The 282,398-nt window shown below is 42.1% G+C and overlaps 21 protein-coding genes and 2 long non-coding RNA genes across 41 annotated transcripts in view; 11 read left to right on the top strand and 12 right to left on the bottom strand.

Moving 5' to 3' along the window:
• The first annotated feature begins 1,506 nt into the window (after positions 1-1,506).
• Positions 1,507-66,438, top strand: LOC144067302 (teashirt homolog 1-like). Of its 3 annotated transcripts, XM_077590916.1 has the most exons (7): positions 1,507-1,570; positions 2,456-2,575; positions 32,951-33,008; positions 33,121-33,209; positions 33,644-33,737; positions 44,078-44,154; positions 62,301-66,438. In XM_077590916.1, exons 6-7 carry the CDS (start codon positions 44,115-44,117, stop codon positions 65,537-65,539), a joined length of 3,279 nt encoding a protein of 1,092 aa, XP_077447042.1. In that variant the 5' UTR covers positions 1,507-1,570; positions 2,456-2,575; positions 32,951-33,008; positions 33,121-33,209; positions 33,644-33,737; positions 44,078-44,114; the 3' UTR covers positions 65,540-66,438. The 3 variants fall into 3 exon arrangements, with proteins under 3 accessions (XP_077447042.1, XP_077447043.1, XP_077447044.1); XM_077590917.1 differs by lacking the exon at positions 33,121-33,209; XM_077590918.1 differs by lacking the exons at positions 1,507-1,570; positions 2,456-2,575; positions 32,951-33,008; positions 33,121-33,209; positions 33,644-33,737 and adding an exon at positions 43,163-43,978.
• Positions 66,439-69,619: 3,181 nt separating this feature from the next.
• Positions 69,620-79,275, top strand: LOC144067057 (uncharacterized). Of its 3 annotated transcripts, XR_013297825.1 has the most exons (8): positions 69,620-69,764; positions 69,905-70,008; positions 70,868-70,926; positions 75,767-75,958; positions 76,584-76,732; positions 78,060-78,147; positions 78,231-78,376; positions 79,139-79,275. It is a non-coding gene; the product is annotated as an uncharacterized LOC144067057 (long non-coding RNA). The 3 variants fall into 3 exon arrangements; XR_013297824.1 differs by lacking the exon at positions 70,868-70,926 and having other exon boundaries at positions 69,620-69,778; XR_013297823.1 differs by lacking the exon at positions 70,868-70,926.
• LOC144067055 (zinc finger protein 516-like) lies at positions 79,272-114,191 on the bottom strand. Of its 3 annotated transcripts, XM_077590532.1 has the most exons (16): positions 114,176-114,191; positions 111,040-111,162; positions 110,279-110,501; positions 108,904-109,124; positions 100,663-101,957; positions 85,130-86,200; positions 84,999-85,063; positions 82,559-83,838; positions 82,227-82,294; positions 82,026-82,138; positions 81,476-81,631; positions 81,207-81,292; positions 79,851-79,967; positions 79,666-79,788; positions 79,477-79,599; positions 79,272-79,410 (listed from the first exon to the last, which is right to left on the bottom strand). In XM_077590532.1, exons 5-8 carry the CDS (start codon positions 101,795-101,797, stop codon positions 83,788-83,790), a joined length of 2,322 nt encoding a protein of 773 aa, XP_077446658.1. In that variant the 5' UTR covers positions 101,798-101,957; positions 108,904-109,124; positions 110,279-110,501; positions 111,040-111,162; positions 114,176-114,191; the 3' UTR covers positions 79,272-79,410; positions 79,477-79,599; positions 79,666-79,788; positions 79,851-79,967; positions 81,207-81,292; positions 81,476-81,631; positions 82,026-82,138; positions 82,227-82,294; positions 82,559-83,787. The 3 variants fall into 3 exon arrangements, with proteins under 3 accessions (XP_077446658.1, XP_077446659.1, XP_077446660.1); XM_077590533.1 differs by lacking the exons at positions 110,279-110,501; positions 111,040-111,162; positions 114,176-114,191 and having other exon boundaries at positions 82,559-82,626; positions 82,725-83,838; positions 108,904-109,310; XM_077590534.1 differs by lacking the exons at positions 82,026-82,138; positions 110,279-110,501; positions 111,040-111,162; positions 114,176-114,191 and having other exon boundaries at positions 82,182-82,294; positions 108,904-109,310.
• LOC144067056 (relaxin-3 receptor 1-like) lies at positions 108,626-113,975 on the top strand. The gene is made up of 4 exons (XM_077590535.1): positions 108,626-109,365; positions 110,354-110,462; positions 111,122-111,199; positions 112,109-113,975. The coding sequence occupies exon 4, from the start codon at positions 112,157-112,159 to the stop codon at positions 113,369-113,371; it is 1,215 nt and encodes a 404-aa protein (XP_077446661.1). The 5' UTR covers positions 108,626-109,365; positions 110,354-110,462; positions 111,122-111,199; positions 112,109-112,156; the 3' UTR covers positions 113,372-113,975.
• Positions 114,192-115,301: 1,110 nt separating the features above from the next.
• Positions 115,302-135,625, bottom strand: syngap1a (synaptic Ras GTPase activating protein 1a). 4 transcript variants are annotated; one of them, XM_077590421.1, is made up of 21 exons: positions 135,230-135,625; positions 134,996-135,157; positions 133,446-133,549; positions 129,428-129,516; positions 129,233-129,354; positions 126,945-127,098; positions 126,403-126,501; positions 125,602-125,841; positions 124,793-125,128; positions 124,579-124,723; positions 124,149-124,293; positions 123,841-124,077; positions 123,554-123,755; positions 123,252-123,442; positions 122,403-122,604; positions 121,132-121,578; positions 119,724-120,203; positions 118,815-118,961; positions 118,532-118,743; positions 118,157-118,229; positions 115,302-117,852 (listed from the first exon to the last, which is right to left on the bottom strand). In XM_077590421.1, the coding sequence occupies exons 3-21, from the start codon at positions 133,543-133,545 to the stop codon at positions 117,814-117,816; spliced, it is 3,660 nt and encodes a 1,219-aa protein (XP_077446547.1). In that variant the 5' UTR covers positions 133,546-133,549; positions 134,996-135,157; positions 135,230-135,625; the 3' UTR covers positions 115,302-117,813. The 4 variants fall into 4 exon arrangements, with proteins under 4 accessions (XP_077446547.1, XP_077446544.1, XP_077446548.1 ...); XM_077590418.1 differs by having other exon boundaries at positions 121,132-121,683; XM_077590422.1 differs by lacking the exon at positions 133,446-133,549 and having other exon boundaries at positions 121,132-121,683.
• Positions 135,626-138,340: 2,715 nt separating this feature from the next.
• Positions 138,341-140,564, bottom strand: vps72a (vacuolar protein sorting 72 homolog a). The gene is made up of 6 exons (XM_077590423.1): positions 140,154-140,564; positions 139,842-139,994; positions 139,623-139,749; positions 139,377-139,553; positions 139,146-139,290; positions 138,341-138,977 (listed from the first exon to the last, which is right to left on the bottom strand). Exons 1-6 carry the CDS (start codon positions 140,277-140,279, stop codon positions 138,590-138,592), a joined length of 1,116 nt encoding a protein of 371 aa, XP_077446549.1. The 5' UTR covers positions 140,280-140,564; the 3' UTR covers positions 138,341-138,589.
• A 211-nt stretch (positions 140,565-140,775) lies between these two features.
• On the bottom strand, positions 140,776-148,419 carry LOC144067260 (leucine-rich repeat and immunoglobulin-like domain-containing nogo receptor-interacting protein 1). Of its 4 annotated transcripts, none has more exons than XM_077590859.1 (4): positions 148,350-148,419; positions 143,830-143,967; positions 143,685-143,742; positions 140,776-143,141 (listed from the first exon to the last, which is right to left on the bottom strand). In XM_077590859.1, exon 4 carries the CDS (start codon positions 143,130-143,132, stop codon positions 141,345-141,347), a length of 1,788 nt encoding a protein of 595 aa, XP_077446985.1. In that variant the 5' UTR covers positions 143,133-143,141; positions 143,685-143,742; positions 143,830-143,967; positions 148,350-148,419; the 3' UTR covers positions 140,776-141,344. The 4 variants fall into 4 exon arrangements, with proteins under 4 accessions (XP_077446985.1, XP_077446986.1, XP_077446987.1 ...); XM_077590860.1 differs by lacking the exon at positions 148,350-148,419 and adding an exon at positions 144,200-146,023; XM_077590861.1 differs by lacking the exon at positions 148,350-148,419 and having other exon boundaries at positions 140,776-143,126; positions 143,830-146,023.
• Positions 148,420-159,757: 11,338 nt separating this feature from the next.
• On the top strand, positions 159,758-163,951 carry LOC144067543 (transcriptional repressor scratch 1-like). Its single transcript, XM_077591373.1, has 2 exons — positions 159,758-160,343; positions 163,119-163,951. Exons 1-2 carry the CDS (start codon positions 160,223-160,225, stop codon positions 163,910-163,912), a joined length of 915 nt encoding a protein of 304 aa, XP_077447499.1. The 5' UTR covers positions 159,758-160,222; the 3' UTR covers positions 163,913-163,951.
• A 19,046-nt stretch (positions 163,952-182,997) lies between these two features.
• On the bottom strand, positions 182,998-186,871 carry LOC144067261 (TBC1 domain family member 20). Its single transcript, XM_077590862.1, has 10 exons — positions 186,670-186,871; positions 186,362-186,416; positions 186,065-186,195; positions 185,915-185,995; positions 185,664-185,850; positions 185,407-185,508; positions 184,963-185,104; positions 184,663-184,847; positions 184,478-184,575; positions 182,998-183,962 (listed from the first exon to the last, which is right to left on the bottom strand). The coding sequence occupies exons 1-10, from the start codon at positions 186,722-186,724 to the stop codon at positions 183,784-183,786; spliced, it is 1,215 nt and encodes a 404-aa protein (XP_077446988.1). The 5' UTR covers positions 186,725-186,871; the 3' UTR covers positions 182,998-183,783.
• Positions 186,872-187,547: 676 nt separating this feature from the next.
• dgat1a (diacylglycerol O-acyltransferase 1a) lies at positions 187,548-192,225 on the top strand. The gene is made up of 17 exons (XM_077591166.1): positions 187,548-187,992; positions 188,568-188,655; positions 189,316-189,356; positions 189,421-189,506; positions 189,688-189,740; positions 189,807-189,912; positions 189,978-190,106; positions 190,176-190,250; positions 190,320-190,423; positions 190,510-190,548; positions 190,623-190,664; positions 190,741-190,785; positions 191,168-191,280; positions 191,362-191,427; positions 191,487-191,574; positions 191,666-191,728; positions 191,801-192,225. The coding sequence occupies exons 1-17, from the start codon at positions 187,718-187,720 to the stop codon at positions 191,939-191,941; spliced, it is 1,554 nt and encodes a 517-aa protein (XP_077447292.1). The 5' UTR covers positions 187,548-187,717; the 3' UTR covers positions 191,942-192,225.
• A 1,109-nt stretch (positions 192,226-193,334) lies between these two features.
• Positions 193,335-201,423, top strand: LOC144067146 (E3 ubiquitin-protein ligase RNF19A-like). Its single transcript, XM_077590662.1, has 10 exons — positions 193,335-193,481; positions 196,682-197,369; positions 198,032-198,240; positions 198,376-198,520; positions 198,847-199,009; positions 199,084-199,198; positions 199,355-199,513; positions 199,584-199,803; positions 200,052-200,195; positions 200,289-201,423. The coding sequence occupies exons 2-10, from the start codon at positions 196,756-196,758 to the stop codon at positions 200,770-200,772; spliced, it is 2,253 nt and encodes a 750-aa protein (XP_077446788.1). The 5' UTR covers positions 193,335-193,481; positions 196,682-196,755; the 3' UTR covers positions 200,773-201,423.
• Positions 201,113-203,711, bottom strand: LOC144067147 (sperm-associated antigen 1A-like). Of its 2 annotated transcripts, none has more exons than XM_077590664.1 (8): positions 203,374-203,711; positions 203,193-203,292; positions 202,967-203,119; positions 202,682-202,830; positions 202,364-202,505; positions 202,178-202,270; positions 201,981-202,110; positions 201,113-201,909 (listed from the first exon to the last, which is right to left on the bottom strand). In XM_077590664.1, the coding sequence occupies exons 1-7, from the start codon at positions 203,642-203,644 to the stop codon at positions 202,023-202,025; spliced, it is 996 nt and encodes a 331-aa protein (XP_077446790.1). In that variant the 5' UTR covers positions 203,645-203,711; the 3' UTR covers positions 201,113-201,909; positions 201,981-202,022. The 2 variants fall into 2 exon arrangements, with proteins under 2 accessions (XP_077446790.1, XP_077446789.1); XM_077590663.1 differs by having other exon boundaries at positions 202,178-202,304.
• Positions 203,712-204,058: 347 nt separating this feature from the next.
• On the bottom strand, positions 204,059-204,823 carry polr2k (RNA polymerase II, I and III subunit K). Its single transcript, XM_077590845.1, has 4 exons — positions 204,733-204,823; positions 204,483-204,551; positions 204,247-204,339; positions 204,059-204,166 (listed from the first exon to the last, which is right to left on the bottom strand). Exons 2-4 carry the CDS (start codon positions 204,541-204,543, stop codon positions 204,144-204,146), a joined length of 177 nt encoding a protein of 58 aa, XP_077446971.1. The 5' UTR covers positions 204,544-204,551; positions 204,733-204,823; the 3' UTR covers positions 204,059-204,143.
• Positions 204,824-204,852: 29 nt separating this feature from the next.
• LOC144067237 (gasdermin-E-like) lies at positions 204,853-208,418 on the bottom strand. The gene is made up of 10 exons (XM_077590808.1): positions 208,236-208,418; positions 207,285-207,506; positions 207,014-207,206; positions 206,747-206,924; positions 206,552-206,672; positions 206,311-206,445; positions 205,994-206,115; positions 205,852-205,930; positions 205,716-205,786; positions 204,853-205,641 (listed from the first exon to the last, which is right to left on the bottom strand). The coding sequence occupies exons 2-10, from the start codon at positions 207,493-207,495 to the stop codon at positions 205,384-205,386; spliced, it is 1,368 nt and encodes a 455-aa protein (XP_077446934.1). The 5' UTR covers positions 207,496-207,506; positions 208,236-208,418; the 3' UTR covers positions 204,853-205,383.
• Positions 208,419-209,027: 609 nt separating this feature from the next.
• On the bottom strand, positions 209,028-217,279 carry LOC144067311 (oxysterol-binding protein-related protein 3-like). The gene is made up of 21 exons (XM_077590931.1): positions 217,137-217,279; positions 214,312-214,445; positions 214,119-214,235; positions 213,919-213,972; positions 213,585-213,845; positions 213,353-213,443; positions 213,143-213,246; positions 212,969-213,055; positions 212,762-212,897; positions 212,573-212,697; positions 212,366-212,497; positions 211,803-211,896; positions 211,485-211,723; positions 211,277-211,414; positions 211,129-211,192; positions 210,964-211,042; positions 210,731-210,875; positions 210,251-210,395; positions 210,058-210,184; positions 209,864-209,986; positions 209,028-209,566 (listed from the first exon to the last, which is right to left on the bottom strand). The coding sequence occupies exons 2-21, from the start codon at positions 214,372-214,374 to the stop codon at positions 209,470-209,472; spliced, it is 2,421 nt and encodes an 806-aa protein (XP_077447057.1). The 5' UTR covers positions 214,375-214,445; positions 217,137-217,279; the 3' UTR covers positions 209,028-209,469.
• Positions 217,280-217,355: 76 nt separating this feature from the next.
• LOC144067096 (uncharacterized) lies at positions 217,356-237,294 on the top strand. Of its 2 annotated transcripts, none has more exons than XR_013297834.1 (5): positions 217,356-217,474; positions 217,773-217,869; positions 227,631-227,704; positions 227,867-228,102; positions 237,151-237,294. It is a non-coding gene; the product is annotated as an uncharacterized LOC144067096 (long non-coding RNA). The 2 variants fall into 2 exon arrangements; XR_013297835.1 differs by lacking the exon at positions 237,151-237,294 and adding an exon at positions 232,480-233,531.
• On the top strand, positions 223,204-225,616 carry tril (TLR4 interactor with leucine-rich repeats). Its single transcript, XM_077590879.1, has one exon. The coding sequence runs from the start codon at positions 223,204-223,206 to the stop codon at positions 225,508-225,510; it is 2,307 nt and encodes a 768-aa protein (XP_077447005.1). The 3' UTR covers positions 225,511-225,616.
• Positions 226,449-235,315, bottom strand: LOC144067094 (cyclic AMP-responsive element-binding protein 5-like). 4 transcript variants are annotated; one of them, XM_077590591.1, is made up of 11 exons: positions 235,235-235,315; positions 233,085-233,151; positions 232,919-233,006; positions 232,281-232,396; positions 231,901-232,094; positions 230,469-230,595; positions 230,190-230,261; positions 228,095-228,430; positions 227,785-228,018; positions 227,592-227,700; positions 226,449-227,085 (listed from the first exon to the last, which is right to left on the bottom strand). In XM_077590591.1, exons 2-11 carry the CDS (start codon positions 233,136-233,138, stop codon positions 226,961-226,963), a joined length of 1,455 nt encoding a protein of 484 aa, XP_077446717.1. In that variant the 5' UTR covers positions 233,139-233,151; positions 235,235-235,315; the 3' UTR covers positions 226,449-226,960. The 4 variants fall into 4 exon arrangements, with proteins under 4 accessions (XP_077446717.1, XP_077446716.1, XP_077446718.1 ...); XM_077590590.1 differs by lacking the exon at positions 235,235-235,315 and adding an exon at positions 234,863-235,224; XM_077590592.1 differs by lacking the exon at positions 235,235-235,315 and adding an exon at positions 234,863-235,224 and having other exon boundaries at positions 226,449-227,160.
• A 471-nt stretch (positions 237,295-237,765) lies between the features above and the next one.
• Positions 237,766-248,030, top strand: LOC144066795 (juxtaposed with another zinc finger protein 1). 2 transcript variants are annotated; one of them, XM_077590129.1, is made up of 5 exons: positions 237,766-238,175; positions 242,597-242,669; positions 243,113-243,318; positions 244,228-244,397; positions 245,376-248,030. In XM_077590129.1, exons 1-5 carry the CDS (start codon positions 238,061-238,063, stop codon positions 245,550-245,552), a joined length of 741 nt encoding a protein of 246 aa, XP_077446255.1. In that variant the 5' UTR covers positions 237,766-238,060; the 3' UTR covers positions 245,553-248,030. The 2 variants fall into 2 exon arrangements, with proteins under 2 accessions (XP_077446255.1, XP_077446254.1); XM_077590128.1 differs by having other exon boundaries at positions 243,113-243,309.
• tax1bp1a (Tax1 (human T-cell leukemia virus type I) binding protein 1a) lies at positions 248,022-259,430 on the bottom strand. Its single transcript, XM_077590126.1, has 17 exons — positions 259,254-259,430; positions 258,326-258,543; positions 256,306-256,408; positions 255,353-255,546; positions 255,096-255,251; positions 254,048-254,196; positions 253,872-253,962; positions 253,615-253,800; positions 252,976-253,221; positions 252,726-252,902; positions 252,570-252,642; positions 251,418-251,821; positions 250,795-250,881; positions 250,100-250,280; positions 249,599-249,813; positions 249,447-249,529; positions 248,022-248,827 (listed from the first exon to the last, which is right to left on the bottom strand). The coding sequence occupies exons 2-17, from the start codon at positions 258,515-258,517 to the stop codon at positions 248,617-248,619; spliced, it is 2,748 nt and encodes a 915-aa protein (XP_077446252.1). The 5' UTR covers positions 258,518-258,543; positions 259,254-259,430; the 3' UTR covers positions 248,022-248,616.
• Positions 259,431-259,594: 164 nt separating this feature from the next.
• hibadha (3-hydroxyisobutyrate dehydrogenase a) lies at positions 259,595-271,754 on the top strand. The gene is made up of 8 exons (XM_077590127.1): positions 259,595-259,749; positions 260,578-260,738; positions 261,270-261,379; positions 261,461-261,582; positions 267,153-267,286; positions 267,355-267,431; positions 270,631-270,787; positions 271,003-271,754. Exons 1-8 carry the CDS (start codon positions 259,680-259,682, stop codon positions 271,159-271,161), a joined length of 990 nt encoding a protein of 329 aa, XP_077446253.1. The 5' UTR covers positions 259,595-259,679; the 3' UTR covers positions 271,162-271,754.
• A 6,568-nt stretch (positions 271,755-278,322) lies between these two features.
• The window catches only part of hoxa13a (homeobox A13a), a 12,186-nt gene continuing 8,110 nt past the window's right edge, over positions 278,323-282,398 (top strand). The window contains exon 1 of the transcript XR_013297916.1: positions 278,323-278,499. The gene's annotated coding sequence lies outside the window, so the exon portion shown is untranslated. The remainder of the gene's footprint in view (positions 278,500-282,398) is intronic.
• Positions 280,053-282,190, bottom strand: evx1 (even-skipped homeobox 1). Its single transcript, XM_077590710.1, has 3 exons — positions 281,666-282,190; positions 281,185-281,420; positions 280,053-281,039 (listed from the first exon to the last, which is right to left on the bottom strand). The coding sequence occupies exons 1-3, from the start codon at positions 281,946-281,948 to the stop codon at positions 280,533-280,535; spliced, it is 1,026 nt and encodes a 341-aa protein (XP_077446836.1). The 5' UTR covers positions 281,949-282,190; the 3' UTR covers positions 280,053-280,532.

Consider the following 282,398-nt stretch of genomic DNA (forward strand, 5'->3'; position numbering starts at 1 on the left):
TGTCTTAAGCAGCGTGAACAACTTGAAGTTTACCGTTTGTTTGTTTGTTTTTTATGTTGGACCACCTGACAAGTAGGTACAGTATCCATAAACTTAATAATATAATTAACTATTGCGTGCCCAACATTTTTAGGATATCTACCGTAGATTTTGTGACGATAAACCCATTTTCTTTCCCCACCTTAAACCACGTGGCCCATAGTCCAGTATCAACTATCATTTTTGGTGGGTACAGTTCATAGTCCAAAAATTACAGTAATTCACCTCAAAAAGTGGAACTTCCTTACGAACTAGCCTTTCCTTTGTAACTTGATTTTATTAAAATACACTTTTACCTTCACTTACAAACATCCTAGCTTATAACTCACTTTACATCTCCAATCAATTTTACATGTACAGGAATTTTAGTGCCTACAATAAATTGCTCACTGTTTTTCTACTCCACTTAACCTATTGTTCACGGTCAGTCTATTTTTTTATGTTAATATAGTAAATGACTGTTTATCAAAGAATAGAGAAACAAACCTGCTTCACAAAGTTTCTGACACAACTCCTCTGAGATGGAGCTTCACTTTATCTTTCTTCTGCACCTTTAATCCCATTCAAATATGTAATAACTATGTATTAATAATGAAGTTACAGTTGAATACTCATTCCTCTTTGGAACAGTTTAAACATGGGTGCGCTGTGTAACACTCGAGTGCTTTGCTACTAGTGGAAACTGGTGTTTTTATGTGTGGTGGCACCCTGAGGAGCCATTGAAAACAAATGGTGTGTTTTGAAGAAAACTCCTTTTTATGACTCCAAAAACCCAGGGAGACGACTTTTCTCAAGAGTGGAATCGCCATTAGCGCCTTCATTAGGAATGCGGCTCGCCATCGACGCCATTTTTTTTCTTCCAGCCGCATTAACGTCTTATCTCTTAATTCTCGGCCGCATCCTTCGTGTCCGGCGTAATGAGATCCCTTCATTAAAGAAGCGTGCCGATTCTCTAAGGGGTGCTCCTGCAGGGTGAGGGATCCTGGGGAATGTTGGGACTATTTGAGGAAATAAGCTAAAGTCTGTTTGTGCTTAAAAAAAAAGAAGGGTTTTAATATGTTCATTTGTTTCGAGGAGTGTGCAAAGTGTTCCTGGGGTCTCTGTGCTCCAATAAGTGAAGTACACAAAGGGAAGTCAGCACAATGTAGCAAAAATGGCAGCCGGTTTTGCCGTGCTGAACCCGTAAAGGATTTAGTCGTTTCCACCAAAATTCCCTAGTAACTAAAATGTGTGTAAATATGGCATAATCAAGCAATAAACCAATAACCACCAACTAAACCAAACATGCAACTTGAATAACTACAATACAAGTTACATTAGAAATAACTCCAATGAAATCAATGTATCCGATGACTAGATTAAATCAATACAATTTTATAATGTACAAACTGAATACATTGTTTAGTTGTTTTCAAATTATTGTTGCTCCCAAAAAATAACAATCTGGATTGTTTTGTGTTTTTTTTTAGCAAGCTTGCTTCTGGAGTTGGGACATTGGAACGCGAAGATTAAACAGCAGCTGCCATTAAGAGTAGGTATCTGTTTTAAATATGAATCACCCCCTCTTCTAGTTCAAGTTGTCCGCTAAATAATTCAGCGCCGGGGGATGCATTATCGTCTTGATATAAATGTGATATGAGTGGAAATCGGGACGTGTGACTGATGATAATTGAGACGATAATGGGGGTAAAAAAAAGATGGCACAATTGCAACAAATAGTATTGAAATGCTCAACAAATGATGGCACTAAAACTGGCCAGACATCTTATTACGACCACTTGTGTTGGCCTAACACTAAACAGCTAACATTAATCACAAGAAAAATTCATTGTGATTATGTAGTAATCATGTTTACCATAGCAGTTATGATTAAATGTCCATGACCTTTGATCCCACTGGGGCCGCTGCATTAAAACGTTATCGTGTAAGGGCTCCGACTACCACATTTCGAATTGTTTTGGGAAATCGTGGACGTCTGGGCCAAGGAGGAAAAAGACTGACCATCCTGACTCGCTCTCATTGTGCATTGGGTTTGAAGTAAGTCAATTGAGTTCATGTGTTGCGGGGTGAAAGAGTGCAAATTGTTTGCCGTCTCCAAGATTATCCGTAAAGATGGCGTTGCCCTTTTGGAAAAAAAAATTGGAAGTGGGCATTAACAATCAGTCTTGTATCATTAATGAGATGAAACATTTTGTCATAAGAGAACACAAATTGTTGAAGTGCAGTGTGCCGCTTTCATCTGCAAAACGTCGGCAGCGAAATGAAGTTGTACAAAAAGCACTCTTTGTGCTAATATGGTTAATTTTTATGACTTGACAAGTATGTAATTATGCGCAGCACTGCCTTTCAGATTGTATCATAGTCAATAAGCGACTGTGCTAATTTCATTCCCCTTTCGACATATTTGCGCAAAAAGATTCCGTTTTGGTGGAGGAATTAAGATGCCTTGACGGACATCTCTTAACCATCCGAGACCCGCCGCCCATCGCCTTTCCCTCTCGACGGACTTGGATACGCCATTACATGTTGGTTCAAGGTAAAAACATGCATCTTTTTTCTTTCCCGCATAAAGACAGGCAGTTCAAATTAGATGTCTATCGCCAACAATGGCAATTAATGTGTTCAAACAGCAACTAATATATGATGGCTATTCTGTGTTCTGGAAAATAATGGAGACCATTTTTTTTTAAATAAAAAGTTAATTTCCCTGAAATCAAATTCAATATTTGCCCAGTTCCCCAGCATAGTCCTTCCTAGCTACCATAAACGCACAATGACCGAATCCAGCGTACATCAAAATGTACACACGGCGCTCGGAGCGTTTGACTGGAAGACGAGGCAATAGTACATTATCATGCGGCTTGTCAATAGTCATGAAAGAGCGGGACGTTCAAGAACAGCCATGCGCGAGGACGCCGCAGCGCCACGCCACGCCACGCCACGCCGCGCCCGATCGCTAACGCCAATCTCCATAATCAGGATGAAACCGCGGCGCGGCTCTCGCCGATGAGTGATTGATTGAATATGAAATAATGAGGGTTTTCCGCTTCTCTGCCGGTCATCTAAAATTCTGCATAGCAATGAAATGGAAATTTTATGCAATGAGATGGATTAATGTGACTCTGGCAGCATTTTAAGGTCCTAATGCACGGCAATAAGCAACATAGGTTGTCTCTGCCATCACTGAGGCTTGTTTGCTGTTGATAGGCCATTTTAGTGCATTACTGTCAAAATAATGCATGTCTGTCTGCCTGCGACCATTCCACCGTCTTAACATGAAACAATTACAACACGGCACTTCTCAAACTATTTTAGTGCTAAAGTGCCACTGGAGACATTTGCAAAAGTTGTTGAATTAAATATTAATTCGGGAGGGGGGCATAGGCCTATATATAAAAATCAATTTTTATTGTTTAATCTAATGTATTATTTACTTGGTTTTTGTCGGTCTAGCAATGAATTCATCTTAAAAATAGTGGAAACATGATAAGGTATATTTTTAAAAAATCATTAGAAATGTTGTCATCACCCCCATAAATGTAGTTCCTTAAAAAATTGAAATTTTTAAACAATTTCTCCCTCCACTTTTTGGTGTGAATCCAAAAAACGTAAACAAATATGATTGCCATATAGCAAAAGTTCATTTAATTTAACATGAATATTTAAAAGTTATGTTTTACTTTTTTTTTAAGTAAATATTTTTTTGTAATGCTAAGAATTTTAGAATTTGTGAACGTATTTATACCCCACTTTATGGTGTATAGCCATATAATGGAATGGAAATGTATGTATGCTTTATGAGCAACATTTTAAATATGGTTGATCTGTTACTTGTATTTTGAATGTTACACTTATATTCTGCCATTATTGAAGCATCAAATATTCCTACCACTGATTAGCATTGAGACATTTTGAGTGGTTGCACACGTTCGCCTGCTTGGTTAATCACATTGATGTCAAGCGGTATTTACAGTTTTTGGCCAGCAAAACGGCATATTAGAAGCCCAATTAACATTTTTGTTGCCTGGGGCAACCTTGGAGTAGATCGCATCTGTTTTTTTTTTCAGGCAAGCCAGCATGCTGGTGTGTCCCATGAAGCAAATTTAACTTTAGGACAAAGGAGACACATCCCATGATTAGCATTCTCATTAATTTGTCGGCTTTCATTTAAATCTCATTTTAAACGCCTCAAACCGTGAGCGCTTAAGCGGAATAATATTGTTGTGATTTCAAAATGGAGCGTCACGCCTCTTTACCAGAGGGTGTGGCCACCCCGTCACCGACTCATTAGCATGAAAATATAGATCAAATGTGTTGCAATTTTATAGACAATCAGTCCATCTTGTCACTTCTTTGCTTGAATTTAATGTACTTTTAAAAGTTGGGAACAAGTTAAAGGATGTTGTCAGCCGTGATTGAGTTATAATAGCAAAGATGAGGAGAAGAGATAGCGACAAACTTTTACTGCAGACGCTTTAAAGCAAATGACGTGACGGCCATCAAAGTCCGGATCAAATCAAGGCGAGGAGATTCACGACTAAGATGAGGATTGATCGACTGTTCAATATTGACCAGCTTTTTCTTAATTTCCTCTCCCTCTGCTTCGGATGAGACCTTCACCTGCCATGAAAGCGTTGCTCGTCCCGCCTTGGCAGCCCCCCTAAATTATAGAAAACGCGATTAGCTTTACACTCTGCCGGATTTCCGAATACTGCTGATGGCTGACGTTTTCGCCCTTGGCTGTCTGATAAAATAGTGATGACAATTGTCTTCTTTTTGGATTTTGTCAGCATTAGTCCGAATGATGGAAGACATTCGGCGTGTCATGAATTGTGTTTGTATCTTAATGAAATGGCTTGGATTTAATTTTCGACAGGATTTTTTGTGGTTGGGACACTGGTCACGCATGTGTTTGGATTGTATCAATGCTATTGTTTGAAGTACGAGCTGAACGTTGATCAGTTTTGCTTGGGTGTGTCTCATGGGCAAAATGTACTTTGATATAAGCACTTAGAAATGCCAACGTTTGTGCATCTGTCTAGAATATACATACCTGTCAACCTCTGCCGATAACTGCCCTTATAAATGATTATGATTCCCCTTACAAACCCCCCAAAAACCTTACAAACACCGTACGACTCGTACGAGTCGTACGGTGTTTGTAAGGTTTTTGGGGGGTTTGTAAGGGGAATCATAATCATTTATAAGGGCAGTTATCGGCAGAGGTTGACAGGTATGTATATACTAGATTCAAATGTAGTTGCAACTGTCTCGGTCAATTGCCTAAAGTTGATTTGAAAGGCCAACTTTTAGTGTTTTACTTTGTAAGTTATATAGTTCGATTTTTTTTTGCCATAAGTGTCAACAAGTTAAGCAAACATTTTTCTCGGTCATCCCATCTGCCAAAATTGGAACGATTTTTCACACAAAGCCAGACATTGGCATTAATTATTCTGGCTTTGTTTGGCAAACTCCAGCTAATAGTTCACTCTCGTCAACTTTTATTTTTTTTATTGTTGTCATTTACAGGATCACATACATTAAACTCACTGTCGCGGCTGTAAATAGTTTGTTGTAAAGTCGTGTTCACAATGGAGCTTGTAAACATGAGCCCAACTGCGCTTGGGTCAAACTCATTTCCATTAAGTCCTAAAGTAAGACATTTAAATTGCAATTAGTGCATTTTGGATGCTTGAATTCAAAGCAGTTCAATGGATGAGTGTGACAGAACTGCAAAATGGGAAACTTTATATTTTGAATAAGATTGTACATCAGCTGGATTGGATATCAATTACTGTCAATGGCATTGAATGAGTTTAAGAATCAAAAATGAGAGTTTTCAAGTTCCCAATGATTTAAATGTAATAGTCTTAGTATTTACAGGAAATGACAGCAATGGCGCACATTTGAGATTTCCATGAATTTCCAAAACATTCTAAAACGCTCAACAAATTATCAAGCGTATGTCCCCACATGCCAGTCTTCTCCCCACAGAGTGCCTGGTGATGCTAATTGACGCTTATTGATTAATGTTTTAAATCCAGGCATCCACTTAGCCTTGCCGTCAAGAAATCCCGACGTTTGATTTGCTCTTTCATGGCGTTAAGCGGCGCGCAAATGACAGCCGTGCGTCTCCCATTCCTTTTACTCATCGCGTTTCATTATGTTTGGCTAAAGCGCCCGCGCCATTAGTGCCGCTGGTAACATAAGTTATGAATGAGGCGCTTGGCACAACACATCAACACTCGGGGCATCAGCGATGACATGACGAGATGCGCGCTAGTCTCCCTTCAGCGGGGCTCGCTACGCCAAAAAGCCGACCTTCTTTACATGCTCGCACGTCTAATCGGAGCCGAAGTCGATCGGGCTCATCTCGCCATCAGATGGTTTGTTGCTTTCAAGTCCCCATGTGAGGATTAAACACATAAAAGCGAGCTGAGTTCATGCTCTGTCACCATGGCTCTAATGGGATTTACAGATCATTATGTGGGGCTTTAGGGAAGAAAATCCAACAGTCAAGTTTTGACGTTTTTTTTCTCTTTTTTTTTTTTTTTACATTTATCTCGCTATTAGCAGCACATCTTGGGATTCATTTGAGTCCTTCAACCTCCTCCTAACATGACTTCATCACTCAGATGAGGGATGGGCATGAAACGATTGCGAATGATTGTTAAATTTTGCATTTATGTGATTCATGGCTGCAAAACTATGGCGTAATGAGCAGACTAATTAGTTTTCTAATTGCAAGATGTCGCATTTCAAGAGTTCTCTTCTGTCCTTTTCACTATTTCTGTTACTATTTTAGCCGAAAGAGAGCAGGATTGAAACAGCACACAGCCTTAAAAAAAATCCCCAGCATTTCTGTCACACATCCATCATTTTCAATCGATGTAAGAAATCTCCAGGAGAAATCAAGCCCCAACGCTAATTGCATTTTCTGCATGAAGTACGATCTAAAGCAGACATTTCCCACTGCTCGCCTGGATAGGAGTCACCTGCGAAAGCCCCGTCAATCACCGTGACTGGCACTTCTCAAGTCGGCGAGCCTAATTTCTGTCTCTTTTTGATTGGTTTGTCAGCTTTTATCTGGGGACCCCATTTGCTTGGCTTTTTCTTTACCCTGAAAAGGACCTGTCAGTCAAGATGACTGACAGGACTCAGGCCCTGTGTGGGTAAAGGCAATGAAATGATTCCCAGCAGCTTCCTTCTCTGTAATGCAATGTTGTCATGGTGGCAATAGGATGCACATTTGATTGTCTCTGGAAAAGTTTAGTCAGTCACTTGATAAGTTGCTCATATTATTAACATGTTTTGATGGCAAAACAACACTTGTGAAAGGATAATTTTCACCTTGAAATAGGATGACTTTTCCAAAAGTGACCTAAAATACACCAAAATGGGAGTATTTCATTTCATTTGACTGGATTGAATTACACTTCTATCACTGTCAATGGCTTTGAGTTAAGATGGGATACCTTGAGACAGTTTTCAGAACACTAGCTCCGGCATGAAAGTATCAGGCTCTTAAATTCCGAGTGACTCATAATGGAACGTTTCTGACGACGACGTGACTCAACTGCGCATCACAGTCAGGCTCGCCAGTTTTTTTTCCCCTAGTCGCTGCTGGAAAATCACCAAGTTGCCCAGCTGTTCTGCCAAAACAGGAAACTCTCGTACCAATTGTTCGAACTGACAGGTCTGCAATGACCTTTGAATTCCTAAACTAGTTCAAAGACGAGAAGAAGAAGCCTTAACCGCGACTAGCTGTTTCCTACATGTGACAATAATCTTCCATATCCTTCATATGTCTGGACTACAGTTGTAATATTGTTAAAATTTAAAAAAAGAACATGTGGGAACATGTTTTATGATGTGTTGGCTGTAATTCCAAAATGTATGTTGGACACATAGACAACATTGAACAGAATACCTACACTGAAGTCATCCAGCTGTTCTAATAAGAAAACCATTTCTTACAATGTGTTCTTAAATATTAAGCAAATGATTAACTCCGCCAGTTAGTGAAACCTACACAAGGCAGAATTCACGTATTTTGTTTTGAGTATATATTTGTAAATATGTTTGTGTTAATGATAACACAAGATGAGATAAAGTGGTTGTCATACTTCTAAGATATGTTTGCAGTATGAAACGGAAACCTGATTAAATCATTGATAGAAGTGCTGGTAAGCATGATTTGATTTTAAAGAAACCCTTTAACATAGTTTTCTTTTTCATTCCAAAACATTACGCTCAACAGTTGTTCAATACATTTAACAAGTTAAAAAAAATTATAGGCATTTTCTCCCATTACACCAACAACAGGTGATCATACTGCATACTAGTGCCATAAATGGTACAAATCTGCAATGAGACTGTAATTATTCATGAATACGGATCATGAGGCCCTTTTGACAAAATTTGAAAAAAACTTTCTGTTGCCAAAGCATCACAATGCAAACAATGATTTCATCCTTCTGTTCTGACAAGCATAATAAGAGACTTCAAAAAGCCATTTAAAAAGAGTTTGTTAACAACATTAAAAGAGTATTTCTGGCAAGCTAAGTACCGTCTTCGTCCTCCATGTGACATCAATCGCTTATATGTATTCATATTTCTGCGATTTGGGGTAGGGAGCCAGGAAAAACATCCAAGCTACGGCTAAATTTAAAGAAGTCTGGCCGGCATCTGACATCAGCCTGTAGGCAAGCACCAGTCTCTGGTGCCAGTAACGACTTTAAATGGGAAGTGCTAACACACACGTACTATATGTGCACTGGAAAGGTCAGACTACAGTGGTCCAGATGGGATCTGACAAGAGCTTTGGACCAGGCCCTGTAAGCAAGACTGGATTTTTAACAGATGTTCTTGAGGAAGAACCGGTTGGGTGTCAAGAGTCACCTAAGGCCTCTTTAGACTGAGAAGGGAACCCTGTGGTATTATTAATGTAAATATAGAGGTCAGTGAGAGGGTAATACTTCCCTCAGAGCATGAATAGGGATTCCACCATAGGACTGGTGTCTTGGTTTTGACTCTTGTGTATCATGAGCGGTTTAGAAATAACACTGTATTGTTAAATTTTATAAGGGATTTCAATCAGTTCGGCTGTTTAACCTGGTTTACAACACAAATAGTAGCTCTGGCTCGCTCTAGTTTGGGCTAGTGAACCTTTACCCGAAGATGTGGCTTGAATAGTGATTCCACCATAGGACTGGTGTCTTGGTTTTGAGTCTTGTGTATCAGGAGCGGCTTAGAAATAACATGATGTGGACTGTATTGTTACATTTTATAAGGACTTTAAATCAGTTCGACTACTTTACCTGGTTTACAACACAAATAGTACCTCTGGCTCGCTCTAGTTTGGCGAGTGAACCTTTACTCGAAGATGCAGTGGAAGGTCGGCAATGAACGATCATGTTTTCCGTGTGGTCATTCACCACCAGGCCTTTCTGTTGCAATTAGATTGCACCAGTTCACCAGTTGCGTTCTTAATACGTCTAGTAAAGCTCCGGTAGTTCAGTCAACCTCTAAAATAAAACAAAATAAGCAACAATCTCTGTCGCTTTGAGTTCCATGCCCCTTTTTCTACAGTAGTATCAGCGTGCTAGTTTGTTTGTGTGCGCCGCTATCAGTGTAGTAGTCGTGCGGGCTTATCGGTGAGCTGGCGCTAGGACGTTCTTCGGAGAGACCCGCCCGCTCGCCGCCCCACAAGGGACGTTTTATCTCTGCCGGTGTTCCACATTATTGATGGCGGCGTCCGTATTGACAGGCGCCGACACGTCAGGGAAGGCAAAATAGGAGTTTGATATGACATACTGTGGCTCTCAGCAGGACCCATAAATAACGTTGACACATTTTTGTATGCATGGAAAGGCTTCTGATTCAGCCTCCCATAAAAAATAAACTTCTATTATGGAATGTATTTGTCAAGTGGCGGCGTGATGGATGGACTCGTGTTTAGCGCTTGGCAGGTGGATGCGACCCGCCTCGCTGGGGTGGATTCGCTAAGCAAGCGGGGGGGCTGGCGGAGGGAGGAGGTTGTCGATGCAATTATTCAACATGAAGGGGGGGAATCATCTCAGCACCTGCTTTCTCTTTCCCATCATGCATTATAGTGACAGCATCCTTTCTTGCTGATCGGAAACATACTGGCGTACAGTAGATGAGACACAGAGGACAAACACGACAGCAGATTGTCTTTGGTTTAAACTCGGCAGGCTGCGAAATTGCCTTTTTTTAACACACATGCAAGCTATAGTAGTAATAGTCGGATTAGGAATCGGAGAAATATACCTGGATTGTGCTGATAAAAGTTAATATTGATCTTTCGTATAGAAATACTGTTAATTGACCATATACAATGAGTAAATCTTTTTAATGCACAATTTTACCTCAAAATCTATTTTTGCGTTTCACAGCTAACCTGCACAAGTGTTCCCAGTCCAAATAAAATCTCTAATCCATTCGTCCCAAACATCCCGTTTTGTTCATTTGCGGTATGTTCCCTTACTGGAAACCAACTCACTCTCTTTTAATAAACGATGATTTGCATGAGCAAATAAATGAGCTTTCCATCATCTCAAACGAACAAACGATGGGCGGAATTGAGCCCAAAGATGGAAAACTCCTCCTTATTCACTCATTAAGGCGGCAAATACATCAAAAGATCTTTACAATGATCCTCATTCTCACGCTCTGACGCTTGGCCGGCCCAATTAGAGGGACAAAGGAGGCAGTAATTACAGATTTTAAAGAAGTAGAATACTGTATGTAATCGCATGGATCAAAACACAATTAAAACTTCAGCTCAACCTGTTATCGCTGGCTGATGAGCTCCAAACCGCCCAACCCCCACGTCTCAGATCTTAATACTTGAAATCATAAGGCGGATGTTTTGTTTGCCGACGGATGTGTAAAAAAAAAAAACTACCTCTCGCGCACAACAGTAAATTAATCGCACCGCTTATTTCGCCGCCCCGCGGACGTTTAATGCCGTATGTCATGTAATTGGCTGTCGACTTCAATAATTGATTTGAACAAATGTGAAATGGATGAGAGGGTCTAAGTGTTCTCCATCACACGCTCTCTCGGTTCAGCAAGTTCACAAGCGACTGCTCCGAGACGCCGACGAGTCGAACGGATTTGTTGATTTCTTGGGATCCGATTGCCGGGGAAAAAGTCGGCGCCATTGGTCATGGGCAGACTTCTGTTCCGATCCGATGAATCCACTTAGACAGTGTTCTTGGCTAACTTTGTTAACACACAATATGTGGTCTTTAATGATTGGAAGTTAGCCCATGTTATCAATGGCGAATAGCCATTTTAGCATTTATTTCTGTCAGAAATATAGGAAGTCTTCTTTCCATTTTCTCCAATTGATTTTACATCAGAACTTCTCTTTCTTTGAGAAATAATACAAAATAAACATGATTTTTTAGTTCTTTGTGGTTTTTCTAAGCTTTTCCAAGGGTCTAACTAGCGATTATTAGTGTGGATTACTTTTAGTGGACACATGACTAAATAGTTTTGTGATTCGAGAGTGAAATTCAAAATTGCTCAAAAATATATGGATGTTGAATAGCGAAAAAGCAGACTTAATGTATTCAAGAGCTCACCAGTGTCACACTTAACAGAAATATACTAAGTGGGAGGCAGCCGCAAACTCGATCAGTCTTGCTAATGAATTCCCTAAAAATCAAATAAGCCATGTTAAAGACAACGTACTACAACCAACTATTTTTATACTCCTCGCCATGTTATGCTTCCTCCCTTGTATCTCATCCCCACTCGCGCTCCGTATTTCGGCGTATCGCAGCCTCCTTGTCATCACAATGAATTGGATTTGTCCCCTTCAGTGCAAACAACAATAGACGAGCGCCGGGGACCTTCACGGAAAACAAATCGCCGCCTCCCGTCGCCGGCGGGGGAATAGTTGTATACGTGTCTGCGCACATGTGCGCCCGTGTCGCTGATGTGGCTGAGGGCAGCGATGAGGAAGAGGCCCGTGCCACCGAGGCACCCTGGGTCGTTTATTAACATGTCACCCTCGCCTATCTGCGCGGCGAGCCAGACATCCAGACGAATGATGTTCATAATAATAAGGAGCCCCATGGTGACACTATGAGGTCTGCGCCGCTGTCCGTACCGGGTGCTTCTGTTTTATTAGCACTCTATGCAACAGTGGAAGGGTTTTTCGATGCGTAGTAGTCGTAGTTAGGAATTTGTGCTGGGCTATGGGTAGTCACGCTATAACATTCTTGCTTTACCATTAAAGGCAATAGACGTTTCTCGCCATCAATGGTAGTCGGTGTAGATGGCGAGTCAATAAACTTTGCTCGTAGTTTATCACTCTTCTGTTTTGGAGTTTTCAAATTTGTTTGTAAGAATCACTGAAAAAGTTGATTTGTTCTGAAAATGAACAAAACGGCTGGAAAATTGGTGTTTTTTAGGGTGAATTTTCAACGAGATTAGCTTATTTTTCACAATGCCCTTTTTTTGTCTTTCCTCTCAACCCTGAACATTTTTCCCCGCTTGGTAATAATTCATAGCTGGAGTTGCGCATGGGTCACGATGATTTAAGCTAATTCATTCATATAGGTTGTAACATTTTAAATGAGATGCGCTCATGTGAGAGAGAGGTCCAGGATGGTTGCTTTCACTTGCGTCTATGAATTAATGATCTGGCCAACCATGAATTATGGTGGGGGGTGGCATTGGCAGCTGGCAATCACGCAACCCAGTAGAGGTTTGGTTTGCACTTTTTTTGGGACACAAATGAAGGCAACACTAACTTAATCTGAGGTTTTATCTAATCAGAGGAAAAATGTGACTAAAAGCATTGGTAATGACCAAATTTCCATTTTCAGATGGTATTAACACTGGTATGATGGCGTTTTGTCAAAGTTCACTGCTAATTCGCACATAATAGCCCCAATGACATGGTAATATTTCAGTTTGAGGAGCCAGCTGTAGACAACTGCGACTAAAGACTTTTTTATCACATGAATCGATGACATAAGAAGTAGAAAGGCCCAAAGAACCACACTTTATAGAAAGAGTTTCTTTTTTGGATGGAATATGACCATTTTAGCCAGAAGTTGCAATTGCCCTTCATAGTTATTAATACTTGTCTTGGGTAACGACATTTTAGCATGATACATAGTTTTCAGTTGGAAAAAAAAACAATTAAAGCAAGGATGTAATATGTTATCTAGGGTCATAGTGTCACTATCAGAAAACGTATAGACTGCTTGGCCTTGGCCAACCAATATAGGCTGAAGAAGTTTGATTATTTTCAAATTTGCAGTTAAAAAGTGGGTTACGGGAGCCTTTTTGTATTCATTGTTTTTAATGCTATTCTAAATGATTTGATACGCATGCAAGAAAGAACAGATCAAAGACTTTTGCAACCATTCTCCCCCCCCCCCGTTTCTTCATCCAAAGCAGCGTTTTGTCCTGGCGCTCACGTTTCGCCGACTGGCGTTAAATCTATTAGGTAAATAAAGGAGGCCCGCGTTTCCTCGAGGCAACCCGAGTGAATTTAGCGTTCGATTAGCTACCGCCGTTTGCGTACGACCTGTGCTTATTAGAAAAGATGCCGTTGTAAGCTTTCACCCAAAGCAATAAACTGCACGCGCGTGCAAATGGTGATTATGATAAGTATGCTAATCTCCTCGGCTCATCGCCGTTCGCTTTAGCTGCGGAAATGTGTTCCCTCCCGCATGCTGATAGCGTGGAAATACATTGCCAAGTTGGCATGGCACATTTTTTTTAGGTGCTGGCCAAAGTGCTCAAACTTCAGCAGGGGTTGGAACAGTAGCCAATAATAGCCTTGTACACGTAAAGAAATAATTCTTTTTAGGATATTGTGTCCCTAATAAAAGTGGTTAATGACAAATGTGCTGAATTTTTACCCCCAAAAAAACCCATCCCCAATCATTTGGTGCTTTTCATGCATGCACTGGGTCAACGGGAGATAACAGAAACAAGTTTGCCCGGCAACAGCCTCATTCCATGCGAGCCATCAAAGTTTTATGGCGTCTTTCACTCACTAACTTGATTTTTAATAAGCTGTCCGTCAATGCTAATGAGGCGATGAAGTAACCGGAGATGCATTTAGTTATTTTTTCTGACCTTTTAAGCAGTAATTCACTCATCTCGCCGTCAATCTGCCGTGTCAAGCGTCCAAGGACGCCGGCGCAGCAGTAAATATTGTTTAAGGACTCAACGCTGTCACCTGTAAACACCCATTACATTACTTCATAGCGCTGCTATAAACAAGTCCTCTTTAGGTTTGTAAACGCTTGATTCACACTGCAAGGTCCGTGGGACAGTTCTTCTTGGAAATGTGTAAAAAGAAAGAAAATGTCTGCCAATGCAACAAAGCAGTAAGATCAAAATACATAGACTGCTAAATAGAAACGTGATTTTCATTAAGGTCAACCATGCTGAAGCTCAGGTCAAATATACGCAATGTAATGTTTAGTATTAAATGTTTTGTTAAGATCTATTTGAGAGCAAACTAACAACCAAATCCTATTTGTCGAAAATATCGGATTTAGGCGTTTAATCTGAATTGACTACCTACAAACCTAATCCCGATTGAAGAACCAGTTTGTTTTGGAATCCTGACCTTGCATCACTCCAACAAAGGCTTCGAAACGTTCCCGTTATTGCCCGTGACGCCTTTTGACCAAGGTCAAATCGCGATCGTCGTTCTGTCACAAACAATGGAGGGCCGTGTGAAAGGAAAGACAACAGCGTGCCCAAAATAGATGTGCTTAATTATACCACATAATTCAATTTAGATTAATAATTAATGCCTCCTTTCTCCGACTAAATATCTATAATTAATCAACAAGTCCTAGCAAGAGCGGGCTAATTGGTTTGAAAACAGCAACCTGAATGCTTAATTTGTGACATCGCTAATTGCGGGCGTAATCAAAGGACCGCCCTGTGGGATTTGACGAAGAGGTTGTTAAATGGAGGTTAGCGTGATCCTTTCAAAGCGGCGTCGTGACGGCTCCATTTAGGGAGCGGACGACTACGGCCCGTGACACGGAGCGTAAATGGCAACAGCCGTGCCGCATTAAGCGCGTCTTGATGATAAACACCCATGATTGATTCAACCGAAGAGTTTTCCCCACTTAAGGGCAAATCGGAACACGGTGACTCGGGTCTCCTGAGCCTTCGCTGTCACTCCGTTGTTCCGAACACGCACACAGGCTTGAAACGCCAACTCGTGACGTCTTTGTAAAACTCCGCCCATATGAATATGCCGACTATGATAAAAAGGCCGATTCTAAGGTCAGCAATGAAGATTCGCTGTGGCAGGGGTGGGCAAACTATTCCACAAAGGGCCGCAGTAGGTGCGGGTTTTCTCAATCCAACTCACAAAGAAGACACCTTTTCACCTATCTGGTGTCCTACAAGTGTAATCAGTGGATTGCAGTCAAGTGCTTCTTGTTTTCTGCAGAAATCTCATTGGTCAAAGTGTCTGTGCTGGATGGGTTGGAACAAAAACCCGCACCCTCGAGGACCGGTTTGCCCACCCTTATTAATGGAGTGTTCAATTGAAACTCTTGGCATTTTACAGTACATTTCTACTGATCGGAACATGGTTACAAACTAGTAAAGTTATCTTAAGTGCCTGTTTTCATTATCTTATTGCTAACCATCTAAAATAACTTGGAGTAATTTCTATTATGGTTAGTGGGTGGTAACATTATCAATTTCCTTCATTTACTAGGTACCCCAACACATAGACTGTGACTTAGCTTAGCAGTTAAAATGTTAAATCTGTTTACTGTCGGCTTTACTGAATCCTAATTTAAAGGTGAGTCTCTTCCCTTTCCAAGGACTCATCGTACATATATTTTGGACACCATCCACATATCCCCATCCCACGTCCATGTGCCAATTACACCTTCTGAAAGTTACATTCCAAAGCTAAAAATAATGACTCCGAGTTCGCTGACTAAGCATTAAGGACTATAGCTAATGGCGTCGACGGGAGAGACGCATACGTCCCTTTTGTCATTAGCACCCGGCGTGAACCCTCTACTTTCGCGACGCCCTTTACATGCACCCGCCCGGGCCATCAATCACGCCAATCAATCCCCGATGGTTGCCGTGTCTACACCGGCGACGACTGAGCTGTCGTATGACACTTGAAATCAATTAGAGAAATTAACTCCTTAACCCTCACGCAGAGATGATGGACGACGGTTAAAAGTACTCAAAGACTTGAAGTGGAGACGGTGAGAGGAAGGACAACAGGGTTACAGTGTTCTCCTACTATGTAAATCGTGATTCAACCTTTTTGCCTCGTCTATATATTGGAGATTGGTATTTCCAATTATGGACATCCTTTGTTTCCTTTTCAGCCGCTTAGACTTGGAGAAACAAGAATTTAAGTGTCTTTATCGTAGCAATTTTAACGTGCCACATGGGAGTTTTCGAATTCAGTGACCCAAAATTGGCCTAATCTGTTGAAAAGCTGAATGTAGACAAAACATAAACATCCTTTTTGCACTTTTTTGTGCTTTTCAAATTGCTTTTGCAGTGTTTTTGTGTCATTTCAACTTCTTAACTGCACAGCTGTGACCAAATAACAAGGATTGGCTGCTTTCATAAAATAACGTAACCCGATCAATTGCCACCGCCATCTATTTGAACGTTTTTCCCCATCACTGCCACCTTGGTCGGGGATCAGATTAGACTCTCCCCAAGTTGGCAGACGCGGACGACGGGGCATCGGCGACGCGTGTCCGCTCTGATATTTCCCCTCTATCTGGCGCCGGCCGATAATACGAAAGCCCCCTAATGAAGCTATTGTGCGGCTGTCCGAAGCCATTGTCTTCCCATGGCAACTTCTCCTTTTCTTTCTCGCTCGACACATGCTCCCCTCGGTGATGAGCGCACCTGTAATGGCCACGTCGCTCCTCGTCTGTCCTCCTTGTTTTATCCGCCCGCTTCGCCTGCGCCGCCGCCTTATCGTTCTTCTCAATTCCGGACAGTTTTCCGCTATCTACATAGGCAATTTATTTTTGTTGTTTTCTTCCTTGCTCGGCCGTTGCTGCTTGGCTTTATCTTCATAGCAGAGATTGTTACAGTTTAGCCAACTGACGGGAGACGAGCTAAATCAAACCAGTGCACTCGGAGGGAACACTTAATCGGGCTATTTTCTTTTTGGGGGGGAAACTTCAAAACAGTTGTCATTGAGACAAACGTCCTCTATTTTTTTTTTTAACAAAGCTCTGTATAATCGCCACAAACTTTTGAATCGGGGCCAATTTCCAGTCTTGCCATTGCCATCAGTCCCTCATCAACAAAAACAATACTTTGAACAAGCAGGATTATTACTTGGACTTTAAAGGACATTCTTTCCTCAAACTTAGCATGTTTGCGAATTGTTTCTAAGTAAAATTAGAACAATCATACCCGAGTATTTTTTTTTTTAGATGTCGGTAGCCAGCATTATCCTGCTTTTATTGAAAATGGCAAAGAAAGCGAGAACGCGAATCCGTGTCTGACGCGCTCGTCACGGCTCGAACCCACGCCGACGTTTAAATGTCACATTCCGCAGGAGATGTTACACTTTATTTGCACTTGGAAATACACTAAATGGAAGTCTGTGCGTGTGTGTGTGTGTGTGTGTGTGTGCGTTTGTGTGACTGCCTTCTTTCATTTCCAATTTCACTGTGCAAACACGACGCTTCTGGAGGAATATCACTTTCCTTGGATTTCTGCGTAAATTTTCCCTTTCATGCCATGACTTCTCCGGCTAGCGAGAGTGACAAGTTAGTAGACGGCACGCGACAAACGACGAGTGCACCTTATTTCTCCCCCCGCCAAACCCCCCCACCCACCAGCGCCCCCTTTTTTTGATGCTCAAGTGCCTTTGATGTACTGAGAGAGGCTGACTCGCCTTGCGGCATCTACCGCCAAATTAGCAGTGGCACCCGTGTTATTCACCGTCCAAATTCTTAAACGATCCATGCTTGTTTGTTTCGACAGGGATTGCCAAATAATGGTGCGTGCGGCTAATCAATTATCAAATTAATTAATTTGAGTTGAGTAATTAAGAGACAGTTTTGACAAAAAGCAATGATGAAATACACTTTTTTTTCAATTCAAAGACGACTGTCATCCCCGAAAAGTTATTGTTTTGATTCTTCATTGACAACAAATGCCCCGCCTTCTGCTATGAGCCAATTACGTGAAAGATCATTTTAAATGTGACCTTTTTTTTATTTAAATGGTTATTACACATATTGGTGCCCGCGGCTAATCAATTATCAAATTAATTATTTTGAGTTGAGTAATTAAGAGACAGTTTTGACAAAAGCAATGTTGAAATAGACGACTGAAGTTATTGTTTTGATTCTTTATTGACAACAAAGGCCCCGCCCTCTACTATCAGCCAATTACGTGAAAGATCATTTAAAATGTGACCTTTTTTTATTTAAATGGTTATTTCACTTCTCTAGGCCATAAATAAATAATGATTATCCTCAAGAATTAAAAAAAAATGGTTTTCACGCCAGAAAATAGTATTATAACGATAAATAACCTGATTTATATCGCCGATTAGTCGCCTAGTTGCAAAAACAATTGGTGATTCGTCGCCAAAGTTTTTTGTTTAGCATTGGACATTTAGGATTTGCGTTTTCCAAAACGCCACGCCACTGTAATAGCAAAACAAGCATTTGTGCTCTACTCTATTTGTCAGGTGTGCCTCCTGGTGATGAAACCAGGAGAGAAAGCCTTGCACCATCGGAACAACTGTCCAGCTCTAATCTTTTTATGAGCGATATGCTGTTTTTAATGAAAGCCCCTCGCAGCAGTCGGCAATCAGCTCGCCATATCGCGGCTTATTTTTCATCCCGCTATTGTGATGTCATCACCGGCCACGGACATCATATATAATTCGCCCCGCGTTATGACAAACTGCGCCCCCCGGGGTCGGCGCTATATATGAAACGCCTTTTGGGCCCGCCATCAAGTCTGACGCTATTTGCGGCCGGAATAATCGCCCGCCGGCTTGTTGCAGGATTCGTCAAACAATTCAGAGCGCGTAGAATAAACAGTGAGGCATTTTATACCGCTGCATTAACGTTGAGTGAATGGAATATCAAGGCTATTTTGTACGTTTTATTATTTTCCTTCCACATTTCTCAACCGACATTCCTCAATATTCCTTAAAATTCAATAGATTTTTCATATTCAAGGGGAAAAAAACTTTAGAGGAATGAGACATGATAAGAGCATATTTTTCACCATGACGTCTTTTTACACCGCTGGGCAAATGAGTCCCTTGTGCACTGTTCATAAATTCCAGATTACCGTATTTTAACTATTCGGCGCATCGTATTTTTAGCCGCAGTGTCAATAACGAGTGCTATTTCTGTATTTTACATACACAAAGGACGCACCGTTCTTTTAGACGCAGCTAGTGTTGATGCCGATCGCCAGGCCACAATCAATTGGGTGTATTGACAAAAAAAACCTATATATCCCAGCAGTCACTGCGCAGTACTTTATCTACGGGAAAATAGTAGAGTCGGGGGCTGCTTGCCGTAGTTGTCCTATCGACTGATTTATTGTATTTTATCATGATAACAATTTTAGTATTGGTCCATATATAAAGCGCACTGGATTATAAGGCGCCCTGTCTATTTTTGGAGAAAATTTAAGACTTGTGTGCCTTATAGTCGTGAAAATACGGTACCTACACTTGGTTGTGTAGATTATCAATAATCAACGTAGATTATTTTGGCAATTTCTACATTTATGTTGAGTGATGAGTACAAAATCAACTGCTGATATAAAGGTTTCATGCCAGAAAAAAAAACATTGTACATTTTGGCTGTCTACCGTTACGCCTCCACCATATCTTTCTTCCAAAGACATTCATACGCCAGTATTTCTATCTTTTTTTTTGTGCACTTGACTATAATTTGGATATTTCTGATGTCTCGTTTAAGCGGTTATGTTATTTGCATAGGAATTTGACCGCGCTGATTAATTCCGTCGGGCAGTTCCAAGATGATAGCGTCTAGATGTGGATGGGCTGTCGTTCTTGAAGATACGCGTGTGCTCATCTTGCCAAGAAATTGTCTGTTGTTCCCCTCAGGAGACTCTTAAATTGTCAGTGCCAGGCAACAACTTTATGTTCCCGAGGGAGAGATCCAAAATACCCTGGGAATCAGGCATCATTTAGCCCGTTAGAGCCTTTCTCTATGCCTGGCAATCAGTTTTTACCTTTTATATTCCTCATACGCGCTTCCTACCTCCGCTGTACAATCGTTCAATCTTTTTGTCCTCTTTATTTTGATGTTGAAGCGTTGTCTGAGCAGAAAAGAACGTATGTTTACTTCTCAATTTCGCTTTCTAAGACCAGCTTTTGTTCAGATCCGATTCTGCTGCAATTGCGCGATTCCACTTTGGTGTGACGCCAATCGCTGTCATTGAAATTGTGATGTATTCAACTTTTTCTTGGAGAAATGAGCCAGTGCAGTACTTTGCACCCAAAAGTGTCGCATTACAAGAGTGAACGAGAACGACCGCGATCAGGATGTGATGACTCAATCTTTTGACAAGGCTGGCAAAGTACGCTCAAAAGAGGGACGGCTGACGAGAAGCTGCCACCGCTCGTTAATTCATCGACGGAACGCGCCACGTTTCGCCCGTGAGGAATGAGGCATGTCTTATAGGTTGGGCCTACATTAGTTGATGCTACCCAAGGAAAAAAAAATGGTGGACAAATTGATGAAGCAAATCTTTCGTCAAGATGCGAAAGTTTCATTTAGCATTCGGGGTGAAAAAGGACTTGGTTTGTTGGTAAAATATTGCTCCTTAAATGCCAGCATTCATCCTGCGGGACACGATACCAAAAGGGTGGGTAGTGGCATTGCAATTTTTATGGTAACTATGGCAACGCTAGCGCCACTTTCACATAATAAAAGCCTTTTTGAACTAGGGTGGCTGACAGCAAATTACCACCTTTTAGTGCCATCGAAAAATACAAAATGGATTGGACGTCTTGCGTCGTCAATGGTAGTCAGTAGTTAATAACAGTTTAAAAGTTTCTATTCAACACTTACTAAGAGTAATAGTATAAGGAAATGAAAACCAATACGATAATGTGTTCATTTTTCGCTCCATTCAAGGTCACAGGATGGGCTCGTCCTCCGTCGCTTATCTCACCCGAATTCTTGCATCGGAGACGACAGAGAGAAAATGGTTGCGCGTTATGTATGTACAGTGAGACGCACACAGATACACACTCGGATCGTGGCGAGGAGATAGAGATAACCCCAGAAAAGCACTCACACACACACACACACACACACCATAAGTAGTTCACTTTATCAGCAGCAAAGGAGAGCTGGCAAACCATCGCTTCGCCATTGTTAATCGCTCTCTCTCGTCGTCATCCATCTTTTTTCCTCCTCCCTTTCCTCGCTCACTCTTTTCTTTGAAGCCCACAATTTAATAACCTCAAGTGCTGTCAGAGGAGGCGTTGAAAAATGGCTTCTATAAAACATAACGGCCTTAATCAGAGTGTGCCTAGGATTCTCCCCGCCGCCGCTGATTTACCCCCCCACCGCCCCCAACACACACACCTTCCCCCCCACACGATGATCCCCGCCTCTAATGAATTAATGTTGAAATATGCAGGGCCTCAGTAGTCATTAGATGCGCGCCGGCAGACATGATTTAAGATGGCGGCCTTTTATATGCAGCGAGACGGGGCAGGTTGGGCCAAGCCGGACAGCCGTCGTCTTGACCGACCTGGATCGAGGGTGATTTGCTCGTCTGCAGGCCCGTTGTCTTATGTTTGATTTTTTTCCTTTTTCACGCACCTTGGTGATTTATAGACTTTTAGCCACCACGTTGCTAGGTTTCAATGTCCCTTGAACGTTTTTAACTCTGCCAGTAAGTGAAAGTCAGAGGTTATAGTTTCAGTGCTGTGTCTATTTGTCTGTCTGAATTCAAGAAAACTCAAGAATAACAATAAAGGGATTATGATAGAACTTCCAAGAGATAGTTTTTATATGAGCCAGAACACGTGGCTTTATTTAAGGGTGTATTTATACCTAAAAAAATTGTTTGTGGACCATGGTGAAATCGACGGCATTGTAGCGTCGCACCAAACTGAAATCACATCATTTTGTGTGGCCCGGGAAAGTAAATCATGAGTGCCAACTTTCTGTTTTAGGATCAAATTAAAATGAAGAGTATAGATGTATATTAAATTTCCTGATTTTCCCCATTTTAAATCAATAATTGTAATTTTTTTGTCATTTTTTTCTGTTTTTAGTTCAAAAATCATTTAGTAAAATCTAAAAATTATATTAAAAAGCTAAAATAAACACTGTTTTAGATCTATAAAAAACTGAATATTCAGGGTTTTTAATCCAGTTCTTTTAATCCATTTATTTAAAAAAAATCTAAATATATCTAAAATGGTCCGGCCCACGTGAAATCAAGTTGACATTAAAGCGGCCCGCAAACCAACCCGAGTCTGACACCCTTGTGTTAGACTGTTGTTTGGTTAGCAGTACTTTGACTAACATGGAACATTGAGAAGATGAAATGTCTTTGAAATATTTTCACATATCAAGGTTCCATTACTATTCAAGATTTGCCGAATCTGTCCCGCAAACGCTAGTAGTTGGATTATCCATATCAATATGATGCGCATGAGTGTCTCAAGCCGGAACTCCCTGATTGTTTACTTCCGTATTTTACTGTGTTACCTCTTCAGACAGTTTTATCCAATTTTTGAATGATGTTTGAGTTTGTTGTCAATGCGAAAAATAGCAATATGAACAGGAACCACACTAAAAAGACTGGACCAAACGTCATTTTAATGGAGACCGTGAACTATTTCCTATATGCCCTTGAATGGAGTGCTTTGGATTTTACAGGAAGTCATTCTGTGGAATAACTTGCAGATACATACTACATGCTTTGATATACTGTTTTCTTTCTGACATGGCTGCCCTTTCATAAGTGGCAAGATGGAGCTGGTCGAGTCCAGCCAAAATAATGGTCTTGACTTACCTGATGGGACACGAAGCTGAACCAAGGGTGATTGCTCACTACATGCTTCTGTGTTGGTGTCTTTTTGATTGTTTTTTTGCTTCGCTCATGCATCACGAGGTGATAAGTTGAAATTTGCGCTTTATCTACTGCCTCAGTGCAGTGCCCGCTTCCCGATGGACGTTCATCATCGCGCACCCTCGCCACGCCCTTTGACCTGTAGTAACATAGCCCCCCCAGCGGTTGAAGCTTGACTTTTATGCAGTTCTGGGTTTAAGCGATGAGTTCAGCAGAAGGCATCGTTCTTTCAGGTATCAGCAGATGTGAAGATATTTTGAAGGAAATAGGGAGTTGACCTAGCATGGACGACAATATATGGCTTGGATTGGGGGTAAATGGCTACGATTTTCAGACTAGTTCATTTTGTATTCAATTGTGGTGGTCAATGATGCACTTGAAATACAAAAATATTTTAAGTTACAGCTAATACATTACTTTTACTATTGCTGTCAATGGCACTAAAACAGGGATTTTCTCTGTCGGATCTTCTAGTCAAAACACACTGGACGTCAGGCAATCTATGAATCTTAAACAGGCATCGCCGTCAAACATTTTTTCCTGACACTTGATTAGAAAATCAAAGTGTTCCCATAACTTTCGCCCAACATTTTTTTCTGACATTGTTTCATGATTGTCGGGCCGTTCTGTAATCGATTTCCTTTGAGACGCCGCTGTGAAGTTGTGATCACACAATTTACAGGCTTTGGCTACAATGGTGTCCGAAATTAATTAATAAATTCAGGGCTACACCGCATTGCTGCTGTTCATCAGCGGGTGGTAAAAATAGCTCTCATTATCACAGGTAAATTAACACTTTCATTTTTGTGTCAAAAAATTAATTGTATCCCTTAACAGCTACTCCCATGAGGATGTGAAAGAAGAGAATAGGGAATGTAAAAAAGACAAGAAAAAACTACAGTGTGGACCACCAGGAGTGCTAATTGATGCTTTCAAAGAGTTGCGTCAGTGTTGGTGTCGTTCCGCGCCGCCATTCGAGTGTCCCGCAGCGACGGGATGCAGGTAGAGCTCCCGCATTACAAATGTGCGAATGTCAAGTGTGGATCTAGACACCCCGATGGAGAACTTCTCTTCATCTTCGCTTAACCAGGCGGGTTGACCGCCGAAGGCGCCGCGCACTCGTTTTTAGTCCGACAGCGTGATGAGTGGCATTTCCCCTCGCTTAGTCGCTTGTTGGGTATGAATGTCGACTTCAAAAAAGACACGACAAGCACGAGTCAACAAGCGAGGCGGGAGACAACAGTGGGAACAAAGACGAGATGCGTTACGGCGGAAGATTTGATTAAACGCGTTATTCTGTCCGTTTTTGGAGGAGGCTAATAAGAATGGAAGAATCCAAGCAGTTAAACCAAGGGTGTCAGACTCGGGTTGGTTCGCGGGCTGCTTTAACATCAACTTGATTTCACGTCATTTCATTTTAGATATATATATATTTTTTTAAATGGATTCAAAGAACTGGGTTAAAAGCCCTGAATATTCGTTTTTTTATAGATCTAAAACAATGTTTATTTTAGCTTTTTTTTAAATATATTTTTAGATGTTACAAAATGAACTTTAAAAAAATGACTAAAAATTACAATTATTGATTTAAAAGGGGGATAATCAGGAAATTTAATATACATCTATACTCTTCATTTTAAGTCGGCACTCATGATTTACTTTCCCGGGCTGCACAAAATGATGCGGTGGGCCAGATTTGGCCCCCGGGCCGCCACTTTGACACATGTGAAGTTGATTAAGCAAAATAATGTATTGGCTGACTTTTAATGGCAAAAAACGTGCAATCATTTTGATTTTCAAAATGGTTTGGGTGTCTATCGCTAAGTTAAATTGAGGCAAGCATCATTTTGACTGTTTGATAAGTGTTACCAATTTAGACTTTTCGTATGTGATTGTCAATCACTTGACTAACATTATGAACCATTCAAAATGAAAGTCGTCCTCAATTCGTCTGTGTACTACTATCAAATGTTTTTTTCCCCAAGTTCCAAATTTGACGAAATTCTCATGACACGTCTTGACGTCGGGGAGAATATATGCCCACTTTGTGGTGACATGAATGACATGGCGAGTTAATGCATCACTCCGTGCCCGTAGCCAACCCACTGATGAATACCACTGCATTAGCTGGGCCATTAGCACGTTTAAGTTGCCTGTAATGCCCGAGTGCTAGTGACACCTTTGGGTCCCCGCTCCACTTAAGCGGCGCGTCAAAGTGACGGCTCTGACACGCCAGGTGACGCAATCCCACTATGGCCGTCAGCGGAGACCTGAGTGGGCTTCCATCACCTGGAAGAAGATCAGGTTGTAATAGTCAAATCTGTGGTTTTCGTCATATGGATTGATCCAATCCAGATCAAAGTTGTAATCAACTTGAATTAAGTCTCATTTTTTCTGCTTTTTCAAATAACAAAATTAACAATATTGGTTTCATGCATGAAGAGCCACAGTTTTTTGCAATTTCAGTAACCCAAGCTGGTCAGATGAGTTTTCATGATGTTCCAAATTTTAAAGGATCCTGCAAATTTGATATCGAGGGAAAACCCTGACAAGCTAATGATTGACATCTAAGCTTCTTTTGCGCACTCGCCACGGAAACCAATGTGGAAAAAAATGGTGTTGTCCGACACCCTTCTTAGAGTGAATTGAACTCCTTGAGAAAAGTGACTTTTCACAGTCAGAAAATCACAAATGGCATGAAGTGCTTCATCCCCTTGGCTCAATGTACTCGGCACTCCCAGTTGACAGTAAATGTGGTCATTTGATGAGCTAAGTTTGGCCACACGAGCCCTTACGGCCGCATTAAATGAGGGGAGCGGGCAGAATGATGGCCGCACATCCGTCACTTTAATCGCTTTCTTCATTATTCAGTGGATGGCCGCCACCTGCTCATACATGAAGGCTGTCAATGGCGATGACGCCGATGAGACGTCTCCAGGTCCAGTTTGAGAGAACGTCTTTATTCCTCACTTTAACAGGAGCATCGCTTTTATTTTTTTCCCCCCTAAGAAATTAATTGCATTCCCATTGGTCCGATTTATCTTTGGAGATGAGATCATTATTTTGTCTTGTGCGAGTTGCGTCATTATGATGAAAATCCCAGGGAAGAGTTTTCATGTGGGGTTGAAGGTTGAAGCCTTTTTATGATCTGTTATGTTTTGGGAACATTTTGTTGGGTCTCAATTGGCATTTAAGATATTAATGACGTCCACAGCTGTGATTACTAATATATAATAATATATTTTTTAAATACTTATGGTCAAGTACAAGTGTCATCAGTCAGTCTGTAGATGAATATTAATCTTAGGAATAATACTAATAGTAGAGGGTTTAGATCAATATGAGTAAGTTTTTATTGTTTTTTTTATCTATATCTCACTTGCAATAGTTTTTGTTCAATTTCTCTTCTAAGAATAAGTTCACAAGGAAACAATATAGTTTTCTCTTAAAGGGCAGCTTCATAAATTGTAACCAACTGAAAACACAGATACAGATAAACACCAAGTTCAAGTTATTCCAATCAAAATCGTGTTAGATATTCCTAACACTCAAACCTTATTTTAGCCTTTTCGTGCTAGTGTCGATGTTCAATATCCGGTAGTAGCGTAAAAAAGGTACACAACCAATAGTAAGTGCTGATATACACACGCACACACACACGATAAGAGAGAATAAGCTGTCAGCAGCCCGTGTTTGCGCGTCCTCTACATTCTTCACATTAGCACAGAGGGAACAATGCGTCTCATGTGGCAGGTGGCCATAGTTCATAATGTGCTGATGCTGACCAAGTGTCACTTTGATCCATGGCGTCTGCGGAGCGAGCGGGGGGGGATACCGCCGCATCCGCCGCCACCGCGAGTCCTGCATGCTAACACGAGCGCTCCTGTAGGGGGAAGCCGGTAGACGCGATACAGATGAGGACCGCCGCGTTGGGCCTGATTGCTGGAGGAAAGAGGCTTGTGGGCTTGTGGGGATGGAAGCTTTGAGATGAGGCGAGCAGGTGTCTCGCTTGTTTATCTACAAGGACCATAGACCCTCTAGAAGTTGGGTTCCAAAAGGAAACCAAAATGGGAGTATTTAACGAATAGGCCGGCAATCACAGTCAGAGACATTCTATCCAGGGCTGTCAAAATGGATAGGCCATGTATTGCTGTCAGTGGCGATGAATGAGGTCAGTTGTACAGTGGAACGACACATTTTGAAGTAGTTGTTGTTGATGAATAGAATGGTTTTCATCTTTTATCTGTTAAGACTGTCAACAGTTCTTGAACTCCCCAGCAAATGATGGAATCACTTAATATTTCACTTAACCTCCTAAGACCCAGACTCTTGCAAGGCATGCATTATTATTTTCTCATTGATATTTAGGCTAATTGGTGAGTGTAAAAAACAAAGAATTATCTTTTTACATGATGTAGTTAGTTTCTGAGAAAAATGATGTCCACATCTTAAGTAGACGCCAGGCCCTTGTAGTCCAAAATGTAACATTGTAGTCTTTGACAACCAAAAATGTGATGTCCACACATGTAATGAAATGAAGTATTGTTTGTTAGTGATTCTGCTTAGCCTATAACTGCTCTTCCCAAATCCAATCAAGTCAAGATAGAGTTTTAACGAAGACAAGTTCATGAAATCCAGCTTTGTAAACTACTACAGATTTACAGAACCTGATAGACATCCACGCACTTACAAAAGCTAGAATTGCCTTAATTTTATATTCTACCTTGACACCTGGTTAGCAGATTCTTCGGTTTGTGGTCAGTAGTCTACCAGCCTTAAAGAAATTGTAATTTTGTATAAATTTCAGTATACACGAGATATTTTCAGCGGCGTAAGGCTAGTTTTGTGACGCCGACGCATATAAAATCAAGTTGGCAGTTGTGTATATAGTTGTTTGTTTACACACACACACACACACACCTCAAGGCAGGTTGTGCAGTCGACGGTGAACATGATCAAAGCTCAGCAAAACACACAAACGCAATCGCCCGCACACACACACACACACGCATCCGTCCAATTTCCATATTCAACAAACTGTCACGTCCACAAACACGCTCCTTTGCGTTTGTTTGTTTGAAAGGCACACGCTTTGTGACACGGTGACAACGTATTCATGTCACCTAAACAATGCATGTGATAGAACAGCATGTCGACGGCGGCGCCAGGATGTTCGCTCAGTGAAGTTAACAGCGTTTAAAGGCGGCAAAACGCCGTCGTTTGTCAGCCAGACGTCGCTCGGCATCATTGTTTGTATTGGAGGAAGACGCCGCAAACGTGATGGCGGCCCAGCGCCGAGATATCGGCGGAATGTTCTGGGAGGGTCTGCAATACCACACTTTAGCTCTTCCTGCTGGATTTATTGCATGGGGAAGAAGAGAAAGCACCCCCAGCGCCAAGCGATCTGTCATCTCAACATTATCGGCCAAACACAGCGCCTTCCATACGGCGCTACAAGGGCCAGGCCAAATTGCTATTTTTATGGGACATGATAAAGGAAATGCTTCCTTATGTTCGCTCCCTTTTTTTTCTCTTTACCTCCGCTGATGTTGGCACCGTGATTCACTATGCTGGAAGCAATTTGGCACCATGTGACGCACGTTCTAGGAGGGAGGGGACAAAGCCCACCAATATATGTATTTCATCTTAACTCACTGGAAGGACTGACAGTGGACAAAATACATGTATTTTGTGTTAACTCACTGGCAGGGAATGTTCGCGTGGACGATAATGGATGTCCAATCCGTTTGAACTAGGAGAGGTTGGCAGGGAATGATCGTGGCCTTATTGTATGGAAGACCAGGAATGAACAGAATACATTGTTACTGTATTTTCCGGGCTATAAGTTGCACTTTTTTCACAGTTTGGCGTTGCCTCAGACTAATACTCAACTGTGACTTGTGTTTTTTTTTATGTCTGACCATTGACGGCTTGTTATGTTGTTGTTTTGTCGGCTATAGTTATCTGTAAGATGCCTATTTAAGGCTGTTGTTCTCCATTTTACTATGGTTACTTTTTTTGCATGTTTGTTTGTTCTCTGATAAGATAAAAAAAAATGCCCTCCCCGCTCATCGTGTATTGTGACCTATAGTCCGAAAATTACAGTACTCAATGAAATGGAGAAAAACAGGCTTGAAAGGCATTTGTTAGTATACCAGATTGTTATTTGAATAGTTCACCAAATGCTTAATCCTATTTCAAATCACTACCAAATCCATTAAACAATTCATCTTAACTACCAATTTTGAACAGCTCTGAAACCACAAAACGTGCCTAAAGTTTTGGGACAAAACAAAACCAAAAAAAGGTATAAACCCAGAACCACTCAAACTATGACATGAAAAAGTTATCTATAATCCACGAAAATATAATCCTTCCTCCTAGTTCTATTGATAAAGTTGTAGCAAGTGCAAGAAATAAAATTGAAAAAAAAGCCAAAGCTAGTTCCAAGTTGCGACTGCATAAAACAAGCTGGTGTTGACCTCATCTGTCTATTTTTTTTTTATTCTCCCTCCTCCTCCTCTTCCTCTTCCTCCTCCTCCTTCTCTTCCTCTTCTTCTTGTTTCCTCTCCTTCAATCCTTCCCTCGGCGTGCCTGACAGGCAAACTGACAGGCCCTCAAACCGAAGGCGAGAAAGCGAGCATTAATTAAGTCATTGCCGGACTGTAATTTCCTTGAGAAGTTAAAAAAAAAAGGAGTGGGGGGGGGGGAACTCGCGCACGCGAAAAGGTTACCAAGACCTTTTCTGTGTCAGAATTACCATGTGTCATGAATATTAATGCGCTTAATGAAGACAACCTTTTGCTTCATCAAGAATGTTCCAGTAGCAGGTGCCAAGCTGATAAACTCACTCACTGATGCCTGTTTTATTTCATTTTATTCTCGCTCTTTATTTTCATGTCAGATCCTCAGAGTGAGTTATTTAAATCAAGCTAGTAAATGTCTTGAATTGTCATTTCTGACTTGCTTTTTGCAACTGCTGTGGTCTTCAGGAATTGAAAGCATTGTAATAACGGAATGAAAGCTGTTTGGGAGGTCCTATTGTCTTTATTTGAATGACGTCTTTTTATATAATACTTGAAGTAATAAGCCAACATAGCGGAATTTTAGTTTTAAATAAAATCCTTAACACATTGGACATGTTCTTGTTGGGGTTTGGGTTATATTTTCCTTAAAAATCGGCGAAGCTTTTACCATCCGCCGTCTCCTTCCTCCTGCCTATTATTGCCGTTGCGTAATAGAGATGCTGAAACATTGACAGAACTCATTTACCGCGAGATTATTACATCCAGACGCACGCTCGCACCGGAGAAGCGCTGGAAGAATTTAATTCGAGAAGCCTCTCCAATTGTTCTTTTCCATGTAAAACTGTCTTTTTCACAATGCTGGATTCTTGTGAGCATCTGCTTCTTGAAATGGGATGGCTCTTCTTATTATGCTGCCAAATCACACTCAATACGGGATTCCCAAATTGTGCTGCGTGCACCCCAGGGGGGTGTGCCACTGCCTTGTGTAAAAGCTGTCTTGTAATAATAATTATTATTATTCAGGGTGTTTTTTTTATTTATTTTTCACCTCATTGTCTGAATGCTGTTTTTGCAGATGTGTAAGGAAAGCAGAGGGGCGCTAGCTTGCAAGATAGCAAATTAGGTACCTCGTCAGCTACTTTTCAAAGAATGAGAATATTTAATATTTTTCCTCACTGCCTTGCACTGAATGGAAATTCCATCGGATTTAAGCTTTTGCATTGAGTGTTCTTTTAACATGACTTGATATGTGATTGACATGTTGTGATTAGTGTAAAAACAAGATCTAACTTTATTACTGTGGTGAATGTCAATCTAACGGGCTCGAAGCACGTGCAAAAAAATCATGATATAAGTCATCGTGACCGGACTTTTGGTGGCCGGACGTTTGGTCGCCTGGACCCAAACAACCGGCGACCAAACGTCCGGCGACCAAAAGTCCGGCGACAAAACAAGGTAAAACAACACGGTCTACGCATCAATAAAAGCCAACAACGGACATGTGAGTGTATAAGAGTTTGTATGTACATGAGTTGTCCCCTTAGGAAGGGATGTCAGTCAGGGTCTTAACAAGTTCTCCAACAAAAGACAATAAAAGTCTGGGAAATTTGGAGCTTTTCTTTAGCCTGATAATTAATAGGGCATTAAGTATGACTAAATAATGATTTGCAGTTTGTATTTAGGGAATTTGAGCAACGATTTAAATGGTAATTATCACTTACCTTCCGGGCGACCAAAAGATCGGCGACCAAAAGATCCGCGACCAAAAGACCGGCGACCAATCGACCGTGTACCTAAGGCATATAGGGTGTATGAATGTATGTGTTGGCACTTGTTTCTCTGCTAAAGCTTGACTGGTTTTCCTGAAGTCAATCAAATAAAGTATCCAATCACATTGCTTTAGACATTTTGGTGAAGACCTGATAGGTGATACTAGGTGTGTAACTTGGATTATTTGTGTTCTTTTTCATAGACTTCATGCATGTGTCGACAGGTTGTTGAAATAGGTTGGTTTTTCAAATGTTTTGGCGATATCAAACCAAGTCCAACTAAATGACCACCTAGATGCCTTGTCTTGTCTTATCTATCATTCCGACTGCATTGTGAGGAAGTTGGTCCATCCTCTTGAGACAAAAGACCACACACACACACAGATACACACACACGTATAGCCATAGACAAGAGCTGTGAGGTACGCTGTCATGCACCTCTCATTAATTCCGAGCTGTCAGCTCGCTCCCCCCTACCGTATCGGCCCCCGGAAAGGTGACAGCTTTCCGATGACTGACAAAGGCTCTTTAGGTGATACCGAGGATCTCCCCGCAGCAAACGCCGGCTTGTGTAAAGTGCCCCTCAAATGTCACTTTTGCCGCCCAGAGACGAGCACGCCCACGGGAAGAAAAGGAACACACACACGAAAAGGAGACCGCTCTCAAGTCGTCAAGCATGTGTGACATCCCGAGGCTGCGAGTGTCACCCAGGCATCAGCTCTTAAAGCTTTTAACATCCGAGAGAGGTGGCGATGTTTGACAGTGCTATTGGTGGATGCTATTGTTGCGTGTCATTTTTTTTCTCTCTCCGTACTCCCCAAGTGCTTTGGATTCACTTGTTTTTTTTCTTTCTTGTCTTTTTTTTTTAACTAAGAGTTGTATAAAACAAAGACAAACTTTCCCTCCGTGTCCGTTCAACTGTCGCAGCGGCAACGAGCCCCTTTTTTTCAGTGTCAGAAGGAACCGGGTCAGGTAGAAAGAAAATACACTGCCATTTTCTTACCTGATCCAGTCATATAAGCCGTATTTGTAAGGCCAAATGATGACTTAATCAAGGGTACGGCTTATATGTGCACAAATCAGACTTGACATGCACGAATGCAAGACAATGTGGCCGATACGGTCAAGTAGCCTTGATACATGTGTTCGTAGTGTTTACCATGTCGGCTAAGGCTAATCGAAGGTCTTGCGGTCGATCATTAAAATATCAGCCTTGATACCTGCGCAATGTGTATCTCATGCTATTATTGCATCCACAGACTGGACACTTCCTGGTTGAAATTGCAAAATTCAATGATTTTAAAGTGCGGCTTATACGCGGAGGCGGTCAATATGCGAGAAAATGTGGTACCTGAAATAGCAAACAACTCTAGTTTTTACTGTGTAAAAATGCTATGATCCAGCAGGTTGTCGTACAATTTTAATATTTCAAATCATTTTTCTCGATGAGAAAAATAACAACTGTTTTTTTTGTGTGTGTTTAAGGTAATGGATCACCATTGAGCCCAATGCAACTGGAATGTTCTTCTACTTGACAAATATGGTAAGAACCTCAACAACTGTCAGGATATTTAATTCATTAACAGTAATAGATGTCCAATCCATTTTGACTGGGAGCTTGATTCATTCGCCTATCGTTTTTTTTGCCTTGATAGAAATCCTCCTTCAGTTTGAAACACTTATGCAGTTTGAAAATGGAGCACAGTGGCGGAATTAATTTGGCAACTTACTCCAGAAGTTCACGGTGCGTGAAAACCTTAATATGCATGGCCTTCACCTTTACGCGCTCATAAAACGCACCCAGTTGTCCTTAATTCTTTTATAATATGTAATTTATTAAGAGCAGCCTATGTTAATCAGGGCCTACGTGGGCGAGCTTTCAAGAAAAAAAGGATGGCACGGAAAGGTCAATAATATTGTTTAATGCGGGTTTAATGATTTGCATTTTTTAAATGGTTATTTGCAGCTAATAAAGCCGGACTGCTTTTTGTTCATCTCTTGTGAAATATAGTTTAGTATATTTAATTATATATAGTTGATATCATTTCATATTCAATGCAGGAATGCATTGAATTAATGCGGATTCCAATATGAAACAGGATTTTTTTTTAGTTTTACACTATAAAGTGTCTTCGTGGAGCTGGAGTTTGAAAATATATATTTTTATTTTCATCGTAGAATACATATGCGATATGAAAGAAGGGAAGGAAGTGATGTCATCAGCCCGGGGCAAATCTCATCTTGCCCTCGTCCCCTGACAAGATGCATTCTGGTAAGTGAAACCATGATATTTCCTCTTGATTTTGTTGTCATTAGACTTTTAAAAAAAAAAAAAGATCAATCCTTGAAATGTTACGTTTACAAACCTGTCTTTCGCCCCTTTGCATTGTGGGAGATGTTCCCCCCTCCTCTGCTCGCCGCAGCATCACATAAAGTTTTCTCGACACCGTAGCCTATTTTACGATGGCCTTAACTGTCACCTGTATAAGCATTTTTTTTCTCCGCCTAACACCTCCTTCATCTCCTAACGAGCTGCAGACCAGCGTGAAATGTTAAAGGCGCCGCGAGAATAGAGCGTAGAAAAAAATGTTTGTGGCTCGCAGCAAATGCACAGACTGCTGCTGATTGCCGTCACCTTTAAAATAACTGCATAAAACAGCAAATTTAAAAAGAAATTAAAGCTTGTTTCGTGTTAGCTACCGTATTTTGCCGTTTAATATACCCGGGTATATCAAATGATTTTTGCTTTTTTTGAGCCTCCCGTTTGCAACTCAGCTTTTTTGGCAAGTTTTGTATAGTTAGTGTTCATGGGGGCATAATTATAGATACTTAAGTTCATTAAAATTCCAAGTCAGACTTTATTCAGCAGTAAGTAGTTTTAACCTAAGCAGTAAGTAGTTTTAGTCTGCAAAATGTTGATGCACCCTGTCACGGCATAAAGAGTGCATAGTGGATCGTACCTTCCCATTTGTGCGCCATTTAATATACCCTTGCCGTTTAATATACCCGTGTATATTAAATGGGGAGGGGGGGTATATTAAACAGCAAAATACGGTACCTTGCCACGAGTGCAAAACCGAGAGGCAAAAAAACGGCATCCACCAAAGTTGCTTGTTAACTACCAGAGATTGAACGTCTAACATTGTCAATTGCAGAGGACGTATTCAAGAAGAAGCGCTTGTTTATTTAATTGCACTCTCGTCTTCTCATCTAAAAGCCATTTGCCACTAAATAAACTAGCATTTTCCCAATAATGTTCCAACCAAACAACTTGTTTTGCTCTTCAAACATCCCCAATCACCGCATGAAATATTCCGTTAATACCCATCAGCGATCAAAGGCGTAATTGATTAAGACTGGACGAGAGTGAGCCTTAAAAAAAAGATGTTATCACTTAGTCTCGTTCAGATTGAAAGCGTCGTCAGCGAGCGTCTCCTTGAGTGCACATGACACCTCGCTCATTTCGCTGGTGGCTACATGACTGATGTGTGATGTGATGACTCCGTTTCTCTCTTTTTTTTTTTTTTTTTTTTCTTTTTTGACGTGTTTGAAGGCTCGCCGTTTGTGAAGTTTAGTGACGGGCATGCCAGCGAGCGCTTTAGCGAGATAAGTCGTTTGACACGCGCACATCACAGCCACATCTTGTGTGTCCACACTGCGCTTCTTTTTTTTTCGTTTTCACTTTTCAGCTGTCACAACTGACGCTGACACGCTGTGAAAAGCTGTCAAAACTAAAAATACTGTTAAATTGATCTCAGGCCGCTCTTTTGTAAGGGAAAATATTAATTTGATACTTAAGAAGCTAAAAGAATTCCCCCTTTTTTAGCATGGCGGATTTGATTAGAGCAATTAGATATATCCTCCAGAGTGATGGCGGTCATTGAACGCAACGCAAAAAAACGTTATGGATGACAGTTTGTCGCTTTGACACTCGCGCTCACACAAATTAAAAAGTGCTCGTACGGAAGTATTACTATACACCATTGAAAATATTGATTGACGGTGATAGATGTCCAAACCTTTTGAAATGGGAAGGACGCAAGGTAAGTCCAACGATACACACAGTAGAATAGAGTGATTGGTCGCAAAATTGCGATAATTGGCCCAAGTATGTAAACAGAAAAATACTCTAAAACGTCATCCAATTAAAAGAGCGCCCGTTTTTTAATTGACTCAAATAGTGACAAAACACTCAAATTGGGGAAATCTCACTTTCCATACAGTACACTCGACTGTATATAGATTTTTTTTTTTTTTTAACATTGAGAACTTTTCTCTAATTGGTGTCCATGAAAGTGAAGGCATGATTGGACGCAATTATTTTTCAGGCACTGAACAAGACATGAGAACTTTTAGTAGAAAGGAATTCTCATTAACTGACCTTTTCAGTTGGCCTTTCTTTGCATTTGGTGTGTGTGTGTGTGACACACATATGGGGGCGATCCCCTTGGCCAAAGCCCCCCAGACTCCTTCTTCTGTGGGACCACATGTCACTGGATGTTTATGTCCATTGTTTGTGGTGCTGACGATCAGTGTCACTGGCTCCTTCCAGTACCAACAAGTGCCCTGATGGATGAGCAACCCCTTACCTCAACCCCATTCCAAAGCCCCTCCACTCACACAAGTGTCCTTGACCACCAGGGCTGTGAACCATAAGTTTATGTCCTTTTTAAGTAGTAATTCCCTTTATATGCAACCAACATTATGCATCACTTTTAGGAAAAACTGTGAAAAAAACGAATGAAACTCAACTGAACCAAAAAAAAAACAACCAAAATCAAAACATTGAGTATTAAAAGTAATTGGACGTCTAGCGGCGTCAGTGGCACGTAAACTATGGCGTTATGTTTGAAAATTATTTCTTAATCGTTTTTAGATTCTTGTTTTTGTATTTTAAAACAGATATTGTATTTTCTATTCTTATATAGGCAGTTCTTCATTTTTAACATGAATTATTTTGCAATTTGAATTCATATGAAAACGGGGAAAGTTCGGTAAACATGATCCTTTTTCTATTTTTTATTTTTTTTTTCCAGTTTGTTGTGGTACGAATGTGACGTGACCCTGACAAATATTAAGGGTGTCAAAATTGGGCAAAGTTGAGACACACGGTTAACTTTCGCAAACCACACAAAATGGAGCGGGGGCCGGATTTAGCCCCCGGGCTACCAGTTTGACACCACCGCTCTATTCCATCTGTTTCCAAACTTTTAAAGTTGCACCCTCGCCCCCCTTCAGGTTCCTGCCAAACATGGCACACCCCCAACTCCCACATCAAATGGAAAATATGTCACTTGAAGCATGGTGTGTAAATGTAGTTTTAGAAGGAGAACTGAAGTGCTTGTTAAAGGAGATGTCTTATCAGCGGAGACTCACGGTAGACCCCCCAAACGCCGCCGCCGCCCCCTTCGGCAAGCCAGGGTGCGCCCGGTGAATCCTTAAGCAGCCGCGGCCTATCATAATTGTATTTCATAACTGTCACCCAATGGGAGGTGACGAGAAAGCCATTTGTGTCAGTCGGCCGTCTCCCCCTCGCTTCTCAATAAAACTCCAATCAGCGGCGAGATTGTTAGCCCTGCGCCACCAAGATTATTAAAAAATCCAAATGCTGGAATTTACGGGCGACAATTAACGGGCGGAGGCTTGATTAATAAAGTTGCTTCTGCCGCGCCTCGAGAGGCGGGAGGGGGATCTGACTCCCGACCGGTTGTCACGGGAGACAACCGTGTCATTCTTTTTGATTAATGGCGCATCATGACCCGGCCCCAAACCTGCGTTCCTCTACTACTTCCCATCTTACTTCCACTCAGCTAAAAATAGATATTTAGCTACTGTTTGTTTTATTTATTTTTTATTTTACATTTATTTTTGCCATTGAAAGATTGAGGAACTGGATTTTTTTTGAGTGACAACACAAGAGTTGGCTAACCTTGTCACCATGCTGAGTCGACTGTGATTAATTAGTGTAGTCAGACGGAGCAATTAGGTCAGGGATGTTCGTGGGAATGTGTGTCACATTTTGGGCAAAATGTTAATTACGCCCGCGACTGACGATTATTTGGGTGATCAGTTAATTTGCCATTTAATCAGCGTGGAGGTAGGCGTCTGAAAAATGTCACAAAAGTACTGACGGGCGCTTGGATGCAATCAGCTGGATTTAAATGAGGTTTTTTTGTCATCAAACTCACTTGAGTTAGTTGTTACTTGAATGATACAGTTTGCACATTTTTTCTTCGTTTTTATACGTTAAAATGTTGAGTTTTTCAAGGCTAAGCAGTAGATTGCAAACATTTATAAACACCTCTGCTGCTGCTGTCCCCGACTCTGAAACATGATCATTTGCTGCAAGCCCCCCAAAATCAAATGGATTTCTTTCCATCACCATCAATGGCAGTGAATGAGTTAAGAACAAAAGCTTTGGGGGGGAACAAGAATTAAAGTTCTTGTCTGTGTTGACACACCGAGTTTAAGGATGAGAAGCCCCTCACACAAATCCTTGATCCCGTAACGAGCATATTTAACAGTGATGGCTATATATTTCCCTCTTTTTTATTTTACTCTCCTTGCAATTAAAGAGTCGCCGTGTGTAATTTAATTCTTCTTTTCAAGTGCGAGCTCCCCCGGGACGTGGCCTGTAGCTGCGCCATCATCGCTCTTGGTGATTATCATTAATGAATGTCGCCCAGGACCATCCCTCAATGTGACTCGCCGAGGAAACACGGGTCCTAATTAAGGGTTCCTATTCATAAATATACGCCTGAAACCACGCGCATGCTCCTTTTAATGCCAGGAAAGAGTGGTTTTAACTGCACTTTTTTTTTATGGTGACAGCCGGCAGCGAGGGATCCGTGCAATTTGAGATTTGCAGATTTTGGAGCTGCAAAGGATTAAGATGCGCTAATTTGACACTTAATAGAGACGGTAAATCAGAGTGTCATGCATGGAAGAAGTAGTTTGTTTGAGAAACGCTTGTGCAATGAAGTGGGCTTTCAAAAAAGGCTTTTTTTGTCCTTTGAAGGCCACCGTCGTCTTTTGGGAATTGTATTATTAACGGCGAAAGTCAGTGTCTCACATTTTGTATCAGCCACTGTTGGGAAAAAATGACTGGAGGAGCTTAAAGGTCAGCATTTAAACGAACCAACTCGTACAATGATTTACACATCGGAATACGTTGTAAAATGCTTTTTGGCACTTGAAATGAAAACCCTAGAGAAGAGCCATTCGTAGAGGATGCTTTTAACTAGTGGTTGTGAAAATTGGCTTTTGTTTGGTTAAAAAAAAAATTAAATACTCACTGACTCCTTTGAGGGAAATGTCTGTCCTGGTGAAATGATGACCAATCACTCAACAAGCGATGACAGGGAAATTAAGAAATTGGCTTTTATTCTTCTTATTTATAAAAGCTTCTTCATATTCCAAACTACATCTCTCCCTAGTTGGATGACTGAAATCCTTACCCAGATATAGTAAGACATAACAGATGTACTTTTATATTGAGTCACAAGCCACCCAAATGTTAAAGCCAACTTTTGGCTGCATCGTGAGGGGGAAAAGTATAACTACGTATTTGCCTAGGCGAAACCTTTAAACAGGAATTTGGTAGAGTGTATACCTGAAAAGTGCTGTTTCATAACCGTAACTTTTTGGGAGGCGCCGTCGTACACCAAAAGTGATCATCGGGGGTGCAGAGTCGTCGTTTATTCATTTTATTTTTCAAGAATGTGTCCCTTTTTGCTCCCACTTAGCGGCTGAGAAATGCTAATTGGAGCGCACGTGTCAAAGCAAACAAAAAGACGAAGGAGGCGGCGACGCCAGTTGGGTGTGTGTCAAGTGAGGCGACGATTATTTTCAAACGGGGAATATGTCGCTTGATGCAGTCAAGAAAATTCAAACCCTTTCGAGGTTGTTTTTTTTCTCTCTGAACATTCGGGAAAGTGCTTCGAAAAATATAGGTCTGCTTGCAGAGTCAAGTTATTGAAGAAAAAGTTTAAGGCTAACAGTGCTAACGAGAGGCCCTTTTGACTCATATTAGAGGTCATTTACACTTAAACAAATTCTTGTTGTAGAATGATGAAAACAAATAATTAGCCTTCGATGCATGTCAATGGTATTGAGAGTTAATTTCATTTAGTCCCCCTCTAAAATAACATAACATATGAGCAAGCCATGTGGCATCCATTTTCTCTCAAATTTGACCTCGACCTTATCTATTGATTACCATAGTTTTAAAATTACTGCACTCACACATAAATGTGATCACGGCTTGCAAGTATTCACCACTTGTTTAAAAAAAAAAAAGAGGCTACAACTGACAAAAAAAGGTGTGTGGAATCCGGATTACGAAGGTTTAATTGCATTGTCAAAAGTACCAAAACCTGTCATTTTTTCCCCCAAGCCGGCAGTCGCACTATTTTAATTACGTCCACTTATCTGATAGATGTGCGCAGATAGACCAGAGCTCTTGTCAAACTTAGTCTTTATTAATATTTTTGGAAGAAACATATATATCCTTATCGTCAGCCTATCAATCTAATAGCAGCCATCATTGATTGGAGATTAGCGGCGTGTTTTTTTTGTTTTTTTTTAGTCGGTTCACAAAAGTTTGAAGGGAAAGAAAAGAAATACACAGTTCTTAAATGTGTGCCATGCCAACTCATTTATTCATGAACGTTAAGAGGTAGGCGTTACATTTTTTTTGTCATAATCATTTGGCCCATTAGCTTTGCCGTGACTATTAATGATGAATACTTAATATTAAAAACATCCTCTGAGAAGCCACCTACTTCTGCTATAAGACAAACTCTGATTGTAAATAGTTCAAATATGGTACATACAATTGAATAAATCATGAATAGCAGTTTACATAAAAATTAAGTGGCAAAATAAAAATACAAAATTAAATTGTCAAAAGTGTAGATATGTTGCCTCTATGAGAAAACCGACAATAAACAAATTGATTAAGTAGAAGTACACAATGACATAGTAAAATTATACCTTAAAATACAACAAACACTGTACATCTGTAAAAACTTGATTGGAAATAATCCATCATAAAATAATAAATGAATCCAAAATGGAGCAGCTAAATAGAAAAGGGACTTTTATTCTTATGACTTAGTAAATAGAAATGGCCAAAACAGAATATACAACTAACATGTCCGTACTGTCTTTTCAAAATGTTTAGTGCTTGTGTACCTGCTTCCTGGAGAAAAGTACGAGTAGGACTGATGACACCTACAAAACAAAATTATTAATTACATAATTTGAGAGGCCACACATACACACACTTCAACCCAGGCACATTATGAGCCTTCTCTCGGGACCCCATGACCCCCCCTGCTGGCCTTGGTAAGGCGGCTCCAACACAACCTGCAAAATCTATAAAATAATATGCTTGTATGCATTTTTGTCACTTAAACTCAACCTGTGCTGAAATACAACCCTGAAAGGCATAACCTGGAAAATAGATGATCTCATTTAAGTATCAGTGTTTTTAACATACTGACTTTTCTTACGCAGGTTAATGTTCTTGTTGTCTTATTGCATTTTAGATACAAAAGGTATAACTTGGTTTTGTAAATTTGTCATTAGACATAGACTTCCGAAATAGATATGTTTAAGATTAAAATCTGGGTTATGGTACCTTGTTCAAAAGAAACTGCTCATGAGTGTGTGTGCGTGTCTGTGATATACGCTATAATAAATAGTGTGTGAAGTTAAGGATACACACACACGCACACACACATCATTATTCTATTTCAGGTCAAACTCAAGATAATAAATGTATTGAAGATCTTATATGAACTTTTTAAAGGAATGCTTTCTGAACAAAGTGCTAGGTAAACCAAGGTTTTTTAATGTTTTGTTTCCTTTAAAACTGCCAAACAAGGGTGCCTATTTGTTCCAATCAAACAATTGTTCCCTTTAACAGATAAAAATCATGATTAGAATTGTATTAGTATGGGTTAGGGTTAGGTTTAGTAAATAGTATATATTCTAAAAATCTACCCACAACAATTTTCCCTTCCAAACTCTTAAAATAAAATTTAGGCACCACAATGAAAATGTAAAAATGCTTCTAATCTGTAATTTTAATCCCAATGTTCCAAACACCCAATTCTTCCACAACGTTTTTTTAAACCGACAAACTCATTAATAACCTTGAAAAATATTGTAATTTCAAAGGTTCAAAACAAAGCTTCTCTTTGTATCCAATTCCTAATTGAAACTTTACAAAACGCCCTTTTAAAAATAATAACCGTCTATTTCTTCAACAATAACTCCTTGCCCCGTGCAAGCTAATAGACCCCCGCCCCTCTCAAAATGCAAAATGACGTCACAGTTCTCCGTCAATCAGCGTTGCAGGATGCGGTGACAGACGCCGACGGACACGTGTTGTGTTCCGAGGGCGGTCCTTTCGCCCATGCTCATTAGTAAGGCTCGTGTAGCCACGGCGAGCACTCACCGCCAAGTTCCCTCCGTCCTCGATAATAATTCCGCTCGCCATCCCGCCAAATGTTCGTCCCTCCGTCGAGGCATTAGCGATGTAACGCTGCCGCTGTTTGCTGGCATTTATAAACACTTTGCTAACGCTTGAGAACGGCTGGCTAACGTACCCCCCTCCCTACTCTTTGTGGTGGTTGATTGGGGTAGCCCCTCCCCTCCGCGTGAGGCCGCCAAAAGAAAGGTGGAAACAATCCACTCGCCTCCTCTTTCGGAATTCTAGACTTGGTGAAAGTAATCTAAGGCGTGGAATTTCAAATCCTCTTAGAAATAGAAATACATTTTCGTCATATGGAATAAGTTATAGAATGTAACACTTCCCGGGCCCGGTCGAATGTTATGGTGGGCCATTTGAGGTTCACATACCGCAGTTTGAACACCATCACTTTACTAGGGAAGAGACTACTTTAACCAGCAATGTTTATCTATTTTTGGTTTAATTGTGGCATCTGTTTTACCTAACATTGTATTTATTTTAAAGGTAGATTGTTTAGAGATTTTATCATGTTTTAATGTCTATAGTTTTGTTGGTAGCTAAAATCTGGGCGTAAGTGAGCTCCATCTATGTGCAATTTTAGTCATCCACTGCTATTGAAAGTAATGGACATTCCATTTTATGTTCATGTTCAATCAGTACTTCAAATGGATTTGATGCCTACCGCCATCATTTGCAGCGGATGATTTTAAAATGTCTTTTTCTCATCTGATTGAGGCTAAGTTGGATTTTGTGGTTCCCTCGTTGACATTTTTCAAAATAAGATAATAGTGTTGAGGACATGATTATATTTGAGCAATTCAATTTCTGCCAAGTCAGGATACTCACCTTTTTTAGATAAAAATGGTCTAATCACATCCCATTGTTCTTTACTACTATTTGTTTCTTTGATCAAACAAAAAGAGTTCAACAATGACATATATTCTTTTTCCCCCCTTATACGCGAATCATCATTGCAAGGTTTAGGAAATCTGGGAATCACCCTTTTTCCACCAGTGCCAGAACTTTGAATTGAGTACATGCCTCTGAATTTTGTGAAGGAAAATGCCCTTTAATTCAATAATGACCCTGTTTGTTTCAAAATACATATTCTGAATTGGATCATGGAATACTATGGCCCTTGGAGACTTTGGCCCTATTGGCTGGGGTTGTCGAAATCTTCACAGTAGTAGTGACTCGGGTGTATGTGCGTCTGTGCGTGTGTGTGTGTTTGAATGGCTGGGTGGGTGGGTGTCGCTGTCAACGTGACGCCGACTGGTAAACACTCGTCGGCGGATTGACGGACAGGTGGGCTCCGGCTTGTCAGGGTGACGCGTCTTGAAGGGGTGGAGTAAAAAAGCAGCGGAGAGGCCGGCCCCGGCTGCTTTGCGTGTGTCCGTCCATCAGTGCGAGCCGAGCCGCGACGCGCCGAGCCCAGCCGCGCCGAGCCGAGCCATCATCCTCCCTTCCTCCCCATCGCATTCGCCGCCGCCGCCACCGCCACCGCCGCGGAGGAGCCCGCGCCTCGCCTCGCATCGCATCGCATCGCCTTTCTTCTTCCTTCGTCTTTGTTTATTTTGAAAATCCGCCGACCGACCATCATATTGACGAGGAGTGCGCGCGCACCCGGGACTCTCTGACGGGCTCGCGCACGCCCAATGACTGACACGCCGAGCGAGCGCCGACTCTAAACGTGTCACTCTCCGCTTTTTCCCCGTCGCTCCCACCGAGTGTCACGGAAGCTCCCACGGAAAACCTAAAGCGACGAAAAGCCCCCTCTCCCCCCCTCCCTACCTCGCCCCCCCCCACGACAGTTTCGAACTGCTCCGCCGTACTTTTAGGGCCGCCAAGGTAGGGAAATAGTCCCGTGGAAAAGAGGGACTCGGATCGGAGGTGGTGGGTTGGGGGGGCTTCTCGCTTCCCTTTCCCCGAGCCCACCTCCAGGTCCGCTACATCCACACGGAACCTCCGGCAACTTCGTGGACCTCTCTCCGTTTTTTTTGCGGAAATACGCACCACGAGTAATGAGTTAAAACGTCCGTTTTTTTTAACCTTTTAAGTGTCTAAGTAACGCAAAGGAAGGATCTACGCCAGGACCGCTTTTTTAAATCTTTTTTGTCTTTTTGGTTAAGCAGTTCGGGGTCTCTGCATGAAAAGTCCTGCAGCCGCAGCATGCCGAGGAGGAAGCAGCAAGCCCCGCGACGCTCATCAGGTATGTCCCGGTACTATAAACAAATACCCTCACATTCGCCACGCGCACTTTCATTGACGTGAATTGAGCACACACATGTTTGATTAATTCAAAGTCGAATCCCCACGTATAGCAGCATTTGTATGTGTTTTTGAAGACTTGAATACTTTGTAAGATTTACATCATTTGATTTTTTGTAAAAAATTACTATGTTAAAATAATTAGGTGGCTTATACTTATAATTCTATTGCCGTAAAACCTATTGTGGAAAAGTTGAATCTAAACATCTAGACTCTTATAACGGAAGAAACATTTTATATTAAATTATCTTCACCATCCGGAGATAACCATGACCTTGATGACCGAGAAACCTATTTGCAACTCGTAATTACCCCCTAAAAATGTGTTTATAGTGCGTTTCCTAATATTACCAATAGGTTTCATTGTGTTTTTAAAGTTGCTTTACCCCTGCAAGTTCCTCCATCTTATTTAATTTTAACCTGTCAAATCCTTTGAAGTATGAGGATAAAAAAGCACAGCGAAAAAGAGCAAAAAAGTGACTTATTTTCAGCTCTCTCTGGCATTGCCAGCCTCGATTTGATGCTTGATTGATCGCCCGTCACGCCACTCCTTTCATCTATTCATTGGTAATAAACATCAAGCAAATTGTTGGCCACGCATGCGCCTAGCAGCTGGACTCAAAGGGTCTTTTTTTGTTGTGGGGGGGTTCGAACCAACCTGACAAATTGAACGAAAAGTTTTCAAACGGGATCAATGCAATGTTATTAATCCCCCTGCCCCCCCAAAAAGGAGGATGGGGGGTTGCTTGGGGTTTGTGGGGTGTAAGAAGAAGAGGAGGAGGAGGGTGCTGGGGCGTATCAAGATCACAGGGGAAGAAAAAGCCGGAAAAGCAGCCTCTTAACGGTGACCTGACCTTTGTGTTCGGGAGGTGTCGGACGAGCAGGAGTCGCGACCCGATTTGTCAATTTATGAAGAGGCGCCCTGCACGAATTGACCACTAAATACCTTTCAAAGAAGATTGTTTACAACGATTTTAGTCGAAAAGATTGCTCAAATATTACCCCGAGTCCACAAAGTATTTCCGATAACAAGCGGAATGATTTTTCCCGGGGTTCCATTTTAGTTGATCTGAATGTTATGCTAAAATCTTAGTGGTTAAATTGTGATATATACGGAATTGCATTTGGGTGTCCGTGTGTCTGATTTAGCTTTTTGACTCTTAAGATGAGATCAAATTCCGGCATTAGTTCGAACAGAAGTTCCGACGAGTGAATCTGTTGTTCGAGAGAACAGGAAAAATATACGATTTTTGTCCCAACTGCTTGCACTATCACACAACATCATCCAGATTATTACGTGACGTCAGCACCCTCGTACGTTGTGACGTATAAAACCCTTGACAGTTTTTGTACATATTTCTAAGAGACTAAAGCATCTAACATGATGTTTCCTTATTAAGATTCTCCATATTTTTTATCAAGTTCTTTATTAAGTTACGTTTTTTTACTGAGTTTCAATTTGATTTTAATGTAGATGCTGATGAAAGTGACTGGAAATAGTCCTCGACAAAAAATTGTTGCGTTGGTGCAAACACCTAATACAACGCATTTTAATTTACGGCTGTTGAATCGAAAACGGACTTGAGGTTTTTTCTGTCAGCTTTATTTTTAATAATTTGATTTATTAGGTACTTTTAAAAACTCAAAAGTAACAGTATGTAGCTAAAGAATGTCATGTTTTACACTACTGCGGCATAAGAGGGACTGTATGACATGTGCTGTACCGCACTGCTATCCAAGTGCCCCATTTTGTGTAAATTAGTCATTTATGACGAGCTAACCTTGACATGGATTCAGGAAATTGAATATAACTATGCAAAGGACTGAAACTGAAACGTTAAATCCATATTGGGTAAGAATATCTGAAAAATGTGTATGGAATATAAGAATTTCAAAAGCTGATCCCATGATGCTAGATTTGAAATCAGCGGCTTTGAAAAAATGGCATTCATGTGATAAGAAAAAATAATAATAGTGAAACACCAAGTACGTATTTGGATTTTTTTTGTCAACTTTGTTGCAAAATTATTATGGAGCTCATTACATTGACGCACGCTAATTCACACTGATCTTAGATCATGAATCTCATAGACGTATCATAGCTGGTCGCTGAATATTGTATAGGCGCACTATTGTTATATATGCATAGATAGTGTTGAAATAATGTTGAGTTGTTTGAGTCATTTCATCCTTTCAAAGTCACTCCGAAGTTCCTTGCCGGGACTTTTCAGTCCTTCGTAAGTTGCCAGTGAGAGGTTCGCCCCTCTGTGATTGACAAGCAAATGGCGGCAGAAGCCGTTTGAAGTCCACGCCGCGATGACCAAAGCCGTGCAAACGGAATGCTAAGCAGGCGTCGGCGAGGAAATGTGAGGTTAAGCAGACTTAATCAAGGTTGCGGACGCCGACACTTTGAACTGGTCGTGGTTGTAATGTCTAATTGACGGCGGGCTTCGCTGATGGATTTGCTGCCGTTTGAAGAGCACGCCGCAAAAGAAGGAAGGGCGTCTCGGTGGCAAGTGGAAGCCTTTGACCGTCGTGGTTGCCTCCGCCGACGAGCGAGCGTATGTTTTCACTAGATTTGTTTGCCCGCAACTTTTGTCTAGCTTTTGATGTGTCACACCGGATTTCTTCGATTGAACGCATGCATTGATGATGTCACCATCACGTACTTGCGATCAGAAGCGGTGTTGACAAAGCAGCTTTGACATGGATCAGATCAGTTCTGTTGTGAATAGATCTCGAGACAGAGAGTGAGGAACTTGATTCTGGAAAGACATGACAGCCATGGGATTGTGTCCAGCCAATCGGCAGTTAAAGGGCAATGGAAGGCTGCCGTAAAAGGATGCATAGTCCATCAACTTTTGTTAAAAAGTGGCCCAAAAAATCCATCAGATAAAATATTTTAAGCTAAAATGAAGCTGAATTTACATACATTTTAGTCCATAATCAAGACTGTTTTGCTCCAAAATTGTCTTACTTGAGTTCAACTATAATGAGAGACCAGCATAATGTGAATATCATCCTTATGCTGCAGTAGCTTTTACAACTATTTGATTTCCCCCAAATCCAGATGCAGATCCTTGACCCATACCAAATTGCTTCTTGGATTGCACACTCAGTGATTTCACAAAAGCTTTTGCCGTCTGCCGACTTGACCGACACACATCCGGCGCCTCTAAGCTTCCAACGCAACCGTCCCTCACGGGAGCTTGTTTACATCCCGAGCCCAATATCCCCAGATTTGTCCCCTGAGGAGTAAAAGAAAAAGACGCCTCAGCTCGGAAAAGAGCGAACGTTTCAATGGCTCCTTGTGTTTGTGTGTACGCATGCCGCTTGCAATCGTCTCTGTTTCATCAGTCACAGGGATGCTTTTACACCCTTTAATGGCACATGGGCCTATCTCCTTTATATGGCCACTGACAAATACATCAGTGTTCCCTCATCTGGAACCACGTTAGGGCATCTGTTAGTTTTGCTGGTGAGGTTTAGAGTGCTGCCATTTAAGTAGAATACCTTTTACTGATTTGCTGCAGTCATTAGTCGTCATTTTTGGGAAGGCATGTTTTAATTGCGTCAAATGATCATGTTTGAGTGATGGGTTTTGTCGTAAAAATGGCAGCGAATGAGTTATATGTATCCACTGTTCCATTTTTTTTCTCTCCCAAAGTCAAAAAAGGCATCACGAGTCTAGCTTTTCCCAGCCACAATATCTTAAATCAAAGTGCTCCACTCTTTGTAATGAACATGTCTACTAATCACTCAACGTGGCAGAGTAATTACACAATGACACAGATTGTGTTGCAGTCACGGGGGGGGACGAACGACGGTCCCGGTGCACTCTTGGATGGCAACAGATCGTAGGGAGTGGCTTGTCGGTCCCGAGTGAAGCGCTAGTCATTTCAAATGTAACCCAGTTTGAATATATAGCATGTTTCTTCGAGTCATTTCAACTGCTTTCTGGCTTAATCAGCTGCGATTGGTCATGACAAATTGGCATATCCGTGTTTCGCCATTTTGTATAGCACAGATGGCACCGTTAATTCAGGCCCAACTAGCGTGCTGCCTAAACGGATACGGCATGATAAATGACACGTGTTAGATTAATTATCTGACATTTCACCATTGTTTGTATCAATGAGGTTGGGTTTGTGTCATCGTTGTCTTGAAAGCAATGGTTTTATTGGCTGTAGTCTTGATCTGGGGCTGCAGATTAAGTAGCAACAGACGTGATGATTTTTTGTTAATTTTCCAATTTTGGATCATTTAGTCCTCCCAGTGTTTGTAGATTCAGGTCCTATTTGTCTTCCGAAGAATTTCAACTGATTAGTTGTCGATCACGATTGCGCCCAACCAAAGGCAACGGAAAGAAGAAATGTTCGTTCGCCCTTGCGAGTCCAAATTTATTGGACGTTTCGCGCTGTTAATGGCAGTGAATGAGTTAAAGGTTGTTGTTGTTGTTAGCTCGTGTGGCCTTGTAGCACATGGCAGCTGTCCGCCAAAAAAGCCTGCCAGCCTCACGTTATCAACACCTCACCGACACTCCTATTGGATGCCATCCGATAAAGCATTTAATGACATTTGTCAGCGCTTGCTGGAATGCTGCAGGAGGAAATGTTTGAGGAAAATCAATCTGAGGAAGTCACAGAAACGGATAAAGCTGTACTTTTTTAGTGAAAACTCTGCGTTGAAGTGATGTGCTGTATTTACACTTTGCTACCTGTTCATGAGGGCCGCTCTTATTTTTCTTACATCTGGCGTGTTGTTTCTTGGCGGTGGTTACAGTGGGGCATGAAGAGCAAAAAAATGAAAATATAGCTGAAATTTGGCGGGACACCCAGGCGACGACGTAAAGGCATTCAGCCCCGCCGCCGCGAGGTAAATTTATCCCTGACTTTAATGAGGTTGAGGGGGAAACAGGAAAGCCTGGCTTTCCACTCGAGTACCGCAAAAGAATCCTTGACAAGGGAATCAGGTCATTTTGTCACTTTTTTTTTAAAGCAGGATTAAAACTTTGACGTTAGGCTTTTGTTACTCATCAAGCCCAATTTCTGATTTCAATTTCCACTTTAAAAACATGAAAAAGACAACTGTAATGAGTCACAGCCACGTGATCTCCTTTCCCATTTTTAGTCCTACAGGTTCCAGTGTGTGGAACACAAAGGAAGGAAAATAGGGACAAAAGAGATGAGTCATGATTTACGGAGGACTTTATAGGTTTGTCATGACGCTTACTTTGCTTGCAGCAGTTTTACACCACTGGCGTTTTTTTTACGATTGTTGTCCACTTCCGTCGTTGTGTTTGCATCACGACGTGTGTCCTTGCGCGATTTGTGCTCACACTTGGTTTATTGCCGCTTAAATTGTTTTCTCTTAGTTTTATTATGGATTTTTTTGGGAAATAAAGATGGTGGCCATTTTGGGAGTTTTCTCAATATAGTGCCACTTCAATAGTCTTATTTCTCACTATTGTTAAAAGGCTACTGATTGAGCTAAGTATGTCACATTGCTATACTGGACTCTCATGTTTGTTTTAGTTACTCCGAGCTATTTCTGGAATAAAATGATCCTCATTACCAATTAATTTAACTTAAACTTAAATCGATTGTTAGCGTAGTTCTGACTAGTGGTTTTTGGTGATTCGAGTTGAGGTATTTTGGAGATGGTTACAGTAGGAAACATTTTATCAATGAAAAAAATATATATAATTCTGCATAATAGAGTTACAAGTGGTTGTATGGTTTATTTACATCTGGACTGGCCAGGCAGGAGACACCAGACGGCTAGATGAACGTGTCATGGTCGTCCCATGTGAAGGAAAGCTATCGAAAGTGACAGTCGAACGGTACTTGCAGCTGTGACTGCTACGTTGGCTGTGACAGGTGTCAATTACGAAGTACTTCCGCGGAGGCAACTGATGTCTTCTTGAATTTGTTTTTTATTTTTTCTACTCAGTCTTCCTGGGCAAGCTGCCTTTTAACACCTTACCCTTGTCAGCATAGTTCTCACCCGGTTTCCGCGGGGCAGCGGATTGACAGCACTAATCGATAGCCAACTTGTTACCGTTTTTCAGAGGTTATTAACCCATACGGAACGCCCTTTATTTTTATTATTTTTTTTAAGCAAGAAGGCAGGTATTTTGAAGACACGTAGTTTTGTGTAACATCTGAGATTTAGCTTGTTTTTTTGAAGGTACACATTTAAATTGTCCTCCTCCAGCAGCTTATGGTTTCTTACTTTTTAAATGTATGCAGGCAGAAGGATAAAGAGTGACTTTTGATGGAAACTCCACAAGTTGTGTTCAACACTTTTGTGAGTCTGCGATGATCTAATGAGATCCAACATGTCAATGGGATGCGTTCGCCTTTAAGGAAAAGCAGAAAATACTAATTTGCCTCTGGAGTGAAACCCTCAATTTACCATTCTGATTTACGCCCCAACACTTCGGTCAAGAGCTTTAGCGGCAGTGACTGAAAGAATGAGATCGTGGGGATGAAGCGAGCCGCCTCCTACTCCTGGAAGGCGACTGGCCCGGGACGCCCATTCGCTTCCCATCAGGCTCTGTTGCTGTCTCTCTCAGCTGCTTATACAAGTCATTATTTTGACAGCATGCTCACTTGTCTCGCTGCAGTGTTTTGTTAAAAAAAAAAAGACAAATACGCAGATGTCCATAATGCCAAGCAACATTGGCAGAGCCAATATATACTTCTCGCCAATTTTTCCCCATTTAAGTTAGTTTATATGTCGTTTCAGCGCCCCAAAAAAAACGGACAATTTTTTGTAGTAGTTAAACAAAAATGTGTTGCATATAAACTTTCTAATATGTGATTATAAAAAGATATTAAGAATTTTAGGATTTGCAATTGTCTTGTTTGCCGTGTTTGTGGTGTTGCCTAGTGAGTTATAACATGACCTCAAATTTTGGGAGTGTTTTTCTGTTTTTCTGGTGGCTTGCAGCACAGACAAATTTTTTAAAAAAGACCACCATTATAGTGTAGTATCATGAGAAACTTGTAAGTTGTTGTACTGCTACAGTATGGACAAATTAGTGATGCACTACCTCCACCAAACTCTGGGCTTTTCGTTCCTGACGATCCAAGTCTCTCCAGTGATTATAATTCTGAGCAAAAACCACAGTATCGTCAATGAATGTGTTTAGATTTGTAATGGCAGTCTATTTTCAAGTTTCAGCCCTCAATCTCAACAAGTGTGAACGTCACAAGCAGACGACAGTCCTTTGAAGTCAAAAACTCATGACTGTCACATATTTTCCGAAAGGCTATTTCCCTTTTTGCCAGGCCATAAAACATGTCGCTCGTTGAGAGAATCAAAGCATATTTCTGCTCGCGGCGTTCACGTAAAAGGGAAACCATTGATCGCCGTTTGCCCGAGGTTACACCAAAGTCACCACTTTGTAGTCTCCTGCTTTACCGCATTGAGATTTTCTCCACCCTTAAGATCCCTTGTCTGTTTGATGAAGAGCTGCCACTACATGCCTGCCCCCCCCCCACCCCCTTTAAAAAGTTGAAATCTTTGTCTCAGACTTGCTACAGAGCAGATACGGGGGGTCCTAAGCCCGGCTCTGTATGGCTAAGTCGTCTGACTGCACAAACAGCAGGACGCCTCTTTACCTTGGTATCCAATTTATATCATATCGTTGGATCATGTAGCATTTCTACGATGAAAAAAAAATCACTAGTAAGGAAGCGAGTCGTCTGGTAGTAAAATTACAAAAGGTAATTAGCATATCAATGCGTCTGCTAATTTGATGTAATGACGTCTTAGAACATCGAATCAAAGGAGTCACTTTGAAATGACTCAATAATTACCAGGAATTGGCGAGTTGCTGATTAACGGCATCATTTCCGCCACGTCTTTGCTGGAATTCCACGCATGCAATTATCCCGAGCTTTTGAAGTGATGGGATCTTGGGAGAAATTGTTGGAAATATTACAAACACCATAGCAACGATACCGCAAATTCATTTTAAACGGGCACGAAGGCCCATGTTTCGGGGCCGTCGGTGGCCGCCATTGTGTTATTTGTGCTCTGTAGTCTGGTAAAACTTTTTTTTAAAGACGCTGTTGAAAACAAGGAATCTATTCCTTAATCTTGAGTGTATGGAAATGTGATCTGGATCTTTCACATACAGTACAGACGTGGCTCAGAGGGTCTGAGAAAAGCAACAGCAGGGCGAGAGAAGAAAGAAACGGGGCAGAAGAGTGACAGCAGACAAGAAAGAATAAGGGGGGGGGGGGGCGGCGTCAGTGGAAAAAGAGGAGGCTAAGCGACAGAAAGAAGTGAAAGAAAAATGACTGGAGTGATCGGCGAAATAAAGCCAACGGCCAGAAAGTACGGAGGCAAATGGCGAGGGTGGCTCGGGGGGCAGCCGTGGAAGGAGGGAGGGGGAGTGAAAGCATTTGGATGTCGGAGCAGAGAAAGAGAGGGGAGGATGTCACCCATGGCTGCCACTCATCACTCACAGGCTAATGACGCTGTTTTTTTCGCCTCCTCCTCCCCCCCGACAGTCTCCCCTCCTCTTTCTTCCCTCCGTGGGAGAGGGGACGCTAGGAGAGGAGTTTAGTAGGAGGGAGCTCGCTCAGCCCGACCCAACGGGGTCACTCAGAGTTCACCACTTCCAGGTGGGGCTCTCCTCAGCCAATGCTGATTCGGTTTCAACTGGAGGGGACGGGGACGCCAACGCTTTACATGGCGTTTTCCAGTCAGGAAGGGACTTGGGGGGGGCGCTTTTGGAAACATTTCTGGTAGCTGAAATGGCGTAGCAATGGTAGTGCCAACATCCGACGTTTTGCTTTGGTCGAAAAGTTTCAGCTAAACAGGCGGAGAGGCAAAAATATCTGTGCTAGAGCTTGACAAATTTGATCAGCTGCCACTTTATTATTGCAGCAGCAATATTTTTTTGAACGTCTGAAAGTTTTATGCTCGGAAATCAACGTTGTCAAGATAATCCCTGACGTTGGGTTTGTTGTGATTCATGACAAGTTTGAGAAGTGGACCCTGAAAAACCCAACAATATTTGATCCAAAAGCACACTGTTCATGGAAGGTTTGCCATAATCATGAACAAATGTTTTGCTTGACTGGGAAAATGTCATTTGTTTTGCAAAAGAAGAAAAATGGCTGCCATAAAAGAGCTTTTCTTGATAAGGAAACTGCACGAATGTCAGATTTACGTTCTGATAGATCATAAAACGTTTCAGAAGTGTCATTGCTTTTGGCGTGTTTGTTATTATGGCTTCCATATGAACCTCACCTTTTTTAAAATGGAATGACAATGAATAATTATACTCGTTGACTACCACGATAGATGTCCAATCCTTTTGAACTGGGAGGGTTGGCACCGCAAATTGTAGAACCACTTTTCAGAACCAAGAAAAGTTAGTTACTGGGATAGTACTCGCCTGTTCGTGTTTGTTTAATGCATGTTGGTGTGTAGAAAACACTTCCTTCTGGGATTGGCAAACTTCCCATCCCAAGCTTGTGTGTGTCTGTGTGCGTGTGTGTGTGTGTTTGTTAACTCCACTTGTCCAAGCCGTTTCTGGGAAGCATCAGCCGTTTAGAACTCAAAGGGCCTGATTTTTTTTTTTTTTTCTCTCGCTTTCTCTCTCTCTTTCTCTCCACCACCACCATCACCTCCTCCTCGCTCTCTTCCTCGCACCAAATTTGGGGAACAGCTGGGGCGGCCATGACGATGATTTGTCTCCCTCTGCCCGTCCGCTTGACAGCTTTCAGAGCACGCACATGCTCGTACGCCATCGCTAATAAGCACACACACGGCGATACACACTAGAAGACACGTAGCCCTAAACCGAGGCCATGTTTTTTCTGGCCGCTGCCAAAACACGCCATTTCCTTTCAAGCCGGAGCAGCCATACATCAGAGTGGGGCCTCCTGGCCCGGATGGCAGGGGCTGACAGAATGACACGTGTCATTTATCAAACGTGGGGGCGCCAGGCGGGAGGGAGGGGGGATGGCGGGGGTCTCAGACGGGGTTGCATGACAAAGCCCCACAACCAGACCAGTGCGTCATGGGATACTTGTCTACAGTCCATGAACTACATGGCTCAGGAAGTTAAAAAAAACAAAAAAAAAATCAAGTGAACCCTACCCAGCCTTTATTGCGGGGGGAGCTTGCATCACCCACCCCCTGAAATCTGAAACTCCACAATAAAAACCTTGGAAGGAACTTCAAACACATTTCAATCATTATTTGACGTCACTCTCACTGTCAGGAAATGAGACTAGCGTACAGTAGGGCTGGACGGTTTTAAGAACGAGATCCAAGACCGGAAAAGTTTTCATTTGCATTGATCATATGAATATACGCATAGTTGAAAACAGATATCCTAACCTTATTGTGCTGTATACCATTAAAAAAAACATAAGGAAATGGAATTTTTATGCCGGTGGTCCCATGTAACGACCACTCATTTTTGCATTATACAAGTCGCCCCACTTGTATTTATTTATTTTTTCTTGACCAAGTAAATCATGCCATTGAGTCTCCAACCCCCAACTAGCCTGTATTCCAAATAGGACACTCCTGTTGTTACCTTACCCACTGCCATTCATAGCGACAACATGCCATACCTGTCAACCTCTGCCGATAACTGCCCTTATAAATGATTATGATTCCCCTTACAAACCCCCCAAAAACCTTACAAACACCGTACGACTCGTACGGTGTTTGTAAGGTTTTTTGGGGGGTTTGTAAGGGGAATCATAATCATTTATAAGGGCAGTTATCGGCAGAGGTTGACAGGTATGACATGCATTTGGACTGGGAGGGTTGGCAGCCTCTCCCAGTTCAAATGGATCGGATAACTGGCCCTTTTAATGGCAGCCAGCGAGTTCACCTAGTCCTCTCCAACCCCAATCCTCTCTTCACTTTGCATGCAACGGCGCCACAGTCCCACCATACGCCTCTCTTCCTCCTTCATCACGTCCTCCTCTGTGATTTCCCCCCCACTCCCGCGCCCATCCCCCAGCCTCCCCGCCGTCTCCTTTTTCAAGCGCCCGTTCATTTGTCTTCATAAGCCTAATTTATTCGCTGGGCCCGCAGATGCGCGCTGACACACATCAGTCTATCTCCCACGCCGCGTGATGCACGCTCCCCGAGCACACACCTGACCTTCCAAAACACACACATGCCCTAGCAGGGGGCGTGGCCTAGCCTTCCAGCCCCCCCTGAAGCGACGAACTTTTAATATTGAACTTATTTGATGTTTTTTATGGACATTCCATAACTTCTTTCAACACCTCTGCACATGTTTTATGACACGTACTTGTATTTACTTCATCGCATTCACCCTTTTCGTACATTTAGCATTCCTGAAGGTGGAGTTATGTCGCCATTTGTGCATTAGTGAAAGAGATAAAGGGCACTTGGGCAGGGGAGGGTTTTTTTCTCTCTGGTGTTTTCCACAGCCGTTAGTTGTCTGTCTGCAGTCAGATATTGTGCTCTGTTGAAGGATGGCTTCCTCTCTTCCTGCTCAGCTCCGGCTGGGAGGCTGCTTTGAGCCAACACACACATAAACAGTCACACGCACACACGTCTGGTTGCATACAGACAAAATTAGCTGGACATGACTACTGGTATGGGCTCCCCGGTACATCATTTCCTCCTCAAGCCTTGCAATCTTGAAGTACTCCAAATGTTTATTTTGTCAACAATTAGCTATGTCAAACTCATGTTTGTTGTCGACCACATCATTGCCATTGAAGGGCTATGAATGCTCCATCAGCTCAATTTATTTTGAATACACCATTCCAAAAAAATTGAATGATACCTACTTGTGAAATCAGAGGCTTATAAATCTTTAAATTTCAATTTGCAACCCCTACACCTGTTCTGATACATTACTAAAATAACATCGTCAATCTGGAGTAATTCTAAGAAACAACGCACTGATGTGATACAATATTTCTTCAAGATTTGGTTTCCAATCGGCGGTCGCCCCACCCAAGATGGCTGCCAACTAAGCACAAAGCATAGACAAAGTATTTTTAGAACAATATTTGTCTAGGCCAACACTGTTTGTAACAATATCCTTGTACAATAGCTCAATGTTTTAGTACAGATAATCGTATTTTAGGAAGAAGTATAAAATCAATGCGCATCATTTGCTTCCATGGGCCACAACAAATAATGAGACGGCCATTATCTGGCCCCCAGGCCTCGAGTTTGACAACAATTTATCGCCCAACATGATTTTTTTTCATGATTTCTACACCATTTAAAATAGTTTTTATGCACAAAATATTTTGGTATCTTACCCTGACTTTTTATTCGTCACTTAAGATGCGCCAATATTTTGACAATCGCACAATTGTCCTCGCTATATCAGTATCGTGTTGTCCGGGGTAACTTAACTGGATAAATGTTCAAACAACAGCGGTGAAATCTTCGCTTAATGGAACGCCGGCCTTCGGTAGCACTTTGTCACCGAGTTGAAAAAAAAATAGTTGGCGAAGCATAAAGGATAATGGCTTTCACGGTGCACAATTGGCGGAATTTCCCCGGTGACACATGCGGTTGAAAGCGCTGAAATATTTGGGGACGTCTCGGTCGTCCTGAGTAGACTTCCACCCGGAGGCTTTTTGTGGTTCTAATTAATTTCCCTGAAGTCACTTTTATGGCTTTTCATAGTCTTTTTTTTTTCCTTTTATTTTCACATTTTAATGTCCCTGAGAAGAAAAAGTCATGTGTCATACTTGTATTTTAGCAGTTATTCAGTGTCCTTATTTCAAGGTGCGTAATAACAAATAGGGACGTGTCCTACTTTAGGAATTGATTTAGTTTCCTGGCGCTTTAAATTCACCACATTTACACCGATTGCAAGATTAATGTGTTGAACCCAACATTACGTGCCCCTAATGTGGTATGAAAAGTATTTTAGTACCGAATTTTCATTTTTTGTCATTTGTTGTTGACATACTTGGCTGCACTGTTAACAGTTTTTTTTAAAAATGGTGTGCCAATAGGTTCATTTTTCAGTTAGATACGTTTTTGAATATGTAGAAATAGATTTATGATTGTGTTTCCATCCTTGTTTTGGAAGAGGAAACAATTATTTTCCTTTCTGTGACAAAATTAAGTCATTTTGAGCTTGTCTTGAGCTTTTAATGTAGAGTTATTTAACAAGTACTCTTTTGAGGTGTGTTTTTTTTCTGCTTTGCTCATCAGTGTTGTCCAAAGCGAGTGTCCTTGACAAAGGCTGATTGATGGCTTATTGTTGAAGCCGACTCGACTAGATACAACTGGTTAGCTTTTGGCCCCGTGCCATCTCATCTTTATTTTTGTCACAATGGCCGCCTCCTTTGAATAGGTCCTGATACTCCAACTGTATTAGTGTTATTTTGTTTTTCTTCATTTTTTTTGGTCCTTTCCTTTCAATCTTGCTTCCTTTATGGCAGCTCGGTTCCTTTGAGCCAAAAAGTTCCATATGAACGACTTTGTTGAGAATGTAGGAACACACACGCTGGCTTTTTTTTCACAGTTTCTATTGTCTTGGAGAGGCACAGAGGAGTTTTCCCCACCGCGGAAAAAGTTTAAAAACTCATCTGTCAACGCTTTTTCCGCTCTCTATTGTCCACGCCGATGTCAGTGATTTATGGTAATTATCCATCTTTTGGGGGTCATCCGTCAAGCTTCTTGTTGCTAGGCGATGGGAGCAGATGTTGTTTAGTCAAGAAGATGATCCGGGGCAGCGCAGGTGAACTCGGACTGTGTGTGAGGGGGGTCGTGGGGGGCTGCCGAGACGTCAGGACGGTGCATTCTTAACCTTCAACCGTAAAACTGATTGATTTAAAAAAAAAAACGAGTATGCATAATAGCATCCATTTGCCATGAATTGCAGCCAACTATTATTGACTCTTTTCATGAACTCTTTTCTTACCTCTCTTTTGTGATTGGCTGAAAGTACACGGTTTTATTCCATTTTAACGTGGTTCCTTCTCTAGGAAAGTGCGGCTTTGCAGCATTTTTGTCACACGTGAGTGATAAATGAGGTTATATATGTGTGTTTGTTGAACACAAAAGTGTTGTCTGACCTACATGGAGTCAGCTGAGCCAATGCCTCACTGTGGCATCACTTTTAATTAGCATTAGTAATGCTTTATGTGCACTTTGCCTAAAAAAAACAGATGGTTTGGATTCCGGTGCAGAACAAGAGCATGTTTGTTGTTACAACCCTCCAGTGTGTGTGTGTTTGTGTGTGTACACATGAAGGTGGGGGTTGTGAGTTGATGAGCTAACGGTTGTTGTTTAATCTCAGAACAAACAATCGCATGACAGTGCGGGAAGGTGTCGATTTTTGCCGTGGAAGCCCATCAAAACAGTTAGACAATAAGTCCATTAAGAAAATAAAAATTCACCTTGACCAATTTGTTTCATTTTGCGATATCAATAACTTGATTGTATTATTGATTTCCGCTTTGGGATGCGTTGAAATGGCAGTTGCAAAATGATGTGCTAGAGAGGGTATTAAACAAATACCGTATTTTCATGACTATAAGGCGCACTTAAAAGTCTTAAATTTTCTCCAAAATAGACAAGAGTGCCTTATAATCCAGTGTGCTTTATATATGGAAAAAAATTAAAATGTGTCATTCATTGAGGGTGCGCCTTATATTCGTGAAAATACGGTACATAGCATTCGACAGAATCATATTAGGGAGGACAGAATCATATATTTTTGCACCAAAGTCAGAAGTGTTAAGTTTCCAGTCCGATACTTTGAGAAGGAAAAAAAACTTTTTTATATATAAATATGGAAATATCAGTCCAATCAATAGTGCAGCAGAAAATGTCAATGAATTGTTTCTACACAGTGTAAGTAAACTCCAACTGCACTTCTCAAAATGAGAAATACAGTTAAAATACTTGATTTTTTTCCCTCATCTTATTCAGATGCTCTGAAAAAAAATGTGATGGATGGGCGGGTGCAATTTCTGAATACACGATTGTATTGGAGAGATCTTTACCTGTTTTTTCTAACGCCAAAGAAAAGAAGTTACGGCAGCCTTTAAGGTGAACTGATTGGTAGATTTGCATGTTTTGGCCCTGCACAAGGTTCTCCATGCTGGTCTTGGATGACATTGACATGGCGATATTGTGCAGGTGTACCTAAAAGGGCGTCCCACGGAGATGCGAGACTTTATGACATGCTCCGAGTTGGAATAATTGCCTCTCCCGCGCATATAGAAAGCGGGAAGTAATAATGTCATTTTATTTACAGCCTCTACCTCGCTGCAGGTCAGTGACACACACTGATCAGGCCTGTCTAAAGCCATCAGAGGTGAGTGGCAGCGAATGGAGGTCCTGGTGACAAAGCGAAACGGGATGGAGGGGAAATAAGGGCTGCCCGCTGAGGGGTGGGGGGGTCGCTAAACGGCGCCGGGCTGGGGGTTGGACTGAAACGCGGCGGGTAAATCAGCAGGGGTGAAAGCTGGCGGAATTGGACATTAGCGCTGCAAATGAGAGGCGATATTGCTCTCTTGCTTGAGACGGCATGAATAAATGAAGATGCGTTACAGTGGGGGTGTTTGTATTCGTGCGTGCGGGCAAGGTTGATTGTTTTTGTCGCCGTGACACATCAACTTTGATGTGTGGCAAGCGCTACTTTATTTTGAAGGAAAGCAGTTCCACGTTTATAAGAAACTCGCTCATTTTCAGCAAATCTTGCGGCTTTTTTGTGTGTGTTCCTCGTATTTCACGACTTGTGTTTGCTTTGTGAACGGTTCTCTTGTTGGCGATAGACGTCACGTTCATTTGAACGGATCGTTCCCTCCGTCCTTCCCAGATGAAATGGATAGGGCGTCTAGCGTTGTCAATGGTGTATCTGTGAGTATTGTGTTAATATTTCGAGTTTATCACACATAGTTCCCTGCCCTGAAGCTGGCAGGTTGCTCTTTGTTGTGGGGGAGTGTTATGGCGTCCCACTGTGGTGTCACCTGTCTACAGCAGGAAATCCTGGACTAGATACAACAATAGTGACAGGCTGCACTCCAAACATACACAGATGGACTTGCTACTTCATTACACACACACACACACACTTAATACAGAGATTTTTGGGGTGATAATTCCATGTGCATGTATTTTTCTCTTTTGGATGGATTAGAATGTAGATTGTATAAAAAATAACTATCAATAACTGAAAGGGAAGGATATAAATGACCTGCATGTGAAAATGGGTGCTCAAAATATGTATGCAATTTCTCAGTCCTCCTAAGGAAAGAATGTTTAAACATGGACAAAATGACGCAGCTTACGAGAACTGTTGCATGTGATAGTGTTTATTAAAGACCGTGGGCAATCTGGGATACTCGCGTTTGATTGGCTAAAATAGTTGCAGAGTTGAAACATTGTCGGATGGTCACTTCCTGAAAATACTGGCTTTTATTTGGGTTTTTCTCCACTTCTCTGACATTGGCAAATTGAAGTTGTGTATTTTGAATTGGTTAAATAAAAAAAACTTATCTCTCTCTCATCCAGTCAATATTTTTTGTTGCATTTAACACATTCGCTTTAAAATGAGTCCTGCTGGACTTGAGATTTTTGCAGGCTGTTGTTAAACTTCATTCCCACATCCTTCCCGAGTGGGCTTTTGTACATTTTTGACTGACAACCACAACAGACACCTCCATTTTAATCCCCCCCTCAGCCCTCCTCCCTCGCCGTCTTTTGTTCCGCCCGAAAGCAGCGGCGTCAGCATCTTTTCCCCATCTCTGATTGCCTTATTAGCCGGAGGTGGCACTCGCAGCTTTTTTGTCGTACACAGATGGTAGAGCGGAGGTTGTTTGGGATTTTTTTTCCCTTCCTGCGCCCCTCCTACTCTTCTCCGCGCACATACACGCAAACTCCCGAAATGTCCTTTTTTTTTTTTGTTGGCCAGCTTGTTTGTTGCGCTGTCAGCTTAGCTTTGTCTTAACTTGAACTCGCCACCTCGACCGTGAATGGCTCCTGCCGCGCGTTCAATTCTGAGCATTTTCAATGGAGCGGATTTTATGAATGGACCAAGTGGAGTGTAATTATAATGATTTATTTTTAAGACAAAAAAAAAAAACAATGCGTTGTCTTTCTGCCTCTAATATGTGGCAGAACTAGAAGGGAGGTGTGTGTGTGTATGTGTGTGTATGTGTGTGTGTGTGCAACAGTTTGAACCTCCAGCTTTTCCCAGGCAGCTGTGACTGGCACCTCACACACATCAGGTATTATGTCCACTCCTATTATGGGATGGAGAGCAACACGCTGTTTGAAGCTGACAGCACATCTGCCTCCTCGCTGGAGACTCATTCTGGCACCTCAGACAAGCATCTTACCCGAGATGGATTTAGGGGGGGGAGGGAAAGTGAAGGGGGTTTGCCTTTTTTATATTCGACCCTTTTTTTTATTATTCTTCCCCTCCTGGAAATATTTAGTTTCTTTACAATGTCGCCTCATTTTCAGTCAGGCGTCTTTCAAAGGATGACCAGCCTGTCATGTCCGCTGGCGTTTTTCCCTCGTCTCACGCTGGGAAGACTTCCACCGCCGCTGCCAAGTCCACTCCTCCCTGCCAGCCATGGCTTGGCGAGGTGCACGGAACTGGCATGAGCTTCGGTCCTCGCGCTATCTCCATTACTTTGGAAGGCCCAAATAGTGTGTGTGTGTCCAGTCAAATTGAGGGACTGTGTCACTTTTCCCATGACAGGCGCTTCTTTTAATGTGCTGGTAAAATGGGGGATTGTGTTTGGAGTTTACATTTATCTTTCAGCACCCCTTTTTTTCTTGTCCAACTGCTAAGCTTCATTCACTTGTATTTCACCTGGGATTGCTGGTTTAGAATAATCAGGTTTTGGATCACCCTCATAGTAAAAAAAGGAGTACCTTAGAAAACAATATTAACTGTTTATATACTATATATACAAGTATGCACAATATACTATTATAAGAACTAAATAGAAAAGCTGATGTGAAGTATTCTCTTCTTTTTGTATTACACTATTCTGAGGAAAACTATGATTCAATTTTGTTATTCATAATCGTCATGTTGAAATTAAAACAAATTTCTGTTTGGTTTTTTTCTAGCCTACGGTCCCGAGGAGGATTTGGGATCGGAAAAGGCCGATGAAGAAGAACCTCTTCAGGATGACGGCCTTTCTCTGGACGGCCAGGATGCCGACTACTTGTTCAACGACGACGAGGACGGCGGGGACCGCTTCAGCTACCAGAACTCACCTCTCAGCAATGGCACCAACCAGGATGCCGGCTACGCTTCACCGCTCAGTGCGGCCAGCGACCACCTGGGAGATCTCAAAACGCCGCCGTTATTCGGCGACGCTAGGCAAAAGCTGCTGGAGAAACAACAGGAGAGCGCCGAGCCGCTCAACGGCCTCTCACTCCAGGACAGTTTGGCCAAAATGAAGGCCGTTTATGCAAACTTGATCTCCGACGCCTCGTGGTCCAACCTCGCTTTGGACATGCTCAAAGGTAAACCAGACGACGCCGTCGCCGTGACTAAGACCAGCAAAAGCGAAGACGAGAGCATCGGGACCCTAAACAACCATACCCAAGCGAGCGCCCCATCTAAGAACAGATTGACCAGCACCTGTTCTAGCACTAACACGACTACCAGTAGCACCTGTTCTAGCACTAACACGACCACCAGCAGCACCGCCACATCTCGAACCACGTCCAACCACAGCGGCGTCAACTCGGGGTTGGCCTACGACTGGCACCAGGCAGCTTTGGCTAAAACCCTGCAACATACGCCGTATCAGCTTCTGCCAGAACCGAGCCTCTTCAGTACCGTGCAGCTCTACAGGCAAAACAACAAGCTGTATGGGCCCGTCTTCACAGGTGCAAGTAAGTTCAGGTGCAAGGACTGCAGCGGGGCCTACGACACCCTGGTGGGTCTGACCATCCACATGAACGAGACGGGCCACTACCGCGACGACAATAAAGACACCGAGGACGACAGGGGCAAGAAGTGGTCCAAGCCCCGCAAACGGTCCCTCCTGGAAATGGAAGGCAAGGAAGATGCCCAGAAGGTTCTTAAATGCATGTACTGCGGCCACTCGTTCGAGTCCTTGCAGGACCTGAGTGTCCACATGATCAAAACGAAACACTATCAAAAAGTGCCTCTGAAAGAACCAATGCCAGCACTCACCTCCAAGCTCATCCCACCGACCAAGAAAAGAGCTTTCCAAGAATTGATTTCGCCGACTTCCCCTGACCCCGTGTCTTACGGTGGCGTGATGGGAGAGACGCCCAAAGACCAGAGGGTGACCAATCCCTACGTGACTCCCAACAACCGCTACGGTTACCAGAACGGCGCCAGTTACACGTGGCAGTTCGAGGCAAGGAAGGCCCAAATTCTCAAGTGCATGGAGTGTGGCAGTTCACACGACACCTTGCAACAACTGACAGCGCACATGATGGTCACGGGGCACTTCCTGAAAGTCACCAACTCGGCTTCCAAGAAGGGGAAGCAGCTCGTTTTTGATCCCGCCAGTGAGGAAAAATTTCAGTCCATTCCATTGCCACCGACGACAACCAAACTCCCGGCGTCCAACGGGAAATCGCAAGCGGACTCCCCTTTGCCACCCGTTAGCCCCGAAGAGGAGAATAAGGACGCGGAGGATGAAGAAGCTGCGGAAGAAGCTCTAATGACAGCGGAACCGGATAAAAAGATTAAAGAAGAGAAGGAAGATCCTCCTGAGAAGTCAGATAAAGCCGAAAAGTCTAAGTCTTACCGGTATCTCAGGGAGGAAGACTTGGAGGAGTCTCCCAAAGGGGGACTGGACATATTGAAATCGTTAGCAAACACCGTTTCTAGCGCAATCAGCAAGGCCCAAACGGGCACGCCGACGTGGGGAGGTTACCCCAGCATCCACGCTGCCTACCAGCTCCACAGTTCTCTCAAATCCACTCTGCATTCTTGCACGCAGGTTCAGCCTCTATTCAGCAGCAACTCTATAAAGGCCGTGCCCTCCGACTTGGCGCCGGGCAGCCCGTCGTCGCCATCCGGCCACAAGAGTAACGTCCAAGCCATGGAGAAATTGGTGGAGAAGGTAACTGGCAAAAGCTCAATGAAGAGCGAGAACGAAGAGAAGGTGAGGTGCACCAAGTCGCCGTCGCCCACCGCGAACAAGCAGCTTTCCCCCAATCCAGATAAGACGGTCCTAGACAAAATCGAGAGTAGAAAAGTTGCTCATATCAAGGAGGAAGCTTCCTCACCCAAAAAGGTTGTCTGCAACAACCTGAGCATCATCACCGACCACTCCCCCGAGCAGCCCCTCGTCAACCCCCTCAGCGCCCTGCAGTCCATCATGAACACTCACTTGGGCAAAGCTTCCAAAGTGACCACGCCTTTCAGCGACCCCTTCGCCGCCCTCTACAAGCTCAACGGCCGGTCTCCCCAAATGAAGCCGGTCGAGCCCGCCGTCGAGTACCAGAATGACGACCAGCCCATGGATTTGACCAAATCCAGGAGCGCCAACGGCCCCCCGCTGAACTGCTCCACGCCGAACCGACAACCGAGCTCCAAAAGCGCCTCGCTGTCATCGTCTCCACCCCTCCGGGAGAACGCCTTAATGGACATATCGGACATGGTGAAGAACCTGACGGGCCGCTTGACGCCCAAGTCCACCACACCGTCCTCCATCTCGGACAAATCCGACGTCGAGGGGGGAAACTTTGAAGACAGTCTGGAGGAGCTCTCGCCTATCCAGAGGCGAAAAGGGCGGCAGTCCAACTGGAACCCGCAGCACCTCCTGATCCTTCAGGCGCAGTTCGTCTCCAGCCTGCGAGAGACCCCCGATGGGAAGTTCGTCATCAGCGACTTGGGACCCCAAGAGCGGGTGCACATCTGCAAATTCACCGGTCTCTCCATGACCACCATCTCGCATTGGCTGGCCAATGTGAAGTACCAGCTAAAGCGGACAGGCGGTACCAAGTTCCTGAAGAACATGGACTCGGGCCAGCCGCTGTTCCTGTGTGGCGACTGCGCCTCGCAGTTCAGAACTCCTTCCTCCTACATCCGCCACTTGGAGTCCCACCTGGGCTTCACCCTGCAGGACCTCTCCAAACTGTCCATAGACTTCCTTGAGCAGCAGGTCGTCGTGGGCAGGACGGACGAAAAGACTCTGGTCCCGTCGGCGTTCAGGGAACACGACGACGACGGCGACGGCGGTTCGCTGAATCAGTGCAAACTGTGCAGTCGGACCTTTGTGACCAAGCATGCCATCAAACTGCACCTTTGCAAGACGCATGGCAAATCCCCCGAGGACCACCTGATTTTTGTCAAAGATTTTGACAAGCAGTGACTTTTGACTGCGAACGGGACGACGACCATTGCACTACAACCACCGCCCAATCTGTCCAGAGCGCCGCAAATGTACAAAGCGTCATCGTGGTAGATTTACCAATCAACGTTTTGTGCGTTCTTCCCATTTCTAATTGATAATTGGAAATTAAAAAAAAAAATGGAAGTGATTTGTTTTGTAGAAATAGCAATAACAAGTAGCAACGCTGTCTATACCCAATAGACGTCCAATCCATTGACGTTCAAATGGATTGGACGCCTAGAGCCATCAATGGCAGCCATTGATTTAAGACTTTAAGTTACTGTAAGAGTATATGAAACAACGTCTATGGTTATGTAAATCTTCCATCACTTCAATTGAATGGCCAAAAAGCTGCCAAATTGTCCAAATGCTTTTTTCCCGATCTCTATTTTTTTTGTTTTGTTAGATAGACTACGTTCACACCACAAGTCAAGTCCAAATTTTTCAACTCTGAAATTTTCAGGTGGTTATTCTCACCCCGTTTACGATCTTTCCACATCTGACCGCTCTCATATGTCATTATAGATCGGATACACATCTCACCATCAAGAGATACGTGTCATCACTGTTGGACAAAAACAATGGTGGTAAAGGCACAAAAAATACCTTTTGTTTATTTTGATTCCAGTATTGTGAAATTGCCACCAAACCGTGACGGCTGAAACCTCCCGAACGGTCCGTTTAGTTCCGAGAAGTATCAATCTGTCACCTACGTTTGTGCAATATTAACCAATTAACAAAAATTTTGACAAAAAGCATTAGATTAACAGTTAACGGTTAACGTGATTCTTTTGTTTTTCCTTATCTAATTACTAATGTGAAGAACGAATGAACATCGCTATTTACACCACATCGTGTAATTAGTCATTCATGCATAATGGCCATATGGGGGGGGTTGGGGGATTTGAGTGCGGACGGGGGAGTCGCACCGTTCCAAAGCTAAAACGTTCCGAAGCGGTGTAAATTGTACCAAAATGGCGCCGCGGCGTCGTCGTCGTCGCAGAGCGATCACAGCTCTCGTTCGCACACTGCATCTTTTATGAGCCTTTGGGAATGGTCCATCTGTTGTTTTAAAACCGGACCGCCGCTCCCCTATTTCTGTGATGGTCAACTCGCGTATTATTTATGAGATGGTTTGTGCATGTTTAAATGTAAAGCGATGGGGAAATGAGAAGAAGACCTTCATTTTTCTTGAAATTGTCAAGCATTTTTAATGAAGGTGAACGCTTTGATTCATTTTAGACTGCTCTAAAATTAGAGGGAAAATGAGAATGATGAAATACCATGGCTGTTTTTAAGAAAACAGCACCAAAAAAAACAATTATTGTTTCAACGTGTACAGTATTTGCATTAGTTGGGTAACCATTGTAAAATGAATGAAGTTACTGTATGAATAATCAGCAAGTATATGCACGCGGGCATATCTTGCTCGTTACAATTCCACATTATTTGTACGGTGTGAATTTTTATAATGTTATTTTCTAGACAAAGAAGGCTGAACGTGTACAAAGTTTTGTTTGTTTTCATTCAAATGTGGTTTACACAAAAAAAGCACTCGTAACAATAACAAAGACTGAAGATAAAATCGCTGTTTTCCTGAAGTTTAGCCCGTTTATTTGCAACGATGTTCATTTTTTGTCTTTGCTTGTAAAATAAATACCACGGTTGAAACTCGGTGGTGTGGTGGCCTACATTTTTGGAAAACGCCACTTTTAAAAAAAAAAATTGAAGTTACAGTGGAAGAAATTAGTGTGGGTTTGACAAAAAAATTAAAAAACTATTTTTTAAATACAAAGTATCAAAGTTCGTGCTACGCTGCTGTGTATGATGACAATGGGCTTTTCATTCAATGATGATGATGATAAAGCCTGTCTGAACAGTAATATAATATAGTGACGCTTCTTAAAATAAAATAGATACATATCGTCTGCTCTTCCTAAATCTCATTTTGATGCAAAAAGATGAAATATTAACTAGCAACAAATAATCTAGACAACTGTTTTATGCAAGACAGCTTGCAATCAAGATGTCTACCCTTCCTTTTATTATTGCATGCTCTTAAGACCTGATTGACTTTTATTTTGCATTTCACAGGCCCAAATCTGGGCATGTGTTTATTTCACAAAAATAATCCCTTCATAGTGTAGATAAAACAGAGAGAGGAGTTAACTTGCGACACACGTGTTTGACGAGGAGCTTGGCTTTGCAGTCAGGCACCTGCAGATAAAAAAAAAAAAAAGAAGAAGACGCCATGGCGCATTTCCACCGAGGGCATTTAAGTTGACACCATCCCGCCCCACGCTGCTCTTGAAGGTTCGCCTCGGGCGTCTTCGCTCGCGGGAACAATGAAGCTTGCGCTCCTTCGCCAACAAATATCCCCAATCCCCCCCTCAGCGCTGCCCTCATTTTCTCAAAACTTGGATCTGAAGCTTTTTAGCGTCCACCTGGACTATGTCCACTTGTCAAGCCCCTCCCAGTCATAATGGATTGGACATCTCCCCCCGGTCCATGGAAAGCATGTCTTAATAGTTTCGTCCTGAAATCCAGCATCCATCTTGACTTCTGAATGTAAAATTAGATCTTTCAATTTTTTTTTTTGGTGGTGACACGTGTTGTTCCTGGCTGTAATGTGGGGGAAAAAAAAATAAGAATTGTCAGAAGGGTATGTTGTGCAAGTCTCCGGTTGACCGCAACGCAGACGGTGACATCACCCACCCGGAGAGAACGCGATGGCAAATAAATAGGTTACAACTGTCGCTGCTACCATTTCCTCATTATTCCCGACTATTCCTGGTCCAGATCGGGCGGGACGTCAAAGGCGTCTCAGCCTCGGCGGACAGTGTGACGAGCCTCATTCACGTGTGGTCCAAATGCTTTGCTTTGCATGACAATGGGCCCCCAAACTCTGGCAAAGTGACACTCGGCCGACAAGCCATCAGCGGGCGGCTGTCATATTAGGCGGCTAAATTCAGGTGACACCCATCCGGCGGCCTCACCCGGGCCGACCTGACACCGCTTCGTGTTCCCCGCTGTCTTTTTCTGAGGGGCTTTGTTAGCCAGGGTGGGAGCGGAGCGGCCAGAAAGTGGGGAGGGGGGCTCGCTTTTAATCACCGTGACGAAGCCTTCCCGCCGCGCGCACACACACACACACACACGTGGGAGCGGGCATATGCTGAGGGCAGCGGGCCGGCCGGCGTGCCATCATTAGTCCGAGCCGACGCGGCGGGCTCCTGACACATGTCGACGGGGGTTTTCGCTCGACCTCCGCCAGGAGCATCCGCATTATGCAGAAAGGTGGCGGTGCGGCGCTACCGTCACCCGACGGGCGGAAGACGCGGTGAAGAACAGAGACTGTGGGAATTTTTTGCGGTTTCCTTTCTTTATGGTGATCTTCTACTAGTCCACGTGGGAAAAAAAACAAACTAAAAAATTGAGAGAACTTCTGGATTGGTAGTCTATTCACGTCAAGTGCTTAGAAATTGAATTGTTTCTACTTCAAATGGATTGAATGCATTTGCTAGTGAATGAGGGAACATTCTATCTTGAAGCAATACATTTGACCGTGCGCCACCCGATGGGGAAGTGGTTATATACTTTGGTTTGGGCGGTCTGGGTTCGATTCCCATTCGATGGGAGTGTGTGATTGTGAGTGGGAGTGATTGTTTGTTTCATTGTGCCCTGTGATTGGCTGCCAAACAATTCAGGGTTTTTCCTGCCTGCTGCCTGTAGTGGGCTGGAATTGGCTCCAGCACCCCCCGCAATCCTAGTCAGGATAAGTGGTATGTATAGAAGGTGAATGTATGAATGAATTAACTTTGACCGCACTGGTAATGTACAAAGTGACTTGCACTACTTTGATAGCAATACTGTATTTAATCCTAAAAAAAGTATAAGTTACTTTAGCATACCTGTCAACCTCTGCCGATAACTGCCCTTATAAATGATTATGATTCCCCTTACAAACCCCCCAAAAACCTTACAAACACCGTACGACTCGTACGGTGTTTGTAAGGTTTTTGGGGGGTTTGTAAGGGGAATCATAATCATTTATAAGGGCAGTTATCGGCAGAGGTTGACAGGTATGCTTTAGCACAAAGTTGGCATTGTGATGTGGTTGTATTTTTGCATTGACAGAGCTCGGGTAGTGGGTGGAGTTCCGCAGATCCCAGCTGCATCATCTCGTCAGCAGAGTCGTTGAATGCAGGTGATCCATAGGAAGTGAGCATGTTGTTGGTTATTGTTGTTTACTATTTTGAAATCTTAGCTATATGCTAGTTTGTTTTGTTTATTTCTTTTTTTTTTCTTGTTTTGCATTCTCTGCCTGAAGGGATTGCTTTGGATAAGCGGCCCAGATAATGAATGAATTGTAATACGCCTCCTTGATTTGACTGATCTGCTTTGGGGTCCAAACTTAAAGCCTAACATTACTGCTACAACTACAAGTGCAGGTAAGAAATATTTCTCAAAATGTACTAAACTATATTTTAAGAATATATTTTTCTCACTTAACTATTTTTGTCCTTGCTTTCTGATCAGGTAAAAAAATGCCCTCCTAAATGCAAATTATACTCCAGTACGACTTATATATATCCTTTTTTCCTCTTCACTTATTCCACAAAATATGACATCCGTGCGAATACAGCAACAACATATTTCTAAACTTTTATGCCATACTTTTTTGCTAACTAACACAATCCCACAATTACGTTCTAAAAAAACAATCTCACCATCACTTGTGTTTTGAAGGCCATGTTTTCCACAGTTTTAAAAAACGTATATTCTTTGTATTCTAATTATTTTCCGACTGCCATCATTTTAAATTCAATTCCTACTAATGTGACAGGAATGCAGCATTAAGGAAAACCTGGTTGTAAACTTCCTGGTCTCCGACACCCTCGTATCTTTTCCCGTCCGACCCGAACGTGCAAATGAAGATGCCGTCCCGTCACTCATGAAAAAACCTTTTGACAATCATAGGCTGTCATGGCGTCCTGATCAGGCCTGTCAACACGAACACCCGGCCAACTGTCATATCCCGCTTCGTGTTATTTATGCACGCATCACAGCAACACATGCAAACGCGTCAGACGTGTCGGGAACCCTAAAAATACAACGCGCTGGATGACACGCTATAGACTCCGCGGAAGGAAAGAAATAGAATTTTATATATTCACTTCTTTGACGGCGATAGACGTCCACTCCCGGTTCAAATGGAGTGCACATCTAAAAAGGATGAACCTATTTAATACGTGTTAATCATTTGATTCCTGGAAAATAAGTGACTTTTTCCAATTTTTTTCCTCCCAGTTCAAATGGATTGGACGTCTATCCCCGTCAATGGCAGCTGATGTTTGACTCCACGTACTGTAAATACTCAACCCACAGCCTTTCGCTTTGTTTTTTCCAGCTTTCCCTCCCACCCGGTGGTGCGATTATTAAGCGACCAATTAAAAACTAAAGAATTCCAAGGCTTAAAATGAATATGGAAATGTCGTTTGGCCGATAACGGCGCCCCTCAAAGCGTTTTTAAGGCCTAACTGCAATTTTCTCTGATCCACCGTGACAAACAAACATAAAAGATAATCCTATTAGAGCTATTTTTGTTTGTTTTTGTGTTTTTAATGCTCTGCTTTTTTTTTTGTTTCCCCTTTCCGCTCGCTCAAAGTTGTTGTTGTTTTTGGGCGATTTCGCAAATCAATTTGCAGACTTCCGACTCTAAGCTGGCATTGTTGTGATGCTTGTCGTTAGGTAGCTTAGCATCGTCGTTGAAATATCTAGCGGCATAGCAGCTTTTTTTTTACTTAAAAACAACGTTATGTCAATGACAAAAGCCATTGCAAAATGGCATCAATTATGTTGATAACACTGTGGAAATGAAAATATTTATTCAGTATACAAAGGAGAAATCAAAACATTACAAACAAAAATATTTACATAAATGGCAGAATTTCACAAGATGGAACTCAATGTGAGATGGAAGTCAAATGAAAGATAACATTTCATGATTAAATATCATTTTATGAAATGGAAAGATGGTTGTCAGGTTAAAAACACGAGTCAACAAAACGTGCATTGATTGCATTCTGGGGTGCTGAATCCAAATTTTAGGTTTTTTCCTGTAAACCGTATTGAGTTATAGTTCCGCAAAGGAGGTAAAATTAAGAATTTGATTTAAAAAAAGAGCGATTCCAGGAACTTTTCCCAGTTTAACTTTTAATGTCAAGAGAAATGTAATCCCGCCAGAGTATTTGGTTTTTTCCCATCGGTTTGACGTGGGGGTCATTGTGCTCGCGATGTCAGACGGACAGACACAAAGCCAACCTCTCGACTTAAAATACTTTTTTGCGACCGTTAAGCCCCCGAAGCAGTGAAAAAGTTGCACTTGAGCCGCGAGTGTCAACCGAACTCCGGCATGACGACGACACCTCCATTTCCCGACTAATACCTGAACTAAATACCCCCGCTTGCGCCCTTTAATCGCGGAATAACGGCCTATGGGGGGTGCATTTGGTGGGGGTAATAAAAAGTGACAATTAAAGGATCCTCACCTTCGCCTGCGGTGCGGAAGAAAAGTCTACCAGTAATTATGGCGGAAGTGTTTGTTGGAATCTCAGCCGACAAATCCTCGAACCCCCAAAGACGCCGAGACCCCTTTCATCTCGGGGGGTAATGCCCTGACAGGCTGCGGCGGCGACGTACCTTTCATTGGGGATGTTTTAACGTCTCGTCACGCTCCGCGCGCCCTCCGAGGCGACGTCGCTCGTATTAGGGCGACTTCAAGCAACTTCTGAAGAACAGCGGTCCAACTTAAATCAGGACTTTATTTCCTAAAACGCTTCACAATGGCGCCCAAACGCCATCAGATTTAACTTAAACCACAAGGTGGGGGCAAAGTGACGTTAGCTATGAAAGAGAATGAAAAAATGGCGCCGCTCGGTAAATTGAGTCTATATGAATGAATAATAGGCTATTTTTAAAAATTAATTCGTGAGGGTTTTCTATTGGAGCCACCTCGTATGTCTTCCATATGGTAGAGTCAGGGGCCCCCCGGGGTCCTGTGGTGACCACAGCGGGGGGGTCCGGATCTGTCACGTGCACAGCCAGCGTCCAGAAGTCGTCGGTTAGACCTTCGCAATCGTTAAGGTGGAATTAAAGGTGCTTTATATGGGAGGCCTTTCAATCCTCTTAAAGATGTCTGAACAGAGCGCAGACAGATCAAATGCACTCATTAGTTAATTGATCGGAAATACAAAGTTGGGCGATTACGACCTTAATCTTGTTTTAACTTTTATTTCGTGAAGTTATACTTTAATCTGCGGAGGTCGTAACTTTTATCTCTGATTCTAAGTTTTATTCCTGGAACTAAAAGGGAATACTTAACTTATTATTTGTATAACAAATAGAACTTTTCTTCCATGAAAAAGTTTTTAATCTTGTGAAATCTCCTTTTACGAAATATTTTTCAATAATCTATTTAGATATAGATAAATTAAGATATATTGAATGTACGTTTTCTATATAAATATATATACAATAGTGCAATTACTGAGAATAATTAGGTACAATTAAAATATTGCGATTTCTTTTCAATATTTTTCCTCTATTCACAACTCCAGTTAAAAACATAAGAGTTTTCTCAACATGCATTTTTTTTCCCACAATTCCAAACAGTTCTCTAACCCTCTGCCATAAACAACTTGACTTAAGATACATTTAAAAAAGCAATAATACCGCTGAATCAATGCTTTTCATTTTTCACAGAGTCCAATATAGTAGCCAAGGAAAGGGTGGGTGTCACACCCGCACACCACCACGGCCAAGTCTGTGCAATTTCCCTCGATGCCAAAGCAATTCCTTCAGGGTCAGACGACACCTCTGCCGCTTCTGTATCAATTATTAAATAGCATTTTAACGCCGTCTGTCAGAGACGGATGCCGTTATCATTGGAGTCCGAGCCGCTTTGCATCCGCATTTGTCAGCGCCGCGCGCGTTTAGCACTTATCAATCGTGGCGTCGGAATGCAAAATAAGTGATGTTGTTGCAGATGGGAAGCGACGGGACTATCAGGGACTTTCAATCAATGCGCATCTTCTCTCTCCGACTCCGGCGACAAACTGGCGCGCTCGTTCACCCGCCGGAGCCACGTGGGGGGTCTTGGAGAAAGAGGGACACCTTCGCAACTGACTGAACGCCATTGACGTCCATTCGTAAACGGATGAAAAAGTGATGTCATTTAATAACTTTTTGCAGCAGTGGAGAGCGACTCATTATGACTAAAATCAACAAACCTGCATTTTTCGCCAAACGTCTTCTCTTATTATGCAGTATCAATTTATATAATGATCATATATACAATTAATTGTCAACTTTGTGTGCACAGCGACTCGCCAATGGCCAATCAGAGTTAAGCGTTTACATTTAAATGGTAGATATAATAATTTCAGCCCACCAGCCACTTATTGAACAATAAAGTTAACTTAACATTTAAATATGGATACTATTCTGAGTGTATACTATACACTCTACGGTGGTGTATATGTGTATATTTATATATATATAGCAGTATTCATAGCACATAAACACTGCAAATGGATTCCTCCAGTCCACTCCCCACCTAAATCGGAAGATTAATGAGTCACTCTTTGGCTTATAATTCAGAGTTCATCCTCACATATATCATATTTTCAAGCACATAGATTATGAGAGAGAGAACATTTATCATGCGACACACACCAACACACACACACACACTGGCGTATTTCTATAGATTTGCAAACGCACACACCGCCTTCACGTCTAGTCACTGCAATGTTATTCACAGGCGTCTCCCGTCGAGCGGTAAAGTGCTGTTTGCGCAAACACGCGCCCGATAATAGTGGGACAAAAGTGCTCATTCCGTGCACGTGATCGCCATTCATCACCATCGTCAAAGCGTGACGCGTTGGGGAGAAGTGGTGTCGACCATTGACGGCGATGGACGTCCGATCCCATTATCACTGGGAGGCCGAGTGGCGATCATTCATTCGAGGACGGCCAAATCCACGATTAACCTCAACAAAACGCTAATGTCAAATTTCCCCCCAAATCCTCCAATTATCCAAAGCTATCACGAGGCGTTTTGATCAACTTTCCCGCAATTGACGACGGCGGCCGGCCGGTGGCTTCTTATAACGCAAACGCTGCCTCTATAAATGATTGACTGTATTATTTCCTAATCTGCCCGACGACGTCTGATAAAGCGGATGCCGATACGACGTCGCCGTTTGCGTAAATTGCTCTTTTCATACGTCCCGCGGCTTGATGGCGGCAGATTGAATTCTCTCCAAATTGGCATGGCCGTGTCACGCGCACGCGCCTGTGCACGTGCGCCACTTCAAATGAGCTTTGAACAGGCCTCGTTGGCTTATGCTAATCCGCTCCATTTAATTCTCGTCACTTTTTGCATCTATCGGAGGCTGGCCACCCGTCACTCTCGCCGTCAGGTCGGACTTAATTAGATAAATAACGATGTCCGGGATGAAAAGTGATGCTTGGACGAGACCTCGTGCTAAAATAGCGTTCTTGATGACTTTTTCCTCATTAGTTTTTATTTGCATGTCGTTTTCTCAACAACAACTTTAACGTCATTTTTTTTTTTCAAACCACAACTAAAATTATCATTGCATAAAATACCTTTTGTAAAATCATCTTTGCAGAAAATACCTTTTTAAATACAATAACGTTATACCAATCATAAGTTACATCAAATCATTTTTGGTCACTCAGGAGTATCATATAGCAATACTAATACGTACTACAATAATTTGTCATTTACAATTATTACCCATCTGTTTTTATGCTCTTGTTAGACATAAATGAGTCTTATCAATTCATGTTTTTATATTTTATCATCTCCAAGTTTTTCTTTATCAACTAAATTGAATAAATCGACCCCAATTCGACTCCAAATCGGAATTATGACCTAATGAGGTGTCGTGGTCGAAGCGGTTTAGTCCCTTGTGGGAACAAGAAATATCATTTTCCCGATGAGGGGGGAAAAGGTCAGAGGGTCCCGGACGGACCGTCGCAAGTGAAGTCATCAGGAATGCGAACGTCATCGGCGAAATCCTGAATCGACCCCCGATGAATAAAAAAAAATAAGACACCTGTGCAGCAAAGCAGCGTGTATATTTGCCATGAATAATTGCCGATGTAATTGCTTTTCAGAACGACAACTTGCAGCCTGGAGAGCCTCGGCGGCGACCCATCCTTCGCCTCTCGGTCCCCCGCCCGGGGCTGGCGTGAGCCCATCGCGTCTGTCAGCTGTCAAAGGAAGGCGGCTGATACAGAGACCTGTCACTTCTCGTCAGCTTGCGCCACTGAGGCCTTTTGCAGCTGCTTTTCTTCGGGCTACAGGAAGTAAGCGGCAGTGGTGGGAGAGAGAGTGTGGCTACTTTGTGTGTGTCTGTGTGTGTGTGATGACAGGGGATGGAAATAAAGAAGGCCATGAAGTACATCAGGCTGGAAGACTGGGAATATCATAGCATGTAGATTAAATGAGTAGACTTTACCACCCTCTGTTGGTCGCTTGTGGGAATTAAAGCAACAACAAGATTTTCTTAGTGATTTAAAACTGAATAAAACAAATTTAAAAAGTAAAAAACAAGGGAAATTTTTGCAAGAAAAAAGCCTTACTATACATGGTCATTTTAGCAAGAAAAAAAAGCCTTACTATACATGGTCATTTTTGCAAGCAAAAAAGCCTTACTATACATGGTCATCATAAATATTCATGGGCAAAATATAATGAACATCAGTCTGTGTTTCAGATACTATTTTAGACCAACAGAGAAGGCCTTGCAGGACCTGATGGTCCACCACTGAGTTATTGTATACAATACAATGAAGCATTCTTTGCGTGTCAAATTTTAAACTTTTAATGGAGTCAGATGGCTTGGAATAATGGAGAGTTGATGTAAAATACTAAGTCAAATGTTACTCAATATTTGGTGAAATTGGTTTACTAATACGTACTGTTTTTTAGCATCAAGACCACAAAACTCACGACTATTCTACAATATGGGCGTGGTTACGCCTATTGTCGACGTAGCAGAGTTGATTAAGCGCATGCGCAGTAACCATTCCCTTTGGATGGCTTTTGCCACGCTGCAGGTCGGTGAGCACGCTAACCAGGTAAGGACTAAAGCAATTCACTGGCTTAAATGCGTTTTTATCAACCTATCGGGTGATTTTTCAGCAATCAAGTGAGCTCAAAACGCCAACAAATATCTTAGTTTAATGCCAGGTTTAGCACACCGTCGATCATTTAAGTTTGCGCTTAGCGTTAGTGTCACGATTTGACTTAAAAAGTATGTTGTCCGGTTTCTCTCCATTATTGAGTCGTGTGGCAAGACTTTAAATTTAATCAAACAACGCCGAGTCATCAACCGACAGTTTGCTGGGTAAATGTTCACTCTAGAATGACATCCAAAGTCACGACTTTTCCTGTTTTGTTTGTTGGATGTAATGATAGTTTTCATTGCGAGTGCTCAACACCCGTTGCCGATTTGTAATTGTTCTGTTTTTACAAAAAAAATCACTTATACAAAACTGTTAAGACAAATTTCTCCTAGCTGCTAACGTCAGTCTGTATATTTAATCGCCGCATACAAAACTATTGATCCAACTTTCTCCCTGCTCACTGGTGTCAAAGCGGCGGCCCGGGGGCCGAATCTGGCCCGCCGCGTCATTTTGTGCGGCCCGAGAAAGTAAATCATGAGTGCCGACTTTCTGTTAGGATCAAATTCAAATGAAGATTGTACGTGTATTATATTTCCTCATTTTCCCCTTTTTAAATCAATAATTGTAGTTTTTTAATCCATTTTTTTCCTTTTTGTGTTTTTTGTTCAAAAGGCATTTAATAAAATATAAAAATAAATATATTTTAAAAAATCTGTTTTCCACTCTAATATTGAACATATTCCCAAAAATATTTTGTTTCCTTTTGAAATGAAAAAGAAATTATTATAAGATATTTCCCCTCATGAAGAAAAAAAGCTCAAACATTTTTTTAGATCTATAAAAACAGAATATTTAGGGCTTTTGATACAGATTTTTTTATCCAATTTAAATAGAAAAAAATATCAAAATATTATTTCAAAAATGGTCCGGCCCACGTGAAATCGAGTTGACGTTATTGCGACCCGCAAACCAACCCGAGTTTGACACGCTTGTCCTAGCTGTTAACGTCAGTCTGTATATTTAATCGCCTTGTCTGGAAAAGGAAAAATAGCACTTGGCACTCGCTAACTAATTTTCATTCTTTATCTTGATCGTTTATTAAATTTCTTGTAAGATTTCTCTATCCCGTTATTGTTTGGCAACCCCCAAATACCTTGGTTAAATCAAGTTTTCCCTGTTTAGCATCAAGATAAAACTACTTCCCCCAAAAAACAACTAAGCCTATCTGTTGAATCTCCAGGCTCTATATATGCTAACTTATGCTTTTTGTGTGTGCAAGTTTTCCCTGTTTAGCACCAAGATGCAGCTCTTCTAGCATGCCTAGAGCACTCTTGAGGTTATAGAAGAGGAGTCTGGGCCAGATCAAGGTAAAAGTACCCCCCGCCCCCAAAAAGTTGAATCTACATTCTATATATTCTAACTTTTGCTATTTTTTTTTTGCATGCTACAGGCCTGGGAGATCTTCCTTGCAAGTTGCCCACTTGAATCATATGGTGTCTCTGTACTTCTGAAATCCAGATTAAATAAAAGCCTAAATCATCATGGTGATGTTTCACAGGCCATTCATTTCCACAGCTCTTTGACTAAATCTTTAAGGTAAGAATGATCTCAGTTAATGTTAGAGCAGGAATTCTAAGTTTTTATTCCCCCAGTTTTTTTTCTAATTTTATTTTCCAAGTGTTTATTCCCCCAGTTTTTTTTTCTAATTTTATTTTCTACATATTTATTCCCCCAGTTTTTTTTTCTAATTTTATTTTCCAAGTGTTTATTCACCCAGTTTTTTTTCTAATTTTATTTTCTAAGTGTATATACCCCATTTTTTTCCTAATTTTATTTTCCAAGTGTTTTCCTATTTTTTTTTTTTAAATCTCCTAATTTTATTTTCTAAGTGTTTATTACCCCAGCTTTTTTTTAAATTCTATATACCATTTTTTCCCACTTTTATTTTCTAAGTGTTTATTCTATATACCATTTTTTTCCTAATTTTATTTTCTAAGTGTTTATTCCCCCAGCTTTTCTTCAAATTTTATTTTCTAAGTGTTTATTCCCCCAGCTTTTCTTCCTAATTTTATTTTCTAAGTGTTTATTCCCCCAGCTTTTCTTCAAATTTTATTTTCTAAGTGTTTATTCCCCCAGCTTTTTTCCCTAATTTTATTTTCTAAGTGTTTATTCCCCCAGCTTTTTTTCCAATTTTATTTTCTAAGTGTTTATTACCCCAGTTTTTTCTTCTAATTTTATTGTTTATTCACCCATCTTTTTTTCTTGTTTTAGTTTCAAAGTGTATTTTACAAAAATTAATTGTAAGTGTAAAATTGTTTTATGAACCTTTAACTAAAATGTTTTGTCCCATGTCTACAGGTGGACAAACCAGAGAAAAGACTGGCTGAACCAATCAACACTTCAATGTAATGCTAAAGTTGAAATGTTTACCTGTAAATACATTTTTTAACTTCAATTGTTACTTGCATTTTTTGTTAGATAAAGACAAACATGTATACTTTGAAAAACTTTTATTTTGAAAAACTCTCGAGATAGGTTCGCGCAGGCCCTCCAGCATTTTGAAAAATGCAGTTTTGCCTTCATCCATTTTCAAATGGACGAAGAAGCTCCCCTTGGCACCAGGTGGAATTCTGAAAGGAAAAAAAAAAGGGGGTCAATACACAAAGTTAAGTAAAAAACCATTCGCAAGGTCTTACCTTTTATTTTGAAAAACTCTCAAGATAGGTTCGCGCAGGCCCTCCAGCATTTTGAAAAATGCAGTTTTGCCTTCATCCATTTTCAAATGGACGAAGAAGCTCCCCTTGGCACCAGGTGGAATTCTGGAAGGAAAAAAAAAAGGGGGTCAATACACAAAGTTAAGTAAAAAACCATTCGCAAGGTCTTACCTTTTATTTTGAAAAACTCTCAAGATAGGTTCGCGCAGGCCCTCCAGCATTTTGAAAAATGCAGTTTTGCCTTCATCCATTTTCAAATGGACGAAGAAGCTCCCCTTGGCACCAGGTGGAAATCTGGAAGAAAAAAAGGGGGTCAATACACAAAGTTAAGTGAAAAACCATTCGCAAGGTCTTACCTTTTATTTTGAAAAAACGCATAGATTGGTTCTCGCATAACCCCCAGCACCGAAAAATGAGGGTGAATCAGCCTGTCTGTACATAGGCAGGAAACCTGGTCCCCCTTGCATGGAATTCTGGAAAACAAAAAAGGGGTCAAGGCACAATAGATTAAGTTACATAAAAAGAAATACAGACTAGAGCCTAATTAAGTCAAATTTAACTAAAAAAATCCTGCATTTAGCTTTTTTCTATAAAACATTAAAAGGGTACACAATATCAGACACTCGTGATGGTCTGCTGCAGAGAGACTAAAAAATGATCCGAGTCTTTAAAGGCCCCTATCCAGTCTATTTTTCATGTTTTCCTCCACAAATAATCAGGAACTTGATGTGGTGGGAAATATTGAAAACACACTGGACAGGGGCCCCACAAGGTACAAATTACATGAAAATAATAAATAAATCCTACTTCTGCCTAGAGTTTTTCAGTCAATTACTTCAAATCCATTCATTCTTAAAAAAATATCCAAAAAGCTTGTTTTTCTCTTATGCCAATGAAAAAAATGTTTAAATGAGTCAAAAATGACACCTGCACTATTGTTGAATAAATGTCTTAGGTTTTGTCAAAACCACTTTTAAAACTAGAAATGGTCCAAGCCCTGACGTCTTTAAGAAAGTCAACATGGCATACCTGTCAACCTCTGCCAATAACTGCCCTTATAAATGATTATGATTCCCCTTACAAACCCCAAAAAAACCTTACAAACACCGTAAGAGTCATACGGTGTTTGTAAGCTTTTTTTGGAGTTTGTAAGGGGAATCATAATCATTTATAAGGGCAGTTATCAGCAGAGGTTGACAGGTATGACATGGTAAAAGTATATAATCTATTTGAGTGCACAGTTCCACTACATGGCAGAATTTTTTGTACCAATTACCAATTTCGTCATACGCGGTTATCTGGGTATGATGACAAAGCCTATGTTTGCTTATTATTTGTAAGTTCAGAAAGATGTGAAACTCACAAGCAGAAGCTACTCCTACACTTGCCACTATAGTATTTTTTAAATTCAATAGGGATGACCCTACTTTACAGTTTTTCATTTATCGCAGCCATGTCTGGTCTACATTAACCGCGATAATCGAGGGATTACTGTTTATTCCTTACACGTCCACTAATGGCATTTGTGTGGGTGACTTATCCACAGGTTTTTGCTATTAAAAAACACCAAGCTAGTTACTGTTTTCATTCAAAAGTTGAATAGATCATGATGAAAAACGAGCCAATTGCGCAAAGCCTTGAATACTGAACGCTGACGTTTAAATATTACACGGATAGATCGATAAAATCGGAACTATTTAAAAATGACTCACTTTGTTATGGCGTCGACAAGATGCCCCTTTCTGGTCGTTTTGGCCACATTCTTGAGGTTTCCCAGCAGTCTGTGCTCGTTGAGGGACTGAAACACACAATGGAATGATTAGTTTTTAAACAAAGAGCGATCGGTAGCGCAATGTAGCCAATTCGTTAGCAAACATTTTGCTGTCTGCACACACATGGGGCTACATCACGTCAACGAATCATGCTCTTAGCACTCTTAAGACGAGAACTGGGGCTTCGAAATCCCCAAATGATAACGTACCAAATGTGCTGCATCGTCCTGTGAGAAGTTTGTCAGGCTTTCTTCAGCAAATCGTCACTTTTGAGCTGCTCTGCAGTGCACGCCCGTGTTGCCTCCTGGCTTATCGGCCATTTTGGGGTTTGACGTCGGCTATTTAAACTGTGACCTCGGCCACGCCTATTAAAGATAGACACACAAAAAAGATAAATTGTTTTCATAATAACGTGCGTTAGTCAGTGTGTGTATGTGTGAGGGGAGGGGGCTGTAAATGCTTTTTGGTTGGACTTTAATACTTAAAAAAATACATTGTTTTCATAATAACATGCATTAGTCAGTGGGTGGGGCGGGGGCGGGGCTGTAAATACGTGTTGATTGGGCATTCATACTTAAAAAAACACATTGTTTTCATCATAACGTGCATTAGTTAGTGGGGGGAGCTGTAAATATTTTGGGGTTGGGCTTTAATCCTTTAAAATACAGTCTTGCACATTATGAAGCAATGTCTTTGCCACTAGACCACAGTGACTTCTGAAATGAAGTGATTGGAAGTTATATTAGTCCTTTTCATTACCTCAAAAAACAATTTGAGAATTGCAAAGAGTGGAAATGAAGTCTCTCCTGATTTGAACAAATATCCACCTTGAGTTCTGACTCAATGTTTTTGCCACTGGACCACAGTAACTTCTGGAATTAAATGATTGGAAGTTATATTCATCTTTTCCATTACCTCAATAAACAATTTGAGAATTGCAAAGAGTGGAATAGAACTCACTCTTGTTTTGAACTTGCTCCCACCTCAGGATCTGACCCAATGTCTTTGCCACTGGACCACAGCAACAACTAGAAGGAGAAGAATAAGAAGTCAGATTTATTCTCTTCATTACTTCAACACCATTGGAAAAGAAGATGAGTGCTCTTAGTGCTGGATTGGAACTCAGTCCTGATTTGAACCTGTTCCCATTTCAGATTCTGACCCAATATCTTTGCCACTGGACCACAGCAACAACTTGAAGGAGAAGAATCAGAAGTCAGATTTATTCTCTTCATTACCCTAACTCCATTGGTAAACAAGATGAGTGCTCTCATGGATGGATTCGAACTCACTCCTGATTTGAACCTGTTCCCAATTCAGATTCTGACCCAATATCTTTGCCACTGGACCACAGCAACAACTTGAAGGAGAAGAATCAGAAGTCAGATTTATTATCTTCATTACCTTAACTCCATTGGTAAACAAGATGAGTGCTCTCATGGATGGATTCGAACTCACTCCTGATTTGAACCTGTTCCCAATTCAGATTCTGACCCAATATCTTTGCCACTGGACCACAGCAACAACTAGAACAGAAAAAAAATAAGAAAATAAGCCCACTATGTCATTTTGTTTTAAAGGGAAAAAAGCCTTACTTTACTACATCGTTTTTTTAAGAAAAAATGCCTTAGTATTACACATGCATATTTTTGTATGACAAAGAAACAACTTTACATTAATAACCCAGTCTTCTCAGAATCGTTCCACCTGCTTGCCTTTGCTGCTGCCTTGTGGTGAAACCTGCAAACTACTAGTAAGTGAGAGTGGACAGGCCTTGATTGGACTCGTCAATTAGCAAACAAACGACAAATACAACAATCTTTATTATCTTTCTCTGAACATTTTGATCTACAAATATCAAGTACTGAAAGTGTTTCAATTCCACTCGGAATTAACACAAACTATTAAATAGAACTAACGTATATAAATCCTTTGTTCCTGATGGACGGTATTTGCTTAAAGTCAATACCCGTCATTCTTCAATCGCATAACTATTAATGGCTTCTTTGTTTTGGTGCAAACACATCCTGTCTATTGGACATTTAAAAAAAAATACAGTACAAAACTACAAGTAGAAACAGACTAAGTAGGTAGAAACATAACCACATAAAATGAGGAAAAATGTAAATCAGACAAAGAAATCTTTGGACCTGAAATTTTCAAGGTGAGTACTATTACGCGTAATCCTGAATTTTTTTACAGTAGTGTCCATGAAGGTAAGTAGAACTAAGTCTTCTGTTTATCTTATGTCAAAACTATTTAGTGACTTTAGGTTCTTTGAGAACAAAAACATGGAACAAACATAAGACATATAAGCACAATAAAATAAACAACTTCATTTTGTTACTCAGATATTTTGGGCCACTTTAAACCTTCCAAATGTCACATTTTCTTAGCTCATTTCCATGTCTTTTTGTACCCGTGTGCATACACAAATAGAAATAAAAACAATTAGTGCACCAATGTCTTTGCATATGTTGAGTCAATGCGTATCTGTGTTAACAGGTGTTTTCAATGGTCTTCACGTTCCTTTATGGAGAGATCCCAAGGTGGAAGTGGAACGGCTGGTCACCTGGAGGAAGAACAAGTGATTCGTCATTGGGAAGCTTTGTGGTTTGAGAGGTCAGACACCACATTAGGAGGCCAGGGTTCAAATCCTGGTCGGTGCACCCTTGTCGAGTCTACAGTGACCTGCATGGTATGCTGGTTGGACACTCGAGGTTGCCCCTTTGGTACAAGTGTACCAACCTGTACACTTGTACCAAAGGGGCATCCTCGAGTGTCCAACCAACATACCTTGGTACACTGATACACTTGTACAAGTGTACCAGTGTACCAACCTCAAGTGTCCAACCAGCATATCATGTAGGTATGTTGGTTGGACACTCGAGGATGCCCCTTTGGTACAAGTGTACCAGTGTACCATTGTACCAACCTCAAGTGTCCAACCAGCATACCTGCATGGTATGCTGGTTGGGCACTCAAGGTTGCTCCTTGGTATACTGTTACACTTGCACCAAGGGGCAACAAAGAGTGTCCAACCAGCATACCATGCAGGTCACTGTAGACTCAACACGGCAAGGGTGCACCGACCAGGATTTGAACCCAGGCCTCCTAATGTAATGGCTGACGCTCTAACCACTAAGCCACAAAAGTGGTTAGAGCATTGGCCACACAGCTCTGGGGAGCAGGGGTTCAAATCCCAGTCAAGTCACTTTTGTCAAGTTTGCATTTTCTCCCCACGCCTGCATGAGTTTCCTCCAAGTATTCCACTTTACTACCAACATTCCAAAGACTTGCATGGTAGGCTGGTTGGGCACTCTAAATTGCCCCTTGGTATGAGTGTGAACGTGAGCATGAATGACTGTCCTTTGTATCCTTATGCCCTGCGATCGATTCAGGGTGGCTCTGTGGCCAGCCAATCACAGGACACAAGGAGACAAAGGACAATCATTCACGCTCACACTCATACATACCAAGGGGGCAATTTCGAGTGTCCAACCAGCCTCCCATGCAAGTCTTTGGAATGTGGTAGGAAACTGGGGTACCTGCAGGAAACTCACGCAGGCCTGGGGAGAACGTGCAAACTCCACACAGCGAGGACCCACCTAGGATCGGACCCTCAACCCCAGAACTGTGAGGCTGACGCACTGACCACTCACCTGCCAGGCCATCTAAATGGAAAAGAGTTCTCTTGTTAAAAATAAAAATGATCATTGATACAAGACTCACTTGCCGGGAAGCTTCTGTGGAGGAATGGACTTCATTTCCAAAATGGCCGTTGAGCCGCAACATTGCTGCAAAGTGATGAAAAAGTGGTCACGTGTGTCATGTTGAGTAGGATTGGGAGTGCTTTATCTTACCCTGCGGGTCCAGTCTGGGGTCCACAAAGCCCCAGTGCTGATAGAGAGCGGCCAGTTCGTGCGGATTGTAGCCCTTCAGGAGGCTCACCACGTCAAAGTCCGCAGGGGGGTCCGCCGCCACGTTGCTCTTTGCCTGAGAGTACAGGAGCGGGTCCAAGTAGGCGCGGTGGCCCCACATGCTCATGGTGGCCCAGAGGTCGGCCCCCTTGGGACTGGGAGAAGGGAGCCTTTGAGGGTGCCGTGGAATTGAGTCGGACGAGGCCGCGCCGTGACTCAACATAAAACCGAGACCCTCCTTTGGAAAGTGGCCCTCTTCCGCGGTGCGAACGGACACGCTCTTGGCGGACGAGCTGGCTTTGCCGCCGCCGCCGCTTTCCGACGTGCGCTTCTGCTCTGACTTCACCCTGCCGCGGGAATCCGGCGCTTTGGCGTCCTTGGACTTGGCGCTGGATTGGCTCCTGGCCGGCGTACGGTTGGCATCGGTGGCGGCCGGCGGTTGGGTTCGCTGACTTCGGGGCGCGGGCAACGCCGGGCAGTCTTTCCCTTCCAGGAACGGCGGCGCTCCCGTGCGCCTCCAGCGGGACGTCTTCGGACCCCGTGCGCCGTTGGAGCAAGGCGCCCACTTGGGGGCGGCGGAGCTGCCGCTGCCCACTCGGTGCAACACTCGCTGATGGATCCACAGCACTTCGGGGTAGCGGGTGGCGTGGGAACAATACGGGCAGCGATGTCTCGGCGGGCCTTCTTTTTGGACCGAATCCCGTCTTTTGTTGTCAGCCGGTGTCGACAGGTTGAGAAGACTCCCCAGATCGCTGGCCTCGGCGCACTTCTCCATCTTGACGTTGAGCTCACCGGGTAAGCCGGGGAAGGGGTTCCAATATGGCTGGCAGAGCTGGGCGCTCCTTTTGCGGAGGTAGTCCACGTACCTGGAGGCCGCCGAGTCGTTTTGGCCGGACGCTTTGTCCGAGGCCACGGTGGGTTTGACGTCCCGGTGGCGCGCCTGCATGTGAGAGCTGAGGAGAGACGGGTCCGACGTGTGGAAGTCGCAGTGCTGGCACAGTAAGGGCTTTTCATCTGTGGGAACATTTGAGGAGCAATCGTATCAGCTATTTTCCATCATTCAAATGAGTACAAAAAACATTTGACATCATTGTTTTCCAATGTACACTCCCTGCCATAAAGGTTTCCTGCAGACCCACTCTGTTCCACAAGAGAGGGCTCTCGCAACACAATGAAATATGGCATGTTTGCCTGATGTTTGTTTATTTATAGTGAGGCTTTCGATGTTTTGTGTTTTTTTTTTAACTCTTTAGAAAGCAATTTTGTTGAATTATGTTTGTTTTTCCTTAAATTTGGAGGATGCGCACTGTATGGCTGGATCAAATATTGGTGTTACATTTTATATTATAGTTTTCAAATCAAAAATATATTTTTAAGGCAAAAAAGCCTTACTAAACATGGTCATTTTTTTTTTAAATATAAAGCCTTACTATACATGGCCGTTTTTTTAAGGCAAAAAGTCCTTACTATACTATGTCGTTTTTTACGAGAGAAAAAAAGCCTTACTATACATGGTCATTTTTTAAAGAAAAAGCTTACTATGGTCATTTTTTTAAGAAAAAGCTTACTATACATGGTCTTTTTATTTTAAAATAAGCTACTTTACATGGTCGTTTTTTAAGAAAAAAGCCTTACTATACTATGTCGTTTTTTTTACAAAAAAACCTTACTATACTATGTCGTTTTTTTAAGAAAATAGCCTCACTGTACTATGTAGTTTTTTAAGAATAAAGCCTTACTATACATGGTAATTTTTAAAGAATAAAGCCTTACAAAACATGCTCGTTTTTACGAATAAATCCTTACTATACATGGTCTTTTTATTTTAAAATGAGCCTTACTATACATGGTCATTTTTTAAGAAAAAAGCCTACTATACTATGTCGCTTTTTAAAGAAAAAAGCCTTACTATACTATGACGTTTTTAAGAAAAAAGCCTTACTATACAATATACATGGTCATTTTTTATGGAAAAAAAGCTTTACTATACATGGTCATTTTTTTACGAAAAAAGCCTTACTATACATGGTCATTTTTTAAGAAAAAAGCCTTACTATACATGGTTGTTTTTTAAGAATAAAGCCTTACTATACATGGTCATTTTTTAAGAAAAAAGCCTTACTATACATGGTTGTTTTTTAAGAATAAAGCCTTACTATACATGGTCATTTTTTTACGAAAAAAGCCTTACTATACTATGTCGTTTTTTTAAGAAAAAAGCCTTACTATACTATGTCATTTTTTAAGAAAAAAGCCTTACTATACATGGTTGTTTTTTAAGAATAAAGCCTTACTAAACATGGTCTTTTTAAGAAAAAAGCCTTACTATACTATGTCGTTTTTTTAAGAAAAAAGCCTTACTATACTATGTCGTTTTTTAAGAAAAAAGCCTTACTATACTATGTCGTTTTTTAAAGAAAAAAGCCTTACTATATGTCGTTTTTAAGAATAAAGCCTTACTATACATGGTCTTTTTATTTCAAAATGAGCCTTACTATACATGGTCATTTTTTAAGAAAAAAGCCTTACTATACATGGTTGTTTTTTAAGAATAAAGCCTTACTATACATGGTCATTTTTTTACGAAAAAAGCCTTACTATACATGGTCATTTTTTTACGAAAAAAGCCTTACTATACTATGTCGTTTTTTTAAGAAAAAAGCCTTACTATACTATGTCATTTTTTAAGAAAAAAGCCTTACTATACATGGTTGTTTTTTAAGAATAAAGCCTTACTAAACATGGTCTTTTTAAGAAAAAAGCCTTACTATACTATGTCGTTTTTTTAAGAAAAAAGCCTTACTATACTATGTCGTTTTTTAAGAAAAAAGCCTTACTATACTATGTCGTTTTTTAAAGAAAAAAGCCTTACTATATGTCGTTTTTAAGAATAAAGCCTTACTATACATGGTCTTTTTATTTCAAAATGAGCCTTACTATACATGGTCGTTTTTTAAGAAAAAAGCTTTACTATACTATGTCGTTTTTTAATTTTAAAAAAGCCTTACTATACTATGTCGTTTTTAAAGAAAAAAGCCTTACTATATGTCGTTTTTTAAGAATAAAGCCTTACTATACATTGTCTTTTTATTTTAAAATGAGCCTTACTATACATGGTTGTTTTTTAAGAAAAAAGCCTTACTATACTATGTCATTTTTTAAGAAAAAAGCCTTACTATACATGGTTGTTTTTTAAGAATAAAGCCTTACTAAACATGGTCTTTTTAAGAAAAAAGCCTTACTATACTATGTCGTTTTTTTAAGAAAAAAGCCTTACTATACTATGTCGTTTTTTAAGAAAAAAGCCTTACCATACTATGTCGTTTTTTAAAGAAAAAAGCCTTACTATATGTCGTTTTTAAGAATAAAGCCTTACTATACATGGTCTTTTTATTTCAAAATGAGCCTTACTATACATGGTCATTTTTTAAGAAAAAAGCCTTACTATACATGGTTGTTTTTTAAGAATAAAGCCTTACTATACATGGTCATTTTTTTACGAAAAAAGCCTTACTATACATGGTCATTTTTTTACGAAAAAAGCCTTACTATACTATGTCGTTTTTTTAAGAAAAAAGCCTTACTATACTATGTCATTTTTTAAGAAAAAAGCCTTACTATACATGGTTGTTTTTTAAGAATAAAGCCTTACTAAACATGGTCTTTTTAAGAAAAAAGCCTTACTATACTATGTCGTTTTTTTAAGAAAAAAGCCTTACTATACTATGTCGTTTTTTAAGAAAAAAGCCTTACTATACTATGTCGTTTTTTAAAGAAAAAAGCCTTACTATATGTCGTTTTTAAGAATAAAGCCTTACTATACATGGTCTTTTTATTTCAAAATGAGCCTTACTATACATGGTCGTTTTTTAAGAAAAAAGCTTTACTATACTATGTCGTTTTTTAATTTTAAAAAAGCCTTACTATACTATGTCGTTTTTAAAGAAAAAAGCCTTACTATATGTCGTTTTTTAAGAATAAAGCCTTACTATACATTGTCTTTTTATTTTAAAATGAGCCTTACTATACATGGTTGTTTTTTAAGAAAAAAGCCTTACTATACTATGTCATTTTTTAAGAAAAAAGCCTTACTATACATGGTTGTTTTTTAAGAATAAAGCCTTACTAAACATGGTCTTTTTAAGAAAAAAGCCTTACTATACTATGTCGTTTTTTTAAGAAAAAAGCCTTACTATACTATGTCGTTTTTTAAGAAAAAAGCCTTACCATACTATGTCGTTTTTTAAAGAAAAAAGCCTTACTATATGTCGTTTTTAAGAATAAAGCCTTACTATACATGGTCTTTTTATTTCAAAATGAGCCTTACTATACATGGTCATTTTTTAAGAAAAAAGCCTTACTATACATGGTTGTTTTTTAAGAATAAAGCCTTACTATACATGGTCATTTTTTTACGAAAAAAGCCTTACTATACATGGTCATTTTTTTACGAAAAAAGCCTTACTATACTATGTCGTTTTTTTAAGAAAAAAGCCTTACTATACTATGTCATTTTTTAAGAAAAAAGCCTTACTATACATGGTTGTTTTTTAAGAATAAAGCCTTACTAAACATGGTCTTTTTAAGAAAAAAGCCTTACTATACTATGTCGTTTTTTTAAGAAAAAAGCCTTACTATACTATGTCGTTTTTTAAGAAAAAAGCCTTACTATACTATGTCGTTTTTTAAAGAAAAAAGCCTTACTATATGTCGTTTTTAAGAATAAAGCCTTACTATACATGGTCTTTTTATTTCAAAATGAGCCTTACTATACATGGTCATTTTTTAAGAAAAAAGCCTTACTATACATGGTTGTTTTTTAAGAATAAAGCCTTACTATACATGGTCATTTTTTTACGAAAAAAGCCTTACTATACATGGTCATTTTTTTACGAAAAAAGCCTTACTATACTATGTCGTTTTTTTAAGAAAAAAGCCTTACTATACTATGTCATTTTTTAAGAAAAAAGCCTTACTATACATGGTTGTTTTTTAAGAATAAAGCCTTACTAAACATGGTCTTTTTAAGAAAAAAGCCTTACTATACTATGTCGTTTTTTAAGAAAAAAGCCTTACTATACTATGTCGTTTTTTAAGAAAAAAGCCTTACTATACTATGTCGTTTTTTAAAGAAAAAAGCCTTACTATATGTCGTTTTTAAGAATAAAGCCTTACTATACATGGTCTTTTTATTTCAAAATGAGCCTTACTATACATGGTCATTTTTTAAGAAAAAAGCCTTACTATACATGGTTGTTTTTTAAGAATAAAGCCTTACTATACATGGTCATTTTTTTACGAAAAAAGCCTTACTATACATGGTCATTTTTTTACGAAAAAAGCCTTACTATACTATGTCGTTTTTTTAAGAAAAAAGCCTTACTATACTATGTCATTTTTTAAGAAAAAAGCCTTACTATACATGGTTGTTTTTTAAGAATAAAGCCTTACTAAACATGGTCTTTTTAAGAAAAAAGCCTTACTATACTATGTCGTTTTTTAAGAAAAAAGCCTTACTATACTATGTCGTTTTTTAAGAAAAAAGCCTTACTATACTATGTCGTTTTTTAAAGAAAAAAGCCTTACTATATGTCGTTTTTAAGAATAAAGCCTTACTATACATGGTCTTTTTATTTCAAAATGAGCCTTACTATACATGGTCGTTTTTTAAGAAAAAAGCTTTACTATACTATGTCGTTTTTTAATTTTAAAAAAGCCTTACTATACTATGTCGTTTTTAAAGAAAAAAGCCTTACTATATGTCGTTTTTTAAGAATAAAGCCTTACTATACATTGTCTTTTTATTTTAAAATGAGCCTTACTATACATGGTTGTTTTTTAAGAAAAAAGCCTTACTATACTATGTCATTTTTTAAGAAAAAAGCCTTACTATACATGGTTGTTTTTTAAGAATAAAGCCTTACTAAACATGGTCTTTTTAAGAAAAAAGCCTTACTATACTATGTCGTTTTTTTAAGAAAAAAGCCTTACTATACTATGTCGTTTTTTAAGAAAAAAGCCTTACTATACTATGTCGTTTTTTAAAGAAAAAAGCCTTACTATATGTCGTTTTTAAGAATAAAGCCTTACTATATGTCGTTTTTTAAGAATAAAGCCTTACTATACATTGTCTTTTTATTTTAAAATGAGCCTTACTATACATGGTTGTTTTTTAAGAAAAAAGCCTTACTATACTATGTCATTTTTTAAGAAAAAAGCCTTACTATACATGGTTGTTTTTTAAGAATAAAGCCTTACTAAACATGGTCTTTTTAAGAAATAAGCCTTACTATACTATGTCGTTTTTTTAAGAAAAAAGCCTTACTATACTATGTCGTTTTTTAAGAAAAAAGCCTTACTATACTATGTCGTTTTTTAAAGAAAAAAGCCTTACTATATGTCGTTTTTAAGAATAAAGCCTTACTATACATGGTCTTTTTATTTCAAAATGAGCCTTACTATACATGGTCATTTTTTAAGAAAAAAGCCTTACTATACATGGTTGTTTTTTAAGAATAAAGCCTTACTATACATGGTCATTTTTTTACGAAAAAAGCCTTACTATACATGGTCATTTTTGTACGAAAAAAGCCTTACTATACTATGTCGTTTTTTTAAGAAAAAAGCCTTACTATACTATGTCATTTTTTAAGAAAAAAGCCTTACTATACATGGTTGTTTTTTAAGAATAAAGCCTTACTAAACATGGTCTTTTTAAGAAAAAAGCCTTACTATACTATGTCGTTTTTTTAAGAAAAAAGCCTTACTATACTATGTCGTTTTTTAAGAAAAAAGCCTTACTATACTATGTCGTTTTTTAAAGAAAAAAGCCTTACTATATGTCGTTTTTAAGAATAAAGCCTTACTATACATGGTCTTTTTATTTCAAAATGAGCCTTACTATACATGGTCATTTTTTAAGAAAAAAGCCTTACTATACATGGTTGTTTTTTAAGAATAAAGCCTTACTATACATGGTCATTTTTTTACGAAAAAAGCCTTACTATACATGGTCATTTTTGTACGAAAAAAGCCTTACTATACTATGTCGTTTTTTTAAGAAAAAAGCCTTACTATACTATGTCATTTTTTAAGAAAAAAGCCTTACTATACATGGTTGTTTTTTAAGAATAAAGCCTTACTAAACATGGTCTTTTTAAGAAAAAAGCCTTACTATACTATGTCGTTTTTTTAAGAAAAAAGCCTTACTATACTATGTCGTTTTTTAAGAAAAAAGCCTTACTATACTATGTCGTTTTTTAAAGAAAAAAGCCTTACTATATGTCGTTTTTAAGAATAAAGCCTTACTATACATGGTCTTTTTATTTCAAAATGAGCCTTACTATACATGGTCATTTTTTAAGAAAAAAGCCTTACTATACATGGTTGTTTTTTAAGAATAAAGCCTTACTATACATGGTCATTTTTTTACGAAAAAAGCCTTACTATACATGGTCATTTTTTTACGAAAAAAGCCTTACTATACTATGTCGTTTTTTTAAGAAAAAAGCCTTACTATACTATGTCATTTTTTAAGAAAAAAGCCTTACTATACATGGTTGTTTTTTAAGAATAAAGCCTTACTAAACATGGTCTTTTTAAGAAAAAAGCCTTACTATACTATGTCGTTTTTTTAAGAAAAAAGCCTTACTATACTATGTCGTTTTTTAAGAAAAAAGCCTTACTATATGTCGTTTTTAAGAATAAAGCCTTACTATACATGGTCTTTTTATTTCAAAATGAGCCTTACTATACATGGTCGTTTTTTAAGAAAAAAGCTTTACTATACTATGTCGTTTTTTAATTTTAAAAAAGCCTTACTATACTATGTCGTTTTTAAAGAAAAAAGCCTTACTATATGTCGTTTTTTAAGAATAAAGCCTTACTATACATTGTCTTTTTATTTTAAAATGAGCCTTACTATACATGGTTGTTTTTTAAGAAAAAAGCCTTACTATACTATGTCATTTTTTAAGAAAAAAGCCTTACTATACATGGTTGTTTTTTAAGAATAAAGCCTTACTAAACATGGTCTTTTTAAGAAAAAAGCCTTACTATACTATGTCGTTTTTTTAAGAAAAAAGCCTTACTATACTATGTCGTTTTTTAAAGAAAAAAGCCTTACTATATGTCGTTTTTAAGAATAAAGCCTTACTATACATGGTCTTTTTATTTCAAAATGAGCCTTACTATACATGGTCATTTTTTAAGAAAAAAGCCTTACTATACATGGTTGTTTTTTAAGAATAAAGCCTTACTATACATGGTCATTTTTTTACGAAAAAAGCCTTACTATACATGGTCATTTTTTTACGAAAAAAGCCTTACTATACTATGTCGTTTTTTTAAGAAAAAAGCCTTACTATACTATGTCATTTTTTAAGAAAAAAGCCTTACTATACATGGTTGTTTTTTAAGAATAAAGCCTTACTAAACATGGTCTTTTTAAGAAAAAAGCCTTACTATACTATGTCGTTTTTTTAAGAAAAAAGCCTTACTATACTATGTCGTTTTTTAAGAAAAAAGCCTTACTATACTATGTCGTTTTTTAAAGAAAAAAGCCTTACTATATGTCGTTTTTAAGAATAAAGCCTTACTATACATGGTCTTTTTATTTCAAAATGAGCCTTACTATACATGGTCGTTTTTTAAGAAAAAAGCTTTACTATACTATGTCGTTTTTTAATTTTAAAAAAGCCTTACTATACTATGTCGTTTTTAAAGAAAAAAGCCTTACTATATGTCGTTTTTTAAGAATAAAGCCTTACTATACATTGTCTTTTTATTTTAAAATGAGCCTTACTATACATGGTTGTTTTTTAAGAAAAAAGCCTTACTATACTGTCATTTTTTAAGAAAAAAGCCTTACTATACATGGTTGTTTTTTAAGAATAAAGCCTTACTAAACATGGTCTTTTTAAGAAAAAAGCCTTACTATACTATGTCGTTTTTTTAAGAAAAAAGCCTTACTATACTATGTCGTTTTTTAAGAAAAAAGCCTTACCATACTATGTCGTTTTTTAAAGAAAAAAGCCTTACTATATGTCGTTTTTAAGAATAAAGCCTTACTATACATGGTCTTTTTATTTCAAAATGAGCCTTACTATACATGGTCATTTTTTAAGAAAAAAGCCTTACTATACATGGTTGTTTTTTAAGAATAAAGCCTTACTATACATGGTCATTTTTTTACGAAAAAAGCCTTACTATACATGGTCATTTTTTTACGAAAAAAGCCTTACTATACTATGTCGTTTTTTTAAGAAAAAAGCCTTACTATACTATGTCATTTTTTAAGAAAAAAGCCTTACTATACATGGTTGTTTTTTAAGAATAAAGCCTTACTAAACATGGTCTTTTTAAGAAAAAAGCCTTACTATACTATGTCGTTTTTTTAAGAAAAAAGCCTTACTATACTATGTCGTTTTTTAAGAAAAAAGCCTTACTATACTATGTCGTTTTTTAAAGAAAAAAGCCTTACTATATGTCGTTTTTAAGAATAAAGCCTTACTATACATGGTCTTTTTATTTCAAAATGAGCCTTACTATACATGGTCATTTTTTAAGAAAAAAGCCTTACTATACATGGTTGTTTTTTAAGAATAAAGCCTTACTATACATGGTCATTTTTTTACGAAAAAAGCCTTACTATACATGGTCATTTTTTTACGAAAAAAGCCTTACTATACTATGTCGTTTTTTTAAGAAAAAAGCCTTACTATACTATGTCATTTTTTAAGAAAAAAGCCTTACTATACATGGTTGTTTTTTAAGAATAAAGCCTTACTAAACATGGTCTTTTTAAGAAAAAAGCCTTACTATACTATGTCGTTTTTTTAAGAAAAAAGCCTTACTATACTATGTCGTTTTTTAAGAAAAAAGCCTTACTATACTATGTCGTTTTTTAAAGAAAAAAGCCTTACTATATGTCGTTTTTAAGAATAAAGCCTTACTATACATGGTCTTTTTATTTCAAAATGAGCCTTACTATACATGGTCGTTTTTTAAGAAAAAAGCTTTACTATACTATGTCGTTTTTTAATTTTAAAAAAGCCTTACTATACTATGTCGTTTTTAAAGAAAAAAGCCTTACTATATGTCGTTTTTTAAGAATAAAGCCTTACTATACATTGTCTTTTTATTTTAAAATGAGCCTTACTATACATGGTTGTTTTTTAAGAAAAAAGCCTTACTATACTATGTCATTTTTTAAGAAAAAAGCCTTACTATACATGGTTGTTTTTTAAGAATAAAGCCTTACTAAACATGGTCTTTTTAAGAAAAAAGCCTTACTATACTATGTCGTTTTTTTAAGAAAAAAGCCTTACTATACTATGTCGTTTTTTAAGAAAAAAGCCTTACTATACTATGTCGTTTTTTAAAGAAAAAAGCCTTACTATATGTCGTTTTTAAGAATAAAGCCTTACTATACATGGTCTTTTTATTTCAAAATGAGCCTTACTATACATGGTCGTTTTTTAAGAAAAAAGCTTTACTATACTATGTCGTTTTTTAATTTTAAAAAAGCCTTACTATACTATGTCGTTTTTAAAGAAAAAAGCCTTACTATATGTCGTTTTTTAAGAATAAAGCCTTACTATACATTGTCTTTTTATTTTAAAATGAGCCTTACTATACATGGTTGTTTTTTAAGAAAAAAGCCTTACTATACTATGTCATTTTTTAAGAAAAAAGCCTTACTATACATGGTTGTTTTTTAAGAATAAAGCCTTACTAAACATGGTCTTTTTAAGAAAAAAGCCTTACTATACTATGTCGTTTTTTTAAGAAAAAAGCCTTACTATACTATGTCGTTTTTTAAGAAAAAAGCCTTACTATACTATGTCGTTTTTTTAAAGAAAAAAGCCTTACTATATGTCGTTTTTAAGAATAAAGCCTTACTATATGTCGTTTTTTAAGAATAAAGCCTTACTATACATTGTCTTTTTATTTTAAAATGAGCCTTACTATACATGGTTGTTTTTTAAGAAAAAAGCCTTACTATACTATGTCATTTTTTAAGAAAAAAGCCTTACTATACATGGTTGTTTTTTAAGAATAAAGCCTTACTAAACATGGTCTTTTTAAGAAATAAGCCTTACTATACTATGTCGTTTTTTTAAGAAAAAAGCCTTACTATACTATGTCGTTTTTTAAGAAAAAAGCCTTACTATACTATGTCGTTTTTTAAAGAAAAAAGCCTTACTATATGTCGTTTTTAAGAATAAAGCCTTACTATACATGGTCTTTTTATTTCAAAATGAGCCTTACTATACATGGTCATTTTTTAAGAAAAAAGCCTTACTATACATGGTTGTTTTTTAAGAATAAAGCCTTACTATACATGGTCATTTTTTTACGAAAAAAGCCTTACTATACATGGTCATTTTTGTACGAAAAAAGCCTTACTATACTATGTCGTTTTTTTAAGAAAAAAGCCTTACTATACTATGTCATTTTTTAAGAAAAAAGCCTTACTATACATGGTTGTTTTTTAAGAATAAAGCCTTACTAAACATGGTCTTTTTAAGAAAAAAGCCTTACTATACTATGTCGTTTTTTTAAGAAAAAAGCCTTACTATACTATGTCGTTTTTTAAGAAAAAAGCCTTACTATACTATGTCGTTTTTTAAAGAAAAAAGCCTTACTATATGTCGTTTTTAAGAATAAAGCCTTACTATACATGGTCTTTTTATTTCAAAATGAGCCTTACTATACATGGTCATTTTTTAAGAAAAAAGCCTTACTATACATGGTTGTTTTTTAAGAATAAAGCCTTACTATACATGGTCATTTTTTTACGAAAAAAGCCTTACTATACATGGTCATTTTTTTACGAAAAAAGCCTTACTATACTATGTCGTTTTTTTAAGAAAAAAGCCTTACTATACTATGTCATTTTTTAAGAAAAAAGCCTTACTATACATGGTTGTTTTTTAAGAATAAAGCCTTACTAAACATGGTCTTTTTAAGAAAAAAGCCTTACTATACTATGTCGTTTTTTTAAGAAAAAAGCCTTACTATACTATGTCGTTTTTTAAGAAAAAAGCCTTACTATATGTCGTTTTTAAGAATAAAGCCTTACTATACATGGTCTTTTTATTTCAAAATGAGCCTTACTATACATGGTCGTTTTTTAAGAAAAAAGCTTTACTATACTATGTCGTTTTTTAATTTTAAAAAAGCCTTACTATACTATGTCGTTTTTAAAGAAAAAAGCCTTACTATATGTCGTTTTTTAAGAATAAAGCCTTACTATACATTGTCTTTTTATTTTAAAATGAGCCTTACTATACATGGTTGTTTTTTAAGAAAAAAGCCTTACTATACTATGTCATTTTTTAAGAAAAAAGCCTTACTATACATGGTTGTTTTTTAAGAATAAAGCCTTACTAAACATGGTCTTTTTAAGAAAAAAGCCTTACTATACTATGTCGTTTTTTTAAGAAAAAAGCCTTACTATACTATGTCGTTTTTTAAGAAAAAAGCCTTACTATACTATGTCGTTTTTTAAAGAAAAAAGCCTTACTATATGTCGTTTTTAAGAATAAAGCCTTACTATACATGGTCTTTTTATTTCAAAATGAGCCTTACTATACATGGTCGTTTTTTAAGAAAAAAGCTTTACTATACTATGTCGTTTTTTAATTTTAAAAAAGCCTTACTATACTATGTCGTTTTTAAAGAAAAAAGCCTTACTATATGTCGTTTTTTAAGAATAAAGCCTTACTATACATTGTCTTTTTATTTTAAAATGAGCCTTACTATACATGGTTGTTTTTTAAGAAAAAAGCCTTACTATACTATGTCATTTTTTAAGAAAAAAGCCTTACTATACATGGTTGTTTTTTAAGAATAAAGCCTTACTAAACATGGTCTTTTTAAGAAAAAAGCCTTACTATACTATGTCGTTTTTTTAAGAAAAAAGCCTTACTATACTATGTCGTTTTTTAAGAAAAAAGCCTTACTATACTATGTCGTTTTTTTAAAGAAAAAAGCCTTACTATATGTCGTTTTTAAGAATAAAGCCTTACTATATGTCGTTTTTTAAGAATAAAGCCTTACTATACATTGTCTTTTTATTTTAAAATGAGCCTTACTATACATGGTTGTTTTTTAAGAAAAAAGCCTTACTATACTATGTCATTTTTTAAGAAAAAAGCCTTACTATACATGGTTGTTTTTTAAGAATAAAGCCTTACTAAACATGGTCTTTTTAAGAAATAAGCCTTACTATACTATGTCGTTTTTTTAAGAAAAAAGCCTTACTATACTATGTCGTTTTTTAAGAAAAAAGCCTTACTATACTATGTCGTTTTTTAAAGAAAAAAGCCTTACTATATGTCGTTTTTAAGAATAAAGCCTTACTATACATGGTCTTTTTATTTCAAAATGAGCCTTACTATACATGGTCATTTTTTAAGAAAAAAGCCTTACTATACATGGTTGTTTTTTAAGAATAAAGCCTTACTATACATGGTCATTTTTTTACGAAAAAAGCCTTACTATACATGGTCATTTTTGTACGAAAAAAGCCTTACTATACTATGTCGTTTTTTTAAGAAAAAAGCCTTACTATACTATGTCATTTTTTAAGAAAAAAGCCTTACTATACATGGTTGTTTTTTAAGAATAAAGCCTTACTAAACATGGTCTTTTTAAGAAAAAAGCCTTACTATACTATGTCGTTTTTTTAAGAAAAAAGCCTTACTATACTATGTCGTTTTTTAAGAAAAAAGCCTTACTATACTATGTCGTTTTTTAAAGAAAAAAGCCTTACTATATGTCGTTTTTAAGAATAAAGCCTTACTATACATGGTCTTTTTATTTCAAAATGAGCCTTACTATACATGGTCATTTTTTAAGAAAAAAGCCTTACTATACATGGTTGTTTTTTAAGAATAAAGCCTTACTATACATGGTCATTTTTTTACGAAAAAAGCCTTACTATACATGGTCATTTTTTTACGAAAAAAGCCTTACTATACTATGTCGTTTTTTTAAGAAAAAAGCCTTACTATACTATGTCATTTTTTAAGAAAAAAGCCTTACTATACATGGTTGTTTTTTAAGAATAAAGCCTTACTAAACATGGTCTTTTTAAGAAAAAAGCCTTACTATACTATGTCGTTTTTTTAAGAAAAAAGCCTTACTATACTATGTCGTTTTTTAAGAAAAAAGCCTTACTATATGTCGTTTTTAAGAATAAAGCCTTACTATACATGGTCTTTTTATTTCAAAATGAGCCTTACTATACATGGTCGTTTTTTAAGAAAAAAGCTTTACTATACTATGTCGTTTTTTAATTTTAAAAAAGCCTTACTATACTATGTCGTTTTTAAAGAAAAAAGCCTTACTATATGTCGTTTTTTAAGAATAAAGCCTTACTATACATTGTCTTTTTATTTTAAAATGAGCCTTACTATACATGGTTGTTTTTTAAGAAAAAAGCCTTACTATACTATGTCGTTTTTTAATTTTAAAAAGCCTTACTATACTATGTCATTTTTAAAGAAAAAAAGCCTTACTATGTCGTTTTTTAAGAATAATGCCTTACTATACATGGTCTTTTTATTTTAAAATGAGCCTTACTTGACATGGTCATTTTTTAAGAAAAAGCCTTACTATACTATGTCGTTTTTTAAGAAAAAGCCTTACTATACTATGTCGTTTTTTAAGAAAAAAGCCTTACTATACTATGTCGTTCTCTAAGAAAAAAGCCTTACTATACTATGTCGTTTTTTAAGAAAAAAACCTTTATCAAAAGGCTTTTTTCTTAAAAAACAACCATGTATAGTAAGGCTCATTTTAAAATAAAACGACCACGTATACGACTCAGCCTACATGAACATCATGACTCGAACTGAAAATGTGGTCACCTTCAAGATGGAGCCAGGTCAGCATCAAGCGACCATCACTCTGCTTCACATTTCATTTAGATTTAACTTTGTTAAATCCTATGTCATTTCAACGAAAAAAAAGCCTTACTACACTGTCGTTTTTTAAGAAAAAAGCCTTCCTATACTATGACGTTTTTTAAGAAAAAGCCTTACTGTACTATGTCGTTTTTTAAGAATAAAGTCTTACTATACATGGTCTTTTTATTTTAAAATGAGCCTTACTATACATGGTCGTTTTTTAAGAAAAAAGCATTCCTATACTATGTCGTTTTTTACAAAAAAAACCTTACTATACTATGTCGTTTTTTACAAAAAAAGCCTTACTATACTATGTCGTTTTTTACGAAAAAAGCCTTACCATACATGGTCATTTTCTTAAGGCAAAAAAGCCTTACTCTACATGGTCGTTTATTTGAAGGCAAAAAAAAGCCTTTTTATACATGGTCGTTTTTTAGGGCAAAAAAGCCTTACTATTCATGGTCGTTTATTTGAAGGCAAAAAAAGCCTAATTATACATGGTTGTTTTTAGGGCAAAAAAGCCTTACTATACATGGTCGTTTTATATGTGCATTTTACCTTTCTGATCTTGATTGCTGCTGCTGCTGCTGCTGTTGTTGTTGGTGCTGTTGTTGCCGCTGCCGCTACGTGCATCTTGGCCGGACCTGTGCTGCAGCGCCTCGTAAAAGGCTCGCCCAAGTCCGTTCAGCAGGATGCGATCTTTCAGGCAACTCTTTTTGTCCCCGCCGTCGCCCTTCTTCTTCTTGGCCCCGGTGGCGGCGGGCACGTCGACGGGCTTCCTCTTCTTCTCCGGCTTGACGGGCACGTATTCTCCTTTGGCCGTGTCGAACGCCACGTCGGCGTCGGCCAACCGCTCTTCCCAGCCCAGGCATTTCTCGCCCGCTTCCGCCAGTCTCCCCCTGGTGGCCAACTGCCACGCCTGGTAGCTGCACAGCGGATCCAGTTCCGGGATCCTTCGGCCCAGCTCCGTCCGGGCCTCTTTCGGCGTCGTCCGCGTCAGGCGGAGGCCTTCCAAAAAGCGCTCCTGGGTCGGCGGCGAGGCCCGCGAGTCTGGCGCCGCCTTCGGGCCGGGCTTGTGGAAGCGCTCGTGCGCACGCAGGTTTTCGCAGTCGTCGAAGAAGTGGCCGCAGTTGCCGCAGAGCTCGTAGAGGCACTCGTCGTTGGCCAGGGCGGCCGGGTCCTGCGGCACGCCGTTCACGGTGGGGGGCGGCCGCTCGCCCTCGCCGCCCCGCAACTGTGCTTTGGCCCGGTGGATGCGCATGTGGCTCTGGAGGAACCAGGCCTGGCGGAAGCGCCGGCCGCAGATGCGGCAGCCGTGGTCCTGCACGTTGCGGAGACGCCTCACCTGCGACTCGAGCGGTCCCGCATCAGCCTCCGGATCCTTGGCTTTTTTCTTGGCGGCTTTCTTTTGGACCGTTTCCGGCACATCGGGGGTCTCCCCTTCTTTGGGCCGCTCGTCGAGGCTCAGTAGGCCCAGCTTGTGGCTTCGGACGTGCGCCTTCAGAGTTCCTTTCTGCGCCGTCCTGTGGTCGCAGTAGGGGCACTTGTACGGTTTTTCGCGGGTGTGCCGCCGCATGTGCTGGGACAGCGAGCTGAGGAGGGGGAAAGTGCGGCCGCACACGCCGCACGTGTGGCCCGAAGCGGGGTCTTCCTCCATCTCGCCGTCTCCTTCCCGGCTCACTTTGGTCTCCATGGACGACGTGGTTATTGGGAGGAGAGGACTCCGGTGACGTGGTTGATTTCAGAGAGTTGGTAGGTTGACGGCAAAAGAGTAGAAAAATGTGGAACGCATCACTGCTTTGGGGTCATCCGGCCATTCGGAAATCCTTGGCAGACTCTTGACTCGGGCAAACCTGGAAAATAAGACGAGAGGATTTGTTCATCAGTGAATTTGGAAGAACTGAATGTTTGCGGTGCTAGCACAAACGCTTGACCACAAAAGTCAACACAACTGACCAAAAACTGTTGATTCTTCACAGAAGAAGAAAACAGAATCACACATTGCAAATTTCAAACATTGGAGTGTTTTTCCCCACAAATCCCAAGAAGAAAGATTTACTCCTTCTTCTTTGGATTTGCCTATTTCTCTTCTACAACAGTCTTTGCGTACAATATTATCATTTTTACACCATCTCTCCTTAGATGTTCTCTATTGTTCCCCATGATAAAACAACGCTAGATTCCACTGAAATTGATGTACACAATCAATGTATAATCCGATACATTTCGACAGCTCTTTCTACCTACAATCACTTCCCAAATCCTGCCACTTCTTTGTCGTATTTCTACTCGGTTTCACTAAGGACACGTCACATAACCGGTTTGCGCAAAAGCCGCCTCCTGACAATCCATTTAGGACAATTTGCAATTACAGGCGACTCTGGTATAACCTTTGTCCCTCACCAGTGAAGAGGCGCCTGTCTGCATGTATTAGAGCGCCGGCCTCTGTCCAAATTGAGTGTGTGAGGCCAAGCATGAAGAGACGTATTCATTCCCGGGCCAATGAGGATAGGCCCTCGGGGTCAGCACACTCTAATTCACGATCAATAATCCATTATGACCCAACGTTGCTGTGCACGCACACACACACACATTTGCTAAGTGCTGACATGACAGTCTTGTTTGTTGGCATGTTGGACATCGCCGCTCCGTGTCTACCTTTCATAGTAAGTGGGAAAACGAGGGTCTGTGAGCTTTAAGTAGCTCCGAGACACGTGCTCGCCTAGACAATGGCGCCCGTTTCTAAAGCGGGCCGGTCACGTGACGGCGCCAGACGCACACGGACACTTTTTGTTTCTGCTCGAGAACGGATACGCCGCAAAAACGTTGGCCATACAGGCGCTGGAAAAAGTAAAACCTGCCATTGTGTCGCCCGCACCAAAACTGTCACATCGCCTCACGTCTGGGCCCCCGCCGCCCGGGTCGGGGAGGGAGGGGGGGGTCGAGAGGGTCATTGTTCGAGTGGGGCCGGCGTGTCGACGCCAAAGACGACAGGCGACCCCGGCCGGCCTCGGGTTCCTACTTGAGTGAGACCAAGGTGATTTGTTGTTTTTAGTTTGGGACCCGAGCTCTTCCGTGTACTTTTGGCGTCGCTCGCATCTGTCCCGGAACGCGGCTGGCGTCGGAAGGGGCTCGTTCGGGACGTGGCAGGTGTTCTTCTCTAGGCAGACGCCGTCAGATTAGCGTACGGGTAATGTGGCACGCTGTCCTGCGCCAGGGGGGCGGGGAGGATGCGCAGGGAGGACTGGAGGGTGGCAATTAGGGGGTTAAGGTACAATGGGGATGAAGTCAACAGATGGGAATAAACAGGCCATCAGTGTGCGGCGGTGGTGGTGGTGGTGGTGGTGGGGGGGGGGGGGGGGGGACATTGGGGGGGACTTCGTCGCCGCAGCATTAAGAAGCCTTTGTTGAAGCAATCTACAAAGAGGAAAACTCCTCAATATGACTTAAATGTCGCGGCACCTCGCCAGACCAAAGGATTAACTGCGTTGTTTAGTTGGAAGTGGGCGTATTCAACTATTTTTTTGTTTTGTTTTGTTGTGGTGGTTTCCAAATAGTCCTTTTTGTCAAAACAAGTGTTCCATTGTCAGAGAGGAAAATCACAGTTAGTTAAGGCTAGTCGTTATTGATGACCTTTTTAGCTTTAGCTATGTTGAATGAGTATTGTTGTTTCTGTATTTTTTGCCTTTTTTAATCTACCATTATTTTAACTTGGTTTTTTTTATGTAATATGGACACTCTTTCTAGATTTGTTCCCAATATCTTTGATTTTTTCTTACATTGATTGTAGTAAGGGTTGTAAAGTAGGTTGTAATGTTTGGTATTTTTTAATCTTGCTTTTCCATCAATCGTTTTCTAATGTTGTCTATTTAATATAATATAACAATGTCTATTTTTTTGGAATATGTTTATGCAGAATTTCTTATTTTGTCAAATAAATGCTTATTTGTAACTATTTTTTTGCCTAATTTTAAGCCAAATACATATTTTTAATCATTTCTCTTATTTTCAAGTAATGCATGAGTGTGCTTTTTGCTAGACCTAGTTTCCCAAATATCACTATTTTTTTTTCCCAAATGGGATATTAATAAACCTTTCGGATTCGAACGGAAAATTCTTTAGCATCAGCAGTGCATGATAATATAAGCCTCTTTTTTTCTGCCCCTCTCGTACGTTTGTGTCCTTTTCACCTCGTGCTGGCCGTGCCTTTGGAGGTGCGTAAAGTAATGTTGCTTCGGGGTGGGGGGTGGGGCTTGCTTTTTGAGTTCCACTCGTATCTTTTAGAATCCCTCGCGCCCCTTTTCTCTCCCTTTTCTTTGGCAGATGAATAGGCATGTCCAGTCAGCTGTCCTCGCATTGATTCATCCTGACGTCCCACAACTAGCTCAGCACAAACTCCCTATGGTTAGGCCGCCGTGCGCTCTCATGTGTGTGAGAGAGCGAGGGAGCTCTTGCATGAGAGAGGAGAGAAAAAAAAGAAGGAAGAAAAAAAAAAATAAAAAAAAAAGCCAGCCACTGCCGGCCGGTGTGCGTGTCGCACCAAAAGTCCGGGTGCGATTTCCTGCCAAGGACTAGAAATAGCATCATCGGCGAGTTTGCTTTTTGCCAAACGGGTCTTTTTCCGAAGGCCTACTTTCTTGCGTCCAGGTAAAACGGGGCGGATGCTTTAACGCGTCGAGCCCTTTTGAAGATGAGGTCATTGAAATATTGTGAAAGAGCGGTGGCGGCGAGATTGTGCCAAGCTACCGCTGACCGGACCGCTAGCACGTGACCGTCCTTATGCTTGTGTTCAGAGCCCCACTCGCTAAGCCGCACCTCACATCGACTGTTTTCCCACCAATAATCCTGTCTGTTTCCATCAGGCGGCATCAAACAAATCTAATACAACACATGCGTGCCTCACAAATGTTGGGTAAATAAAAAGCCGCTTCCATCTTCATCTCTTAACAATCCGTCAAATTCACAGTTGGCCACAATAACAGAAAACGTCTTTTTGCAGCCAGTTGTTACATTTCAAGCCTATGTCAAGCCATAGTCACCTATAAAGGGTCAAAGGTTAAATACCTAACAATAACTGTATTGCTCATTGTCCCTAAAAATGGTAAACGACCAGCATCGCTCTAAACTATATTGAATAAAAAATGTTTGAGTAAATTTGACCAAGATTTGTGGCTCAATGTTTATAATCTTTAGTTTAAAAAAGGCAACTCTAGAGGGAAAAAAATGGGGGAAAGACCCAGATTCCCTTTATCCCAAAGAATGGAACCTATAAATTGAATTTATAGAAACATTTTTCTACAAAAACTCAACACAAATTGCTCCTCAAACCACATAGCTCAATTGGATATATAATACAGTACTTTGGTATCGCTAGGTCATTGGCTACCACCATTATTGTGCATTTTACAATTAAGCGGACCCACAAATGAGTCCTTAGTTGGTTCCTCGAACGATTTAGCAACAATGAAGCTGGTGTGGGCAAACAGCTTCATCTACCTAAAAGATTAGACAGCCGCCGGCTTCACAGTCAAATAACTTGCGCACATTTTCCCCCGCCCCCTTCCTCGCCGCCTCCTCCAACCAACCAACACAGTGTGCAGTTAGTTACACAACATACACAGGGATTATTACTCTTCACGGCACCGGCCGAGCTCGCGCCTTTTATCATCAAATCAAAAGGAGCGAGACTAAAAGTGAATCGCGTCAAACGCCGGGCAAAATGTTGGCCGTGAAACCTGAAATTTTAGATCCCAATATCGGTCGGTGTTTTAATGTAACTTTTGCCTTTGTGGGCCCTCGCTCTTATTTGGGAGTGGATTGGCTGTTGTGGGAGACACTGGCGTATAATCTGCGGGCATTAGCTTGCTCTCTAAAAAAAGCACTCTCAACAGGGATTAGATTATCGCAGCAAGGTCAGCGGCTACTCGCCACCACCGTTTCTCTCGCCGGGGCTCTTTCGGTATTTTTCGCCGTGAACGTTTCAACTCGGCCACGTCGGCAAAAATATTTTTGTTGACTTTTCGACCTTTTATCATGAGCCGACGTGGACAGCGACAGTCGTCCGTTCCATCTAAAACGGGAGGGCTGGCGTGACCTCTCCGTTGAAATGGATTGGACGTCCATCGCCGTCCATTTGAGCCTAACAGCTGTTTTGTGATGAACGCAACACATGCTGTGTTCTTTGATGAAGTGACAATGGCAACATACGTACGCGAGATCAAGGTTACGATTGTGGCGACGTAAGGCGATACGAGCGCGGCCATTTTGCCTTGCGGCAAAGCAGAAGAATGACAGCTGGCAGCAGGGTTTGGATTAGGTTTCCCCGTCGAGGCTACTGCATCTTTTACACCGCCCCGCTGCCGGGGAATAGAATGGCGCTATAGTAACCCGACTCCCCGGCGTACCCATCCAATCTCGTCTCGGCCCTCGACGGGGTTAAGCAAAAAAGACGACGACTTGAGTCACCGCCGCCACTTTCCATCTGGATGTTTTGCAGGGTTTCATGAATAAACTTTGGAACCAAATTGAGATGCAAAGGCATTTTTGTATTGATTTTTACAGTCGATGCGAGCCCGGTGTTGGCACTATTTGGTAATGCAGTACAACTTTGACGTTTAAACTTTAAAAACAGAAGAAAAATATATGTCAGTAATAGGTTTTGTTTGGTCATGTGATATGATTCTGACCTTTGAACTGTACTTTTTGGTGATTTATTTCTAAATTTAAGGAAATCAATGAAAAGACTAACCAAAATACGCACACGCGCAAATAGAAACAGAAATCACAAATGTCATTTTAGGGAAGTACTCAATAGACACCATCCGAGGCAGCTAAATAATTAAATGATGCTCACTGATTTAATAATATGTTAACAAATATAAATATTTATTTATTTTATTTTTATTTTTTAACAGAAAGCCTGACAGGTTCTACATTTGTGTCCTTGATGGCAGCATTTTGTCAGTCGACCATTAATAATAATAAGTGCTAGCTAGTTTTTAACTCTGGAAAAAGTCTTCTAGCATTCATATTGATCTATACACAATACAATAACTGTAGTTTTAAAGTGTTATTACTTTCTTTCATGTCCATAGGGGACACCTGACTTCCCATGCTATCCTTTAAGGCACTAAGAATTTCTACAAACGAGGCTGCCCGTGAAGGCAACATGTTTTAATCACCTTCTTCCTTCACGATGGAAACAAAGTGAAGCAATGCTACAACGTGTCCGCTTTATTAAGGGGGAAAGGCCATCTTTATCTTCCTGTCTGCTCAGTCTGTACCCATCCCCCTCACCCCCATGCCCTGACCAGACCCCAACCCCCTGACCCAATCTCCGTGATTAAATCATTTTTCTTTAGCCCAAATTTGTTCCCTACTCACCCTTCTCCCACCATCCCAACCCTGCCTCCCCCTCTCCCCCTCTCCCCCTCTCTCTCTCTCGTCTGGTAGATGGCGCGCACCCTCCTCTATTGATCGTCATGCTGAGGAGATTACCCTAATAGCTGGGATTACCTCCCCACATGTTGGGTTGGCCACATACAGAGGGGCGGGTGGGCAGGGGGGGAAAGCAGGGATGAGTATGGAAAAATGAAGAAACAAGTGGAATTTTGTTTAAGATAATTACGATAAGGAAAACGATGAGCACATCTGCTTTACAGTAAATTACAAGTTGGGGGGGTTCAAATCTGGGTTTCTGTGTACTCTGGTATGCTCCCACGTTCAGAAATATGCACAGTGGGCTAAATGAAGTGTATAAATTGTCAATTCAAATGGTTATTTTTCTATATATGCTCTGTTTAAAAATCTGAATAAGATTCTGGACACCTGTTATGCTCTATTGGAGTAAATAAACAGGTAGTAGCAGAAATTTGCATTAAATGTTGAATGTCTGATTTTTTTTAGTTCTTTCAACTGTATTGCCATCCATAATAGCAGCATGAAAGAAGTGTGTCAATTCAAAGACAGACTACACAGACACGACCCAGTAGCTGTTGTTAGTAAAAGAAATGCATTTCACCTATGAGTGATTGGAACTGAACAAATGATTGAATGATGAAAATAGATTAGACGTCTAAAGGGAGAAGAGGGTTAAACTATAAAAAGTCAAGCGACATGTAGGATTTTACTTTTTGTTCAAATCCTACTTTCAGTCGCCATTAATGGTAATATAGAGGTCAAAGATGGAGATGCTTTCCAACATTTCTTCAAAACATCGTTGACAGTCACTGCCATTGACGGCGATAAAGGTCCAATCAATGAGTTAGTCAAGCATCATACATTAAACATAATGCCTCCAGTGGTGTTTGGTGTTCAGAGACATTGAACGCACCACCTCTATTGCAAAAGATAACTACCACATGCCAATCAATTCGCAGTGTACACATACAAAACAATCTGATGGCTATGTTCTTTTCAAAATACACTTCAAATGGGAACTATGTACCTAATAATGACAGATTTTGATGCTCCCCCGTTCTGATCGCTAATCCCTATTTAAAAGCCCCCACGCAATCCTTTGCAAACAACAAGCGAGACATACGTCGTTGCTTGGCCCCCAAAAAGTATTTTTCCCCAACGCCTTTGACTCTGATAGCTTTCTTAATGTTTACAAGAGCGATAAGAAAGGGGGAAGGGGGTATGGAGACAAGGAATTCCCGTTTTGCCACCGCCGATCGGCCACAATGGCAGCCTTGTTTGGGCCAACTTTGTTGACAAGATGAAGATGGAAGAGGCGAGAAAGCGACGTCTTGTCCCGGGACAACGGAAAGAAAAAGTGACAAGTAGATCACGTCTTACCTCGAACGTTGAGGAATCCCATCCTGATTCGTTCACAACGGCGATATAGTTGGCGGATTTAACTTTGTCGCGAAGCAGCGTCGTCGTCGTCGTCGTCGGCGGCGGCGTTGTCCCAATCACGGTCGGTCCGATGCACCTGAGCCGGCCGGCCGGCAGCGATCCCTCGAGGTCAATGGCGGTGCTGCTGGAAGCCGGTGCGGACGGCGGGTGCCGTCTCGTTCCTGGAGGCGAGTGACGCAAGAGATAACGTTATTAACGTAAATAACAGAAGAGCATCTCCGCCTGGTGGCCGTGTGCGTGCATGCGTGCCTGCGTGCGTGCGTGCGATCGTGCATGCGATCGTGCGTGCACGAGCGCCACCCCCAACAAGTAGACGGCGCCGGGATGCTTCTAGTCCTGACAATCAAGTGGACGCTTACTTCGAGGTAGTTTTAGACGGGGCCCGGTCATCAAAGGCCAACGGTACAAACTCATTACGGACTTTTTATTTAAAGAGACAGTGCAACTGTATTTTAGAATTACGTGCCGTCCCTAAAGGTTTCACGATAGATTTAATACGACAGTCTCAATCCTGCAGATGGCGTTGTCATTTAAAAAAATAAACATAACAAAAACACATGTTTGCAAAAAAAACATTGGTGATACATAATAGAAAACTGATTGGGTGTGTTGATAAAATTAACTTTGGGATGATAGTTAATCCTGCAAGATGAACACATTGCTGAAGCTTTTAAAGAGACAGAACACATTTGAATTTGAAATATGTGACGTCACGTCAAGTGACCGCCCTAAAAAATTACTGTCATTTAACATTGCATATAGGGAAGTCATAATATGTAATAACTTTAGTGTCAAATTTGTATATTTGAGCAATATTGTATTTTTTAAATTGAATTATGATTTTACTATACTCTTTTTTTCAAAACAACTGTAGTGGTATTATTCATATTTTTATCACTACATTCAACTGTTCATTCAAAACAAAAACAAACGTCATTGTTTATGAGGTACTTAGCATATATAATGCAGTTTAATATTCCAAACGACTGTAAAAACGTGCTTACTTCCTATATTAAAGAATATTCTTTCCAATAACTAAATATAAATATATTGCACATCAAGTTTTAGCAAAGCACAATAATACAGTACTAATCCAAACAATTCTAGCCTCTAGGGAGCAGTATTGCTCTGTTGTTGATTTATGATTTATAATTATTTTGTTTCCTTAGTGAATCCATATTTAATTTTTTAAAAATCTAAAAAATAAAATAACAGTAACAGAGTTGTGAGACAAACTAAGGTCGGTTCAGGGGTGCAAAAAATGCAATATTTTGGCCTTTTTTCTTCTGAGAAAGTGTGTGTTTACAAAACATACCCAATTTTTGGTTGGTGATGGCTCTTTGCAGGGTGCACTTGAAGTAAATGGCTTTGTTGTTTTTGTTTTGACAAGGTGCCGCTCATCAATCCAGCCTCCACGGCGGCGTCATCTTCTTCCGCCCATTGCCGCCTAATCTCATTTGGTCACTCACCGCTGATGTTGTTTCCACTATCAACCATTGGTAATGACTCACTGCGGTCGCCATGGCGAACTAACCCTGCTGGAGAATAAATAGAAAAGAATAAACACAGATTTCCCTTCAATTTTTGCTCCCTAAATTCCCCATTTATTTTCAATAGACACTGAATAAATTCACTCTAAATTCAAATGTCTTTAGCCCTATAAGACCAAAACATATCATAATTGATACATGAATTTTAGGCAATGTGATCATTTTTTCCCTGATGAAAACTGATGCATCATATAAACATTATGCAAATTCATGACAAATTATATTTGACGTTTTGTAGTGTTTTTTTGTGTCAAGAGAGCATTAAAGGCTCATTCAAGTTTTAATTTATGATCAATTATGTTTTAGTTTGGGTTTTACAAGGTTAAAATGCTAGTTATCGATACATTTTGGGGCCCCAAACCAGAGTTTGCAACACCAAATGGAAGTAATGTAATAATAATAATAATCTGAATGTTTTATAAATCGATGTGTATCAGGTTTTCCCATCTTATTAAAATGTAAGGCAAATGCGCCTGTATTTAAAATTGCATTTCTATTATAAGTGCGTGCAGTGGGGGTGTCATACCAAGTTATTTCCAGTGAGGAAGAGGATGGGGTGGAGCGTCAATGCAATGATAATGACATTGTTGTCGCCCATCTTTTCCAAGATAAGTTGCACGGTTTCCATGTTGTGTCCTGCAAGAGAACACTTCTTGAGGAAAAGGGGGAAAACACCAAAGTATTAGGTAAGTTTCTCTTTCAAAGTAAAATATAGTAAGTCTTTGAGCTAAATTAAGAGTGTTAACAAAGAGGATTGGATGACAAATGCTTCATTTTTGGAGACATGGGAAAACATTTTTTTTTCCATTTAACAATGTCTATATTGTTGTGGTTCTGTATTATGACGGGAATGTTTTTTTATCTTCAGATAAAATATGAGAAGAGTTATGACAGCCATAGAATAGGAAATAGTATTATTGTAAAAATAGTACATTTTGGGCAAATTTAGTAAATACTTTCCTGTTCTGTTTTGTCCAAGTGTTGTTAATCATTTAATTTGCTACATGATGGTGCTAAATACTTTTATAACATATATAGCACTATAACATGAGTAAATTAAAGCGTGTATAATTTTATTAGGGAAGGATTTTCAACAGTAAAATACAGCTTTGCTTTACTTTTATCCAAAAACTAACATGTTGCATTGCTGCCATCTACTAGTGACCGAGTGTCAGCAAAATGGCTTTATTTTTTTCAACTATAAATTCACAGTAGACTAGCATAAGCCTGTCGCCATCCATGCTGAACTACGTAATTGACTAATAAACTTGAACATTCGTATTCTAAATTACTTTCTTTTTTTTTTCTACAAAGCTTTCGGGGGTGCTAATTACTCTCGGATTTTTAATACACACAGCGAGTGAAGCTAAGCCATAAAATATGATCACGACGTGACCATTTCAAGTCTCGTCTTGCGGTTGTCAATTAACTGTCAGCATGAGAGAAATTGTCTCGCCGAGATGAAATCAGATTAGCAAACTCTGCGGCTGACACTTGAGTGTAATTTGTTTATCTGACAAGCCTAATCCATTTATTTGCTCATCAATCGCCAGTGCCCATTCCGCAATAACCATTTCCTCTTCCCTCCCGCGCAGCGACCGACGGGCGTCATCTCGCGGGCGGCCGCTCGCTAAACGTGGAAGATGTCCGGTAGCGACCACGAGAGGACGGAGCTTTTCCGAAACTTCCTGAATCTCTGCAGCGCCGACATGTCGTGCAACTACTCCCACTTGCTGGCGCATAACTCCAGCTCGTACGCGGGGGGCCTGGGACTGGCGGGGGACGGCTCGCCGTGGCTGCGGATCCTCATCTCGGTGGTCTACTTTGCGGTGGCCACGGCCGGAGTGGTGGGCAACCTCCTGGTGTTGTTCCTGCTCTACTCCACGCGCACCATCGTCACGGGCACTATCAACTTCTTCGTCTTCAACCTGGCTCTGGCCCACCTCTTATTTTCCTTGGCGTTGCCCTTCTGGGCCATGGACATGGCGCTGGACTACAGCTGGCCCTTCGGCGTGACGGCGTGCAAAGCCGTGTCGCTCCTCACCGGCCTCAACGTGTTCGCCAGCTGCTTCTTCCTGACCGCCATGAGCCTAACGCGCTACTGCTTCGTAGCCGCCGCGCTCAAGCCCAAGGAGTCACCCTGCGGCCGTCCCTGCGCCTCCCCGGCGGTCACGGCCCTCATCTGGGCGGCGGCCCTGGTGGCCGCCGCGCCGCGGGCCGTTTTCGCCGACATCCGCCACGTGGGAAGCGGCAACGACACGGCCTGCCTGCTGAGGTTCCCGGACGGAACCGCCTGGTTGGGGATCAACCAGCTGTTGCGAGTGGTCCTGGGTTTCCTGCTCCCCTACGCCATCATCATCCTGTCATACCTGCTCCTACTGCGCTTTCTCTGCCGCCACAAACTGAAGGGCGGCAACAGCCGTCGCAAGGCCGACGTTTCCAAATCGGTAGCGGTGGTGGTTCTGTCCTTTTGCGCCTGCTGGTTCCCGTATAACATTCTCACACTGTGGAGCGTCATGATCCACCTGGATATCGTGGACATCAGTCCCTCTTTCTACGGGGCGCAGACCTATTTCTTCCCGCTGGCTAACTGCCTGGCCTTCACTAGTAGCTGCTTCAACCCGGTCATCTACTGCCTGGTCCGCAAGGAGTACCGGGCGGCTCTGCGCAACATCTTTGTCAAGATGAGCTTGGCCATGGTGCCCAAGATCCACTACGCCGCCAAGACCAACGAAGGCTCGGAGCAAGTGGGCCAGCGGGCCATCGCGTTGAGCGACATGCCGAGCCAGACTAGCCAATCGGACTCCAGGCGGTACGCGGCCCTCTCCACAATTCCAACAATGGTCTCCAATTTGTAAAATTACTTTTTAGCTAAAGGTGAATCATCAAATTTCACGTTTAAACCAGACACATATAAAAAAAAAGTCACTGCATCAGAACAGAATAAGAGTTTATCAAGCGGAACCGCCAAGGTCGACTACTATTTTGGATCACTTTCACAAGGACGGTCGTCTCTATACTATATTTGGAATCCAATCAAAATAGAGCGCTCTAGGTTAGAAACGAGATTCAGCCCAATGGCATCTCTGGTCAGGTATTATCTTACAATGCAGAAGAATCCACCTTCAAATCAGAAGCAACAATAATTATCTAAAAGGAGGACCTCCACAGTCATTTAAGTCCTGAAAGCTTTCACCTACTATATAACTGTAAAAAAAAGATGTACATACATATGCGAGCTAAAAAAATGGGATTTTTGCATGCTGGCACACTTAGGATGTAGTTCCTTTATGCTATCTTGCTAAGAACCAACTAAATCAGGGTTTCCAAAATCGAAAATATATCAAGAAATACAGTGTACAGTATATATGCTCATTTTTGGGCTATTTGAAAAAACCTGCATTGAACTGTAAGAGTGCACAAATTGTTTCAATTAAGCTATTTTTTAGGGTTTTGAGTTGTTGGCCCTGCAAATAACTAATAAAAATATAAATTTAAGTCTCTTCAGTCTTTTTGTGTTTATCTATGCATTTTACAACATACACATGAATCATAGATTTGTTTTTTTAAACTAATTTTTTGCTGCAATGTGTGCTTCCAACACATGATGATGCTGTTTTTCTGGAACTATTTTAATAAAACAAAAAAAAAGTTGAACTTACGTTTTGTCGCCACTTGATGACAATTTACTACATTTTTAAGTAGTAGATTGTAGTCGTAAAAGCATCATCTACAATGAAAAATAGTAACAACAAGTGTAAATAATCAATGGTCAAAGAAACAAGTCATAAATTACACAATCAGTTGCTTATAATAACAATAATGTTGTCAATAATAACAATTATGTAAACACTACATAAAAATGAAAAAAAAAACTATACTCACCCTTTGATGACGATTAGATTTCCAACCAATATTGACACCTTTGAATGTATTACTTTATTTAAATCACTCAAACCTTTAAATACATTCCTTTTAAGTTTCAAACAAATCATATCAATCCACGTACACCGATTATCATAATTACAAGTGCAATCATACCTACAATAAGTACCGTTATTAACTTTTGGGGGAGAAAAAAAAATATCATACATCAAACATCCACCATACAATATCAGAGGGGGGGATATGGCTTTTTTGTCAATGGGGGGCATGGCTTATTTTAAAGCAAATGTCAAATAAATTAATAAACACTTTACATCCAGGAGGCCCGAGAAAATAAAAATAAATAGAGAATCTGTAGCACAGTAAGTCAATAGTGCAGAATAATTAGCTGCCAAGAAATAAATACTCTATACATCCATTTTTTTAGATACATAAATATGTCATACTTGGTTATTATTTAAAATATACAGAATATTTCATGTTCTTTATGAGGTGGCAGCCAGATGGCTCATAAATATATGATGTCATGTTCCAGACCGTTCATTTTCGAGCAAAGGAATTCTTTTTTTTATATACGTAGAATCTAACCGTAAAAAGTGCTTAATTACCATTAATGTGAGATTATGTCGCCCAATATTTTTATTTGGGCTTTTTGACAGCAGAGAAATTATAGGTTGTCTCCTGTGTTCGACATTTAACATCTGAAAGTGCAACCCAAAAATTCAAACACATTCTAATTGACATGAAAATGGCAATTTTAAATACCGTATATTCCAGATTATACGTCACACTATTTTTATATAGTTTGGCTGGCCTTGCGACTTACTATATGTGCTTTTTATTTTTACACTCTGACCACTAACAACTTATGTTATATATGCCTATTTTGTTCTATTTTTTATTGTGAATTAAAAAACTGTCCACCAAAAAAATGCAACCTAAACTCCAGTGTGATTTATATATATTTTTTTTCCGTTATATGTATTGTGCATTCTTTGGCTAGTCCAACTTATATTCAGGTGGAAAATTCGGTAAATAAATAAAAAAGAAGCAGCTAGGCTTAAGTTAACTTATTTGGGAATCTAGTGTAAGAGCATAGAAATTAAAAATTAATTTCTGTGTACATGGGGAATATATAAGGGCTTTGATTCTTAAATATTAGACAGTTTGTTTCCTGATGGCTGTTTTTGTAGATTGAAATTACATAATGCAAAATAAAACACTACTTTAAAAACAAACCTAAGAAAACCGAATTTTTAAGTTGTCTTTCAAATTAAGTCATTAAAAAAATGAAATAAAAGCACATTTGAAAAAATGTTCAAAAAGCATTTTTCCCCAAAATACAGAAAAAAATGTTTACCTTAAATGAATGAAGGTTTTAAACTATTGAATAAACCATGTTGTTGTTTATAAAGAAATAACATTAGTGTAAACTAAGTCCCTCAGGTCCAAGAACTCATGTTCTTATTTCCTTTTTAGTATAACATTTTCCCCCTAACGGAGGACAAAAACAATACCATAATAGCAAAATGAATAAACATATATTTCAAAACAGCAAATCATTGTCCTATGAATATCTCTCTCTACAGAATACAGATCTGAAGAGGTCCCATAATACTTTACATTTGAGAATCTGTTTACGTTTGTACAACATTGTCCATGCCTGACTGCCTTAAATGACTTGAATACATATAAGAATAGATATTAATATTAATGATTACACTCGCCAGTTTAGGAGTCAGGCCTACATCAAACTATATCATCCAAAAGAAATGCCTTTATAGTAGTATTTATTCCCCATATTATTACTGGTGTCCCTTTGAACAAACTTAAAAACCTTTGTATAATTGCTATTTATGCAGAAAGAAAACAATTTAAAGGCAACGGGTTAAAAGAGCAATTGGTCGACTTTGTAATAGAAATGACTCATAGTTACAACACAGTATTGATTCATAACCCGACTACAAAATAGACGCGTAATATACAAATGTTACACCTGTACTCCTGTCTATTTTATTACCCTGCATCTATTTACCCCTAGTTTCACAATTCCGCCCTTTACGGCCAAAAAAGGTAGGAAATCTTGTTTGGAAAATGAACATTGTGATAGTATAGTTTTCATAATATATCATTTCGTAATCCTCCTGTTTTAAAAAGCACATGCACATTGATAACTCACTCCATCAGGTGAGTCAGAATAGGATTTTAGAGTACACGAGTATTGCAAAAAAATATATATAAATAAAGTCCACAGACAACAGAGGACATTTCTTCCATTTCTAACCATATTTCCACAAATAGTAGCCTTAAAAATGTCATTTTCATGAACATTTCAGAGCGACCACAATCATTAGTAATGCTGTTGTTTTGATCTAAAATTGTCTCTAAAGTTGCGTGCAACCAAGTGACAATGAAATTGATTAAATTCATTTTCTACTTGAAGAAGTACGGTATTTAAAGTCATATAAAGAGGAGGATTGCCTTCCAAATGTGCTATTTATAGTGTTGAACAAATTTAAATTTGACCATCTCTAGTCATTAAGTGCTATACCGACCGAACTCATATTTAGTCTTCAAGTCAAGTTCATTGTTGTATTTACATGTACTGTGTGTACTTTGGCGGGTTTTTACACCGGACGCATGGCCCATAATAGCTGGTATTTTCACACTTATTTTATTACTCCGTAATAAACGGCACTGACGCGTAGTAGCGAGCCTTTAGAGGCAGTATTGGAGCCACAGAAGGAAGCAAAAATTGAATTTTCTTTTGGTTTAAATCAAAAATTTAAATGATAATAAAAGATGTTGCATTTTTACAAAGGTCTTCCTTCACAATCCAGCACAACATAAAACTAACGTAAATGAGGATGTGCAGTAAAGGAATGTAAAATAAATTAAAAATAAATAATTCTGAACCACCGATAATCATGCACTATTTACGTTATTATTGGGTTGTAAGTGGAAATTTCAGGATGAGAATAAAATGGCCTCTTAATTTTGGAAAGTTAACATTTAGGTTCTGAAACCCGTATATATCACCTGAAAGCCTTTTTTGTGTCAGTTGCGTAAAGTAAAGTAAAAAAAAGAAGAAAATCCTACCCACCTAATTCCTATTTTTGTGTGCTTCTTCTAAGTGCTGTTTGTAACTGGATTCCCGAGTCTTCATCCCCGCGTAGGTTTAGCTCAAGAAACATGGAATGTTAGCTCAAGTTCAAGTCTTTGTACAAATTGGTGTCCGCCTTCAAGTGATTGTCAAAAGTTCTTTAAAAAGTTTTGAAGCGACTAGGAACCTTAGTGTGTGTGTGGTCCTACTTGATTGGCAAGCAGAGATGTTCAAGTGGAGTCGGATCGGGGGTTGCTTCGACGCTCACACTTGGATGACCATCACGGATCCCGGTCGCTTTCGTAGTGGCAGTCAGGATCCTGGGAGGCCCCCATAGCCCTGGTTGATAGACTGCAAGTGAGAGGAAAACACATTTGAACTGGAATGGCTTCAAAAACGTGCTCCGACCAATCTATTTCAACTGGGCGACTCCAAATGGATTGGACCTCCAACCCCGCCCCCTGACTGGATTAGCATCCAGTTCTTGGTCAACTGGTGTGTAAGTATGGAAGCCTCAAAACTTGGTCCTGCACTGACTAGCAAATTGAGAATGAAGTTTCAATGGCATTTGGAGCGAGTGGTGTCGATTAAAAAAAAATAGTAATACTAATAAAATCATATAGATATAGATATGTATGTAGACTCAGGAACTAACCTGGTCTGTGAGGATTCGCGGCTTAATATCAGGAATGGCGCCCCCTCTCAGCTCATCTTCCACAGCCATGAGTCTGACAACAGGGAAATAAAAATAAATGAAGTTGTATTATTGTTATTTTACACCGAGGTCTTGGGCATGCTGTTTGGTATGTTAAGCTAAGTTAATTGGCACTTTGGAAAAACGTGTAGACACTGCTTGGGTTTGCTAACTCACTAGTCCTGAGTCTTTGTCACGAGAATGACGTGAATATGTGCAAATTTCCCCACTCGACTTGGTGTTGGCAGACGGTTGTTTTGTTAATTTACAAAAATCTGTCAAATCATTTGAAATGTAAATAAATAAAGAAAAATAGATGTGTGGCTGAAGGGTCACCTGTTGATGATGCCTTTGATTTGAGAGTCTTTCTCCACTTGCTGCTGCTGGAGACGTCGCTCGCTGTCGTCCAGGCGGCACTGGTACTGTTGCAGGATTTTACTAGTCTGCTGCTCCTGCGACGCCAGCCTGTGCTCGTACTCTTCCAGCTTGCGATGGGACATCTTCAGACGCTCCTTCAGGGAGTGGATCTCCTCCTCATACTCTTTCACCTGCGAGGAGGACATGACCAAAAATGGCTTTGTGCTTTTGCCACGTCGACTATTTGAAGTGTTGCGCTTACCCTCTCCAGACGGGATTCGTCCATGCTCTTGGAGTACTCCTTGAGCTGGCCCTCGCGGTCGGGCCGCAGGCTCTCGATGTCGGCGGAAAGATGAGGCATGTTAGACACCCAGGCTACCGTGCGCTCATTTAAATTGGACTGAGATCCCTGGAAGAAAAACATGTAAACATTCATCCTTTTAGCAATACAGTAATACCTCGTTTATCGTGGATGTGCTGCCACAGATGAATAACCATGGCGTAGGGAAAGTCTTTTTATAGTGTCTATTTACTAATATTATTAGGACGTTTACATACCTGTCAACTTATGTTTTTCTGTATTTTCTACGATTTTTGATCATTTCAAATTGTGTACACCGTAAAACAACTTTTGTATGGGATTTGTTTTAAGTACGTTTTTTTTTTGTAAAAACCGATCCGGTTTTACCCATTTCGGCTCTGATCCGGATCGTCTTGATCACTGGTAGCAGACGAAAACGCCATCGCCGACTACAAATAGTATTGTCATACGATACGCGCATTACCCTTTTCACTATATAAATATAGCACGTCAGAAAGCCGTCCATTTTGGAGAAAATTGAAGACTTTTACGTGCGCCCTATGAGAGTGTTGCATTTGTACGGGTTTCTATTGCTTAATAAGGGGAATTGCAATCATTCATACGGGGAGGAATTGGCCCAGGTTTGCTTTTAAAACCCTCTTTGTACTATTTTTAAATCCCGAAGGTAGACACTGTCCCCCAGTGGCCAAAGAAATACTCTCTAATTGTGAGTTGTCTTTTTGCCCATTTCACTCTTTGTATTATTGTTCTTAGACAAGATATTTGATGGATTCAAGTCACTATGTGGTGTAGATGCCTTCACCAAATGCAGTTCAGTAGACAAACAAAAATGGCCAATGATCGACTGACCTGCTTGTTGCCGAGTGGCTTGAGCAGGTGTTGCTGAGGAGGCTGAAGCTGTTGGGACTTTTTGCCACTTTTGGTCGGCGTATCCGTCGAGTCCTCGGCGGCGGCGGCGGAGGACGGGTTCTGGTTCTCCTTGGAGGCACCCGTCTGAAACGGCAAACCGGGAGCCGGACTGTCCGTGGAAGTCTCTTGCTGCTGTGTTTGCGTCGGTTGCTGTTGCGGCTGAGTTTGCCGCTGTTTGGCCTGGATGAAGTTGGCGTCATTGGACTCCAGTAGGAGGTTCCTGCTTTGGGGTCGGGCCTTGGGCGGCGTGCCGGTCGCCGGGGTGTTGATGGAGCGTTGGGACTTGAGATGGTGGGGCCCGACGGAGGACTGGCGGACGGGGTGAACGGTGGTAGGAGGCGTGGCCAAGGAGGCGGGTGTGCCAGTTCCGGTGGCCGTCTGAGAAGCTATGCCCATCATGTGTTGCTGCTGGAGGGACTCCTGAGGGAGGAAAGACAACACCGTTAGCATGTGCATCCATCTGCAAAAATCGGATTTAATAAAACACAAGAAGGACTTTTTCTTGTGTAACAGAATAAAAATGTCAATAAAAGTGCAAGTGGCCATCTTAAGTGATGTCAGACATTTTTATAAGGCTGCCGTTATTTCAGCCTTTGGTAGTGAATTGATGCATGAAACATCGCTATAATGAGGTCAATCCTCACGTAGAGAAATTTTCTCCATCTTTTTTTCCTAGGGAGAAGTAGGAAGATTTTGTATTCATTCTTTTCTATTGATGTATTGGCAGTCCGTCGCAAATGCTCTTAGAAAAGATATCTCCTCATATAGAAAAATGGACAACTTGATAATTAATTCAACAAGAACAATCGCCCTGACACCGACTGTATTTGAAAAAAAAAAAACTGGGAGGCTGAGAGATGTTTGTTCCGCCACAGCCCACGCGTCAGGACAGAAATAACTCAGGACACTACGGCACATAATGGTATCATTAGAAGCACAGCAATTTACACAGTGTGACGGGCAAGCTAATAACAAATTTTACATGTCTTATTATGCGTCATGCATACAAAATGCACTCACTTTTGAAATGCTTACCACTAGCACCATGAACATAAAATAAATGAACGTCTGCTGAATCACCAGACAAGTTGATTTGGACTCATTTACAACCATTAACTCCTCAACTTCCATTAACACCAATAGATATTCGATCTATTTTAACAGGGAAGGCTGGCAGTGATCATTCGGTTTGTTAACGGCAGCGCCAAAAAGATTCAAATCTTATGGTGAATGTTTCTGGAGTTAGAGTTTATTCACATAGCGTTTTGAATATATATTGGCCGAGGTTGACTGGTATGAAAATAGCATAGCGACGTCATTGTAATTTTTTTTCGGGACGGGTGCTCACCTGCACTTGGAGTGAGAGCTGGTGCCAGACAAAGTCGTTCTGGTTCTGGTTCTGCCGGGCAAAGTCGTCGCTGTAGCTGTGCGAGTGGACGATGCTAGGCTGCACCAGGCTGTTCTGCGAGCGGAGCGCCGACAAATCTTCGCTGCGGGAGAAGACGTTATTGCCGAAGGCCGGCGCGTAGTCGTGGTGGCCGTTCTCCGGCTCGGGCGCGAGAAGGAGGGGCGGCGGCGGAGGATGAGCCGGCGAGTTCTGCGCCGCCAGGTGGAAGAGAGGATTCTGGAATGACAGCGGGTAGTTCATGGCCGCCGCCGCCTGCTGTTGCTGCTGGGAGATGGACTCGGTGGGGCCGCCGATGTGGCCCATCTGGCTCAGCCTCAGGCCGGAGCCACCCATGCGGAGGGGGCCGCCCAAGTTGCTAAAGCTGTGGCCCAAGCCGGCGATGGAGGCCTGGGAGGAGGTTAACATGTCCCCAACAGAGTTCAGGTTGGAGATGCTGTTCATGCGCGAGTCTTGGAGGTCCATCATTGACACGCTTTTGTTCACACTGTGAACCTGACACAAGTGACAATAGCACAACATGGTAACACTGGGGAAGACAATTTTTTCTTGAATTAGCTCTGACTGCTCTTTTTCTTCACCTCCGCCACTAAGTGGAACCTACACGGGGCGGAAGTTATGGATTCGGTTCTGTATGTGTGTCGGGGTCATCATTCGAGAACGCATTGCAGATTATTATCATGGAATCTGACATGGAAGAGGTGATTACATGATATGCTATTGAGGTCAAATGTCACAGGGGTTAGAAAAGGACATTTGGGACTATGGGTCTATTTAACTCAAATTTATGGGTGTGTTATAATATGAAGAAAAAGTCTGCTGACTATTTAAAGCCCTTGTCCTTTTGCCCATTTGCATGGGCACTCTACTAATTATGCCCATGCTTTGAATATGGCTGCTTAGGTGGAAATGTGCTCTCTTAGAATCCTCCAATCTAAAATAACTTTTGGGTGAAGAATCCAAAACTAGCCTAGATTTTTTCCCTACCATGTCAAGTTGTTCAACTCTAAAATAAACCATTTCTAAAATATTACAGGTCATCAAGTGATTATTTTTGGTGGTTTATGCATTTAACTTGTCCAAAAAAAAAGACTGGAGTTTTGGAATGAGCATGCTTAACTTCAGTTAAAATCAGACTAAGTAGAAGGATGCATTTTTCAAAATGTGATCGATCATTGCATATTATTCCTTCCACACGCGGCTGACGTTGTTACCTTAGGATCGGGTTCTGTGATGTCCGAACTGCTGGTGCAGTAAGCTGGACTGGAGCGAGCAAGCGGTGGTCGGGTCACGTAAAAGACTTCCCGGGACGAGCGCAGGTCTCTTTCGGCCTGACGCCTCATGTTGAGGTTGGACGAAAGCGACTCGACGGCCGACACGGTGGGTGGCGACGGCAGGCGGGAGATGTCTATGGAACTGCACATGAAAGAAGGGAATCCACTGTTAAATATCATTCCATCATTGCCAGCCCCCCCAGTCAAAGTAAATAAATGTTTAAATAAAAAATGTAATTAAAATGTTTTTTGGGACATCCATAATAAATAGGTACATTTGGGAAAACCCAGCATGTGTGGATTTTTCCGATGTGTGCCGACACCGTTTTTCATCATAAAAACGCCACTAAATTGTTTTCAAGTTAAATTCAGTGGAGGAGAATCTGTCGCAATTACAGCTGTTATTGCTCTTACGTAAAGGGTTCTCATTTAAATTGTTAGGCGATAACGAGAGCTGGTGTCTCCTGATAATACGAAGTGTGAGAAGGGGGATTTTGGCTAAGGGGGTTTGAGAACAGATGGCGCCAGCAATTACCGATTGATAAAATACTTAGCGTCTTTGGAGATAAATTGGGTGACATTAGAAGGTCTCTTGGAATTAAGGCGGGCATTGTGTTCCAAATTCCCATCCCGTAAGTTTTCTCGTTCTGCCTTTTACGATTAATTACAGCGTCAGGACGCGGCGGTGTCAGGCCGCGTTAGAATTACCCGTCCTCCCGGCGGACACGATGATCTATTTTCTGAAACGGAAGGAGGGAAGGGGACGGGGAGGGGGGGTTGGACACCTACCTGTTTAAGTCACGCATCATCAGGCTCTGGAAGTCGGAGGACATGAGGCGATTGAACGTGGGTCGAGAGAAGAGTCTGTCCTTGGGCCGCTCGGGTTGATGGTTGGCGACGGCGTGCAGCTGGGGGTTGCGCAGGGCCACGCTGATGTCGTTAAGCAGCCGAGGCAGCGGGCCCAGTTTGAGAATGGCGTCCTGTGAGCAAGTAGGGAAAATGTCAGCGTCAACACATGTCCTTTAACGCCGGGTTGCCAGGTTGTTAATGGGGGACCTTTGTCAGGTTTCTTCGACATCAAGCTCACCAACCTTGCTCAGCTGGCCCATGACCTCCCAAAGCAGACTGTGAAGCATCGACAGCTCCCTGCCGAGGTCGATGTAGCCCTCGAAGCCTCCGGCGTTCCCTCCGCCGTCCATGTTGGAGATTTCGTAGAGGAACTGCTGCATGGAGCCCCACTCCATTTCCAGGAATTCGTTCATAAAGTACATGTATTCCTCCTTGGGTCCAAACCTGCAGGCGGCACGAGTTCAAGCGCTTGACTGTCATTGGAACGGCGCGACTCGTCAAACGAATCGGGCCTCGGCGGGGTACTCACTTGTTGAAGCTGGCCAGGTTCTGCGTGACTTTGGCGATGAGCGTAAGAGTCCGTGAGGTGCGCTCCGCCGGATATTCTTGTGTCAGGTTGAAAAGCGAAGGCGACATGATGGCCGGACACATAAAACGGAGGAACAGCGAGGAGCTGATGAGGCTGTCGGCCAGGTCTTCCCTGCCGCGTTCCGCGCATCGGGCCCGCCACGAGGCGAACACTTCCTTCATCTCGCGGGGGAAAATGCTAGAACCGACGCAATGAGACCCCGTTTAGAAACGGGAAGGACTTGTTTTTTCCAGAGCTGGCGTACTCACCAGAGGGAGTTGATGATCTTGCAGAGTAGGAGCTCGCAGCACATCCGAAGGTTAGCTTGGTGGTCGGCCAGGACCGAGGGCGGGACTCGCATGGGGTCCACCTCGCAGTTTTCCTCGGATTCGTATAACGCTCGGATGAAGTCACCTGCCGAGTTTCCGGCATGAAAATGAAAGAACAAAAAAATACAGTAATACCTCGTTTAACGCTGTTAGTAGGCTCCAAGTCAATAGATTAAAAACCGCAATGTAGGGATTGTGTATTTCTGGTGTCCAGTTAACATTATTTGGACATTTTAAAGTATTATTTAACTCGTGCTCAGTGAAATAATCTCCAAATTGTGACTTGCATTTTTTCACTCTCCATATATTTGGCGGATCCAAGCTCCGATGTGGCGAGGTACCGATTTTTAGATTGACCATCAGATCTTACCTATTCCCTCCTTGAGGTATCGGTGGCCAATCAGCTTGAGGTACTCCTCCACAGCTTTCGTGGCGAGCGTATTCTCTCGGAAGATCATGTGTTCGCGCTCCATGAATCGATCCACTTCACACATGGCCATGTCAGAGAGAAACTCCTAAGAGATGGTCAAAGTTGATGTTTTTTTGCTCGTCAGAAAGCGGAGTTAATCCGAGTCTTTACATACCTTAGTTTTCCCAGTGCTTTGGAGAATGTGCACCAAGGCAAACGCCACTTCTTCTTTGCTCTTCACGCTCAGGAGCGGCTCCAGAACCGCGCACAGTGTCCGGTAGTTGTTGGTGATGTACTCGGCGAACTCCTTGTATAGCTCCATGGGGAGGATGTTCATGGTTTGGTAGCGGGATTTGACGCGGAGCGAGGCGTTGATGATTTTGCCGCTGCCCACGCCGCCGCTTTTGGCTAAAACACTGGACTGGATGACGGGATACCATTGTTCGACGAATTGACGGCCCGTGATGCTGGAGATGGGGATGCTGACCAGGCCGATGTACGTGCTTTTCTCCTAGAAGCGCAATTGGGGGAAAAAATGTAGCTTTTGGAACATAACGGCGAGTAAATCATTTCTGTTTTAGCATCAAATTCAAATGAAGATTATTATATTTCTTGATTTTCCCCTTTTTAAAACAATGATCGGAATTTAAGGATTTTTTTTTCTTTTTGTGTTCTTAGTTCAAAAGCATTTTGTAAAATCTAAAAATATAAAAAAAGTATTTTCTGTTTTCCACTTTATTATTTAACATAATTTAAAAAAAGACTCCTTTTGAAATGAAAAACAAATGATTAAAAGATGTTTTCCCTCAAATAAACAGACTTGTAGATCTATTAAAAACAGAATATTTAGGGCTTTTGATCCAGCTCTTTTAAAAAAATATCTAAATATGATAACTAAAATGGTGTAGCCTACATGAAATTGAGTTGATGTTAATGCGGCTCACGAACCCACCCGAGTTTGACACCCTTGCCGTAGGGCGTTACCTTGCGTCGTTTTTTGTCCGTCTCCTTGTAGAGGTGGAAGCGAAGGCTACGGATGGTAGGCAGGTTATTGAACTCGAAATGCTCTCCCCAGAAGACGGTGTCCGTGCGAGGTTTGCTGGTGGTGCGAGCGTAAAGCATGTCGTCCAGGCACAGCTCGCAGTAGTAGCGTTTCTTTGTCGGCAAATCCCGGGCTTCGATGATCCATAGCTTCAGCACGTTGTCCACTCGCCTGCTGTTGTCCTGGGCCACGAAGAAAATTAAAAATGCTTAATGGCTGTTATTGTCAGAAACAGACGGCCAATCGATGAATCCGTGAGCGTTCATTGAAAACGATTGTTGTTGTCCAATCCATTTTGACTGACAAGATGGATTGTACGTCTAAAAATACAATCACTCAATGCTAGCCATCCCATAAGAAATGTATTTGATGCCAATCACTGTCAATGGGCGTGAATTAAAATACAAATATGACATCATCATTTCATGCCGCTTAATTTTATGATTCATTTTATGAATAAATGTCCAATTGTGAAGATATTAACTGTGCCTTTATTTACTGCCTTTATTTAGCAAGTGGAGACGTTCATAATTTTAACTAAAAACTAATTATTATTATTATTATAACAAAATTGTTGAATGGCATAGAAGACATTGATTCGTCCCTATACCAAGGTGATTAATCGTGACTAATCGCAAAGACCTTGTGAGATGGTCTCTTTTTTTTTTTACTTTTTGTTGGTGCCAAGCCTTAGTAAAAACATTTTAATGAATTAACCAGAAATTAATGAGTTTTACGCTCACCTTGTTTGGTTTGACAGCTCTTTGAAGGTTTTCAATCCACTTGTCCCTCTCCGAAGCGGAACGGCAGGCAAAACATTTTGTCCCTGAATTAGTTGTAACCTAAAGATAGAAAAAGACAACATTAGTACATCAAGCACGGGTGCCAAAATTGCAGTCCGGGGCCAGATCTGGCTCACCACATTACTTTGCATGCCCAGTGCAAAGTCATGTCAATATAAATTAATTCAATCACATCACTTTGCATGTAATCCCTCAAATATCACGGTTAATGTAGACCAGACGTGGCCGCGATACTCAAAAAATAGCAAAGTAGGTTCACCCCTATTATAAGTACTTTTTTTTCTTCTTCAATGCTGAGTGGCTTTCGCTTACGAGTTTCAGCATGGATTTTCACATTTTTATGAACTTTAAAATTCATCTTTTAAATAATTAGGCCGAAAAAAAATGCTAAATAGTGAATTCGACTGATATAAAGGGAATAGAAATGAGAACGCAATGAAACATGCTTGAAAACTGACACAAAAAAAAACATTTTTACACACCTCAAAGCAATACTCTTGTCCTAAAATGCTAGAATGGACGGGTTTAATGACGGCATCTTCGTCCAGCACCAAGTCCAAAGCCTCGGCGGCGCTGCTGGGAGAAAGCAGCGACTCGTGGGAGTGGGATTCTTTGAAACTCTGCATCAAGCGTGTCCTTGTGGGATCGAGATAATACAAAAAAACACACAAATACACATACAATGTGTTCATTTTCACAGTTCCAAGTATGTAACTGTCATCATCCTTAAATAAACGTATCCAGGAAGACTTTGATTCGATACACACGTGAGTCACGATGACTCGGGGAGCCCTAACGCATCACACCTGACAATCTAAATATATTTTTAGAGATGATCCTTTCATAATGAGTTTTGGGGGCGGCGAGGAGGAAGAGCGCTGGCTTTTCATTTCTTGTTGTTTGCGCTTTGGCTTGTTGACTCGCCGCGTCTGCGTCATTCGTTAGCAGGAGTCGCGACGGCGAGGAAAATGTAGGAGTCAAAATTTAGTTCCTTTTCAAAAATGTAGGAGTCAAAATTCAGTTTGTTTTCCACTTTTAAAAAGGTTTCGAGGCCAGGCGCCGTTGAATTGCGTCAAGGAATTAAAAGAGCGTTATCGCGCGAAGAAGAAGCGCATTGTAACCAATGTTCCCTCTATTTTTTTGTTTGTCTGGGCAGAAAGACAACCTCCCTGAGCACACTGAGTACCGGTGTGAGCAACATCATCATTGCTCGCTATGGGCACACACCAGTATCACACCTGCCATAAGCAGGTGTATGTCTACTACACATAAATGATTTAGTAATAACAAAACGTAATGATTAATATCTATGAATGGGCAGCCCGGCAGATGAGTGGTTCGCGCGTCAGCCTCACAGCTAAAAAAAAAAAAAAAATTAAAATTGGGATTTTATTTTGTGCGCTCCATATGATTTACTGTGTGCAGAGAAGATGAGAGTAGTGCGCAATTGCGCACGCGCGCACCTTAAAGGGAACATTGATTGTAACGTCCACCGGGAAATTAGAAGTCAAATAAAGACATGAAGACACTTTCGCGTTCAAATGTCTATCAGAAGATGCAGTTTGAAAAATTATATGGTAAAAAAATAAATAAAAAGAGCTTGGCAGGCCCCATTTTGAGCAGCTGCGAGAGCGCCAAGTTGGACGTCGGATCCGACGGGAGAATTAAGCGTGTGTGGGCAGAAGGGGAAGCCGGCTGTGAAGGCAGCTGGCAGGCAGCGGTACCAAGCCGGGCCAGGAAGCCAAGGTGACCAGCCCCTCTGACCTCTACCACCTTCTCCACCTCAACATTATTTTCATTTTCTTTCAATTTCAAGCCGCGCGTTAGTTAAGCTTCCTTTCTTGCTTGCCCTGAAAATGTCGACATTCCTCCTCTAGTGGCTAGTGTCAGCAGTATAGCTCCACTTTTTTCATCTTCACTTCCTGTACGTGTCGTGACTGAATTGTGTTAGTACAGCAGAAAATGTCTGACAACAACGCAGGCCAGATTCCCCCCGAGATGTGACCCCACTTTAGAATGCAAAAACAAGAAGAAGCAAGCCGCAGGAACAGCATACTTGGATTATTTTGTTTTGCATCCAATAACAATATGCATCATGACATTTTTTATGTGATTGACAGCAATCCAATTCACTCGTCTTATTCGCCAATTGCTTCTAGAGTCAGTTAGCGACATTAATCTGCTAGCATTTGGTCACAAACCTTGTTAAGCATGAGTGTGCTTATTGGATATTGGCATACTTTCACGACTCCGTCATAAAGTACCGTATTTTCACGACTATAAGGCGCACCGCATTATAAGGCGCACCCTCATTTTATTTTTTTCCATATATAAAGCACACTGGATTATAAGGCACCCTGTCTATTCTGGAGAAAATTTTAAGACATTTAAGTGTGCCTTATAGTCGTGAAAATACGGTAATTGTTTTTTTGTCCATGAGATAACCTATTACTGTTTTAGCTTTGTATGTCAATTCAAGCAAATAACTGTTTAGTCAAGGCTCACATTTGGCTCGCAATCAAGTTATTATTGCCCAAATTAAATTACTACTTCTTTAATCTGTCTATCTCAATTTGGTGATTTGCTTTTTGAACTTTGTTTTCATGTTCGAGGTTAAGATAAAATAAAACAAGATTGAATGGAATATTAAAAGTCATTTTGATCATTATACATCTAACCACAACTCTAATTTTACTCGAATAACAGCAGTAAAAGAATTAAGATTAAAAATAGTTAAAAAAAATATATATATATAAAAAAAAGAACTGACCTCTCTTGATCGGCACTCCGGAACCGAGGCAGAATCATCTGTCGAAAACTGCTGGTCCGATCCAGTTTGGGCTGACTTTTGGCTCTCTTGATGGAGCCCTTCAATCTCCGATTAAGGAAACTCTGAACATTGAAAAAATAAAACAAACATAAACCATAACAGTAGCTTTACCTAAATGTATTTTTATCCACTTACCGGCTGTCTGAAGGACTGCGGAGTGGCATTGGGGGGCGTTTCCATGCTTGACTGTCGCACAGAAGCAAAACTTGCCCTCCGTGATTGGTCTAGACGGGAAAATGCAATCATAAGTTACACTTTTAGTAGAAAAAAAATCAAGACTTGACTGTCAACATGCCCTTAACACTGCCAATAAACAAAGACAGACATCCACAGCGACAAAGTGAGCTTTTACTGAATACGTGTAACATGCACGTAAGCAAAAGTGAGCGATTTGCAACCCAAAGTATCATCGTACGCTTTCTTCTATTGGATTTTAGCCTTTCTTTTCCTTGACTGTAAGCAAAAGACACACACACACACAGTCATCCTGCGATTTCCTCCCAAGGCCCGCGAACGGGCTGCTCGCCAGGTTCTATTCTGAAAGCCGGGATAATTGTTTGGTCTCCATGGTAACGGCCAGCTCGCATTTCAAGTGCTCAAGGTGGCGGCACGGTACAAAACAAAAAAAAAGGCGGGCAAAATGAGCTCTTTCTTGGGCGCCGGAGCACCTGACTGAGTGATGTGACGTAAAGCACGTGTTTGCGTGCGAGTGTGTGTGCATTTGTGTGTGTGTGTGTGTGTTGACTCTCTCCATTTGGGATGTAAATTGTTGGCTGTGTGGGCGGTTCCAGCCTCCAGCTAGCTGCGCTACGGAGGAAGAAGACTGCAGAGTGGGTGTTAAGAAGCATACTCGCCACTTATCATGCGGCCCTCTATGAAAACATGCTTTTTAATTCAATCAGAGTTGAATGAAATCGCAATATTTTTCCTGGCAAAGTGTTTTGCAAAACATTGGGGGAGTATTTGCAAAAAAATGTAATAACTCAAATCCACAAGCTTGGAATATTTATGAGGAGTCTGTACTGATTTATTCGTTCAAGTATGACGATGATGAGCTTGTTTTTGGAGATTAAAGAATGAAAGCGTGACAAAAGTGGAGTTTTTAAAAGGGAGGTTAGGATCGGATATTTTTGAGCCCAATTTTGCCGTATTAAGGAGGCAAATTAGGCCCATTGAAATCTGTTTTTTTCCCCAATTTGAACAAAGCTGTGCAACATTAAAAGCTATTAAGATGGTTATTAGTGGTAGTAGTAGTTTTATGCTCTCTTTATGTATATATATATGACATTTTTTAATCATACCTCAGAATTTTTTGGACAGTTATAGACAGCAAATCAATTTCACTTGTAATGAATTGAACATCTATCGCGGTCAAAGGCAGCCAATGAGCCAGCGAATACTTTAAAAAAATATTTAAAAACCTGTGTATGCATGTTTTACCCGATTCAGATTCTCCGAAATTTCCGATCCCAACTCTAGTTTTAAAAGGAGAAAAAAAAATACAGGGAGATGATACCTAATTTGCAATTGATTAAAAAAAAAAACATCTTCCGAAACAGATTAAGTCAACTATAGAAATCTGTGAATCTTAATTTAAGACAACACCACCATCGAACCTAATTACCTCAAGTCATGCAACATGGTACAATTCCTACACAAACTGAGGATATCCATCACAAGTGCCCAAAACGTACAAATAGCCTGCTTTGGTCTGAATAGGTGACATGCTACAAACGGAGGTTCAAGGAGTCCGACTTGCTCATTTGGAGCGAGCCGCCAAGACGATCCGCCAGCGTGACGGCGTTGAGAGCAAAAAATAAATAAATAAACCTCAGCCATCAACTTGACGCCTCTTTGACAAGCTCCCGGCGTCGCCCCAGGAGGTTTTTCAGGCCGAGCGTGGGAGACGAAGTACGTGAGGGAAAACCCCAAATGAACCCCGACGTGTCAAACGCTGCCAGTTACTTCTTGACCGTATCCAATTCAGCATATGTAGAAAAGTGACCTTGAAATATCCCACTTTCCATCATTTGGACAACACCCAAAAACAGCAGCTCTACTGTTACCACGGCAACTCCACATTAGCTACTATAAAAGCATTTGAACCAGCCAGGACACCTAAAAACCTCAAAAATTATCATTCCGATTATGTATTCAAATCCCTTTCCTATTTGTAGTAAAGCTGTGGCTTTAAGAGTTTAAAGTTGTATTTGAGGGATTATTCGGGACAAAAAAAGTATATTAGTATGAAGTATGCTTCAAGTAGAGGAGTACATGTAGAAATAATATGACAACAAGAATTGCAATATTTCAAAAAATAAACGTTTAACAAGAATAAAGCTAAAGTATGACCTGATTAACTCAATAACTGCAATTGAGGGTGCTAAATCGAATAATAAATGTCAATAGTTATATTATGACACTGCTCATAACAAACAAACAAACAAAAAGACTATTTTTATGGCCTTTAAAAATAAAAGAGTCAAAATATTACGAGAATCAAGTCATCATTTGTTCTGTGTTAGGACCAAACATTGGAGACATGAAATTTGAACGCTTAAAAAGTCGCATATTTTTTATATTACAAATTTAGTACTCCATATTACAGAAAAGCCTGCATCAGCAATGACAAATTCCCATTTAACGAAAGCCCAACCTGAGCTCTCAGTAGGACGATTTATGCAAAGTGGGCAAGGAAAGACAAGTGACACTTGTGACTGCCGCTATTTTTAGCGCCTCAAGCTGCAATCAAGTAAGTATTAAAAAAAAAATAAAAAAAACAAGAAAGAGTAGAAGGTTGGAAAAGAAATCAGGAAGCACTTCAGGATTGGAACAGCAGAGGAGGGGGCAGGTGGGGTGAGGGAGTACAATGTGGGGGCGTTAGGAAGCTGCAGAAGCTCATCAGCCATTGGCTCCCTCCCATGTGGACTCCAAGGTGAGGCTGAACTTCACCTCAGAAAAACTGACCACTATCGACGTCGTAAGCGTTAACGGTTGTCGTTTATGTGCGTCCTTCCCGTGCCAGCTGGACGATTGTGGACTGGTTGACATGGCAACGTGGCTTGCTCCACACTATACTATAGTGTGTCTTTTGTTAATTTGTTAAACGGGTTTTCTGCCAAAACTGCAACTGCTTACCTCTCCCAAAATTTCAAAGAAAAAGAATACTAAGTCCATAATGCTTCCCTGCAATTCAGTGCTTACCGAATAATATATGACTGGCATAAATAACAAATGACTTATATATTGTTGATTGATACAAATTCATCCGTGTATGATTTTAGAATGCAATACTACAACTGAATCATAAACAACACTTAGAAACAATAATAAAACTGAATTATATACATAAAGATTTTTTAAGGACATTTAATTCATCCCTCTCAGTCAAAAGGAATTGAACGTCTAGCGCCCTCAATGGCACTGAGACGCGAGTCTTCCTGGCTTACGTGAATTGAACGTCTATCAATGGCAATTAAAGAGTTAAACACTATTAAAAAAAAGATTGGCGTGTTATTTGGGTTGGCGACCCGTGTGCATTTTATTCTGCTTAATTTTTGTTTTGTTTTTATTAACATTGCATTCATTTATAACTTTATTTTAAAAATAAAAATGAAAGAACCATGAATAAAAATTTATTTTTTTACATAGTAACTACCCCTATAATGGTTCAAAGGTCTTGGGTTTTAATATGAATTTAGGGCTAAGGAGTTCTATTAAAAATAAGTAAAAATAACAAAAAATAGCACAAAATACTTGCGCTAAACCACGATTACTCCCACAATAACACACACAATCCAATAATAGATTCTAGAGTGGTCTATAAGCATTTTTCCAGCGCTCTTCAGAGCGAAGGGGAAATCAAAGAAAAAAATCTCCCAAGCTGAGTCCTGACATTTACGATATCAGTCGACAAAAAGCAGTATGAATGAATAAGTTGACTAACTGGGGGGCTGTTGAACTATCCAGGTATAAGATGAAAAAGATGTAGAAATTGTATATCCCAACACAAAAAGTTGATACGACCAAAACAAGAAGACAGAAAAACAGACCAACACGCCACGTTAAAGAACGACAAACCTCCCTGGGGGAGGCAACGTGAAGCACGACAGAGAACCAAGTACATAATGGCAGATTGGATTTGCGCACTCACTTGGGGTTAAAACGCCGGATCCGCCACAGCACACTTCCACTTGACCGCCTAACCCAAACTGACCCTGATGCGGCAGCCACGACTTTGACGGCGCGTCCATGCAGCTACAAGGCACAAATACATGCGAAAATCATGTTCTGCTCATCTAGGTTGACTCTCTTGATCCCCCCCAACCCCCAATTGTTGCCCTTTTGTGACCTAAATGTCACCATCGCGGCTGTTCCACTTCAAGCTGCTCTTGTGATGAATTGATAGGATTTTTTGGGGGGCAATTGGCATGTGCAAGGTGGTAATCAGCCAAGTACTGTGTGTTTTAATGCATAAAGAAATGGGTTAAAAATACATTGACTTTGTCCTTCTTATCTGCAAGCAAAAAATACTACGGTCATCTTTTAAATTGCAACCGTTTCCGGTAATGTTCATATTTCATTCTTGCAAAATTGGTACCTTTTCTTTAAACTACTGTAAATTTGATTCTGAAACATTCACACTAGCGAAGGACTCTCCAGAAATTGCTAACCTTTACCCGTAGCATTCCAGTTTATTTTTGAGTAAACATTACAAAATTAATTTCATGATATTCTGAGAGATTATCGAATTGAAAATACAATAAACATTCAAAACTGTATATTCCCCATTGTAATATTACAAACGCAATCTCGTCAAGTTCAGATTTTTTCTTGGTAGAATTAAAACTATTAAAAAAATATTAAAGTAGGTGCCCATTTATAATAGTGCTATGATAATGCTTTAATAGTAATAACTCATTTTTCCTATACACAACACTATTCTCGCTTACTGAAGTAATTTTCTGATATTCACCATTTTAAAAATAGGACGGCTCCTGATTGGCTGTAAGAGATGCGTGCTAGCTAGTAGACATTTTCTCAAATAGTACTCAGCAGAAAACATTGAAACCCGCTCAAATTAAAAACACTAAAATGATTTTAGAACACAGCACTCTCAAGTCAAGAGTAGCAAATTCGGAGCGTTTCACGCATGCATTATTCAAAGAACAAAACGAACCTACGGGTATCAAAGCTCGAAGAGAAAAAATTAAACAAATGTTTGGCTTGGTTAAAAATTCACGCCCTCCTATTGCAATTCCAAGTGGTTGCTGGGAAACCAGCAGATGAAACGTGGACAATATTGACCACAAGTCCAAGAACTATTAATTTTCATGTTTCAAGCCTTTAGCCAATGAGTTTATATACCTCCAATTTGCGGCACAGTACATAAACATCTAGTTCGCATAAAATATTACAATTATGACGACTAGAATATGCTAGTAGCATTTGGGTATGATGTACTATTTTGCAGTGCTATATTAGCATTACTGCTACATAAGTCCCCCCAAAATATCAAGTACGAATATGTCAAAATATTCCGTATTTCGCCAAACGCGCCGTCAGCATCAATCACAAATGTGAGAATACTTGACACGGTGCAAAGGGTCCCTAATATTGACCCCGCTGAGTGTACAGATGGGAGACCCCCCCTCCTTCCTGCATGCACTGTCGCCAAATGTGTATTATATCGATATCACTCACCCAAAAATGATGGGGGGTTGCTTCCCGGCGAAGAAACGTTGACGGCTCAGTCACATCCGAGGATGCGGACCCTCTGGACCGGTTGACAGGTTGCCACGGCGACAGAGGCGAGGTTGAGAATCACACCTGAGCGGCCCCCTGGAGTGACCCTTCTCTCATCCCCTGCAAGTGGGTGTGTGCAGGCCCTCGGTCAGGTGTTTTAACCGGAAATGTGTGTGTCGGAAAGCCAGTTACCTCTCTTCTTCTTCCTCTTCCTCTTCTTTCTCTCCTCCAACTGTAGTGGGGACCACCAGGGGCAGCTGGGATGTTGCACTCTCTCTTTGGAGCCTTCTGGCTGTGGTCATGATGCGTTCACGGTCCTGGAATCATTGGCAAGTCCAGCGTTCAAAAAAACACCTTTAACCCTCACAGACGTCAATCGGCGTCCAAAAAAAGGTAAACATCCACATTTGCGCGTCATTTTTTGTTCTTGTTGACCATCGGTTCGGTTTCCGTTTACGACTAAACTCTTTGGCGAAGAAAATCCATTTTAAGATCCAGCAACTCGGTACCGAAGCAGCGTTTCCTTCCGCAGCGCGAGTCTGATTAAAGACAGCTGCGGGAGGACAGAAAAGACGCTCGTTCAATGGATGCGCCTCTCCCAGGGGGGCGGAGATAGCGCGTGAGATAGACGGAGCCGGAGGGGTGGGGGCCGAGGAAGCCCCGCCTACGAGGAGCGAGAAGGCTCCGCCCCGCCCCGCGAGCGCTCTTCTCCCGCTGGAGGAACCCCATCGTGCCGTTTAATTGGAATGAGATTGGAAGTGTGCGATAGAGCTCAAATGACACCCACAGTGAGATTAATCTCACACGCTGGTGAGGAAATCACTTGTTCAGTCGCTGCCATCCTCCCCGTTCAAATAGATTGGGCGTCTAAGAAGGGGAAAGTGGTTGAAATGGTTGAATCAGTTGGACATTTTAACTCATTGAGTGCCACTGAGCAACGTAGACCTATCGTTTGAGTTGGGAGAATTACAAATGTCCATTTGCTCACTCAGTTATTTTTGTATGTACAAAAATGACTTATAAAATAATCCCATTAGACTAAAATGTGGTTTCGAAAATCGTACAAAATTGATACAGCAGCAACACAAGAAAAAGCATTTTCTTTGCAGAACCTGTGTGGATTTTGTAGTAACAAACATTTGCACTTGTGGCCACTAGATGCTGCTAAATTGCCTGTCTGTTTTTTTTAAACCTGGATTTTAAAAAAAAAAATCACTTACCATTTTTCTTTAGGAATCACTTTTTTTTTTACAGGAAAACAAGCATCCATTACAAATTACTGTGTATTTAATATCAAATATAAACGACTTTTGCATATCTTATGTATTTTTGCGTCAATGGCACTGACACGAGTTCAAATGAATTAGAAAACTATCCTCCTTCTTATACTCCTACCAATTTATCAAAACGATACTGTCACTTTTTGTTTTATATTAATGTTTAATCCCCGTTAATATATCCCCATTGACTTTCGAATAACATGACTTACAGAGTATGGATGTCATTTTATAAATATAGAGTGACTTTGCTCACCTTCTACACACACATCGCCATGGAAACTGATAACGGAATAGCTTTTCTGAAAAAAAAATGTACAAGAACAAGAACTTGGATGATGGGCAAGGGAGTATTTTTAGAAGAGGACAACAACACAGCCCACGACTTTCATCAACTTTTATAACACACGAGCAAATGTATGAAGCAACGACATCGGTGTGGTTGATCAGCATGATTTGAAACGCGAGCCTTCACTCATACATCGCCATGGAAACTGATAAAAGAATAGCTTGGCTGCCATGCATGAACAGCATGGGGGGGCTACAGTTGAGAGGACATGAAAAGCTGGGGATGGAAAACGTGCATGAAAAGATCATTTTAAGTGGCGTACAAAAGGCACATTTGATGGATTCCGCGCGCTTGTCAATGTAACTATTGTACCCAAAGTGAATTTAGCGACTGGGTTTAAAGGGTTGTGAGGGAGAGAGATCAAGAAGGGATGGCGGGGTGTACGAGGGAAGAGAGTACACCACCTACACTCCATCGCCATGGCAACTGCCACACTAGAACGAGAAGGCATAACGCCGTTGTGCCAAGTGTTTACTTGGATGGTTGAGGTGAAATGTAATAGAATCTAATGTGGCGGGGTTTGGAAAATAAGGCAATGATGGAAAGGTCTGTTGGTGAAAAAATGTTGAGTCATAAAACCATTGAGTTACAAAATAAATTAATTAATAAATAACTCAGCAATGGGCGAATGAACGAACAAACGTCAATCGTGGGCAATGGCAACCGAAAAAGTCAATTTCTGCCGTGATCGTTTTCCATTCATTTTCATGTTGCACCACAGCGCAGCGTGATGATGATGATGACGATAATTGCGCTAGCGCGGCACTGTCACAACACAACTAATCAATTAGACAAGCCGGGCGAAAGATTTCTTTTTTTGTTCTGTCAGTATGATTTGATGCTCTTGATAATCACCGTCATAATCACTTGAGATGATGGCCGGTTCGCCGTCACCCTCCTCATTTGCAACGGGATGAGTGAGTGCTGGACTGACAGAAATTGACATTTGGGGCTGTGGAATGGCAATAGAATCTTTTCTGATCATATTTTCTTTCTTAGTTAGTAAAGTGAAGCACAACGCTTGAGAAATAATCCTTAGATTGGATTATTGCAATGGCGTATTTTCAGTGATTCACAAGAAAATCAATTAGGATGCTAACGCGAATTCAGAATAGACTTTTTATCATCCAAAGGCCGCTTCCAGGAAATTTCAACCTGAAATCATTCCACTTTTGTTGACTAGAATGCAGGGAATATTAAGTGTTTATATATTAGTTTTAGCTTGTTGGATTTGATGTGTAGACTCTTAAATTGATTTCAGATATCAGGTTTTTACTGCTGTGCTAATGGGGAGACAGTGACTAGCTCCACCGGGTGGTAAAGCTGAGAAGTGCAAGAGCTTAGGCTGGGCTTAAGCTTCTTGTGGCTGACATTTTTGCTGATGTTTTCATTATTTCCTGCCGGCAAACTGTAGTTATCTTGCTCTTCGGCCGCAAAATAAATGATTTGACATTTCTAATCGCCCCTCATGTTATGATTGGAATTGTTTTTGTTTTCAATTGTCTTGGTGATTATAACCTTCATAAATTGTTTTTGTTTATTGCCGAGTTCAATGTGAGGTAAAGCACATTGAAATTGTGTTCTACGAATAAATCTGCCTAGCCTTGATAAATCACAACTACTTTTCACTGGACGGCTACCATTTAAATGATCCCTCCTTGAATCGTAGCGTCAAAGCAGTGTGCCAACTAAAGTTTTATTTATGGTAAGAAGGTCATACTTACACAGTACAAAAGGGCAGTTCATTGAAAGAAAACCAAAACGATAGAGCGGAAGAGAACGTCCAAAGAATATAATCCACTCAATATGGATTTGTCATCCTGAAATACGGAAATTAATTTCCAAAATTTCTGCCTGGCCTCGAGTACAATTGTTCAGTTTTGATGGATGTAGTGTTCCCAGAAACTAAGAAAATGGCATCCCCATTCACGTGGCGAGCGTGCTCTGCTTGGCCGCCGTCCTATGGCGCGCGCCTCTGGACGCTGCGCCCCTTCCCGACATCCCTCCCGACATGTTGGGGAAGCCGTGAATGGCCACATACTTACGGTAGGCCTCGCGGATGATTCGGAAGGCCCGCGCGTTGGCGTACGGGATGTCGGTGACGGGGTCCCGGTACAGCGCCGTCTTGTGCGTGACGGGGCAGATTTCCTGCACGGGGATCTGAGGCGTCGCCTGCGCCCCGCTCGGGAAGGCGGAGTCGAACGCCTCGTCGTCACTGAACGTGACGAAGGTGCGGGAGCAGAGGCCGCCGGCCGGCTGCTGGGCCTGAGACGGCGCGGCCTGGCTCGCCGCGGGAGGGACGTCCTGGTCCAACCTTGAGGAAATCGCAAAGCCAAATATCAAATACTGGTGCCCTTAAATGACATCACTATTTTTGTAGGATGAAATAGGATTAGTTGCTCAAAAGCTTTCAAATAAAATTGTTTGCGGCGAGGAGATTAAGCAAAGAAAGGGATTACAGAGGTCAGCGTCACAAACGCACCCTTCTACGTCGACGTTTTCCTCTTTTAGAAGCGACGACGAGACGATCGGCATCAGGACGGAGTGGTAGCGGATGGTCGGGCCGTCGAATTTCCGCTTTTTGTGGACTTGTTTCTTCTTGTCTGCTTCTAGCCGCTCGTAGTTTTCTACACGTAGAATAAAATGGGGTTAATCGCAGTTTGTGTCTGGATCAGAAAATAGGAACATGAATCAAAAGAAAAAGTATTTAGACCCAGTGATCGAATGTTTAGTTCGGCAGTGATCTTGGCCTCGGCTAGAAGTTCCTCTTGGGTGAGGGGTCGGTCGCGGTGAGCCCCCCGACGGCGTCGAGGTGCGTCCTGGCGCTCCTGCAGGCGGAGATTGGTTTTACGGGTGTGCTCGCTGGTGGACTGTCGCACTGACTTGCGGGCTGCAACAAAGACAATAAAAGGTTGTCAGCTTTTTGGTGCTGATGAGAGACATTCTGTCGCAAACGTACCTCCACTGTCTTGAAATTCTTGTGGAATCCTCCGCTTGAGCTCCGCTTTGGGTTTCTTCTCAGCCTTCTTTGTTTCCTCAGTGGGTCTTTTGGGCCTCGGCTTGGGCTTAGCTACTTTCACAGGCTCCTTTAACCAACGCAGAAAATAACCAAAGCAAACGTGAATCCAAGAGTCAATAAACAGCACTCTGAAATACATGTCTCCTTTTTTTTGACAACCTTATATGCTTTAGTCACAACACGACTCTTCCTTCGAGGAGCATCGTCCTCCTGGGCGCTGTCTGGCTCGTCTCCTTCGTCGATGTCAAAATCGCTGTCCACTTCGTCCTCCGTGTCTGAATGATCTTCATTATACTCGTCATCTCCCGATTCCTTAAATTATAGATTAAAAGATGTTTTTTTTCATGTGAAAATACACTCTAAGGTAGGCATTTGTTCTCAATATGTCCCACCGTATAAACCAATAGTACCCACGGCAATAGTCTCATAGTTGACAGCTACTTTTAAACCTGACCACAAACGAGCACTTACATCGTTAAATCCTCCGTAGGTTGTCTTGTAGAACTCGTCCTCTTCCTCGGCGTCCAGTAATTTGGACATGCGATTCCCGGCCGTTTTTCGGGGCTCGCGATGAACCGCTAAACTTGCTTTATTCATTATTTGGCAGGAAACGATGACCAAGTTATCCGCCGGGTGTCTTGGTTAGCGGGGTACGCCAAGCGCCAAACGTATTTCTTTGCAAATTTACTCGCGTTTTGAAGTGCTAAACTATCGCCTCGTATCCATGGGTAAACAAATATATACAAGGAAGTGCATCGGAGCTGTTTGGAGAGAGATAATACATGCAAAATGGTAATACTCGCTTGTAGCTGCCTGCTAACTTTAGCCACCGTTCTACTTAAACTCTCACTTGTTTCCGGGTTACCGTGAGTACTTCCGATACAAAACTGCCTTCAAAATAAAGGAATATCACGTAAATGACTCCTCAAATAATATTGGTTAGGTAAACATGTCAATTTCTAAACAAATAATAAATGGTTGAAAATTCTTAATGATTTTATGTCTTGGGTATGGATCTAAAAAGGTCTATTTTAAAATACCTGACCGAATAAGTCAGGAAAGGCAAGTTTATAATGAATGATTAGGGTTCTTTATTGAAGCTTTCATGTGATCACATGAAACAACTTTAAAAAGAGTCAAATAAATTATCTAACTCAAAAACAAAAAACATTAAAATTAACATTGTAAAGTATTTTTTAATGGTTAGCGCGTTGGCCTCACAGCTCTGGGGTCAGCTGGGATAGGCTCCAGCACCCCCCGCAACCCTAATGAGGATAATGTGGTTCAGAAAACGAGATGAGAGAAGTATTTTTAAATAGAACCAACCTACATGCACCAGTATTTCGATTTTTGATGTTTGCAGTGGTAAAACAGTTAAAATGTTTTGACTTGCCTAATAATAATAATAATACTTACGTATTTTGTACACAGTAGTCAAACACAAAAAGTCATAGTCCAAAGAGGCATTGTTATATTCTCCATGCGTTGTTCTTAATTGAATACTCAGGGTACTTTGCATGCATGCCAACAGAGTACGCTTCAAAATGAGTGGCGAAGAATGAACAAGTTCCGTCATATTGTTCTCGTGTTAATGCAAAAACCTTCAGGCCTCTAAAAAGGCTTCAGGAAAAACCTACGTGATTCTCAGAATTCAATTTGTATTTACATAAGTTTCATGGTAAACTTGCTCGTCTCCACGTAGTTGCCCGTGCCGCCGTTATTACTGCTCGCGGCGGTCCGCGGCACATACGCAATATTAGCCGTGTGCTTGATCTGCCCTTTGCCTTTACTCCAGAATAACATGGCCAGGAAGCAAACGCTGACGGAGCTGAAAAATGACAGGAAGCCGATGGACGCGGCGATGAGCAGCGTCTTGACGTCAAACGGCGGCTCCCGCGAGCCAACCGTGGAAGGCGGCGAGGCGGCGAGCCAGCTTTTCAGGTGAAAGGGCTTGTTGCTGGCGAGGGCCCGGACGCGGAGCTCCACGGGCCATGTGTCGCTTCCCGCCGCGTTGGACGCCACGCAGCGGTAAGTACCGGCGTCCTGCGGCTGGGCGTAGCGGACCTCCAGCGTTCCGTTGGCGAGCGCCCGGACCCTGCCGATGTCCGTCAACGCCGTTCGCTTCGGATTAAGCCAGGTGACAGATGGCGAGGGCCGGCCTTCCGCATTGCAGTGCAACACCGCAGCGTGGCCCTGGTCCACCCTGGCCACGTTGGCTTGGCGCGGTCCGATGCGAGGGGACTGGCACGTGAGCATCTCCGCCATTTTGAGGAAATCCCAACGACCCGGCGAGCCGCACGTCGGCGGGCTCTCGCCGAAGTCTAGCGTCAAACGACGGCGCGCCAACCACAGCAGGCGGCAGTCGCAGGCTAACGGGTTGCCGTCCAGTCGCAGACGTCGAAGGCCATTGGGCGAGTGGAAGACGCCCTCCTCCAGGGTGCAGAGGACGTTTCCGGAAACGTTGAGCAGGCCGAGACGCGCCAAACCCTTGAACGCAGCCATTTCGATGCGGCGCAACCGTCCCCCGACCAGGTGGAACTCTTCGAGCCTGAGCAATTCCATCAGCTGGTTGCGTTGGATGCAGTCGATGGGGTTGTAGGACAAGTCCAGACGGACTAGGTAGACCAGGTGGTGGAAAGCCGGGTAAGGGATTTCACTGAGGTTGCAGCTTCTAATCGCCAGAGACGTAAGATTGAGGCCGACTAAACTGTTGGCAGACATTGTCTCCAGTCTCGGCCAATCGGACACCACCAGTTCCTTCAGGCGGCCCAAACCGAGGAAAGCGTAGTTTGGCATAGCGGCGGAATCGAGCCGGTGCAGGTGTAAAGCCAGCAACCCGCCCAGATACGCGAAGGCCTCGGTGGGCACCGACGTGAGATTGCGGGTGTCCAAGTGGAGCTGGCGTAGGTCGCTCAAACCCACAAAGGCCCAGCGAGAGACGAAGACGACGTCGTTTCGCAGCGCTTTGAGAACGCGCAGGTCGGCCAGGTTTCGGAAGGTGAAATCCAGAAAGCCCAGGATCTCGTTGCCGCTCACGTCGAGCAGCCGCAGTCTCGACAGTTCGGCGAAGGTCCCGACCGGGAGCACCTTGAGGCGGTTGCGCGCCAAGCGCAGAGCGAGCAAGTTCCGCAGGCCGAAGAAGACGTCGGCGTCCACGTACGCTAAGACGTTGTCGCTCAGATCCAAGTCCTCCAGTCGCGTCAAAGCCCCGAATTGCTCGGGCGCCAGAGTCTTGATGGCGTTGTGGCTCAGGTTGAGCCTGGTCAAGTTCTGGGGGAGGCGCTCCGGCACGGCGGCAAGTCGGGCGCGGGAGCAGTCAACGGCGGACCCGGACGCGTCACAGCGGCAGGGGTCCGGACAAGCCGCCGGCCCTTGCGACGCCATGGTCAATCCGGCCGCCAACACGCAGAGAGCCCCCCAACACGGTGGGGGATAGCAGCCCGCCTGCATGGGAGACAGCTGGGGAATAAAAGTGATCAATAAACACGTAATATTAAAGTGGTTAGGAATATTTGGGGGTAACTTGCTTCGCTACATGAAGATCCAAAGAACAGCTCAATTTTAACAAACATGCATTTTGACTTCACATTGGTTTATTAACAATACAAAATGAATACTTTGACAAATAAGTTCATATTTTTCAAAAAGATGTTTAGTTAAATAAGGTAAGCAAAAAAATCCACTCAACGAATAAGCATTCATCTTTTGAAATATGATTCATTTTTTAACCCATCAACAAACAAGGTAACTGAAATATGTTTTTCACTAAACCACCCTGGAAAAAAATATTTTTAAATCTTAATATCTATTGTATATAAGGTATTACAAACCAAAACATGGCAAAAATGACAGCACTCAAACAATGCCTACCACTTTGTGAATACCCAAATTTACGTAAAGTCAAACGTGACTCACTTTGTGATATGTCAGCCAGTGAAAAGGTGCTAAACAATATTTTCAAGGATAAAGCAAAGCAAAATGAAGACATGGGGACTCACTCACCAGTGCTTGAGTGCAGATGCCCTTTCGCTACGATTACTCCATCTCCGACGCCTTGTTGCTGGGAAAAAAAATGACATTTGTAGATGACACTTCCTTGACAATCAGAACAAAGTATTAAAATGCATTCAAGAAAGAAAAAAAACACCTTGTGATCTTTCTGAAATGAAGCGGCATCCTCGTGGCAACAACAACATCCAAGAGGAGGAGAACCTGGCTGGACCAAGGAAGCATGCTGGGGATTATATGGACTGCCTGATGGCCGCTGTCCAAGTTGCAACGTAGACTACACGTGAGGCAGGCGGGCAGAAATCACACAAATTGGAGCATGTCATTTTTTTTAACAACGATTTATCAGTTTTACCAAATACTGAAGACTGATTTGCCCATATATATATATAATGAACAGATAAACTGGATGTGCATGGGTTCAGTTAAATAGTTTACCAATATTTTTTGGGGATGATTCTGAGCAATGTACATATTTGAACAATTACTTGGCCTGTATCAATACTTACTACAATTGTTGTTCTGTCATTTCACTGCAAAGAGTTCATTCAAGGACATCTGAAGCAAAACACACGTTTCACCACTGGGAGGAGCTTTAGGTCAATATAAACACAATGTAAAGGAACCATTACTACTAAACTAAACCTTAATAAGACTCAGAATCCCCTCTTTTGTGGGCTCCACCAAAAACTAAAGAAAAATAATAATCATTCAAGTACAAAAAATTGTAAGTGACAATGTTGCCAGAAAAATAGATGTGCATGTATGTGTATAGGTTGTTTTAATGCTGGAAAATAAACACTTTTAGGTCGACAAAAGTGGTCAAAAAGTGATCTTTATGTCATTTTATATAATAACTCTGGTTTGTAAAAATGCCTCACGTAATAATGACCTGAAATCTTCTACATCTTTGATGGAACGGCACCTTCTGCTGAACCTTTCAAGCTATTTTTATGCATAAAATCAACTTTCATTCAGCCTTCCTAGTCAAAATGGATTGGACGTCGAGCAAGTAAATCAACTTTTTTTGTCCATAAATAAACTGACCCATCCCACATGAGATCTTCTTAACATGAATGTGGCCTGAGAACCAAACTGAGTTTAACACCACTAGTATACATGTTTTTAGTGTTTTATGTGTTATATACACTTGTTAAAAAGTCTCACAGCGCTATTAATATTCCACACATTTCACAGCCCGTTTCCAAAACAATTTGCTTTTTCCACTACAACGCTTTCACTATTAAACAAAACCTTGTGGGTGTTAAACGTTCTTTCTTGACTAGCAACCCCTGTCCCCTTCCCACTGGTCAGCCCTACTTTTCTTTCTCCGCCTGATGTTCCATTACAGGAATAAAAGCATGACGGCTAATCCACTTATGTGTTCCCTGGACAAAACACGCTCACACACACACACACACAAATAAAATAAAATACAAATTCCTCCATGCTGCATATGGACTGCAGGCTACATAAATGCATCGTTTCTTTCCAACATACACACACACACACACACATACACTTTTGTAATCTCCCAAGACAATTTCCTATGCAGTGCAGATATGGAGAAATTGAAAGGTTGGCCTGATGTTAAATAAGACGTTGGCGAGATCTAATTGTGATGTCTTCAAGCTCACCTTGTTTGATTTTTTTTGTTTCATCGTTTTTAACCAGAAAAGTCATTTAAATTCCATTTTGTCAGGATAAAATTGAAAGACTTATGAACAAATGTACTCAGATTTAAGCAGATGTTAGCTGGATTGTTGTCATATGCCGTTTTAACTTGCTAGGAAAGTATGTTTCTTATTCATAAACATTTTTTAAAAGACATATAATGTATACTTAAAGCTTCAGTTATTTGACGTTGAATTGGACGTCTATGGCCGTCGACGGCAGCCGATGAGTGAAGAAGGCTTGAAAAATCACTCATGCACACTCGCACATACACTTTGGTCAAATGTTAATGATTTACTAATTCCCAGCGTTAAATCTCTGGGCGTTAAAATTCCTCAAGCTTGCAAACGCGGAGAGAGGATAAATGGATGGGGGATGAGAGGGAATTAAAAATGGAAGAAAAAAAAAACAGCACTTCACTTTAAAATAATAACCATGTCATGGTCTGATTGCTTTGTTTTTGTCCTATATTTAACTCAGTGGACTGGGAAATGAGGAGACGTGAAGAGAGAGAAGGCTAGCCACAAGAAAAAAGTCAAGATGAAGGAAGGAAGGAAGGAGGAGCTATGTATACATTGGGATAAATGCAGTACATAAATGTAAATATGGAAATATGATTGAAAATTAAGCAGGCAGTTCCATTTCAAAACAAGTGCTTTTTTATCGTCCTATTGAATAAAAACCACCTGTTGTGCGGTCGATCATTTAGATCCCAGGTTTCAAACTCAAATCCGGACCTCCATTTTGTGTCAATACTGCATTAGGTTTCTTGCTAGATTAAAATGTAAATAAAATTTATGTATTTAAATATTGAGGACATTTGAAATCAGGAACAATTTACAGATATTCTTATGATTTTTCTGTTTTTTACTGTTTTATTCTATTTTTAGGGATTCAAGGAAATTCCAATCAAATAGAAAATAAATAAAAATGAAAAACTCATTATTTATCTTTTTTGGGGGGGTCGTTTCAGTATTTGTCTTCATGAACACTTAGGAACACTTAGAAACAGAAGGAGGGTGAAAAGTGACTATTATCATGTATATTTTAATGTATATAAGCAAAACAAAAAGATAAGTTAGATAAGAATGTCATTAATGACAGATATGAAAATGCTTCAAAAATATATGGCGGTGTAAACTAATATAGTGTTAAATCTATTTTAGGATGAAATAATCACAGTGTAAATAAAAAAAAATACTAATAATATTTCCTCTTTTCAGAGAAGACATCCTCGCATTTTATTTTGAAGTAACACACAGCACCAAATATGATGTGACCTTATAAAATTAGCATTATTATGATGATGTTTGGTCCCCGGCATGTAAATCAAACCTTTAATCAGATCTTTTTCGGCTCAATTAATCAAGGAAACTAATGAATGCAACATCCTGTTGGGATGAAAACACCCCAAGTGTGTGTGCGTGTGTGTCTGTGTGTGTGTCTGTGTGTAGCCTGTAAGCATAAGTGTACGTGCTATAAGAAAGTCCAGGTGGCCAGATAATTAAAACATGTTTCTCCTACTTGATTTTTCACCGAAATTTAAACGCTAACATCTGCTTCTGTGAGGTGTGTATTGTACTTGGCTCTTGTGTGTGTAGTTGTGTACGTGTAATTAATCCCTCTCTTGTTCTCGGTGGAACGTCGTCGTCGTCGTCGTCATCACAAAGAAGACATTTTTTAATCAAAGGTCATTAAAGCTGAATGTCAGGAAATTAATGTTGTTGAGTGTGAGTCACATAAACACGCACACACGCACACATGCACATGCACAGGGCAAGTTTTGGGTCATGTAGCATTTACGAATAGATTAAAAAATATATTATTACGGTGCTTGGACTATTTTTAAAATAGTTTCTGGTGACAAAGTGTCTTCAATATAACTAGTGGTGTTTTTTTTTCTTTTTTGCACTGTTGCACATCGCCATGACAACCAAACCTGAGGAAGGCTTTGTCGAAATTGTGTGTGTTTTAATATTTCCAAATCCTAGACCAATTAGTTTCAGCCCAAGACGGAGAGGAGGAACGTCTCACTTCTTCTTCTTTTTTTTTTTTCTACTCTTTTGACAGCTTCACCTTAAAATCATTTGCTGCATTATCCACCACATGAAAGCTTGTTAAAAGTTTGCTTTTGACCTCAAACATTTAAAAAGGACAAATCAATGTGGGAGGATGTCCTTTCAAGCCAATTAGCTTGTTGTAAGTCTCATATTTGAGGGGAAATAATAATATTAGCTTTGGTTACAGCCATTTGACTACAAACTTTACTTTATGAGTTAACTCAATCACTGCTATTGGTGATGGATGTCCATGCTATCTGAACTGGGATGTCCGGCAGTGCAAGATCACTCCAGCGTTTGAGCAAAGATTTGCTTTGGATTACTTTTTTTTTTTAAAAGCCACAAAATATGAATGTGGTTAAAAGCAATCCATGCATCATTGATTAAATCCTTTTTTAACGTCAAAACGAAAATTAAAGTTCCCAGAAATGTGAGCTGCGAGCTTGCAATGAATTTTTTTAATTTTAAATTTTCATTCCAATGCCAACATTAAGAAAAACAAATGCAATAATATTTTTAAAAAGTGCCAACGGCTCAGATTTCTGGTTACTTGTGCTATTTTCCCACCACAAAAATATTCATTTTAACTTACCCAGCAACCAAACCATACATTATTGATGTATTTTCTTTTTCTTTACGATGTTAATAACACCAACTGTTAAACAATTTGCATGTTTACCACAGTTGGCTTTCAAAACTAGGCATTAACTTCCTACTTGCTCATTGGCCCACGGGCACAAATGCGTATGTGTGAGTGAGCACACACACAAACACACACTTGTACACACATTTTGCCAGTTGGAAGCTGAGTGCACAGTGAAGAGGAACTCAGTGAGAGCACAAGATGATACCTCTGGGGTTGGTGTGTGTATAAACAATAAAAAAAACGGTTCCCACACAAACAAACATGAACTTTTGAACTCACGTTCTGACACGCTCAAATGAGGAAGCCCCCCATGGACGTCTATCGCCGTCAATGGCAGCTCCTGAATTCCTGTCCACAGACAACAAAGCAAATGATCAGCACACTGCATATTCCCCATATGGTGTCTCTCATGAGAGAAAATCCCGTGCTTTTTTTTTTTTTCCATAATGTCACTTTCGTGAGTGTATGTGTGTAACCAGTGCAGCGGTCTGGAAATAGGGGGCACATTAATCTTATTTGTCATAACCTGTCCCGCGAGACACTCGGACCCCCGCGTCCCTTTTTACTCACTGTAACTCGGGCCCCCTCTTGTGTGCTATCAGTATCTGCAGCGGACAGAAAGAGTGAGGCTAATTGCATGTGAGCGCTAAGACGGTGGAAGGAAGACAAAGAGCATGCTAGTGTGTGTGTGTGTGTGTGTGTGTGTGTGTGTGTGTGTGTGAGGCCTTTGTTTGGACCCTCGCCACCGCGATCACACAACACAAATGACTCTCCTCTTTTTCGTGTTAGGTGTCCATCATGTGAGTGTAAACGTGTGAAAGGACAAAGAAAAGCACATTAAAACACCTTTTCAGATGGCACTTTACTTTTTACCGGAACTACATATACCCGATTATTGATGTACGTATATATATTTTTTTGCTAATGGGATGTTTTGCCTGATGGAATGAAAAGTTTTATCATAATTACTTAGGGGTTGTATTGATGTCGGAGTTAGTTAGCGGAAAAAAATGCTGTATTTAAATGCCACATGAATAATTATGACCACTCGTATAGGATGATATGCAGCTAATTGCTGATTAAAAGCAATTTTTTTTTCTCTTACTGGGCTTTTCTGTGGTAATACTCGAAAATGCCACATTTCTGGAGTGGCCGTCTTACCGAAATGACCCCAACAAGACGCCGCCGCCGCCGCCTTATCTCGGAGCTGCCAAGCTGACCAAAAATGGCCTCCGTGCCAAAAAGCTTCCTGCAACAAAAGATGAGATGTAAAGAATGCATTAGAAACAATCCATTACATGTTCAAATTCACTTTGACAAGCTTCAAAATTCAAGCGGGGGAAACTACACGCTAATTACAGTGCATTGTTTTTCCCTACACAGTGGTACTAAATAACAACAACTCCTGTGTGTAGAATACAGGACAGCTTGGGGGTTAATTAGGGAATAGTAAAGAGAACACATGTGGCAGTTTAATATCCCCTCTGCATCAGAGCTCATTTCACAGACCACCCGCTCTCTTCCCGTGGAGCGTATGTGTGTGTGTTGGCGCCTATGACCAGGGTCAGGGGTGGTTCCTCCACCGCTGGTCCCAAAGGCAATACACACACACACTCACACACATGCACACACACTGGTCCAGGTGTGTGTGAGGACAGGAGGTCATTTAAATGAGATGAGGTGTTTATTTCAGCCTGTGGCCCTGTCAAGGTGGAGACATCCAACATCTATCATCCTTCTGTCGACCTCTCCGTCCAATCAAATATCGCCCGTTAAAGTCGCCACTACAGAGATTATTAGACGCACCACCCAGATTCTATAAAATAATAACATACCTGATGAAAAGCTACAAGGGGTCAGAGTAGCAGAATATAGATATCCTCCTGACTACCAGGATAAAAAATGTTGCATTTATTTTGAAATTCCCCAATCTTTGTGAAGTAATTGGATGGAATACTGCAAGATTTGGTATCATTGGAAAGCTCTGAATGTCCTCTATAGAGCACAAAAGTTAATGTGATTGGATGCAATGGGTGGGAGATATTTAGATGTACAAATTTGATCTACTGGTAGTCAGGAGGATATGTTACATAGAAAAATCTTTTGCTGAATTGCATTCATTTTTCTTTTTTGCTGCTGTACTCAGAAACTATTGGAACATTCGTGCTAGCACATTACAGCAATAAAACATTTGCTGACAATAGCTAGCCTGTAAAAGTCCATCGATGATCATTTTTGTTATAAAAGCCGCAAATTTCAAGATGAGAGGGAAAAACTCCCAATTTATATTCCCAAAATCCATCCATCCACACACGCGGCGTACACACAATCATCTCTTTGCAAGTCCTGTAATTTCCCTCATTACGAGCACAATTTCCTAGCAGGGCGCCTTGCAGCGTTTAGGAGATTTAGGAGCGCGGACGGGGTGCCGTTTCCAGCACCGTTTTCCCGGCACGAACCGGTGACTGGGCAACAAAAGACCAATCTGTTAGAGCCGTAAATGAGCAGTCAGGTGTGCTCGCGTGTGTGCGTATGTGTGCGTATATGTGCGTATATGTGCGTATGAGTGTGTGTGTGTGTGTGTGTCTCCAAGCAGTAAATGAACACTCTCTCCATCTCTCATCTATCAAAGACTTGACACCAGGAGCAGCTGTGGGGGCGCGCACACACGCACACACACTCCACTACTTTAGCAATTTGGGATAATTAGCCTACTATACAATGTCCGCCTGTGGTCCCCGGGGGTCCTGTGGGCGTGTGCGCGTTTCAGTCAGTGTCTGGTAAGGATCAGCTGTGTTAAGCGTCCCGTGACATCTAAACTACTAATTCATTGCTACATTAACGCCATTGATTAACATACGGCTGCAGACACACACACAATGGCAGGCACACATCTGGGGAATGCTGTGGCCTTTCATTTTCATTTCAAACACAAAAGATAGAACTATTTTTTTTCCATTCCAACAGTGGAATGACTGGTGTTTCAATACCGTGGACGATGATAGACCGGCAGTCGCTGTCAACCCTCCCAGTCAAATTGGATCGGAGGTCTATTGTCGTATTGGGTTAGTGTGCAGAATTTGGAGTGAATGTTTCGGAGGTGAGGGTTTATACACAAATCATTTTGAAAATATCTTCATATCTAGAATAGAAAGTAGCGCAATTGTGTAGTTAATACATGGGAATTATTCCTCAAATTTCTCAGGCATTTAAACATCTATACCAGTGTCATTTAAATCATCAATAATAATAATATATATGTATTTTTTGGGGTCACGATTGGGACTAATGAAATGCGTTAACTTGTCTCAGTGGCACAGAAAATGAATGAATTATGCAGTAAATATTAACTTGAATCTCCTGAGTTAAAGCTTTAACTTTTGTAAAATATTACTATTGCTTTTAACTCATTAGCTGCCGTGACAGAAGGCCACACCCACTAGCAGATGATTCCAAGCTTACATCCTACGGAGCCAAGAGCCAGGTGTTGGATCCAAGGCGGCCAAATCAAGCCCCCCCGAATCAATAACATCTTGATTGGATCTGATTGCGCTCCTCTTTGGCTGCCGTGTAGTATGTAAGTTTGCCACCATCATCATCATCATCAATCTGAACACTCAAACACCCCCCCCCCCCTTCTTCTCCTCGTTGTCTCCACACAATGTGACTAATCATGCAAACGGTCTCACTTTCTTGAGGGTTCCAAAGCGTTGCGCTCGATAAAAGGTTACAGAGAGACTAATTAAAAGGTGGTGTTTTTTTAAGGGGGAGAAGAAAGCGGGTCTTTGCATTGTGATGATGCTCCTCCCTTAGGCAGAATTGGAAAATGATCACCAAATTATAGAGAAGGAAAGTAAAGGGTGACCACGAGATGGAGAGGAACATAGCTTCAAAGGATAAAGACTTCAAAATAAGACAAGGACAGAGACGAAGTCAAAATATGAAAAGATTGGCTTGGGCGACAAATGGAAATAGCATGAAAAAGTCAAGCAAGAATAGAGAGAAAGCTTCCAAGGCGGGCGATAAAGATGTCAAAGTAAGCCAAGGAAGGACAAAGATGATGATGTAAAAATAAGACAAGGATAGGGGAAAGACATTAAATATTAAAATGTAAAAGTATTTGAAAGGGAAAAGAGGTGATTGGCAATATTACTGGGGGCAAGGGCATCAAGTCTATTGGGATCCCGTGGGAAATGAACGCAAGGACGCCACATGACTCCTGGAAATGATCAGCAAACTATGACGCCATTCTCTCAATTAAGCAGGAAGTCTTGGAGTAATTCATCTTAACCCCGCCCCCCTCCCCCCATAATGGCTCTCGAGACATTTTGGCGTGCGGACTCATGACAGACATGCCCACCGTCCCCATCCTCCAGTTTGACCTTGTTACGAAGCAGGAAGGCCCGGGGGGGCATTGGTGGTCAGTGGGGGTTTGCGTGGGCCGATTGAGGGCGATCGGGGGGGTCGGCGGTCCAATCACCTTCTGGTAACGAGCTGTCATGTGCACGTTGGGGTGTTCCCACACATCCCTAAAACAGCGGCGCCCGGCAAAATCAACCTTTTAGATTATTTTCTATTTCAGCCAATGCGCTTCCCGTGTTGGCCAATAAGCCCCCCTGGTCAAAAGGTGACGACCGATCAGACGGAACAGAAGGGCAAAAAAATGGACTCCCTTGACTGTTCATTACAGCTTGTGAGTGTGTTTGTGTGTGTGTGTGTGTGTGTGTGTGTGTATGTGTGTGTGTGTGTGTGTGTGTGTCAGATTTTGAGAGAGCAGGTTAACAGCTTTTCCATTGACGCCATTGAGACTGGACTCAATTGACTTTAAATGATTGATTTGATCCTTCTTGCTTCTATAGTATGAATTTTGTAGGACAAATTTAACTGAAATGTAATGACACTATCACCTTATTGAAATTACATCTCGATCTGAGTACATATAAGATAACCTTTTTGTACTGTGAGTACTTGTACTTGTTTCTTTGGTAGTCAAGAAAGAGATTGATGATGTAAAAAGACTGTTCAGATTTAGGGGATGTACATTGATAAGAATGTAAGACTCAAGGGTGGGGCTGCTTTGAGGCTTCAGGACCTGGACGACAAACAAACTAAGGTTTTTGCCGAAAAACCTAAGCATTTTTGCAAAATCTAAACAGTACCAGACAGTAGAGTGGGACAGAATATCTGAGCAAAGATTTTAAAGATTCAAATGTGTATCTTATTACCGACCTCAGTGATACTAACATGCCATTTGAGCAATGAATCTGACCAGCCCACTCAAAGAACACCATTAAAGCGGCCCATTTTCATCCCAACTTTCTTAACCGAATCGTTTCCAGGGATTGCCATAAAATGGTTTCATGTTGACATGACATTTCAAGACGAAACTTGACCTCTTGGCATCCAAACCACATGGCTTTATCATTTACATAACCAAAGAGGCGCATTGGTCTTGTGTTTAACCTCAAGAGCTCATCAGCTGCCTGCTTCACTCGAGTGTTCATTGTAGCCCCGATAATAAGCGTTTCGTTTTCCGGCTGCGGGTCTATTACTTCTTTATTTAAGCGGGCCCACTCCTCCGCCCAGAAAATAAAGGTGCAAGGGGAGGGTGCGTGCGGGTCTTATGGGGGTTGGGTTAGGCGACCTCTGTTCAGGCGGCTATCAGCGGGGAGCACATCGGAGTCTCCGCGGTCTGACGGTCGCTGATAAGAGCAGCTTGATTAAGCCACACGCACGCGGGTGGAGTGGAAGCCATTGTCGGGGGCCAACGCACGTCTGGCCGAGCACTGATAATCAAGCATCGGCGCTGATTTTCTCTCTCCGAACATTCGCGTCATCTGCAATTTCGCCATTCTCCAATTCTCGCTCTGACGCGGCAGCTTTTGCTCACCGGCAAGTGAGGGCGCGGCCTTTGCCGAGAAGACGTCCCAAGTTTGTCGGGCGAAAGGTCGCCGTGACTTTTGGGGCCTAGGCGACTTTTGATTGGTTTAAAGCGTCTGATCCGCACGCCGGCCTCAATTAAGCCAGCAGACTGAAAGCCGTGTTGACCGCCGAGCTTTGGGGACAAACTTGAATGAGTGAAGAGAGGGGAAAAAACTCTTCAAAAGTTCTCATCCCTAAAACCATTAAAGCATGTCTTTCCGTTTCATTCCGCCGTCTCGTTGATCCGCTCGGTCGACGCGACGCCTTAAGAGACCTTCAACCCTCCCTCCCGTCCCCAAAGCACTCAATGGGCCTCCTTGGCTTTTTATACACTTTACTCCTCCTCCTCCTTCTCCTCCTCTTCCTCCCACGACATAAATATGTTATAAATAGTACAAATAGTATTAGGGCCAATCTGAAAAGAAATGTTACAAAAACCGAGATTGCAAGAATGTTGTATTGTGAGAATTGAAAAGGACATTTTGCGACGAGTCAATCTTTGACAAGAGGAAAAAGTTAATTATATTTTTTTAAAAATTGAAAATGATGTAATTGCATATTTGCTTTATTTTTAAATTAAGAATATTACCTATTTTTTCCCAATGAAAATGAACCGATACTTTATTTTAAGATGTTTGTTTCTAGAAAAAAAAAAATATATATATATATACACAATTCTGATAATAATTTATTTTTTTTAACTGAAAGGTTTTTTGGGTCAAAATGCAACATTTTTGTATAATGCTATACTTTGTAATCAAATATAATTTTCTTAACCAGGTATAGATGCATGTTTTCTTTTAAAGATAATAGTCATAAGACTATATCTAAATCTATCAGCCTATATATTTATAACTTATTTTAAAAAAAGACTAGTCTTGCGATGTTTCTTTTCTCATAAATTGTAAATCTTTGTCATTTCGTTGTCTTTTTTGAGAACATACACAAAATTCTGCATATACATTGACATTGTCGTTTCATGTGAGAACAGTAGAATACGTTTGTCCTCTTAAAAAACAAAAAGTGCCAAAAAACAGTGACTTGATTCTCCCATTATATACATTCTGTATTTGAGTGTGGTGGCAATATTTCTTTTCTCTTTAGGGAAAAGCTTTCATGCCGCAACTCCAAAGCAAAAGCAAAAGTCAGCAAGACATTTTAATGCGGTCTACAGGCTACATTTATCTTTGTCTCAGAAGGTAAAAAAAGAGAGAGAGAAAGAGAGAGAAAGAGAGAGCGAGAGACCGATATGATCTCATTGTCCTCCACTTTAGTGGATGCAGCATAACTCAATGGAATAAATGGAGCACTCTGCAACTCCGGTGACACGCTGGAATCAGCACTACTGCGCTGGCTCGCTACACGTGCGCCCCACTCCAAACTTTGACGCCGCGCGCCGGCCGGGATGAGCTGACCAAGATATCCCGGCGCGCAATAATCCGCCCATTATGGAGCATATGAGATTAAGAATCCAATAGAAGGCAAGTGACATTGACAAAGACGGAACATACTGGAAGAGTACGCGACTGCGACTGCGTCACACTGCCGTTTGCATGAGTCACTTTCCCAAGCATCCTCAACAACTTCATGTCCTCCCCGAGAGAAAACCTTACTTTTGCAATGAGGAATTAAGATAGATATATATATTTATATTTATGATGCCTTTTTAAGGTACTTTCCTTGAAATATTTTCACTATCCTATATATCATAACATTTATCAACACATCCTCTCAAATAAAAGTGAATCAACTAGCAACTATCCACAACCATTATGGCTATCTCTTAAAAAAGACTTAATTTAGACCAAAAATATTATTTTATTATTTCTGAAAGTAAGTGTTCCTTTCTTAATACTATGCTCGCTTCTATTTTTTTTCCAAAACTAAACTTTAGAGGTGGCGAGTATTTCACTAAAGTTTCAATAATTGGACATAGGTATAAAACTAATTTTTCATTTTAAATGCATTAAAAAAATACAATATACAATACATAACTTATATCGTAATAAATAAAAAGTGCTGGTGCAAAACAATTGCAACTAAGCACAAAAAAATACACGGGAGGGAAAGGGAAGGTAACTGAGGGGTTTCCAGCAAGTGTACATCCTGACCTCTACCGCCCCCTATAGACGCATTTCCATCCACAAAACACAAATTCATCTTCCACATCTCCCTATGATCACTTGTTAACATCTCGAACTGGTTTTCCAAGTCCTCACTCGACCCGGCTGTCAAACTATTCCTTCTACCGGCGGGGTAAAAATATCATGACGGCGCTCACCGCTGCTCGAAATTGTTGTAATTAATCCAAACCTGGCAGAGAAAAGTCAGCCTGGAGCAAAATAAGAACAAAGTGCTCACAGTCCCTGCAGGCTTTCATTAACACGCTGTTGCACTCTTTTCTCACACACACACACAAACACACAGACACACACACACACACACATGCAACAACATCCTACCGAACTAACAAGGAGGGTTCGCATCCCAACCCATCTTAGCTGCTTATTGTCGGTTTCCATGGCGATACAAAAACGTTACTCTGATTTTTTTTCCGGCCTTTTTTTTATTATCCCTCCCTCAAAATAAAGATCCCAGTTTATGCTTTTATCTTGACCCGCATTTCCTCCCCTACATATTTTTCAACCCCATTTCCAGCACCTCCGCTTCCTTCGTTATAGCCGCTAAGAGGATTTGCTGTGTGTGTGTGTCTAGACCCAATTAACCCCCAGAATCGCCTCTCTGGGTGCGTCTCTCATATTGTCGCGCAAAATGCGATAATTTAAATGGTCTGGTTTGAGGGGGTGCTTAACAAATGCAGGCTGAACGGGGTGGCGTGGCGGGAAATGTTCTCATTTCGGCACTAGTGATGGCAATAGACTGGCAATAAACACATCTACGTTTCCAAATTGGACGTCTATAGTCGTCAATGGCAGTCAAGTAGTCATCTTTGTTACACAGAGCGCCCAGGGGGGCCAGCGGTTGTATCAGGTGCGACGCAGCTGAGAACACAGACTGGTTAATAAGCTGTCTGTATCTGAATGGATGACTCGTAAAGCTGTCTATATGCACATAAGCCCCGCCCGCTACTCCAAAGGTGATTTGCATTCACGGAAATAATGATGAACACGCCCTTTTTAGTTTGGGCAATTTAAAAAAGCATATTTGAAATATTGACTCATAATAGCAGTGGTTGGGGATGATGAATATGAACATTGAACTTATTATTGGAAGCAGTGAAATTCCAAAGTACTTTGGATAACCAATAGTAGTATCTCATTGGCTGCTAGTGTCCCAGTTGAAATGAATTGGACGGCCACCGCTGTTAATGGCAGACATATTTGAAAAGTGACACTAAAACTGATTTTGATAAAACTTAATAACCCTGACAAAAAGTCGATAACAAGTATATTTTCTGAGTATTTTTTGTACATGTTTTTACTTTAGTATTATACTATATAATACAGATATTCTAGTAAACATTAAAATTGAGAACTAATGATAATTGTTATCAAAGGAAAAAATAATCTATGTAAAATGATAGTTTACATTGTGTATTCAGTTCATTATGTTTTGTCTATATGATTCATTCATTCAAATATAGAGAAAGGAATTGGACCCCCCACGCCATTACTGATTTCTTATATACAAGTTGCTGACAGTTTAAAGTTACGTTATGATTTGTACGTTGATTAAATATCATCATGTCAAGAAATTGTGGTCATTTTTTTTCCAGGAAGGGGTGGGGGTTCCAAGGTGTCAGGTGCTCTGCAATGTCTCCTCCGTAATGAGCCACATGTGAGTAGTTAAGGAAGGACCCATCTGATGTGCCCCGCTCGCCTCATTACCAAACAATACATATTAATGGCCACCCTCGTCGCGCATACATTGCGCATACATATTCATACAAGCCGCATATGGATCCAATGACTTGTCCTGTCTTGTCTTTTTACTGCAATTTTGCGCTTTCCATTTCAGAGCCACTGACCTCAAAAGGCTTCCAATCTGCTGCCAACCTTCACAGTCCAAACGGATTGGACGTCTCTCAACGTCGGTGGCAGAGTTGGGATGCAAAGCTCAGTGTGAATGTTTCTGAGGTAAGCATTTACTATTACGCATATGGATTAAAGTAAAGTGACTGAAACTTGACCTAGACTAAACATTGGGTAATCAATGCATTTCATTCACTTAAGGTAAATGCCCCTGTTTTCATTCATTTTCATGCTAAATGTATTTCAGAAAAACAATACCACAACTTATGCAATAATAAACCAAATATGTTGGTGCACACCAATTGCACAAATAATAAACTAGACTACACTTTGATCCATGTATAAATCTTATTAAAAAGTTACTGCGTCTTTAAGAATAATCAAATGGGACTTCTACCTGACCTTGAAATGGCTTACTTTCATTATTTTCTATAAGGGAATCCTTCCATAACCCGCATTGACCTTGTCTTTGTCCTTCGGAAGCCCCCCTTCTGTTTATTTGACTGGAGTTAGCTAGCAATGTAAAGTCATTTTTCTATTTAAGTGGGGGTCTTACTCATTTGGACGGCGCTTTAAAGAGACAGAAATGAAAAGTCAACAACCTCCTGTGTATGGTGTTTCCTGAGAGCCTTTTACACACGCACAATTACACACACACACACAGACACACATACACACATGCATGCCACTGATTTCAAGTCTATTATTATGCTAATAGACCTCCACATGTCCGCACGCAGAGTAGACAAACAGTGCTGAGCTCAGCAGGAAAAATCACAACAAGGAGGGAATTATTTTTAGAGTTTCCTGCCGGCTGAGCGCGTGAGATCGATCCGACTGACAAATATTATTTCATATCTGTTTGTTTGGTGGCCATGTTTCGGTTTTCCTCGGGGGAAAATGTTGTTAGATTTTGAAAAGGGAATGAATTTGAAAATGAAAGCCAAGGACTTTAGCGAGCGGATCTTATATAAAGCGCAAGCGTCACCAGATTACATCACACACGCCGTCATCAAGCCTCTCTGCATCAGCATGAATGAGGGGGTTGGGCTGTGTGTGTCTGTGTGTGTCTGTGTGTGTGTGTGTGTGTGTATGGCTGCAGGGAAAAGTCACTTTGAGTGTAAACATCCAAAACAATGCATTGCTGCTGAGTAACGTTCATTGCAGTCATTTTTCAAAGCGAAAACGTGCTGAAAGTTAGCAGTGGATCATCATCTTTGTATTTTTAAAGTGGCATTAAAATTAGTTTGTCTTTCATTTAATAAATATGACTTTAGTGTATTTGTTTCTATTTTATACAAATTTTAGTGCAGATTTTATTTCCTTACAGTTAATATTTAATTTCTTGTTTACTTCAATTTAAGTTTTATATTAGAACAAACGAACACCAATTATGTACACTACTCCTGACTGTAAAATGCAAAAATCACTTGTGTCATATAAATGTCTCTTTTCAAGGTGGTTCTCATGCTCCACCGTCATACATTTATTCCTCACTTATTTCTAATTTGCTTCATTTTCAGTGTGGCCATTTTTCTTTCATCCCAGCGATTCCACTCTTCTTTTTTTTTTGCAAAGCCCCTTTTTCTCCCCTTTAACGGCCTTATAAATCAGCGCCGAGCCGCCGAGCGCTTTCAAAGTAGCTCATTAAATCCCTCCACGCTGTCTCCCATTGGACCTGATACGTTGCCTCTCTCTCTCCCCCCCATCCTCCCTATCTCGCTCCCCTATATAAAGGCAACAGCTGGTCTCGTGCACCAGAGAACCGCCGCAGCTTCACGCACGCCGAGCAGAAGCAAAGGCAGATGAAGAGAAGGAGGATGAGGAGGAAGAAGAACGTGAGGATGTGTGCATTTCAGTCATTTCTACAGGAGCAATAATGCGCCAAAGGGGACTTAAAAGGACGCAAGGACGTTCGGGGACGCCTTTTGGACCTTGCTGAACTTCCAATCGGCACTTTTCAGGGTAAAGAGACCCATCCGATTATTTCCCACACTGGAATGTGGCTGACTGGTTCTGCATTGGTGGTGCTGAAAGGACAGCTACGACAAGACTTGAAGGAGCTGACCGGTCCTGAAATACTCCACAGGGGAGAGGAATTAACTCAGAGTAAATGTGTCTTCCACTCCTGGAATGTCCTTGCTGCACATTTCCGGCCAGGAGAAACTTTTGAAATAACTTTTTTATCTAGTGTAAAGTTGTAGGAGTGTGCCTAAGAGTCCACGCGTGACCGCCATCATGCCTCGCTCTTTCCTGGTGAAGAAAGTCAAGCTCGATGACATTTCGGCCGCCGAGCTGGAGAGCTCCTACTGTCACGGTCGACGTGGGGAACTCAGCTTGAGATTCCATCATCATAAAGGTGCGTTATTTAACATTTGAAGATTGCTGCATTAGTCGCGACGGGTTCGGATGGGGGTCAGGAAGGTGGAGCGGAAAGTCGGAAAGTCAGAAAGGCACAAAATCTTGAGGAAAAGTGGCGAGAAAACATTTCTAATTGTGCAGGAGAAATAAAAGTTCACGCGCTAGAAGGCGACGCTAAATTGCAAACCTTTTTGTCATTCTGTGCATGGCGGCAAATTTTGCTGATTCGCCGTGAAAGCCTTGAAAAATCAGCCGAGACATTTCCACTCAGTGATGGGAAATGTAATAGTCGAGTCTATCAGAAGGAGACGCAGAAAAAGTCTCAAGAGGGCATGCTTGTGGAAGGCACGGGATGTCGGCCATTTTGGTTTGAAGCAAATATTATGGGTCATTCTAGAGACAAATTTGTGTATTAAATTTGAATACTAGACGGAGTGAAGATTCTAAATTCCTAAAAAGAATACATCCCAAAATGTCCACATGAAAGCAAAGTGACTGACTTTTCAACATGGATTCTAGACTTTTTGCGGGTATACAAATAAATGCGGGTTAACATAACTACAATGACATAAAAGTCTTGATGAGTAAAATGCAAAAAAACTGAGTCAGAGTTAAAGCTTAACTTTAAATGTTCTATTTTAAACTCCATTAAAACACATTCAAAATTTTGAAATAAACCCTCACCTCCAAAACATTCACAACAACATCTAAACTCATTGTCCGCCATTGACGACCAATCCACATATTGGACGTCTATCGCTTATCAATAGCAGGCAATGAGTTAACAAGCATTATTTTTCTTGGTGTTGAATAATAAAGATTTTTGCATTTTACCGGTTGCTTAGGAGAATTTCTGCCCCCTTGTGGGGGAATCAACAAGAGTACCACTACTCGCAATGACAGAATGAGGAAGCAAAGACGGAGGCAGCAACAACACGACGGACCTTTTGTGCTCCCATGTTATAAATATAGCAGGACTTTGACTGGAGCAAGTGACGCTTGTTGCGCGCACGGCGCTGCAGTCTTTCTGTCAAGTCGGCATATTTTCCCGGCAGCTCACACGCTTGAGTGCGCGCCATTTGAAGAAGCACTCTGCGACCTACATGGAGGCCAAAGCACACAAGTGTGCGTTAAGATGCCCGCATCTTTCTCAGCCATCAACATTCTCCTGCTGTCGCATTTCCAAATGAGTTTGAGCATTTCAAGCCCTCAAATCGCTTTCCTTTAGCAATGGGAAATAAATAAATAAATAAATATAGAAATCCCAGAAAAGACACAAGCCATTTGGCTTCAAAGCGGGAATTTGGGGCACTGAACCATCATGTTTCTACCGTGCTCTTTTGAAAACACTTTTTAACTTAAGCGATAGGTTCGGTATAATAAATATGCACAGTGATATTTTAAAAAATATTTTTGAATAGAGTAACCTCAGAAACTTTCACTGCAAGGTTTGCATCCCAACGTATCAAGTGCCAGTGACCACAAAGTCCAATTCATTTCTAATATACTTCCTAAAACACATTAACTAGTTTTGAATATAAGTATTTTCCAGGTACTTTTTACTGAATTAGTATGTTTGAATAAACTCTCACCTCAGAAACTTTCACTCCACATTCTGAGCAATTTGAACGCTGTTGATTTAGAGACAAATAATGCTATTTTCAACACATTACATTCTACTATAGGTATTATGATATTTGGGAAAATAATGAGTAAACTTTCCCTCTAAGGTTTGCTAAGTTGCCATTTGATGAAAGTCTAAAAGTCGTATTCTTACAAGGATTTCATCCTATTTTTACCAAGTGAATGTCCAACTCCCACAACTATAAACGGAACAGTCCCAGACCAATAGGATTCAACAGTTTCAATGCGCACACACTAAACGGAGCAGTACAATGTTCATCGAATAGAAGCATAAAATGTCACAAAAGAAAGATGATTTGAAGTGAATTATGCATTGTTTCCCCTCTGTGAATTGAGCACATCTTCCCTACAATCTGGCTGCGTGATTCAAGCTTCCGGTTTACTAAAATGAACACTTGGTCATCTTTACAAATTTTACTCATGCTCTACAAAACACACACACACACGGAGTCCAAAGTGCAATTATGGAATATTCATGACTCACGACGTCAAGTGTAAGTCTGGTTTGCAAAAACATGTAAAAAGATAAATATAAAAAACAGCTTAACCTCCACCCTCGACTTGATCCCCACCATCTTTCGCCCCCCAGTCGCTATTACCGACATGGATGCCTTTCTCCGAAGTGAGCGGTGAAATGATATTACCAGCAAAAGAATCTCAGAGTGCGCTAATTGAAATGGAGGAGCTATCGATCGGCGTCCATCCTGCCGAGTCGGCTCGCATTCCGTCCACGCTTGAGCTGCGTTTTGTGCTGACGGGGAAGACAGTCGGGCGCGCTGTGCCAATGGCACTTGTAGAATCAGCTACATGTGGGAAAGGATTTTCTTTCATTTCAGGAAGTGCGCAAAAGACTGCTTTTATTGACTCAAGGTGATGTTATGGGATCATTTTCATATCACTGTATCTGAATAAAAAAGTGTATTATTTGAGGGTTTAAATAATGATTGCCATTAAAAACAGAGTTGCACCCCCATGTTTGCTGCTAGCACGCCGCATGTAAAGTCAAGTTTGCAATTTAGGCGGTCTATTTTTTTCTTTCTTCTGGAACACGGGATAGACACTTGGACTGGATTGAATTACATAATACTAGCAAGATTTCTAAATAAGTCGTCTTCATTCCTCACCGCAGGTTATGATCGAGATTACCTGAGCCCGTCCCCATACGTGGAGGCGACGCGGCCCGACCTGCCGCCCATCTCCAAAGCGCCCCCCTCCCCGGCCCGCCCGTCCATCATCTACGGCCGCATCGACGGCGGCTACCCGCACGGCGACCCCCACGGCGACTCGGACCAGCCGGACAGCCCCCGCTCCGAGGTCTCGTCGGCGGCCAGCGGCTACATCAACGGGGACGCCGCCATCGGGGAGGCCTACGCCGTGGACGCCTTCTTCATCGTGGACGGGCGTTCGAGACGGAAGAACGTGGCGAGCGGCGAGACCCCGTCGACGGGCGGGCCGGGGACCCCGCAGAGGCACTCGTGCGGCGAGTGCGGCAAGACCTACGCCACCTCGTCCAACCTGAGCCGCCACAAGCAGACGCACCGCAGCATGGACAGCAAGATGGCCAAGAAGTGCCCGACCTGCGGCAAGGTGTACGTGTCCATGCCGGCCATGGCCATGCACCTGCTGACCCACGACCTCAAGCACAAGTGCGACGTGTGCGGCAAGGCCTTCAGCCGCCCGTGGCTGCTGCAGGGTCACATGCGCTCGCACACGGGCGAGAAGCCCTTCGGCTGCGCGCACTGCGGCAAGGCCTTCGCCGACCGCTCCAACCTGCGCGCGCACATGCAGACGCATTCGGCCTTCAAGCACTACAAGTGCAAACGCTGCGACAAGACTTTTGCGCTCAAGAGCTACCTGAACAAGCACTACGAGTCGGCCTGCTTCAAAGGGGCCTTCTCGCCCGTCGGCTCGCTCGGGGAGTGAGACACTCGCCCGCAAAGGCCGCGTGACGTTCGTCTTCCAAAATGCGGGGGGCGCCCGAAATCGGCGGACTGCCCTTCCATCCGAAGCAGCTGTCGCTCGCTCGATCGGGTTTTGAGTTTCAGTCGGGCAGAGGCGGTCGCTACGATTGCCACATTCGCTCGGATTTTCAATTCCGCCACGACGTCGCCGATAAAAAAAACGCAATATGACATCGTCCGGAGGTATTTAGGATCCATATTTATCCAATAGCGTGTTGAGAAAAGACGATACAATTCATCAGACTGGTAACACTCAATCGCACCAAATTCCTGATGCACGCCATATAATCCATAGAAGCCACTAGAAATACATACATCTTAAAATAAGACAAATTCCACTTGGTCACAGGCAACAATTACCACGATGCACCCAAAAAAAAGTCGCAAACAGCTGAACTGGAACACAAAACTCATTAGCTACCATTGACGTCGACCAATCCGTTTGAACTGGGAAGGGCCGTCAGCGATCTATCGATCCCTGACACGCCCTCCCGGTTTGATTGGTCGTCAGTGGCACTCATTCATCTCCCTCGTTAACGCGAACAAGCACAAACGGCATTGGAAAAATGACAAACCCTAACTTATGCCAGTCAAGCGGACAATACATGGAAACCACCAGGGTATTTTTTTTAAATCTATTTATGTTGAAAGGAGGGTTCCTAAACTGTGGATCGGGACCAAAATGGGGTCGCGTAATTGTAAAATTGACATGTTTTTTTTAAATCATGAATTTATACACAGTACACGTTAATACTAAGGCAATATACTCAATATTTAGATTAAAAACAGTATCTGTTAGCTCCCAATGTTAGTGAAGACATTGAAAATGTCAAGGCCTAACTTTTAAAGGGACTTTGTAAAAAGATTTTTTTTAACGTGTCCCCACTGTACTCCACTTCTGTGTGTTATATGTATTTATTTATTGCTAATTTAACGCCATTCATTTGCACTTTATGTGAAGCTTTTTCCACCTTACATATTTTGGAGGAAAATGCCAAAGCATTTAAACACTAACTTATTTTGCCGTCTTTATTTATCATTTGCAAAAGGGAACATAACAACTATGCCAGATTTATGAATCTTATTTTGATTAGTTGGCGAAAAAGCAGTGTTTTATTTCTGTTTTCCCACATCTGATCAAGCAATAATGGATTTTTTTAGTCATATTTTCTGTTATTATGTGTGTAGTAATGAGACATGATGAAATTTCAGGGAGTTTGCAAACCACGGACGCTATATCAACAGTATATATAATCTATATATTTGCATTACGTACATCTCACGTACACATACACACACTCACGTACAAACAAACAGAATGCTGTGATACATTTGAGGCCTTCTCCGCTGAGGCGTTCGATCATGGACACGTTACGCATGACAGTTACGGACAGGAGGGCTTTTTTCCTTTTTGTACATGCTTTTTTATGCACTGCCTGCCTTGTATTATTCGAAACGTATAAGTAGAAGAACGTAGAAGTACTACCGTTAAGCCTCTGGTGCTGAAACAAATGTCCCCCCAAAAAATATACTTTAAAACACTCATTCTGATGAATCAGGAGTTCTACATAACAAAAAAAGATTGGAAAAGTGCTGTTAAAAAAAATTGGGCACATAAAAGATAGAGAAAAGTTATGAAAAACGTCAATCTTGGGGCAAAAACAAGGTTAGGGCAAAATACTACAATTCGTTTTAGTGATATTAAACATTTTGGCCCGTTTTTATTGGAATGGCGACCAATCATTTCACTGGCAGTCAATGTTTCAGCACCAGAGAGCCCTGACTAAACACTTTTAGACGACACTTCTGTAGTCTACGATAGCCTCGAGCTAGTTCAACTATTCTTATATGGAAAGCACTTCTTGATCCTCTTACAAATTGTAACCTTTTTTTTATGTTTTTCCTTTTTTTTTCTGTTTCATTTTTTTACGTGAGTAGCACAACAAAAGCGTTTAGAGATTCAGGTAGACGACGCCTTGTTTATAGGGATAAGAACCGCAGTCGGATTTTTCTACTAGAAGCTATGATAACGTCCAACTGATGAACTTTAACACACAACGGTGGCAACTTTTTCTAGATATTCAATATTTTCAAGCCTTGTAAATAAGCATTGAATGGACTGATGGATTATTTCTATAGATCTGTACTGTATAGAGGAGTCATGATGATGAGGATGATTTTTTTTTCCAGAGCTTCCCACTTCCTCTGAGAGGGGCGTTATATCCGGGGACCTCCATTGGAAAGCACAAAAAGACAACAACACTGGGCATTTTCTCTCCCTTTCTTTCACTTCCTTATTAATAATAAAAGATAGTTTCAACATAAAACACGCTTTGGTTATTAAAGCATCTCCACACTACTACCTATATACCACTACCACATATATATATTCTGTAGTAATATATACAAGGTAACCAATATATATATATATATATATATAATAAGCAAAATGTGTGTAGAAATTACACGTACTGCAAAGGGTTTTGTATTTTTCCTTTAAAAAGAGAAAGAGCTTTTTTGGTTACCTTATATTTAATACACTCAACATGAGAATATACTACATTTTATGGGCAGTTTTTATACATTAAAAATACACCATATCAAAATGATTAGCCGAGGTCTAAATTTTAGGTCGGAATATAGCATAAGAGAGTAAAGGTAATATAGAAAACTAGGAATGCACTTTAATTTTTCTCGTAAAATCTCATTAGCTCCATTTAAGGCGCTAGATGTTCAATTCATTTGAACTGGGAGGGCTGGCAGCAAATGAACATTTGACCTTCCCTTCTCGCCAAGGGAAAAAATGTGTCAATTATACATAGAAAAACAAACACAACTGCGACTTGAAGCGTTTTACTTATGCATTAAATGATAAAACCCAGATGGTAATATAATGGGAGTCGTAAAATAAACTCACAATACTGCAATATACGTATAAAGTATCTAAAGTGTCAATTATACAAGAAAAAAAATGAAATTTGAACTGTTCTACTTATGCATTAAATGACTTGATTGTAATACGCCGATGAAGAAGCAAAAGAAGACGCGAACCATATTTTATTTATTGCCGCGAAACATTTAAATATGCCAATTCCCGTTTCTCCCACGACGCTTGACCTTTCGGCCCCTGCTTTAAATTGTTCATGCTCGCTCCCGTGTGCGCTCGCCACTTTAATCATTCATGTCGTAGCGTAACAAAGTCCGAACTTTCAAAGTAAGAGCAAAAACGACATTGGACGTGGCTGCCCCGAAGCCCAAAAGTCAAACGACTCACGGTAATATCCCAAAACACTTTGGACGTTACCAATCCATTCCATTGGCTGTCATGTTATGACAATTAAAACCAGCTAACGCGCTGCTAGCATCCATTTGTTGCTTGTTTATGTGCGAACGCCAACACACAAAACGTGTTGTTGTGCAGTGCGCACACGCTCTCACAGGTACGCGCTGCACACAGTGTGATAGGCTTTTAAAAGGCTTGTTTCACACCTCATCGCATTTCAATTAGCTGGTAATACACACAGCAGCCCAGTTTGACAGTGTGTCTAGCGCACGTTCATTTGGATTCTCGTCAAGCGCTTCCTTTCTTATTCCGTTCTCCTTTTTTACATCAGCGTGAGTGGCAGCGCTTTGACCTCCTGCTTTGTCAAGGGAGGCGCACGCCACGAACGTCCCCCATGGAGAAGACTTTTGCAAAGAAGGAACAAGGAATGATAGCCCCGCCTTTAAGGATCCGTTCCTCGCTTGTTTCTCAGGTATCAGTGGCGACCCGTCATGTTGAAAGTAAATTTCGTGTTGTACGATCAAATTAAAATGAATATTATCGATGTACAATAAGTCATATTTGACCAACAAGTCAAACTAGCCAAAGCATGCACAATGAAAAGGAAAAAATATATATAAATTGCACCAGAGTATAAGTTAATAAGCATTAACTTAACAGGTATTATACTATAAAGTACAGTGGTACCTCTACTTACGAATTCTTCTACATACAAAATATTCACGTCACGAAAAGCCTCATTTTGTTCCAAGATACAATAAAAAATCCAAGTTACAAAATGTCATATGAAATTGGATCGGGGACATCCCTAGTTTTAATATTGCGAGGGAAATAAAACACGTACGTCCTTCTGTTGCTAGGCAAAATTTCGAGGGCAGACCATAGATTTTGTAGATACCGCATTCCTTGTGTCAGCTATTAGCAGGTGTGATCGTCCTCTCCGCGTACTTCTCACGCTCACACATGAAAAAAAACATTTCTTGTTTCTTTCCCCATGATAGAAAGAGAAAATAACCTTAGGCCTTGTATTATTTCTTTCTTTCACCGTTATCTCTCTTTTTGCTCTAATGTGTCTTTTATTGCGCCGCAAGAAAACAAGGCCCTCGGGCAGTCACTTGGGGGAAAACATATCAGTCTGTTGAGCTTAATATGAACAAATCACGCCATATGTACGCTGCACACATACTGTAGTTTTAATTCAAGACTGCTCGAGTTGCTGTGTTTTATGAACTCCGGGATGCGTGCCAGCGTCAGACTAATACAGAAGCAAAAAACTGTTAACCTTATTTTGTTTGAGTGGAGCGCATTTTTGGGGTTGAAAAACATAATATGTAATCTAGAATTGTTTTTTCCAAGAAATTCTTTCAAAAATGGTAAAAAATAGTCAAAAATATTTCATGAAATATGTATATGTATATATGTATATAAATGTACATGAACATGTATATATGTATATACATGTACATGAACATGTATATATGTATATATATATATATACACATGTACATGTATATACATATATATGTACATATAAATGTATATACATATATATACATATATACATGTACATGGATATATATGTTTATATGTGTACATGTACATGTATATATTTATATACATGTACATAAACATGTATATATGTATATATATGTATATACATGTACATGTATATATGTATATACATGTACATGTACATATGTATATATATGTATATACATGTACATATACATGTATATACATATATATATACACATATATACATGTACATGTATATGCATATATATGTTTATATATGTACATGTACATATATACATATATATATGTATATACATATATATTTTTATATATATTTTACTAACTACAATTTGTTGATTAAAAATATTCACTTTAAAAAATACTATGTCTCGGAATATACAATTTCTGCTTGAAAACACATTTCATCGCTGGGCTCAAACCCTCGACCCCAGAACTGCGAGTCCAATGCACTAACCACTTTACCACTCTACATTAGATTAAAATAAAGTTACCTGTAGTCCGCCCTAAATTACGGGGTAGGAAGTATATTTTCACAAGACCTTGCAACATTGCAACAGGGTGAATCAGGGTGTGTTTCCTACTTCTTCTATGAGATCATGTTCCAGCTTCCATTAGAGAAGCTCCATCCGTCCTCCTCGCACACCGGACCTGCGCAATCGATACCGTCCGGCGCGACGCTCGGCGTATTATTTCGCCTAATCGTGCGTCGCCGGCTGTCGGACGGAATCAGCGAGGAGACGTCCGACGCGGGACAGGGGGGCATTGATCGCGTGGCGTGGGAGGGGGAGGGGGGACTCATTGGGGAGTTTTAACGGTGACTTTCAAGGACTTGATGTTCCACTTGAGCTACGTTTGGAGCAACGTGTGGTTGATCAAGAGGAAAAAGAGCATGAAGGACAAGTTGGGCCATTTTTCAGACAAGAAAACAACTCTCAGAGGAGTTGAGAGAAACAAAGAGTGTGGAGGAGAAACTTTGGACATAAAGGGGCTTTTTTCAAATAATATACAGTTCATACTTTTTAAAAAAAACTTTATAACAGGTGTCATGTCACGATGACAACAATATCTAAGAAGCATTCCAAAAAAACGTTCTAGAAAATGTCATCTGCTAAAAGAAAATCCAGTTTTGTGAATTTTTTTTCCCGACAGGCCCACATTACTACATCCTAAGTTGAAAGCCGAAATACATATTTCCGCATGCATTTGTAAAAGCCATTAAACTGGCGTGGCACTTTAAAAGCGGCGAACTGTGATCACACGGTGTTTGACAAAAGTGCGGGCGACAAGTGTGAGCCTTTTGATTGGTCTGGCGTACATCAAGGCTCCGCAGATGCGCCGGCCCCAGAGTTCTGCTCCAACGTCCCCGCGTAGGCACGAGGCCGACAACAGCCGATTACACGCCACACAAGCCCCAACGTTTATTGGCGACATACATCTTCATTACGGTGCGCGGTCATATCGCGCTTCTTCCTCTCCGCCCTCTCCTGTCGGTGATTCATGAATGTTAAAATCTTATTAGCGCCGCACACACAACACGTCAGAGTAATGATTGAGGGACGCTCGCTCAGCTGATCGCCGCTTTTCCCATTTATGGCCCAGGCATTTATGGCCACCTTTTTGTATTTTGGAGAAGGCGTTATGACTTAGGACGAGTGGTTAGCGCGTCGGCCTCACAGTTCTGGGGTCAAGGGTTCGATCCCAGGTCGGTCCTCGTTGCGTGGGTTTTCTCCGGGTACTCCGGTTACCTCCCATGTTGCAAAAACATGCAGGGTAGGCTGGTTGTAAATCGCCCCTAGCTATGAATGTGAGCATGTATGGTTATTTGTCTCCTTGTGCCTTGCGATTGGCAACAAAGTATTTGATTGAATTAAAATCCACTAACTAAATATTCATAAGCTTTCCCATAAATCAAAGCCTCTTGTTTGCCCTGAAACTTCGGACAAAATGGTGGTCAGCGGCGAACCAAAATGGCTGACTTGCTGGTCAATTTCATTTCATGGTCCTCGTGACTTTTACTGCACAAGTTCATTCATTAGTCTGCTGTTTTGTGGTTCATTGCCACTTTAATTACCCTAAGAACAAAATGCACAGTCATTATCATCCCCCCCAATACAACATAACCCGAGCACTCCCGAGGCATGAGATAAATCAAAAAATCCTGACGAGTCATCATAAATCAAAAGCGGCGTCCCGGTCTCGGAAGGACAGCGGCAAGCAGCCGCAGCCCTCCAAGAGACTTTGACCAGATCAATATCACTCTAATGAATTGTACTCAAACACACACACACACACACACACACACACACACAAACAATACACTTCTTGATTACTATATTTTTTCGGCAAGAAGTAAACTGAAGTTTCACTTCTTTTCTTTGACTGATATTAACCAAACGCCGCTTCACAAACTCTAAGAGAAACAATTTCTCAACAGGTTACAGGGAAGTCAAAGCCACTTTTCGATTTGTGCCACCTCTTAAAATGAATTCCTACTAAAACTGCTACTACTACAGTTCCATCTAGTGGATCTATGAGACAACCCACTACTACCACTACTACTACTACAGCTCCATCTACTCGCTGGATTTATAACACAACCCACTACTACTACTACTACTACTACTACAACAACAGCTTCATCTAGTGCAGGGGTGTCAAACAGGTCCTCAATGGGCCGCAGTGGGTGGAGGTTTTCATTGCAACTCAACAAGAGGATACCTTTTCCAAGTGTAATCAGTTAATTAAAGTCAGGTGCTACTTATTTTAGAAGACACCTGATTGGTTAAAATGTCAACACTGGATCGGTTGGAACAAAGACCAGGACCCACTGCGGCCCTCGGCGGAATCGGTTTGACACGTGATCTAGTGGATCTATAAAAAAAACCACTATTTACTACTACATCTCCATCTAGAAGATCTAGTATAACACAACCCACTACTACTACTACTACTACTATAGCTCTATCTATTGGATCTAGTATAACACAACCCAGTACTACCACTACTACTACATTTCCATCTAGTGGATCTAGTATAACACAACCCACTACTACTACTACTACTACAGCTCTATCTATTGGATCTAGTATAACACAACCCACTACTACTACTACATCTCCATCTAGTGGATCTAGTATAACACAACCCACTACTACTACTACTACTACTACTACAGCTCTATCTATTGGATCTAGTATAACACAATCCACTACTACTACTACAACAACTACTACTACAACTCTATCTATTGGATCTATAACACAACCCACTACTACCCCATCAAGTGGATTAATAACACGATCCTCCACTACTACAGCGTCACAGAATTTCTAAGATAGGCCAATCATTGAATGTGCGATTTATAGCGCAGAAAATACGGCACTAAGTTGAATATTTCCCTTTGATAAAATTGAAACTTTTTAGTCGCGGTATCCATTTCCCCAGCGTCATTCCACCGCCAAGTGGGAGCGACGGGCCTGAAAAGCAAAACCCTAGCGCCCGCTTTAGCCAATTTCCGGCGAAAGGCACATGTGGCGCGTCGGTGGCAGTGGCCTCCCCGAGCCGGCCGGCCGGCAAACGCTCCCCGGGCCCGCCGCAAAGCGTAACTGCGGCTTTAACGGCCACAAAAGAGCTGACGCCACGACACGCGATGGAAACGCAGCAGTATATTAGCGCCCCGCCGGGGAACCAAAGTGCTTACAGGACACACTGCGAAGAGAGCCCTTAATGAGCCACAATGCGTGGTAGTGTGTGTGTTTGCGTAGCGCGTCCACACACGGGCAAAAAAATCTCATATCGGCATTCTGGCGTGGGTGTGTCTCGCTGTTGCAGGTGTTACGTCTCCAAAGGAGCAAAGTGCAAGTACGCCAGTACGTTTGTGGGTGTTGATCAATAAAGCCGCGGCTGTAATAAGCTCGCCGGGCTTTTTGAGAGAGTATTGCCGACGTCCCGGGAGGACCGATATGAGAAAGTGTTGAGTAATTTACCCGGACAGCAAAATTCAGAAGGGGGCGTCATTACTCACACATCACAAGCGAGCACACAAAGGTGGCAAACACACGACACACGATTGGAGTGGGATATAATTGGCTTCAAAATAGGAAGTTGTGGCAATGATGGTGACATTAAAGGTGATTGCAGTTGTGGCCTTGAGTTGGTTCTTCAGTTTATTCATTCATGCAAGCTTATGCTTTGAAAATGACTGCTTTTTTTCTTAAATTGTTTTCAATTATCGACACGTACACCAACTTCTTACGGCTAGTTTCAAAGTGACAAGTTCAATAAGATTCCAATTACATTTGTAAGGTCTTGTTTTTGTCTAATTTACTCAAAGTTGATGCCAATTCCTCAAGAAATGTCACTTTCTGTTATAAAAAAAACAATACAACTTTTGTTCACTCATACAGAAAATTACAAAAGTAAATGAAGCTATCAAGCTTTGTTTATGTCTATGTGACTTTTGTTTGGCGTCATTCAAACTCATCTATTTTCTCATCTGATGATGTATTCAAACATGCAACCATACATTTCCCAATGCTGTAAACACTATAAAACATCTGCATAAAAACAAGCGTGTCTATTATTACGTGCATCGAAAAATAAGAAGTTCATACGGGAAAGATGAATGATGTAAGGCTTTGAAATGACACTCCGTCCTCTCCTCCATCTCTGCTTGTTTATCATGCTCACGTTTGTGTGCTGAAAAGTGGAACGGCGCTTTATTAAAGGGAAACCATTTGCCGTCTTAGGCGCACATAGACACTCAGTGGAATGCGCGCTGCACTTATTGTAGATGCCTCTCTGCTTTTATCTCTCATGGAATATACATGATATTGCCATTACTGCCGCAGATGATTGTGCGAGGCGTACCGAGAATAGCAAGGTTTAGTCCTTAAAATTGGGCGACGAGGCTCGCAAAGGAAAAATTGGAAATCAAAGCATTCGCAACAAATCCCTTTTTTTTTTAATTTAAATGTTTTTCAGTGTGAGCAACAGGCTAAACAGGTGTCTGTTAATGTAAAAACAAAACAAAAAACAATCTTCCGATGGAGAAAGAAAAAAATATACATAAATATGTGGCACTAGAGTATTAGTCATAGGCCAAGCCAAACTATGGGGGGAAAAGGGAAGTCAGCAATTCTTAAACTGGATGTTATGATTCTCCCCCCAATAAACCCCTCTATCCCCTGTAGTTGTTTAGATCCCTCTTAGCCACTATTTGTGAAAATTGTTGGCCCCAGTTGCTCACTTGAACACACACCAAGGCATCTCAAAAGTAGACTGTTGCTATTAAAAAATGCACAACCCACTCTGTTGCTGCATAGCGGACAAAGTGGGTCATCACGCACACACACACACGCTGACGAGAGCACTCCTCGTTGGTTTCCGTCACGTCGGGAAAGACTTTAACAGCTAAAATGACCAGACAAGGGCAGGAGGACAGGGTGGGGGAAATTACTCATTTTTATCCCAATGCCAAAATAAGCCACAACAAAATGTCTCTACTGTACTCCAAACGGAAAAATATCCAACTGGTCCCAAATCCATTTTTCCGAAACAATTCAATTACTTCCACGGCATTTCACTCAATTTCCACAGCAATCGCCTTCTCTAATGACCCACGCTTGGGTAGGGAACAAGACTGATGACATCACTACTTGCCATTTAATTAGACAGCAAGTGTTGCATCATCTCCGAAGGACAAGACAACGCTTTTGGATGCACGCACTGTTGAACAAGAATAATAAACCATTTTCACTTGGAGAATAATGTCTGGATTGGACGTTTATCGCCGTCGTGGCGAAACGCGTTGTTGGTTTGTTTCTCATATCCATTTTTTTTCCCTTCTCGGTCTTTTTTTTTTTCAACAACGCATTATTCTTTTGTGGCAAATTGGCTTCATTTCCTCTTTCCGTTCTATTGTTACACACTCTTGTCCATCCTCATCTCCCTTTACATTATTCCCGTTGCATCGCTATGGCGATGAACCGCGGCATTAATCATCGCATTGTCGGGGTGACGGATCGTGTTAATAATCGGTCCCTTTTTTTTTCTTCCTATTCCCCCCCCGATTTTCCTCTCGTCTTTTCAGGCGGCATAAGAAAGCAAAGCCACACGTTGGTGATTAGCAATTAAATCTGGCATCCACATTTCTATGGTGGCGCCCCGCTGAGTTTAAGCTTGGCCACGCAACGCACTGACTTCATCTCTGAAGGCTTAATCAAACTGTCACCAGTGCTCCAAGCGCACGTGCCGTAGGGAGAGAAAAGTATTTTAATACGTGACTATTTTTGTGTCTGACAAATTGCATCTTTGCTTACGTCAAATATCAACTTTGGCAGGAATTTGGCCCAAAAATGTGTGCCATGAAGTGCCCTGATGGGGTATTTTAACAACATTATTACGCTGTTTTGCTATTCAATAAGAGTGCATTTTAGCCTCCAGGTTAGCGGAGAGCCATAGGCACCCTTCAAAATAACCACATATGGCTCGCAAGCCATAAGTTCCTTATCCCTGTCCTTGTACTTTGGAAATAAGACCCAAAAAAAGCACAAAAATGCAGTTTTCATCCCATCTTGCTGTTGGCGAGACAGCCAAATTTGGCACAGAGTGATGTCACATGCGAGTCTTGATAGTTTATTTTTAAACAACTACTGATTACAAAAAAACTGCTTCACTATGAAACTACAAAAGGTTGTTTTGCAACAAAAACACTGAGCAATTTATCAAATTTAACTACTTGACGTAGTGGTAACATAAATACCAGAGAAAAAAGCTATCGCAACAACCGAATATTGGACAGGAGATAATTTTAGGTGAATTTATGAATAAACCCTCACCTGAGAAACATTCCCTACAAAGTTTGCAGTCTAAATCAGAGGCTGCCACAAATAGCACAGACATCCAAGACCATGCTAAATACCGGAGGGGTTAAACATAATTTAAAACATATTTATACAAGGTATTGACGAAATCCAAACCAAACGCTCAGCCAAAGATGAATTTCATCTGCAATCAGAGCTTCATTAGTGCGGCTCTACTTGTTAAGATTGATTTAATTATCAAATCATCTCCGCCGTGCGTCGCACGTGCGAGATTAGCCGAGTGATCTTGGCTGACATTGATCGCCCTCGTCTAATTGGGAGCATCTAGCCGTGTAATTGATTGTGCTACACTCCGGCACGTGAATTCCACAGCGTCAACAACGGCGAATCACGCGACGACGCAACATCGCCGAGTGACCGCGGCGACGCGCCCATGTTCGTGCGATGTTGTGTTTCTATCGCGGCTAATGTGGCGCTTTAAACCTCGGTGAGCATCTGGAAGAAACTTGATTGAAAAGTTGAATTTCAGAGTAATTGGGTCCGAGGTTTTTCCTCCATATGTTGAGGGTGGAAGTTGTTTGCGCCCACAAGCTGGTAAGAAACGACCCGTGAGACATTTAGCGTAATTAGCCACTGCACACTCGCAACTGGATCTAATGAGATCCAAAGGCAACGCTACACCAAAAAAGTCTGCCTCGAAAAAGACAATAAAAGTAAGAAAAGCGAGCCCCGAATCAGCAGGGGGTCCACGTTTGAGCGTTTGCATTTCAGCGTTGCCCCCCATTTCGCAGAGATAATCACAACCATTTTTGCTAAACTATAAACTATTAGATGTGGGTGAGTGGTTAGCATGTGACAGTTCTGAGATTGAGGATTTGATACCAGGTGCATGTTCTCCCGGGGTTGCGTAGGTTTTCTCCGGGTACTCCGGTGTCTTCCCACATCTCAAAAAACCTGTATGTCAGACTAGCCGGTGGGATGTTTGTCCGTCTCCGTGCGCCTTGCGATTGATTGGCTGGCACGCCGCCTGGTTCCCGTAGTTAGCTGGGATAGGCTCCGGCACCCTCCGTGACCCTTGTGAGGATAAGCGGTTCAGAAAATGAATGAATGTGGGCTGTAGCAATTAGTTTCCTTCCAAGAAGGCATCTTGTGGAGGCTGCAGACCGCAGTGTGACCTTGCAAAAGTCTGGCTGCGGAGATAAGCTCGCCCGCCATTCGCTCTCTTGCGCACTCTTCTCTCCTGCTCAGCTTCTTGGACTTGAGCACTTGCTGCTGGATTCTATGTCAATCTATGTGATGCCATTTTTCACAAAACTACCCTTCGACTAGAAAATGCTGTTTTCTATTTAGGAAATGCATGTGAATGGAATACGATTTTGAATAAAGTGACAAATACAAGGACACCAAGAAAAGTTGCTTGTTGTGGATGCTGTAAAATGATGTGGAATAAATAAAATGTGTTGTGGAATTGCATTGAATGAATGAATGATGGATTATTTTGTAATTCTCTACAATAAAAGGGGAATACTGTTATCTCATTTTCTGAACCACTTTTTTTCCACTTGGGTCGTGGGGGGTGCTGGAGCTTAACTCAGCTGACTTCAGGACAGAAGCGGTAGCCAGCCAATCGCAGGGCACAAGGAGACAAACAAACATTCAGGCTCACACTCATACCTAAAGGGCAATTTAGAGTGTCCAACCAGCCTACCGTGCATGTCTTTGGAATGCTGGGGGAAACTGGAGTACCCGGCGAAAACCCACGCAGGAGAACATGCGAACTCCACACAGGTGGACCGACCTGGATTTGAACCCAGGTCCCCCACTGTGAGGCCGACACGCTAAGCACTCAGCCGGCGGGCTGCCCGAATACTGATAAATGATGCAAAATAAAAATGGGAATGTTGTAAAATGGTGTGGAATAATGTATGACATGAAATTCTGTATGATAATTTTAAACGACAACAAGAAATGTTGAATGATGTAGAATACTGCAAAATGATGTGGAATAATGCCTGAGTTGAAATTCTGTTAAATGAATGATTTTCAAAGTGAAATGTTTTTAATAGTGTTAAATAAAGTGAAATAGTTGAATAATGAACGTGTTGAAAAAAGTGGACTAATATTAGATAAACAGTTGATGTGGAATAGTGCAATAGAATGTGGAATATGTGATGTGAAATTCTATTGAATGATGGACAAAGCAAAATATTTTTGAATGATGTTGAATCAAGTCGAATAACGTTATTCCACTTGATGCCAAAAAGTGGAATACTCAGTAAACTCTTACATGGTGAAACTTGAATTAGAGTCATTTAATAATTTTCCTAATATAGATAAATATAGAATATTACACATTTTATGTCTGGGTATCAACATTGCTGTTGATATTCTCTAAATGAGTTGCAAATTTCATTTTCTAGGCCTGAAATGTTGATTTTCCTCCCCTATTGGACCTGCATGCAAACTAACCCCAGCACAAAAAAAGGAGCTCAGTCTAGCATGAAAGTGAAAAGCAGTACAGTATTTCTTATCCAAATACTTTAAAATCCCTCTTTTGTCTCGCCAGTCGTACACAATCAATAGTCATTATGCTCAGTAAATTGATCCCCATTCTTCACATCACGCAAGCAATTGGAAGGCCGGCATAGGAGGAGAATTCCAATGGAAGCGTAAACATCTGTTCCTCTTTTAAAGGTGCTTACGTGGGAACAATGGAACAAATAGGCACAAACTAATGACTACTGTTACTCGCTCTGTTTTGTGAATTTGATAGAGGGCATAGTAATAGATGAAAGGAGTAGGGTGTCAAAATAAAATGAAAGGGTATTCTGTAATAGCTTAATGGGTTTTTTTTCTCCGATTAAATATCATTTTAAATCTTACTTTTTGGTGTAAAGTCTGTTTTTGCCAAGGCTCAGCAATGCTTGTTATTGTGATTGCTGCGTCATAATAAGGACCGTTTCAGATCGTTATATTGAACGGCATTCGTCTAAATCACAGGTGTCAAAGTGGCGGCCCGGGGGCCAAATCTGGCCCGCCGCATCATCCGGAATATTAAAATGTTACTTTTTTCTAGAATTTTTCTCAAAATGGAGGATAAATTTGGTGTTTATATACTGTGGGCATGCACTACTAATAACAGAGCACTTTTGGAATATTTTTGCATAACCGAGAGTTACGGATTCCAATTTGAGAACCACGACATTAACCCGCTTTATTATCAAATACAGGAGAAATAGCAAATTAAGCATGGATATTTTAGCCACAAGCCTACTTTGTCATTCATTCATCAAAAAAAGGGAAAACCATCAGCGATGTATTAAGATAGACAGCGGCCCATCGTCTTAAAATGATAGGCAATCCCATCGAGCCCAGATTGAAAAAGGGATTCAAAAGCGATGCCATGTCCACAAGTTGTGACAGCGCAATCATAAAGCAGAGACGCGAGGACCCTAATCTGCGGCCCACCACACAATCCTGTTAACGATGACTTACTACACCCCATTTTTTTTCTTGGGGTGATTTTACAGATGACACCCGGTCGGACAAGATGACCGAGGGGTGGCAAACATACAAAAATAGCTTTCCCCAAAAGCAATAACACAGCAGAACCAAGAGATGCCGACGCCTTGTAAACATGAAATACAAGAATCGCAAAGATTTGTTTTTGGTGGTTAGCGGGCGAACGGCAGAGGCTAACGACTTTGATTTATTTTGCCCTTTTAATAAAGGTACAAAGGTTTTTGGAAGAACATTTTTCCCCCCAGACTTTTATAGAAGATGACAAGTTTTCCTTGATCACACTTTGCTTTCACTACCTTTAAACCTTTTGCCAAGATACAAATCTTTAGATGAATTTCCACTCGTACGACGTCTCCCGTGTCTCGCGGCGTTTCCGCCCTGGTCGGCCATCTGATCTCTTAATGATGTGTGAAGTCATTTTTTTAAAAGTTTTCGCCCACTCTCTAATCTTTGGTGCTCTAGCAGCCTGTACAGATGGAACATATTTTTTCTTTTTTTTGCAAACGAAGCACTTTGGGAAATCTTTGCCATCCTAGGAGAGACTTTCACTTGGTGTGGATTGCTAAATTCCCTAAAGATGCAACATGCATACATCAAAAAGGACTGCAAACAGCCTTGAGCTGACTTCTACATGGAGCCAAGTATTTGAAATGAGGAAGGCCAATGCATAATATTACACAAACTGCAAAAAAAACACTCGGTATTCCAGAATTGGGGGACATTCCGGCTTGAAAATCTTGAAAATAAACCTGGGCGTTTTACATGTGCTGCTCCGTATTCATTAACAATAAATACTGATTAGCTAAATGTATAGATACGTAAAAAAAATAACATTAATAGGGTTGCAAAACCCTACTAAGGCTAGCTTTTTTTCAAGAGGAGAACCTAGCGATTTAGTTACTTAACTGAAAAAGTCAAACTTTAATATTTGTCTTATTAGAAAATGGAGGCAAGGAAAAATATTGATTTTTTGGGTAATACGTGATTCAGGGTAGCATGTAATTCACTGCTTTCTTTTACTAAACTAAATAAATGTTGTTGTGGGCATTTTGGGAAAGCCAAATTTGCCGAAGGATTAATATTATGTTCATTTAAAAATGTTCATACAGTTACACTGATGAAAGTACATGAGAATTTCATCTTAAGTGTATTATTTGAGTTATAATTTGCCATTCGGTGGTTAAGACAAGTACTAAATGTACTCAGAAAGTAGTATTTAAATTTTGTAGAGCAGAATGTCAAATGTCCTCCCATTCCAGAATAACCCAGAAGGTATATTTATTCCAGAAAAATGAACAAATGCTCAAGTATCAGAGAATTCACGATTGGAACGACAGTTTTCTCACGAATTAGAATGCGGGAGTCTTGATGGGAAATCCTGGAAAATCCTCCCGATAACAGACAAAATGACAAACGTACAGGCCAGTCTATTCTGGTTGTAATTAAACCGCGAGCGCGTGACTGCGGCGCACTGTGTCACCGAGACAGTTGCATTAGAATGAATGACAATCTTCCGGCCAATCACTTTGTGCCTTTATGGATCATTTGTCAGAGCCGAGGCTGTTAGACTGCCAACTTCTTGACATTTACCCACAAATTCCCATTTCTTACACACATGCAAACACGCCAATGAACGCTTGTTGACATTTTACAACTGCACATTTTTCTCTGCGAGGCGTTTTCCGATGAAGGACGGGAGCCGGACCCCGTGCAACTTAAGACAGATTGATGTGTTCACGGCGGTGTAAGGAAGAGAGAGAAAAAAAAAGACACAGACGGGTCCAATTGAAGCTTTAAAAAAAAATGAAGTAGCCATCTGCAACTAGCGTATTAGCGGTCGGCAGATGACAGAAAGGCTGAAAGGATTAACGGGCCTTCGTGAGGATGTGGGGAACTTTAGTGGGTGTGAAATCAGACAGTAACGGGAATAAATAGCGCTACAGATCGTTTTGACATACGAGTCGTATGGGGAATTATTTGGCGGATTTTGAGTGAGGAATACTTGACAGTTAAAGATTTTCCCCCCAAAGACTAGAAATGGTCAAGTTGGACTGCTAGAAGATGAGGTCCCAGGTGGGATTGGACCCAGTGGACGGACTAAGAATACACAGAAGTAGAAATTCTGGAAAAGTAGTATTCATAGGGCTGTATGAGCAGGCTGGGTTTTCAGACTAATGAGGCCCAAGGGTTATTAGAAATTCAGTTTAAAAAAGGCACTTCGGACATTGAAGAGGTTCAAATGGAAAAGTTGTACTTGCAAAAATCACACCTGCTGCACAGATGTTGCAAATATTTTGTCTCATTTGGGCTGAATCTCGCGAGAATGCTTCGGCAGCTTTGAACGCCAATTACGGGAGCGTCTTTTTTTTGGAAGGAGGGTGTTGATGTCTTCATATGCGCTTTGCTAATTTCTATTTTGCCACTACCTGTGGGAATTGTGTTACCGTGGAGACAAAGTATTTTGTAGGAAAAAATGCTTTCAATCAAATCACACTTGGCTACCAGAAATATGACATCACACTGTGAAAATGAAAGTGATCATATCTGATGTCGGGGTTTACTCGGTCAACAGTTTAAGACAAACGGTAAATGGGACGTAGTCACTTTTAACGCAAGAGCCAAAATTCCTTGGCGGCCATTGACGGCGATAGGCGTCCAATCCGCTTCTACCAGGAGATCATTCGCTGGCAGGCCTTGTCGTGATGTACAATTTACTGCTGAATTCTCATTGGGATTACATGCAGCAAGATGCATCAGTATGCACAAGTGCAAGCCACACACGTGTTGCCTGCGAAGCACTTTGCGACATGTTCTCTGATCCATGACAGAGTGAAGGGCTGAGAGGGGGAAGAGGAGGGCTTGTAAGGGGAGAGCTCGGGCACAGTTCCGTACATTGCAACACTCATTGGGCAAAATTTTACAAAGGGTTTTTTAATTGCAGAAAATTATTTTTGCACTGCATGACACATTGAAATCGCATGGCATTATTTTTCACATAAAATCCCATGAAATCCAAAATGTGTTAGATTACTGCATGTTTATCTTTTAAAAGCCTCCCAGGCACATTGGATTGGACTTCTATCGCCATCAATGGCAGTGAAACATGTTTCAACAAATAGTATAGGGTTATTTTGGTATTAATTTGAATGCAAAAGCTACTATATACATTCTCTTTGGTAACTTCATTGCAGTACTATAAACACAAAAACAATGAATATTATTTCTGAAATTCAATATACAGGTAAAAAAAACATAACCCAAAACAATATTTTATTAAATCCAGATTCTTTTAACCACATCCCTCTATTTTTTTTTTTATCCCTTTTTAATTAAAAAAATGAATTTCACACTATGCCTTGGTATAAAATCCAACTCCATAGACATGCTGTACTTGTCTTTTGCACAAAAAGTATAAAGCCCAAAAGTTAGCGTATTCAAGGTGCTCTCACTGACCGCACAATTTATGCCGTGACTTTGTCACGATAAACAAAACAAAAAAAAACACCAAATACATATGTAAACAGGCAGACCCCTGGAGCAGCTGTTGTCCCCAGTGAGGACCATGTGCTATTAGCACGCAAATACACACACACACACACACGCCTCAACATGAACTAAAGGTGACACGAAAAACAAACATATGCTTGAAAAATATGAAGGTTACGAGAGCGAAAGTGGTAAGATATTTTCGGTGACTATTAGGGCACCGGAATTCAAATATTGTGTCTGTTCACAACATCCGGATTTACAAACCGTTTCATTCCCGACGTAAAGCAACACAGATGCGAGCTTGGGTTTTTCCATCCTTTAGCCTGGCGAAGAATAATTATTTATGAAGGTGCTTAAGATGACAAGAGTTGTGAGTCATAAAAAAACATGAAACACCAATCATAATTTATTTAGCATTTTAGACGGGGGCACCAACTCAATTTTGCAGGGTATTCATAACTTATCATTATATTGAAAACAGACAAAAGCTGTATGAAAATATATCTAAATACATTTTTCCTTCAATGTAACAATTGGAAGTACCTTCCATTTGATCATTTTAGGGGATTTTCTTGCTTTGGTTTGGATTTCTTTTTTGGGGGGGGATAATCTCGTGACCAATCGTGGACTGGCAAAACACTAAACAAGGACGGAATTAAAACAATAAGCCCGTGAATAACGACCACAGCCAACACAAACAAAACTGGCCTGAAAGGTGCTGATATATCGAGCGCCTAATTAAAGCTATTAACAATAAAAGTCCCTGCGAGTTTTCTCTTGTGAGAAAGCCGACCAATTAGCAAACGATCTGATGGCGTGACCGACTTGAAAGGATTCTTCATTACTCGCCTTTAGCAACAGTGAGCACAGGTAGATGTGAAAACTTAGTTTGCCACAAAAAAAAATACATTTGTAGCCGGATCTAGCCGACCCACGCTGGTAAAAGCTGATGAATATTTCAGAACTAAAGACGTCGGCCCACAGCGCCGACATTACTGGGGGGAATCGCAACATGGCTAACACACACGCACTCATCTGTATTATTAATATTCCATTTTCATGTTTTATAATGATATGTATTCTTAAGGAGTCCCTTGGAAAGGCAACTTTTCTGATGAATTGTACTAGTAGTAAATACTCAGGGAGCTATATTTCAAGAACGTCAGCCATTAAAGGGCATCAGAAGAGCTGCAGGACTACGTCAGGCGCCCATTCCATGGCGGTTTGGGCCACGGCGAACACGGCGGCCCCCAGCGTGGCCGACAGCCCCCAGACCGCCATCTTCAACATCCTGCTCCCCTTCCCCCACTGCTGGCCTCCGTCCTCGGGCAAAGCCACGTCCAAGCTCGAATGGCGAGCTGCGGCGATCACAGAACAAGTGTGAGGGGGGGAGGAGTGGAAGTGGGAGGGTAGCCTGATTCATGCTGCAATTTTGCTATTTTGGCCAGATTAGAGGAATATTACCGTACCGAGGAGAGGAAGAGGGAGGCTCTAATTATTTTTTCATCCACAAAGGGGGCGCTCATTAACACTTCCCACGCTTGATTGAAGGTGAAGTTAAATTGGGGTACACACTTGGTGACCATCAGGCTGACTATGAGCAAGGCCTGATTATCATAACTTTACAAGATTATCCTGAGTAATTATGCTGTGGCTAGGGCTATGTGGGGTAATTTCCCCGTCCTAGTAGGCAGAAAAGTGCTCAGGTTTTCCCCTGATTTTTGGTCATTCATCCCTACTTGAGAATATTGTTGTGGATGAGTACAGGGATAATGACGCTAAACTGTTTTGGCTTTGAGAATTACATGCTACAGAGTTTTAGCTTTTTTTCTTCTTAGTTTTAATTAACCGTCTTTTAAGCCGCTATGATTACCTCGTTTGGAAGTAGTCTTGGTGAGACGCTGGAGAACCGAATCCGGTCTCTGGTGGCGTGTCGTGAGATGAAAGGCCTTGAAGGTACTTATGGACAAACTGGGGAACAAAAAAAAATTGAGTCTTTTGACATGGGAATTTTTGATGAACTTATATAGCGAAAAAATACCAGATGGTGCTGCTCACCTTTTCCGAGGGTGCAATGCCACTCGTTTTGCCAGCGAGGCGGGAGGGTAACATTGAAACAGGTCTTGCGACTGGCCAATCAGGAGTTCGTATGGGAGATCCTGGGGAATTTTCGAGAGGAGTTGGTGCACCGAGGCCATGTCGCAATCCGTTTGCTTCACTTCCGTCCCTCTGTGCAACACGATCTGTTGACAAGAAACAAATCCTTGTCAAAAAGTGGCAATTGAAAAGGACAGGGGGACCCCTCATGGGACGAAACGAAAGTTTAGTAGTCGTAGTGTGTAAATGAGGTTGGCTTACTGTAGCAGCGAGGTAGATGGGCATCATTGGGTGTGAAGCCAAGAAGAAGTCGTAGAGTCGGAGCGTGAGTTTGAACTCAGACAGAACGTGTCCGTACCACGTGATGAGCCAGGACAGGGCGAAGATCGTTCCCACCTCGGATCTAATAAGGAATATTAAATAAAATACATAAGGCTGCTTCAAATCAAAATGGCTGACTTTCTGTTCTACTTTGGGGTTTAAGACTTTTTTTATGGAAAACGACATGATTTTTTTGGTTTCAGGTAGCTTTATCATTGTTTGCCATTCACAGCTCTATACTATGATGCCCTCTTGTGGACCAATACGGTACTACTCATGGTAGGTGTATGTATAGGTTGACCATCTGTGCTCGAGTCTTGAGTGGACTCAACCTTCCGCTAATGTCAGCTGGGATGGAGAGAAAACAGATGGCTTGATTTGTACCTGATCATAAAATCATGCAGTTCTTTGTCCACTTCTTCCAATAAAGGCATCAGGTAGTTTAAAATATGTTTGGTGCTGTCCATTGTTGGATCCATGAAATCTCTGGAAAGAGAACAAAATGCTCATTTGTGGGATGTAATGTAGTGGCAACAAAAAAATGTTGCTTGTGTGAAAACTTATTTAAGAAATGCGTCATTTTTATTCAGGTACACGAATTTGATGAATTTCACTGCTAATATTGTCTTTTTTGATCCTACCTGAGATGATATTGGGATAAGGTGCGTAACATTGCAATGGCCATACGCTCCCCGACGACCAGCAGCAGTGTGACAGCCACATCGTGGTAGCCCTGGTAGTAGTTGAGCTGTGGGTTCGACCTCAGAACCTCCAGGATGATGTCCACTAGCTGTTCCTGGAGCACGGCTCGCTCGGCAGGAGGCATACCTGAAAGAAATTGGCTATCAATGTACGCTGCTTTTTGAACAAGTAAAGTCTCGAGCAGACGCACCTTTTGGAAAGCGCTTCATAGATCTGCTGACATCCAGCATCACCTGGTTGTAGTCCTTGTGGTTCTCGCGTCCATCTTTACCTACAACATATTTTGGATTATTCCCCGCACATTCCTTTCATTGATACCTAATTTAAGTTCTGTACTAACCAGGCTTATAAGGCAAATCATAGGCATTGATGTTGAGCAGTTTGGGCCACACTTTCCTCCGAAGTTCATTTGTAAGAAGCCCTCCTCTCGTGGTCGTGGCTCTTCTCAGGGACTCAATGTCAACTGGGTCACTGTAGATTGAATGGGACACATGATGGATATTTTATTTTGTATTTAAACAGTTAAAATACTATCAATATTTTGATTCGAAATATATAACAATACCAAACAAATCAATCAAAAGCCTTGAATGTAATCATACACAGCTGCGTATTACAAAACACCACAATGTTTTACCTGTTTAACGCTTGGTGAATGTCAACCAACTTCTTTTGCTTCCCACAGTCCACTTCTGTGAATAGATTGATCACAACGAAATGGTTATGATAGCAATAAGTCGCTCGATCCATAAGGTTTTGAGAAAGCATACTTATTAAAGAAATGTGGCTGTCGGTTGGATAGTGCCAAGCTGCCACGCGGGCAGCAAACATTTGCAATCGCGAATTTACGTATACATCAAGTAACATAACTCGACTATAACCACACACGTGAAACTAAATTAATGGGGGAAAATAATAGTAAGTTTGACCTTCCTAGCTACTTACCTCTCGTGACAGGTACATTCGATCCATTTAGTTTCTTTCTCTTGAACTTTTTCATCCCTTTTTAAAATGATGGAAATAAACGAATCTTCGTTCTGTCATAGACGCATAAAAATAGAACAGCTGTTTAAGATCATTTTTAACGCCAGCACCATTAGCAACTTCTCCTCATGTCTGTTATTGTGACTGCTTACTATTAGTCAATCCCATTGGACGAAAGGAACACGTGACTACAAGGGTGAATGTGGTTGGCTGGTAGAGAGCCGGTGCCACGTCAAGCAAGCTTGTTTGTAGTTTTCCAAGTTATGTGGGCATTTTTTAAATGTTTGGGATAAATTAGAAGCCTACAATGTTTATAAATGTAAAGTAAGAATTCGTAAGTATGATAATATATTATATTGGACATACCAAAAAATGCTTAGCGTGATCGTATTGATCACACTTATTTCAGGTTTCACTGCCGTTCAGTGGTGATTTAGCGTATTGCAACTAAATCAATGTGAAAAGAAAGGCATAAAATAAAAACATTAAAAACCCACCGTTATCAATGTTTTGGATGAATTAGAAGCCTTTATAAATGTCTAGTAAGAATACGTAAATATGATAACATTATTTTGGACGTATGTACATAACAATGGTTAGCGTGATCATATTTGGAGCAGTCTCATTTCAGGATTTACTGACACACAGTGGTGATTCGACGAACTGCAACTAAATCAATGTGAAAAGAAGTATAAAAAAGACATGTTTAGCATTTACATTGCTAATGCTGAACAGTAGTGTTTATTATTAATTATATGACCATGAAGAAGTGTAAACCACTTTCTAAATAAAGTAAGAGGGGAATCTCTTGTTGACATCTGGCAACCCATTGGCTAATTGTCCCATGAGCTTGATAGCGAAGGTAAAAAGCACGCCTTCATGCTTCTGCGCGTACACTTTTTCTGGAGACTTGGTCCTTATAACCGCGTGACTCGTGTGCTGCGTGGGCCTCCGACAAGCCAAGGGCATCGGTGGCATGTCCGGGCGGATGAACACGGCGTGAACCGGGATGAGTGACCGAGCCGAGGTGGTGAGAGGGCCCGGAGCCCGGCAAAGGAGGACGACTATTATTGGCGGTGTCAAGCAGCAAGCCAACGGAGGCAAGTCGCACACGAGCTCCGTTGGGGACAAATCACTGCCCCATCCTACCGGGAGGAAGACGGAGGGAACGGCCAGGCGTTCTAATAACAATGACGGGAAAGCGGCTGCAGAACTGGGTCAGAAATCGACCGATAAACACAGCACGCCAGGAAGTCCATTGGACGAAATCGGCGAGGGACTCAGGTAACCTTTAACTGACACCACCTAACCATCGGTCATTTCTACATTCATAACCCTTAAGTCGGTAGTTATTGGCAAATGATGTCTCATAATTATTATTATGGACCCGAGTTGTGTAGCTATAGTTGTATTTGTAATTCATTTTCTTGTGTAATTTGGGTTGAACAAAAAACTGGGGTGCGTGAACGCCGCAGGGACAGGTGTGTAACCGGGTTGTCATAAACCTTAAAAGACCCTTTACGAAAATTTAAAAAAACAACTAAATCATGCTCATTGATAATGTAAACTTCACTATATAATAAGAATTGCATTATACCATGTTGTTGCATTTTAAAATCTCTTTGGTTCACAACAGCAATGAATGGTATGCAATTCCCAGTAGGCAAACATTCTATGTGTTGCAAAATAACATTTTTGTGTGGTTTATCATACTGAATCTCACAATAAAAGCCCAGGTTTGCACAATCATACTGTTTCTGAACGCAACCCAATCTGCAGATCCTTTATCTTAGATTAGATTGTTAATTTTGCTTGAGTGATTGTAATATTTTGACCTATTTTTTTATTTTATATTGCAGCTGCCATGTCCAACAGGAGTCCCTTCTTAGCTCTGCCAGCGGTTTCAGTAACTACAGAGGAATTCTCAACTGGTGTGTGGTCATGCTGGTGAGTTTAATATAACATTTCCCTCAAGACGTTCAAATTGTTGCCATCATATAACCAAATTAACACGTCAACGCTACCTTATTTATATACACCGCTGTGTTCTCATCTTTCCATCTGCAATATCCGAATCCTAAAATAAGACATTGCTTCTATTAATAGAGCGACGAGTCCATTCTTGAGTCTTTTGTGAGAGATTCTTTCAAAAGGAAAAATGTTGACTTGTAAAAAGTCATACCAAATCCTTGGTTCTTCATATTTTTGAGAATACGCAAGAGGATTAAATCAGTTCCAGACTTGCTTCACCACTATTTCAAAATGTCACGGCCCTCCAAAATGATGACACGATGACCTTTGCTGTCCTTGCTAAAGGTTACTAAAGCATTGGTCAGACAATACTTAGACATTACAGCAATACGAGTTGCATTACAGCTTGCTAAAGTCAAAACTTACATTTAAAAAATATATACAACGAACAATGACATGCTAACACATCCGTGGCACTTATTGGTTGGAAATAAGCACCCTCATAAACATTTATCAGATGTTGAGCACTCACTCGGCCGCACCTCGACCTTTTTCCTGATCATAAACACCCACACCTCAATAACGGCTGTCAAAATATCATAAGAAAGAATGATTTTTTTTGCCACCGTCTCTTAGGTGCTGAGTAATGCACGCCTCTTCCTGGAGAATATAATCAAGTGAGTGTCCTATTTTTTTCATGGTACTTTCTGTATGATGACCTAAAAATGCTCCCTTCTCTAGGTATGGTATCTTGGTAGACCCTATACAGGTGGTGTCCCTGTTCTTAAAGGACCCTTACAGCTGGCCAGCTGCCTGCCTCATTATTGGTATGACACTTTTCCGCCATTCTTTGTTGGGTTTTGAGTTATGTTCAAAAGTTGTCTTGAGGAAGAGTCCTTGTCTGAAGTCCATACATCTGTTTTGAGCAAGAGCTATCCAGGTCATAAACTCAAGTATTCCTACCAAAGTTCACGTGTTTTTTTTCTTCTGCTTGCTTTTTTTCCCCAGCATCCAACGTGTTCATTTTAGTGGCTTTGTATACGGAGAGACGTCTATCCTTGGTGAGACCCTACACATCTGACAGTTTAAGAGCAATGAGTTCATATTTTTGTTTCTGTACTATCAAGGGAACTGTGTCTGAAACCACCGGCTTGATTCTTCACATATTCAACTTGGCATCTTTACTGATTGTTCCCTCCGCAACTGTTCTTGCGGTCACTTCTATCACGCCCGGTAGGTAAATTAACATGATTTCTTCATCTGAAAGCGAATTCTAAGGAAGTTCTCGTCTTTGTCAGTGGGAGGTATTCTCTCCTTGGGCATTCACACAGTGCTGTTCCTCAAGCTGTACTCTTACCAGGACACCAACAGGTGGTGCCGTGAGATCAGACAAGCCAAAGCCAAAAGACTGACACGTTCCTACTCATGTTAGTACAAATTTTACGATCTTTTTTTTTGACAACTGTGCTTTAAAACAATACTTATGTGATTCCCAGGCCCATCTGTGGCTCAGTCCAATGGATCAGCAGTACACAGCCACGTGTCCTACCCAGGCAATCTCACATACAGAGGTGAAAAGAAAACATCCTTTTTTGTCGTCGTTTTGAATACTTTTTATGCAGCCTTTTTTTTGTCTTCAGACATGTACTACTTCGTGTTTGCGCCGACACTCTGCTACCAGCTCAACTTCCCACGCTCGCCTCGGATACGAAAGCGCTTCCTCCTCAGGAGGCTCTTTGAAATGGTGACATTTGAAATGTTAGAATAAACAAAATCGCTGTTTCGAGTGAGAATTATGACTGTCTGTCTCCCTTTTTTTCCCCCTTATAGCTGTTTTTCATGCAACTGTTAGTGGGGCTAATACAGCAGGTATTTCTTTTATCATTCAAACATCAACTGTTTACAAATCACATTATCACCATAATCCTTTTTCTGTCTCATAGTGGATGGTTCCCACAATCCAGAACTCAATGAAGCCATTCCAGGTGGGATGAAATACTAATAAGTAACACTTGAAAGGTGCGGTTTGGCTTTTGAGTGACAATTGTTTGTCTCACACAGGAAATGAACTTCTCTCGAATGGTGGAGCGTTTGCTTAAGTTGGCGGTGAGTCTCGCAGTTTTAGATGGTGTGAATGTGGTGGCAGCTGGGAACAGCTGGTGAGTGTCAAAGTATGTTTTCAGGCCACGCCAGAGGAAAAAATGTGCAAAACGGTGCATTGAAGGGCATGCCAGACAGTGTTTGTGTCCATTTTAATGAGTGTTAGGATGTGTTGTGACACAGCGGAAACGGTCTAATGTGTAACACGCACGCCACGTGACTTCCACATTGTGTTTGGGAACACGTCAGAGATCACGACTCCGACGCAGGGGCGTCAAACTCTGGTCCGCGGGCCACGTTTGTGCCAACTAGATCTTACGTGGCCTAGCTAGTTTTATTTTGCGTGCAACGTCATTTACATGGAGATTTTTTTTTACCTCATCCGCAGGTCCCCAACCATTTAATCTGGTTAATCTTCTTCTATTGGTTCTTCCACTCATCCATGAATTTCGTGGCTGAGCTGCTGCAATTCGGGGATAGAGAGTTCTACAGGGACTGGTGGTAATGGCAAAAAAAATGGCTGATGATAGCTAGCATACTGTATGCAGACGTGCGGATAAACACTTTTTTTTTATTATGCAGGAACTCTGAGAGCGTCACCTACTTCTGGGCCAATTGGAACATCCCAGTCCACAAGTGGTGCCTGAGGTGAGCAAGACCGCATTAGGCAACACGATCCACCGGTTTGACGTTTTTTTGTTTTCTAGGCATTTCTACAAGCCCATGTTAAGGAGAGGCGTCAACAAGCTAGTGGCTCAAAGTGCCGTCTTCCTATTGTCTGCCTTTTTCCACGAGGTAAAGAAAGAAAAACCAAAAAATCAGCAATCACATTTTTATTTTTATTTATCATATTAACCCATCTGTTTGTGATGGTGGTTCTCCTCAGTATTTGGTGAGCGTCCCTCTCAAGATGTTCCGACTCTGGGCTTTTATGGGCATGATGGCTCAGGTAAAAGAAAATGGTAGCAATGCGTACCTATGTTATTCTCTTTTAAAATATCCCAATTTTTGGTCTCGGCAGGTTCCTCTCGCTTGGTTCGTGGGTCGCTTTCTGAACGGTATCTATGGCAACGCGGCCGTGTGGATGTCACTCATCATTGGCCAACCGGTGGCCGTGCTGATGTACGTGCATGACTACTATATCCTGCACTACAGCACGTAAAGTGAATGGACATAAGCGACCTGTATTTTTTTCAAACGAGTGGCCAAAGATGGAGGACATGAAGCAAAAAGGTTTTCTCAACTATCAATGCAAGGTTCAAAGTCAACTGTGTAATAATAACATGACTTCTGTGTGTATGTTTTGCTGCCTTTCTAGTTTTGTTTTTCATCTCCGCAATAACATGCCATCCTTTTTGTTTTATTAGTTTATCACGGTGGTTGGATAACCAGCGATAGCTTCAGCACTTTAAAGAGATGCATCCTCTCACCTTGAACTCTATTTTGGAAGGAAAAAAGTTATTTTTGTTTGTTTTTTGCCCCCGCTTAAAACAATTAAACTAGTGTTTCCCAACCGTTAAGCCAAACCACATATTTGTAATCAGAATGTACGTATATAGTTTTCTGGCATTGATAGAAGAACATTATTATTTGTCCTAAATACATTATTTTTGATCTTGTTAGTAAAATCTGATCATTTTGGCACTGGTTGGGACTCGCTGAACTAAATTGTTTTAGAGTTTTTTTGGGTCCAAAATATAATTAAAAACATTTCAGGGAACGTGGTGTGAAGAAATCATGATACAGCAGGGCTGGTAATTATTTCTAATAAAAGAACAGAAAGTGCCTGTTTATTTTACAGTTGAAAAGAGGCCAAATAATTTGTACATTTAGTTCCCAAATGGAGCTTTAATAGCCATTTGGGAAGTGTATTTCATGAAATATGCACGGAAAGATGTAGCTTGTTAAACTGCCTTTTAATAACCTTGTCAGTTGAATGTTTTGTGTGTTCCATCAATAAATTAAAATGAAATGTTTTGGTAATGTAAATAATTGTCTTTTGTTTCATTTTCTGAATCTAACAGCCTTTAAGGTTTTTATTTCCACTGAATAAATGACGTAGCATATTTTCAACTACTGTAGCTCTCCTTTTAATTTTCATTGGTATATATACATATATACTACATGTAGTTAAGAATGACGTCATGTTCATTTGCGCGTTCTGGGAATGTCAAGACAACGCTTAGCTAAATGAATACTACATCCGGGTTTGTCCAAAAATTAAGGTTTTTTCCAATCATAAAACGGATTTACTCAAAGCTTTATTTAATTGGGGGGTGTAGCCTTCTTTGAGTCGATATCGTGATTACTAGTAGTAAAACTACATTTATGAAATAGAAAGCACCATGTTCATTTAAAACTGTTCAACTCATTGGCTGCCATTGACGATGAGCCATGTCCAATAATGTAGGCTCTTTTCACCCTTTCAATTTAGAGCGCACATCCATTCCATTTGAACTGGAAGGCAATTTAAAGGCGTTTGACAGGTTGAACGTGGACATTTTATTGTGAAAAGCAACCGGAAGCATGCACTTATCAGGATCCCATTCACGTGTCTTGATGAAGGACTTCCACACCCAGGGGACGTCCCCTACCTCGGTTGTCCACAGCAAACCTCAACTTTTTTCCTCCCCAATAATCCATTGGAACAAGGCGGTGCATTGTCAGCTCCGGCTTCAACAATTCATCCGACACTATCGACGGTGAGTTCGACCGAAAAAACAAAGATCGCCTCTTGTTTTGTATTGTTTAATCGGCACAAATGCTCCAACTTCCTCCTTGTTTGGAGGCGACGGCGAAGCTAGTCGTTTAGCATGTAAACAGTTCTCCTCTTTTGGAGGTTTTACACGATCAAATCACTCCCGATGACAGTTTTTTAAACTCTATGTAGATTAAAATGATTTTTATGCTAAAGGTATGTCAAAGGAAACTCCTCTTTGGTCGGTTATTAAAGTTGAATGCTAGCGGGGAAGCTACAAAAGAGCTAACGGTGAGGCTAAGCGGCGCAAAACAATACAATATTTACATAGATTTAATTTTTGGAAAACATCCCTTGGGACGATTTTAATTTGGAGTCAGCGGTCGTCATCTTTAGAGCGTCATCGATCGTCCGTACGTGACATTTTGTGCGTTGATCATCGTCATAACGCGCAAGTTTAGTGTCATCGTGAAAATTTTGCTTAAAAAATCGTAATCAGACCAGGAAAGAAATACAATCGAACCACCAAAATTGGTTTATTTGTACTGGATTAATGATCTAGTTCTATTTGAACAAGCTTATCATCATGCGTCATCATTGTACACTCATTAACTAACAGAATAAGACGTTTTGTCATCGTCAAACTCGTGCTATTCATGTCTTGTGAAATTCATTACATGCAAAAAAAAGTAATATAAACTTTTTCATTTCACTTATCCAGGACAAATGACGTAATTTCTGCCATTTTTTTAAAATTGAAATTCCTTTTAAAAATCCTGAGTCTTGTTTTCCTACCATGTTTTTAATTATCAGTAACGTCACGTGGTTTACAAAAAGTCAGGATTATTAAATCGTTGGTTTCTATTGACTGATACTTCCTTGTTTATGACAGATTTGTTACTACAGCAGTTTACAAATGACTTTTTGCAAATGCACCGTACCATATTTGATTATTAATCACAAACGTCAGGAATTAATATGGAGAGAGAGAAAAAACCTTGATCAAAAATACAAAACAATAAAAAAAAATCGTGAAATTATAAATGGAGGCCTTCAACAAATGTTTGGTGCTGATTTTATGGTGGGCTGTCAGCTGTGTTTTCCTAGCAAAGATAAAGCATCAATTGCTGGGCACAGTCCTTACTGTACTGTGGCCCTTTTTTATTGCTTACGTTTATAAATGACTAGACTGAAATTGCGTCTATGCAAAAGAAGTAAGGAGGTAGGCTTTTTTTCCCCAGCGAATAGTCGTAATAATTGGGAAAAGTTTTTGTGGGGTTTACGGCCGCTCTGTTGACCTTTTTCCCGGCAGAGCGTCCTTTTACGAGCGCATTCTTGCTCGAGCCGACGAAGCTGCTTGAAATCAAAAGAAGTCACGTGGTCAGGCATGAAATCCCAGTAATGTTGCGTCAAAACAACCCTAAAAGGAAGTTTTTCAAGTAAAAAAAACAAACAAATGAAACCTTGAATCCTTTCCTATCTCCCAGTTGAAATGATTTGAACGTCGATCGCCGTCAAGTATACACTTGCATTTTAAGCGTGTCCTATTTTGCCCGACACACGAGCTCCAAATAGTGGCGCGCTGGCTAACAATAGCGAAAGACCGCGTTCTGGTCTAAAAGCGGCTGTAAAAGCGACATCCCCGGCCGGCCAGCTAACGGCAAACGGCGCATTGTCGCACTCAGGAAGTCTGCCCTTTGACTGGAATGTCACCGGACGCCGGCATACGCCATGTCCACTCTCAATCTCCCCATTCCCAGATTGTCATTGTGCGGGGGCCACTTTGAAGCCCACGTCGCAAAATGACCGGAAATGACATCATTCCCGTTGAGGCTCGATTGAGACGAAGCGCCGTTAAAGGCCGACGGATTCAACCCGAACTTTGACAGTGTCCTTATTTTACTCCTTTGCGTGTAAATAACGCTTCAAGGGAAACGTAAAAGTTGTTAAAGTGCAGTCACGAGTGATATTTGCGTTAGCGCGCCTCTGTTTGTTTTGGATACCGACACCAGGAAGCATTGAGATTTTTCACATAATAGCATGTGTCGAGTGTTTTATAATACTTTGAAATACAAAATTTAAAAACCTACTGGCTGGGGTTGATAACAATACAATACCACTTCATTTTGAATGGGAGGGGCCAATGAGGGTGTCATTAACACTTATGGAAGTGAACACCTAGTTTAAATAATAAAGTGACCTTTACTAAGCTATCACCGTGAACAACAACGAATGACTTCAGCAAACCGCCGAGCGAGATTGTTCCATTACGGCTTGTTAAAATGTTGCCCCGCCGGCTTTTGTTTGTCTTTTTCCCACGTCGCCGGCCAAAGCGTTCCGTAATTAGCAACTATTCGCCGGGCGAAACCATTTCCACCGCGGCAGACGTGACTAATCGTCGGCTGACGCAAGTAGCGGCCATTGGTCGGGAGGGGGACATTTGTGCCTCGGCGGTGGGCTTCCTGCCCCCCGGGGTCTGCTCTTTGGAACTGGGACGTCGGCCCACAGTGTGTTTGCGCACTGATAATGCACAAAAGCACAAAAGTTGACTAAAAGCATGTGGAAACGCACGTTGAGTCAGAGTTCACATTCAGATGGAAAGTCCCCCTCTCAGCAGGCTTTTCCAGGGGTGTTACGTCTAGGGTGGGATACTATTCAGCTGAACGCGTTTTTTTTTTTCCAATTTCTTTGCAACAGAATCAGGTTTTGGGAAGAATGGGTTAGAAAAACATTGCAAAAAAATGCGGGTTCGCTCATGTGATAATTTCGTGTGCGGTCGTTTGGTTGCCGGTCTTTTGGTCGCCGTCTTTTGGTCGCCTGTTGTTTGGGTCCGGGCGACCAAAAGACCGGCGACAAAACCAGGTTAAAACAACATGGTCTATGCATCAATAAAAGCCAACAATGGCCATGAGCAGTTTAACTGAGCCGACGTGAGTATATGAGTTTGTATGTACATGCGTTGTCCCTTTAAGAAGCTACGTCAGTCAGGGTCTTAACAAGTTCTCCAACAAAACACAATAAAAGTACAGACAATTTTGAGCTTTTCTTTAGCCTAATAATTAATAGGGCATTAAGTATGACTAAATAATAATTCGCCGTTTGTATTTAGGGAATTTGAGCAACGATTTAAATGGTAATTATCAATAACCTTCCGGGCGACCAAACGACCGAGTACTGATAATTTGATTATTATTTGTTTCTCAGGTCATTCCAATGCAAAGCCCATCATGCCCTTGAGTTAAGCTAACCCGAGACCCCTCCCATCCCATGAGGTCGCAATGAGCAACCCGCGGCCACAGCATCACGGGAGCACCGGCTCAGAACGCGAGCTCAACTCGGCCGCCTCCTCCGTCAGCCTGCCCTCCGTCAGGAAGACCCCCAAGAAGCGCCGGCTCTCGCTACAGGCGCTCTTCGGCCGGCGGTGGCGGTCCGAGCGCGACGCCAAACGCAAGTCCAAATCGGCGGCGGAGCCGTCTAGCCCGAGCGCGGATGGCGTGCCGTCGGAGGGTCCGGGCGACGGGGTCTCCGCGCGCTCCGTCCAAGCGGCGACGATGACCACCACCACCACCGCCGCTGCCACCCCGACGACGGCGGGCTCAGAACTGCTGGAATGCCCACTGTGCCTGTTGCGGCACACGCGCGACCGCTTTCCCGACATCATGACGTGCCACCACCGCTCGTGCGCCGACTGCTTGCGGCAGTACCTGCGCATCGAGATCTCGGAGTCGCGCGTCAACATCTGCTGCCCCGAGTGCTCGGAACGCTTCAACCCGCACGACATCGCCATGATTCTGGACGACCGCGCCCTCATGGAGAAGTACGAGGAGTTCATGCTACGCAGGTGGCTCGTGGCCGAGCCCGATTGTCGTTGGTGTCCGGCACCGGACTGCGGGTAAGATTTGAATTTATTATTATTATTTTTTTTAAACTGCTTTGAAATCAACTGACGGCAATAGACGTCCAATTTATGAGTAGAGTTTAACTCGTTCTGTACTATTGGGTAGAATATTTTGGAAAGAATATTTCCCTTAGAGACACACGCAGGCGCCTGCGTTGACATTTCACATGGAGGCTTTATGCATTTTATGCGCTGGCAAACCAAGGCGTCTCCATGTTTACCATATTTGGCACTAACCTGTTACATATAACTACCAAGATGGGGGCATTTGAGACTTGTCAAAGTATGTTCAACGTTGTTGTAAACAGTGAGAAAAGAGATTTGCCATTACGTCATCAATTTGACTGAAGCAAAAATTTGAGTTAGTAAAAACAATTCATTGGTTTGGTAATACTGTGGTAAATTGAAATGGTTATATTTTAAGTCTGGTTTTTTTGTAAGCCAATAATTGTCCGTTTTAAAATTTGGAAAAATGTAACCATTTTTAACGTTTTTGTTGTTTTTTATTTTTAAAAAAATCACATTTTACAACCCAAAAAACGCAAATTTTCTAACGATTTGACGAGAAAAATGAAGCGCCATTCCGTTCATTCCGACGATGGCGTGCCAGTTGATCTCGCCGTCACCTCATTTCCACCCGATTGCTTTTCCCACAGTTACGCCGTCATCGCGTTCGGCTGCGCCAGCTGCCCCAAGATTACGTGCGGGCGCGAGGGCTGCGGCACCGAGTTCTGCTACCACTGCAAGCAGCTGTGGCACCCCAACCAGACGTGCGACACGGCGCGCCAGCAGAGAGCGCAACACTTTCGCCTACGCAGTTTCCGCTCCTCGTCGCTGAGTTACAGCCAGGAGAGCGGCGCCGTCGGTAATAAAAAAAAAACACCGCCGCTGACGTCCAAACCGTTTGGAGTGGGTCGCTCCGAGTCCGAACGGATTGGTCGTCTGGCAGCCAAAGAGCTAAAAATGCACGTTTTGAACGGAGCGTATCTGCGTCTCCTAGGCGACGACATCAAGCCGTGCCCTCGCTGCGCCGCCTGTATCATTAAAATGAACGACGGCAGCTGTAATCACATGACGTGCGCCGTGTGTGGATGCGAGTTTTGCTGGCTTTGCATGAAGGAGATTTCTGACCTGCACTATCTCAGGTGAGATACTATCAAGTGATGGTCATTGGAAAAAAACAGAAACGACAGCACTAACATCATTTTACATGTAGAAAATTGATTTGGCTCTCAAATTTTGCAGTCTTTTTTAAAAAAAAACATTCTTAAGCCACTTTTTTCAGCAATTCTGGTTGTGACATCACAATCGGAATTGACTCATGTCCAAGTTGTTGGCAGAATGACACTACACTCACAGATAGCATGCTAGCAGACTGCAAAAAAAAGAAGTCGTTTCTGTCATTTGTGTCCAAAATATGCTTTGCTGTCATTTACATTATTATTATTTATTATTTGTGTGTGTCCCAAAGTCCATCCGGTTGTACCTTCTGGGGCAAGAAGCCATGGAGCCGCAAAAAGAAGATCCTCTGGCAGCTGGGGACTTTAGTGGGCGCCCCTGTGGGCATTGCCCTCATTGCGGGTATCGCCTTCCCCGCCATGATCATCGGAATCCCCGTTTACGTGGGAAGGAAGGTGAGGTGTGAGCTTGAAGGAGGAAAAAAAAAAAGAGAAAGTGGATTAAATGTTGTTTTTTTTTTTTTTGTTAGATTCACAATCGCTACGAGGGCAAAGACGTGTCCAAGCACAAGAGGAATTTGGTGATCGCGGGCGGCGTGACGTTGTCCGTCCTCGTGTCGCCGGCGGTTGCAGCCGTGACTGTTGGTAAGAATCAAACTTGAAATGACATTATATTGGGCAAATTTGGATAGTTGAATTATCTGATGTAGGGGTTTACTCAGTTTATGACAAGGGGTACAATTTTTTTTTTGATTGGGCTTTTTAACAAATGTAATGTCTGAATTTGTAATGCGCTTCCAGGAATCGGCGTGCCCATCATGCTAGCGTACGTCTACGGCGTCGTGCCCATCTCGCTGTGCCGGAGCGGCGGCTGCGGCGTGTCCACCGGCAACGGCAAAGGGGTCCGCATCGAGTTCGACGACGAGAACGACAACATGGGCGCCGGAGCCGCGGCGACGGGTGAGTCCACCCCCGCGCCGACCTGCCGCGCTATCCGCGGTAAAACGACAAAGCGGCTCGCCTCCACCAGACACGACGTCGGTGGCCGAGACCAGGCTGAACAACGCCAGCTTGGGAGACGGCGCCAGCGTGGGCGGTCTGACCGGCCTGAGCCTCAGCGTGAGCGGCACCCACATGGAGCGATGCGGCGTGGGCTCGGCCCAACGCGACAACATGAGCGACGACGCCAGCACCACCGCCCTCGCCGGCGCTAGCATCACCGGCAGTCTGTCGGGGAGCTGCTACAACAGGTTAGTCCTCCAAATTCCTGCATTTGGTCGAACAAAAACGCATCGCTCACGGCCACGCCCATTGCCAAATGCTGTTTTGCGTTCACGTTTAAGTCCGCGTACCCCTAACGACTTCACGTAACGTAAAAACAAGTGACCTCATGACCTTAAATTGACAAAATGGTCTTCTAATATGACACAAAAGTAGTTTGAACGCAGCATTATTCTGTGATATTACGTCATGCGAGATGTTACGGGTTATTTTTCAGGATGGAGGTGCAGGCCGACGTCCAGAAGGAGCGCTGTAGTCTGAGCGGGGAGTCTGCCACCGTCAGCTTGGGAACCATGAGCGACAACGCCAGCACCAAAGCCATGGCGGGCTCCATACTCAGTGCCTACATGCCTTTAGAAAGGTCAGTGGCATAAAAGTGCTTCTACCCAGTGGTTGACATTGGAATTACAATCATAGCTAACAATCACAATGCTCATATTTACGTTTTGCGCAGAGACAACAGTCTGGAAGTGCAAGTGGACGTGGAGTCCAAAGAGGAAAAAGTGCGACACTGCAGCGCCAGCAGCAGCCTGGACGAAGCCGGCTGCAGCGCCACCGCCGCCGTCGTCGCCCCCTCCAAGGACCCCGACGCCTCGTCCGCGGGGAGCACGAAGAGTAAAGGGAAGATGTGGAAACGCGGAGGAGGCAAGGCCGAGTCCAAAGTCAACCACGCCGACAGAGACGCCGAGCGCCGTAGCACCGTCTCGTCCGAGATAGACTCGCCGTCGCTGAGCGGGAGTTTGCCGTCGGTGGCCGACTCGCAAGGCAGCCGCCTGTCGGCCGAGCTCAGCGAGACGGAGGCGCCCGTCGCCGAGCACGAGGGCCCGCCGTCTCGCCGCGACCGCGCCTTCCGGCGACTGGCGTCGTCGCCCGACGAGGTTCTGTATATCGCCGAAGACCCCGCCGACGCTCGCGGATGCGTCGCCACTGACGTCTGAGGGGGAAAAAAACTCACAAATCGTGTCTTAAGTCTCATTCGAAGGGAAAAAAACGGGAAGCGGAAGGTCGGCGTTGAGATGAGGAATTGTGGGTAACGCGAAGGTCAACTTGAATGTACGCGCGAAGGCGACGTGCTTGCGCTTTAACTCATTCGCTGCTCATTTCCAACATGGCGTTTGACGGCCAGAGCTGTCAATGGCGGTGAATGATTTATAAAAGCAAAGGTGGAGATGGGGGGGAAAAAAAGATTTACAAAAATCCACCACTGTGCCACACGTTCTTACAAAGAGGGACCATTCGGTAGCAGTTTTAAGTCAATGCGTTTTTCTTTTTAACACCTTTATTTTTATTACGTATGCAGAAATGCTTTATTCTGGCTTATTTTCCATTTTGGGAAAGTTGAGGTTTTTTATGTCGCAACCCACTGTTGGGTCTGAATTTTTTTCTACATGTCATTTGACAAAATATTTTCCGTTTGGACATATCTTACAAAGGAAGCTATGCAAAAAAAAATGTTCATTTCATTTTAAAAAAGGGCATTTAATTGCTTCTCATTTCACCAAAGTTGTGAATTTTAGTTGGGCAATGTGATTGTTCAATGGCAGGAAACGATTTGTTTATGAATAATTCCCATTTTGTCATTTGATTTTCACCCATTTTTTTCCACGATGGGTGCGAAAATCGCGTTCATTTTCCCCCTCAGTGCCTTTTTTTGGAAAACTCTGCCAAGTGTTCCGATTTTTAATTATCAACATATCATGTTCAAATCCCCGAATGTCAACAGAAGAGAAATGGTTTGTTTTCATGACAATTATACTGGTTTATTTACAGTATGGTGAGGGGGGGGGGGGGGGGGGGGTATATTTACTAATTATAAGCTTTGTAATGTGCATCCAAATAAAGAAATGCTCAAATCAAGTCTCATCAATGGATGTAAGTTTTTGCTATTTACGTCAAATACATGCAGCGTATTGATTTTGTGCAGTGTCATGATTGACCTAAAAATGATGCTAGCTGCTAGCATGTTCATACCATCCCAGTTAATGGCAGCGAATGGGTTTAGTGGAACATTCTGAGGTCATGCCCAAACCAGTTCAGGTTCCAAAAGTGCTGCATTGTTGAGGGACGACGTCAACCTGCAGAAAAAGAAAAAAAAAAAGGATTTTTTTTTATCTCAAAAGGAGAGTTTTGATTAAAATGAAGTTACCTAAGCAGAGGTCGTCCATGAGGCTCCGTCTCAGAAGTGCGGTCACCTCCAGTAGCTCCTCCTCGGCCTCCCTGACGTTTGGGTCCAACTGAAGGACCTCTTGTAGGTCGCCACTAGCCGCCAGGTAGTCCTGAACGGCGAGGAGATCGGGTGGATGCCCTAAAAAAAGTTTGCATTTTGATATCTAGCGACGTCACCTGTAGACCCTTGTGGGCCAGCGCCCGTCTGTAGAAGGCTTTCTTGTTGTGGGGGTCCAAGCGGAGAGCCGAGTCGCAGTCCTGCTTGGCCTCCTGGAAGCGCTCGAGCTTAAGCAAGCAGACAGCTCTGCCCAAAGGAGCGCCTTTATTTCAAATTTGGCTGTTTTGGGTTGTTACCGTCGCTACCTGTTTGTGTAGAGAGAGCATTCCTCTGGTTTTAAGGCCAGGCATTGGTCATAGTGGCCCAGGGCGTCTTCGAAGAGACCCTTTTTCACCAGTTCGTTGCCTTCCAGTTTTAAGGTGTTGAAGCGGGACTCGTTCCGCCTGGCTGAAACAAAACAAAAACGTTTTCTTACGATCGGACGTCTATCTCCGTCAACGGCACTGAAACATGATCACGAAGAAACCCAACCCGCATTGTTCCATGACAACAACAATGTCTGCATTATTGACGCGGAGCTTTTGACACGCCCCCCCGAAGGTTGAACACAAGTCAGGACGGACCTTGGTCGCGCGACGCCCGTTCTTGGGCCCGCCGGACGCTGGCCGGATTCCCCTGATGCGCCCGCTGGACAGACAGCGGCACGTTGGGAATTTCAGGAAGGTTTTGACGCCACTCTACCCCGTCCTGCTCGATGAGCAATCTCGTGATCCTGGAGGGATACATTGACCATCAATTTAACAATATCCTTACACCTGGGGATTATTTGGTGACTTGTAGTCCTTAACCCAAAAGATGAATACTCCGAATATTTGAACTTGACATCGTCCGGGCGAAGCGGCGCTGACCTGTGCACGCTGTCATGGGCCGCTCGCACTTCGACGTCAATTTGCAGGACGGTTTTGTAATCCACGTAGGCTTTGCGGTACCGCTCCAGCGACTCGTAGGCCGCCGCTCTGCGCAGAAGCGCCTTCAGGGAGAACGGCTGCAGCTCCAGAGCCCTAAGAGGATCACACAGAAGCCTCCTTGTGGGTCACCAAAATCCTCAAATCCCACCCCTGTAAACACGCTTACTTGGTACAGTCTTCAATGCAGTCGGGACTATTCCCGACCTTTAAGTGGCAAGCAGCACGGTTGGAGTAGAGGATGCTCAAGTCTTCGGGGTCGCCGCTATCTGCAAGGTAGACGTCACGAACGTGACGGCGATCGACGTCCGATCTGTAGGTCAACATGTTTTTTTTGGGCGCGAACTTACCCGCTCGAGTGCAGCCGTCAATGGTCTGGCTGTACTTGTCCAACGCGTCGCCAAACTGCCCGTGCTTGAAGAGGTGGTTGCCCTCGTTCTTCATGCGGGCCAGGTGGGGCGGGAGACCCCCGGCCGGGGCGTCTAGATAACTCTGGTCCACGGAGGGGCGGCGCGACTCGGGGATCGCCTCGGCGTTCCCGTTGGCCATCCCTTTGGCGCGGTCTGGGCCGGAAACGCCCCCTCGGCCGGCGCCGGGGGGTTTCTCCTGCGTGTTGCCCATGCCGCACCGCCTCTGCAGTGGGTCCTCTTGCTCAGCGCTCAAAGCTGCAGTAGCTCCATCTGGAAGGGGGGTTTCCGTCAGGATACACCCACCGGGACGCGTCATTGGCTAGGGGGCGGGGCCAAGGAAGTACTATGCAGTGTGATGCCTCTTGGTGGCGTTGGAAAAGATGCTGGGGTGTATTAAGAGTATTATTTTTAATAAATATTTTATGAATTAAATTAGCCGAAAGCAAAGTAATTGTGGTTTTTATTATTTGTGTATTTGTGGCCATTTGAAAAGAATGGCCTTGAATGTTTATCTTCCAGTGCTATTGACAGCACTACATTTTCCACACGATTAATATTGGTGACGTCGAGGATAAAAAAGGTAAACTGTGAGATATTTTCCAGGGAATAAAACACAAAAAAATGATTATTAATGTGGGCCAATCGGCCAGATTTATTCACACGTTAAGAAACAAGGGGGAAAAACAATGGGAAAACAAAAGCACCCCGCTTTAGCGAGCATCAAACACAACCACTGGGAACCAACAGTCAAGGAAAGCATCTTATGTTATTCATAATTACATATTTCTTTTTGTAACAACATAGAAAGGATACATCTATTAGTCCTCTTCTTGTACATGATCCTGTAGCCACAATCTCGGCATCGGATCGGATCACGAGCCTTGATTTCGTTTTCTGTGTGACACTCTTAGAACACAATAATATCATTTAGAATTAAAATTAATGTATTGACTGTCAATGCTCAAGACTTGACGATTGACGGGAGTACTGTGGACTTATTCAAAATGGCGAGTATGAAATATGAAAGTTCATTTAAACTATAAAGTTACCTCCACATATATAAAACATAGGCTGCTGCCGGGGTGGTTGCGCATCTTGCTGGGTCTCCATTTTGTGCTCTAAATGATGAAGACATTAGCAGATTAGCATCAACAACACGCTAAACATGAAAACAGCATGGCACTTGAAGCACTAGAAACAATGTCGTATAACGTAATGCGTAACTTCATGTGACTAAACTATACATTAAAGCACAGTACGCGTCAAATTAGGATATGAATAATACAATTTTTACACTACCGGCGAGGTTTGTTGTTTGATGTTTTTCTCTGAGGAAGTGCTTCTCGCAGACATGCGCAGTGTAACGCACGACGGGGAGTAAAGTGGCTCGTGATTGGTCAGAAAGATAGGGGACGTTCCTTACCTAAAAATAACTTTATTTAAATGACATTATGTTCAATAACAGCCACATATGTATTTATTGCAAACAAAAATACTACAAAATCTCATAGAAACCTCCAATTCAACAAACAAGAAATGTATAAGTGCAAAGAAAAGGAAGCTTAATAGTGGCCTTATGGTGAATGTATAAAATATAAACAAATCCCAACTCTGACAAAACTATCGTACCAAGTTGCATTTTAAATCATTACATGACATTCAGCATCGTCGATAAATATTTGCAGCTATCGAGAATAAAAAAGCACCCTCAATAAAAGTAAAACACTGCCATGGCATCAAACGCTAATAATCTTAGCTTAATTTGGTAAACAGTGCACTTCAACATGCAAAACTCGTTTTTTTAATATTAAGTATACTATAGTAAATAAAGGAATGATAAAAATACATGCAAAATATTTTCACTGGTGCACCCCTTTCAGAATTTTACCCCAATAATTTAATACTGTGACCCATTGTGGAAATATAATATATATGTAGTAAATAAAGAACCTAAATCCTACATGAAAATGTATCCTGGTTTTGCCCACTACACAGCAGAGACAATCCATAAATGCTGAGGCGAAGGACCAACACGCGTATGCCACTGTTTTCCACCATCTCCACCCACAGCCGGTCACCGTCGACCCGCAACGTCACTCCGACGGAGCCGAGGAGCTTCTCTGCCTGCTGGAAAGCTTCTTTTTCCCACAGAAGCGTAGGTAGAAACTGCATGGAGAGAAGATCACCACTCTCCTTCAACAAGCCCATCTGAAGAGAGCAGTACAGTCATTTCGGACCTTTAAAAATAGAGATAAACAGTTCTCAAAAGGACTTGGACCAACCATGGCGCTGAAGGCTTGGAAGAACTTGGGCTGACTGTCGCAGATGAGACTCAAAGTTTCATCTGGAAGCTCTGCGGAGAAGCAAGCACTCAAATATTCGTCGGAAATGTTCTTAAAAATGCAGTTTTGGTCTTACCTTCTAAGGCACTGACCAAGAGATGAACTGCATTCATGGAGGCATTGTCAGAGTTTTGGTTGACACAAACTTCCTCAAGCTAACAATGACGTAAACACGGTTAGACTTGGAATGGTCGCCACGCTACGGAATATTCACTCACGACGTGCTGCAGATGCAAGAGAGTCATTCTGTCGCTCAGAATCTCTTGAAGTTTGCAGAACAAGGCCCAACGAGTTGTTTGGGAAAGAGCGGTGAGGGGAGAGAGGTCATCCATGTGAGATCCTAAGAATGCAGGTGGTTTAAATTTCTTAGTATGTTACTTTCCTTCTGGATTTCTACAAAAAAAACCTTCAGCTCTCACAGTAAATAAACCATGTCTACTTTGTAACACTACTTATACTCAAGTAGCATGTAGATAGAGGAATGTATATGTTTTTAAGGATTTAAATCTACTTAAAGAGGTAAGTGGACAACAACCATCCAGCTGAATTTGTTCTTCTGCAATCTTCTCATCAAAACACCTTCCGTCCACGACCGTCAAGGACTCTTCAGACCAAGCCCTCACCATGTCGTTCTCGAAACCCCCGATTTTTCCGGGTTGAAGGCATAGTTCTGCAATGACACGCAGATGTCATGGAAATCCAGAAATGAAGAAGAAAGTTCCCTGGAACTGCCTGAATTTATGAGGAAGTGATGAAACAAAGGGGCTTCCACTTACTGTAGTGGCCGTCATTTTTTATATCCAGTTCCAGAATGCTATACGCAATGACCACACCAGATGGTATCTCCAAGGAAACATCGCTGTCCGCCTCAATGTCGTTGCTCTCTTTGATACACGTCTGGAACGTCACGAGGAACCAAAGCTCAGAAAAGCAGCTCCACTTTATCTTCTTCCAGGGCAGAAGACGCTCACCTTAATGCTAGCCCCGAGCTTGCCCAACAGGCTCACCACGCCATAAAAGGCACATTTCTCCTTTTTGGTTTCCGTGACAACGCTGGCAGTCGTGGTGACGATCCTCTCTTTGACCACAGCCAGAACGTCAGATCGCTTCTCCAGCTGCTGAACCAACACGTGCTCCATGTCCACCAACCTGGTCCAAAGTAGACATATAAACACGAGTAACGAGATCCGCCTGAACGCCTTGGCGTCTTTTCTGCTACGCGATAAATAATTTGGCACCTGTTGTCCGAGTCCTGTAGCAACCTCTTCACGTCCAGTTCTTCTTTCATCAGCTCGCCGAAATCCGAGAGAAGTTTTGAAGACCCCAGACCTTCGACTTTCATGCCAACAGAACCGGCTTCGGCTTCGAACGTGCCGGAGAGTTTGTCGCCCAAAATCCCGATGTATTTCAGGAAGTCTTTCTTGATCACGACTAAAAAAGACAGTGTTTTTTTTGTTCAGAATCTGAACCTCCTAATTAATAGGCTGCTATTGACAAACACTGGCTAACCAGGTGTTAGGACCTCGTCGCCTAGCAACAAATCACTAAGATTAAAATCCGTCGTCTGGTATTTGGGCCTCTGCCAGAACCACACGCGCTTCTGTTTGACCACCAGAGCCATTGGAAGCAGCTTAGAAGAGTCGTTCATGCGGGAAACGTGGATCAGTCTTCCGTCCTGGTCCACCTGATGTACAAAGTTGGCGGTGGCTTTGGAGAACATGGCGAGAACCGCTGGGAGAACAAAAACGAAAGAAAGTGTATGGAGGACAAATATACATAAGAAACTGGTGACCATGACATATACTAGCAAACAAGTTATGTAGTACTCAGTGTTGTATATTCAATGAAGACATTTCTTATTAGATTAGATTCGTTTTTATACTTTTTTTTATACATGTACAGGTTATTATTGCTTTAGAAGGCTTGTTATTGGTTAAAAATGAACAGGAGGAATTTCTTAGGACATGTGATGAGAAGATAAAGGGGTGGGGCAAAATAAGTTGTTTTACTTTTTCCTACACCCTTTGCGTACAGAATTTTGGTTCGATAGAGTCAAGATATTCATGGAGGTATATATATGTATGTTTTATTTTTTTTAAATGACAGAATCGTCTCTGTCCTTGAAGCAACAATGCAAATAATGTTACAGGTTATTAATTTACACATGAAAACAATGTACACAGTAGTTGTAGTTTTATATTTCAAAGCAGTAGAAGCTTTGTGGCTTATGACTAATGGAATATTGAGGCAAGAATTGTAAACAAAACAACAACATCTTTACAGGGAACTCATTTGGAGACCCTTACGGCTAATAAAAAAAAGCACCCAGCTAAACTCATGACTCTGATTTAACCGTGAAATCACATTCTTGTCACAAGAAACACAAATAAAAGCGTAAACACACCATTCTCAGGGTTAAAGAAGTCGTATGGTAGTAGTTATTTTTTCCTTAGTACTTACCTCTTGTAATAAAGTTGTGGCGTCGCTGTTAAAGCGGCGTGGTGTCAAGTTCTTCAAGTTGAAGGTCACCGAAAAGATCGAGTGGAGGTCTTGCTCGAGAACTTGTGACAAAATTAAAGTGCTAAATGCTGGCTGAGAAAAAGAAAAGAATGGCAAAGAGAGTTCCAGCCTTGCTTTTTACTTCTGCCTCCTCCCACTCGACTGCACTTAATTAACCAGTGTGTGTGTTCTATTTGTATGCATGACAGCAATAGACGTCCAATCCATTTCAACTGGGAGGGTTGATTTGTTAACCCTCTTCCAATGTACTCGTGGTAAAATGGCTTATAAAGCCCCTTCAATACACAACATTCTTTTGCCATGTTTCAGCCTGAATGATTTTTTTTCTTCACTCTTTAGAGATCCATTTATTTCGTGATTAAATATGCCTAATATTATTGAAGCACCCGGTTTTAATACCGACTGATCGTTGCTTATATTTTTCTTTTCATACACGAGAAAATTATCTTTATTTTACACTATTATCGTTACACAAATAGGTAAAAAAATAACCCATGCTAGTACTATTGATAAATGAATGTCTGTTATGTTGATGTCAATATTAACATTTAAGACTTTAGAGATAAAAAAGGTAACAATGACAAAAGTAAGTGTAAAAAAGGGAAAGAGTGGGTTTTCCACATAGGCTATGATTAAAAATTCCAAATATTTGACAGAAATATCATATTTCTGCTTCATAAAGAAAATGTAGTGATCTTATTTTAGTCACAGAAAACCACAAATGCACTAAACTTTGATTCAAACAGTTGTTTATTGCCGTTATTGACCAAATATGCTACAAAAATAGCAACTTCTAAACAGTTCACTTCTCTGGTCTCCCGACTAAAAATCTGAACTTTTTCAAAACAGTTGGATGGTTGTTTTCATATCACACTATTCTTTTTTTCTTCTTCTCAATAACAGCAGTTGAATAGGTGCGGCACGGCAATAAAAGACACATTAAAATGTTGATGCATAAAATGAAGTTATGAGTCTACACTAGCAAAGTTCAAATAATATTTAAAAAGAGACACTTGAATCTACACAAAGACCGCAATGAAAAATACGGCAGAGGAAGTCTTTGATGCTTTTGGGTTGTCACGACACAAATCAGGACGTGAGGTGGACTCTCACTTCGTATTTTTTACTTCCCATTGCGTTGTAATTTGTAGTGAAGTGAAAAGATAACCGCAGGTCACCACAACTCAGGGAAGTCCGCCTTGGCGAAGCCCGGATCTCTGCGTAACTCCCAGTACGAGTTGTTATTCACCCACGTATCGGACTCCGACTTCCTATTAAAATGAGAAAAATTGGTTTTGATTACTCCAAAAAACGCAGTGCAGCCACATAGTTTTGAAAAAAAAATTTTTTTATAGATTCTAAGGTTTTAGATTAAACTTTTTAACTTTTCCTTCTCATTTAAAAAATGGTGCACTCAACTATCCAAATGAACAATGAACATCTCATTTGAGGAGGTAACGGACTATCACTTAAGTCACAGTCGTGTACGTATATGTTATCTCACAATCATGAGAGCGACAAAAAAAAAACACGCGTGTGCTTGTCTGATTGTGTTTCCCAGAACATACTTGAAGAAACGTGGTTGATGGGTCATGTTGTTGTCCTCCAGCATTTTCCTCCTCTCTCTCTGAAGCTGCTCTATCCTCTGCTTCTGTCGCTCCGCTTCCTCCACATTGCCGTCCTCCAAACACCTGAACGTGAAGTCACATGTATTTAAAAAATAAAATAAATAACAAAAATATATTCAATAATCAATGTCCACCTCTGGTCCAGCCTGAAGCGTGTATCCGTAGGGGGCAGTAGAGGTCTTGTTGTGGGATCCAACTCGTTCAATTCGATGGCAAATTTAGTGAAACCGTAGTACTGGTCGTGGTCTGGCGGCATGGCATCTGCACGGACATATCGGCGCGTATTGGAGAGTTGGAACGTGATTCGGAAATGACTATGCGACTCACTTGCTCTCCAAATGCACGTGGCAGAAGGTGGATCTCCTTGAAAAATGGACTCGTGCCATTTTCCAAACATGGAGTGGACGACTTGTCCACTGGAATTGGTCACTACACCCTCGATTTCGTTGACAGAAGAACTCCACGACCTTGCCTGAAAGAGTTTATCGGATAAAAAAAAAGTTGATTAATCCGACATTCGGTGTTCAGCTGACGTCCAATTTATTTAGACTTACACTCATAACGGTATGCCATAAGTTAAAACTTTCCTAAGTGTAATTGTAACCTACATTTGTTTTTGTAATATCATCTTTGGCCAAAAGAAGGTGCTGTCCACTCTCTCGTTCATGTGACGAGGATTTTAAGTAAAAATGAAGGCTGAAATAGTATTTATAATTGGAAAGGATTCAAATTAACATTAAAATGAGACTAAGAGTGCAGTATATTAGGCTGTGAATAACTAAACAGAGTGGCTGTGTGCAGTCTGACCTTGACAAATGTGATTTTACACTCGCAAGTGTTATTGTTGACATTTTTGATGGTCATCTCTCCGTAGTGTTCGATCCAACGCTGTCCGCTGAGAATATTATGGATGCACGATGTCACTTTGTTCCATTCGTAATGGTCCCCAAACCTAGCAAACCCAGTTATAGCGTCAAAATTCAGCTTCTCATCATGTCCGTGTAGACATTCAATAACGCAAACAGGAAAAATTGACTTACGAAGGCAGTGTCACATTGGTAGTACCTACTGGAACGATTTCCATGGATTTTCCCCAGAATTTGTTTCTCAATCGGACATCTGTAATGAATCATAGATGACAAATGAAAACAGTTTTGGGGGAAAAAATAAGCACACATTGTGACACCAAAATGATTCATGCTCACCTTGCCAAAAAGCAAAGTTATTTGAATCTGCGTGGCACACTGAAACTGGTGGGTGATGGCTTACCTTTGAAAACACAGTGTGACAAAAAGTCATCATCAGTTTTCTGTCTCCTTTTTATGAAAGAAAGGTAAAAAAAAAGGTACTCACCTGTTCACCTATAAATTTAAAGCCCTTATCAGGTCTATCACACTCATAGGTTTCTCCCAAAACCGGATTGAAAGGTTTGCTCGCAGCTCGATAGTAGGAAGATGTGTATGCCGTTATAGCAAATGTAGCAACGTACACCTACGTGAGAAGAAAATGGTCAAACCTGACCTTAGTTTTCATGCTGTGAGTGTACATTATCTCGTCTTACCATGCGCTGGTAAGGATTAGAAGTCTTGTTAGCCTTGTCAAGCAGTTCGCTGTACTCCAGTTCCTCGCAAAGCCGCTGTAGCGTGTTGAGCGGTTCGTTCAGCTGAACCGGCATGGCCACTTTGGACAAGTCCTTGCCGATGTTGTTCCTCAGAATGTTCCACAAACTCACACTGCATGGCGGACTAGGCGAAGGTAGCGTTTTGCGGCGACGTTGAACCATGGATCCGACGCTGCTGACTGCGAGAGGAGTGGCCCAAAAAATGGCGTCACTTTTACGATTCTAGTCCGCTGGCCTGTGTCGCGCGGTTTAACGCACCCGAACTGTGTCTCTGGCTGCCCCCTTCGTTGCTAAAGGTTTCCACTGAAACGCTGTCGCTCACGTCACTAATGTAGGAATCGTCGTCGGACAGCTGGGGACGTCCGAAAAAATTGGGAAAATTCAACAGCCAATCAGATTTGCGCTATTCAAGCAATAAGATTGAAAGACACCTGTGTCCAAGTCGATGATGCCGGTACTCGGACGATTGGCCGAAAGACGTTTTGCCGACAGACGTTTGGCCGACGGACAGTTCGCCGAACGGACATTTCGCCGAAATGGGATTCGCGCGCTCGCCCCGCCCCCAGATCGTGTGTGTTTTTCAACCTCGGCCCGCGGACCATATACGGCCCGTTACAGATAACGTTCATTTAGGAATAACAAGGACAAGTACTGCCCCCCGCTGGACATTTTTCTAAATACAAGTACGTACTACAATGTGTTGCCAATTGTTTGTATTTTTTATTTTCGGCGAAACGTCCATTCGACGAACTGTCCCTCGGCCAAACGTCCGTCGGCCAAGCGTCTTTCGGCGAATCGTCTGGTCACGGATGATGCCTTACCTCATTCTCAGAGGAGGACGAGGAGAGCAGGTACTCCTGCGCGTCATAGAACTCGCATACGGACTCGGGAATTGATGCTCTGCTCTCATTGGATGACTGGTGCACCAAAGAATGGTCTTCGTCCGGGCATTCCTGATTGGATGGAAAATGTCAGTACAGAAAATGACGTTTTTTATGGTGTCATCACATTGGTACGTTGTCACTCACGGAGTTATAGGCTGACTTTAAGGCCGTGACCTGCATTGGCTGGGGGGGTTGCATTTCCATTGTGAGTTTTAATCTTTCTCTCTCTGCTGAGAGGGAACTGAAGGCTGATTTCAGTGAAGTGTGGACTGCAGGGGGAACATTTGACAAATATAACACAGAAAGAAGACAGTTATAAGAAGGCTGACTCACTGTTGTTAGCAAGCCTGTTGAAGTTTTCCTGTAGACGGGAAACCTCGACCGGAGAGTCCGGGGAGTCCGGAAATGTCTCTTGGTTGTTAGCTTCCACGTATGGGAGATTGGGATTGGGGGCGTGGTTTTGAGGCATCTGAAGGAGAGATGAAAAGGTCAAATATGTGGCGGAGTGAACATCACTACCCTCATTTTTGTTTACATCACCTGTGTTGTTACTTTGCTATTTTTGCCATTCTTGGATCGCCATTTTTTTGACCTCTTCTCCTTTTTGGAGATGTCATTAGTAGATGTCTGTTGTAGCACAACACAGTGAGTTTGCTAGGGTAGTGAAATGACTCAACATAATCGTATACGTCAAAAAGTACTTTTTTTGCTCACTTGAAGCATGTTGATGGATGAAGCGGAGTATGTACGATGCATGACTTCCATGCTCCTCAAGACTAAATTGAGTTCTTGTAGGTTGGACTCACATTCTTCCAAATCTAGGCAGGTGACATAATTTCATCAGTATTAGATCTACTGCAAGAAAAGGTATCGAAAGTGTTGTGTTTTAGTGCTAAAATGGATGAAGCCAAGTTGAAGGCAAACCTTTGGCGCACTTGTTCATGTCCTCTGAAGAGTGAAGCCAAGAATTGATTTTGGCTTGATGGGTGGACGTCTGCTTGCGGAGGGAAGCCCCCTGAATTAAATGGACACCATTAGAAATTAAAGGACAAATGGCTCAAGTCGCATTTATTGACACAATTGAAATGTGCAATTAGCAACTTGAAAAAGGCTCCTCTTATTTTTTTAAAAAGCACAAAGACCATTTATACCACACCTTTCTTATGGAGTCACCGAGGGAGGGCGAAGAAAACTTGTGACTGTGGTAATAATGAGGAGGATAGGAGGAAATCTCGTTCTGACGAAACACACGATGATGACGCAGCTTGGTCACCCATTCCTCAAACACATCGCACGACTTCATCTTCAAGTGATAGATGTTGTCCTCAGTGTCCAGGTCAATGCACATGGTTGATTTCTTGACCGCCATGACGGACAGGCCGACATCAATGCAGCCGTGGACCTTTCCTTTCCTCAACTATCAGCGAAACAAAAAGTTAACATGGAAAACTACAACTATGAAAATTGTGTACACTCAAGGAGATACCTACATCTGTGGCCCGCTTTGCATACTTTAGGATGCCTTTTTCCAACACAAAATATCTCTGAGTAGAGACAAAATATAACAGAAATGTTATTAATAGCCACCGATTCAGGGTGTCCCCTGCCTAGACTCTAAGTGGTTCGGAAAATGAATGAATGTTATTAATAGCTGCCATTGACGGCGATGGACATCCAAGTCATTTTGTACCTTGTGCCATCCCTTCATGGGCCACTTCCTCCTTTTCAACAGGAAACCATGTTGTGGCTCAGGTTGCTGCATCATGGCAGGTCCACCCCTGAACCCTTCCACAATTTCCCAACTATCCTGTAAGGAGAGCGGGCAAAAATAAGACCACCCACGGACAAAAACGCACGGGCTATTGACCAAAGTCCAATCTCACCTGGTTACAATCTTGCTTAGAAGAACCGCTACTGTCGCTATGAGTTGGCGACGGTGACATCATCTTGTTCGCCGTCCTTGCCGGAGATCACGGTGGAGTCTCACGCCGACCTTTGAAGGTCACGCGACGGCGGTCTGCAGAGAAAGGTTAAGAGAATCTCATGTAAAAGCGCTGCGCAAAGGTTACGCTCTTTTTGATGAAAACACACTTGATGCTAGACGAGTGGGAAAGAATGGCCTGTCATTGTGATGTAACAGAAATTCCACTCCATACTACGCATGGCTGTGTTTGTTCATGCTTTTTTTTTGTTACTTTGCCACAAGCGTCTCGCGGCCACGCCCCGTGCGGGCCTAGGCGAAGACCTCAATCCAGTTCAAAACGGCTGACGGCGAGCATTCAATGTTTTGTACACAGTAAATAGTCTAAAGTTCATTTAATAAGGTGCAGTTCAATCCACCTTTCGCATATAGAGCAATGGTTTAAATGAGTGTGTATCCATTGCCGTGCCCAGAGGGTGAGTCACAGACAGGAAAGAATTTGCTCGGTTACATTATACCGAATCCCGTCTCAGTCTCAGACCCAAAACACAGACATCATAGAAACAATACACTTGAACTTGTCTTAATTTAGCTCGACAAATTTCCCACACTCATGTTACCGTACTGACTGACAAAATGAGCAATCACTACATCCAGGCCATTGCATAACACCCTCCACCCTTTTTTTCCTATTTCACATAGCTTAGCACTTAGCAGCAGCCCTGTAAAGCGTTTCCACGTGTGTTTTACGCTAACCTAAGCTAATGTAAGATGCTAACTGTGTGAAACTTTATCGTATAAATCCGAAATGTATCAGTCTGGGACTTTGAAAAGCTTTTCCACGCAGCTTTTAAGATAAGCTAACTACAATTCCAAACGGTAATGCTAGCCGTCTGAAACTTTATCGCGGTTTATCGGTAACCGGCTCAGCGTATAATCCCGAAAAGTGTCAATCATTAATGACACAATTGGTTGTAAATGATCTGTTAAAGGAGAAAAGAGGTTATGTCATCAAGAAAGTCACAAGAATGACATTGAAGGTGCCTTGGGGAAGCCAAACATGTGACTTGTCTCTTGTTTCTTGCATACATATTGTTATTACATGTGTGATATCGTAAATAAATCTTTCCTGTTCACCAACATTAAGACAGGATGAACAGAGCAGCAGCCTGAGGAAATGTCAGACTGGACTTTCCAGTCATGAGAAAGTGAGACACAAACAGATATTTGAGCAGGCATTCATATTCTTGCACTCTTGCTGAAGGTCAATGTATACTTGCTACAAGTTTGTTGAGTTGATATTTCTTGAAAAAGGATATTAAAAGTGCACCGGCGCTTAGGTATATCCTTGCACTAACTACTAATACATGCTACTCTTACATGTACAAATTTCACTTTTTTTTTTCCAAACACTAACCCTATTTTTTATTTCTAAATCTCAAACTGCTTCCGAATTGGACATTCCAGATTGTGTTAGCATAGAAATGAACCGCAAAGACTATCCTTGCAAATGGGCCAGCTGTTGACAAACCCTGTCGTATCTTCCTGAAAAGCTTCTTTACAGAAATTATCCTGCAAAATCTGTGCATTATCTCATGATTATCAGACGGCAATACGAGATTGCTTTAAACAGCCTGACAAAATGATCGGGCATTCAAATTTTGTGACAAAATACAGCAGCTGCCCCGTGGAAAACATATGGCGGTAGCAGCACTTTGCAGCACTTATCTGACCTCTGACATCATGTCCATTGAGTGGACATATTTTTAACGACATGGTTGATTTCAACGTAACGCCTGTCATGGCTGAAAGCTGTCGTGTCATTTAAGATAACTTTCTGTTTGTCATTGTGGCTATGGGAACAAAACATGAACAACATTCATTCAGCTAAGTCGTGTTCATTATGATAACAAAACTTCTGCATGAATGAGATCGAGCAATTGAAGCAGGCCACGCAGTACGTAGTAACAAAGAGCATAAGGAATGATAATCAAGAATATATGTTTGCAATGGAATGTTGTGCTTGACAGCTTTTAAGTGGGTGCGTTAAAAAGGAGTGTGGGATAAATTGGCGTGTTACATCAGCACATCTTTTGAGTGGTGACAAACACAAACGTAATGAGGAAAAAACACTTTGGTGGAATAATTGATTTGTTACCTTCTAATTAGCACAATAGATGCACAATTTCCCCCTTAGATGAAGTCATACAACTTCCGCCTGAGTATTTAAAGAATATCAAGTATTGATTTTGTATTTGTCTTGCAATTTTGAGGGGAATTTGTTTAAATTTTAAATGACAATATTTATTATCATTTTCCTACTGTTGTTGTTGTTATAATTCCGATTTATATTTAAGACAATATAAGTTTTACTTTTGTTTTGATTTAAAAAAAATCATACTCAACCCTTTAAAGCGTTTTTTCATGACTTTTATTCTGGTTGTTAAAACGTAATAGCAAAATTAAAAAACAGGCACCAATACCGACTAACTAAATAGCTACTAAATATTTTAAAATTGAGATCGACTCCACAGGTGTCCAGTTTTAAACGTTTACTTCCCCCAACCACATGCCAACGCAGCAAAATCCCGAGGAAGAAAGAGAGCAATCCTCTCATTTACCATCGAATTAAAGCGTTAAAAAAAACAGTTAACGAGGAGCTGCTTGCAGACGCTCCCCCATATGTCACGACTACTTATTAAATATTCTACCGAAAGCGTTTGACCAAAACCGTGTCAGTACTGCGGCGCTATTTACACGCGACGATAATTCCAAATTGATCTTTACCTGAGTTAAAAGTCCTAGCAGGAAGAAAATCGGCTTCCGTGAAAACAATCGCTTCGCATGATGAGTGTAGAAAGGTGGAGTAGTACCTGTCCGGGAAGTTCTCCCTAGTCCTCGTTTCATTGCTCGAAAATTGTAGAAGGGGGCGGAGTCCGTGTGCATATTAAATCGATGGGCAGTTTTCTAAACCAATCGCAAGAGGGAATGTAGTCGCGAGGTACTCAACATGGAGGTTGTCGCTCGTTTGAAAATGGGCTCTTTTTGATGACGTATACATATAATTAACGCTGAATTCAGCCGGTGATTTAAACGCCAAAACAACAGAGTCGACTTGTTTAAAGGTATAGAAAAATGAAAAACCGTAATGTATGCAGTGATAAAGAGTTGATAAAGGTATTCACGCGGTTCAACAGTACCTTAAATTGTTCAATTAGCCTCCCATGCGTGTTTATTTGAAATGTGGGAGGAAACCGTAATACCCGGAGAATACCCACATACCTGGGGTTAACATGTAACGTACAGTGCGGACTGAACTGGAATCAAACCCATGACCCCAGATTTATTGTTTTGCTAATAATGTCAACTAATAATCTGATAAATTGGAAAAAAAACATACCTGACTTATGTATATTTTCACAGAGGCAATGGAAATAGTACAACACAAAGAGGTGGCGATATTAAGGACGCCACCAAACATTCTTTGAGTCCGCAACAACAACCGAACATCTTACATGAGGTAAATAAGGACTACTGTTATTTCTTATTTTTCATTTTTATGTTCATTGATTCGTGTTCCGTCAGGTAAGTCATTTGAATGCCAGTGAATCATATTTTGAATTAATATTTTGACAAAGTAAGCATAAGATAATGCAATATGTAGGGACAAAAAGCAAAATGTTATTAATTGGTAGGTACAGCTGTAGAATTGACTTCATTAACAGTATTTGTTATGTGTACTTTGTTACCAGCCAAATGTTGACAGAAAACCACTTTATATTATTGCATAATCTGTTTATTTTAACTTGTGAATGTGTTTACATTTATTTCTTGCATGATACTTTGTTATGTAGCAGATGGCAAATGTTGTTTTTAACACAAACACTCGTGAGAAAACTCTCTTTGAAGTCAACAGTAAAATGTGTCTGACCAGTATAGCTCAATTTCCTTGGAATGGTTGCCCTGTCTCTGTTTAGCCACAAAACAAATTTTCTTCTTTGCATGAGTACAAGGCTGCTCTTGTCTGTGCGTGTGCTTATTTCTATGGCAACAAGGGGTGGAGAATTGGGAGTGAAAGGAAGGGGAACATTTGGGAGAGAGAGTTGAATGTTTGTAGGAACTTGTGACGTGGCTGAAGGTGCTTGGAATTTGGAGTGCACGTATACTATCGTTCTCGGTATTCAGACCTGAATATTTTCAAAGTACAAATACTATGTAGATGGTTTGAGGAAACAAAACAATAGCTTGTGTCATGTCCTCAACTTAAAAGTAAAGCACCACACCTTACCCTTTTTTGGCACTGATACACGATGTGAACCGCACCTGTCAAACATTCCAATACAAGAGGGCCTAATTCACTCAACAAACAATGACTTTCTATCATTTTAACATGGAATTTAAAAGCGAAAGAAGAGACAGTGGCTCGTAAATAAACTAACAACGAAACCTGATTCCAGAATAGCTATTTATGCGCCCCTTGTATCACATTTCCGGCTCAAACACAGCTCTTACCTAAATGATTGTTTATAAGAGTGGGCAGGGATTATGTTTCAGTGCTATTGACGCTCATAGACGTCCATTGATTCGCTGCCAGTCCCTCCCAGTTTAAACGGATTGGGCGTCTATCGCCGTCAGTGGCAGGAAATCAAGGTATGCTCATCCAAAAAGTGCTTATGAAGGTTGCGTCTATTTGCTGGGTAAGTTTCCCAAACATTGTTTTTTTTGTACAAAAATAAGGAATTAAGATAACACGAATTGTTTTTTCCTTTTGCAACGAGGTCATCTTGACTGGAATTTCTTGTAATTTTGAATCCACTTGAAAATTAATAATTTCAGATGTATAATTTGAGCATACAGACCAAAACTTGTCGCTCTGTAATATAAATATACTCAATCATGAACAACAAAAAGTAACAATTGGGATTCTTTATTTATTATCGTAGCTCACTGTTGCAATATAGTTTTGTAACCGCAGAGGGCAGTGTTTGACAGAATCACGATATTGTTGTGGAATAACAGTGCGTGAATGAAGCCTTGAAGACCAAACTTTTTGTTCTCTAATCTGTTTGGGATTAAGACCCGATACATAAATTCAGGGGATAGTGTGCATTTTGTCACAGCTCACACTTTAAACCTTGGTTTTTCAGGGAATTGGTCTTTTGCCTTTGCTCTTTTTACGATCTGAAGACATCGTTTCTGAGTCATGATATGATTCAGTCTGATTACATGCAGCCTCTTTCCCATTTAATCCATCAAAGTCTTGTTCTCACTCATTTTTCCTTGACACCACCCGCTTCCACACTCGCCACCCTTTCAACAGGCAATGGCGTGTTGTAATTCTTTCCAGATGTCCAAGTACGCTTTGTGTTCTCCACTTCTGCACTTTCAAAGACTCAAGCTCTTGTACTTCTTTCTCTCCAACATTTGCCTGAAGAGGTCATGCAAGGGGGGACTGGAGCTGAACGTAATGCAAAGAAATATGCTCCGCATCCCATGGTGCATTGCTGTGTTTTTGGAAAAGGGTCATCTTGAGGTTATTTTTTTTTATAATACACATTGTATTGCGTTTTGTATTGTGTATTGTGGCCAAAATGGAGGTTTGGAGCTTTCCTGTCCAGGTGTCCCTTCTGCAGTTCCTTTTTTAAAGGCATTTTTGTTCAATGGACGGTGATAGGTGCCCAATTCTTTTAAATCGGAATATAGGTCAGTGCTTTTGATAATGTTGGGGTCAGTCCACGCGCACCCACATATCTCCACGCGGTGACAGATAGGAAAGAATCTCTTCCACCTTCCCCCTCTAAGTGCATAAACACGTTCACTCACCCCCGCAACAACATACACACACACACACACACACACTGTTAGTCCAAGGCAAAGCTCTTAATGATACCAGCAGCTGTTGCTCTTGTAAACACACAATCCCGCCTCCCCTCGGCCTCTTTTTGCTTCCTCACCTCCATTCCCACAAGCGAGTCAAGAATGTCAAAGATACATGCAAGATTAGACTCACACGATGCCAAGTTGCAACTTAGGTCATTTGATTAGATACTTAAGTAACGACGGTGCCATTCATCTTTCTTTTGAGTCAGATTGATTGGTTTTCATGTTGCTCCCATATGGGTCAACTCTTAACTTGGGGTCAGGCCCATAGAAGGGAAAAGAAAGCTGATTTACAACAGGATACACATGTTTCTACTAAGACACCTTTGCTTCGGCTTTGTTACTTAGTGAGAGGCTAGTTAGTCCTTCACATTCCATTCATATAAACAATGCAGACAGTGTTTCTTAACTTTTGTCACACTGAGATTTGCATTTGAAATTTTCTAAAGTAATTTATTTTATGTCGCGTGGAGGGTTACAATCTATTGCAAGGCAAATTTAGCACTGTAGATGTAATACTACATTTATTAAGAAAATAAACAGTCAAAACAGTTGATTTTTCCCAAAAATGTTTAGTACAAATGTTTGAAATGTCCCCAAACATATCTTTGTTTTCAAAATAATTAGAGAACTGGTAAAGCAATTTAACGCCATCGAAAGCCCTTAAAATAAATCAACTCGTAGTAGACTTGGTTAATATTGGTAAATATCCAATTTCATCATCATGAAATTATTTTTCATTTTTAAATGGACTTTCTGCCCAAAATGTGGACGTTCAACTCCTAGACAGCAATTTCCAATTTTTGCTTGAGGGCTGCGAAAGTCACAGAAATTGACTTTTTACATTTGTGTGTGTGTGTTTTAAGACCAGCAGTTTGAAAAAGTTCCCTATGTTGTTGTAGTAGCATTACCTCAAGAGAGCAAAATTGACTCCTAAGTAGCCCCTATTCTGACATTTTACCTTTTGTTTCATAAGTGCACCTTACGATAAAAAGGACTAGAAGTTGCACACATGGTTCACATTTGCAGGCCACGGAATTCAGATGGCGGACACCAGAGGGAGATGTGCCAAATCTGATCTGTGGGCTTGAAAGGAGATTTAAATGCAGGATGTGTTGGAGTTGAGCCAACAAGAATGTTATGTTTTTTTCCCCATCAGTTGTCACATCTATAGATTGAAATCACTTAGCCATTAGCACACAAAAAGTAGTGTACTTTCTTCTAGAAAAAGATACTTCAAACTGAAGGACGCATGCACAGATGTTTTTTTTGGGGGGGTCACAGTTGAGGTTCGGTTGCTGAAATGGTTTCCAGAGTTTAGGATTGGATGCCTCTTGGGGAACAAATCCCCCTGCTGGGCCTTGTTCTCATGCTCTCGTCATTTGGAAGACATCACAGTGTGATGTGAGCTCTCTCTGAGTCAGGATCTGTATATTACAGAGACAAAAACAGGACCCTTTGGGAAGCCCCCCTCTTGCTAGGAGTCATTTCCTGTCTAGGCCATTTCTCTGTCTTATTCCCACGTCCCCGACGCTTTTTTCTGACTGTGGAACACACATGGAGTGAGAAGACATCGGACCCCCGTTGTCTGGTTTGTGTCACGGGGAAAAATGTTAGCTTTGGATTTTAGCGTTGCTCAGTAGAGGAAGTCTAGCAAAGGGCTCTTTGGAATTGAGGACATAACATGAACCATGTAGACAGGGATGCAAGTAGGAAGGAAGGACGGGAAACTGTTCTGGGACTTAACCTAGATTCAAAAATGAAGCTGGCACATTCATTTCCCGTGTAAAGTTGATCATTTGTAACTCTATGCCCCACCTTCTGTAAATGAACCAGCATAAATTTAATGAAAACTAATCACTCCTGTTGACCTTCAGGAATTGATCATGGTTTTCTTTGAATTCATTTGGAATTTAGTTTTACATACAAAAAAAGATATATTAGAGATGTTGACAATATCCCCACATTCAAAGTGTCTCCAAACGAAAATGTCTTTCAGTGTAGAGCAGGGGTGTCAAACTCGGGTTGGTTCGCGGGCCGCTTTAACGTCAACTTGATTTCACGTGGGCTAGACCATTTTAGATATATAATTTAGATATTTTTTTAAATAAATGGGTTAAAAGAACTGGATTAAAAGCCCGGAATATTCAGTTTTTTATAGATCTAAAACAATGTTTATTTTAGCTTTTTTTATATTTTTACATTTCACAAAATGATTTTTGAACTAAAAACACAGAAAAAAATGATTAAAAAATTACAATTATTGATTTAAAAGGTGGAAATTCAGGAAATTTAATATTACATTTCTACTCTTCATTTTAATTTGATCCTAAAACAGAAAGTCGGCACTCATGATTTACTTTCCCGGGCCACACAAAATGATGCGGCGGGCCAGATTTGGCCCCCGGGCCGCCACTTTGACACATGTGGTGTAGAGTAATGAATCGTTGTGTATACAACATATGAGTATAACTATTTATATAAGTATATAGTACAACTATATCCAAATATTTGATAAATATTTGAGTACATTTGAAATAAACGACCATTTGCAACATTAGGCATTCTTTGAAGTTCCAGATACTTGAAGAGCGTGGGAGTTTTGTCCACTCCGGCCATTCAACCGTACCTCAGTGTCGCGGTTGGCTGCGCACGGGCACGCGCAAAAAACTCGGTCAATGTCTCTCCCCTCTCGCTTACACGCTCCACCCTGCAAACTTCACCCGCTCACTTGTCACGCTCGCAAAGGAGGGACTAAATTGCACGAGTGTGTGTAATTCACAGCATATGGCCACTGGAGGGGATGGAGCTTTACTGGGGATGTGAACCTTTACGCAGACTGATGGAGCCTCCCCCCGGATTCCTGCCCTAGGCTTATTGTCACTTCAAAGCCAGCAACAAGTGGAACATGCTACTCCGGTGCGCCCCATAAGGAGAACGCGAATGCCGCACCGGTGCCACCGGCGCCGCGGAGATGGATACTGTCTATTTCCTGGCGGCGATGGGCTGGGTTCTGCTGTCTCTCCGAGGTTTTGCCTCCACGGGAGTCTGTCCCAATCGCTGCGATTGTCAGCAACCGCAGCGTCTCTCGTGCGCCAACCGCGGTTTGCGCGAGGTGCCCCGGCACGCCGGCGACGAGGAGAAGGTGCTGGTCTTGAGCCTCGGGGGCAACTTTATCGGGAACATCTCTGCGATTGACCTGGGAAGGTACGCTGGCTTAGTGAGGTTGGATTTGCAGTTTAATCAAATCCAGAGCATCCATCCTAAGGCTTTTGAGAAACTGTCCAATTTGGAGGAGCTCTACTTGGGACATAATCATTTATTGGATATTCAGCTCGGGACTCTGCAACCCTTGAAGAAATTGACAGTGCTTTGTGGAAACAATAATGACGTCAGTGAGATATCACCAGGGATTTTTGCTAGTTTAGATCATCTCGTTAAATTGCGGCTAGATGGGAATCAAATTCAAAGTTTGCCGGATTCCGTATTTCAAGGCTTGGACAATTTGCGTTATCTTCATCTGGAGTCGAACCAGATTCGCCACATTCGCAGAAATGCCTTTTCCAAACTCGCCAATCTGCGGTTTCTCAACCTGGCCGGCAATAATCAGTCGGTCCTGCGGGGCGCCCTTGCGTTTTCCCATCTCTCCGCCTTGACGACTTTGCTAATTTCAGAAAATGAAATCCAGCATGTCGGCAATAAAGTTTTCCATCATCTGAAAAGACTGTCTAAATTATCTCTCAGTAACAATCAGATTTCTCATCTGCACATCGGGGCTCTGCTGGGACTGTCAAATCTCAAAGAGTTCCTGATTGATGGGAATGAACTGGAGAGCATCCCAGCTGGGCTTCTGGATCCTTTGGAGCTCGTGGAGCATTTGGATTTCAGCCGCAACCGCATCTCTGCTGTCGACTCCTTAGCATTTCATCACCTTAAAGATCTCAGGGTTCTGAAGTTAAACCAAAACCTGCTCACCAGCCTCTCCGGTGACATTTTCAACTTGAATCAGGTTCTTGACCAAGTAGATCTCCATGGCAACAACTGGATTTGCGATTGTCGTCTGGACGAACTGAAAAGATGGATGTCCGCCGCCCGTTCTCGGGGAAAACTTTCCGAAGTGTTTGTTCAGTGCCATCGCCCGGCAACGCTGAGGGGGAACTCCTTGGAACATGTTAACCGTTCCCAGTTACAGTCCGCTGGCAACTGGAGCCAATTGTGCGGGAGCCACATCGCACCCGAGGAGAGCCAGGGGGGGAAAACTCGGATCCAGATCAAGGGAGAAGTCTGGCAGGGAGAAAGAGAAAGAGAGGATCCATTGCAACAAAAGCAGGAGGAGACGACGCTGAGAACTGAGGGGAAGGAAGAAGTGGGGATACAAGGGGACCAAGGGGGGACCGAGGTGCCAGAAACCGAGGTTCATTCATTCAAAAAAGACTCCCTTGGGTCCAATTTCCCAACAGACAGACTTAGAAAACGTGCCAAAGTCGCGGGGAAATTTTCCAGAACACCATTGGTGAAGGACCTTCTCACCCCAAGCCAGATTGCTCCCACTTCTACCATCCCACCAGGAGTCCTAAGGACGTCGCAGAAAAAGCTCCCCAATACCTTGGCCGATCCGTGCGGATTCAACCGCCATTTCATTGCCAACGTGTCAGTCGACCGGATCACCAGCAACACCGTGACAGTCCACTGGGTGACACCGGGGGTCAGTCCCTTCCTGGACCAAGTGCACTACCGGATTCTGTTCGACCGGTTCGGGACACCCGACCGTTTCCCGCGCTACGTCTACACCCCTGGCTCCGCCAGGTCGGTGACCCTCCGCGAGCTCCTCCCGGACGTCACCTACATGGTGTGCGTGGAGGGAGTGGTCGCCGGTTCCGTGTGTCAAGTGGCGCCTCGCGACCACTGCTCCGGTCTGGTCACCCTTGCCGAGGACTCCGCCTCCACTTCCGACCTTCAGTTGGTGACGGTGCTGACGCTGGCGGGAAACGCCGCCTTGGTCGTGATCGTGGGTTCGGTCTGGCTGGGGCGCCGCATCAGGAAAAAGTTGCAGAGAAGGAAGTCAGCAGTCCACGTGCGGCACATGTACTCCACCAGGAGGCCGTTCCGCGCCAACGTGGCCAACACGTCTGCGTCCAACGACTTCACGACCTTTCAAAGTAGTCACCCGGCTCGATTTGGATCGCCCAAACTGGGAGACCTCATTGAGTTCTCTGGCGATCGATTTCAGGACAACGGTTCCTCTCGAAGAGAACTCGATATGCCCAGATTTTCGGACTAGTTTGCAACAGAATGGGACTTTCCATTCTTTTTCCGTGGGCTTCAAACTCATTGGGAAATTTATATATAGGATATATTTTAGGGTAATTTTTGCTCTCTATGTCCACCTCACATCCCTTTTTTTGGAACCATGTGTTAATGTGATGATTCCATAAGTATTGTTTTTTTCCTGATTGTGTTGCCTCTGTTTTTTGGTATAGATCAATATTATCCTGATTAAATCACACGATTTATCAGGACTACTTTCTACTTTTCGGAACTCCATCGTTGAATCACAGATTTTAGTTTGCTCCCAGATGAGGCATTTTAAGCAACTTAATGGAATGAGTTATCTTCAGTATCGTAAAGCATATTTTTTCTTTTGCCAATAAAGCAACAATTGTTTAGCCTAGTCATCAAGGTCTGTGTAATCCCAGAGGAAGACACTAACCTCTGACGCTCACATCCTTTTTTTGCCTTTTATTTCCTCCCACCTGCAGGTGCTTTGACATGTGCTATTGTTTTGAACGCAAGTGCGATTGTAGGAATGAGAGATCACTGATTTCAACCATGGTGCTACTTTTGACTTTTACAGACTTTTTTTCAATTTGTACAGGTTTTTTATACAACTTTTCATACTTTTCATTCATTTTTTAAAGTGTAGTGTATGGATAGTTTTATTTTGAAGCGTTAATAAAGCCTGATTTGTTATGCACAATCCACATTGTTTTGATTTTTGGGTTACGTTACTTCTTATTTTTTGTTATCAGTGAATAATTGCAGTCTAAGGATATTAATTATCATAACACCTGGAGTATGTATACATTGACCACTTATAAAAAAAAAGGCAACCGTATAAAAGCTGTCACCAGACGGCGCTATAGACTTCTCTAGAATAAAAAAATCAATCATTACTAAAACGTTTAGCAAAATTGAGATTTGTTTTAATTGGGAATAAAGATGTACAGTCAACATCTTTGCAGTACAAAAACAAGAAACCCAAGTGCAAATTAAATTATGCTATCACAAAGAAGCGCAACTTTAGAGAAAGTTATTTTTCAAAAAGTGCCTGGAAGGAAATATTGCATCATTTAATGGCTTTCCAACCTTAATATATATTGAGGATATATTTGTTATGCAATGACACTTGTATCTAAAAAGGTGTTCTTTCTATTATTGTACAAAAATATAGTCACATCCTTTTTTTTCTTTTCCAAAAGCTGTCCTTGCTTTGAGGACAAGGCAAAAGGTGCACATTTTGCATATGCTCAGTTAAAAATAGGAGCTTAAAGTAGGTATTTATAATTCAAAATTAGTGCAAGAAACAGGAGCAAGGCCAAATGAAATGAGCGTCCCTAGTTAGCGGCTAACAATCTCGATGGTGCAGCCATTTAAAAAAAAAAGCTTTGATAGACTTTTGTGAAATGAACATTTCACCACGTTAACACTGAAAATACAGTCCAGTCCCATCTCTAATGTCCGGGCTTGGGGTCGCCCGACCTCAGCGAGGACGTGGTGATGCTGTTGTGCTGGATGGCCTGCCGATGACACCCGGAGTCTACAGGGGAGGGGCTTCCACCCGGGCTCGCCCCTGCAGCTGGACACAGAGACAGCTGTCAATCAAAGTCACTCGAGCCTTCGCTGGTGGTCCTGCATACTCGTGTCCGTACTCCTGCGCAATAATTCAAATTATGGTGGTTGAAGATGTGGAAACAGTTTGGAAATCTGACTAGAATTGCTCAAGTTTAGTTGCTGTTGATTGGACTTTGGAGGGGTTTCCATGTCTGAGCATTTTAAAACTAGTTTTATGGTTGCAAAATGATATAATTCAGCTATATCCACTAAATGAGACAGCAATCCTGAAACAAAATCCTGTGATTATTTTTCTTGGTCTGACAGAGTAAAAATCTACAATAACATAAAGTCTACACACACCCAGGTTTTTTTTAGATTAAAATGTAATCTTATCTAAAAAGACTGTTATTGTAGATTTTTACTCCAAGGTCATGTGAGGTAGTGTTTCCAAATTTCCAATGAAATTCATTGTTGAAATGTCAATAATGTATTATTTTGTGTACATTGGTACACATATTTTTGACTCACTGTTGTACCCTTGTGTTTCCCTCTGTCGGGCCGTGACAGGACAGTCCTTATGTGTGAGCAGAATTTGCTTCAGTTGACCAACCTCCGACCTCAATGATGTCACCTCGTTCTAGGTAGGAGTCAAACACAACTTTATTTATATTCAAACCATGTACATAAGTGTGATTCGCCGATAGAAAACGATAAACGCCACCTGGAGTTGGAGGTTGGTATGCGTGAGCTCCTCCGCTTTCTTCTCCAGCGACGAAACCCACACTTTTCTCTTCTGTCTACAGCGGGTGGCGGCCGCCCGGTTGCGCTCCAGGAACTTTTGCCGCCGTTCGTCGGGGTCCTGCTCGGCCGTCCTCCTCCGCCGGCCGCAGTGGCCGCTCGCCTGCAGCACGTGCTGGGAATGCGGCGAGTGACAGGCCCGCATTTCCGGCGACATCTGTCAACGTGAACAGCGTCTTTGCAACCAGGATGTCAAGATGCCAGCCCGGGGGCGAAGAGAAGACACGTCATACCTGTGCAGGTACGGTCAATGGGGGTGCAGGAGGGGAACTTCGGGGGATGTGAGCGGGGGGCGATGGGTGGGTCGGCGTGTTCCTGGACGGGTGAGGGTGGCCGCCCAGAGGCGGAGGATGGGTGGGATGACATCGCTGTTGGTAGCCGAGGGGGCGAGCGGTGAGCTGAGGGTGAGGATGAGGAGGATGATGATGATGATGATGATGGGGGTGTTGGAGGGGAGGAGCCTGGTGGCGCTGTGACATGATCTCCAGCATTGAACTTGGAGGATTGTTCACATGGGGCATGACTGGGTGCTGGTGTTGATAGTGTTGGCCCATCATTTGCTTGGACCTCTAAATGGAAGCACACCACTTCATTTAGAAATGACTATTTTAACATTCTACTAATTATTTTGGTGATTAGTCGATTAGTAGGCTCAATATATCGTGTTATTTTGCTCTGGGTTGAACATTCCTGTAAATGTGCATTGAGAATGAATGCCACGTGACTGTTTGAATGTTTGTCTTTTGTTTCTGTTAAATGTAAAAACTGCCGCCCAAAAATGCAGCTTAGACTCCAGTGTGACTTAAATATTTTTTTCCCTTTTCCGTGTGCATTCTTTGGCGAGTGCAACTTAAACTCAGGTGCGACTTAGTCTGAAAAATACAGTTGTCGGAATCCATCGGAGAAAGGAATGCATTTCCCCTTTAGTTCCATGATATATTGAACTCATTAGCTAGCATTGACTTAACCTGTCAAATTGAATGAATTGCCCATCCTTCGCTGCCAGCCTCTCCCAGCCCAAATGGATTAGACGTCAATCACCATCAATAGCACTGAAACACGATCAATCGCTGCCAATGCTCCTCTCGTTTCATTATTTTTTTTGTCCCCCGTACTTGACAAAGGAGAAAATGAGTACAAGAGCTCCCGGGAGCAGGAGGGGGGGGTGCAGGGGGGCGGGATCATGTTTGCGGCATGACATCACCCCCCACCCCTCCATGGCAATATCGCTATCTGCTCCAAGTTACACAATATTTCTTTAAGAGAGGCGAGCTGACTTTTTCTCCCTTACTCTTCCACTTCAAGCATCCAGAGACGAGGGTGGGAGGGGGGATTGGGGGGCACACGTAACGCCCGCCAAGAATGAGCTCATTCGGCCGTCTGTGCCAGCTGTAGCAGACGCACACATACGCACCCAAGGAACAGGATGGGGCACGAGGATTTCAGCTCTGTTTACTACATAGAAACACTCTGACATTGGGCTTTAGGATTACATCATAGATCTCCTTGGCCTGGATGACACATGCCAGTGATATTTTTGACCGAGGGCATCAGTCAATGGAGAGAGAAGTGCACATGAAGCACATTCTCGCATTGTCTGCCATCGACGGGGAGAGACGTCAAATCCATTTGAGTTGGGAGTGCTCGCTGTGACTTACTAGCCAGTTAAAAATCACTAAGGGCAATGTTTATGGTCTGGTGAACTTTTTGGTCGTGATTCCAAAAGGCATTTTAAGGGCAAAATTATTCGAAAAAGAATACGATTTTTGCCAGTGGACGAATCCTTCCTTAAAACAGTTTATTTCAGTTTAAAAGAATTAGACCTCTATTGATATCAATGGCAGCCAATGAGTTAACATGCAAATATTATTAGTTATTTACATCTCGTTTTTCATTAATGAGTGCCGTACGTTTATTAATTTTGAAACCGTGGTGAGACAAATGCATTCTTCAAAAAGAAGTCAATATTTCCATACTCCAACAACGCTACAAAAAATAGTCCCGGTGACGTCGTCGACTGTCCTTGACTTTTCAAAATTAGCATGTGTTATGAATTCCGCGAGCATTCATCGCACTAATGTCCAATTTCATTTTCGAACTTGTAACGTCAAACGTAAAAATCAATGGGCTTTCTTTTTTTACGAGACAGACAGCTTGCAACATACCTAAAAGAGAATGGCGAGAGAAGGCGTAATGATTTGGATTGTATACTTATTTTGCTCCTCCAGCGCTAGGTTTTTATAGGACCTGATGTTCTTAACAGAGGGGGAGGGAGTGATCTGCATACACAGGATGAAAATATTTCCTTTATAGCTGACTGTTCAGTACCTGAGGCGAAGAACAGGACGGGTTGTTTATGGGGCCTGCTATACCCATTATACAGGACATCTGCTTCTCCATCTGAAGAAGAAATAAAGGACATGAGAATAAACGTTTCTCCCCCCAAGGTCACATCCATCTTTTTGCCACTTTTGTGGAATTCATCTTCTGGAGTGGCTTTTTGAGCGCAAGGGCATCTCGACTACTTTGCGCCAACGCGGCGGCGTCTAATTCATTCGGATGGGGTATGCAACCCAATGCGGGTCGGAACCCGTGGCCCGTACTTACGGACATGTGCTGAGCAGATGCCCCTTGCATGGCGGGATCGGGCAGGGTGCCAGGCAGCGAGGCTGGTAGCGGTTGACGCTGTCTGTTGCGTATTTGGAGGAGGGAGGAGGGGGGTCCGGGAACGGGCCTGTCGTCGACCAGAGGGGGATAAACTTAGCGACTTAGAGACAGAGGTGGAAATTGATAAGTATATCCCGTGTGCGGTCGATTGGTCGCCGGTCTTTTGGTCGCCGTCTTTTGGTCGCCGGTCTTTTGGTCGCTGTCTTTTGGTCGCCCCCGACCGCGACAACGGGCGACCAAAAGACCGGCGATAAAACATAAAACAACACGGTCTACGCATCTATAAAAGCCAACAATGGCCCTGAGCAGTTTCACTGAACTTTTCTTTAGCCTAATAATTAATAGGGCACTAAGTATGACTAAATAATAATTCGCATTTTGTATTTAGGGAATTTGAGCAACGATTTAAATGGTAATTATCATTAACCTTCCGGGCGACCAAAAGACCGGCGACCAAACGACCGAGTACTGTATATTCAGGTTAGGTGCAGCTAAATTGTAATCGAGACCGATACGTAAATGTCTAACATACGCGTGCGAGTTGCGCTGGGCGGTTTGAGAACGAGCGAAGTCACGGATTCGAAGGGAAAAGATGGCTAAGGAGGAAAAGGAGACGGCGAGGAATCGCAGCGGGGGAAGGTTCCGCGCTCTGACCCGGCGGTTCTGAGCGACGGCCAACGCCACGGCCTGGATCGGGCTGAAGTCATCGCCGATGATGTCATGGCTGAATCCGAGGCATGTGGAGCGTTTAGCTTTACGGCAAAGTGGGGACGAGCCAAGAGCGCCGTTACTCGACGGAACCGAGAGCAGTTCTACGGGGCCTTGGGGCGTGAGGCCAGGGGGGCCCGGTTGCTACGGAAACTGAAGGTAAACATCGGGGGAAACATTCAGATCACGGGCGCTCGCACTTTTTTTGCTCCAGGATCTACTTTTCAAGGAGTTATGAACCTTCCATGCAAATCCTTTTCACGTGGACATGTTAACTCCAGAGTAATAGTGAATAATGTCATTTGTATAAGAGCTGCCTTGCAAATTTAAGAAAGAATTAGTCAAATTATTGATGGTATCCCTACTTTAAACATTTTTCTACCATGTGTTACAAGTGTTTTGTCTTTGGTTACAGATTTTCCCATCCTGGGACTATTAGGGGATTAGCTAATCCAGTTTTTTCAGTCGCAATAATAATCCGGGGGACGCAGCGGAAGCTTTTTACGCACTGTCCGGATGTCTGTAATCATTACAAATGTGTAGGAGTGTAATGTTTGGTAATAAGTAGCTCGTCTCTTTCCTTTTCCTATTTTTGTTCTCACATCTGAGAGAATGGATGAAGATGGTTATTAACCAATTGGGCGTGTACACCAATTACGCTTACCCCGAGTGGGTGAGTGCGGATGAGGCCCGGCTGTCGGCGGATCCAGACTGGGTGGAGGAAATGGATCGCCGGCTTGCCAGGCTGCAACTGGGGGGTGGCTGGGGCTGGGGGGGCAGATGGTGCAGCGGCGGGTGATGGACTTGGCCCTTGACTTGGTGCTGATTCATACAAGAAGGCCCATTACGGGAAACCGCCTGCGTGGAGAGACGGGGGAGCAGCTGGATGCGTTTTCTAGGCTCTTTTGATAGTTATTTTAACCACGGGTGGGCAAAAAAAGTCTCCTTTAATCCCATTTCACTTCCATCGATGACGATAGATTGGGAGTCATTCAAAGGGACCGGACCCAAATAGCACCCAATGCGTTGCCTATTCGGTCGGACCTGTTTGCTCTCCTCTTTTTCTTTTTCTTGTTCTTGGAGAAACTCCTCCTCGATCTCCTGGAACAGACCAACTTCTTCACAATTCTGCAGGAAGCGGGTGGGTGTCGGGGTCTCGTCTAGGGTCAAAAAAAAAAAACAAAAAAAAGGATTTGTATACTTCACCCATCATTCCATGTATTTCGCTTTTTGCCACTTTTAGGACCTCTGTGTCTAACGGAAGCAATGCCATTCAAGACAAGGTGGAAGGTCTCTTTCTTTCATGAGTGATACTTGAAAGGGACGGAAACCCACAGATGCGCATTTACAGGCCCTCCGGACAGCTTTTAAATCACGCTGATGTACAGTACGTGTCCAGAGAGACAGCTGTTGCTATAGTTACAGCGTTGTCGCATTACCATTAGTCTAACCAACGGGATGACAATAATGACACGTTCTGCTTTCTTCTGTGATTTATCACCTCAGTGGGACTGACGCCTTAACCCACTAGTGTTTTTAATTTAAGTGTTTTTTTACAGCTGTGACATCATTGTTTTTCTCTAATCTGATGGAGGATCAGTTGGAAAAAAAAAGGCAATACTTAGCGGATTTTTTTATACGTTCTTATGTTGTATGAAAGGCACCGTTTGAGGTTGTCTCACCGGTAAAAGTCGTTTTGGAAGACAAGAACCTGAGGGTCATCTGGTGTTTTTGTCGATGCATGATGAGATGCTCCTCAAACTGGAAGCTCTGTGGGAGGAATTTTATATCAGTGGATGCCATTTCGCAGAATGGGAAGAAAAAGGCGAATTTAAAAGAAAAGCAGACCTGAGAGCAGCCGGGGGCCTCGCACCCAAATGGCTTAACCTGTTTGTCATTCATGTCATATGCAGCCCTACACAAAGAGAGAATGGGGGCAGCGTGTTTAGCGGCAGGGTAATCACACTGTATGCAAGGGACTCTATCTTACTCATCTTGCAGTTACAGTGAGGTGATGTCATGCAGGAAGCATCCTCTGTTCTATATTTCCAAGAGACAAATCTCTTAACCGCAGATTGTGTGTTACGCTTCCTATTATCGTGGCCCGACTAGAAGAAGTGAAGTGTTGGGAGATAGATGCAGAAACATTATCTGGACCTAAGTGATCTCTTGTGTGTAAGATAAGGTTGTTTGGGGCTACCACCGCGTTATCAAATTACCCGCCACCTTTTTTTGATAGTGGACTAAAAATTTTGAGACGTTCATCCTCTATAAATATGTGTCTGGGAATGTGAATATTTCCTTTCATGTCTTTTGTAATGCATTTTGTTTTGTTTTGAGATGCATGTGGTGCAAATTAATAAGAAAATGAGAAGCAAAACGATTTAATCAGTGTAATATAAAAGTAAATTACATGATATTAAAAAAGGCAATCAGTTGACTCATCACAAAAATAGTCTGTGACGAATTTAGTATCAAATTAGAAATTTGTTTCATTTTAAATGCAATGGATGTCCAATCTATACATTAGCAAATAGAACTTTAGCATCAGTGGATGATAATGTAATGGGATAAAAAGGACACATGCTTGTCGTGCCTCACATGAAATCAAGTCATCGTAGTATATAAATATAAATGCAAAAAGGCGCATGCTTGACCCCCCCCCCCCCCCCCCCTCCCCTCCCCTCCTTCCACTCAGCTATTAAGCCGCTGATGTGATTATGACTTTGGAGGTGTCAGTGCTGCCGGAGCAGCATTTTCCACTGGGGGCCGCGCTCCGTGTCGCCAAAGGTACCGTTTGCTTTAGTCCGGCGTTGGACTTAAGGGGTGATTGAGCTCGCGGAATGGAAAGGAAAGGGCAGGGGTGTAAAGAGGGAGAGAAGGGGAGGAGGGGGAGGAAGAGGAGGAGGAGGGGGTTGCAATGAATGGAAGGGAGGGCTCTACCGGCCCATGTCTGACAGGTTTGAACCTGCTTCAACCCCCATTTTCCAACTCCTGGTGAGTAGAGGTGACTTCATAGGTGTACACGTGCATGAGCAAGTGTATGCTTGTGTGAAAAAGGAAAAAAATAGATAGATAGCAAGAGGGGGGTTGTAAGAGATAGATAGATTATTGTTTGTTTGTAAATAAAGGGACTCGGCACATTTCGAGTAAAACCTTCTGTCAGACATCAACGCAGGGTGACGTCACCTTTTAAATACTTCAATCCAACAGAATACAAGTTAACGCATTATCTTGGGGATAACAATTGATATTGGTATGACTGGTAAAAATTATAATGTAGTTGTTTCATGTACTCAATTATCATCAGCAAAGTTTCAGTGATCGAGGTAAACATTACTCCAGCAAATATCATTTTCCATCCGTACAATATGACATATTAACGTATTACATGTATTAAAACATTTTTATAGGTAATGCTAACAAAGAACTATACGGACCATGTTTAGTGCGTTATATATTGACCATAAATAGGTTTGCGTATAATATCTTATATGATATCAAGCAAAAGCAGGCTAATAATCTTAATATTTTTATGAAAATAAGTAGTCATATGGACAAGGAGCAGAAATAATGGAAACCCCACATTAATAAGCATGATAATAATGATAATGTTATTTACTAACTTCCTGTTGTTGCCGGATGTCAACATCGTCTTTGGAGTTCATTCAAAACAAAACAGAAAACAAAAGCAGGCGCTCGTTTCTCTTGAGCATCAAATCCTCTTCGAGTTACGACGCGGTTGTCAGTAGTTGTATTTCCCAAAATCAGCTTCCGTAAGTCAGATAAAAAAATTAAAATAAATAAAAACAAGCCCCTCGCGGCTCCGTTCTGTCACACGCGACCGACCACAGGTCGACCACCGACCGGCGCTTAGACGCTCCTGTGGGACAGCCGAACTTCTCGCCCCCGATCGAAGAAAAAAAAACAGCTGACGGCAAGTTCGCAGGACTCCTTGGTAGTTTTATGAATGGGGAGCAGACGGCAGCTAAACTTACCTTCAAGTGAAGAGGGACAAGCGGCGCGAGGAACCACGTTGGACTGGTGCGAGATGACAATACATTCTATTTACAGACGCATTACATCATTCGTGTGACGTCACGTGGGATTCCTGAACTTCTAAATCATTGCGGTCCCGCACCGAGTGGGGGTGGGCGGGGCTTAGCTTCACACCAAGTCGCTTCTCCGCCGGAGCTCGGACCGGACTGACTGCTGGTGTCGAGACCGCCGGAGGCTTCTTATTTTCGGGGTGGCGTGACGGGACGTCCCGTAAGGGTTGGTCGGGATTCGGTCCATGACAATGATTCGAAACAGTCACTAGTGGAAAGTGAGAGTATGATATTCAAGTAAAATAGCTCATTTGGGGTTAAAACACATTTAAAATATGTTTTCTTTTGTTAGTTTAAAAAAAAACTCCATTCATTCTCTGTCCTGCAAAATTTTGCATATGGTAGTAATATGATCTTGTGTTTAAAAATAATATTACAAATGTGATTTACAGTAGTATTAAAAAAATCTATTACATATCCTTTCAAACCAGTGGAATGTACCACCTAAAAAAATACTTGGCTTTCCAAGTACCACCACAATGATCAATAATAAAATACAGTACAAAGGAAAAACTGCATTCTTGCAAAGTACACTATATTTGAATTGTAAGCCGCTGTAAAATTACCACCTGTGTGGTTGAATTGTGAGGGGGGTAGTTAACTCATTAGCTGCCATTGACAGGGCTACACATCCAATAGACTAGTTGCATCGCTGAATTTTATACCTTTAGTTTTTTGTACCTTCAGTAACTATTACACTAATAGTTTGCAAACATGTTGAAAATCGGCAAGAGTGCAAATGGAACGTGTCCATTCACATGTCCAGTGACAGTAACGTCTGCCATGTTTGGTCAGGCTTTCCTGCACCCGAGCCAAGGCTGGGGGAGTGGAATTTTGTTGTGGGACGTGCAAGAGATGGGGGCCCAGCCCTACTGACTCATCACCCGCCAATGAAGCGGAGCATGCAAATGAGCACGGCTGCGGCAACAAGCCCAAACAGGAAGTTGTGATGATGTCATTTTGTGTGCACGGGCCATTCTCCCCATGTGGACGTGAATCAGAGTTCTGTTTCGAGCCAAGATAAGGGATGTTTTATTGCAAGGGTGCGTGCCAGTGCAAAGTAGCACTTAACGGGGGGGAGGCGGGCGGTCACACTCCAGGCCCGTCACGACAACCAGGACGCCTCTTCTTGGTTCTGTGGGGTAGACAATACCTCTTGGATTGCATCCAACTCCATCACTCTATTCCCCTAAAACAGTCCTTAGCAATTTTTCTCTCAAAAACCCATGACACGTGGCGCCTAGCGGATTTTCGCATTAATTTACTACACCATCTTCCACCATATTGTTTATGGACCGTGGAGGTGAGCGAGTGTGTGCTTCCAGCATGTCACGGGTGAGTTTGCCGAGGTCAGTGGCCAGTATTTTATGGCGCTGTTATAATGGTCAATTAACAGGCCAGCCGGCCCAGATCAGCCAACCTCGCTGATTTAAGAACATTCTCCACTCTCTGGGAGCCACACTGTAGTGAAGCATTATAAAGTGACATTAATCAGTAAGCTTTATAGATGGAGATGTGTTGTTAGTTGCGGATGCAACTTCTGTTTTATTGTTGAGGCATATCAACAAAATCCAAATTATGTCTGTCAAACTAGTGGTCCTCCCATGGCATGAATACATACATAGTATAATCATTTACTGCCATTGGCATCGATGGATGTCTGAGAATTGAATTAATGAATGGATGCCAAAGGCTTCCTGCCTGAGGATTGGACACCTATCACTGTCAATGGCAGCCAGTGAGGAAATTATCGTGCCACTTCACAGATCTGTGACTTCTCTATTCATTCATCTTCTGTACCGCAGATTGGTTGCACGAGGAGACAAACGACCATTCACATCTAGGGGTGTGGGAGGAAACCAAAGTACCCTGATAAAACCCACGCAGGCACAGGGTGAGCAAGCAAACACGACTTAAGAACGTCGGAACGCACCGGGGATGGAACCCTCGATCCCATCACTGTGAGGTGAGTGTGCTAACCACTTCTCACCGTCCCATCTAACTAATGATAACTCCAAAAAGAACTACGTGCATCGAGTTTCCCATCCCTTGACACACAACTGAATGAAAAAGTACTTTAAGGGTGTTTTGTAGGATGATATTTCAAGTTCTTCTAAAGTGCAGTTGTCAGGTACGACATTGATGTGGGCCTGATGTAATGTAAAAAAAAATACATATATTTGAATTCCCCAGTTCAAATTTTGCACTGCCATGTTGACATTGTATCTAAATAGACCCTTGGAGACAACATATGTTGGATTCAGTATGGACATTTACATATAAAACGTTGCTTCATCGATAATTGTTGTCAAATAGACGCAAATGAGCAGTCCGGTGCCAATTTGAATATGAATGATGGTGTGTTTTCACAGGTTCACACTTGCAAACAGGTAAGCGGGTCATGACGTAGCGGACCAGGCAGGCAGGCAGGCAGTCAGCCCCCCAGCACCACCTCCACCTCCCCCCACCCACCGCCTCGCTCGCCTCCCAGCTGCGTCCGCCGCTGCCCCGTCTGGTCGCCCCGGCGTGCGCTCCCTTGCTCCGCACTCTTCCCCGATCCCTCTCCCCGGACCCGAATCCCTCCCCGCCAGCCAACCTTCCCTCGGTTCCACCGCCCCCGCACCCTCCGGCACCCGCAAAAAGAACCCCGTCGCCCCCCCACCCCGCCCGGTGAATGCAGCAGCGCGCCCCCACCGCCACCCCGGTGAAAACAACATGACGGGCATCGCCGCCGCTTCCTTCTTCTCCAATTCGTGCAGGTTCGGAGGCTGCGGGCTCCAGTTCGAGTCTCTCGCCGAGCTCATCGTCCACATCGAGGACAATCACATCGGTGAGTCGGCCGTCGGTGGGTGTGGAGGGGGGTGTGGGGGGGTCTTCGACGAGCAATCGGCTTAGCCTCCAAGCTAGCTAGCCAGCTAAAGCCTCGTCAACTCGGGTTCCGCTACTGCCGCAGCGGGGTTTAGCGTCGACTTTATTTAGCGTTGAAAATGAAGCCGAGCGAGCGTTGTTTGGCGTCGGCGCCTAGATCGGGGTCGGCCGATCTGCCGATGCGACCCCGGCGGCGTTTGCGCGTAATTAGCATCCCGATCAGACAGCGGTTCGCCAGCTAACGTTTCAATGTTGGCCACCGAGGAGGGCCTGCCCGATGCCCCTCGGTTAGCGGATCCAACGCGTCTGCAAAGCGGCACCCTGAGCAAAAATCACACCCATTGACGTGCGATTGCGTCCCTGTCATTTGACTTGGGTGCATTTGTTTTATTATGACCCCCACCCCCCCCCTCCACTAAAATGCACAAGTCAGAACTTGTTGCACTTTTCATAAAGTTTGTCCGCAATTGAGGACTGCCTGCAAGGCTTTTCATTCCATCCACTCATCCAACCATTTCCTATAGGCTTATCTTTTGGTTAGGGGGGTGTCTCCTTTCTGGATGAGTTGCAAGTCAATTCAGAGTAATAATTCCTCAGTGAGCAATGAAAAGTCATTAGATGTGGGGGGATGTGTTAAAAATTCACTTAGCACGAAGGTTCATTTTCATTTGACCTGACTTTTTATAGATGTGTTTTAACCACCACAAATACAGTACTAGAACCCTGTGACAAAATCCCCACTCCATGCTTAATTAACTCATTCCTTGCCATAGGCAGCGATTGTTTACAAATCAATCTCAACATTGCTGCCAGCCCCCCGGTCAAAATGGAATGGACATCTATCACTGACAATAGCAGCCCACAAGAGTTTCCATAAGATAATTTGAGATGACACCAAGGCCCTATTACTTTTAAAATGAAACTCCTCAACTCACTTCCTTGACATAGACATGCCCACAAGATGGCGCCAGAGCTTTTCTGTCTGCGCCTCAAAACTAGCCAATATGTAAATTCCCATCTACTGTAGATGAGCGACAAATTGACGGTCAGAACAAAGAACTCCACGCTTAATAAACACAATTAAAGCTCATCAGTATTCTGGTGCAGTGGAACGAAGCGGTGCACGACGGTGGCCGTAGACGGAAGCGTTTGTGCACCCGGTCGCCATGGCAACTGGCAGCTTCTAAAAGGGGTCAGGAAGGCAGCGCTTTGGCGTCAAGCCGGCACACCTGCTGTCTGGTCCACAAAGAGCCCACGCGGCCGTGCCGTCGGTCGGGGTGAGGACACCCCATGTGATGTCACACCAGAACAGATGATGTGTTTATGGGCCGGGAGGGGGGCTGCTCCAATCTGGGAATAGCGCTGACGTTCTTTCCTCTGCCTCTAGTTAAGTAGAAAATGAGATGAGGCCTTAAAAATATATATATTTGCACCCTCCCTTCAAATTGATAATCAGGCAAGGGTGGACCTCCAGCTCACCTGGTGGTAAAATGAATAGCTCTGTACACTCTCCTGGGTCAGCTATCAGTTGCCCATACAGGCCCCCCATCTGCCCCATAGTTTGACCTTTGCCCTCGGAGCCGTCAAGCCTGCTGACTGGTCATTTACCAGTCCGATTAATGACCGGCGCTCTGCTGGCTTTTAGTGCCACAGCTGGTCGTCAGTGGCTTTGGGAGCTCCAAGTTTAATCGATAGCTGGCACGCAATTGGTTACCGCATCTGCCTGAGTGACAGAAGCATAGTTTCGTTTAATTATTGGCTGCTATTGACGGTGATAGGCGTTCGATCCATTTTCACTGCATTTATGGAATGTGTGTTGCAGTTAGTGATAGTGAATGTGTTCATGTTTAATGTGTGTGTTAATGGATTTCAAATTGTAATGTAACTTTTAGTTTAAAATGCCGTTTTCATACAATGGCGTCTCAATATTATTACAGGACTTTCTTTTTAAAATAGTGGTATGCCATTTTAAACCTGCATAGTTGAACCAAATTAGTAAAACAATTGCTTTTACGTGTCATCGAAGATTATAAGTGCTTAAAAGCGTCACTACTACTCAAGCGCTCTTCAAAAACCTTCTTGTAACAACGCTGCCGTCTTGTGGTCGCACCAACACATTGCACCATACACCATCCTAGCCCAAACTAGTGTGCTACAAATATGAAAAATAAACAACTCCGTGATAATATCCATTGGCGACCTCATCCTCTAAAAACAGCGATAAAACACACACACACACACCAACAATGACATAACCGTGCTCTTTCGATTGAGGAAGAAAAGCTCATTTAATTGTTGTGCCAATAGGTCAGGTGTGTGGAATGTGATGATGTCAGGCCGACCCGCCCGCATGCACATTGGGATGTCACCAACACACGCACCAACCTGCCCCGTCACCGCAACAAAGGCAGCACAAAGAATCTGAGCACAGTAGAGATTAAACAAGGGGAAAACACTTGAGGGCAAAGTAGGGAAATGCCAAATGGCTTTTTTTCCTCACTGTAAACAAGTCTGCCCCATTTTCATGAGTTTACTTTTTTATTTTTTATCTTTATAGATTAGCAGTTAGAACGTCCTTGCAATCGTTACAGACTGAATCAGATCATATTTTAATTGAAGAGTGTTGGTGACTAAAAATGCTTACACTATCTTATATAAAATGGACAACAATAGGCAATATTGCACCTGGGCTTTGCGTTTGACACCTGTGGTCTAAATCATTTCACGAAAAAAAATGTTTTTACTTTAATAATCATTTATACATACATACTTGCAGTTGGCTTGCCTTTAGCCTCTGCACTTCAAGTCCATTGGTAGAAAAGAAAAAGGATTTGGCGGCCCCCTAGATGGCGCTCGTAGCCCGACCAAAGTCTCCAATCTGGCCCTCAAAAGCCACGTTGTTTTCCACTGACGTTGGCGAGGTGTGACACGGGAAAGGGTGTGCGTGTAGCGTACTATTTCCTGAATGACCTGTGAGGGTGTAGCGGCCCAATTAGTGTATCGGCATCTCCAAAGCGGAACTGTGGAAGCTCTCTTTTCACACCACGCACGCCAGCTAACACATCATCGCGTGGCGGAAGTGGCCTGGGCCCCAAGTGCCACGCCACGCACCGCACAGTATAATTACAGGGAACGTTACCTTTTTGGGGGGTTTGTTAGCCCCTCCCACATTCCCGTGCGTTGGCCTCCATCCGGTTGCCTGCTGCTCGAGAACCATGTTCAAATGCTGTGTGTGGCTTAATTAGCAGCCTGCAAAACAAGCTGTGCATTCTTGGCCAGCTTCCAAAACATGTGGAGACACACACGCACACGCACATAAACACACATGCGCGTTTAGTTACAAGTTGCATCGTAACAGCAGGGGGCGCTCGTTTGCCACGCTGATGAGACGGCGTTCGCGTTAGGGGCACTTTTGAAGGCGGCCGCAAATAATTACTTTGTAACTGAATTTAAGGTTCAAATGATACTAACAGTATATCGCGAACGGTATTGTTTTAATTTTTGCAAATATTCATTGATTACACTCAGTCTTTACAGCTCCCAGTCGAAAATGTGACAAATTTCAGGTCGACAATGTCTCCAAATGAGAAATCGATCACCAAAATACTTGTTGATTTAATTCGCCGGAAGACTCGAGTAATCCCGGAAACCAAAACCACAATACGTTATCCAGAATCGGAGTGGTTCAACACAAAAAGAAAGCCATCAAGGCTTCCTGCGCCGCAAGGCGAACGGACGTCGTAAATGCGGCGCCCGTTGAACACCCGCACCTGGCTCACCTCACAGACTTCGTCACCGCATAAAACTGCGTGCGTCGCTGGTTCGCAATCCTTTGAATTGTTCGTCAACATGTACGAAACCCCCGCTTAGTGGCTTTTATGGTCCTTTTGTCACCACGCTAGTTGTTTGTCAGTGTTAGCATCCAGAATATGGCACCTAGAAACGCTCACATCTGACAGCCATTACGTGACACGCACGAACTGTCGATTCCATCAGTTCTTTTTCTCAACACTGGGTGGCGGTAGTGCTTCGCAGTAGCCCCTCCTGAGGTCCCCCCACTGCTTGGTAGGCAGACTTCCTTTTTTTGATGTGAAATTGTTAATGGCACTCCCCTCGGGCAATGGAAGTCACCCTAGAGCCCGTCTGTGTGTGTTTTCCAACTACACTGTAATACATTCATCTTTTCCTCCCGTGCGAAAGTCTTTTTTTCGCCGCTCTCAAGACACAAAGTCTGGGAAGGGCACCGTGGTGCGTTCACAGAGGGCCTTATCGCCACTCGTGACCGTCTTCCGTGCCGTCTTCGTCACCCGCCGTTCTGAATGGTCGCCATTTATCCGGCGGATGAGTCCACTTTTTGAATGGGGAACCCTCTCTCTGTTTCAGACACAGATCCCCGAGTTCTGGAGAAGCAAGAACAGCAGCAGCCCACCTACTTGGCCCTCAGCTACATCAACAGGTACCGGCCGCCACCTTTAGGAGGCAGCGTGGGTCCGCCGGCGCCGATCTGGCCCTTGCGTGCTTTCAATTTGCCGAAGGCGGGCAGCCGTCGAAATGACGGATGTCTTCCCATCGACAACGGCGTGACTCATTCGCAGAGCGGGGGGTGGGGGGGTGCACTCCAAAGACATTAGACGCCTGATTCAGGATGACGACCCAAGCGCTGCTTTGTGTGTTTGTTTTGTGGCGAACCGATATGTCACATGACTCTTAAATCACTCCGAGCCGCAACATGAAAAAAAATGTGCGTGACTAAAGAGACAGTTTTTATCTTCGAGGGCATTCAAATCTTTTTTTGACGGCCACAGACGTCCAATCCAATTTGATCGGGAGCGATAAACCGGTCCCAACAGATTGGAGGTCTATCGCCCTCAATGGCCCATTCACCACCTTTGTCCTCAGGTTCATGACGGACGCGGCGCGGCGAGAGCAGGAGACCCTGAAGAAGAAAGCGGCGCCCAAACTGTCGTTGTCCATCACGGGCGCCGTGTCCAGAAACAGCACGGCCACGCCCCCTCGCCACACCAGCGGCAACCTGACGCCGCCCGTCACGCCCCCCATCACGCCTTCCTCCTCCTTCCGCAGCAGCACGCCGACAGGTACGACAGGTGTGTGTGCGTGCGCCCGAAATGCAGGAATAGTTTATATTCGTCTCTTCTTAGTGCTGCCAAAAACCTTGAAACACGTTGATAGATTCAAACGGATTAATTGTCAAAAATATGCATTTTTATTTTTCTGAATAAGTGAATGATCACAGCCATTCCTCCCATTTTAAATAGATTACTATAGTATATATCCATTGCTGTCCCTGAGCACTACATGATATATTTTCTAATTATTAAAAAAATATATATATTTTCTGTTTGTAAAGGTGCTAGTATGGAAAAATACAGTTTCTTCATTTCAATGGTGAAAAACAGTTTGAAAACAGTCTTTTTTTTAAAGGTTATGAGCATGGTCACAGAACTCATCCACTTGTAAGTCAAGGCACTATTTGTTGAAAAATGCTAACACGACTTGCCCTAAGCAAGTTCGTCATCTTGGTATGTGAATATTCGTCTTTGTGCGCACACAGAAAAACTAAGATGAGTCTTTCTACCCCATTAGACTGTGTGTGTTTTAAATAAAAGGGGCTCCTGCCGCGAGCAGACCATCAACACTCTTCTAATTACATAGCAGCTGTCATGCTGTGTGTTCAAAATGGGCCCTGTGTGCACACACACACACACACACACACACACATACATGCTCGAACACACACATGCTCGCACGCACAACTCCGAATCGGCCCAAATGGTTCCCAAAGCTAGTGTTAGGTCTGCACTTTTACACACGTACCAGAGTACCTACCATCCATTTCCTCATGCTGTGGTGCAGCGTATCCTGCGAGACGGCGGGGGGCCGGCGCGCGCAAGTGAGACTCCAAAATATTTCCCAGCCCGGGCGACGGGAATTGCTCCCATTTAATGTTCACCCCGAACGTGACACCGTATTTACAGCTATTGGCGTGTTTTCAGGGAGCGAGTACGACGAAGAGGAGGTGGACTACGAGGAGTCGGACAGCGACGAATCGTGGACCACCGAGAGCGCCATCAGCTCCGAATCCATTCTTAGCTCCATGTGCATGAACGGCGGCGAGGAGAAGCCGTTCGCGTGCCCCGTGCCGGGCTGCAAAAAGAGATACAAGGTGAGTGAGCAAAATGTGGAAAGCGCATTGATGGCGGTTAATTCATTCATTTTATTTTCTCCATATTTATAACCTAAAATTAGATCATCACTTATTTTTATATAAAAAAAGACAGAAACGACTCACACTGGCTAGGCATTACGACCATACTGTATATATCAATGAATTAATAGTAATAAATTATGTAATGTCAGAAATCCTGCTTATTTAATTAACTAGTGCAACTTTGTGATATGGGGCGCCCACTACATGATAGATGATTTTATAAAAAATACAAAAAAACTAATGTTGGACAGACAATTCACTACTATTGCACTGAGAACGAATGAGCCACAAACAAAGGCATTAACCTAACAACAAATGATTAATGTCATTATATTTAAAGCCATGCTAGGAATTCTAGCTTCAATTGGTCAGTGCGGACAGTCCAACCTGTGCGGTGAGTAATGCATCCTTAACAATTGAAAGTAGCAACATTTGACAAAACAACGCAAAAATGCATTCCATCATTGAAATACAAAATAATTTGTTTTCATTTGCTATTTGATAGTCTATTTCGATGGTGTAATTCCAGTTCCCCGTTTACATTTGTAATACTTGTTGTAGTTGGCCATCTCACAATTGAAAACACACTATATCCAATTATTATGGTGAGATTTGACTGACCTTATGAGAGATAAAAAACCTTTTCTCTGACACGCAATATACAGAGTGTCAAAAAGTGAGCCAAAAGTTTCCAAGAATCAAATGGCAGTCAGTCACCCTCGACATGACTTGATTGAGGCCGCTCAGAATAATGACATTTTTACTACAGCGTTTAACATTATTTCAATGTCACATTGACACATGTGAACATGACGGAACACTTTATGACCCGGAGACATTTTTATGGACGCGTTCCCAATCGCTCCTGAAGATTTATGCTTATTAAAAACAAAAGAGGGCGTGGAACTAAGCGCTGGCGTTATGCACTTCCAGAACGTGAACGGCATCAAGTACCACGCCAAGAACGGCCACCGCACGCAGATCCGCGTGAGGAAGCCGTTCAAATGCCGCTGCGGAAAGAGCTACAAGACGTCGCAGGGCCTGAGGCATCACACCATCAACTTCCACCCGCCCGTCTCCACCGAGATCCTGCGCAAGATTCAAGGCTAGGCCCCGAAAGGTTCCTCTCCTCACACTAAAAGAAAAACAAAAAATGCATGCTTTAAGTTCTTTCCCCATTAGTTCTCTCTTATCTTATCTTATCTTATATCACTCGTATTTCCAAAAGTATATCTTTGCATTATTTTTTGATTGTACATTTGCACATTTCGTATATGCTATCAGTTATTTTCCACATTTTGACTTGGTGCTAAAGGAAGTGAGCGAGAGAAAGCGCAACCAAGCCCCGCCCCCTTCGCACAATTTACCTCCTTGTTTTTCCCCCGCCCCGAAGCGCGTTCACTCCTTTCACCTTTGTTTATCGACTTTTAAGTTATATTACAAATCGATATATTGCTATATAAACAGTAGACACATAGTTGTATATACAAAATACTATAAGCCTATACACGAATAGTTACATTTTATTTGCAAGCTTTATTTTATATACTTTTTCTCGTCAGTATTTTGGCCCGAATGCTCCGAAGTTTCAGATATTTTTCTAATACGCCGGCTAACGTTTTACTAATACGGGGAGAATATCGACTGATATTTACACAAGTGTATTGTTGCCACATGAGAGGGGAAAAAGTCCATTATCAAGTTTTTATATCTAATAATGTGATGTTCAAAAAGTGTCACCTTAGACAAAACTGCAGTTAAAACTTGATAGGCTGAGAAATTTATGTTAACATGATAATAACATTTCGATATACAGTGGTACCTCGAGATATGAGCTTAATTCGTTCCGGGACTGAGCTCGTATGTCGATTTTCTCGTAACTCAAACGAACGTTTCCCATTGAAATGAACTAAAAACAAATTAATTTGTTCCAACGCTCTGAAAAAAAACACCAAAAACAGGATATTGGATTGGAAAAAATGTTTTATTTGTTCTAATTCGCCATCTATTAACAAAGTATCAAATAACTAGTGGTTTAATAGTATACTAAAATGTGAGAGTGGGGTGGGGGAGACTTTTTGCACGGCAACGCGCTCCATAAGATAACATAAACAAATTTAAATGAACTTGGATTACGATGCAGACACACTCAAAAATAAGTTTAATCTAACCTTACACTAAACTTAATTCAAATTTTGTTTGACATTTTTATACCTTTCTTCTCCCGGCCGGCCGGGTTGGCTCTGTTTGCCCCGCCTCCACCCTGACTTTCAGATGCAACCTATCGATGCTACTTTGCTTTTGTATTCCTTTCGAAATATCCTGAAAATGATGCACACAAATGTCCTCACAATAGGATAACACACGACCACTTGCCGAGTAGTATATATAACTCTCGTATTAGCGATCGCCTCGCCCGAGATTCGCAATGTCTAACGGGGAAAAAAAACACAGAAAAAATGCAACGCTCCGCCCAGTGCTCGCAGAGACATTACAAAGAAGGAGTTGCGACCAGAGAGACAGTGCCCATGATGTTCTTATGAGCAGCCTCTCGTGTCCACTGTCTGCTCGTTAATCCAAATTTGTCTCGTATCTCAAGATATTTGCCCGAATTTTTACTCGTATCTCAAATTTCTTGTATGTCGAGCCACTCGTATGTCAAGGTACCACTGTAGTTGTTTGTTTTTTTACATGCTATCATACACAAAGGTGATACTGGACTTTTTTTTCTGATGTGGCGGTAATACCGTAAGTATTTGCAATCTGTTTTTTCCCCTCCTCTTTCATAGCAAGTTTCATTTATCGAACGTGTCATTCCAGTTGCCAACATTTTTTACATTTTTTCCATGATGGTTGCCAACAGCTCTCCACTGCCAAAACATCCACCATACCATGTGCCTGATTGGGGAAAAGGGTGGGGAGAGGGCGTGTCTCGTCACCCTAAAAAAAAAAAGAGAAGGAAAATGGGTGTACGTTGAATGTTTTACGCATGCACCCATAAGGGTGATTTGTACAAAAAAAAAGAGATTAGCAGCTACAACCCGTCTTTGTGCCACGAGAGCATTCCAGTTGCGCGTAGGGGAAAGTGCACGCATATCAAGACGTCAGCTTCGGGTGTTTTTGTGCCGTTTAGTGCGAGTTTGTCATGTTGGTGTGCCCGCTCACTCCTGTGGAGCAGGAGAGTGCGCCACCTTCACGTCGTCCCTTTTTAGAGGAGCGGAAAAGCCGGCATCGTGGTTTGCCACGGGTCCATTTTGTGCATTAAGAAAAGTCCCATCCGCGACGAAAGAAGAGTCCCGCTCGGCGATGACGGTCGCCACGGTAACGAGTCCACGCCCCCGGCCAATAAGAGTACAGTATTAGACGTGGGGAAAAGGCGGGGGAGTCCCATATTTACAATGTACAGTGAATGTATCGTAAGGTGTCCTTTTGTCAAGTGCTTTTAAATTATATTTTCGTATGTAACGTGGACTTAAGTGTTTTGTATCGGGGGAAGGGTGTATCGTCTTTCATATAAAAGAGAAGCTGCTTCAATGTAAAGACAGGTGCCAGCCTGGAAAAAAATGCAAAAATAAAGACTTACGGTCATTTCGTTTTCTGGGTAAGCTCATTTATTCATCAAGGGTTGTTTTTTGATGAATTGATGACAGAGCGGCGGTGTGGAAATTACAGTTTGTGTACTTTTCATCAGAACATGGAATATGGCCACACGCGAGCAGTAACGATACACGTCGCACGTTTCCATTATGTACATTACATTCAGAATAAAGCCTTGTTTAGTGCAGATACATTAAAATGTAATGCTTTTTTCTTTTCACGTTTCATCGCCATCGACGGCGGCCAGCCAATCCAACGGACACAACGCTTATTCCCGTCAATGGCGATGGATGTTAAATCCTCTTCCCTGAGGCAGAGCAGCGTAATGGTTCGGAAGCGATTGAGCCCACGATGACACTTGTTTTAGTTCTTTACAGACTCGGGGTCATTTCTCCATTTTTTTTTAAATACAATATCCACATGCAATAGCAAGTGGGGACAAAATGACCTGACAAATTTGGAAGAAAAAAAGTGGAAGCAAAGCCTTTGCGTGTCTCCCTTATTGTAACCTGCACAAAAAAAATACTACGGATGATTGTACACTTGACGACACAAAACGGCGAAGCCCCCCGCCCCGTCACTCGATCTGGTCGAAGTTGAGCACGTGGCCGTCAAAGTGCGTGAGGACGTGCCTCTCGAAGACGCGTTGCTGGCATTCGAGGGGGAACTGCTCGGCGCACACGGGGCAAACCTTCCAGTGGCTTTCCACGTGCTGCTCGAAGCTGCGCTGCTCAAAGTGGGGTGGGAAGATCACCTCGCACAGCGGGCAGCGCTTGTGCACGTGGTTGCTGGGGAGGAGAATGGCAGCCAATCAGTTCAGAGTAACCCTTAAAATCCCCCCAAACCAACAGAAAATCAACTGGAAATGACCAAAAACCAACAGGAACCAAAAAAACAAACAAGAAGCATCTGGAAAAATCCCTCAAAATCATTAGGAAATTATCCAAAATTTATCAGAAGTAACCCATGAGTACCCAAAAATGGAAGTGATGCAAAATACCACAATCTAAAAACAACTACATGCAAACGAATTTAAAATATGTGATCTAAATACCCTTAAATCTTCATAATGACGCCTAAAAGTGACATCAAAATCACGGAAATCTATTAAATAAAGAAGACTTCAAGTATAGTTGAAGCTGAAATAACATGCATGTTCTCAGATGTAATTATCATTTCTTCTGACACCACTAGGGGCGCTCACGTACCAGCAATGATCCTTGCCCTACACTTGTGAGTAGTATTAGTGCATTGAAAAGAAATGGTTGAATATGTATGTGATATTTTTAATTTCAGATATAACCTATATTGAGGATGTCCTGCTGATTAACAAAGTCTTGTAAAGCAGCTGTTGTGTGAACGTACAACTATTTTATTGACTATGAAAAGAATGTGTTGTGAACAAACCTGGATTCAAAGCAGAAGGCGGCCCTTGCTTCGTCCCTTCTGCCGGGCGGATGGTCGCACGACGCCTGAGCTCCGTCGCCCCTCTATGTACGGGAAGCAAACAAAAAGCCTAAGTTGTCGCTTGGCAGCTCGGTGGAATTGTCCTCGCTTACGTCATGTGCTTCTTTAGGTGGCTTCTCCGCAGTCTTCGGGGGGCTGGTGCTGCGTGTAGGCTGGATGCGGACCACCTCTTGGGGCCAGCCCGCACCGGGGTTGGAAATCGGGTCCGTTGGAGTGATTGGCGGCGCGCAGGGAGTGGCAGAAGGCGGGGCTTCAGGTGGAGGCCGGATCAGTTGCTCCGGAGAAAGGGAGATGTCCGTTTCCTGGTCTAAAAAAAGTCAAGGTAAATGTCAAGGTAAAGATTTTTTTCCAGTTCCTTACTAGAAATATACCGTATTTTCCAGACTATAAGTTGCACTTTTTTGGGCTGGGCCTGTGACTTATGATGATTATTATTATTTTTTCACTCTGACCACCAACAACTTACTATAGTTACCCCCCAAAACTATTATTATGTTACATTAACAAGTCCCCTTTTTGTCCATCATTCCCCATCTGACAATTACTTTAACGTATGATCTTTGCGACTTAAGAAACCCCAAAAAATAGGATACCTTGCGTGTCGTGGTCGGCGTACGGGTTCCCAAACTGCAGTTCCGCGGGCCTTCGTGGCACCAACGGAGGCGGTGAGGGGTCCTGCGGGTACGGCAGCGGGTACCTTAGCACCAAGGCCCGTCCCACGTTCGCTTCCTCATCACGGGCGTCTTGCTCCCGACTTAAAAAGTAATGCAATTCCTAGAAAAGAAGGGGGGAAAAAAAGAAGTCAAAAGGATTCAACTTTAGTTTCCTTCCTCACTGTCGTCGCCCTTTGTGATAATATGTGCGGCTCTAGCATTAGTATTCTACTCATTACTGTAATAGGTGTCAGACTTTGGCTCCATCACCCCCTCCCCGACCTCCGCCGATGACTTCATTAGTGCTCTGTTAGCAGGTTTAACATTTAAACCAGGGTTGGCTAGGTGAAACAGACACGCCGCCTGGCATTTGCATGGAGAGATTAATTAGCGGGGGAGGTCGGGGAGAGGAAACACGCGACAAAAGAGCACACGTAGTGGCCTTCAAAATGGAATTTTGCCGTGTTTTAAGGGGTGCGCGGAAATGAACGCCAGTTTCAAATGCAGTCAGGATAAAATGATTTTCCTTCTTCATAAAATGGATGGCTCCAAATGACTTTTACTAATCATTGAAAACTAAAATGTTTGGCTCAATACATCTCTTAAGGATGTTCCAAATTGCTACATTTTTCTACCTCTTGTAGCCTCTCCTTGTCCTCCAAAGCCCGGGCAAGGTCTTCTTTCAACTCCATCACCTCGCTGGTCCGCTCTGCCATCTGAACCTTAACATACACACACACAGAATAAGAAGTTATAGCAACCTCTTAAGGCTCTTTTGACTCCAGAGGTTTAATTTCATCCCAAAAATCCCCTCGGCGTGGCTTTCTGCTTCACGTCTGTCTGTCCGGCCCGCTTTGCCAACTTCTCAATTGTGTTTGCTTTTTTTTGGGGCCCCCTTCTTCCAAATTCCCTTTCATCTCCTTCGGTGAAAGCCCCGAGGGGATTTACGGCACGGCATTAGGAGGGTGAAGTTCAGGTGGGGAGCGAACGCGACTGTCCGTCTGCCTCTCTAGCTTCGCCCCTGATGTAAACAGTCGTAAAACATGGCGGTCGGCGAGGGGGTGGGGGTCCCCCGCTCAGACGGGAGGTCCGATCAAAGACCAGGGAGGAAAGGGGGGGGTCGCTTAAAAGTGCCGTTCACTTAGATTGCTTATAGTGAGCAATTGGGTTTATTGAACGGCGATAGGCATCCCATCCATCGCAACTCCAGTTCCGATGGATGGGACGCCAATCCCCGTCAACGGCGGTGAGCACTCACTCGAAATCTTTCCTCCTCATTGGCCAGCCGCTGTTGGAGCGTCTCGTTAATGGCGCACTGCTCCTTCCACTTTTCTTCCATTAGCGCCAGCTCCTCCTCCACAGAGGGGCTCTGCGGCGCCGTTTCTTCTTCTTCTTCTTCTTCTTCCCGTCTTCCCCCATCCTCTGCCACCGCCGCCTCCCTCGCGTCATCTTCCTCCTCCTCCTCCTCGGCGCCCGCCCACTTAGACTGGACCTCCACCCAGCTTGTCATGCGCAGGCTGTCCTCCCTCCTTTCGTCGCGTTCTCCTTCCCGGGCCGACTTGTCGTCGTCCCGCTTCCCCCCAGCAATGTCTGCGGTGGTGCTTGGGTTTTCTAGTTCAGTGCTGATTGTCAAGGTAGACGCCTCTTGGAGGGCGATAATTCCTGTTTAAAAAAAAAAGAACAATTCTGTGATTATTATCTAGAGGCTGCTTTGCGCGCAAGGGAGAATCATTTCAATTAAGTTTTTTTGTGTTCTTTTTTTGCATTGGCCAATCGCTATTATTATCACGATTATATTCTAATTTAACACAGTTTGAAAACATGTGTAATGTATGGATGAAATATTAGATATTAGATTTGATCACAATCATATACTAATTGCCCAGCCTTACTTACTATTGACTATTTAGAAAGTTAAGTCAATGGATACTAAATAAATCAGTTTCCTTTAATTTCCTTTTCTCATTCTAAATATACTTTAAAAAAATGTTTTTTCTTTTGGGAATTTTAATACAAGAAATGTTGAAGCAATTAATTCATTTATGGTCAAATAAATTGTCGATTAGATAACTGAGTACTTGCTAGCTACACTCAACCCAGTCCTCTCAGGCGCAAACATTGTTTTCTCATTTGACAAAAAATGAGCCAAGTTCAAGGCAATAAAAAGCCATAATTTACCCGCACGTTGGAAACTTTTGACAAGAGGTATGCGTTTTCAAGTGGCTAATATTTTTCCAAGGTTGACTTGCCTCACCTGGATAACATTCCGACAAGAAAGACTGGGTGGGAAGGGGGCAGTTGATGTTACTTTCATATGTAATGGATGAGCCGTGCATTTTTCACATTTTAGGGAATTTCAAATATTAATTCCTCAATTCCAAATCCACCAGTAAATGCGCGGCGAGCATACCCGCCGTCGGCGAATCCGGAGTTGGGGTCAGTGGCTCTGGGACCGTCTCGGTAGACGCGTTTCTCTTGTGCTCCTGCGTACGGAAAATAGCGTGCAAATATGTGGGTGCCTCCTGCCTCGGTTTGGTCTTTCTGGTTCCGCGGCAAAGTCACTCACCGCGTGCGACTCGCTCGCGTTGAGTTTGGCCACCTGCCTGCGCAGCCGCTGGCACTCTCGGTATTTCTCTTTGTAGTGCTCGGCCGCCATGTGCAGACGCAGCTTCAGTTCTTCCACCTCTCGCTGCAGTTCGGCTTCTGCTTCCGACACGACCAGCGTGCTCGTCGCCGCCTCGCCCTGAAAAAATGCAGGCGAAAATATTGACGCGGCACGAGTTACTCAAATGGGTTACCGATCGACCGACCGCTACCTTGCGCCCGCCGCTTCTCATGCGATCCAGTTGCTCCTCCATATTTTGGCATTCGGCCTGCGCGTCGGAAAGGCTGGCGCGGAGTTTGTCCACCTCCAGGCGGGCGCGGTACAGCTCTGTCACGGAGTGGTCGCGGGCGCCGGTCGAGTCGCGGAGCTCCGAAGCCAGGAGGGATGCTTGCTGGCGGCATGCCGCCAGCTGGTCCTCGGCCTGGCGTAGACGCTCGCGCACGTGCGCCAACTCGGCCTGGAAAAAATAGTTAATTTTGTTGATCATTCATAATCAAGTTAACATATGCTATTTAAACTGCCATGCTAGCAAGGCAGGGGTTTTAATGCAAAAGAAAAAGATCAGGCGGATGGTAGCTGCTAATTCAGAAGATCAAGCTAAGGCTAGCACGAGTCTTAGCTTGTTTAATTTTGAACATATCTTTTAATCTAGCGATAATATACTGATTAAACAGCTATGCTAGTACACAAATAGCCCAGCTCCTAAAGTACTATATGAATTTTAATGCAAAATAAGGCTCTGCCAGATGGTGGATACCCTTAAAAAAAGAATGAAAACACAACTTAGTGTGATGATGACGATTCAAATGTATTGGATGCAATTTCCGCGTTTCCAGTCTTTGAACCTTGCCTTGTCATCTTTGAGTATGAGCAACTCCTTCTCCAAATTGTCCCGTTGTGCCGCACAGATCCGGAGCCGGTCCAACTCCTCCTGAAACTGAGCGATGGTCACCTCCCGGTTGAGCTCCACCGCCTTCAGCATCTGCAGCTCGGCGCTAAGCTTGGTGTTTTCCAGTTCGGTGCCCCGCAGGTGAACCTACACAGGTACGAATCCCAAAACAAAACCTCAGAGCAACTCTTAGCGGGTCAACAAATATCTTCTCCTACCTTGTAAAGATCCCTGTCGTCCTTTTCATTCTTCAACTGGCTCTCCAAATGATCCCTCTCCGCTGTCAGCTTCTTGAAACGGTCACGCAAGCTATTTAGTCAAGAGAGCAAAATCAAGACTTGATTAGCCTTGTCCACGAGAAAACGTACTTTCCTCAAAATGGTTTATACGTTACCAGTCCAGCTCGGTCTCTTTCTGCAGGCCTCTCTGAGTGACTCCCAACAAGTCCTCCTCCAGCTCCCGCACTCGATCGCTCGCCTCCGTTAGCCTCCTCCTCGCCTCCTCGCGTTCCTCCGACAGACTTTGCGAGGAACGCAGGAGCTCCTGGAGAAGACATAACACCAGAGTCATTTTGACCGAGACTTAAAACGTCAATCCCCCCGAAACCCGCCATTACTATTTCATTGTCAATGGCGTCCAATTGCGTTAGCATCCCATTCAAAAGTGACGTTCGACTTGTTCACAATAGGTAATAAATGATATTTATTTTCTTCACGTGGCGCTGCTCTTCGGGAACTTGTTTCAACTTGCGCTGGGGTAGCAAAGCGCAATAAATCAAAAATAATATCATTCGTCACCGCAGAGGAACTTTTCCACACCCTCAATTGTAATTCAAAGTGGACATGCAAACGGTTGTCGCTTCAGGGCATTGCAACATCACTGTATGATTTTTCTTTTTCTTTTTTGGCAGCAGTTTGGGAGGCACTTTAACACTTCATAAAGACCTTATAAAAAGTCTAGTCATAAAATTAGCAGCCGCAAAAAAAATGTACTTAGCATTTCATGTAAAACTCACAAAAAGGATTTTCATCAGGCATAACACGCGCGTTGAAAAAAAAAAAAGAAAATGGACGCACGCGTTCACTGGTCATATATCAACACACGGAAAAAGGAAGTAGAGTGGTAATGAGAGAGCGTGCGGATTTCCAACCCGTAATTTATAGTCATTTTGCCGTTAGTGAAAAGCGAAACAAAGACAATTCTAACTCAAAGCAGCCTCCTTTGACTTTAGGCCTTACTGCGCCGCTAGAGGGCGATAGCACACAAGAACTGGACTATAGGATGTCCTTTTCTAGGCAAACTAGTTTGTCGTTCAACTTAGCTTAGTTAGACTATTTTTTTCTATCTTCGTTTGAACAATCGTGTTTAACTGACGTTATTCGTCACCGGCCTCCGCGGACGCTTATCGCCGTCAATGGCGGCGAGGGGACTTAACGTTCAACCTGGTTGTGTGTTCGGAGAAGGCAGCACGTCTCCCTCTCTTGCTCCCGTTCGCGGGAAAGACGCCTCTGCTCTTCCTGCAGCTGCTGGTTTTCTTCTTGGAGGAGACGCATTGATTTCCGGAGCTCCTTCAGCTCCTGCTGCGTCTCCTCCACACGCTTGGAAAAGGGAAATAACGAGAGTGGGCGAGAAGTTAACGATGGTTTCGAGTAGAAACGAGCGCTGACACGCATAGGGTGATTTTCCCCGTGTTTCGTACCTCCAGCAGGCCACTTTTGTTGGTGACCACCAATATGTCGGAATTGCTGTCTTCCTCGCTGACAGTCAGAAGTTCCTCCTCGGTGGGCGTGGCCGCCCTGAACTGGAAGGGCGTACTGGCCCCTCTGATGTCGCCGCCATGCGTCACGTAACAGAACTGGTAGAATTCCCCGTCAGACTTTGGAACGTAATAACCTGGGTGAAACATGACAATGGATGGATTAGTAGGATTATGCTTGCCGTTGAACCGCAACTTCATGTCATTGCAATGCTTTGAAGAATGAGAATGTGGAAAAATCAGTTGATTTTGGCGGTCGTTCATGTTGAACAATCGACGGTCGACTTTACTCGCCCCACTTAAAAAACTAAGGAATACACAAAATGACCCAGTATGGAGTCGACGTGAAAAATCAGGAAAAAGTACATTTAGACGTTTTTCCATATTGCCGAGGCCTAATATGTCTCCTACACTTTTTAAAAAAATAGAGTAATTCTTTTTTTTACTGTTTTGCATCATTAACTATTAAAATCTTTCTTTAAAATCGGAAAATGTCTAGGACTAACGAGGCTAAGATATACAGGAGTTTATGTTAAATTCCGTTTAACCACTTTGAACCAAGTTTCCCTCCAGTCATTTGACATTAAGTGCAGGAAATCCGTCTGCAAACTTCTTTTATGGACTAGCGACACACCACAGCATGTGCTCATATTTTCTTTGTGTAATATCTGACCATTTCGGGCCCAGTAAATCCAGTTGCATACTGGCCTATGCTTTGAGTGTGTGTGTGAGTGTGTGTGTGAGAGTGTGTGTGTGTGTTTGTGTGCATGGTTGGTTTGAAGGTGCGACACGCGGTTATGTTTCCCGATTAAATAAAAGTGCTCTTTTAATATGCGTCATAAAATGGTGAAGTTATTTGGGAAAAAATCAAGCGTGTGCAATTGGCTACTGTATACCTTGGAACACCACAGTTCTGTTCACAGTATTTCCCGGCTCGTATTTTTCAGGCATGGGGGACCACATGAAGGTGTAGTAATCGCGAGCTGTGCTCCAGCCAACCTGAAGACGACACAAGTCAAAGTAAGAATGAAAACCTTTTTTTTACATATATATATATATGTATATCCATTTTGACTGTGAGGGCCGATCACTAAAATGAATTTCCCCTTTTTAATATTTTTTTAAGTATAATAGAATGGCATCTTAGTCACATTAACATGTTAATGTTATCTACAATTTAATACATTAACTATCATGCTTCACAATCTTTTTTTTTTATTTATGTTTAGATATAGGTCGTTTTTATTTTGCCAGGAAATTAAGTTTGAATGTTTTGTCGAGACGGAATTTTAAACTAAAACTACTTTTCAAATGTTAGTTTTTTAAAATTGGAGAATTGTGATAAGATTTTTTTAGGTGATATTTGACTTAAAAAAAAGGAATTTTGAGAAGTATTTCTAGTTTTATGAGGAAATTAGAATGTTATATTATAATCTTGAGTCAAAATATTTTTATAATCTGCTATAAAAAATGATGTCCCAAACATTTTAGTTTAAAAGCATTACCAAAATGCAACGTATTTAAATCTTGCAATCCTCCCAACCTCTCCTGAAAACCACAACTACTCTGCGCCACATTAAAAGAATTGTCCTCTATGCTACAACATAAACAAAGGCCTATAAAAATACTGAATTAACTCATTAAAAAGCGTGAATAAATAAACAAAGGGCCACAATAGAAATTACACCGCTTTTTCTCCTCTCTTTGGCGCCTGTTTGGCTTTCTTAAAATGAGGCTTTCGTGGGAGGGGTCAGTCTACAGTTTACACTGCAGCTGTGTGTGCGAGTGTGTGTGTGTGTGTGTGTGTACGCGCCGAAACTGTAGCTAGGGTAAAAAAAAATGGAGGGTGGGGTGGTGGAAGGTGACAATTTGATACAAAATGGCAAGGAAGACGTAACGATGTATGCTGCTATGCGGTACTTAACGAAAATAAGGTTCGAACCCGTGCCACGTGAGGGGAAAAAAATGCGGCGACACGAGAATCTCTCACACACGAACTGTAAAAAACGCGGGTCCGTCCTCCCGGTGTCGGCCTCCCGCCAGATCAGCTTGTCCGCTCACGCGTGCTTGCGTTACAGTGAGGAAACATAAATAATTTTGCTAATTGCAGAGTGAAGGTGACTGACAACGGCCTTCGGTATGGTGCGGCATTCCAGCACGGCAGTCGTGTTATAAAGTAATCACAGGCATGGCGTCTATCAATCATTCAGCCAAGGGGTGAGGGAACAGCGCGATGACACCTAAATTACACACCCACGCCATGGGTTTCTCCCTGCTCACCTGGCAAAACATGCCACGACCAAAATCTTCCACGGGGCTTTTTTAGACAGCTGTTTGCATTGGAGGAACTAAACATTAAAATAAGAAGTCTAAAAAAATATAAAAACTAAACTAAATATTTGAATAAGGGGATTATATTAAAGGTTTGTTGGAAAATAAATACTAGACAAAAGCTGGCAGGATTGGAACAGGCAGTGTTTATGATCGACAGGTTGTGAATAGTTCTGGCCGCTAGGGGGCGTCGGTGCACAAGTCAATTCAACTGCGTGAGTCATTCACGTGAAAAAAAATGCGAGAATCACGCTGCATGTTGTTGTTTATTTCACGGGCTTTACGGTAATAGACTCCAATTTATTTGCGCTGCGAGGCCTCTTACAATTCAAATGGATTGGACGTCTATCGCAGTAGATGGCAGTGAAACATGACCGTTCATTAAAGTTTAATTAGCACAAACCGTTAGCAATCCACTTTTGCCAAATAAACTTTATTCCTTTTTAATTGAAGCGGCAGATTTGATGTCAACGATAAAATGTTTTGTCTCGTGACTTTATGGAGACATTTCATTTGCCGCTTTTAATTGGGGGGAAAATTAAGAGTAAAGGAGAGGAGGAAATGGAAGATCGGATCTTGATTTACCTTAAAAATGCCCACCCAGTCCTTGAAGTGAGGTGTGATGTAAGGGGTGAGAGTGTAGCGACACTCCAGGGGTGCCTGAGGCAGGAAACTTTTGCCCACGTTTTGGAATATGACATGAGCAAAATTGGACGTTTCCATGATACTCATGACACTGCTGCCAGGTGAGGAATCCACCACCTGGAACGAGGACATGGTCTCTTCTTGCTCACTTCATTGGTCTAGAAAAAGACGCAGAGAAACTATTTATTTCCTGCTACAAAAATATAGTTTACTTTAGTTTGCCTATTGACACAAACGATATCAGGGGAGGTGAGAGGCTATTTAAAAAACATCTATCATAAAAAGATGTCATTTTTAAGCTTTAATGTTTGGGAAAAATCATGAAAGCATATACCAAAATATATACAGTCTAAATACGCTTTGAAGTGTTTAAAGACAGACTTCAGTTCTTTTAAATGACATTCAATTTAATAGTTTTTCGCTATTTCCTATGTAAATTCACAATATAGGAATATACCTATCATATAATATAATCCAAAACACTGCATTCTATTGTTTTGATGGTGTTGCATTCGATTGCCCTCGGAAAGAGAAATACTTCTTTACAGTGCGTTACTTTATATAAACTATATGTAGAAAGCAAAGCCAATGGAAAGCTAATATTGCTATATTCCCAAATCCGAAGCCTTGTTATAGTGTCCTGAGCCGATCTGGCTGTAAATACGCAGTCATCTCAATTCTATTGGCTAAGTAGCTACGTAAGCCTGGGAACAGGCCATGTCGTGTCAAGTCTTTAGCTGGCTAAACATGGCTTGAGTCAGCAGGCTAGCAGAAAGAATGGCACGATCGTCGGCGTTGCGGCCGCCCCATAGGCTTCGGCATCAAATTTTTAAGTACTTCAAGTGGGAAAACAGAGGGAATAGCTCACGAGCGGTTCGTTGTTTTGGTCCCTGTCCTGTCTGCGATGTTTTGGAAGCGCGGAGGAGGAGGATGCGCCGCTTCCTGAAAGCAAACGATAGACAACTTCCGGGATGAGGCGATGACGAGGGATGCTGAGGGTGCCAACAAATTCAAAAATAAAACACAAGAAATCATAGGAAAATGTTACTTTTAAGTAGTGTACCCTTAAACCAGCGATCGGGGGGATATATCTGTGTTAATTTGAAAGCATGTACGACTGAAGGGCAATGAAAACAAACCATAGCCCGCCTTTAGATCACTCCCATTGGCTGAGACGACAGCTCTCGAACTACAATTGGTTGAATTAATTGTCAATCTTTACTGGTCTATTTTGCTCTAGCGGCGTGACAACTGTCACAGTGAATGCCGACTGCCGAGGTCAAGGGGAAAAAGCATGGCAGCGTTGTTTAGAGGGGTTGCAAATGTTTTTCCAACGTGGAATAAACATGTCAGCCCTACTTTGGGTAAGGTATCTCCCCATGTGTTTTTTCTGGTGTTGTCGTGTTTTAGATCAGCAAGAATGCTAAGACCAATGCTAGTTGTGTTAGCACGCTGAAGTGACTGCAATCCCTTTGTTAACTACCTGCTCTGTGCAATCATGGTTCAATAAATGCAACCTTAATTCATCTTTTAAATCATCTTGATCGTGCAGTTGCAAATTGCAAATGTTGTATTTTTAGTTCTAAATGAGTATAATTATAATTCAAGTTATAAATACATTTCAATTCGACCACATTGCCAATGACTTCTTACATCATAATATCAGCGTGCCAAAGAATGTTTTTGAAGAATAATCATCCCTTAAAAATAAAGCAACTAGATTTTCCACTCTTAAATTACTCTAAACTGCATATACGTCATAAATCAGGATGTACCATTCATTTACTGAAAGTAAACGATTTTGCTTGATCAGTACTTGGCACAAAAGTTTCTTTGAATTTAGTACGATTCTTATTTTTGTCAGCATGAAACTATTGGTCAACTTTAATGCCGTGATAAATTTCCCTAACTATAAATGGGCTTAGTATTTGTACTTCATTGTAAAGCCTTTTTGTTGTCTGCTTGGTGAGTTGCCAGTATTTAGTATTGTTATGCTGCCAGGACTTGGGCTCATCCTTCACTGTTTAATAGGTTAGCCAAAAAAATACAAAGATTGGCTCTAAAAGTGACCTGCACCAGTTCATTTTAGGTTAAGGCACTTTTTATTGGAAAAAAACAAGTTCAAGTGAATACTTCTTTGATGACTTATTTTACACGGCTGACTCTATGCTGTTTTTTTCCTTGTCTTTCAGTCTTCATCCGGTCAATGGCCTCAAAAACACCAGTTGGGTTTATTGGTTTGGGAAACATGGGCAGCCCCATGGCCAAGAATCTACTAAAGAATGGATACCCTATAATCGCTACTGATGTCTTTCCGGAGTCCTGCAAAGAGTTGCGTGATCTCGGCGCCCAGGTAACAACTTCTTAAAGCTCTCACACGCAAATACAGTGCTTGTAAAGTCCTTAAATATTTGTTACTGTACATCGCTGGTGTCAAAGTGGCGGCCGGGGGGCCAAATCTGGCCCACCGCATCATTTTGTGCGGCCCGAGAAAGTAAATCATGAGTGCCGACTTTCTGTTTTAGGATCAAATTAAAATGAAGAGTATAGATGTATATTAAATTTCCTGATTTTCTCCCTTTTAAATAAATAATTGTAAATTTTTAATCAATTTATTCTGTTTTTAGTTCAAAAACCATTTTGTAAAATCTAAAAATATATTTAAAAAAAGCTAAAATAAACATTGTTTTAGATCTACAAAAAACTGAATATTCAGGGCTTTTAATCCAGTTCTTTTAATCCATTTATATATAAAAAATCTAAATATTATATCTAAAATGGTCCGGCCCACATAAAATCGAGTTGACGTTAATGCGGCCCGCAAACCAACCCGAGTCTGACACCCTTGCTGTACATAAATACATAAATGGATTTATTTTTGCAGGTGATGGACACCCCAGCAGATGTGGCTGAGAAAGCAGACCGTATTTTCACGATGCTACCCTCGAGTCCAAATGTCGTTGAGGTTTACACGGGCCAAAATGGCATACTTAAGTAAGTTTTGCCACGGTTCCGAATGTCCCCATAAACACGTCAGAAAGTGAGGATGCTATCAAAAATCTGTTTCATTGTTAGGAAAGTCAAGAAGGGGACGCTTCTAATCGACTCCTCTACCATCGACCCTGCCGTCTCGAAAGAAATGGCGGTGGCTGCGGAGAAGATGGGCGCTGTGTTCATGGATGCACCAGTGTCAGGAGGTAATGCAATTTAAAAAATATATTTTTTAAAGTCATTTTTGACTGTCCATGGCACTTAAAGATCATTTTAAAAGTAACAAAGAATCCAATTGGACTAACCTTATTGGTAATTCTGCGACCTATTCCTGACCCAATCACTGTAAATTTCACCTACGGGACCTTTTGGGTTAATGTCGCAACACGGGTCGTAATTACTGAAGCGGCGAGGTGCCGTCTTAAGGTTTTATTACCGCATTTGACCAAGAGGTCTCCGAGACAGGGTTGAGGTTTTAAGTCCTCATTACGTCGGCGCTGTCTGCTCACGATGGCCGCTTGACAGAGCACAGGATCGCCAGTCGCTCTTAATGGGCCGAGCCGCGCCGGAGAAGTCCCGCGTCAGAGCTTTTTCACGTTGATGGAGCGGTAATGGCGGCTATCCCATGTTAGTGCCTTTCATGTCAGATAGAGAGTCATAAAGAGGAGAAAAGCTCCCACGCTCAAGCTGTCAATCACGCCGTCTCGTCGGGATTCCTTTCATCTCGCGCGCAAATTTGGATTCCGGCGCGCATTTGGAGAAAGCCAAATTGTGACGCACGGGTTTGCTTTCCTTGACGGTAGCCAACTTTCGATTGCGCAATTCGGAATGAACGCACGACACACTCGGCTGCTCGGCGCTCCCGTTCTCCAAAGGAGTGCGGGCCGATGGCGTGTTTACCAGCTGGCGTCTGCGGCAGCGAGTGACTGGAGATCAGAGCCGTAAGCCAGATACTCTCCCTTAACACACACATTGTTTACATACTACAGACAGTGAACAGTTAGTGTGTGCACTCCTCTGTGAAGTTTGTCTCCCAAATGAGCTTTTTACTAGACGGAGATGGCCAATGATTGACCTTCTACTATGACTGGCTGTGCCAAACACATTTTCCATTCGTGTACTCTCACTTTTTTTTTTTTTAGTCAATTAATATCCAATTATTTTCCATTTTTATTACAGAGAAGACTACATAATCATGTTAAGATTTTTTTTAAAGGAATATTTACAGGGTTTTCCCCTTTTTTGTTTTTAACCATTATTTAAAATTGAAAGAGAATAGTATTATTATTATTTAAGAAAATACAAATGCACAAAATAAAAAAAATAGTGAGGATATAGCGACCCCCGGCCTATGTCCGAGTAGTATATAGCGGTTGAGAAAATGAGATGAGATGAAAGTTTCTCGATGATTTTGAATCCTCCTCAGACGACAAAACAACTTCTGTCACGTGTCGAGGGTGTTGGCGTACAATTGGAAAAAATAGAAACTGTGGTTCGAGAGTGGCAGGCTCGTTAGCAGTAATTACCCCAAAATGGCTGTGTCTGTCCCTCCATGCCCACGGCGGTGTGCCACATTTCTAACGCTTTTAAAACCGCCCTTAAAAATGTTCATTGTTTTTTCCCAGCGCCAGTGTTGTGAAAATCCTTAATTTTTTCAAACTGAGGCTAATGCTAGTTGGTTCTGTAGTCAAACTATTTCGGATATTTTAGCAAAGAACAATGAAAAAATGAGGGATGTTTTTAATGTTTGCCTTCCGAGTGACAATCTATGTATGTTCCTGTGATCGGTGATCACCGCCTTTTTGCATGCCTTTTATTGCCTATAAAATTGGGTGTCTTTTGTTCAAAGGTACGACACCCTCGCAAAAGCCTGATTTCAGGGATACTACGCTGTAGAGCAAGGGTGTCAAACTCAGTTTGGTTGGCGTGCGACATTAATGCCAACTAGATCTCCTGTTTATTTGTGGCCCAAAAAATGAAGTTAACTTGCCACCATTGACATTATTATTAGCTCAATAGGAGCTGTCACCTTGTGTTTGAAAACCTGTCAGCCCCAACCTGTCTGGTCCGTGGCAGTAGAAAGTAACAGATCACTCAGGCCAGGTTAATCCAGTCTGAGAATGGGATTAATGAGAAGATGAGTCTCACAGCCTGACGGCCAGTTAGCAGAGGTTAGCAATGATTCGGCTGCGAAGGGGGTGGGTCGCGGTTGCAGTCTGTCACTTTGACGGCTAACCAGAACTAGCGAGACGGCGACCCAAAGACTAGATTAGCATAACAAGCCCCCCATTGAGGGCTTCTGGTGACACAGAGAGAGATGGGGAGTCGTGAGGGCCATGGGAGGAGACGGACGGACGGAAGGGTGGTAAACAGAGTCACGGTAGCGTCGACTGAGGGGGGGTTCTGGAGCCCCTGCTCCAGATGGAGCTGGAGCCACAGCAGCTGTGGACTGCTTCCCACTTCTCCAATGTCATCTGTCGCCTGTGTTTGTGCGTGCCCAGTTGTGTTTGTGCGCACACGGACAAAATGTCAGCTGGTGGACGAGTCGTATTAACCAACTCTGTCCATCAAACGGAACTCAAATGTCACTCGCTTAAGCAGGAATTAGCATTGCTTTCACTTTTGAAAAGAGTCCTGATAATGCCGGGCCGCCAGAATAATTGTACACCGTTCTTCGCTTGCTTGCACATTTTGTGTGTGTGTGTTTTTTTAAATGAGCCTCTTCGGAGAGAAAGGATTGATTGCGGATCTCGCCTTCCCACTCCATTCTCTTGTCAACTACCATTGACCAGGCTCGGCCCGCGGAATTGAGCCGTTGCTGAGGGTGATGATGATCATGATGGCGCCGATTATTAAAGTTGGTCTCGTGGTCGATGGTCAGGCGTGGCAAACTTGGACCCTAAAGCGATGGTATCCCTAAAAGGCAAACTTGAGTCGCAGTTTCTCACGGTGTCAGTTCTCATGGTATTGTAGTCATTAGCTGGAGTGTTTTTAGCACCACGTCGCCGCATTAGCAAAGTTGGCAGACAAACGGTTGGAAGTGACATTTTTAATAGCTTTTATGGGTCTGCGCGATTGGAGTTTTTTTTTTACACCCTTTAACTGAATTACTCGATATCCGTTATGGTTTTAATGGCGCCTTCATAGCTTTTTAATTTGTTTGAGAACGCGATCATCCCGTGGGTGTAATTATATTGGTGGAGCACATGAGGACATGCCGTTGGCTTCCAAACATCCCCGTCGCCATTGATTGGCTCCTGCAGGAAAGCCAAAGTTAGCTGGGAAATGTTGGGAGTAAACAAGGTTCTGTTTGTTTACTGCAAATGGACTGCCTTGCAAATAAAGTTGGGGCACTGTTTTTTTTCTAGTAGATGTTTTGAATGTAATGTTTAAAAAGCACGGGATTGTTTCTTTACTTATTGATTGGCAATGCAACTTATACTCAGGTTAGGTTAAGTTCACAAATTCCTGAATGTTATTTCACACGAAACGGCATATCAAATATGAACCATCATTTAAAATAACGTGTGGCTTAGTGTTCCTTTGAAAAATGAAAGCATTTAATTCTGTCCATACAGTATGAATGAGCAACAAAGTACCCGTCAGGCCGCATCAGACCTCCCAGCAGGCCACTTCTGGCCCGGGGACCGCAGATTTGACACCGCTGCATAAAAGTTCTCGATTTGTTCACATTTCGAACTCTGCTAGGCCCCGCCTCCTAAAGGGAACTCAACGATAGCGCATTTTTCTTCACGTTCCTCCAAAAATGTGTTGATTCGTGTTCAATTGTGAAGTCGTAGTCGCCCAATCAACAACTGCCTGGCTCCCCCCCCTCCCCGCACTCTCACATCTTGTCTCCCCCTAGGGGGCGTCGTGTAGCTGCGCGGCGCTAACGATCCGCGACTGTCACTCCCGCTGGGATGGATGAGCCGGCGCGCTGGGCTCTCAGGAAACCTCATTAGGATTCCTCTTTAATCCGTCTCTGACAGAACCGACCCGAGTACGGGACGTCCCTCTGCACATGCACGCTGATGCATATGTGCATAAAATAGCCACTGAAGGCGTGTCAGGGAACACGCTTATGCTCACGCATGTTGAAAAACAGTCGTCGATATTCTGACGCGCACGCATTTCAATATTGTTTTTTTTTTTTCTTCACTCCCGACTAAATTCGATCTTCCATCCGTCCTGTATGACAACTGCTTACAGAAATCCTCTACATATCATCACAGCTTATTAGGGTGATTAGTTCATTTGCAAGGAGTGTTGGGAGGTAAAAAGAATGTATTCGCGTCTCTATATTCTCTGTTTGTTTTCTCTTTAGTGAGGTGTATTGATCGGCGCATTGACCGCATTATCGATAATTGCCTCTTTAGTTGGCCGCGAACCGTGATCTCTGCTAATTAAGCGGCAGTTGTCGCACTGCCCTTTGTAAGTGGATGTGCTTCTGTCTGCTGCTCGTAAAGAAATAGACTCAAAGGGTAGATTTGACTTGATACGCCATAGCACGTGTCATGACAAAACTGCGAAGCATTAATAGAAAAGAGAGCAAAGTGCCGAGCTATGACTTTTTTAAAAATCGCTTTCAATTGACGGCAAGAGATGTCCAATCCGTATTTAGCTATTGAAGCAAAGTGTTGCTTCCCAAAGAAAATGACATGTCTTGTGCATTAAAATACAAATTTAAATTTTTCGAACACTTCCTAGCATAACGCTAATACACAACGGTAGACACCATTTTGTAAAAACTACCAGTAAAAAAGAAAATGATGATTTTATGGGTTTTCTTGGGGACAGATTGCCCAACCCAAATGCACACCAAACATTTTTTCGCATGCATTGTGTGACCATCCTCTCCACTCTTGCCATTCTTCTTCCTGTACCTATAATGTGATTTCGTCTCTTTGGTCAAACTCTTAATTCCTGTTCAATTATTAACACCGCCATTATTAGGTGGTCAGTATTAAGAGGTCTTTCATTACAGTTTGACGACACCCCGAAGAGATTTAGAAATTCTCTTTCCCCGTCGCTCTACCTCCATAAAAGTGCTGGATTCTGCAAGCTGCTCAACATTTTGCGCTTTTGTTCGGGTGGACGTGGCGTCTGGGGAGATCCGCCGAAGCATTTAAAGGATAACACTGGCCCGATGGGCTCCAACGCGCTTGAAAAGAAGTTATTTTTTACATGAAGAGCTGGTCAGAGGGGGGTGCCGGGGGGGTCGCCGTTGCCTCCCACAACATGGCACGCTCCTTAAGCCATCAGGCGTGGGGAGGGATGCCTAATTGAACATGATAAAGTGAAAAGTTAATTACCCCTCAAGCTTGTCACCGATCGCCCAAAGAGGAGGAGCCGCGTCGGGCACAGCTGCCGCGTCTTGGCCGTACGTCTGCGTGCGGGTGAAAGAGAAAGGGCGACGGGACAAAAGGCAAGGGCTCCCGCGAGGGTTGTGCGGCGGATGATTGCAACAATCGCCTTTTAAACATGCGCACGTCCCTCTGCTACGACGCTACTTAACACGCCGGAATCGCAAGTGTAAAGACGACCTGCAAAATTTGGTTAAGTTACATTACAAGTGAAATGTACCCAATGTGTAACAATGCGTTGAGATGATGAATAATGAGAATATGTACTAATAATTGGGGTGATCCAACTTTGCGGTTTTTCAATTGTCGTGGCCATGTTTGGTCGACAATGTCCACGATATTCGAGGGATTACTGTATATCAAGAATACGGGATGTCACATGTTGAAACTTGGCGCCGCCGTGGTGTGTTCAGGTGTTGGCGCAGCCAGCTTAGCCAAGCTCACCTTCATGGTGGGTGGAGCCGAGGAAGAGTACCACGCCGCGCAGGAGCTTCTCACCTGCATGGGAGCCAATGTGGTCTACTGTGGACAAGTTGGCACCGGACAGGTAAAAGTCTTGGTTGTCAATTTTATGCAAATCCACATTCACGGCAGTTCATTGTTCAACTTCCCAAGGCGGCAAAAATCTGCAACAACATGCTGCTGGCCATTGGGATGATTGGAACAGCAGAAACTATGAACCTTGGGATCAGGTAAGCCCACTTTACCCTGGTTTGCAGCGCGCTAGCATAGTCGCTTCATCATAGAAAACAATGGGTCTCCTTTTTGCTAAACCGTAGCGTCAAATCATTCTTCTTTATATTCTTCTACATTATGTTTTTTTCATCACAATACGTTAGCATGCTGTAAAGCTAAAGCTACATCAGAAGATGTCAACGTCACCGCGACGCTCCGAGCAAACAAAAACGACTGAACGAAGCAAGCCCGTTAGCCGGTAAAAATCCATAAACGAGCCGCCGCTGTTATTAAAGCCGCAGGGTGCCGGCGGAGAGGAAAAAGTAGCGCTTTATAGTCCAAAAAATCCAGTAGTTTAGTTCCTAGGAGTGCAAAAGAGGTCACTGTGGGCTGCGAGAAAGATTGATGAGGAGGTGGAGTCCCTGCCTCTGATTTACATTTGCTGATTTACTCCCACAAAGATCCCGTCAGACCGCATTTAAGAGTGTTAATAAGAAGATATCAAGACAAATGACAATTTTAAAAAAAAATCAATAATAACCTTCCTTAGCCTATCCCAGTTCTTCTCAGTTGAAACTGTCCTCCCCAAGTGTAAATTACCAAAACTAATACACTTGTCTTGTCAGACAACTTCCTCCGTTCAGTCTTAATATGAGGTGTTTTTTTTTACGGGTTTAGACGACTTAAATGGCGTAGTGCACCTGGTTTTGATGCGCTCGCGTGAGCGTGCGTGCAGCTGTGCTTTTGCGGCTGATTTATCATTGCTGAGACGGAAGAAAAAGGAAAATTGGCAAGAGCGGCCGCACGTAAATCCTCACACTCGGCCACTGAAATATGAAGGCATTAAAGGAGGAACCGGGATTTACACGTCGCAACATTTCGAAAAACAAGTGGGTCACACGCACGCCTTTTTTTTTTCTTTTAACTCACCGGACAAGATATTTGGCTGAATCTGAATTGACGAGCGTCATTTAAGTTTGAAATCCTGCCATTTATCATCCAATGCAGCTAATTTTTTTAACAAGCTAATGCTTTGCATGGTTTAAATATGCCATGTTAATAATATTTATCGTCGTTGACGGGAAACAATGGGATGATAAAAGCAGCCATTCTTAAAACAAATGTGCTTTCTTACCTTTGCACACTTACTTTTTTTATTTATGTATTTTTTTGCTACACGCTCTGTTTTTGAAGCTAATTTGTTGATCTCAGATGGAGGTTGGGCCCGTCCCCACCAGAGCGTGACGTTGTCAAAATGCAAAGAATGGCCCCGCGTGCCAATTAGAAAGGCGCACACCAGCCGTCTTTCTTCTTCTTCCTGGTCCGTATTTGTGTTCCCTCCTCATTTTATTCCGTCCTTTAAATCCCTTCGCAGCTCTTTTCGCTCATTTGCGCGTGCTGTCATTTCTGCATGCAGTCAAGCAGTCAGCGTGGGGGGTGCCGACTCAAACTGTGTTTTTTAATGATGTACATGAACATGAAAGGAGGGGATTTATAGTGTAGCGCGTCTGCGTCGCATTCACACACACACACACACACACACACACACACATACACTCACACATATAGTGGTGCGGGAAATTTGAAAAGGTCATGACAACAGGCAGCCATGTTTTGCCAAGAGGAATTAAATCTTTCTCTCACCGCTGCCTGAAGGAATTGATTAGCGCTTATAAATGTGCTCGTTGGCTCTTTAAATGAAAGCGTTGAAGCTCGTCAGTTCGCTCATTAGCTCTTTAGTGCCATAACAAACAGGAGTCGGGCTCTTTAATTGAAGTGGAAGATGCTAAAAGATGTTTTTTTCTTTTTTTTTATCATGTTCTTATTTATTTTTTTATATCACTGGCTGGCATAGAAGTCCAATCTGTTAGCGTCTAGCTAACGCCTGCAATGGCGTTCAAGTCCCACTATCACGGATTTGTACACACTGCTTAAATGATAGTCTTGTCAAAGTGTTCAAAAAAGGACTATCAAGACTCACTGTTGAAATTGTTAAAATATATATATATATATTTGTTGTGGTTTAGTATTCTTAAAAATCGTAACAGCAGAGGACATTTGGGAAAAGAGTATATGGACGAGTACTCGTTGTGCTTATCGTGCGATATGTTGCAATATAAAATTTAAAATGTGTCAGAGGAGGAAGTAACTCGAGATGAACATGGGATGCCGTTACAGTAAAAGTTCAAATTGGAGGCCATGGAAGAATCTTGAGTTTTATTAACATCAGACGTTTTTGTTGTTGTTGTTGTTGTTGTTTTTCCAGTAACTTGCGATTCATCCTCGATGGCACATTTCTATCGCAGCAACACGTTTTGCACGTCCGTGACAATCTTGTTAAAAGCGTGACATGTCCACTTCTCCTCGCAAATTACTGCGGGCGGACAACACCTCCACCTCGAAGAAATTCATTGATTTATCGTTAACGGGGGGACAGCAGCTCGCCGTCGCCGTCCCCGCCCGCCACAACAAATGATCGGCCCGCTCCGGCGCGTTTTATGGTGCGCCCAGCCCGTAACCTTTCCAGCCGCTGACCCGGAACGTGGGGAGGGGCCAGCGTCTATGCGTGGGACGGAGGGGGGGGATGTCAAACATATGTCCCCTTGAGTCGCGGGAGATTGGGGAGGAGAGCGGGTGGAAGCGGGAAAAGCCGTCGGAGAATAGTCGCCACGTTTCCAAAACATAGCCTTAAATGTGGGCAGCCTTTACGTCGGAGTTCTAGTCTCTTCGTTGTGGCATCCGGCACCCGCGCCTGCTTTTGCGCCCAATCAGAGGCCGGGGTGAGGGGAAAAGCGACAGTCAAGTTTATGGCTCTCCCATGCCGCTTAAACCGCTTCACCTCCGCCTCTTGTACGAAGGGATGATGAAGGATAGATGTGGCGCTAAACATCAATACTGCATTAGGCGCCATTACCAAGCCCGCTGCCATTAACGCTAAAGAATGGTCGCAAGTGGGCGGAAGGTTCAGCAGGGGCCATTTTCTCCTCCTTTTAGGCGATTGGAATGATTCGTCTTTGACCGTCGCGATACACGTTTGGTCATTGCGCGCTACGGAAATCAGACTTTGACTGTCAAACTCAAATGGAATAGTTTGGTTGAACAGTTGAAACTATTTTTTCATATAACATCATTTTAAGAAAAGACGTTCCAATGATTTTTTTATTTTTTTTTATTGAAAAAAATGGAATATTTACAGTTGTTTTGTCCCAATTTTAGATTGGGTTTGGACCCCAAGCTCCTCGCCAAGGTCCTCAACATGTCGTCCGGTCGCTGCTGGTCCAGCGACACGTACAATCCCGTCCCCGGCGTCATGGAGGGGGTCCCTTCCGCCAACAACTACCAGGGAGGCTTCGGAACCACACTCATGGCCAAAGTAAGCCAAAGTCAATCAAATCCCGGACGCAGACACACCATTATTACAAATCCACACGTATGAGGTCGTCACATTTAGGGCTTTTCAACACGTCTGCTCAATTGGTATGTTTGACGGCCCTTGCGTTCTCGTGGGGGCTTTTGTGCGCCAATCGTGGAGACTAAAAACCCACGCTACGACAATATAATACTCGATTGACCCTTTCTCTGTCCTAGGATCTGGGCTTGGCCCAAAACACAGCCACCAACACCAAGACGCCGATCCCTCTGGGCTCGCTGGCGCACCAGATTTTCCGGGTGATGGCTTCCCGCGGCTACGCCAACAAGGACTTCTCCTCCGTCTTCCAGTTTCTGCGCGAAGAAGAAGGACAGTGAGGCCAAGAGGTGCGAGCACACAAAATCCAACACCAAAACCTCGCGCTCATCCCAAAATACTCAGGGGAGACTACACTCAAAATCTACAATCCAAATATTAGCAGAATAACACAGATCAGGTTTATATTTCACCATACTTATCCCTCAGGATGATTATTAGAATTGTTGGTTTCGAGCCGTTTTTTTTTTTAGAGTAAGCCCGATCCTCACTGTGGAATATTGTTACATTTAGAGGTTTTGAGTTTTAGCACTACTCAGGGGAGGGGGTCCAGATTATAGGATTGACTTGAATTTACCTCATTGCCACTCAAGTATTAACCCTTGTCAATCACGGTTTTACTTCTACACCGGTTATCTACTTCTACCTGTTTTCCTGTTGTCACTTGAATGGTTAAAGTCAAGGAACTGTTAGTTGATCCCTGCTTTAACTTCTTCAAAAGGATTGGACGCCTCACGGCGTCAGTGGCAGTGAAGGACTTAAGCAAATGTACATATTTATTTTTGTTGTAGAATTTCGAATTAGCAAGTTTCCCCATGCGCTGTGAAACCTTATACTTGAACCGAAGATGTTTATTAAAATGTGTTCTGTGTAAGTTTTCTTTTTTTTTACTCGGCTGCATTTTTTTTCTCATTTCTATTAATGAATGCAATTATAACCTGATACAATTTAGTTTCGCCTCTCAATAACACCGTCCATGTTGTCGTCTTGTGCTTTTTAGCCAATCAGCTCGGCTCTTATAGCCGTGGAATGATTCATTCGGAATGCAGCCAAAGTGACACGTCGCTAAATTAGCCGCTGAAAACTGGAAGCTATAATAGCTTGCCCAGCAGCCCGTAACAAGCCCCTCACAGTAAACTATTGTGGACTTGATATCTTTGCCACAACGCCGCCAATAATAATTCAGCCCCGGGTCGCAACCAAACAAGTCTCGTCGGGTCCACGACACCCCCACCCTCTTCTTGAGTCATTGACTCCGCTTAGGTTCATTAGCGAAGATAATTTCACTGCAGGCCAGCGCCAAACACGTCGGCGTGACAGCTAATTACAACATCACGTTTGGATTTGAATATGTATGCGCCATAGTTTGAAATGTCATAATGCTAAACAGTCAATTCAAAAGTGAAAAAAAAAACATCAAGATTCTTAGACTTGAGCGTGTCATTCATTCGCATAGAGAAATATCAATGAATGCATAAATTGATAAAAGGATTCCATTTAAAGCAAAAATATACAATAACAAACCGGTTGTTATTATTATCAGATTTATTGTATTTCACCATATTTAAGTATTTCATACCTTTTAAGGGTTACGCCATTTCAATTTTAATTGTACAATATTTTACTTCACAACACGTTGAGTGATGACATCATTAAAAAAGCGAATGTCATGCAGAGGATGAAGAATCTATTCCCACTTTTGTAACACGGAACAAGACTAGAACAATATAGTAAATCCATGCCATAACTTGTAACCAACAATTCTGCCTTTACAACCCTAAAAACCTTACCCTACATTTAGTACTCCGCTAATAAAATAATAATAATAGTCATTAACGAACTCCCAATTTTCCAAACATGCTACTCTTAGACATTTACCATCCAATCTGTATCTATCTGTCATATTTACCATATCTTCATGTATTTCCTGCCCTTTCTCCACCTTCCGCTATTTCCCCAACACAAAAACCGCGAACACCGCGGGCGCACAGACGCCCAACGTCACCTGTGAGTAACGATAGCGGGCGCTCGCTATTCATCACACGCCGCCGCACGTGCTCAGTAGCTCTTCATTATATTAATTACTCTCTTTGGAAGAGTGATCATGGGCCCGGTCGGATGGCAATGGCGCCCCGGTACCGACGAAGTCCTTCCTGAGTAATCACGCCGCGCTCTAAAAGCGCCCCGCAGACCTCGGCGAGGGGTCTTAAATACCCAGCGGGTGGGTCGGCATCCCGGGAAAACACATTTATCTCTGCCTGTGTCTGGGTGGTGTATTCCAAAGGCTACAGGTCAAGTTGTTTAATCGACTTTACACTTAGTTTGATGTTTTCTAAAACTGCATATTCATTTTTTTCCTCATCCAATCAGAGCCAGATCATCATAAGCCACTAGGGGTGTTTTCCCATTTCCAACCAGGTGATCAGAAATCGGCAGATTCTCCAAATCGTCAGAATCGGACGCAAAAATATGTGAGCATCCCTATTTTTCAGATTGATGTCTTTTATTGTTTTGAGTCTGCAATAGCCTCATCTCGCTCTGTTTAAAGCTATCGTCACAGCCAATTGGCCCGATACGCTACGCCTGTCCGCCACTAATTGAACAGAGATGGAACAAGGGGGGCAAGATGGTAAAAAGAGAGGGAGGACGGGCGTTCGAGGCCTTATTGATTAGCTGGCTAGCGCCGCAATGTTTCTCTCCTGACGCTTACAAGCATTAAAGCTACATAAACACCTATAATTGGTTCGTTTAGAGGCGTGCGGAGAGGACGCGCTAACGCCCCCACGCTATCGGGCCGGGCTAAATTAAACGCTCGTTAATGTCATTCTCGTGGCTCGCCGAGAGGTCGAGATCGCCATGGCGTACTAAAACGGAATGCTAAAATTGTCCTGGGAGAGTAGAATGGAAAACGGGGAGGGGCGCCGTTGACTGTGACAAATTAGCTCTCGGATCCGAGGGTGGCGAGCGAGCGAGACGCAACGTTATTATGCTGTTCTAAGAAAAGATGGCGTGAGACTGTTGGGACTTTGACGCATCTTCGCATTAAAAAACGAGAAAGACGATTCCACCTAAGAATTAAGAAATTGAACATTTCTAGGTTGAATGAGTTCAAAATGTAGAGATCAGGCATTAGCTGTTTTACTACTGCCACATCCTTCATTGGCCGTAAAACCAGTTGACAGGACGCGCGAATGAAACCCTCGCTGGATTTCTCCATCATAATCTAATTTTGAGGCCCGGGTGGATTGTTGCTCTTATTTGTTCGACTTAAGCCAACTTCAAACTAATGTGAGCGTATTCACTAAACTTGACTAGTTACTAACGTACTCATTTTTAATTGATGTGATCAACTTCCATTACAGTCAGTCCAATAGCCGTAGCATGCTAACCTAGCCGTCTGCACATTCATTTCAGTTATGCGAGTGGTTCCACTTCTCTTCTGGCCCGTCAATCACACCTCTCTCAGATAGCTCCATGATTGCAATCGACACTCCGATGATGGAAGCGAATAAAACTGCGAGTGACAAGCCGGCGCGTGAGTCACGGCCGCGTATTAAAAGTGGAATGTGACACTCGGGCGTTCTTTACTCAGACGTGCTTTATGACGGCCGATGTTCAATCCCTGCTTGCGCCTTTTTATGCTTGCGGGTTACTTTTAAAGTCCCGCTTTACTGAATTCCATAGATTGGACTTTGCTGAGCCACAACAATTTTTTTGTCAAAATGAACCCAAAAATGTGCAAAACAGACTGTTAATCTCATTTTGTTGTTGGCCAGGCAACCAGAGCTAGCAAAGTTAGCATGGCTGCAGCACCCAGCGTTTTAGTTTTGTTTTTTAAGAATAACAAGTTATTTATTTTTCAATCAGTATGCTAGCCTCTAGATTCAAGAGGGGTAGATGTCAGATATGTATTCAGTAGGCCCCTGAGAGCCAATGTTATTGAACCCCAAGATACTTCCGTACAGTTTTCCATGGAGTCCCATGGCCCCTGCTGGAATCCTTGCTTTTTATTACTTCACTGGTTTCAACTATGCAGAGGCAAACCTTTTAATATATTATTGTTATTGCACAATTTCAACATCAGTGTCAATCTAGGCATCCAATCCATTTTGAATCAACAGCAGGCAACGAGTTGATTTTGCGCTGGCCAGATCGGACCCCCTGGCAGGCCACTTCGGGCCCATGAGCCATACCTTTGACACCACAGCTTTAAAGCAGCAGGCGTTGTCGAAAGCAACGTGTCGACTTCTGCCATAAAACAAATGAGCCACTTCTCTCTTTTAAGCGAAGACGATGGTTCAGTGGACTTTTTCAAGTCGTTCCCGCGTTTGCGTGCTCCTCTCCTCGCCGCTGCCCAAACAAGTCTTTACCCAACGTAAACTGGCGAGTCGGCCGCGGTTCCGTCCTCGTAAAGGCGTCGTGGCGCTTAGGAGCCCTGTTTACAGATGGGCTCCGACGGCTCACCTCTGATCTGCCCGCCGACAGAAAGAAAGAAAAACGTGGGAGCGGGGAGGCATGGAGACGCCAGGGGTTGCATGATTGCAGGACAAACTCATAAAAGTTCCATTAACCCAGGAGAAGTTAAAGAGGCCCTGTTTTCATCCAGCAGACAGCCGTCACAAACAAAGCATCACCATAAAGCCGACCCTCCTTCCTTTCTTCTTGATCTCCCCGCAACGCCGCTCTCCTTTTTCATCCTTCTCAAAAAAAAAAGAAAAAAAAAAGTCCAACCGTGCCCACGGCGGCGTGTCCAACCTTTTAGCAAAGTCACCTTGGGATGACCGAAACACGATTCGACTGAAGACGCCGCGTGTCTTTTAAGACGTTAGCGTCAGCCTGTCTGCGTTATTAAATGCCGCATCCGGTCGCGACAGCTTTTACGGCTGGGCGATCATGTAAAATCATCGTGGCAGATTTTGATGGCTTTCAAAGTGGCCGCTTCCTGTTTGCGAGAGGAGGCCACCTACTCGGTTTGTTTACAGATTGTAATCTGCTATCAATAGCTCGCCAGCTACTTTTCTCTGAAATGGCTTGAAACAGGTTATATAGAATTGCACTTCATTTTTAACCCCTGAATATGATTATTGACATCTGAAATTAATAAATTGGACCCCAACATATTCATGGTTTGGGAACCACGTATTCATCTATTGGCTATTATTTGTTTCTTTTTTTTTTAATAATAATTTGATCTTTTCAGGGAAACCAATAGAGTCATTGTGTATTTTTAACACTGATTTACTATTAACTCAAATGTAATTCAATATAAAATAGAACACCAGAAACTAAACTATTTACATAATTAAAATATATACAATTTACTATATTGTAACCATTTAAAGCCTAAAACTATCAGCCAGTGAGCCTTTAATGGTCCCTCGAAACAAGAAAAAATGCCAATTTTCAAATAGAAATTGTGATAGATTTGTATGATATCCATTTTTATAAGGGAAAAGAATATCACATTGCTCAAAATTCTTGTATATCAGCTTATCAGTACCTATTGAAAAATGTTTTTCTTCCTCTTGATGTAGATTTTCAGGTTTATTGTTCACCTCTAAAAAAGCAGCTCTCTTCCAAAGTGCAATGATGAATCTTACTAATCTCATTTAACAGTGAAAAAGTATACCACTGAAGTTCTTGGCTTTAAGGTAGTACCACACAACTCTTCTGTGAGCTTTTCATCTTTGCCGTCCAAGCAACAAAAAACGACAACATCCAAAAACGAATGGCTCCACCAAGGATTGACGTCAGCTCCACTCATTGCTAAGAAGACGATATCCAATCAACATCATCCGTCCTCGCTTCCCAATTTGACAGAAACTTCCCTTTTGCCTCCAAACATATGCAAAGTTGTTGTTTTTTAAGTACTGTTTATCCCCGAAACCAAGTTTCCACAGCTTGACACGGTAAGCGGAATCATGCTTTGACATCACACACACACACACACGCAATTTGACCCCCAGTCTACCTTGTCAATCAGCTGACTTTTATGGTTTTAGGGAGGTCTGCTCCAAGCCAAAGAGTGTGAGTGTTCTTTCAAATCATCCATTAAGCCACTAAGCACAAGCTCTTATGCCCCCGATATCTCCCCTCGCTGAGTTCCCATGGTGTAACCCTAACCCTCCAAAATGGAACACACTCATTCAGCGCCATCGACGGGGATGGATGTCCAATCCATCACAACGGACCGGCTCCCGTTTGGACCCTGGTGACCAGTTGCCTTGCGGCAGAGAGGATCGGACGCTTCCACAGTGGCATCAAACGCCGTGTTGTACAACAACAGTAATCCAAGTGAAGATAATAGGTCGTTTTATTTTGAAAAACTGCTTTTTTTTTGTGGTGGACCCTTACTGGTCACATTATTAGGAACGCCTGTACGTTCAGTTGCAATGAAATCCAGTTGTCATATTTTGATGACACTCCCATTGATGGGGATGGAGGTGCAAACCATTTGAAGTGGGAGGGTTGGCAAATTAACATTTGCTTTAGTCACTGAAATATGATATGAATATTTAAATGAATTGCAGGCCATCAAATGGCATGCCATTCTATAAAAAAGGAAGTATTTTGGGCCATAGTTAATGTGTATTTCTGTTTTTATTCATCTTAATTTTGATCATTTAGTTTGTATTATTTTATAAATGGATTTAGAGTGATAAATTATTTGAACAATATTTGAAAAGTACAGTCACCATTAATAATTTTCTAAATATAATTGCACATCTTTACGTTTTTTTAGTGCCCCAAAAATAGCCACTTGCCCTAGACAGGCTTGAAAGTCTTAGATGCCAAAGGGTTAAAATACATTTTTTTGATTTACCAAAGTAGTCAATTGCTATATTGGGTTAGAAGTGTCAACATTTAAAAAGCTGTCTAATGTAGTAACCACTATCCTGGAAAGGGTTAAAATTAGCTAAATGTATCACACATTTTAAAAACACTGAATACTTGGTGTTGCATTTGTAAATCTGTTTGTTTACAAATGACTGTGTTTATAAAGTTTTAAAAAACAATAACCGAAAAGCAATTTTCTTGCAAAGTTTCCAATACAAACTTAAACAACATATAAGAATCATTTACATTGGACGAAGGGGAAATTAAAAAAAAAAAAAAAAAAAACGGAAACGCATGATGTTAATGATGACGACACTTCTGGAATTTTCTGGAATCAACCATTGTTATCAAGCAAGGGTAACTGACCAACACAAGTTATGAATAAACTATTTCGTCGGGTTATTTAATGACTATTTATACGATCTGAATATCGATCTATCTATATATGCAGTATATGAGTTTCATGTTGATGAATATTAAAGAATTTACTGTGTCCTAATATTATACCAGAGTGACAGCTTTATCCGAGTTAATGACAACCACCTAAATAACGCAAATGGTACAGTCCAATCAAGTGGCGTGGAATTCAATTCTTAAATCGGCCGAAATGTTTGCATCTGTTTGCTCGGCTTGGGTCCGAATGATCACCCTGGATTTGTTTGTAATGCAATTATTCGATATCGGGATTATTTTTGGTAGCTAAAATGCACACCAGAAGATCCTTGTTGGATTTATATTTTATTCTTCTAAATGGATTATACGAGATACAAGACATCAAATAGGTAAGGCATGCTTTGTGAAATGTTTGGGGCGAGGCCTTCCGCCCTGTATTAGCTTGAAGCTATTTCAATGTATTTGATGCATGTGTAAATGACATATTTTGGTGATCAAACACGATCACAAGTGTGATGGGGTTGAATTATTATTTTAAAATAATTCACTTGCCCTGATGTTTAAATGTGGATGCTTTGGAATATATTTGGATCGCTTGGTTCTGTCTCGTCAGCAAACATTTCACCGTTTAAAATGACATTCAACCCCCTCCCTCCATTGATTTAATATGACACACACATTCACTCACACACACACACACTCACACACATCTCGCTTTTCCCAAATGACACTAGCAGGCCATCCAAACAGATGAAGGTCCCAATTGTCTTGCTTGTATGCACATTAATCTCACATTTATCATGATTATGCCCCCTTTTGCGCTCTGGCCCGCTGTGAATTAGGATTGAGGCCCATTTTAAAGTGATATTTCGTGTTTGGTTCGGGACAGCTGTACCGCACCGCCCCTGTCCAAATGTTTTGTAAACCATAGTAAAAGCTGGGGGCACATATTGGGCAATTCTATTTAATAGCTGCAAATGTGGATGGCTTTTTATGCGTCAAATTTTGTGTGTGTGTGTGGTCTTACATTTTGTCGATCCGCAGCACCTTTTTGAAAGTAATATTGATGTCCTGATTGTATATGTGTGTATTTAAGGTAAGTCCGCCTTGATAGTTGACATCAATCTGCTTAAACGCCGTGTTATTCCAAACATATGCATTTTAATCAGTGCGGTCACACTTACAAGAAGTGCAGCTAATAAGGCCATCAATCAAGATGGAAGTAGGGGGGAGATGGAAGGGGGTCTTTTGCCACGCATGGCTGCACGAGTGTCTGATTAGGAAGAAAATGGAGGACGTATTAGAAATTGTTGGAAAGTGGTGGTGTTTGAGAGATAATTCATGACTAAAAATGGTGCAATGGTTGTGCTGCTTGTTTTGAATTGGTGCATTCTGGTCTGTGGTTGTGATATTGTATTATTTACCCAATCCTGCTAAATGTGTATGAAAAGATTATATTTTGTGTGTGTGTATATTTAGTGTGTATTAGGTGTGTATTATTAGTGTTCATTGGAAGATAAAATTAAAATGCTGCCATAATACATATTTGAATTGAAATGTATGGTCACGTTTGGAAAGGATAAATCTAAACAGTTTTCATGATATTGAACTGTCGTCAAAGGTAAGTTAACAATTGCATTTTGTCAAATTTTATTCAACTGCTGTGTACTCGATTTTTATTTCACCCTCGTAATATATGTATATGCATTTTTAGATGTGGAAGAATAAAATGAGGCTGCCCCACATTTGCGCCGTCACATGACGTGTGGCCGCATTCCCAACCAATTAAAAAAAAATAACACTACGTATAATAACTGTCGCTCTCATCACGAGCCAAAAAATGCAACACTATAAAAAAAAATAAAAAGACTTTTGAGCATTTATTCCAAACTTGCCATTGAGTCCCCCCCCCCCCCCCAAAAAAAAAATCAAGTCAAACGAAAATACATAAATACACTGATAGTAACAATTATAATATTGATGTGTTGGCTCTTCAATTCAGGTAAGAATACAAAATACTTGAACTTTTTTTTTCTTCACGAATTTGATTGTCCACTCCATCTTTTGTTGTAATCCGCTCCCCAGGCGCCTTGTTACCTTTCGGCAGCAAGCATCCCCTTTTCTGCTCTTATCATTAATTCTGCATTCAAAATTCACCGGCGCCCGCAAATACATCACGCTGTAATGTCGTGCCCACGTTGGGAAGATTTCCCTCTAATGAGACGGCTGCAGCCCCCTTAACAAATCCCCCTTGTTAGAAATAGCATCCTACAGTGACTTTATATGTCATCGGCGGGTGGGAGGAAGACCGGAAATAGCAATTGAGATCTTAGTAGATTTTTTTTGTGGCTCCTCATTGTTATAGTTTGTGGTTTTGCTGTGGTGCGACTGCTGGAATCAGGTTTGAAATGTAGTCCAGGTTCTATCTGGTGAGCGGAAGTTCTTCACGTTGGTCCACCGTCACGGATTTGCTCAACACGGAAGGTGTAAACGTCACCAAAGCCTCAGTCCGGCTCGTCGGGGAGCAGACAAAGTCCCCCGGCGACAGGCCTCCTCCGGGAGGAGCCGAGCGGCAGGCCAGGCACGCGCAGGGGCTCCCCCCGGGCCCCGTCCCGTGGGCCGAGCCGTGTCGGTACAGGGACGGCGGTCTGAAGGAGCATAGGAGTTCGGCTCTCTGGTAAGGGTGAGGCAGCATCCGGAAGCCGTCCAGGGCCCGCAGCGGGGCGGGCGCCGGAGCTGAGCCGGCTCCCAGGGGCGTGTAGTAGGGCAGTGGCAGGTGGGACGGAAAGGGGTAGGGCAGGCCCCCGGTGGCGGCGGCCGCTGCCGCCTGGCTCATCATGTAGCTGTAGAAAGCGGGGTCGGCTGGGTGGGGCCACGTCATCGCTAGGCGTTGACGCTTGTCCTTCATCCGCCGGTTCTGGAACCACACCTGAGCGGGATGGAGACGCCACGGTTGAAATATTAACCAGACCAGAGACCAGGCTGGAGCATAAGCTCCGCCTTGCATATTGGTGAGATGTGGCAGGCCTGTTTCTGATCAATTTTTGATCCGGATGAAGCCTTCTCCGTCCTACCTTGATGGTGGTTTCCGGCAGATTCAAGGCGGCCGCCAGCTCGCAGCGTCTCGGCCTGGACACGTAGTTCTCCCGGTAAAATTCCTTCTCCAGCCGTGCGATCTGCTCCCGGGTGAAGGCCGTTCGGTACCGACGAATCTGCTCGGCCGAGTAGGACAGGGAGTTGGCACCCGGGACGGGCTTGCCTTGGTCAGAACCCAAGTCGCTGGGTGCGTCCGGTGAATCCCCATTTCGATCTATAGGGATGAAAATGCACATTGTGGTCAATCATTCCCTCTTTTTCGAAGCTAATATGCCAAATTGGCATCAGTGTATTGACAATTGCATGACTCCTTATCCAAATCAATGATTTTTTCCTCCCTCTAATCAGTGGATTCTTGTCACTAAAATATTATGACGGCCATTTTTGAAATTCCCTATCTCACATGTATACACATGTGGAGTCCCCCTTTATCTCAATGCTCCAAACTTCCTCACCCACCTTTATTCGAGGGGTAGTCCATGCTTTCCGGAGTGCAGCTGACATCAATCTCCTCGTAGAAGTCCGACTCTGTGTCCGAACTGCTCCCGTCTTGGTGGCGAGAGCCACGGGGGCGCTCGCCCAAAGTCCTGCGGGCGAGCTCCATCTCCATCACCGCCTCCGTCCTGGCGAAGGCGCTCACGCCGACGCCGCAGCGTCCATGCTCGGGCTTCCCTAGCGTGCGTCTCCCCGGGCTCCGGTCCGCCGAGGACTTGGCCGGCGGCGTCTCCTCTCGGCTCTCCATCCCGACAAACAAACAAACAAACAACAAGAAAAAGAAAAGGAAAAATAACGGCAGGGCAGAGCGCAGTCCCTCCGCTGCTGGTCGTATCACGCGGGCGAGGGGGGTGCGATCGCTCGCTCGCTCGCTGGGACCAATTGCGGTCGCTGGCGTTTTGTGGGCCGGCCGGGCTAGGAAGTGGAGGAGGGAGGCTTGTGTCGGGATGCAATCCGCTCTGACCCTGACACTAGAGTGCGGAGGAAGGAGCTAGGCTTGGGATCACTATTCCCTCGCCTGCCCCCCTCCTCCTCTCAGTCGTCATAGGCCAGTATAGGATGCCCCGTTGACGTCACGTATTGATTGTGTATTTAAACTGGAGGCACAAAGAATTACGCTCGAATTACTGGGTTGGCTATTATAAGAAATTGACCCACTGTTGTTGTTTAAGCCAGGAAACGGGTTGTGAAATACACC

The sequence above is a fragment of the Stigmatopora argus genome, chromosome 21 (genome assembly GCF_051989625.1).
Source record: "Stigmatopora argus isolate UIUO_Sarg chromosome 21, RoL_Sarg_1.0, whole genome shotgun sequence".
NCBI lineage: Eukaryota > Metazoa > Chordata > Actinopteri > Syngnathiformes > Syngnathidae > Stigmatopora > Stigmatopora argus.

Bases quoted from the DNA above. Each gene is read 5' to 3' on its own strand.
- syngap1a (XM_077590418.1), bottom strand. From the start codon at position 133,545: ATGGACGCGCCGTCAAAGTCGTGGCTGCCGCATCAGGGTCAGTTTGGG. The intron at 118,962-119,723 runs GTCAGTCGATCA...TTTTTCTTCCAG, and splicing joins AGCCACTCGGCAACAAGCAG to GGATCTCAGTCCAATTTAAA. The intron at 118,744-118,814 runs GTAAGCGCAACA...TCCTCCTCGCAG, and splicing joins ACGAATCCCGTCTGGAGAGG to GTGAAAGAGTATGAGGAGGA.
- dgat1a (XM_077591166.1), top strand. From the start codon at position 187,718: ATGAGTGACCGAGCCGAGGTGGTGAGAGGGCCCGGAGCCCGGCAAAGG. The intron at 189,507-189,687 runs GTATGACACTTT...TTTTTTCCCCAG, and splicing joins AGCTGCCTGCCTCATTATTG to CATCCAACGTGTTCATTTTA. The intron at 191,281-191,361 runs GTAATGGCAAAA...TTTATTATGCAG, and splicing joins GAGTTCTACAGGGACTGGTG to GAACTCTGAGAGCGTCACCT.
- tax1bp1a (XM_077590126.1), bottom strand. From the start codon at position 258,517: ATGTCCTCGTTCCAGGTGGTGGATTCCTCACCTGGCAGCAGTGTCATG. The intron at 256,409-258,325 runs GTAAATCAAGAT...TGTCGTCTTCAG, and splicing joins ACTGGGTGGGCATTTTTAAG to GTTGGCTGGAGCACAGCTCG. The intron at 253,801-253,871 runs GTAGGAGAAGAT...GTACCTGTGTAG, and splicing joins ACGACAGGGATCTTTACAAG to GTTCACCTGCGGGGCACCGA.
- LOC144067056 (XM_077590535.1), top strand. From the start codon at position 112,157: ATGTCCGGTAGCGACCACGAGAGGACGGAGCTTTTCCGAAACTTCCTG.
- LOC144067543 (XM_077591373.1), top strand. From the start codon at position 160,223: ATGCCTCGCTCTTTCCTGGTGAAGAAAGTCAAGCTCGATGACATTTCG. The intron at 160,344-163,118 runs GTGCGTTATTTA...TCCTCACCGCAG, and splicing joins GAGATTCCATCATCATAAAG to GTTATGATCGAGATTACCTG.
- evx1 (XM_077590710.1), bottom strand. From the start codon at position 281,948: ATGGAGAGCCGAGAGGAGACGCCGCCGGCCAAGTCCTCGGCGGACCGG. The intron at 281,421-281,665 runs GTGGGTGAGGAA...TCATCCCTATAG, and splicing joins GGACTACCCCTCGAATAAAG to ATCGAAATGGGGATTCACCG. The intron at 281,040-281,184 runs GTAGGACGGAGA...CATCCCGCTCAG, and splicing joins TGCCGGAAACCACCATCAAG to GTGTGGTTCCAGAACCGGCG.
- tril (XM_077590879.1), top strand. From the start codon at position 223,204: ATGGATACTGTCTATTTCCTGGCGGCGATGGGCTGGGTTCTGCTGTCT.
- LOC144067237 (XM_077590808.1), bottom strand. From the start codon at position 207,495: ATGTTCTCCAAAGCCACCGCCAACTTTGTACATCAGGTGGACCAGGAC. The intron at 205,931-205,993 runs GTGAGTGAATAT...CGTCATTGTTAG, and splicing joins TCTTGCATCTGCAGCACGTC to CTTGAGGAAGTTTGTGTCAA. The intron at 205,787-205,851 runs GTAAGACCAAAA...GCTTCTCCGCAG, and splicing joins CTTGGTCAGTGCCTTAGAAG to AGCTTCCAGATGAAACTTTG.
- LOC144067302 (XM_077590916.1), top strand. From the start codon at position 44,115: ATGCCGAGGAGGAAGCAGCAAGCCCCGCGACGCTCATCAG. The intron at 44,155-62,300 runs GTATGTCCCGGT...GTTTTTTTCTAG, and splicing joins AGCCCCGCGACGCTCATCAG to CCTACGGTCCCGAGGAGGAT.
- vps72a (XM_077590423.1), bottom strand. From the start codon at position 140,279: ATGAATAAAGCAAGTTTAGCGGTTCATCGCGAGCCCCGAAAAACGGCC. The intron at 139,750-139,841 runs GTTGTCAAAAAA...CGTTGGTTAAAG, and splicing joins TTGTGACTAAAGCATATAAG to GAGCCTGTGAAAGTAGCTAA. The intron at 139,554-139,622 runs GTACGTTTGCGA...TCTTTGTTGCAG, and splicing joins AGAATTTCAAGACAGTGGAG to CCCGCAAGTCAGTGCGACAG.
- hibadha (XM_077590127.1), top strand. From the start codon at position 259,680: ATGGCAGCGTTGTTTAGAGGGGTTGCAAATGTTTTTCCAACGTGGAAT. The intron at 261,380-261,460 runs GTAAGTTTTGCC...TTTCATTGTTAG, and splicing joins GGCCAAAATGGCATACTTAA to GAAAGTCAAGAAGGGGACGC. The intron at 267,287-267,354 runs GTAAAAGTCTTG...CAACTTCCCAAG, and splicing joins GACAAGTTGGCACCGGACAG to GCGGCAAAAATCTGCAACAA.
- LOC144067311 (XM_077590931.1), bottom strand. From the start codon at position 214,374: ATGATGTCACCGTCGCCAACTCATAGCGACAGTAGCGGTTCTTCTAAG. The intron at 212,498-212,572 runs GTGAGTGACAAC...CCATCCAATCAG, and splicing joins TAAAGTCAGCCTATAACTCC to GAATGCCCGGACGAAGACCA. The intron at 210,185-210,250 runs GTGAGTCGCATA...ATGTCCGTGCAG, and splicing joins CACGTGCATTTGGAGAGCAA to ATGCCATGCCGCCAGACCAC.
- LOC144067260 (XM_077590859.1), bottom strand. From the start codon at position 143,132: ATGCAGGCGGGCTGCTATCCCCCACCGTGTTGGGGGGCTCTCTGCGTG.
- LOC144066795 (XM_077590129.1), top strand. From the start codon at position 238,061: ATGACGGGCATCGCCGCCGCTTCCTTCTTCTCCAATTCGTGCAGGTTC. The intron at 242,670-243,112 runs GTACCGGCCGCC...CTTTGTCCTCAG, and splicing joins GCCCTCAGCTACATCAACAG to GTTCATGACGGACGCGGCGC. The intron at 243,319-244,227 runs GTGTGTGTGCGT...GCGTGTTTTCAG, and splicing joins CACGCCGACAGGTACGACAG to GGAGCGAGTACGACGAAGAG.
- polr2k (XM_077590845.1), bottom strand. From the start codon at position 204,543: ATGGAGACCCAGCAAGATGCGCAACCACCCCGGCAGCAGCCTATGTTT. The intron at 204,340-204,482 runs GTAACTTTATAG...TTGTGTTCTAAG, and splicing joins TATGTTTTATATATGTGGAG to AGTGTCACACAGAAAACGAA. The intron at 204,167-204,246 runs GTATCCTTTCTA...GTTGGTTCCCAG, and splicing joins CAAGAAGAGGACTAATAGAT to TGGTTGTGTTTGATGCTCGC.
- LOC144067146 (XM_077590662.1), top strand. From the start codon at position 196,756: ATGAGCAACCCGCGGCCACAGCATCACGGGAGCACCGGCTCAGAACGC. The intron at 198,521-198,846 runs GTGAGATACTAT...TGTGTCCCAAAG, and splicing joins TCTGACCTGCACTATCTCAG to TCCATCCGGTTGTACCTTCT. The intron at 199,514-199,583 runs GTGAGTCCACCC...CGCCTCCACCAG, and splicing joins CGCCGGAGCCGCGGCGACGG to ACACGACGTCGGTGGCCGAG.
- LOC144067261 (XM_077590862.1), bottom strand. From the start codon at position 186,724: ATGAAAAAGTTCAAGAGAAAGAAACTAAATGGATCGAATGTACCTGTC. The intron at 186,417-186,669 runs GTAAGTAGCTAG...ATCTATTCACAG, and splicing joins GAATGTACCTGTCACGAGAG to AAGTGGACTGTGGGAAGCAA. The intron at 184,848-184,962 runs GTAAGCCAACCT...TCTTGTCAACAG, and splicing joins CCATCTACCTCGCTGCTACA to ATCGTGTTGCACAGAGGGAC.
- LOC144067094 (XM_077590590.1), bottom strand. From the start codon at position 234,888: ATGTTGACATCCGGCAACAACAGGAA. The intron at 230,596-231,900 runs GTAAGCGTAATT...GGTCGACGACAG, and splicing joins TCCGCACTCACCCACTCGGG to GCCCGTTCCCGGACCCCCCT. The intron at 230,262-230,468 runs GTAAGTACGGGC...TTTCTTCTTCAG, and splicing joins CATCTGCTCAGCACATGTCC to ATGGAGAAGCAGATGTCCTG.
- LOC144067055 (XM_077590532.1), bottom strand. From the start codon at position 101,797: ATGGAGACCAAAGTGAGCCGGGAAGGAGACGGCGAGATGGAGGAAGAC. The intron at 86,201-100,662 runs GTAAAATGCACA...ATGTTCCCACAG, and splicing joins CAGCAATCAAGATCAGAAAG to ATGAAAAGCCCTTACTGTGC. The intron at 83,839-84,998 runs GTGAGTCTTGTA...TTCTTCCTCCAG, and splicing joins CCACAGAAGCTTCCCGGCAA to GTGACCAGCCGTTCCACTTC.
- LOC144067147 (XM_077590663.1), bottom strand. From the start codon at position 203,644: ATGGGCAACACGCAGGAGAAACCCCCCGGCGCCGGCCGAGGGGGCGTT. The intron at 202,831-202,966 runs GTCAGCGCCGCT...GTATCCCTCCAG, and splicing joins GCCCATGACAGCGTGCACAG to GATCACGAGATTGCTCATCG. The intron at 202,305-202,363 runs GTAGCGACGGTA...TCCTTTGGGCAG, and splicing joins TGCTCTCTCTACACAAACAG to AGCTGTCTGCTTGCTTAAGC.